The sequence below is a fragment of the Zalophus californianus genome, chromosome 7 (assembly GCF_009762305.2).
Source record: "Zalophus californianus isolate mZalCal1 chromosome 7, mZalCal1.pri.v2, whole genome shotgun sequence".
Lineage (NCBI taxonomy): Eukaryota > Metazoa > Chordata > Mammalia > Carnivora > Otariidae > Zalophus > Zalophus californianus.
This window is the reverse complement of record NC_045601.1, coordinates 17873621-18161978: the sequence shown is the minus strand read 5'-3', so window position 1 is coordinate 18161978 and position 288358 is coordinate 17873621. Positions and strand designations below refer to the sequence as shown.

The window sequence follows — 288358 nt, the reverse complement described above, 5'->3', positions numbered from 1 at the left end:
TTGACCTTCTAAATTGCCAAGGACCACAGTTTGAAAATATGCCCTATGAAAAGTTAGAAATTCATGGGGCGCCTGGGTGGCTCAGTTGGTTAAGCGACTGCCTTCGGCTCAGGTCATGATCCTGGAGTCCCAGGATCGAGTCCCACATCGGGCTCACTGCTTAGCGGGGAGTCTGCTTCTCCCTCTGACCCTCCTCCCTCTCGTGCTCTCTCTCTCATTCTCTCTCTCTCAAATAAATAAATAAAATCTTTAAAAAAAAAAAAAGTTAGAAATTCACTCCCCACCTCTCCTGCATTTTGAGAACACCTTGTAAGTACCATGATATACTAACATTCACCACATTATATTGTAATTTTTACTTTATATGTTGCCCTCTTCCCTAAGCTGAGACCTCCTTAAAGACAGGGATTTTCTCAGAACTTGCTACAATGCCTGAAACATAGTAGATAATTAGTAAAAGAATGGATGGATGGATGGATGGATGGATGGATGGATGGATGGATGGATGGATGGATGGATAATTGGATGGATAACTGGATGGATAAATATGTGATCAGATAGGGGCACCTGGGTGGCTCAGTTGGTTGGGCATTCAACTCTTGATTTCGGCTCAGGTCATGATCTCAGGGTGCTGGTATTGAGCCCTGCATTGGGCTCCATGCTCAGCAGAGAGTCTGCTTGAGGATTCTCTCTCCCTCTCCCTCTGCCCATCCTTCCTCCCTCCCTCTCTCTCTCTCTCTAACAAATCTAAAAAATGAAATAAAAAATATGTGATCATATGGATAAATGGATGGTATGATTGGATCAATAGATGGGTGGAAGGATGGATGGATGGATGGATGGATGGATGGATGGATGGATGGATGGGTGAATGGACAGAGTACTAGAGAAAAAGCTGGTTTATTTAGAGGAGGATGGAGAGCTATATAAAAATATCTATGGAATTCTGGATGGGTCTTTTAGACAGTTTCAAGGGCATGACATTGATGGAATTTGTCCATTATTATTTTATTTATACCGTTGTAAGGGAGGGATTATGAGTAGTGGGAAGATAATGGAGCTTGGAGTGAGAATAAACGGGATCTACCTCTAGCTTTCTACTTCCTAGTTATGTGGACTTGAGTAGGTAGTTTACCTCTCTACTTTTGCTTTTATTCATCTGTAAGATGGGAGTAATACCTACCTTTGAAGAGTTTTTGTAAGGATTATATGATAATCCATCTAAAAGCTTTAGTCTATTCTTTAAGCCATACCAGGTTGAAAATAGGTGGTAGTAAAATATCAATCTAAATCTGAAATGGCAAACATAGAACTTGAAACCAGAAGAAGACTGGGCCCCTGTGTCCAGCCTTGTCCAAATTAAATAATATGTGATGGAGGAAGAGGTAACATTTGTACATTCAAAACCAGTGGGGGTGTGGGGCAGGGACTATGAGAAAGTTGTTTGGTGGCAAGTAGTTGCAAAGGGAAAGAAGAAAAATTGCACTGTTGAGAAATTGCACTTTCAGGATTATAAAAGGAATAAGTGTGTGTGTGTGTGTGTGTGTATGTGTGTGTGTGTGTGTGTGTACCTGCAATAACACTCCTATGTATCTGCAACCCAAAAAAGCGCCTTGTATATTTCGTATACTTTACATAAATACTAATGATAGTAATACATTCCTAACTAACACTTACTATATCACTTACCAGGTGCCAGGCACCCTTCTAGGCTTTTTACCCATTTTAACTCATTTTATCCTCACAACAACCCTGAGGAGTAGTTACATAAAATTCTTACTTTACTGATAAGAGGGCACACAACTAGTCCCATAACCAGCACATGTAGGAGCCAGTATTTGGACCCAAGCAGTCTGGCCCCAGAGTCTACACACTTCACACAGGAATGTCCTCACAGCTGATGTGGCTTCTGGCACAGATCAGACGTCCAACTCAGCTGTCACAGTTGACAATGCTCTAAAGTCCCCTTTGGTGGATATCCCTGTGGATATACTTTTCAAAATACAATTTTAACACCTGAAAAGTTAGAGCGGTAGAATTTTATAGCATGGAGGGACATTTGGTTCATTATGCCCAGACCAGCCAGCTGAGAGTTTCCAGGGAAAGTCAGCTTCAGAGTCACTGGTCAGAAATTCTGCGGACAGACTGGCAGCAAGGATCAAATGATCTTAGTGGCCCACAAAACTGTGGCAGCAGAAGGACATCACCCTTATTCCAGATAATGTCCAGGGAATTCTAAAAAAAAATTCTTCCGGGAAGTTTGTAGACATTATGTTGACACTCCAATAGTTTTCCAAATATGAAAATAAAGATAATCACACTTTACTCTTTTTTTTTTTACGAATCATCTGTTTTTATCTTTTTTTAAAAGCAACAAAATATACAGTCTTTGAACACTCTATGTTTCCTAGATTGAATTTAATAGGACCATGTTCTAAAATACTGTTACTCTTTTTTAAAAAAGATTTTATTTATTTATTTGTTTATTTAGAGAGAGAGCAATGTGTGAGCTTGAGCAGGGGGAGGGGCAGAGGAAGAGGGAGAGAGAGAGAACCCCAAGCTGACTCTGCACTGAGCGTGGAGCTTGATGGGGTGGGGTGGGGGGGGGCTTAATCCCACAACCCTGAGATCATGACCTCAGCCAAAATCAAGAATCAGATGCTCGGGCGCCTGGGTGGCTCAGATGGTTAAGCGTCTGCCTTCGGCTCAGGTCATGATCCCAGGGTCCTGGGATCAAGTCCCGCATCAGGCTCCCTGCTCCTTGGGAGCCTGCTTCTCCCTCTGCTTCTCTCTCTCTCTCTCTCTCTCCCTCTGTCTCTCATGAATAAATAAATAAAATCTTAAAATATATATATATAAATAAATAAATAAAATCTTAAAAAAAAAAAAAAGAATCAGATGCTCAACCGGCTGAGCCACCCAGCTGCCCCTAAAATATTCAGTTACTCTTATGCCATCCCTGAACCCTTACCTCTCCCTCAAATTGCTCAGAGCAATTTTGGTTCTATTTTCCCCTATCAAAATTAGAGACTTGTTCAAATAGTTAACACATTTAACCAATTCCACAAATTCTGATCCAAGGACATGTTAGGTAGGCAGAAAGAATGTGAGTCCTCCCCTCTTCTATCTGTTTGAACTATTATAAGCATTGCCATAACTAATACAATCACTATGCAGGTGCTACAAAGTTATCTAATTCTCTGGGTATTTTAGTCACTCCTATTTTAAGCCATTCATGTGTCCCATTGATGTTTTGGGGCATGGTTTTTGGATGAATAAGTAGGTAGGCTTGTTGGAGAGGTTGCCACAAGTTTTGCCTACCTCCCATACATCCAGTGAATGACCCACCTGAGTCCACACCTTTGGAGAACTGGAAAAATAGCATTTAATACCTAGAATCATAAAAATCAGGAGCCAGGAGGAACCCCGTCTCCTTCTCCTTGGATTACAGTGGGGAGAGAGGGAAGGTGGGGGTAAGTAAATGGGTTCCCTAGGTCTTTGTCTCCATTTTTTTTTCCTCATTACAGTCTGGCTGGAGAACATCTTACCCAAAAACCCATTCATGTAAAATTCAATCCCCTTTGGAGTTTTTTGCATCTGTCCAGGTGTCCTGGAAATAAATATTAAGTTTTAATTTCATTTAAATTCTGAATAAAAGGCTTTGCATAAACAGACCAAAAGGAGTCCAACTCTCCAAAAGTAGGTCAAATAGAATAAGGCGCTTTCAAGTATCCAGAACAATCCCATCATTTAAAAAAAAAGCCCTTCAAGTTCAGTAACTACCTAATAGAAATACAAAATCAAGCTAGAAGTGGCCTTAAAGGAACGGATTGTTTTAAACTGTTTAACTCTTCCAAAATGCCAAGGAAATATAGGACACTAAAATGAAGTCCAGATTTTCAAACGGAGGTTGAATTTTAAGCAAACTCTTCATTGGACAAATGGATAGTTTGGAAATGGTTTTAGGCCAACAATCTCTCTGGCAGGGCTATTGTGGAGATGGGAGGAGATTTAATGAATATAAATCTCACAGCCCAGCAGTGCACAGTGGATACTCACTAATATTTTGTTGAATGAATGCTGAAGAATTATGAACTAACTTAGCCAAGCCAACTCAGCACTCTCCTTCAGTCCCTGTGGGCACCTAAGCATGGGTTATTTTACAGATTAATGAAAGCAGTGCTTTCTGGAATGAGTGATCCTCTGGGAAAGACTGCCCCAAATTTCTGAGACTTGTTTCCTAACCTTTTACAAAAGGTTAACATTAGATATATTAGCTCTAATATTAGAGTAATGACTGACTAGGTTGCTCTGAGAGTTAAATGAAGTCATGTTCATCCATTCATTCATTCAGCCATTCATGCATTTAAAAAATATTGATTGTGTATTTTCAGTACAGCAAGTATTGTTCTGTGCTTGGGAGATGGAGGTGAGCAGGCAGATGAGGGCTCGGGCTCCATGGAATTCACATTTTCTCACAAAGCATGTGGCCTGCAAGTACTGCAGCCACCTAGCACAAACACCCTCTTCAGGGTGGGTAGCAAAGTGCCCAGGAAAGAGCAGTCAGCTTAGAAGTAAGACTGAGGACTCAAGCAGGACACCTGAGTGGCTCAGTTGGTTAAGCGTCCAACTCTTGATTTCGGCTCAGGTCATGATCTCAGGGTGCTAAGCAGGGAGCCTGCTTAAGATTCTCTCCTCCCTCTCCTTCTGCCCATCCCCCCAACCCTCCCACTCTTGTTAGTGCGAGCATCTGTGATCTCTCACTCTCAAAAAAAAAAAAAAAGAAGAAGAAGAAGAAGACAACTGACCCCACTTGAGCCTAGCCTCCATGTCTTACTAGCTGAGTTCTCTGGGAAATATTTCCAAACCATAGTTCTTGTCTGTTAAATGGATATAATAATACCTACATGGCAAGGATTCTATGAAGATGAAATGAGCCTTATTGTGTATAAAGTAGCACAGTATCAGACAGTAAGGGTAACCCTTCAGTACCTTCATGAAGAAGTTGATCAAAAAGTCAAAGAAGAAGAATATTTGGGAATAAGAAGAGTTGAGAGCAGTTGCTACTTCTGAGCACATTCCACAAAGGAGGCGTTTTTCAACCATTTTTGAAGCAGACTGTTGACCTGGAGGGTGTTGAAAATGTAATAATAGAATATAGGAGAAGCATGATGTCTCATTATATGTAGCAGATTGAACATATGCTCTTTTTCCCACTCTCTCCTCAAACCCTGGTAAAATGGAAATAAGAGAAAAAACAAAATAAAACCACCAGAACAACAGTGATTAGGTGGGGAAGGTGGAGAGTGGATAATAGAAATGAGACATGGCAATGGAAGTTGGAAAGATTGAGCATAGGTTGAGGGAAACAGTAGCAACGGATGTAGTATACAATGGGGAAAACTGAGAATTAATTACTTGGGGTGTGCGGTCTAGAGAATATCCATAAGAAGAAGCTCACTGGAGTCACTCACTCTAGGAAGATTCTAGAAAAGGAGACAGGGCTGTCTCATCCCCTATAAGGCCAGGGGATAGGGAAGGGCTGAACGTTGGAAGATTGTTTAGAAGCCTGTATGTATAGGGAGTAATGAGAACCCTGTGTCCCCCTGCCCCCACCATCCCAGGCCTGTCTGGGCAGCCAAGAAGCTGCACCATTTCACTCCCCATCATAGCAGAAGACTAGAGAAGCTGAACCAGAAAGTCTGGTCTCAGAAATGGCTGAGGAAGAGATTCAGGCACTACCCTGAAAACAAGGACACTAAGAAAATCTACGTACTGAAAGGCAAGACTTTCCAGTTACCTTCCCAAATTCAGTTGGCAGCCAGGGCTGTAAACAGCCTCCCCCTACCCCAACTACTACCACCAAGAGAGGAGTTGGGAGGGTTCCTCTGTGTTGAAAAAGTCCTGCCCAACAGTGAAGATTTACAAATACTGACATTTGGGGATCCCCTACAGGAATCTGGGCCCTCTATCAAATCAATCACAGTAAAGCCTACAACAAAAAGCCCCACAACACAGGACTTACAATCTGATTTCCGGTTCCCCAGTCTTAAGTGAGAACAAAGGATCATCAAACAATAGGAGAAAGCTGAGGAGTGGGGAAAATGAACTCAGAGACAGTGTGGGGGACATAACTGAATCCAAGATATACAATGAGTATCCTCAGTGAGGTAAGGGAAACAAAACCAAGAACAGATACAATAAAAAAGGAACATTCTGGTAACAAAAACAATCTGTAGAAGGCTTTGAAGATAAAGTTTAGAAAATCTGTCAGCACCAGATAGGAAGCAGGACAGAGTCTAAGGAAATTGGATGATTAGTCCAATAGGGTCAAATATCCAAATAATAAAAGTTCTAGGGGCATCTTGGTGGCTCAGTTGGTTAAATGTCTGACTGTTGATCTCAGCTCAGGTCTTGATCTCAAGGTCATGAGTTCAAGCCCCGTGTTGGGCTTCACACTGGGGGAGCCTACATTAAAAAAAAAAAAAAAAAAAAGTTCAGGGCACCTGGGTGTCTCAGTCGTTAAGTGTCTGCCTTCAGCTCAGGTCATGATCCCAGGGTCCTGGGATCGAGCCCCGCATTGGTCTCCCTGCTCCATGGGAAGCCTGCCTCTCCCTCTCCCACTCCCCCTGCTTGTGTTCTCTCTCTCGCTGGGTCTCTCTCTGTCAAATAAATAAATAAAATGTTTATCAAAAAAAAAAAAGTCCTAGAAAGCACTGAAAAAACAAATTGGAAGAAATCAACAACACAAAAATTTCCTAGAAGTGAAAGAAATGAGTTTCCTGATTAGAAAGACCCACCTAGCACCCAGCATAGAGACAAGATGCATCATTATGAAATTTTAGAACACCAGGAATAAACAGGAGGTCCTAAAAGCTGCCAGAAAGGGGGAAAAAAAAGAAGGCCACATAAACATCAAGAATCTGAATGGCATTGACCTCTCAACAGAAACACTAGAAGCCAGGAAACAATAACTTCCAAGTTCTGAGGTGCAAATGATTTCTGACCTAGAAACTTACAAGCATGGGGTAGACTAAAAGTATATAAGGGATCAAAACATTCACACCACTTACTCCCCTTTTCAGCAGGCCCCTGGACGACGTGTTCCACCAAAATGAGGGAATAAGCAAAGCACAACCTACCCAGAATGGGGCTCCAGATGGAACATCTCCAAAAAGGAAAGAAAGGAAACTGACTGATATACAAATGGGTTCTACCACATCGCAGGGTGTTATATATTCTGTCAGAAAGTTTGGAGCAGAATAGTGGATATGTATATATATGTCTACTTTTCTCAAATTAAAAAAGAAACCTCCAAGGAAAAATAATTAATGAGAAAAGAAATCCGATTATAGTACACAGTAGGATTTAGCTGTGAACAGTATTTACTGACAACAATGGAAGCACTGAACATTAGTAGAACCATAAAGCAGAATATAAATGTGGTGGCCTTGAAGATGCACAGCTCAGACCTCCCCTCAAAGGATGAACTGCTGTGGGGAGTGTGTCCCCTCTTTGGGACCCAGTGTTGTCTTCACTGGGAAAGGTGGCCCGGCCAGCTTCCCAGCAATTGCCCAAGCACAGCAAGGGGACGAGCACCAGCCACTGCTGCCCAGGGCTGGACCTCTCCAATGGCCAGTTACTCTTTACTCCAGGTCTCTGCATCAGCCTGGCCTTGAACTTCTCAGAACTACTCTGAAGTCTAAGGCTCTTCCCACCGACAGGCTCATCCCTGATCCTCTCCTTCATGATGTCAAGTTAGCCAGGGAGCTGTCCCTTTATCCTTCCTGGGCACCTGTGCCAGTAGATCTTGTGCATTTCTAATTCTACCTTGGTTTCTGCTTCTCGGAGGACCTGAACTAACACAATCACTACACTGGGAGCATAAAAGAAGGACAAAAATGGGGTGGGGCTAGGGGATAGGAGGGAATGTTGAATCATTTTTCATTTTGGAAAGTCAACAGATAATGTCTACATGCCTATAATGGAAAAAAAAAAAAGGATTAGCAGGATAAGTACATGAGTTAGAAATGAGGAAGGCAAGGCCAGAAAGAAACACAAATAAAATAATTAGCAGTGCTAGGCGTGGTTGTATCAGGAGAGGAGGAGAGACGTGAGGAACTCTAGGTGTGGGGGAGGAAGAGGAGTCATGACTTGAGTACCGTTTGGCTTCATAAATGGTTACTGAGGCACCTGGCTGGCTCCGTAGGTGGAGCGTGCAGCTCTTGATTTCAGGGTCATGACTTCGAGCCCCATGTTGGGTGTACTTAAAAAAAATAAAAAGAAGTGAACAGTGCCTCATTAAGAAAGAAAGAAAGAAAGAAAGAAAGAAAGAAAGAAAGAAAGAAAGAAAGAGAAAAGAAAGAAAAATGTATTTTCTTGCTAAGCTCTGCCTAATATGATGATGAAAAGCACATTGATATATATACATATATCAAACATTTAAAGTATATATTTAAATGTATTTCAATATATATAAAAATGTATATCAAACATACATATAATCAAACACCTTTAAATATATATTTTCTTTTTTAAATATGTATTATAGATATACAGTATTTAAAGATGCTTGATCCAGACTGTGGCAAACCATTATCCCTGCTGTCTTGTTCTTGTTTGCCGGCTCCCCGGCTCACGCCTCCCGGCCTTAGAACCGGCCGCAGCCCCTGCTTCTCAGCATAGCACATTTCTCTGCAGAGAGGACACACGGCCAAGGGTCTCCAGGGTGCACCAGGAGGCAGGGAGGGTCCCCCATGTACCCCAAGAAGGAGGCATAACGAGATCCAGGCCAGCTGCTTTCCACCTTCACCGGAGGACCGCACTCTAGAAGGCTTACTGTGTGCTTCCAGCTGAGCCCGGGTTTACCTCCCCCTTTGTCCCAGACATCGGCCGCTGGCTAGCTAGCGCCATGCTGTCCTGCTGGATGACCGGTGGGACTGGGGGAGAGACACGAGGAAGAAAGAGATGACTGCAGGGCCGCCCCCTCCTCCTCCTCACCCCCACGGTCCCACAGCTGTGACTACTGCCCTGCAGCCACCTGGGGCCCAAGAGAGCTGCCACAGAGGCCCCTGGACCCCTGTCACACAAGCACTACTTTCCTCCCGTGGAGCTCAGGCCAGGGGGAATGCAGTGTGAGCGTATGTGTGTGTGTGTGATATAACCTCATATATTCACAGTTCTTCCCCGCTTGGTCAGAAGCCCAGGTCTCAGTGGTCTCTCCTCATCTCTCTCTAGTCTTGGAAGAGGTGAGGCACCACCGGAAACACTGAATTGTCTGGAGGAGGAATTGTTGCCTATATTTTTGTAAAGTGCCGTCAGCAGTGGGGGTGAGGACAGACTGTGACCTCCGAAGTGCCTGCCCATAGCCCTGAGAGTTAGCTACAGTCTGTCAGCAGCAACATGTGATCTACCTCAGCACAAGCCTTCCCAACTGCAGATGCAGGAATCTACCAGAATATTTTTGATGACAAGAACCATTTTTTAATTATTTTTTCTATTATATAAAAGTAATACATGCTCAGTTGTATGAAATTAAAATTTGGAAACCAGTACAAAAGGGCCATGGTTACACAACCCAGAGGCACTCATGATATGCCTTGTTTCCTTTCAGTCTTTTTTTTTTTTAAGCCCTTTCCAGAGCTTTGAAATTTTATTTTATGTATAATTTCATATCTTCCTTTTCCACTTACGACTTCATCAAATGCATTTCCTCATACCAATAAAAACTCTCTGGAAGCATCTTTTTTTTGAAGTCTGTGTAATATTCCAGCTCACAAAAGGAGTCTGATTTGTCCAATCATTCTATGTTAGGCTCTTTAAATTATTTCAAGATTTTCTAATTACAGATAATGTTGTGATGGACTTTTGGCATATACATCTTTGTCCTCATTTCAGATTATTTCCTCAGAACAGATTCCCAGAAATGGAGCTGCTCAGTCAACTGGTATGAACTTTTTTAAGGCCAAGTAAATCTTTTTTTTTTTTTAGACAGATAGTGAAAAAATTTGTTTATGATTTAATGATATTCAGATTTTTTTGAGAAAAATGTATAAACCAACCAGCACATGCCCATGGTCCAGCTTAAGAAGCGTATTACTTACACAGCTAAAGCCACTCAGGATCTCTCCCCTCTCACATCCCCTCCTCATCGCCAAAGGTGGCCATTATTCTGAATCTGTTTTCTCATAGATTTTTTAAAGGAGCAGAACTGCAAGGATACGGGGTCTTTCTGTTAGAGTGTAAGAGAAAATAAGTGAGGGGAGGGGTGGGAGGAGAGATAGAGATAGAGTGGGGGGGAGAGAGAGAGAGAGAGGGAGAGGGGAGTGATAGAGGGCAGGGGGAGACAGAGAGATTTGTTTTGCCTTGAGCCATTTTATCTTGGAGTGAATTTTCTGAGGAAATCGTTAGGAGATAAAATTTAAGCAGCTTTGTAGCCAATCCATATTGTCTTTATGGATGTCCATGTGAGAAAGGACATTCACTCACACTGAACCTATGATGCTATCTCCTTCCCACCTCCAGTCCCCATTCATAGGAATCAGATACAAATGCTGAGCCACGTAGCAAGGCCTTAACTAGGGCTGCCAGCCCTCGAATCCACCTTCCAGTACTCCCCATCTGTGGCCTTAGAAAAGTTGCCTCACCGTTTCTAAAGTCCCGTGTCTTCATCTGGAAAACGAGGGTGAAGCTAATATTATCCACCTGCTACAGTTGTAGCATGGCTTAAAGGAGATAAGCACCTAGCACATTACGGGGTATATATTACTTTATAGTGTGGCCCTGGAAAAGGTTTGGGGGCCCAAGGAAAGCTATTTTCCAGAGTGATAGCCAGTAAAGCCTTTACAAGCCTTTGCTGAGGGTGTGATATTGACATTACAGTTGATGTTTTTCAAAAAGCAGTGAAAGGCTATGTGTTTTTCTCTTTTCCACAATTCTTCTTGGGTTCCAAGATTTCAGAGTAGTGTTTCATACAGGTAATTCCAGTAGAAGTTTCTCCCCACTTCGTTGACTTTCCAAGTGAAAAGTGAAATGGTCTAGGCATGTATCATACTGGCAACCCTGGACTTACCTTTCCTGTGTTCTAACCAACTGCACACAGAGCCTCCATTTTCAGTCTGAACATATCCAATCAAGGTGACCAGATGTCTGGATTATGGGTTCAGTGACTTATGATGAACAGGTCCTCAGACTCTTTCTCTAGGACCAGCACCTCTGGTTGCTTACATGGGTTAGAGATTCAAGGGATTATATGGGTGAGGGATTAAAGTTTAGTTCAAGAACGAACCTTACCAGTAATCTAGTGATGGTCAATGGTTGTTCACTTTTTTGCACAAGGACCGTCTCTAAAAATATGATTCTTTCTTAAAGGAGATGTCCTTCCTCTAAAAAGTGCACATATGCACACTCATAACAAATGGTGACAAACTTCAAGGGATTTAAGGCTTCCCTGAAGCTGAGTCATGGGATCCTCCAGGAAGGAATTCTGATCTTACGAGGGAACTGAAACCCAGAGAGGTCCAGGACGAGCCCATGGTCACACAAACATTTATCAGCAGAGGCAGAATTACAACCCAGGTGTCCCATCACCCATTCTCCTCTCCCCCTCTGCCTTTTCTCCCCGTGCTCTGCCAGCAGCATGCTATACCGAGAGCCTATATGCAGCGGAAGCCTACCTTCAGGGATGGGACATGAGTCCAGATGCTGTACTTGCCCTGGGTCTCCAAGGCCATCATGATGGAGCTCAAGATCTATAATGTACTCCTTTTTCCTCAAGACATCTGTACAACAACCAGAACCATACCTTAAGGGGTCTGCTCCTAATGGCCTCTCAAGAATCAGTGGGGTGACTGTGGTGTGCCAACACGGTCCAGTGTGATCCTTCCACGGTGTGGTCTGGGTCAATGACTCCTGTAAATTAGGGGTGTTCTAGGAACAGACATTAAGAACGTGGCAGCGTATTACTCTCAAGTGTTCTTCAATCACGACTCTGTCTCTGTTGGTGTCCAGTGACCCCCTGCTGCCTCTCCTTCTGAGCATCTCAGATCTTTTCCAGGATTCTTTGAGGCTGCGCATTCACCCTGCCACCAGGGGCACAGACTCCCCTCCTGCCATCTGCAGTGTCCCTGTGACATTCGTCAGAGACAGCGACTTGCTGGTCTCAGGTGGTTGCATAATTCCAGATTCAATCTATGTTCATGTTTTCTTTAAGCGCCTGTCTTTAAAATTATTTTATCTTCTGTTTTCCAAGCTGCTACTTCATTTCCTGTTCGGAGTGAGCGTGTGTATGTAATTAGTGCGTGTGTGTGTGTGTGTGTGCACGTGTGTGCCTCTGTTGTTTGCAACACCTCCCAGTTGGGGATCATTTGTAAATTCAGTTAATGAGCATTTAACACATTCCCTTTGATGAAGCTGTGAAATCTGGCTTCACACTGGCACCCCACCAGACAGCTCCCTTCACCTAAGCCATTTGTGTTTACCTATTCTTAACTACTTAGTTATGGTTTCTTGTTTGTTGGCACCATATCAAACTAACCTTCAGTCCTGTCTGGAAAAAGTAGGGCTTCGGTTTTGTGAGAAAATGCTTACATCTGTATTCAAAGCAAGTTCACTTTCCTGGTGGGCTTTCATTTTCACCAAGCAAAATATACTGTAGACAGAACAAATACCTCACCATCACCTAACCGGTCGCGCCTGCAGCAGCAACACACACACCACAGCTGGGGAATTTTGCAAAAACAAATACCCAGCTCTGAACCTGTGGGCTCCTCCAGCTGACAGAGTTTTCCTGGATTTAATTAGAATTCGATCTCTGAAGACAGTGTGTGTCAAGTGTCCTTTTTCACTCACGTAGAGAAAGCAGAGTCAGTGGCCTGGGATTCGCCGATGAGCCCTCAGGGCTGTCCCCTCAAGGAGAGGATCACGGGAGTCACAGTCCTGTCACCCGCAGAAACACAAAGCTGTCTCCTTGGCTACGGGCTTAGAAAGCAGCAGCGCACAGATGTCTCGAAGATTAACTCTTCAAAACTCAATACGATCGAAAACGTAACAGCAAACTGAAGGAGGGGAATGAACAAGATAATTCATCTTTACCTAAAGCAGGAGTCATCTCCCAGCTTAGAAAGATCCTCCCAGCGCTTTGTTTCTGCTCTACCAACCACACATTCCCCCTCACCTTTCCCCGACTTCAGGAATACTATCCCCTTCTACAGGTTCCTCCGTCACAGCAAATCCTGCCCACCCCAGAGCCTAGACACAACATACACACACACACACACGCAGGTGCACGCACACACACACGCACACGCTCACCAGTGTGGGGCCAGCCGAAAAATGACCTGGTCGCAATTAGGTGAACATCTCTCACCTGGTCCTCAGCAGCCGGCCCCGAGTCTCGCTTCTAAATGCGAACACAGCTTGCTGCCCAAATCATTGACCTCAAAGCCCTGGCTACCAAAGCAAGCCGGGCCAGGGAGAGTTCACCTTCCAGCCTTTAGGTTCCCGGAGAGGCAGTTAGCTGCTGTCGGCTGGATTTCACCCGGTGTACGTTTTTCTATTTTACTCTGCAAAAATCCAGGACACAAGGTCAGTTTCAAGGGATTGTTTGGGTTAATTCCCACTCCAGGTCACCTGACATGCTCCATAATCTGAGAAGCGTTTTACACTTTGAGTTCCTAGTAGGCAAGAGAAGAAGGAGGAGGAAGCTGCTCGTGTTGACTGGGGGTTGGGGAAGCCTGGCGAAACTTGCGTAGACATGGCATTGGAGCATTCAGGTGTAAAGGCAGGATCCTACCCGATCCTACCTGATTTCAAGTGCCTCAGTCTCCAGCCTAGAGCCTCTAGCCTCCTCTTTGTTGCTGTTTTCCTTTCCTGCTGACTTGTGGGTGAAAGACAGTGAAGTGGTTAGATGTGGGGCGTGGGGGAGGGGGGCTAGCCCCACAAGAGTCTGTCTGGCCAATTTGGGTGGGGACATCCTGGGCTCTTCACAGTAGCCAATGGTAACCTTGGCCATTGTCCAGAACAAGTTTAAAGAGAAGGCTTTTATGCATAGGTTTCTTTATAAACCTGATTAGCTTCAGAGACTTGTCGTTAACAGTTATCAGAGATAATTGTTACTGATAAGGCTATCTGAAAAGCAGAAACCTAAAAATAAGCGCAATGAGGATTATATGCTGGGGAGTGGGGTTGGAGATGCTACTTGGCTTAATACATAACCACAGAGTGATTTGATTTGTCCTGCCTGTGAATGAAAATAAAAGCCATAAGTTCTGAGAGGAAAGTCCACATTCTAAAACTATATTAAGTTCTGAGACAGAGAGAGTGAGCATGAGCGGCGGGAGCGGCCAAAGCAGAGGAGAAGCAGACTCCCACTGAGCAGGGGCGCATTGGATACACAAGGCTGCACATTAGAACGTTGTCAGTATTTTGTAATACCCAATAGGAAAATTTCAACTGGATTCGAAATATGTTACATTTCATAAGAAATTTCACTATGCATTAATCAAAGTGCTGTTAGCTCCTTGAACTAGGAATTGCTGTATATAAAAATAGCTAAGACAATTTTTTTTAAAGATTTTCTTTATTAGAGAGAGAGAGATAGCAAGAGAGAGCATGAGTGCAGAGGAGAGGGAGAAGCAGGCTCCCCGAGAGCAGGGAGCCCGATGCGGGTCTTGATCCCACCCTGGGATCATGACCTGAGCCTAAGGCAGACGCTTAACTGACTGAGCCACCCAGGCGCCCATGATGTTCAGTTTTGATCCGTGATTACAACCAACACCCTGAGCTTCTAAGTCTCTGATTTCCAGATCGATGGTACGAGCTTCCCTTCTCTCTCCCAGCTAAGAACTAGGAGTTAACTAAAAAGTTGTTGCTATAGATTTCAATATGTTTTATGAAAGGGGATAAGGCATCTGATCTTCCAGACCACCTTTTTCTTTTCGGATCCTATCCACCGCCCCCCCCCCATCCCAGCTATTTTCCTGACATTCGGTGTGTCGTGTCAGAGCCAAATAGACCAGAAATGACCATAATAATATCACTTCTTTTTATACAAGTACAGGGGAATTAACTTTTTTTGTGGTGCTGATTCTCTTTATGGATGTTTTTAGAATATTGTTTGATCCATATTCACGTCCTTTCATGTATTTTTCATGTCAAAGAGTGAGTATCATAAAAACACTTGTGAGCCTGATGTCACTTGCTGGGCTCTTACGTTACTGGTCCCCATTGGGAGACCACCGGAATATCGTAAAGTGTTCTGACCCACACGGTCAAGCCTGGAGCCAAGTCATCAGGAGGATCAGCTCCCCTAAACACTCTTTCATTCACAGAAAGTGCAATTAAAGTGATATCACACTGAGGGAGCACGATGTACCACTTTTCAATGTCTTTTAAATATTGAATAAACTTGAATTCCTGCAATTTCAGAATCTTAAAGGGTTATCAAAGCTTGGACTATTTGTTTTTCTGGAATAAGGTTTAAGATAGTGTACGTCCTATTTAGCAAAATGCAGATTACATGAGAAAAGGGAAAAAAAAGTTTATTAAGAAATGCCGAGGCTCTTAATATGGCTGAGAGCCAGTGAATTTCTCCCGTGGCATATTTTATCTCACATTCCTCTCGCGGGCTTGAATTATGGCCTAACTGGACCAAGATTGTCCAGGCTACTGAGATTTCTCAATCCAGAACAAATACAGAAAGTTCAGTTCTTATTCAATAAACTGAGAAGCTTTCAGAGTGAAAGGGTCAATAGCAAACACATGCTATGTAATAGCATTTCCACTCGCGTGAGTTTTGTGGCCACTCTGTGTCCTACCAACTGGATTGACGCTGACAGATTTGGGAAGTCAGTGTTAACTATCTTCTGTCCTTAATCACCTAGACTTTTTCTTTCCTTCGTCTGTGAATGCCATCCTCTTTTCGTTGCTTCCTTTTCGTTGTCTTTCCTTATCAAAGTGGGACTTGCTGTGATACTTTCATTTCTGCTGTGGTTGCAGCACATCCGTAGCTCCATGCCGCCTTTCCCAGGGCACCGGTACCTCAATCCATCTTCTCCATTTCTAGAGGAAAGGGTTGTCCATGGTTAAAGAAATTTCATATCACAGCATGCAGTGGAGGGAGATGTTTTAAGGGGTAGGAAAGTAAAACTGATCAGTTTAAGTCTTGAAAGATCCGCTCAGTAGGGAGAATGGGTCACTGAGATCAGATCTACTGCCATCTCTTCTGTTTACCCTAATCCTAACCCTCCCTGTTCTCTGAGCCAAATCTCCAGAAATGGGGACTCTGGGGCCATTTTGCTGGTGCCTTCTGCCCTCTTTTTCACCACCTCGAGCGGACATCTGTAATTTCCACTGCCCCGCTCTATTCTCCCTTTTCTGGTGACAGCATCCAATTGTCTTTTGCTGCTCACTATTGCCCATTATCAGTCTATGTGGTCAAATGGAACTAAATCCATCTCCAGCTCTAAGATGTCCCCGGGATGGAGGCCTGGCCATCCATTAGATCATCACATACCTATGGCCTTTCTGCTTGGTTCAGGGAAGGGCCCGGCAAATCAGAGCTGATCTCGGGAATTTTGCTGGAACTCCTGAAGAAGAGGTACTTTCCTCTCTAGTTTCTGAGATGGTTGATTGAAGCCTGGTGATACTGATGGCCATTTCCCACCATGCAGACTGCCTGCCTACAATATAAGCAGCACAGAGGAAAGCAGAGACACAGATCCGCAAGGACATCCCCAACCACCTGGATCTGCTCTCGATATTTCAGTTGTGGGGTCCAATAAATTCCCCTTGGTTGAAACCAATTGGATAGGGCCACTTGCAACACGGAGATCCCACACTCAGCCAGTAGCCCAGACGTCAGCCTTGCCTTCCCCTTCCTGCAGCTCTGTTTCATGGTCTCTCACACTGATCCCAGCACCTCTCCCATCCACAACATCAGAGGGAGCCCAGGGATGAGTGGCTTCAAGCCTTCGGCATCCAGGACATCCAAGGGGAAAGAAAATCACCGCTTCAGCAGTCGCTGAAGGAGCCCTTCTGAGCACGAGTGTGGGAGAAGCCCAGCAAGCTGAGAGGTTCAAGGAGCATGACCACAACCCAAGAAGCAGCTATCCCAGCCTAGGGTTGAGAGAAGGAGGGGATAAGGAGACCCTGAACATTGAAGGAAGGAGTGCAAGAGCCACACCTGTGCTGGTCAGTGCACGTGATGATGGTGATGACAATGACACATGGCATCGGGGACACTGTCCACACTGACACCTTGTCTGAATCTGACAAAACTAAGTGCAATAAGAGAAAACCTAAAACTTGGGCTTGACTGTGTACCGTCAAGCCAATTACAGTCACTAACATGGAATGCATCTCATTTATTCCTTAATTACCATGAAACATAATAATGATTATGTACTTCATTAAGTATGTGTCAGGTTAATTTAATCTTCTAGATTTTATTTGATGGCATCTATGAACACAATACATTTGTGCTCTGGCTTCCCAGTTTGTTTATAACACATACAAATTGGTGAACTGTCTACAACTTTAAAAAAATTTATAATGTTGAAGCATTTCTACTTGAGGAAATGAGGGACCATCAGTTGATAAATAAATAGCACTTCCTATAGTTTCCTTATCAGCAGGGAGGCATCACGGCCATATCTTGAGCAATTTGGGTCCAGTGAGGATCAGATGGTGGATCATTTGCCTATGCTTATTTGAGGCAAAGTCAGGTGAAAAGGAATATTAGGAAGAGCTTTTTTTTTTAAGATTTTGTTTATTTATTTGACAGAGAGAGAGAGAACACACAGGCAGGGACTCCATGTGACCTGAGCCAAAGGCAGACACTTAACCCCTTAACTGACTGAGCCCCCCAGGTGGCCTAGGAAGAGCTTTAAAAAGGGCAAGGGGCGCCTGGGTGGCTCAGCGACTGCCTTCGGCTCAGGTTATGATCCTGGAGTCCCGGGATCGGGTCCCGCATCGGGCTCCCTGCTCGGCAGGGAGTCTGCTTCTCCCTCTGACCCTCCCCAGTCTCATGTGCTCTCTCTCTCTTTCTCTCTCAAATAAATAAATAAAATCTTTTTTAAAAAAAATAAATAAAAAGGGCAAGAGGTAGTGCAAACAGGAGGCTGGATAGCAGAGGGGAAAAGTGTAAGAGCATTGAATGAGGCAGGCCTGCCTTCACTCGGACTCTCTGAGCCTCACTATTCCAATATGTGAAACAGGAGTCTTAAGTCCCACCTCATGGAACTGAAGTGAGGGTTACAGAAGTAGATGCAGAACTGTCCTAGCTATTAGCATATTTAGAAAAATGTGGTATTCGGCCCGAAAGTAGCCTATCAAAGGGGGAAGATCGTCTTATTCTTTCTACCTGAATGGTGCTTACTGAAAATTATGGTTCACTGTATGAATATGAGCCTCAAACCCCTACATATTAGTTTAAACCATATGAATTTATTTGTATAGGTCAAAAATGGTCCAATAGGCGATTCCATGGCGTTCAACCTGGTATGAGTAACGGGAGTTCCTTGCTCACATCTGTCATCCTCAGTGCCTCCGAATCATAAGAACCATTTACCCCCCTCTGATGAGGTAGGCTAAGCTTTCTCCAAGAATGCTAAGCAAAGCAGATTCTTGAGGGGAAAACAAACAAACAAACAAGAGAAAAGGAGGGAGAGGCAAGATGTGACCGGTCTAGTGAGTATTGAAATGCTCTTTAAAATCAAATGAAAGCCAAAAATAAAGGCGAAGAATAAGAAAGCCACAGCTTGGGGCATAAGCTATTTATTGTAATTGTTATCCTTGTCTGATGGTTTCCCAGGGGGCTGTTGGGGATAAGGTAAAAGGAAAAGAACTGAAAAATCTATGGAGGAGAAGAAAGTTTAGAACCAAGAAAAATAAATGCTAGTATTGAAAGGAATTTGGTTATTTTAGGTTCCTCCTAAAAAAGACCAACCAGCGTCTGAAACGCTGGTAACAAAATCAGGCAAAAAAAAAAAAAAAAAAAAAGGCACTGAATATGGAGCAGGAAGGAACTACCTTTGTAAAATGTACTTAATGAAGTGTTTTTAAGTGTTACTTGAGATTAGAAGGTAGATAGAGCTCTTCTCTGATGATCTTTTCATAGACTCATGCAGCTGGAAGAAACAGTTTAGTCTTATTTCCTGCCTCAGGGAGCTATGTAACTAAACCATCCAATTTGAATGATTATCTAATTCATTTTTTTTTTTAAGTTTAAACTACACTCTGCCCTGAGTTCTGAGCTCCCCTGTCTCCCCCACCACGAGCAGAGGGTGACACGCAGGCTCCGACGCTGCTTCATCCTGGAATATGGCCAAGGAGGCTTCCGCAAAATGGGATTTTCTTTGGTGCATGGGTATTACTACAGACATCAGGAACACTCAGCCTTCCATCTCCCCTGAGTGCATTGGCAGGTGGGCTCTACAGCTTAAAAGTAGCCTCTAGATGTCTCTGTACCCGGGAGAGGGCTGTGAAGGACGTTGAGTTTCACAGGCCTCAGTCACTCAGGATGGCGCTAGAGCCAGAGCCGAGTTTTGGCTCCTTTCTCCAGCAAATTAGCCTCAGGGCAAAGCAACACTCTATGCCAGGCTGTAAAAAGTCTACATAAACCAACAGCAGCCCAGGGAGGTGGATTAGATCTACCTCGATCTGTAAGAACCTAGAAGCTAAGAATCCCGGATATAGGTCCTAACAGAGTGGCCACAGAGCACCTTGCAAACCCTAGATGACCCGAGCCCTACAGGTGGTCAGTGGTGCTGGTGATAACCCTTCAGATGTGTTCAGAACCAAATCGCCCCCGGACTAATAGTGGACGAGAAGAGAAGTTGCCCTTTTTTCCCTTTGCTGTAGCTCCTTGCGTGTGGCAAGAAAATCTGCTGCCTGTGACCTCTCCCCAGTTGGTTTACAGTTCTGTCGGCTAAATGCCCCGTTTGAGGAAGAGGACTAGAACGATCTGTTTTTCCTTCCCTTCATGAATGGAAGTGCAGTGTTTGTCTTGCAAGGGGTTTTAGAGAAGTCTGGGACTCCACTCGCTTGGCGTGGACACTGGGCAGCACTGTGAGCAGGTGCTTTCCCCTGCACCCGGCACCCCGGCCCTTCTCCACAGCTGCTGTCCCCCAGGCAGACGCTGGAGCAGTGAGCCAGCTTTGCCCAGGAGGGGGAGGGGAGGGGGGGAATTTGAAAAATCTCATTTATGCCACTGATCCTAGTATCTAAACTTCCTGAAATCTGCATGCCAGCGCCCTTAGCCTGCCTAAAAGGCACAGCGAGGAAGCCATCAGCCAGAGCCTCCCGACAGGTCACAGAACACCGTGCTCCCCATTCTCTGCCCGCTGTGCTGTTAGTCTTGACCTTAGTATGGCCATGCCACTCATCGGAGAGGAGGAAAAGGGAAGGTCTAGTCCTTAACAGAACTTAGGAAATATTTGCTATTCTTACATACTCAGAGAGTATTAAGATTCATCAGGGAGTAAGAGAAACCTGAGACATAGACATTAGCCTAATTTGGAGGGCCGAATGTTTCATGGAAAATCCTGTGACTTATAAAGGTTCCTTGGAATGGCTCTGGGGAGGCGAAGGGGGGGTCTCTTCACTGGAAAGCATGACTTTGTCTGCCACGCCTAGGCTGGCCGTGTCAAACAAAGACACCCATGTGGTACTGGGCATTCACTTATATGAGGAGAGGTACACTCGGATTTCACACAGAGACATTCAGTTCCACGACCATAAATTCCTTTGCAGAAGTGTTGGCCATGTGAGAAGGCAGACAAGAATATGAATGAGGCCACACAGCCAGGAAACTGTCACGGGGTTGGTGATCTAACAGAGCTCAGTGGCAGAATCCAGGAATGGTTGAGAGCACAAACTTCAGGGTCAGAATTGTACAAATCTTGGATCCTTCCCTTAGTGGGGGAAGCTCTGAGACTGGATGAATGATTGAACCCCTTTGTAGAGATGGGTGATAGGTCCTTTCTCACTGGGATGAGGTCCAAATAGAGATGATAGTATATTGGTCCTGTCTCATCAGGATGTGGGATGATTAAGTTACAATCAGTGAAACACTTACTTAGAACCCTTCCCAGAGGGGCGCATGGGTGGCTCAGTCGGTTAAGCATCTGCCTTTAGCTCAGGTCATGATCCCGGGGTCCTAGGATCTGGCTCTCTGCTCAGCAGGGAAATCTGCTTCTCTCTCTCCCTCTCCCTCTGCCCCTGCTCATGTGCTCTCTCTCTCTGGCTCACTCTCTCTCTCTCTCACATAAATAAAATCTTTAAAAAAAACAAAACAAACAAAACCCTTCCCAGAACATAACCAAGTACTTACAGCATGATCACTGCTATTAATATTTTTTTTGCACACAGAAAGTTTGCATGAAGCATGGAATTAATTGCTAATGACCACATTTAAAGATTTTTTTTTAATTTATTTATTTGAGAGAGAAAATGAGATAGAGAGAGAGAGAGCACGAGAGGGAAGAGGGTCAGAGGGAGAAGCAGACTCCCTGCCGAGCAGGGAGCCCAATGCGGGACTCGATCCTGGGACTCCAGGATCATGACCTGAGCCGAAGGCAGTCGCTTAACCAACTGAGCCACCCAGGCACCCTAATGACCACATTTAAATGATAACCTGATAACTAGCAGTGGCAAGCTGTGACCCTTGGCTTGCTTAATTAAACCCGTTCCCTATTGGTAATGGTAATGGAGAAAGGGTAGAGCAAAGAAATTGTCTTGAAAATTTGAATTGCCTTTATAGTTTTTTTTTAAGATTTTAATTATTTATTTATTTGAGAGATAGTGACAGAGAGAGAGAGAGAGAGAGCACTAACAGAGAGGAGAGGGAGAAGCAGGCTCCCCGCTGAGCAGGGAGCCTGAAGCAGGACTCCATCCTAGGATCCTGGGATCATGACCCGAGCCAAAGGCGGACACAACCGACTGAGCCACCCAGGCACCCTTGAATTGCCCTTATATCTTATTGGCTGGGAAAAGCACCTGGAAAAGCACCAAGTTTCTTCTAAAATGGTTCCGTGACTCAGAAGGGTATTGGGGATTCTAGCCTCAGCTGTCTGTGCTACACATTGACTGACACTTACATTCCCAAAGAATGGGGGTTAAAGCCAACTAGCACTGCCATAGAATCTGGTTCCTACTTTTGAAATAGGCAAAGAAAAATCTCATGAATGCCTAGTTAAGTCCTTTGTACTAAGAAGACATTTTCACGCACACAGTATTGACTTTGCTTTGATTATGAGGAATTCTAGTCCACTGTCCCTGTTTCAATAACACAGTAAAAGCATTCTTAGGTCTGGAAAAATCTGAGATTGTGTCCCATCCAATGTCTTCATTTTATAGATGAGCGAAGAAAGGCCCAGGATAATGAAGTAAATGAGGGCCAGCATTCCCAACTAGCCACTCTGAAGGTGGCATAAGTGTAGCTTTGGGGAAAAAGTAACCCTCGTTTGGATGCCTCCACTGGGTGGGCAGGCTCATTACTGGGGCATTTTGAACCCTTTGGAGGAAACAGCCCTCTGTTTGCACACATGCAGGCACGTTTCCTCCTCTCTCTCGTTCTTTCTTTCTCTCCCTCCTTGCTCCCAATTTTGCTTTGTCCCCAAAATTCTGATACTCTCCTTCAGAAAAGGAGCTGAAGTAAACAAATCAACAATCAAGGCATTTTTTCTGAGCAGAATAGATCCATTATTCTTTGGGTGAGCTGATTCCAGATGCTGATTTCTGTCCTTAACTCAGTTTCTTCTCCCTTGGAGAGAGGGGAAAAATGAAGAAAAAGGGAAACAAACAATATTGCTAAGTCTTTTGACTTCTTTTTGAGTCCTGATCGACTGGGTAACAATCCCACGGAGAGAGAGGCACCTTCTCAGTGGCTGGTGGGGCTCTCAAATTAAGCGAATGGTCTGCACACAGGTAGGGACAAGTCAAAGTGCACTTTCCCCTACTTAAAGAAGAATGCCTGGAGAAGAGTACAAAATTGTTCCCGGCCTGGCTTTCTCCTGCAGACGAATGATGACAGCAGCAGGTCACCTGTATCGCCCACCCCCTGCCTCTTTGTGAAATCACTACCCTCCGACACCCTAACACGCTGTGTTCCGTCCTCTGTGCTAGCGCGTCAGAGACAAGAACACTGCTGTGCTTGTCATCGTTCTGCAAGCGTTGGGAAGCCAACCACTGAGAGTTCTTTCAAAAAAAAAAAGAAATTTAAATTTCTGTGTTATTCTAATACCACTTATTCTATGTACTGACTTGATTAAGCCTTTACTGAGTTCCCATGAAAACCTGTTGGAGATCCTTGCTACTTTTAAAAGACAGACTACTTGGTCAAAAGCAAATTTCTATGAACATTTGTATATTCTTAAATACATATTTTTTACATTAATATTAGTAATATTTACTTAGCACTTACGTCTCTGGGTATTTTACGCCAATATCTCATATGACCCCATGGAGTCCATGGGGTACTCCTAGCCCCCCTTGATTGATGGGAAGACTGAAGTTCAGTGCTGTTGAGTAACTGACCTAAGGACCATTAGCTTTGAATGTTGCTCTGTCAGGTTCTAAAAGTATCACTCTGGGACCCACAGCACCCCCACCCACCTCGTTTATCCAAAGTTAACACAGTGTTCAGTGTCCACTTGGGGTCAGTTTGGAGAAAGGGGGTAAGAGTAGGGGAAAGAATCATGCCCAGAATAGGAGTCATTTCATGGAGGCTCTGAATTTGCCTCTTGCTTAAAGAATTTGGGGAATTTAGCAAAATATTGAAGGCACACATTTCCATCCTTGTGAAGGCAAAGATCAAAGAGCCAAAGGTCTGCAGCTGTAGAGGCTTTTACCTCTGGATAGGGTTAACCTGAGGGAAGAAGGGTCTTGGAGAAGAGAATTTTCCTTGTAGCTGCATTCTTAAAATTTCTAGCATTTCCACATGGTCAGGACTGCATTTCCCTAGTGAGAAGAAACTTCTGGAAGAATACACTGATAAGGGCCTGTAATGTGAATAGGGTTCATTCGGCACAGAGAATAGGACTCTGGGCCCCAGGAGCCACTGACCTTACGGAACTACAAAGGAGTGGCCCTGTGGAGAGTCACTCCACTGCTGTCACTGGGAAAGCCATTTTCTTCCTTACTTTATTTATTTTCCTGAGGAATGATGATGATAAATAGTGCAGACTGAAAACATTGTGTTTGAAGATAGTCAGTTATGGGTTTACGTATTAAGCAACCGTATTTGATTGTGACACACTTTAAGAGAGCACTGATACTTTGAAGTTAGGGTGGTCAAATTTAAAAGAAAGAAAATACAGGATTTCTAGTTAAATTTGGATTTCAGATAGACGATGAATAATTTTTTTAGTGTATATATGTCCCATGCAATATTTGAGATATATACATACTAAAAAAATTATTCGTATTTTATCTGGTAACCCTCTTGAAACATCAGTGTAGGGGCACCTGGGTGGCTCAGTGGGTTAAGCATCTGCCTTCGGCTCAGGTTATGTCCCAGGGTCCTGGGAATGTTCAGGTCGTGATCCAGGGTCCTGGGGTGGAGCACCCCCACATCACTGGGCTCCCTGCTCAGCAGGGAGTCTGCTTCTCCCTCTCCGTCTGCCACTTTCCCTGCTTGTGCTCTCTCGCTCTCTCTCTCTGTCAAATAAATAAATAAAAGCTGTTAAAAAAAAGAGAGAGAGGTCTACTTAAAAAAAAAAAACAAACATAAATGTAACACAGTGTCACTACCTTCAGCAAAAACTAGTACATAGCTATAATTTACAAGTTTTAAGGGAGATAACATTCATTAAAAGAACATATAATGAATTACTGAACTGAAACTAATTTTACCTTAATTTCTTACTTGGCAAGTTCCCACTTTATTATTTTTTAAAGTTATATTTATTTAAAAAATCTCTACACCGCACATGGGGCTCGAACTCATATCCCCGAGAGCAAGAGTCACATGCTCTTCTGAACTGAGCCAATCAGGTGATCTGGTAATTTCCCACTTTAAATCAGAGAACCAGCAGATAGTCATATTTTCTTTTGAATTGAAATATGATTAAGTAGTTCATAAATAAAGCACACAGAAGATTTGTGAGCATTTGACATACTTTGTATATAAATGTTTACATGTTAGAGGAAGGAATTTATTCAACAAATACCCATTGAGCACTCTATGCTAAACTCTGCTGGACATGTTTGGGGGGCATCAGGGAAGTAAATGAACTTCTCCTCTTGGACCTTACAGGATGTGTGAGTTTTAAACTATAGCAAATTCCAGGGGGCTTAGTAATGTAGTATAGAGCAATCTGCTATTATAAAGGTTTCTTTTTCAGAGCACCTGGCTGGCTTAGTTGGAAGACCTTGTGACTCTTGATCTCAGGGTCGTGAGTTTGAGCCCCACATTGAGCATGGGGATTACTTTAAAAAAAAAAAAAAGGATTTATTTTTCATAGTTTAGACTTTAGAGATGGATATTTATTTTTCAGCCTTGATTGGTGCTACAGGAATTATACCTCTATCATATAAGTCCTTTAAGAAGCTCTGTGGGGTTTTATGCCTGAAAAATTACATCAATTTAAGAAGACTTTGGGGTGAAAGTTCAAACTGAATTGGAAGAACAGAAAAAGCGGTACAGTCATTCAGGATGTTATCTTTAGTTACAAAGTCTCAAATCTTTTTTTCTCTAAAGATTTTATTTATTTATTTTACAGAGAGACACAGCGAGAGCAGGAACACGAGCAGGGGGAGCGGGAGAGGGAGAAGCAGGCTTCCTGCGGAGCAGGGAGCCCGTCGCGGGGCTCGATCCCAGGACCCCGGGACCATGACCTGAGCCGAAGGCAGACGCTTAACGCCTGAGCCACCCACGCGCCCCAAGTCTCAAATCTTAAATCAGAATAAATTGATAGGTGCCTGTCCCCACCTTCCCCCACATTTTGGGATGAGGTTTTCAGGAACAGAGAATTGTCAAGATGTTAGAGAGGAAATGAAACTTTAAGTTTCTGGGGCCTGTTTCCATTGATGCATGAATATCAGTTTAGCAACACATTGTAGTTCTTATTCTACACTTGAGAGGTAGTAAATTGCTTTTGGGTCGAAATGAATTAACTCTTTCCTCTGACTACATTACCATAACATGCTGTCAGAAGTGATTTAGTAAATGGAATATGGAAGGCTAAAAACTTTAATATCGTTCCAAGAAATAAATTGATGAATGTGTCCGTTTTTCATTAGTATGATCAGATTCACAAGATAATTTTTTGCTAATACTCATTTTCATCACTTCTATTGTCTATCTCTGCAAGCTCAAGGTTGGGAAGACATTAATAGTTACTAGTCTGACCTTCCTGCATTCATGAGATGCTTAGTCCCCTCGATAACATCTTCACCAAACGGCCTAACATTTTTGAGTGTCCTAGAGTAAGTTTCAGAGGTTCAGCAGTCTAGTTAAAACAATACAAAACAAAACAGGGGCACCTAGCTGGCTCGGTCAGTGGAGGTTGTAAGTTTGTGCCCTGTGTTGAGTGTAGAGATTGCTTAAAAACAAAAAAGCTTAAAAACAATAACAACAACAACAAAAACCCTCTTTGCCTCCCAGAACTAAAATATTCTGTTCCTTTTAGTTAGAACAAGGAAATAAGGCCAAAGTTTCAAAAAACCTACAGCTTTGTAAAGAAGAATTTCCTGTATCTTTTACCTCAGGGAAGAAAAAGAGTGTTATTACTGGTAATAGCAATTTCTATATCTAAGATAAACTAACATTCTATATCTAAATAACATCTGCATTTAAACACAACTGACCTAGGGGCGCCTGGCTGGCTCGGTTGGAGGAGCATGTGACTCTTGCTCTCAGGGTCATAAGTTCAAGCCCCATGTTGGGTGAAGAGATTGCAGCATACCAAAACTTATGGGATACAGCTAAAGCAGTGCTTAGAAGGCAATTTAGAGCTATAAGTGTCTACATTAAAAAAGAGGAGGGACACCTGGGTGGCTCAGTCAGTTAAGTGTCTGCCTTCAGCTCGGGTCATGATCCCAAGGTCCTCGGATTGAGTCCTACTTTGGGCTCCCTGCTGAGAGGGAGCTGCTCCCCCTGCTTGTGCTCTCTCTCTCTCTCTCAAATAAATAAATAAAATCTTAAAAAGAAAAAAGAGAGATCTCAAATCCACAAGAAAATTTCCTACCTTAAGAAGCTAGAAAAAAAGCAAACTAAACCTAAAGCAATCAGAAGGGGTGAAATTTAAAGACTAGAGCAGAAATAAATAAAATGGGTAATAGGAAAATAATAAAGAAAACCAATGAAACTAAAAGTTGGTTCTTTGACAAAATCAACAAAGTTGACAAGCTTTTAGATAGCCTGACCCAGGGAAAAAAGGAGAGAAGACTTAAATAATTAAAATTAGAAATGAAAGGAAGGCCATCACTACCCACCTTACAGAAATAAGAATTATAAAGGAATACTGTGAACAACTATTCACCAAAAATAAGATAAATGAAATGACAAATTCCTATAAAGATACAAGCTACTAAAAAGGACTCAAGAAGAAATAGAAAACCTGAATAGTCTTGTTACAAGTAAAGATATTAAAATAGTGATTTTAAAACTTTTCACAAAGAAAAGCCCCAAGGCCAGGTGGATCTACTGGTGAATTCTACAAAATATTCAAAGAATGAGTACCTATCCTTCCCAAACTCTTTCAAAAAACAAAAGAGGAAAAATACATTTCAACTCATTCTAAACTCATACAATAAAGCTAGTATTACCCTGATATCAAAACCAAAGACACTGTAAGAGACCTATAACCAATGTTCCTTACATTCATGTTTTTTATATGAATATAGACACACACCTAATATTCATATCTTATATGAATATAGATATAAAAATCCTCAGCAAAATTCCGGCAAACTGGATCCAGCAGTTGGTTTTCAGTGAGGATCCCAGGACAATTCAGTGGGAGAAGGGAGAGATGTTGCAATACACGGTGCTGGGACAACTGGATATCCACATGCAAAAGGATAAAATTGGACCTTTTCCTCACACCATACACAAAAATTAACTTGACATGGATCATATACTAAATGCTAATTATAAAACTCTTAGAAGAAAACAGGTATAAATCTTTGTGACCTTGGGTTAGGCAATAACTTCTCAGATATGACACTGAAATTATAAGTGACAAAAGAAAAGATAGATAAATTGGACTACACCAAAATTCAAAACTTTTGTGGTGTAAGCAATACCGTTAGGAAAGTGAAAAGACAAGCCACAAAATGGGAGAAAATATTTGCGAAACATATATCTGTTAAGGGACTTACATCCAAGATAGATTAAGAACTATTGCAGTTCAATAAGAAAAAGACAAGCCAATTAAAAACGAAGCAAAAGATTTGAATAAGTAGTTCTCCAAATAAGATGTCTAAATGGCCAAATAAACTCACAAGATGCTCAACATCATTTTTCATAAAGGAAATATAATTTAAAACACAATGAGATACTACTTCATACCCTATATGGTAGCTCTAATCAAAGAGAGATGTGCCTGCCTGGCTCTGTCAGAAGAGCATATGACTTTCGATCTCAGGGTTGTGAGTTTGAGCCCCACGTTGGGTGTAGAGATTACTTAAAAAATAAAATCTTTTAAAAGAGGGCACCTGGGTGGCTCAGTTGGTTGGGCGACTGCCTTCGGCTCAGGTCATGATCCTGGAGTCCCGGGATCGAGTCCCACATCGGGCTCCCTGCTTAGCGGGGGGGTCTGCTTCTCCCTCTGACCCTCTTCCCTCTCATGCTCTCTGTCTCTCCTCTCTCTCTCTCAAATAAATAAAGAAAATCTTTAAAAAAAAATCTTTTAAAAGAGAGAGAGAGAGAGGGACGCCTGAGTGGCTCAGTGGATTAAGTGTCTGCCTTCGGCTCAGGTCATGATCCCAGGGTCTTGAGATCGAATCCTGCATTGGGCTCTTTGCTCAGCAGGGAGTCTGCTTGTCCCTCTCCCTCTACCTGCCACTCCGCCTACTTGTGCTCTCTCTCTCTCTCTCTCCCTCTCTCTCTCTGACAAATAAATAGATAAATCTAAATCTCAGTGATGAGGATGTGGAAAAATTGGAACCCTCGATCATGGCTGTTGAGAATTTAAGGTGGTTCAGCTGCTTTAGAGGAACTGTTTGGCAGTTACTCCAAGTTGAACAGAATTCCTATATGACCCAGCAGTTGCACTCCTAGGGATATACGCAAGAGAAATGAAAACCGTATGTCCACCCAAAAGCTTGTACAGGAATGTTTCTAGCAGCATTATTCATAGTAGCCAAAAAGTAGAAACAATTCATATGTCCCTCAATTGATGAGTGGATAAATAATATTTTATTTAGCAATAAAAAGAAAAGAAGTATGGCTACATGCTGCATGTACCAAGGGATGACCCTGGAAAACATTTTGCTAAGTGAAAGTCAGTCACAAAATGTCACATTATATGATTCCATTTATATGAACTATACTCAGTAGGCATATTTATAGAAACATAAAGTAGATTAGAGGTGCTTGGGGCTTGAGGTGAGGGACGGGGGAGAGGAAATGGGCATTGACTACTAATGGGTACAAGGTTTCTTTACAGGGGCATGAACAATTTCTAAAATTAGGCTGTGGTGATAGTTTTATAACGCTGTGAATGTGTTCAAATACACTTAATTGTACACTTTAAATAGGTGAATTGTATTTTATGTGAATTCTATCTCAAAAAAGCTATTTAAAAAAAGAGAGGGCATGGCATCTTATTCTATTCTTTCCTAAATCAACAGTACTCAATCCCTCAAATATTTTCAATAATTTTATTATCACTCCTTTAAGACCAAGCTTTAAAAAATTCACAACTTCAGGGGTGCCTGGGTGGCTCAGTTGGTTGAGCGACTGCCTTTGGCTCGGGTCGTGATCCTGGAGTCCTGGGATCGAGTCCTGCATTGGGCTTCCTGCTCAGCGGGGAGTCTGCTTCTCCCTCTGACCCTCTTCCCTCTCGTGCTCTCTATCTCTCATTCTCTCTCTCTCAAATAAATAAATAAAATCTTTAAAAAAAATTCACAACTTCTAGAAAACTTTCTTAAAATAACTTTTATGTTCTATGCTGATCAGTTTCTGAGTGGACCTTTCTCCAAAAGGTAGTCAGCCATCTAACCCCTGCTTACATCATCTTGGTAATTGTTCTAGAGTAGTTTTCTCATTGACATTCCTGAGCTAAGACTTATTTCCTCAAGTCCTTTACCTTCATTATGTACTCTTGCATGGTTCCCAAGGAAAGCTGATGATTTCATTTGCTCCTGAGTTTAAAATCTGGAGCTCAACAAAGTTCGTGCTCAATTAGTGAAAGCTTTGACCTTGATCTGTACTTTGGTCAGGGTGCAGGCAGTACACAGCAGGCTGACTCAAAGGATTTGACAGGAACTGAAGGAGGGCACTATTTCACAGAGGTGTGGGCAGGCTTAAAGAACAAAGGATGGTGGAGACATTAGCAACAGCAGGAAGCTTTTGCCACCTCTAAGCCCGAAGGGAAAATTGGAGAAAACAGTTGTTAAATCAAGAACCATAACCCTGGGAAAATAGGGTCACCTCTCTTGAGCCCCAGGCTTGGAGGAACACAGCAACTGCCAAAACCCTGGCAGGAGGAAGGCACAGGTAGGGACAGATTTGAGTGCCCTACCTTCCTTCTCTCCTTCTGCTCTCGTATACTCCACCATGGACCCAACCCAAAGGAAACCAAAGAACCAGGGACGTCAGGCCACTGTCTGTAGATGTCGGCCTCCCAGGAGACAGGTAACAGAAAAGGCAGAGATGGATCTAGAGGGGTGGATGGAGACACACTAGCATAAGCTCTGACCCACAGGGGTCCCTGCCTCTAAGCCCCAAGTTTCCCACTTCTAGCTGGGTCCCAGGAACCTTTTCTGGATTGTCAAGGAACATCATGGTGGCCATTCCTCTCTTGCTGGTATTCTCTGCTTCCAAAACTTTGGGCCCTTGTCAAAAAGCAGCTGTTATTTCAAACCTCTACTAGTTTTCCCCAGGGAGTCTCTGACGTTGCTAGTGTAGGAGAGCAGTACCTCCCCACTAGTCTCTACAGCCCTTCATCTGGTTTATGAAAGTAGTCTTTTCCTTCTGCGTTCACAGCCTCCTCTCTCTGGAAACACAGGCAGGTCCCCGAGGGCTGAGTCAGGAGTGGATTTTCTTTCCCCTCCCTCCAGTCCCTCTGAGAGCAAGTCTCTAGAACACATCATCAGCAGCCCCTCAAAACTTCTTCCAGCTGATAATTATCGTGTGCCAAGTCTTTTTACACTCCCACAGGCAGAAAAAAAATTCTTTATTGGCCTTTTCATATTTATTTGACACTTGGGCAGGAGTGGGATGGAGTTGCGGTAAGAGGAGCCTTAAAATTTTGAAAGCCAATTACTGTGTTGTACCTGGGATGTGATGATGATCTCAGAAGCCACTACCAGGTCAAATGAGACGATTTGTTCCTACAGATAATATAGCCTGATGCTTTTGCCTTCACATTTCTTTTGTCATTAACTTGCAATCGATGCATCTTAGCTTTTCCATGAGTACTGGCCTACTTACACTCAGACCTCAAGGGCTCTTGACCCCACTACAGAGTACCCTAACTTTTTCATAATCATAATTTAACAATTTAAAACCTATTAATCTTGCTTCTGAGTTTGCAACAATGTTCCAAATCCTTAAGGTGGCCAAAAGTCTGACCTCTGTGAAAGTGAAATGTTGTTGGTTTTACTGTGACTATTTTCTTAAACTATAGAATCATTCAGTCGTTTCTGAATTCAGAAGGTTCCCTTCTGTGTTGAGTTTAAAGGAAAAGAAGTAGGAAATGTTATCTAAGCAAATGCTGATGCTGTAATTCTCAAACTGTGTTTCCCAAACACTACCTGGGAACTTGTTAGAAATGCAAGTTCGTGGGCCCAGCCCAGAGCAGCTGACTCAGATACTCTGGAAGCCTTCCAGAAGTTTCTGAAGCTGGGTAAAGTTTAAGAACCCCTGGGTTAGTATACAAAAGTAGGACAAGGGACATGCTTTAGTCTGGGTTCTCTACAGTGCCTAAATAATGGGCATTACCATTAAAAGTGGCCTTTGAATTATGATTACCCTGCCCCTGCCTTGTTGCCTTTGTTTTACAGTCCCAAAAGAAGGCCACATGGGGCTTCTCTGAGTTCATTCAATGGCATCCCAAGCAGTCAGCCCACTGAGTCTCTGAAACTAGTTGCACCCAAAGAGTGGGAGAACTTTATCCTGGCCACAGGACTTAATACCTCCAGGGACTCACCTGATGCAATGTACTCAAGTAAATAGGGACAAAATGACTATACTTCACTATTTTTAAACCTGTGTGGTTGACAGTACCCCTTCGCTGTCCTTGAATGCCCCAGGGAACTGGCCATGTGCACATCTTCAGCATAACCCTATAGGCAACTGGACAGGAAGCTGGGAGTCCTGCCCTGAAAAAGTTTACAGTATTAATGAGCTGCCAAACCAATTAAATAATGGCATCCTCCTGGAAGAGGATAATTACGAACCACGTTCCATGAGTGCCTCAATGCTTCATACATCCTATTGTATTTACTGCTCTTCCACCCAGTGCGCATCCCAGGCTTCAAAGGATGGTGTCTGATTTGTCCTGAGAATCCATCTCTACCAGAACGACCTGTTATCTCCCACATGCTGCTCATGGGCCACTGCTTTCTGAATTAGGTTCTTAAAATTTTGCTCAGCCTCTTAATCAACTTAACTTGGCTTTCTTTCTCTGTCTCTCTCTCTTTCTTCCTGGAAAAGAAGTCACCTGGCTGGTAGAATTTTGTTCAGTCACTTGGCTCAGGGTTTGATGACTTTTCTATTAATGTTTATTCACCAAGTATATCTTATTTAATTTCCCCTGAAATAACCCAGCTCTGAATGTTCAAGATGTGCAGAGCACTGAAGAGGAGCCATGATCCCAGAATTTCTGTGTAATATGAGGATAAAAAACAAGGAAAAGACACAGCCTGAAGGCTCAGAGATTTAGCATGGGGATAAGCAAGATGTACAATGAACCACAGCATTCTATCGTTTATCTCTTTCTTTGCTATATGTATCTAAATCTATCTTTTTCTCTGGGTTCCTAATCTCTGTGTCCCTATATATTTCTCTCTCTCTCTACTGTCACATAGGTGTATGTGTGTGTGTAAGCATATGTGCCCATATGCATCACGTGCACACAAGTGCATGTGTGTATGTGTATTGCGCCTCATACAAAATATGATAGCATTTTACCACAATAAAAAATTTGTAAAAAGGTAAAAATGTATAATAATGGCTAACAATATGACATTTCTGAGAACTTAACTGTTATAGGCCCTGGGTGAAAAACCTTTCTTGTGTTATTATCAGTTGTTCACTAGCAACTTGGTAGCTTTTTTGTTTTTTAAGATTTTATTTATTTATTTGAGGGGGCAGTGGTGGCCAGAGGGAGAAGCAGGCTCCCCGCTGCAGGGAGCCCAATGTGGGACTCGATCCCAGGACCCTGGGATCATGACCTGAGCCGAAGGCAGCCACTTAACCGATTGAGCCACCCAGGCTCCCCTGAAACTTGGCATCTTTAAAAAAATTTTTTTTAAACTTGGTAGCTTTTTGAAATATTTTCTGCTTTTCTTTCTTGTTCTCCATTTTATCATGTCTAGGAAATGGAATGTTTCTTTTTTCAGTCTATAAGATTCTCTTCTCTGTGGCCCCATCAGAAATGGTTGGGTGCTTGTTGTCATGCCAACTGGGAAAAGAGTGAATATGGACTATTGGATGAGAACTGAAGATTATTATAATCCAAAATAAGAGATGGGGTAAAAATGCAAAATCCCCTAAGGTGGGCTTCGTAAGATCTTCTTGCCTTGACAGTGGCAAGGGTCAGACAGTGGTCTGCCGGCCTTTCCCTCTGTGAGTTCCAGAAAAGCCTTTGCTTATAAATCACTGGAGCTGAAGGTCATGCTAAGGACTTGCCCACACCAACCAGCTTATTTTTTTTTTAAGATTTTATTTATTTATTTGAGAGAGAGAGAATGAGAGATAGAGAGCACGAGAGGGAAGAGGGTCAGAGGGAGAAGCAGACTCCCCACTGAGCAGGGAGCCCGATGTGGGACTGGAGCCTGATGTGGGACTCAATCCCGGGACTCCAGGATCATGACCTGAGCCGAAGGCAGTCGCTTAACCAACTGAGCCACCCAGGCGCCCCAACCAGCTTATTTAATCTAGGATCAGAAGCAAGGCCTCAGTTAATCTCAGTTATACTAGGGTGGCATATTTGCCGCCTCCACCCCCATCCACCCACTAGTTCTGGCCCTAAAATTGCTCCTAAAATGACCTTGGCCCCTGGCCAGAACAGACTGGCAAATGATCATTCCTCAGGACAGCCAGAACTTGTAGATCAGGCTGGCAGTGTAAGAAGAAACATGATTATCTTCATGCCATTGGTAGATGGGGATTCATGTTGCTGAGGGAAAAGACCAGTTCATCTACTCTTGCATTAAAGGGCTTTAGTATGGTGCTCCACTGTAAATATGGGACAGGTGACCTTTGCCTGCCTACTGGGTGGGTCAGAGCTCTGGACACACAGGCACCATCTATGAGGGCACTCTTTCTTCCCTGGACAAGGCAGAACAAGGATTGGCCAGTTTGGAGTGATTATTATTCCATCCTCCATTTCAACACTCAGTCCAGGGGGATGTAGGGAGGAAATAATATGTTCAAGGTGCCATGCTATGGAAGATGCAGACAAGTTCATCAGAGTTTAGGATTCAGCAGAAGATTAAAGACATACATAAACATAGTGCAAGGAAGTACGTGGTCAGACCTTTGAACCTCCAGTTCAAATTTCTGCTCTGTCTTCTTGATAAGTGGTTCTGTAACAACTGGAGACCCATTAGCGAAAAATGAACTTCGAGCCATACATCATATATTACATGGAGGTTAACTCAAAATAGATGATAGACCTGAATGTAAAATCTAGAACTAGAAAAATTTCTGGAGGAAAATGTAGGAGAAAGACTTTGTACTTTGCTAAGCAAAGATTCCTTCAATTAAAAAAAATAATAATATCCTGGGGTGCCTGGGTGGCTCAGATGGTTAAGCGTCTGCCTTTGGCTCAGGTCATGATCCCAGGGTCCTGGGATGGAGCCCCACATCGGGCTCCTGGCTCAGCAGGGAGTCTGCTTCTCCCTCTCCCTCTGCTTCTTTCCCTGCTCATGCTCTCTCTCTCTCTCTGTATCTCTGTGTCTCAAATGAATAAATAAAATCTTTAAAAAAAATATCTCAAAAGAAAAAATGAGTAAGTTGGACTTAATCAAAAGTAAAAATTCTCTTTGAAAAACACTAGAAAATGAAAAGACAACCACATACTGGGAGAAAATACTTGTAAAGCACATATCTGATAAAAGACTTGTATCCAGAATATATATTCAGATATTTCAAAATTCAGTAATAAGAAAACAGGGGCGCCTGGGTGGCTCAGTCGGTTGAGCATCTGCCTTCAGCTCAAGTAGTGATCTCCGGGTCCTGGGATGGAACCCTGCATCAGACTTCCTGCTCAGTGGGGAGTCTGCCTCTCTCCCTCCCTCTCTCTCTCTCTCTCTCTCTCTCTCCCTCTCCCTCTCCCCTCTGCCCCTCCCCACTGCTCCTTCTCCCTCTCTCTCAAATAAATAAAATCTTTAAAAAATAAAAAAATGGGGTGCCTAGGTGGCTCAGTTTGTTGAGCGACTGTCTTCAGCTCAGGTCATGATCCTGGAGTCCCTAGATTGAGTCCCACATCGGGTTCCCTGCTCAGCAGGGAGTCTGCTCCTCCCTCTGACCCTCCCCCCATCATGTGCTCTTTCTCTCATTCTCTCTCTCTCAAATAAATAAATAAAAAAATCTTTAAAAAAATAAAAAAAAATAAAAAACATAAAATAATAAGAAAACAGACCAGTTTTTAACATGGACAAAAGACAACACAGAACACATGAAAAGTTCTTCAACATCATTAGTCATTAGAGAAATGCAAATAAAAACCACAATGAGATACTTCTAGATATCTATTAGGATGTTTTTTTTAAAAAAATATTTAAGTAATCTCTCCACCGACTGTGGGGCTCAAACTCAGCATCCCGAGATCAAGAGCCACATTCTCCCCGAACTGAGCCAGCCAGGGATCCTCACTTAGGATATGAAAGAAAGAAAGAGAGAAAGAGAGGAAGGAGAGGAGAGGAGAGGGGAGGGGAGGGAGGGAGGGAGGGGAGGGAGGGAGAGAGAGAGAGGAGAGAAAGAAAGGAAAGAAAGAAAGAAAGAAAGAAAGAAAGAAGAAAGAAAGAAGAAAGAAAGAAAGAAAGAAAGAAAAAAAGAAAGAAAGAAAGAGAAAGAGAAAGAAAGAAGAGAAAGAAGGAAGGAAGAGAAGGAAAGAAGAAAGAAAGAAAGAAAGAAAGAAAGAAAGAAAGAAAGAAAGAAAAAGAGAAAGAAGGAAGGAAGGAAAGAAGAAAGAAGAAGAAAGAAAAGAAAGAAAGAAAGAAAGAAAGAAAGAAAGAAGAAGAAAAAGAAGAAAGAGAAAGAAAGAAAGAAAGAAAGAAAGAAAGAAAGAAAGAAAGAAAGAAAGAAAGAAAAGAAAAGAAAGAGAAAGAAAGAGAGAAAGAGAGGAAGGGAGGGGAGGGAGGGAGGAAGGAAGGAAGGAAGGAAGGAAGAAAAAGGAAAGAAAGAAAGAAAGAAGAGAGAGAAAGAAAGAGAGAGAGAAAGAGAAAGAGAGGAAGGGAGGAAGGGAGGAAGAGAGGAAGAGGGCGCCTGGGTGGCTCATTTGGTTAAGCGACTGCCTTCGGCTCAGGTCAGGATCCTGGAGTCCTGGGATCGAGACCCGCATCAGGCTCCCCGCTCAGCGAGGAACCTGCTTCTCCCCCCGGCCCTCCCTCCTCTCATGTGCTCTCTCACTCTCTCAAAATAAATAAATAAATCTTTAAAGAAAAAGAAAGAAAGAGAAAGAAAGAAAGAGAAAGGAAAGCTTGTGATACCAAGTGCGGGCAGGGCAGCAGCAAGGGGCTCTCGCACGCGTGGCTTGCTGGAACGCGGAGCGGTGCGGGCACTCCGAAGGAAGGTTTGGCTGTTTCTTACCCTGTCTAGCAATCCTTCTCCTACGCATCTACTCAGGTGAAATGAAAACCTATGTTCACACAACATCTATCCATGAATTTTGTTTTTATTTTTAGAGATTTTTTTAAAAAGATTCTGTTTATTTATGAGAGAGAGAGCCAGCTTGCGGGGGGCGGGTGCTGGGCAGAGCAGGGAGAGCAGAGGCAGAGGGAGAAGCCGACCCCTCCCTGAGCAGGGAGCCCGCCGCGGGGCTCGATCCCAGGACCCTGAGGCCATGACCTGAGCTGAAGGCAGACGCTTCACCGACTGAGCCGCCCAGGCGCCCCTCAGTGAGTGTTCCTCAGTACTTTGGTTCCTAACCCACGAAACCCAGGAAGTACCAAAGCGCACCTCAATGGTTAGTGAATAAACTGCCCTACAACCATACGATGGAACACCACTCGGCAATAAACCGGAATTACCGAGACGTGCAGCGACTTGTATGAATCACAGATGCTCCACAAATGTGAAATGCTAAGTGAAGGGATCTAGACTCAAAAGGCTACATGCTGTATGATTCCACTTAGGTGACATTTTGGAAAAGGTAAAACAGGAAGAACAGAGATCAGATCAATATTTTCTAGAGCCTGGGGGCGCCTGGGTGGCTCGGTCGTTCAGCGTCTGCCTCCCGCTCAGGTCATGGTCCCAGGGTCCTGGGATCGAGCCCCGCATCGGGCTCCCTGCTCCGCGGGAAGCCTCCCTCTCCCTCTCCCACTCCCCCTGCTTGTGCTCCCTCTCTCGCTGTGTCTCTCTCTGTCAAATACATAAGTAAAATCTTTAAAAACAACAATAAAAAAAAACAAAACAAAAAGCAAAACTCTGCTCTGGAACTTTAAGCTGAGTGAGTGACCTTAGGTAAGTTTTTAAAACTTTTATAAATACTTATTTCCTTATCTTTAAAATGAAAAAAAAATAGAGAGAGAGTAGCATAGCAAAAAAAATATGTTCTGAGAATTAAATGACATACTGCCTGAAATAAAATTAGCTGACAGTGCCTGGCATATAGGAAGGACCGCAGAAGTGTTGACCATTAGTATTACTCTTTATTGAGAATCTTTTACAGCAGGGCACTGTGCTAGGCACGAAGAGTAATACGGAGAAAAGACCATGAGCTCCTGCCCACAGGCTGCTCCCAGTCTGACAGAAGAGACAATGAAGCAAAAGAACATCTAAAAGGCAATGTGTTAAGTGCTCTAAGTGTGAGGTCGGCAGGATACTTCTCTGGAATCCTGGAGGAGGAGGCTCTCACTGGGGAAGAGGGCTGTACTGCCAAAAAACCTTCCAGGGGAGGTGGCTTCTGACTGTGTCTTCAAGGACAGGTTAAGTGTCAGACAGAGAGCGAGTGAGATGTGGAGTGATTGAGGAGACAAGGCAAATGATAACCAGAAAAAAAAACACACACCCCCCTCCACCCCCTGCCACACACACACCAAACAGGTCATGGGAATTAGCAGCCAGGGAACTTTTGAGCCAAACCTCCAAGTTGGCCTTAGATATTGGGTGGGGAAACCACAATCAGCGGAGGCTGGGGGGAGGCTCACATAAGCTGACATGACATCCTGATTCTGACATACAATCCTAACGTCCAGATCTTTGGAAAAGAGCTTTTATAAACTTCCCTGCATCCATTCCAGTGTCTTAGGTCCACCCTGAGAAAATTCATCCCAAGCTCCAACTGAAAACCTCTCGGCTGCGGTTTTTCTTTGTGCTTCTTTGCGAATGGTTCAAGAATAACTTAAAGCTATTATTTTGTCTACCATTTGAGGTATAGTGCATGTCTTTCAGTGACCTTCTTGGGACATGGTATTTAAAGGCAGCTAACTCTCTTCTGGGTGCAAAATACCACTGCAAAGCTATTCGAAAGATTTCTGGCAAAGAAGGGAAATAGATGGGGTGGGGGGGTGCAGAGAAGCAGAACATTGAATGAAGTGGCTCTTTGTTTGTATGAATAGATAAACCTGTGTCGAGACTCTTTGCCCTTCTACTGTCCCTACAATCCCTCAACAGGTGGCACGAGCTCCTTGACATTTGTAGAGCAGATGGGATGTCCTTTTAATGTTGTTCCTAATTGACGAGGGCCTCGGGGGCTGTGTGCATGCAGCCGCGTGCCTGGTTTAGGGTGGGCGGCAGAATTAGAAACCGCTACCTGCTCCTTCTGGTGGAGCGGCGAGAGTCGTAACGGCGTCCGCTGGGCAGAGCACATTCTGTGAAGTCCTAGTCAGAGGGCTTATTTTGCTGGATTTATTTCCCTTACCTTGCCAAGCCTTCCCTCTCCCTTGCATAGCTGTGAATGTTGAACAACCTGAACAAGGAAACCTTGTTCCTCTGAAAATTACCTTTAGCATAAGCCCAGTGTTTTCCTGTCCAGATTCTCAAAAGCAATTCAGGTTGCATTAAATTTACACCAGAAACGAACTTGTGCTTCTCAGAAACAGTCTAGAGAGGAAGTGAAAGGGCTGGGAAGTTGCTCAAGCAGTCCTTGGAGCCAACCAGGTATTCTAATCAGAGTATAAACAACACGGAGTCAGAAGTCCTGTCCCTGGGCAGCTGTAATTTTTGCGATTCTCATTTCATAAGCCATATGGTGAGTAGATGCGGCTCCACTTCCTGGAGCGAACACATGCAATGCCAAGACCACAGCCACGTCCTTCCTGGCTTGGCATCCTGGAGGACCCTGCACGCTCATTCGAATATTTTTGTTCATACAAAACAAAGCAGAAAGCACTTACTTGATCAGTTTGGAAATGGCCTTTGACACTGTATTGGGTTCCCTTCAATTATTCAGCTTCTTGGAAGCAAACAAATCCCAATTATTAATCATATCCTATTAGATCAGACTTGAAAACAATTTATATGGTAATGAGGAATTTACGGAGCCCACTGAGTATATTATATTGTGCCTGAGTCTAGGGGTTATTTCTAAGACATTCATGGTCATTTTCTTGCAATCAGTGGCATACATTTTCATTTTAGGCCCTCAAACTAAATTTTCAAAATGAATGTCTTACTATTCTCTTTCTTCTCCCAACACCATTACTGTGTCCTTAGCTCAAGAGGAGGACCAAGGAAGAGAAGATGCATTTTCAATACCTTATTCTCTCCGAAGCCCCACACATATTTTAAAAAATTTTTTATATAAATTCAATTTAGTTAACATATAGTGTAGTATTAGTTTCAGGGGTAGAATTTAGTGATTCATCAGTTGCACCTAACACCCAGTGGTCATCACATCAAGTGCCCTCCTTAATGCCCATCACTCAGTTACCCCACCCCCCTCACCCACCTTGGCTCCAGCAACCCTCAGTTTGTTCCCTAAGAGTTAAGAGTCTCTTATGGTTTGCCTCCATCTCTGTTTCTATGTTATATTTTTTAAGATTTTATTTATTTATTTGAGAGAGAGAGAATGAGAGATAGAGAGCACGAGAAGGAAGAGGGTCAAAGGGAGAAGCAGACTCCCTGCTGAGCAGGGAGCCCGATGTGGGACTCTATCCTGGGACTCCAGGATCATGACCTGAGCCAAGGGCAGTCGTTTAACCAACTGAGCCACCCAGGTGCCCTGTTTCTATATTATTTTATTTTTCCTTTCCTTCCCCTATAGTCTTCTGTTTTGTTTCTTACATTGCACATATGAGTGAAATCATATGTGCAATGTAAGAAATATCTTTCTCTGACTGACTTACTTCGCTTAGCATAATACCCTCTAGTTCCATACACATCATTGCAAATGGCAAGAGTTCATTCTTTTTTTTTTAAGATTTTATTTATTTGACAGAGAAAGACACAGTGAAAGAGGGAACACAAGTAGGGGGAGTGGGAGAGGGAGAAGCAGGCTTCCCGCGGAGCAGGGAGCCTGATATCGGGCTCAGATCCTAGGACCCTGGGATCATGACCTGAGCTGAAGGCAGACACTTAACAACTGAGCCAACCAGGCACCCTGCAAGAGTTCATTCTTTTTGATGGTTGAGTAATATTCCATGGTGTATATACATATGTGTGTGTGTGTGTGTGTGTGTGTGTGTGTGTGTGTGTATACCACCTCTTCTTTATCCATTCATCTGTCAGTCGACATCTGTAAGCCTCAAGCCTATTAATGAACAACAGTATAGACGATTTAAAAAAAAAGTTAATCTGCAAACATTCAAGGGATTAAGTGGGCTACTATTTATCATTAGTATTAAATAAAATTGAAATGAAAATTTTAATATCCATCATTATCATTTATAGGGCTGTCTTTATGACAGATAGATATTGTAGTATATTTTCCATGTAATAATATTAAAAATAGCTAATATTAGGAGTACCTGGGTGGCTCAGTCGGTTGAGGGTCTGCCTTCAGCTCGGGTCATGATCCCAGGATCCTGGGATCAAGCCCCGAGTCAGGCTCCCTGCTCAGCGGAGAGCTTGCTTCTCCCTCTTTCTCTGCTGCTCCCCCTGCTTCTAGTCTCTCTCTCTCTCTCTCTGTCAAACAAATAAATAAAATCTTTAAAAATAAAAAAGTAGCTAACACTATTAGTATTATTGATATTATCATTGATAATTTATTATGTGCCATGCATAGTGTCAAGTTCTTTAGCTCTTTTATTCCTTTGATCAATGTATGTCATAGACACTATCATGAACCCTATTTTATTTTTTTTTAATTTTTACTTTTTAAACCCTATTTTATAACTGAAGAAAAGTGAGACTTGAAAGTTGAGCTTGGTAGGTCTGAAGCCAAAGCCTGTTTGCTCCTTAGATCCTTGGATGAATCCTTAAGTGGACAGTTGTGGGGTCTTTTCTGATGCATTGATTGATCAGGTTTATATAAACTGCAGCTACTTTAAATCTAAAGGATTGTCTTACCTTGGTCATGGGAACTTTCTCGGCCTGTCAAAATCTCAGAAATAAGAAAACCTGCCATACCCTTGAACAGTTCTGCCTTCCCGAGTCCTTGTGCTGTGGACCAGTGCATTCTTCCCCTTCCCAACTCTGAGGATACAGTAATCCTTTTGTTCACCCATTTCCTGGCACACCAGTGTTTTCAAACTAGAATCAAAACAGAGTCCGAATAATACTTCTGCTTTGCTTGATTTAAAACATTCAAGCGATTTACTTAAAACATAATATCACTGGAGTTGTATCACTAGGTTTACTATTTGCCATCATTTCACTCCTATCTAGGTTTTTCCAGATGGAAGCAGCTTCCATGGTCTTCTCTCTGTTTCTCCCATTTTAGATGGGAGAGGCTGAGTGGAAACCCACCAGAGTCCCCGGGGAGGCAGTGCGGAGCAGACGGGCCTTTTTATTTTTAATTCACTGAATATGAAGGGAGCCGCTCTGTAGCTGTTCTCAGTCTAGACAGGATATGATGATAATAGCACAAGTAAAAGTCCATGTATTCCAGCCAGGGACAAATTAAGTGGGTACAGGGCAGAGATATATGTCATGCTGTTATTAACATCGAGCAGTGCACTGCCCACTTCAGGGCATGGTGCCCAGATTAATTGGCTTGCCCAGAATGCATCTATGATTAGAAGAAAGCTCTCAGGAAATGCTGGGCAGCGTGCATTTGGACTCTCAATTTTTCTTCTCACAGGCATGAAAGTTAAGCATTTTATTTTATAGACCAAGAGCATGAGTAGCATTTGACACCATTGGTTTATGAAATGTTTTGCTGGTTTTCCTACACAGGTTATAAATATTTCTGGGAGAAACCAGCCACCATATGTTGGGATGATTCAGGTAGTATTTATTATTGCTTTTCCGAGGTGCCCAAGCTCTGGCTTAGGCGGGGATTATAGATTTATGGCAAGAGATGTGTATCTTGAGTATATGCTTCAAAGATCAAAGTGAGGCTCTTTATGTCACATGAGCTGCTGAAATAAAACCCCCGAGATTGCCATGCTTAAAAATACTGTCATTTGTGCCTCCAGGAAGATAATGATGATCAGACATGGCGCCTGGCTGACTGAACTCCATTCTGTGTCAGCCAGAAAGGGAAGGAGGAATCAGAAGAAATAGCTAACGGCACAGAGCAACTTCAGAAATAGTTTCTCACAGCGGAAAAGCTGAGATGAATAGTAAAGAAGGTAGACTCTGTATCCAAGAAAAATCAAGGGTGAAATTGCTTGTGTTGCTGACCAAAGTCTCAATACTTCTCTTGGATGCAGACAAGCAATTCCAATGGCCTCTAAAAAACTTAGGCATGAATAAGCCAATGATAGAATTCAGCCCAATAAGGAGCTCTTGTTAATCTATGACACCATGTTTATCATCATACCTGCAAAACCAAGCAAGTTAAACACTACGGGTGGATCAAAAGAGGTGGTTCCTGGATATTTGTTATTATTAAGAAACTTTGAGGAAATATTGAGAAAACCTTTTAAAATGTGACTCCCAACAGCTCCTGCTTGCTTTTATTGGATGCTGGATTCATTCAGGTTCCGTTCCTTCAAAAGTTGCCATAATACATTCCTATTCCTTTTTGGAAATGCTACAATAGGTAGACCTTTCCCAGCACACCCCATCACATTAACAGTGAGGCATTCAAGAATTATCCTAAGTAATGTAAAATGTTATACTTTCTGAGACTGGGTTTTGAGAACTCTTTGTCTTTCAGCCTCAGAAGCTCCATCCTTCCGATTTTTGCAACTATTTACATAGAGAATCTAGAAGTCTAAGACTTTGTGTGAGTACTGAGAATTCCTGTCTTGGTGTCACACCAGAGACCTTGTGGTCTAAGGCACTAGTATCATGGGCTTCAGTCTCTGCCACTCTCATTCATTGAGATCTTCCTTCCTTCCTTCCTTCCTTCCTTCCTTCCTTCCTTCCTTCCTTCCTTCCTTCCTTCCTTCCCTCCTCAGACCATTAGAGCACAACTGTGTCTGGCCAGCATTGAATTTGTTTCCATGAAGGTTTGAATCTGGAGGAGGAAAAGTAGCAGGTATATTTTGGAAGGCAACGGATGAATAGGTAGTGTTTCAAAATATGTCGTATATAGGATAGTGTCCATCCACAGTAAACAATAAATGTTAGCCATTAACATTAACTTGGTGTTTACCGTTAAACAACAGAGTAACCACATAGAGAATTTTTCAATGACAATTTAATTCAAAATTCCACCAACCTCATCCATCACCAGTTTTCATTTTACATTCATTTATTTGTTCAAAAAATATTTGATTGATCTCCTACCATATTGCAAACAATGGCATAGACTATCTGCAGGTTTTCTTCTCACTTCTGTGCATATGCACTCCTGATTTCTCGGAGTTAAGTATCCCATACAGAGGATTTCTCATGCTGTTACGTGTTCTTTACATTAACATTTTAATCAGTGGATATTATCCTTTCAAAATCATTTATTTGACCATTTTTCTCTTGTGGACTATGAAGTTTCTTTCCAAATTTTCGATATTATAAAAAATGCAATAATAAGCTCCTGAGCATTTCATTTTTTCTCCCAATAATTTACTGGGATAAATTCCCCAAAATCTAAATACCAGGTTAGAGGATATAAACACTTTTTGGGATTTCGATGCATCCTGCCAAATTTCTGAATCTTATACTAATTTACAATGATAATTTTCTTTATATCAGTCACATTCCATTGCCACCTTCATGAAGACACTTTGATTACTAGATGGAAAATTGAGGAACTCTCTAGCCTCATCAAGAACATATACATAAGCCATTTCTTACACGGGTTATCTTCCAGATGGCGTAACCCATTCATTGTGTAAATAACTTGCACTAAGCAGGAAAGGCATTTTCTTGCTCCCCAGACTTTTAGCACCTCCTTACTTCCTTAGTCCTTATTCCTTAAGCCAGTTTCTTTTTTTTTTTTTAATTTAGGATCTTATTTATTTATTTGAGAGAGAGAGAGAGGCAAGAGAGAGAGAGCATGAGCAGGAGGGAGAGGGAGAAGCAGGCTCCCCGCAGAGCAGGGAGCCTGACATGGGGCTGGATCCCAGGATGCTGGGATCATGACCTGAGGCGAAGGCAGATGCTTAACAGACTGAGCTACCCAGGTGCCCCCCCCCCTTAAGCCAGTTTCTATACCTAAATCCTCCCCCCCTCCTTTGGCATTACAGAATGTCACAAATGGAAGAAGCCTCAAATATCTCTTATACCCCCTTCATTTTAGAGTTAAGGACTCGGAGAGCCAGGGAGATTGTGAACTACTTCAGATCACAGATTTAGTGGAGAGATCTGGGACGAGATCTTCTGCATAAAGCTGATTGGTACCGCTGCCAGAAAATATCAAGGGGGGTGGCCCATATACTAATATAGGAAAGAAAAAGAAAAAATCAGCATGGCCTTTGGGCAGGTATGAACTGAACATTAATGAGTTGTTCTAAATTGTACTCCCTCCCTAATGTGCGCATGGCATGTCATGTGCACCCTGTTATCGAAAGCCGTGGAATTACTACCCAGCGCAGGGAATGCTGCTGTTCCTGGTGCCCTTCGAAAGTAAAAGGAAGGTTACCATCCCAGAAAGGGAATTAGGAAACATCAAAATACAAAGGATGGAGCGCCTGGGTGGCTCAGTTGGTTGAGCGACTGCCTTCGGCTCAGGTCATGATCCGGGAGTCCCAGAATTGAGCTCTGCTTCAGGCTTCCTGCTCAGCAGGGAGTCTGCTTCTCCCTCTGACCCTCCCCCCTCCCATGCACACTCTCTCTCTCTAATAAATAAATAAAATCTTTTTTAAAAACAAAACAAAACAAAAACAAAATACAAAGGATGAGCTCTTCCAGAGCATTGAGACTAACCTCTTTATCTTACAGCATACAAAGTGCAGTGTGACTGACCAACCCCATATCCTCAGCTCTGGATCCAGTCATTCTCTCTCCAGCATTTCTGAAAACAGCTCCACATTCCCCCAACACATACCGCTATTTTATGTCTTTGTGCCTTTGCCCCTGTTGTTCTCATAGCCAAACAAACTTAGCCCCCATCTAGCTAGCTAATTTTGACTCATCTTTCAAGACTTGTTAATGCAGACAATGCCTCTTGCAGGAAGTCTTCCATCATGCCTCCAGGCTGCAATGGCTAGCTATTCTCTCAGTTTATAAAGGACCTGTGCATTCTTTTATCGCACTGGGTTGAAAATATTTGTATCTGTGTCTGTCTCCCTTGCTAGACTAAGCTGATCAAGATCAGGATCTGGGACTTATTTTCATATTCCCAATGCTGAGTACACAGTAGACATTTCATAAATATTTATCGAACTGAAATACTTAAAATGTTTGAATAAGAATTTTGTGAAAACCCAAAAATCCATTGAAGGTGGTCTGTGTATAGCACAGGAAAATGTGACTAGAATGTAATTCTTTTTTTTTTTTAATTTTTTATTGTTATGTTAATCACCATACATTACATCATTAGTTCTTGATGTAGTGTTCCATGATTCATTGTTTGTGCATAACACCCAGTGCTCCACGCAGAATGTGCCCTCTTTAATACCCATCACCAGGCTACCCCATCCCCCCACCCTCCTCCCCTCTAGAACCCTCAGTTTGTTTTTCAGAGTCCATCGTCTCTCATGGTTCGTCTCCCCCTCCGACTTACTCCCCTTCATTCTTCCCCTCCTGCTATCTTCTTCTTTTTCTTTTTTCTTAACATATGTTGCATTATTTGTTTCAGAAGTACAGATCTGTGATTCAACAGTCTTGCACAATTCACAGCACTCACCATAGCACATACCCTCCCCAGTGTCTATCACCCAGCCACCCCATCCCTCCCATCCCCCCACCACTCCAGCAACCCTCAGTTTGTTTCCTGAGATTAAGAATTCCTCATATCAGTGAGGTCATATGATACATGTCTTTCTCTGACTGACTTATTTCACTCAGCATAACACCCTCCAGTTCCAACCACGTCGTTGCAAATGGTAAGATCTCATTCCTTTTGATGGCTGCATAATATTCCATTGTGTATATATACCACATCTTCTTTATCCTAGAATGTAATTCTTACACAGAATACTTAGATCAATTTTGTTGTATTACTGGGCAGGACAAAATGTGTTGGCAAGAAAGAGGTGGTGTATTTGGCCTTGAAATAAGCCAACAACAATAATTTCTCAAAAATGTAAATTGTTAATATCATCACCATCAATTCCTCTGGGATCTTCTAAAAGTACCCTCTCTTAAAGTTTCAACTTCTCCTTCTCAACTAGTTCTTTTCTGCTTAACTTACAAATTTACTCAGATCTTTCACATCCTTAAAAACCCTTCTTCAGACCTTCTGGTCCTGTCTGACTATCATTTTTCTTCATCCAGTTTTCTCCATCATTCTTCAGTCCCCTGCAATATAGTTTCTACTCCTTCCCCTAATGCTGAAATTGCACCAGCCAAGTAAGATTACAATTGACCCCCAAAATAAGTATTGAGCTGGTACTTCTGTTGACTTTTCCATCATGTTGGACACTATTGATGCCTCTTTCCTATAATTCTCACCTTCCTTGACAATGTGCCATCATGGTCTGCCCTCTCTCACTTAGACATTGTGTCACTTCCTTATGACATTCTCTTGAATGATGGTGTTCCCTACATTCTTTCTCAGTTTTCCATTTTCATTTATACCAATTTCATTTTTTTTTTACCCACCATATCTTGTGGATCTTTCAAAAAATAAAGATACTTGAGGGGCACCTGGGTGACTCAGTTGGCTAAGCATCCAACTCTTGATTTCGGCTCAGGTCATGATCTCAGGGTTGTGAGATCCAGCCCCACATCGGCTACACACTCAGTGGGGAGTCTGCTTCTCTCTCCACCCCCCTCCCCTGTTCCTCAGCCCCTCCCCTTGCTTGTGCTCTCTGTCTCTCAAAAATAAATAAATGAATAATAAATAAAGACATTTGAGAAAAAGGAACACTTGTGAACTGTTGGTGGGAATGTAAATTGGCACAACCACATTTTACTATGGAAAATAGTATGGAGATTTTTTGAAACACTTGAAATAGAACCACCATTTGATCCAACAATTCCACTTCTGGGTATATATCCAAAGGAAATGAAAAAAGCATCTCAAAGTGACATCTCCACTCCCATGTTCATTGCAGCATTGTTCACAATAGTCAAGATATAGAAACAACCTAAATATATGTCAACAAATGAATGGATAAAAAGATGTGATCCATATAAAATATAAATATAATGGAATTATCATTCAGCCATCAGAAAGAAGGAAATTCTGCCATTTGTGATGTGGATAGACGCTGAAGGCATTATGTTAAGTGTGATAAATCAGGCAGGGAACGAGAAATACTATATGATGTCACTTATATGTGGAATCTAAAAAAGCCAAACTCAGAACCAGAGTAGAATGGTGGTTACCATGGTGGCAGGGGTGGGGTGGGGGATTGGGGGGGTTAGAGATATTGGTCAAAGTGTACAAACTTCCTTTGTAAGACAAGTAAGTTCTGGGGATCTAATATATAGCATGGTGATTATAGTTAGTAATACTACTATACATTTGAAAGTTGCTAACAGGGTAGATCTTAAACATTCTCACCACAAAAAAAGAAATGGTAATTATGTGACATGATGATGATGGAAGTGTTAATGCTATGGTGGTAATCATTTTGCAATATATAAGTGTAGCAAATCGATGTGTTGCACACTTTAAATTTACACAATGTTATATGTCAATTATATCTCAATAAAGGTGGGGGCAGAAAGCCGGAATGTTTTAGGAAAAATGTATAGACTGAACAAAACAAAGAAGCAGAAAATAGAAAATCCAGAGAGTGTGGAGAAAGGTAGATAGGAGCCTCCCAGAGGAATTCTATGTTGGATCCTAACAGGAAATCAAGCTGGAAAAGCAATGTGGGATCAGGCAGGAACCGATATGCATGTGCTAAAGTACCTGTATTATTAATCTTTGTAACCTCTTGCCTAGATTAGGAGCATGACTTAAAAATTGCCTTGTCTTGGGCGCCTGGGTGGCTACAGTTGGTTAAGCGACTGCCTTCAGCTCAGGTCATGATCCTGGAGTCCTGGGATCGAGTGCCGCATCAGGCTCCCTGCTCGGCAGGGAGTCTGCTTCTCCCTCTGACCCTCTTCCCTCTCGTGCTCTCTACCTCTCATTCTCTCTCTCTCAAATAAATAAATAAAATCTTTAAAAAAAAATTGCCTTGTCTCAAATTTCACCTCCCTCTAGGCTCCACATTGCCATTAATTATAAAACAAACCTAAATTGGTCAGTTTAACACTTCATTTAAAAAAAAAATGTATTAGATGCTCCCGAAAACTACAGCTATCTTTTGTCAATACCTAACGTGATGTCAAACATAATCAGCAGTCAATCAGTGTTTGTTGCATGATGCCAGACTGAATGAATTAATAATAGACCAAGTAGGAGAAAGACTAGTCAAAATTATGCAATATTCTCAAAGAGTACAAGAAGTAGTATAAACAGAAGAATTATACATGAAATGTTTGATAGCACTTTTTAAAAAGATTTTATTTAAGATTTTATTTATTTGACAGAGAGAGAGGGAGAGCGCACACAAACAGGTGGAGTGGGAGAGGGAGAAACAGGCTCCCCACTGAGCAGGGACCCTGCCACAGGGCTCTATCCCAGGACCCTGGGATCATGACCTGAGCTGAAGGCAGATGCCTAACCGACTGAGCCACCCAGGCACCCTTTATTTATTTATTTGGAGAGAGCACACACAAGTGGGGGTAGGGGCAGAGGGAGAGGGAGAGAGAGAGTCCCAAGCAGACTCTGTACTAAGCACAGAGCCCAACGTGGGGCTGGATTCCACAGCCCAGAGAGCACCACCAGAGCCGAAATCAAGAGTCAGACACTCAACTGACTGAGTCACCCAAGCACCCCATTTTATGACACTTTTATCCAGCATTAGAAGATATTTTCTGATGTTGGTTTAATCCTTCCATTTCTCTTTTTGAAGTTTTATCCTGTTGATTTAGTAGACCTCTCTCTCTCTCTCTCTCTGTCTCTCATAGTACAAAAGCAAATCTGGCCCAGCCTGGGATGAATCATCATGAATTGTGATGAGTTGGTCTAAAGTAGATTTATTTATGGATTTACCAGTGAATGGTTGATTTGCTATGATTTAGCTGTAGCCCCTTAATTTTGCCTTTAAGTAGTTATTACAGAAAGAAAGAAAATTTTCAGACAGATATTTTATTGTTTTTGTTTGTTAGTTTTGATCTCTCAAAAGTAGCTGTTTTTTTGGAGAATTTTTATAATTTATGCAACTGTTGAGGAATTCTTCAGCAAATGAAGTTTTGTATTTTTCATCTTTTTTCTTTCATGTGTGTTCCATTTAGGCCAGTAAATTGACATTTCAACCCAGAAGGACTTAGGCCAGATGTTAGTCCACTGGCTGAAAGATGGATTTCCTGCCCTAATAGGTGACCTCTGAAAGCAAAATAGGCTTTTTCTTAATGGATAGACTGTCCAAATGACCTCATTTCTAGAACAAGTGTCCTTTGTTCAGTGTCTCTTTGCTATTGGGATCAACATCATCTGATTTTTGAGAACATTCATTAGATAAAGAGTAGCTAGCACCTAGTTGTTTCATTTATAAGGCATAGGGAAGAAATTATGCCCAGACAATCCATTTTTTGTTCCTTTAAACATATTTGTGTTCATTGAGAGGGAAATAGTGCAGAAAATCTGGTGCCTGCTTACCCATATTAATATTTCTTTTAGACTTCAAACCTATTCAGGCCAGCGCTGACCGTAGGAGCACGGCATGTTATATGCCTCCCTAAACAGGGAAGTGTTTCTTTAAGCTTGACCAAGGCACTATTTAAAGAAATAGCTATGACCCCAATGTCCTGTCATTCAGATTTCTGTCTCCATATGTGAGAAGCTCATTGAGACATTCCCATGGCACCACCTCTCTTGATGAGTTCTTCACCAAGTTCATTTATTTATATCTTCAACTGTATAAGGCAGCTCAGAAAAACTGAGATAACTGAGCCTTTGTGTGTGTGTGTGTGTGTGTTCATGTGCACATGCACTCATGCCTCTGTGTGTGTGTCACAGGAAGTGCAGTTTGAAAGAAAGTACCCAAGAGGGGACAATGGCCTTGAATGACGAGGGGGAAACCGTAGGATTTACTATACATGGAAAGGAGGGGAGTCAGATTGCGTGAGAAGGAAGATACGTGTTTCTAAGATTCTAAAATGATAGAATTTTATAGCTGAAGGGAAAGTTGAGGGGTTTTTTTTTTTTTCTCTTCCAGGAACAGGAATGGGAGTGTTTCTTTTTAATAGCTAGCAGATAAATTTTACTACTGTTAAAATCTTGCTCCTTGTGATCTGCAACGTTGGCTTCTTCACAAAAGACATGGAACAGAGTCAAGCAGAACCACAGAGAGAGTTGACATCAGCCTGGGCAGTACATCTAAGACTCATGGTTCTCCCTCAAATAATTTATATAGAAAATGCGTGACTCTTTTAAAAAGTGAGTGGTAAAAGGATATCACGCTTTTCCTTTGTTTTAATGAGTCAACATGAATTTCTTTTTTCAGAATGCTAGACACAACTCAGGGCTCCCCTCTTTTTTAAATAGTCATATGCAAGTGTCTGTAATCATAAGTTATTTTTAGTTGTGGTTCAACTGAAGTATCTTGGCTGATACTTCAATTCCAGATAAGATTGTAATAATATTCTATGGTTACCGGGATTAATTACGTGAGAATCTTTTGTCCCACGTACATAATATTATGGGACTTCAAAGAAGCAGAGTAACAGTTTTAACTGGAGATTTTTAATTTAATGGAAAAACCTTATTTTTCACAAGTGTGTTTAAGCAATAGGGACAGCCAAGTAGGCATTCTTATAGGGTAAAGTTTATAAAATAGACAAGATTGATGAAGCAGTTTGGTTGGTGGATGATACTTCCCAGCTGTGCTTTTAAGCCTTTCCTTGCATAATTTGGAAATATTTAATATAATCTCTGGTCTCTTATTAGCACATTCCTTTTTTTTTTTCTTAACACTCTCCTATGCTAAAAAGATAAATAGAAAAGAGTATGATTCCAAAGACAACTCCCTCTCCATCCTTCCTGTTTTCCTCTCTTAAGTATCAGGTTGCTCTCACAAAACCAGGAGAGAGTCTCCACAGGACACTGTGCTCATATTAATTCAGAAGTAGTTTTATGAGTTGGAGTCTTTTGGTTCTTTGCCTTAAACATCGTGAATTCCCAATTGGCAGCCCACTAGAATTGTTTTAGCTTCTTGTCTCTAAGGCGCCTTACTGAATAGTTCACAATCCTGGTATTTTAGAATTGTAAATGGCTTTAGAAATTATCTAGTCTGACCCTACTATGTAGAATGAAATCTCAGTCATGGTACTCTTATGCCTGATGGAATAATTCCCAGGCAGACCCTCGGTGCTTACACAGCATTAGCACAGATAACAACCTAACTGGCTAGGCTAGTAACATAGCTTATCAGAGTGGAGGAAGAGATTTCAGAGAAAAGCATTTATAGCCCTGCATCCCCTTTTTGCTTATTTACCTTCTCTCCCTAACCTGCGATCTGTCTTCACTTTGTTTTAATTCCTCTTTAGTTTGCTCTGAGCTCTTTTCTCATCTCTCTTACTGAATATTTTGAGATGAAGAGGCTTTTAAACAGGTAATGCTTAAGCAGGAGCTTGGCTCACCTTTAAGGCATTTGTGAAAAAAATTGTTTGGGATCATTGTCAAGGGGAAAAAATGTTGTAGCATTTTAGTCTTTCCTTAAAGTTAGATCCCCGAGGCATTGTGGAATGCCCCGAGTTGGAGCGCCAGAGAGGGCTGCTGATGGTAGGCAAAAATTAAATGAGCTTATCTATTTTCATTGCTCAATTTCAGAAGGCAGTATGGTAAAAAATAAATTGGGCTATTTATACTTTTTCAGACTTAATCTCTGCCTAATCTTACATTTTCTGTGCAGAATATTTGTCTTAAAAAAAAAAACCCAAGTATTTAAATGAAGCTCTGTTCCTGGAACATGTACTATCTTATGGATAATACATTTTAATTCCAATATTTAATTGCCCTTTAAAACCAACTATCTGATTTGGGGATCTCCATTCACTTATGACAGTTTCTTTTACCAATTATTTTTTTTTCTTTTTACCAATTTTTTAAAGCAAACTACTGGTACGGTTTTTCAATATATTTTATTTTTTTAAAGATTTTATTTATTTGAGAGAGAGAGAGAGCCTGAGAGAGAGCACACAAGCAGGGCAGGGGGAGAGGGACAAACAGACTCCCTGCTGAGCAGGGAGCCTGATGCGGAACTCGATTCCAGGACCCCTGGGATCATGACCTGGACTGAAGGCAGATGCTTAACCCACTGAGCCACCCAGGTGCCCAATATAGTATATTTTGAAACTTCACATTTCCTCAGCAATGTGTTCTTTTTCCTTATTCTGACATTTCCGTAGTTCCAAATGGCACTCAAATGTGAGCAGAGATCACCATCACCTTGGTGGGAGGGCACAAGGGGCCTGTTAAAGTACAGATGACTGGTCCCACTCCCAGATTGTCTCATTCTGTAGGCTTGGGGCGGGACCCAGAAATGTGCATTTCCAACAAGTTCCTAGCAATGCCAATGCTTCTGTTCTTAAGTCTACATGTTGAGAAGCAGTGATCTAGATAAAATATTGTAAAAGGTGCTGGTGGTAGTATTGACTAAGACAGTGGCAGTGGAGATGGAGAGAGGTGGATGAGTTTGACAAGTATTTAGGAAGTAGAATCGACAGGGCTTATCCATGGTGTAGACAGGAGTATTGGTAAGTGAGGGGAAGGACTCAAGCAAGTCTCTTGACTTTGGTAGCTTGAACAAATACATGGATGTATCAAGTACAGAAATAGGAAATGAGCAGGGTGGGAGGGTTAGACTGTGGTGAGAAATCATAAACTCCATTTAAATAAAATATTTTAAAAATGTCAAGCGCAATGCCTGACCTAGAGTAGATTTGCAGTAAATGACAGATGTTGTTCTTGCTGTTCTGACTACCTTGACTATGAAAACTGACCAGTCCTCATCACTCCACCCTGCCAGAGGTGACCTCCCCAGTCCTTTAGTCAGCAACCACATTCCAAGACTAAGAACTACTCCTTTGTGTAAGATTCAGGTGTGAATGAGGAAATTTCCTGCTTATAGCTATCACCTCATGGTATGAGTGGGTAGGGGAAGGAAAAAGCAAAGGGAGGGAAAGGGGAGAAAGGTTCTAATTAATAGAGAATTATTGCCCTCATTATTACAGATAATCTCAAAACAATCATATTACATAGGTGAAAATATCCCACTTTACAGATGAAAAAAATAACTTGCCCAATGTCTTATTTTTTTTTTTTAAAGATTTTATTTATTTATTTGAGAGAGAGAGAGTGAGAGCACGAGAGGGAAGAGGGTCAGCGGGAGAAGCAGACTCCCTGCTGAGCAGGGAGCCCGATGCGGGACTCGATCCCAGGACTCCAGGATCATGACCTGAGCCGAAGGCAGTCGCCCAACCAACTGAGCCACCCAGGCGCCCTGCCCAATGTCTTATAAAAATTTGAGTGAAAATTCAAACCCAGCTCTGTCCTGAACCCATTATATTTGGGCTTTCTACTCCAAACTCCACCTTTAACGCCAACCAATAGACTGGTTATCTTTCTTATGTCAGAATGACGACCTAAATAGGCTGCAGGCAACACCCTACAATTTCTAGACCAGTGACTTTTAAACCTTTTAAGATCCTGACTCATAGCAAGAACCACTTTTTACACAGCAAGCCATATTTACATTTATACATATATGCCTGTATATATATACATATGTTACACATACATATGTGCAACAATGACTAATTTTCAAGAAATAACAGTGAGATAGGTATTATCAATATTAACTCTCTATGAATACATTCTGATACATTCATTGCAATAAATATTTATTAGGACTTACAGAATTGATTTCACAATCAACTTTTGGTTGGGTCTCCACTAGATTTCTGGAAAATCTTCTAGATCCCTTTCTTTCCTTTTAACTCACCAACACCATAACAATTCCAATTAGCTAGATGAAAGAGAGCCCTGATGGAAAGGGGAAAGGAGAGAGTTGGATTCCCTCATGGGATGTAAATCTATTATAAAAAGCTCTTAGTAAACGGGACTGTATGGGATCTGAAATAGTATGATGATGATCATGATGTTGATGATGATTCTTTTCCATTTTGTTTAAAAGCCCCTAAAGAAATTTTTGAAAGTAATGACTAACATTAACAAAAGGAGAAAAGACTCAAATTTTGGAGAAGTAATTGGACTCATTTTGAGTATACACATTACGGAGTTGAGATTAAAGAGGTTCAGCTTCATTTTTTAAATGGTCAACAAAATTATTCATGTGGTAGTTGAATATACTCCTCCTCAAAAGTTCTTATTTATCTACAGACAGCAAAATTATAGGTATCAACATTCCCCCCAACCCCACCAAATATTACTTACCTCATTTCCCTATATATTTATTAGGAAGCACAGAGAAAAGGAACTTAAATATCTAGGGTAGGTTGATTTCTAGAAGTCCCAAAATGCTGGTTAAGGTTTAATTATATTGATAGGTGTATATGTGTTGTTAAAAAGTACCTATCTTTAGATGACCTTGAAATATAATACCACCTCTGAGGAGTTGGGTGGCAATTAGTGAGGCCTTGCCTCATCTGGGATTGGGACAATATAGCATGGAAAGGTTAAATGCTTTGCCCCTAGGTCGTCTGATGAGTCAAGAAGAAAGAGTCATGATTGGTGCTGGAGACTTAGCTTTCTCCCAGCGCATTATCTTAGAGCTTCCATCTGGTATACCTCCCACATCAACCCAGGAAAGCATCAGGCCTGGCCATGTTGACTCAGTGCCCAGCACTCTGGACACTTCAACATGATGCCTACTTACTCTCAAGGGAAAACTTTCTCATTCTTTTTAAAAATCAGGGATTTTCATCATCAGGGATTATACTGATAAGTTTAATTACTTTGGGAAAAGTTTTTTCAGTTTTGAACTTTCCTGTAAGGGCTATTCACCCATTTGCATTGATAGGTGCTCCCAGTAATTATTGTTTCAGGAAGGAGATTTCAAGGACATGCTCTTATTACCCTCCTTTTATGTGGATTCAGAAGGAAAAACAAAAGGAAAACCGGGAGAGGCCTCGAAAGCAAGCAAGGACTCTCTCCCTGGGGCATCTCACCTGTTTTTTTTTTTAAACCAATCAGCCGGTTGACATAGGGGCCCTTTCCTTGTTTCTTAACTGTTTCATGAAGTGATCAATCACCAAATCAGATGTGACGTGTATTGTCATCTCCCAGAGAAAATTCTCTGAGTAGGTTTTAAAGAACGAATCCCAAAAGGATAAATACCTCTACAGGGCTATTTCCCTCATAAAATAAATCCGTCATGGATCTCGTCCTTGGAAAAACAGACACACGGGACCCCGAGTGTGTGTTGGCTAAACGGTTACAACCGTAACATTTAGTTTTGAAAACGGCCCCTGCCTATGCCCTCACTGTAAGGCAACCATTAAAACTCAAAGCGCATTTCCCCTAAATAGCTGAAACCCCTAGCAATGGAGGGCATTGTGGGCACCCAGGAACCAGACCGTCCCCGCTCATAATAAAAACGGTACACACAATGGCTCGTGCCCAAGCTTTCACACTTGTTTTTGGCAAGTCTTGGCTGACAGCCAAAGAGTTGTGTTTCCTTAGGTCGCTTGACTTCACGAGGGGCGAGGTGCGGAGTGTATAACGACACCGACGACTCGGGAAACTTTCGGCGGGAGCAGCTTCAAGATCCCACTTTCTCGAGTTTCTGGGGCCGAAAATGCCTCCGTGAAGGGCGCGATTGGAAGCTCGGGCAGGCGGGAGACGCCGCGCGGCTGCTCTTTCAACAGGCGATTTGTTCTCCCGTCTGTGGCTCATTTCCATGCAAAGAGCCTGACATCAGAGCACCTTTTGTTGCTAAACGCTTTCTTTAGCATCGAGGGGAGAGAGTCATGTGGAGCTGGAAGAGCTCATTTTCGAGAGAGGGGTCCCGAGGAGCGCCCGCTCAGGGGCAGAGGCACCGCGCTCAGCCCAGCGGGGCCCTGCCCAGACTTGTTGGAAGGAATGAGTCGCGTGCCTTAGTTAGCTGGTCCCGGTCGCAGGAAGAAACGCCTGTGCAGCGGCTTTAATTGCTGCGGGACCGCCGGAGTTCCCCGCCGTACAACTCGGTGGTGCGGACTTTGCCATCGGCTACCCCGCGGCCGCGCCGAGCCGGGGTGGGAAAGTTTCTGGAGTTGTCAGTCGCGCGGCCCGCCGCCACCTAGAGCCGAGGTGCGGGCGCCTGCGAGGGGGCCCCCGCGGGGTCGCCGGGGCGGCCGGGGCATGCGGCGCGGGGGCGCGGCTCGCTGACGCGGCGGGCGGGGACCGGCGCCGGGGGGCCGGCCGCGCGCTGGTGCGGAGCGAGGGCGCCCGGGGGACCCGGACGCACGGCCGGCGCGCGCGCGCGCGCGGGACGCGGCCATGGAGGACGCGGGAGCAGCCGGCCCGGGGCCGGAGCCCGAGCCCGAGCCGGAGCCCGAGGGGGGCGCGGGCATGTCCGAGGCGTTCTCCCGGCTCTGGACCGACGTGATGGGCATCCTGGTGAGTTACCTGGAGCCGGCGGGCGCGGGAGGGGCGGGGCGCGGGCCCCCGTGCGGGACAGCCCCCTCCTCGACCCGCGCTCCCTTCGCGCTCGCCCACCTGGCAAGCCCACTCCTCCGAGTCGTCCTTCTCTCGCTCCAGGTCCCAGGGGCTTAAATACACACGGCATAGGATTTCAAACCCTAATTAAAAAATAACCAGCCACAGATCACATCAAAGATCTTTCTTAAACAATCGGGTACATAGTCACCAGTTTAATCTGGGACACCTGCTGAGAAGTTGGTGTGGAAAAGGCTACAAAAGACTCCTTCAAAGAGTAGATGTAAATAAATAGTATTTGGCTGTTGTGCCTTCACAGTTGGACTGGGAAAGAGGCTGATGTGACTGATGTTTATCTCTTCACCATTTGTTGTTGTCTGACCACGAGAGGAAAACAAACCATCTTCTTACTCAGAACCACCAAAGAGTGTACTTACTCTGTGTGCAGTTTTTCAACTTGTAGAATTACAGGATATTTGTTGTTTTATGTTTGGAACTAAAAACAATAGGACTTATTTTGCTAAATCTGTATTGTCATGTATTTTGGAATGCCCAGTAACTAAAACCGCCCATGGATTTGGCATAATTTCTGAAAAATAGTTCTTATGCATGGAGGATGAAGCTTTAACTTGTTCAGCGTTCAAAGCCCTGGGGAATTAGTAGATGTATTTTGGTGGAGCTGTAGGTAGGCAGGTAGACCGGAATCGGGTGGGTGGCGGTTATTACAGTTAGAGATCTTAATCCGCACATAGTCAATTTCAGTGTAAAGATTTGGAATTTGCAGTTGTCGGAAAAGGCTCTGTATTTACTTTGGGGTCTTTTATCTTTCTGATGGAAAGTATAGTTTTTGAAAAGAAAAATTTTTTTTTCATAGGAATTACGTACCATTTTTTTGCATAGGAATTAAGCACTTGTGCTTTGGAGTGAGTGAGGCTGGGTCAAATCCCCACTCTCCCGTTGACTGACTGCATGACCTTGGCCAAGGTATTCAACCCCACTGATCTTCCGTTCCATTACCTGCAAAATGAGACAAAGAAATGAGATCTTCAGTTTCGTTACCTGGCTTCTTAGGTTCGCTAAGTTTTAGTTATGATGATGTATATCTAGTGCTCAGCATACTGGCATATAGTAGGTGCTCAATAAATGATAGCTCTCTATTTTCCCCCCTGCAAATAGTCTCGTGTCTCATCATTCCAGACATCCTCAAGTCTCACCTAATTCAGTTTTAGGTGTTCATTGGTGTTTAGGATTATTCTTATACAGAAAACCAGGGAAGATTGGTCAAAGATTTCTGCTTTTTTCACTCTCCAGTATTTAGAAAAAGTTTATTTCTAAAAAAATTTAAAATCTCAAGTTTTTGCCTTTTCTGAACTTTATTGATGAATATGGGCCTTCAGTGAAATTTCAGAAAACCCAATGAATATTTTAAAGTTAGTGATAAGATTGTTTTTTTACGTTAGTCAAGCAGGAGACTTATCTTGTTACTTCTTGCTTAGATCCTGCTCTGTAAATTTTTAGTCACTGAGAAAATTGGTCTCATAACATCACATTGCATCCCTTGCTTGGGTGTGGTTGTGGAGGGAAGAGTGGAGGGGCTCACTTAAATGAGAGTGTGGTCTCAGGGTTGCTTGGGAGGGGGGGTGGTGGTTGGCACGTGGCACTTTCTGAAGATTTGCTTTCCCTTCCCTGGCAGATTCCAGCGCTCTTGGGTCAGTTGTAGCTGAGTGTTCTTTGGCTGATTTAAAAGATGGGGTGGGGCTGGAGAAGCTCAAACCTGTTATTCAAAGATTCAAAGGGCAGTTGTAGGAGAAAAGAAAATCTGTACTTCTTACAGAGCCAGTTCAGTGCGAGGCTGGAAAGAATGTAAATGATTGTCCCAAAGCGAGTATGTTCACTTCTGTTTTCCCATCTTTTAGACAATCTTATTTTCCTTTGGGGTAAACATGGACATCCGGATTGTGCCTCAGTAAAATTCAGAAGATATGGTTTATCTCCCCTTTTGCATGTCTGTAAAAAGTCACCAGGTTAAAGGATCTTTATTCTTTCTGCTTTTAGAAAACTGTCATCCACGTGTTTAGGGGAAACTGTCTTTCTAGAAATATATCAAGACAGAATTGACAGTTGACTTCGTTCTTTCTGAGATAAAAGATAACATTTCCTTCACTTTTTTAAAGATTTTATTTATTTGACAGAGAGAGAGAGTACAAGTAGGCAGAGAGGTAGGCAGAGGGAGAGGGAGAAGCAGACTCTCCACTGAGCAGGGAGCCCGACATGGGGCTTGATCCCAGGACCCTGGGATCATGACCTGAGCCGAAGGCAGCCGCTTAACCGACTGAGCCACCCAGGTGCTCTTCCTTCATTTTTTAAAATAAGATTTTGCAGTCTATCAGCCTGCACAGGTGAAGTGACCAATGGCACACACACCTTGTTACAATTACAGAGTGCACCCCAGTTCTCAGTAGGGTGATGCCATGATACTCCCCAGTTCACTGTCCCAGATCAATAAAGCAGAAATTTAATTACATCCGGTATTTTAGGAAAATGCTACTTGGGTCTTTTTAAGTACTGAACTTGAGGGGAGTAGAGGTAGTAGGGGAATTATACATCCAAACACACAAGGCTTCAGGCACAGTAGCTACTTTTTGGATTTCCCTATTTGTAGAAATCAAACCTCCAAGCCTATTGAGTTAAACATTTTTTTTAGGTGAATGAGCACAGCTCCCTTTGCCAACTTGAGAGGCACTGAACATCCGCCCAAGGGATTTTGTAGGTTCTAACCTTCTGGGGCACAGATCTCAGTAAATACAGGATGGTTGTTTGAGTTCGTTAGGACACATTTTGCATTTAATTTAATTCAGTCCTGCACAGTACTGAACCAACCAGTTGCTTTTAGATACTTTGTTAACAAAAATGCTTATTTAGAGAAGAAATAATAGTATAATTTATGGCATGAAAATGTTCAGGCTGTGCTAGAATGAATAAATGCTAGTAAGTGAATATGTAAATAGAGAATTTGGAGAAAACGAGCTTACCAAACACTAGCCCTTGTACCAGTGCCTGGAGGGCAGGGTCAGGATTTTATTCCCCCTCCCCCCTTTTTTTTAATCTCCAGTGCCTGGGACTTACTGGGTCCCGAGTACATGGTTTTATTGAATGGAAAAGGAATAAAGTATGTACTTCCTAAATGCAGGAGCCACATCAAAATCCAGTTCTGTAGAGACCTACCCCCTGTAATGCGGTGCATTTATGAAGACATTAATTCTGCTCTTGCTTGAACCTAGCGCTCGAGCAGTTTCATTATGCAAACCAGAATCCTGGTGCTTCCACTAGAAATGGTAATGGCAGATTGTGAAATGTTTGTAAATCCTGAGCAGTCACACCATGGCTTTCTTGTGAAATGTGTTCTTCTGTTCTCTAACTCCGCCAACATGTGGTCCGCCTGGGTTTCCAAGCCTGTCACCTTTCACGACGACATGCTTACATTTCTGCAGACAAGTGCGAAGCAAGTTAAAATCCTGTGGGATTTCACTCTTTTATCTTTACTCCATGTTGCAGACACATTCCTTTTTTTGGGTGGGGGCGGGGAGGGTAGTGGTTTTTATGAGTAGGAACTGCTGAGGTTATTAGATATGATAGATCACTTTTTCGGCACTGATTATCCATTCGGTAAGTTGTGATGGTTATTTTTCCTTCAGAATTGGAGGACTTCTGAAAGCTGCTTGCTAACTGGGAAGGGAGGAGAAAGGAGTTAGTAAGTTCCTATTGTTTGCAAGATCCTGTAAGATGCACCTCCCCCAAACCTTATTTTTCCTCTTTTCCCTGCTTGGTTCCTACAATTTACACCCATTTCCTAGCAATGCTTAGAGACTATCCATTGTCTGGAGACACTTGGACCTTCCCCCATTCTTATTCTTATGTAAGCCACATAAAAGTATATAGCAGGCTTTAGTCCAAAAACGGTTAGGTTTATCCAGTCTTGCTATTTACTGAAGAAAATCCTTAAAGCACACACATGCACGCACGCGCGCGCGCGCGCCCGCCCGCTACTCCCCCCTTTGCTTTGTAGTTTTAGGCAAAGTCTGGGGGAGGGAACATGTCAGTAAGATCTCCAGGGGGCTTTTAAAATGCAAACTCCTTTGAAAGCATTAATTTATGTATTCTTTGGGTGGTGTCTCCTGTTTAGCCCATCAGCTAATGACTTAATTAATTTTAGGTCTTGGAATTTGAGAGTCAGCCCCAGTTTCAAATATTCTGATTTCATCTTAATTTTATGTTCCCATTCGCCAGCTGAAAGTCTTGTGGCTTTTATAAGTGAAGTTGCAGGGTGATGTAGAGCAGGGAGCGGAGACCTTGGAAGTGAGCCTTCCACCCCCTCATTTAGAGGAGGAATTAAAGGCTCAAGGTACAGAGTAGGGACCAGAACTCTACAGCCTCCTGATTTTCAGTTCTTGGCCAGACACAAAATTAAGTCCCATAATTCTGGCCGGAGGCACTAAATCTTTTGCTGTGGGAAGAGACCCCTGCCCTACAATGACCTTTCATGCCCCCCCTTTTTTCTACTTATCGCCTTCAGCTGCCATTTTCTACCTTGTAACCCTTCCCTTTCCACCTGACTTACTACTGATATTCTTGTTTTTCATTGTTTACTCCAATTCTGATAATAGGATGCAGCTGGTGGGGGTGGGTGCAGGGCAGGGAGTGTTCCCAAGCACTGGGTCCTGCTACTGTCTGGGTCCTTCCCATACTTAACTTCCTAGATTCTCTCCTGTGACCAGTGAGCATTACTGTCCCCATTTTACAGTGGAAGCATACACATGGGTGTCCTAAATCACACAGATAGTAAACAGAAGCTGGGGTTTGGATCATGTGTTGTTTCCCAGAAATTAACTCCTAGCCGCAGTTTTATAGTTTATTCTTTCACATGTCTATTGAGACATTTATTATCAACCTTTTTGCTAAAGCTGTTGAGCTAAGTACTAGCGACGCTTGCTCCTGGCTTTCAGAAGGACATAGTTTTGTAGGAAAAACTGCAGCGGTCCCTCGCGTAAAGAAGCACTCAGTCCCACAGTGCAGTGGGCAGAGCAGTGTGCACAGGCAGTCCGCCGCACAGAGTGGGGCCTTTTCCCAGAAATGCCATTCAGTTTGGACCGTGGCCATGAGTTAGGCTTTCCTTGAGAGCTGTTCTCCACTGAGGGGTTGAGGCATAAGGAAGAAAGGGGGGAAGGAGGGCTTCCTGGGCAGAACCAAGGGGAATAAAGATGAGATAGCATGGAGTGCGGAGGTGGGTGCAATCATTCTATGGGCTCCAGTGAGCAGCCGGTGCAGGATTTGAAACTGCCACCTGACATCCCTTTTGTGTCTTATCGAAGTAACTTTGGTGGGTGATGAGTTGGCAGTGGTGAGAACCAGGGCTAAATGTTTATGAAACATAGCATGTTACGGGTCTAGCTTCCTTTAGTCCCCATAGTTTACTCGGTATCTCTAAGTAGTCAAGGGTTGCTCCATGGTCCCTTTCTGTTGGTGATTTTCTTAAGCTCAAAAGGAGGCTGGGTTAGTGCAAGAGGTTTTCAGAGATGTTGTAGTCTTAGGATTCTTTTTTGTTCTAAAGAAAAAAATATCTAGGCACACGTATATGTACACATATCTATCTACCTGTCTTTATTGCAGTGAATGATGTGCTATTCCTTAAAGAGGGGAATTATTATTTGTAGCAATATGCATATGGTGTTATAGCTAAATGATCTTTTAATTCCGTCTTCTAAAAGCTAATTCCAGAGAATGGCAAAGGAGAGAGAAATATTCAGTTGTGCATATTGATTCAGTAGCAAATCTGTAGCTCAATTTTGCAGAGGACATAAGAGGCAAACCTATAACTAGTAGTTTGTCTAATGTATTCTTTTTAAGGGTGCTTTTGGCTTCATACTTAACCATAATAATCTCACAATGATACATGATGTTCTTACTCATGGTTTACACACGTTCTTATCATACAGTAGAAATGAAATTGATCTCAGAATAGTGAATTTAAATGGGTAGAGGCTAAGGCTCTAAGAATTAACTATACCATTATACCAGTGAGTACAGACTAAGACTGACAGTGTCAGACTTAACTAAACCTTCAGACTAATTTTGAGGTAAAATGTATTTTTGTGACCCTTTGGATTTGTCGTTTTTCACATGCTTTGCTCATTTATTGATTGATTTACTTTTGGTAATGAGACCTGAAAATGGTAGCATTAGCTGTGTTCCTGGCCACCTGGGTCTCGTGTCCCGTCTTTTTTTCCAGAATATGTTTCACTGGATAGCATTAATTCTTCATGAGATGAGATGCTTCATTGAGATAACCTCGCTTATATTTTTTCTTACATGTCAAGTCAGGCAACAGAGATACTCTAGCACAGACACTGGGTACCTAGGCTTTAGGGTATCTTTGAGACTCAGAAGACAAATGCTTGATAATGAGATAGTTTTTTCCTCTGTGTAATCAGTATTCTTTCTTTTCTGAAGGGCTCTTACTATTGTCTTTCACCCTTCTAAAATGACGGGTAAAAACATGAATACATTTGTATTTATAATGAATGCTCGGACTCTTGTGCCCTGTATCATAGAAGGTACAGTGCAGCTCTCCTTGGTGTCTGTGATGCGGATTTGGGGCTTCATAGTTAATTTTGGTGCTTCATCCATTGTTTATTAGTTTGGTTTTACAGCACGTAGTGTGAGGAAGGTCTAGTGTGTCTACCCGTGACTGTGCTTGATTATGGCTTCATTTTCTCTCCTACTATTCAGGTTAATAGTGGAATTAAAAGTGAAAGAAAAAAATGCATATAATTGTAGTTTTAATGAAAAGTGCCATTTAGAAACAGAATGAAAAAATCTTAGTCTGTATCCTGAGCTCTATTACTTTAAAATTTTATCCTAGTTAATTTTGTGGACTTTAATAATTTTTTTTAAGTTTAATGTATTTAAGAAATCTCTATGCCCAATGTGGGGCTTGAACTCACAACCCCAAGATCAAAAGTCACATGCTCTTCTAATTGAGCCCACCAGGCACACCTGGACTTTAATACTTTTGCCTAAGACTTGCTGTCAACCAACAAGTTTTTTATTAGAGCTGAAAAAAATGTTTATAAACTTTTTGAGGTGCTTTTAAAAATGCAGTGTTGCAATATTATTACAAGAAAGGAATATTCTAGTTTAAGAATAAGTATCTTTGCTATAGGCTTACACTGATTTTCAGAGGATTTTAAAGACCTCACTTACAAAATAAACCATTGGCAATTTTACAGATGTCTTTATTTGGAAATACCCAGGGTTAAAAAAAAATTTTTAACAAAAACAATGGGTTACCCCATACACCATGGCCAAAATGTGGAAAACTGACAACACCAAATGCTTAAGGGGATGTGGAGTAACAGGAACTCTCATTCATTGCTGATGGGAATGAAGAGTGGTTCAAACACTTGGGAGGACAGTTGGGTGATTTCTTATAAAACTGAACATACTCTTACCATCCAATCCAGCAATTGTGCTCCTTCCTTGGTATTTACCCAAAGAAGTTCAAAACTTATGTTCACACAGAAGCACACATGGATTAGTTTATAGCAGCTTTATTCATAATTTCCAAAACTTGAAAGCAACCAAGGTGTCCTTCAGTAGGTGATTGGATAAATAATCTGTGGTACATCCAGACAATGGAATATTTTTCATCACTAAAAAGGAATGAACTATCAAGCTATCAAAAGACATGGAGGAACCTTACATGCATATTGCTAAATGAAGGAAGCCAATCAGAAAAGGTTTCTGATTCTGTGACATTTTGCAAAAGGCAAAACCATGGAGACAGTGGAAAGATCAGTGGTTGGGGGGGCATTTGGAGAAGAGAGGGATGAACAGATGAAACACAGGATTTTTATAATGGTGGATACGTGTCATTATAAATTTGTGCAAACCCATACAGAGAATGTACAACACCAAGGGTGAACCATAATGTAAACTTTGGATTTTGAGTGATAACGAAGTGTCAGCGTAGGTTCATCAGTGTAATAACTGTACTACTCTGGTGGATCTGATGGGTTTTTTTTTTGCTGTTTTTTAACAACACAGGGCTTGAACTTAAGACCCTGAGATCAAGAGTTGGATGCTCAACTGACTGAGTTACCCAGGTGCCCCCTGATGGGTTTTTTTCAACACCACCAAGCAATTGTCCACTTTTCAGTGGACACTGACTCACAAATTTGACTCAAGTCTAGCACTGTGTACCTCAGGTTAAAGGCTCAATCCTAAAGACTATCTTTACTTCAGATGCCAATCACAAGTCTAGGTTCTTAACCTGCGCTTCTCACGAACCGCTACAAGTTGGAGGTTCCCATGACTCCCTCCTCAGGTTAGATTCATTTGCTAGAGCAGCTCACAGAACTCAGGAAACCAACTTACTTACTAGATTAACCAGTTTACTTACTAGATCACCTGTTTATTATAAAGGGCTATAGCTCAGGAACAGCCAGATGGAAGAGATGCATAGGGCAAGGTATGTGGGAGCTTCCATGCTCTCTGGGATGCCACTACCCATAACATCTTGTGTTCACTAATCTGGAAGCGCTCTGAATCTTGCCCTTTTCGTTTTTTATGGAGGCTTTATTACATAGGCATGATTGATCAAATCATTGGCCACTGGCTATGGATTGAACTCAATCTGGAGCACCTTTCCCCTATCTGGGGGTGGGTTGAGAGTGAAAGTTCCTATCCTTTGATTTTCTGGTCTTTCAGGCAACCTGCCTGATCTTGAGGCTTTCTAGGGACCTCACCCTACGGCACTTCATTAGCATAAACTCAGGTGTGCTCAAAAGGGACTCCTAGTGAACTGGCAAGATAGTCCTATACTCCAGAAATTGTGTTTTAGGAGCCCTGTGCCAAGACTGGGAGGAGACCAAGTACATAATATCTTAGTATAAATCACAGTACCACAGTGGGGGATGTTAATAACGGGGAGGCTCTGCATGTGTGGGGGTGGGAGATACATGGGAAATCCCTGTACCTTTCCCTCAGTTTTGTTACGAATCTGAAGCTAGTCTAAAAAAATGAAGTCTTAATAAAAAAAAAGTAATACATTTTTTAAGAGTTTTAAGCAGAGAAGAGTAACAGAACATTTAGAAACAAAAAATTAAACATCTTAGAAAACTGAAAGATTGTTTTGTAGAGTAGTTAAGAACAAAGGGAGTAGTTCAGACTGTTTGGGTTCAAATCCTGGCTTCAAATATTTAGTGGATGTGTGACCTGGCAAGTTGCTTAACCATTCTGTGCCTTGGTCTCATCTGTAAAATGGGCATGATAGTCACCGGCATCAAGTATGGTGAGATGAACTGAATTACTGAAACTGCATGGCATATGGTAAGCAGATCATAAATGTTTGTTTTTATTAACTATTAATAGTTGGATCTCTAGTTAGAATGTGAATTAATTTCTCTTCACTTTTCATCTTTAGGTGGAGGGATGATCTGATTTCATATGCTCAATTTAGAATTGATACTATTGATTTAGTTTATCTGAAATGCCGTTTTTAAAATAGATGGCTTAAAAATAAATGCATAAAGGGGCACCTGGGTGGCTCAATCAGTTAAGTATCTGCCTTTGGCTCAAGTCATGATCCCAGGGTCCTGTGATTGAGCCCCACATCAGGCTCCCTGCTCAGCGGGGAGTCTGCTTCTCCCTCTCCCTCTGCTCCTCCCCCTCTCCCTTGCTCTTGCGCGCGTGCTCTCTCTCTCTCAAGTAAATAAAATCTTTTAATTAAAAATAAATAAGTGCGTAAATTCGGGTTATGTGTTAGGAAATATTAAAAATATTGTCTATACTCGAGAATTTATAAAACTTGTGAATAGGCAGGGTTTTGTGGAGGTAAGAAGGTGTTTGTAATGAAAACATATTTTCTGTTTAAATGGGGTTCAAGTTGCAATAGTGAGACCTTTTTTAATAGTTGACTTGGTAGAAACCTGTAAAATTCGAAAGCATCCACTTAACTAATGATTTTATTTTTTGAGTGTTGGACTCATTTGAATGTACTAGATCTATTTTCATTATCTTGAGCTTTTTCGTGAACTATTTTCCCAGGGTTTTATTGAATTGACCGCTGTTTCTGTCAGGGTTGCCAGTCATTTATTCTGGATCTTTGCATCTTCATTAGGGGTCTTCAGTCTCCAATCAAGAATTTCTACAAGTATCACATGGGCGTATCCCCACCAGCCCATTTCAGTGTGAATATGGTAGAAAATGGGATTTGCTGTGGTTTGAGGAAGAATTGTAAGCTAGTAATGAGTAAATTTGCCACTTATATACTACATTTTTATTTTGGTGGAACTTCATTATGCATCTAAAGAAAACCCGAAGGATTTGGAAATCTTCGGGAAAGTCTATAAAGACCATGAACATTTTCTACTGGAAAGATAAAACATTTCATTTTTTTTTAAAGGAATTTTTCTTAAATGTTTTATTTATTTATTCACGAGAGTCAGAGAGAGAGAGAGAGAGGGGCAGAGGGAGAGGGAGAGGGAGAAGCAGGCTCACCACAGAGCAGGGAGCCTGATGCGGGACTCGATCCCAGGACTCTGGGATCATGACCTGAGCCGAAGGCAGACACTTAACCATCTGAGCCACCCAGACGCCCAAAAACATTTCATTTTTAAGGCATATTTTTTCATGAATTACAGTTGAGTTGAAAACTTTCTGCAAAAGCATCGCATTAGGGCATCGTCTACTGGGGGAAGGAGCAACATGCTGCAGAAGGCAGTAACGACCAACTTATGTAACATGTGGGGTCCAGGTGGTAACTTAATGAAAGCCCCTCATAACACTGATGCATGTGGTGATTTGCCTTGATTAGGCTATTATGAAATTGAGACTATATGGTGAGCTTTAAAGCAAATAGGTATCAAATGATTCATAAGTGGTACATGAAAGATACAGTAGAATTCATGTGATGTAACTTTAGCATTAGCAAAGAACTCTGTGCTGTTTCAACAGAACAGAATGTCACATAGTAACCCCCACGTTCTATATCAAAGGACTCCCTAGCTTATGTCACTGAAGAGCTGCACATTCCAGAGCCTGTGTCTTTAGAAGGCAGGATGCCTTCTGTGGTGGATGAACTTCCATAGAAACTGGGAGCGGAGGCAAATAGAACTAATTCACTCCTTAAACATGAGGAGATTTTTAGCAGGTCACATCACTTACTCTAAGAGGGGCTGCTGTAGAGATTAGATAATGATATTTACATTGGTATAATTCCTTGCACATCACCGTGTGTCTTTACATACATTGACTGGTTTAAAGCTCTTACAGCCACCAGAAGCCCAGTCTTGTTGGCAGTCTCTGTTCTTCAGCCATGTGAGTAAGCTAGGGTTCCTAGTTTTCCTTTTCAAACACGCTGACATTTCATTGTCCGTATTTCAGTCCCCATAATGCAACAATTGCTAGTTGATTTTTGGCTTCTGCAAATTTTAGACTTCTAAGTTAATTAGATGTGAAACACTGAAGTTGAATTTTTGCAAATGTTTGCAAATGGCCGCCTGAAGTAGACCAGACCCAGATGGATGTGGGCTCTACTCTTCTTTGAGCAGAGTTTGGGGGTGGAGCCAGAAGGGGATCTGCAGTCTGTTTTCCCATTTTCCATCCAGGCTGCCTGGTTTCTTCTGTGGTCTTGGGTGTCAAGAGTGTGTGTAGGTCAGGATGGCAGGTACTCCAGGCTTTGCGGGCTCACCGCTTCCAAAGAGGCGGAGAGAAGCACGAAGTTCTGGTGTCTCATTGTCACTAGGTTGCTACACATTCTGGAACAACACCACTTTATTTCTCATGACTTCCAGTTTGTTCTTCTATTGTGGAAAACAGGAAGGCCCTCTTTCCCACCACTGCAAAAGGCAAACTCTCCTGTTGTCAGCCAAAAAGTTTTCCAAGCTGCCAAACAGTTGCTTTTATAATAGTAGGTTTGACTTTAAAAAAAAAAAAAAAAATCAAGATTTTTGGAAAGACACATAAACCTGTTGTTGTATACCTGTGGACTTACTTGCAGGCAAGTATGAGGATGTTCTGTTTCAAGTCCTTACATATGAAGGGGAAAATCCAGGGCAAGTGTTGCTCAGAGGCACCGGGTTACAGATGGTTCCAGAGAATCAGCCAAAGACTGAGCGAACAAGCCAAAGCAAGATTGGTTGGAAGCCTGAATTTGCTAGTTAGGTCAAGATAAGTAGTGAATTATGCAATATAGTTGGCAGCGAGGATAGATGAGGCTCTGAGGCTTGTTTTGGTAGAAAAATGACTTAGCAAAATGCATGGGCATAGGGGTAGGGACACACTACCTTTTGTTCCAAGAAGGTCCAAATCAAAACAAGCTTTATTAGTGCAGAGGAAAGCATGCAGATGTTGCAGCAGTGCCTTGGTTGTAACTAGTGGTCACTGTTGTACAACGATGAATATATTTTATTTTATTTTATTTTTTTAAAGATTTTATTTATTTGACAGAGAGAGACACAGCGAGAGCAGGAACACAAGCAGGGGGAGTGGGAGAGGGAGAAGCAGGCTTCCCGCCGAGCAGGGAGCCCGATGTGGGACTCGATCCCAGGACCCCGGGACCATGACCTGAGCCGAAGGCAGACGCTTAACGACTGAGCCACCCAGGCGCCCCAACGATGAATATATTTTAGACTCTGAAATATCTTTTAAAACTAAAAGTGATCACCTGTTTTGTTTTGTTTTTTCCTTTAAATTTAAGTCTCTGCTCCTTAGACCATTAGCAGTCAGTTAATGGGTTCATTGGCTTCTGGTTTTCTGTTATATGTGTCTGTTGTCCTGTATGGATTTCTGTTTTTAAAAATGTGGGTATATATTCTTTGTGGCAGGGTAGGGAGAATGTCAGGGTAGAATCCAAGTTTTTTTCTTCCAACCAAAAGAACTTAGAAATTCAGTTGTCAGCAGATTGTTTGGAGGACTTTCTTTACTGATTCCTACACTGCTCTACATTCCGTGCTTCCTTGATGCTTCAGAGCTCAGTGGATAGAACAAAGAACATTCTATAACTTACTGTCCAATCAACCATTGGAATTATTTCCTTTCCCAAGGAGTTTGGAGGTTCTATTTTTTTGCCGTAGTTAGAATATTCTTCTCTGTAACTTGACTGCTATAGGGACTTGTTTATAAAGCCTTTTTAGCAAAGATGCGATGGGGCATGACCTAGTAATAAAATAACAATATTAATGATAGCTGATATTTATAGATCATGTATTACGTGCCAAACACCGTACTAAGCTCTTTTCATGCATTATCTCATTTCTTTTTCATTTTTCAATTGAAGTATAGTTGACACAATGTTACCGTAGTTCCAGGTGCGCAGGATAGTAATTGGACAACTCAGTATGTTTTCCTGTGCTCCCAACAAGGGTAGTTCATCATCTTGTCCCCATAGAACGCCGGTACAACACCATTGTCTCTATTCCCCATGCTGTACCTTTCATTCTTGTGACTTACTCATTCTGCAACCAGAAGCCTCTACCTCCCACTCTCCTTCACCCATTTTGCTCATCCCTCCACTTCCTCCCTCCTCCCCCAAACCATCAGTTTTTCTCTGTATTTATGGGTCTCTTTTTTGCTTTTGTTTAGATTCCACATATAAATGAAATCACAGTATTTGTCTTTCTCTGACTTATTTCACTTCCATAATGCCCTCTAGGTCCATCCATGTTGTTGCAAATGGCAAGATTTCATTCTTTTTTTTGTGGCTGAGTAATATTCTAGTGTGTGTGTGTGTGTGTGTGTGTGTGTGTGTGTGTGTGTGTTTATTCCACATCTTTATCCATTTATCTACCAGTGGACACTTGGGTTGCTTCCATATCTTGGCTGTTGTAAATAATGCTGCAATAAATAGAGGTATGCTTATATCTTTTAAATTAGTGTTTCTGTTTTCTTTGGGTAAATACTCACTAATAGAATTACTGGATCATATGGTATTTCTTTCTATTTTTAGTTTTTTGAGGGCCCTCCATACTGCTTTCCACAGAGGCTATACCAATTTATATTCCCACCGACAGTGTACAGAGGTTCCTTTTTCTCCATATCCTCACCAACATTTGTTATTTTTGATGCTAGCCATTCTGATAGGTGTAAGGTGATGTTTCATTGTAGTTTTGATTTACATTTCCCTGATTAGTGGTGTTGAGCTTCTTTTCATGTATCTGTTGACCATTTGTATGTTTTCTTTGGGAAAATATCTATTCAGATCCCCTCTGTATTTTTTAATGAGATTAATCTGTGGGGTTTTTTTGGCGTTGAGTTGTATAAGTTCTTTATATATTTTGGATATTAACCCCCAACCGGATATAGCATTTGCAGATAATCTTCTTCCATTTAGTAGGGTTGACTTTTTGTTTTGTTGATGGCTTTCTTTGCTGTGCAACTCTTTTTATATTGGTGTAGCCCTAGTAGTTCATTTTTTGCTTTTGTTCCCCTTGCTTGAGGGGACATACCTAGAAAAATGTTGCCACACCAGATACCAAAGAGATGACTACCTGTGTTTTCTTGTAGGAGTTTTATGGTTTTAGGTCTCACACTTAAGTCTTGGCATCATCTCATTTCATTGTCCAAATAACCCCGTGAGGTGGTCTTAATGGGTTAAATTGTGTTCACCAAAAGAAGATATGCTAAAGTCTTAAGCCCATATAGCTCAGGGTGCGACCTTATTTGGAAATAGAATCTTTGTAGGTTTAATCAAGTGAAGATGAGGTTATTAGAGCAGGCCCTAATTCAATGTGGGGAAATTTGGACACAGACACAGAGGGGAGGTAATGTGAAGACTCATGGAACATAGTAGATGGAGGATTGGAGTGATGCATCTGTACACACCTATGAGGAATGCCAAAGATTGTTGGCAAGCTCAAGCTAGGAGGGAAGGAGTTCCCTACAGGTTTCAGAGTGCGCATGGCCTTGGTGAAACCTTGATTTTTGGTCTACTAGGCTCTAGAGCCATGGGACAATAAATTCCTTTTTTAAGCCACCTAGTTTTGGTACTTTGATTATTAATCTCCTTTCTACTCGGAAGCAGCTATTGGGAAAAGGAGGAAGGTACGAGGACAGTAGAACTTCCGGTTTTAGTACTTTGCACGGGTGAACTACTTGACCAGCAGGAAAAGGAAAATGGCGAGGCTGGATGAGCCGTGAGCCCCAGTCAGAACCTGACTGTGGAAGCACAGACATCTGTGCCACAAGAGTTTACTGCATGTGGGTGGGCTGCACTCGGCATGTGGGACACGGACTGCTCTGGTCCTCTCTCAAGTGCTTAGGGAGTAACAAGTGCGACAAAAGATGAGGAATGAAGTGAACTTGGGAAGAGGAAGAAGGTTGTTCGGTGTCCCATTTTCCCACACAAATAAGGCCTCAGCCCAGTGCCTGTGGCTTTTCCCTCTTCTCCTGCTCCCCATTATTATTACTGTTATATAGACACTTAACCCTTGAACGGTGCAGGGTTCGGGGCACCGACCCCCCCCCCCCCCAGAGTCAACGTCCACACACAACTATACTAATAGCTTACTGTTGACCATAAGCCTTACCAGTAACATAGTTGATGAACACATTTTGTGTGTTATAGACTTTATTTTTTTAAAAGATTTTATTTATTTGAGAGAGAGAGAGAGCAATCAGAGAGAGAGAGAGAGAGAACATGAGTGGGGGGAGGGGCAGAGGGAGAGGGAAAAGCAGACTCCCCGCTGAGCCGGGAGCCCGATGTGGGATTCCATCCCAGGACCCTGAGATCATGACCTGAGCCAAAGGCAGACACTTAACCGACTGAGCCACCCAGGTGCCCCTTATATACTGTATTCTTATAATAAAGTAAGCTAGAGAAAAGAAAATGTTATTAGAAAATTATAAGGAAGAGAAAATGCATTTATAGTACTGTCCTGTACTTATCAGAGAAAAAAATCTGCATATAAGTGGACCTGCACAGTTCAAATCCATGTTGTTCCAAGTCAACTGTCTCTGTATTTTGATGAAAGTGAGAAGGGTGGGTGTGGGTGATGGAAATGAAGACTTAAGAAAGCTTTACATCTTTGTTCTAACGTGGTGGGATTGAGCTGGTCCTCCAAAGAGGACCACACTTCTTTGCCGTGCCCTCCTCCTTCTCCCATCCCAGCCACTGCCCAGAACAGAGCTGCGTAAGTGAAGAGAAAAATCTTAGCTCAACATAGATCAAATGCCATTGACGCTAGATTTCTTGAACTGACTTCTAGGACAGGGCGGATAAGCTGGTGTGGGGGCTATCCGAGACTCTGGCAAAAAAAGGGTTGTAGGGGATGGGATTACAGGCCCCAAAGGGGTGTTGGAGATATCCACAAACCCTAGGCTCTCCTGCTTCACCCTTTGGGCTCACCCTTTGGATTTTCTGCCCTCAGTTCTTCCAATACAGTAAGAGGGAGATGAATTATGGTACAGAGGAACCCCAGCTTATGATGGTTCCACTTTGGGAAAATTTGAATTTTGATCTTTTCCTGGACCAGCAGTATTGCAGTACAACACTGTCGTGGTGCTGGGCAGCCGCAGCTCCCCTTCGACCACCTGATCACGAGGGTAAACAGCCAATATCCTTAAAACTATTTTGTCCCCATGCATTCATTCCATTTTCCACTTTCAGTACAGTATTTAATAAGTTACATGAGCTGTTCAACACTTTATCATAAGACAGGTGTCGTGTTAAATGATTTTGCCCCACTATTGGCTGATGTAAGTGTTAAGGCAGGCTGGGCTGAGCTCTGATGTGCGGTAAGTTAGGCATATCCTGTGCATTTTCAACTTAGGATATTTTCAATTTACTATGAGTTTATTGGGATGCAACCCCACTGTAAGTCTAGGAAAATCTGTATTCCATAAGGACTGTTAGGGAAGGAGGGATAGAGGTTTCTGGATGAAAATGTTGACCTCTGTTTGAGACGCCTCCTGGTATCACTTTACCTCCTGGTCCGTGAGGCATCCTAGCTGTGATGCAGGATTTGGGGAGTCAGAAATCATTCCTTACTAGATTGCTGAGGGTTTAGAATGAACTTAAGAGAGGATATGGAGAAAGTGGAAATAATTTAGATTATATTCCCTGTGGATTCTTCACTGGACATTTTAATTGAAATCTTCCAGGACATTTCATTCTAACAGGTTCAGACCCTTGAATAAATTTGTTTTGATCTTCATCCTTCATTCAGAATAAATGCTTTCACAGAAATGTCTTTGTAAAGTAAAATAAAAATGGATAGTTAGAAAAGTAAATTTTTTTTTTTTTTTTTTTTTTTAGATCATCTGTAGTCCATCCTGTTATGTTAGGAAGGGACTGCTCCCTGTAGTACATTACTGTAGATTACTTTTCCAACTCGAGTTCAATGACTCAAGCCAAAACCTTCATCACTTCCCTTTGGAGGCTATTACACAGCCCAGCAAACATCCTATTAAGCTCCTGATTTGCAGAGGAAAAGGAAAGTTTCAAAGTTGAGACTGAGAAGGAAGATGATTCATGGTCATGAAAGAAGAAAGCCCCCAAAGTTTTCAGCAATGGCCCCCAGCTGCCTCCCCTTCCTCTGGGCATATACTCACCAAGTGACCCTAGAAAGTCAGTGGAGCAAGTGCATGGACCAGAGTGTAGTCACTTAGAAGAACGGCAAAGGAATCACTAACTTGGAATCAAGCTCAGCAATGGGCAAAACAAGAAAGGGTGCAGACACTTCAGTGTAGTGTGGGAGTTGAAATGCGAAAGTTGGCTGTCCTGACCACATTTGGAGTTTATGATTCAATATTTAAGAAGACTATAAAAGCAGAAATTGCTATAGTTGGGGCAGGAAATGACTCAAGACCAAATGGAAGATTTCTGTTGATGCAAGGTCAAGGTGAGGGAGTTAATTCCGGCCAGTGGCTCTGCCCGGGATAGACTGGCTTGCTGACACAGTGGCTGGAAGGAACACAAGGTTAGCACAAGCACTGTGCCCCAGAGTTCTCACAGCAGGAACTATTGCAAAAGAGTGAAAATGAAATACGAAGTCGAGGATGTCGGTATTTACAAAATAGAGAACATTCTCTGATTAATGAAATCCTTTTTTCCAAGTATTTTACTCTGTCCCGTTTCGACCAGACCAGTTCCTGGCTGCTCCACTGTCAAATGACTTAAAATTCTAAACTATTTTTATAGTAGGTAGCTTGACATGGCAAAGTCAGTATTTCTGTCCTCCACGTGTGCAATTTAACACCCACTGTTTGTATCATTCGTTTGATATTTACAGCCTGTGTGCCATTTTATCTTTTGTTGGATTGCATTCTTACCATCTTTTTATTTTTTACTGAGACCTGTTGTGGCGCATTGCGTTCCCTACCAAGATGCTGTTGGTTCTGCTGCTGTAGGATTTTAAAAGGAAAGAGGTAACACTAGTTCTCCTCCCCCTGACCCCCGCCCTCCCAGCCCTATAACTGCAGGTCTTGTTCGGATTCAGATGCTGCTTCCTTACTTTCTTTACCTTTATGTCTTGCTACCCCTCGATATGATTCACTTAAAGGGAGATTCAATGGAAGGAGATACTGGGCTAGGAAGATAGAAATAATTTTTTTTAATTAAAGTGTAATTGGACACGTTATGTTACATTAGTTTCCGGTGTACAACATAGTGATCAGACACCTCTGTACATTATGCTGTGCTCACAGGGCAGCTACCATCTGTCACCATACAACACTATTACAGTACCATTGACTATATTCCCTGCATTGTACCTTTTATCCCTGTGACTTAACTCATTCCATAACTGGAAGCCTTTATCTCCCTCTCCCCTTCACCCATTCCCATCCCCCTACTTCCCTCCCGTCTGGCAATCATCTGTTTTTCCTCTGGGCTTATAGGTCTGTTTCTCCTTTTTGTTTGTTTATTCATTTGTTTTGTTTTTTAGATTTTACATATAAGTGAAATCGTATAGTATTTGTCTCTGACTTACAGGTCCATCCGTGTTGTTGCATGTGGCAAGATTTCTTTTTTTTTTTTATGGCTAATATTCCATTGCATGTATACCACATCTTCTTTATCCATTCATCTACTGATGGGCACCTAGGTTGCTTCTGTATCCTGGCTATTATAAATAATGCTGCAACGAACATAGAGGTGCATGTATCTTTTCAAATTCGTGTTTTTGTTTTCTTTTGGTAAATACCCACCAGGGAAATTACTGGGTCATATGGTATTTCTATTTTTAATTTTTTGAGGAACCTCAAAACTGTTTTCCACAGTGGCTGTATCAATTTGCATTCCCACCAACAGTGTAAGAAGGTTCCTTTTTCTCCACATCCTCGCCAACACTTGTTATTTCATGTCTGTTTTATTCTAGCCATTCTGGCAGGTATAAGGTGATACCTTATTGTGGTTTCAATTTGCATGTCCCTGATGATTAGTGGTGTTGAGCCTCTCATGTATTTGTTGGCCATTTGTAGGTCTCCTTTGGAAAGATGTCTATTCAGGTCCTCTGCCTATTTTTAATCAGATTATTTCTGTTTTTTTGGTGTTGCATTGTATAAGTTCTTTATATATTTTAGATATTAACCCCTGCAGGGATAATTTTTTGAGGAGGGGATGTTTAGGAAAGGCAGAGACTGTGCCCAGGAAGCACAAGAAGGTGTTAGATACTGGGAAGGCATGAAGCTTAAGATGGAATAAGAAGGAAGTTCATTTCTTTGGGTGTTTTGTCTGGACTTGGTGGCAGATGGCAGATTTCTAAGTGTCGACTTAAAATGCCTGGACTTTTTAGAACAAGCTTGACTGGTGTTTTAAGTTTGGGCCTGAACTTAGTCATTTCTCAAAATGGATGAAAATGAGGCTTCTACTGAGGTACTGTTGTCCAAGTAGGTTCTTGTCTTTCTTCTTCATCATCTATGTAATGGGCTCTGATGGATTGTGGAATTCGCAGGTGGCTCTTAATCCTAATTCTGGGTGTTTGGAATTTCTTACACTGCCTTATCAGTGTCTGTGCCTCCCCTTTTTGATTGTGATTCTCTGAGAGAGAATCTGTCCTACAAGCATACAGAACTGTGTATCCTTTGGGGAGATGACCGTATTGGAACTAAGTTCTTTTGAAGATGGATAAATCATGACTCTTTCTGTACTTGTGCGTCTTTAAAAAGTGTTCATCGCTGGGGCACGTGGGTGGCTCAATTGGTTAAGTGACTGTCTTCAGCTCAGGTCATGATCTCCGGGTCCTGGGACTGAGCCCCATATCGGACTCCTTGCTCAGTGGGGAGCCTGCTTCTCCCTCTCCCTCTGTCTCCCACTCCTGCTTGTGCTCTCTCTCTCTCTCTCTCTCTTTCTGTCAAATAAGTAAATAAAATCTTTTTTAAAAAAGTGTTCATCACTTACCTTTTTTTTTTTTTTTGAGATTTTATTTTTAACTAATCTCTACATCCAGTGTGGGGCTCGAGCTCACAACCCTGAGATCAAGAGTCACCTGCTCCACCAACTAAGCCAGCCAGGCCCCCCATTTTTAAGATTTTTTCCCTTATTATTTTGATTTGCCATCTTAAATTCATTGTGAAAGCAAGATATAAACCCGTTATCTAATGGTACATGGGTATATTTGTGCAGTTTTTCTGTACAGAACCATCAACTCCTTGAAGACTGAACAAGCAGTTCGGTTTCCTGGCCATATTTTATTTTATCTTTTTATTTAAATTTTAGGTAGTTAATATACATGGCCAGATATAAATAGGGTGGTCAAGGAAGGAGCTTAGAATGAGCCAGAATCGGGGAGAAGGGAAGCACTTTTTGAAGCAGGGAGAACTTCCAAGCTCTAAGATAGGAATGAACTTGGTGAATTCTAGGAACAGAAACAAGGCCAAAATGATTATTGTTTGGAGAGCATTAGAGATTTGAGGGTGGGTCAAAGAGACATTCAGGCCAGGTGACATTGCCTATAGTCAGGGTTCTATTTTATGCATGATTGGAAGCCATTGGAGTTCGTAAATTAGCTTATATTTTTAAAAGATCACTGACAGTGTTATGGAAAATGGACTATAATGAGGTGGGCATATGGCTTGGACCAGACTGTAGTCCAGGAGTTGGAGAGAAGCACACAGATATAGAATAGGTTTTGGAGGTAGAGCCTCTGAAGTTGGGCTGGTGGTTAGCAGGGCAGAGAATTGAGGATGACAGGTGTTTTGCCTGATCATCTCGGTAGACTGTCTCTGGTTGTGAGGGTCAGGGTGCGGAATCGAGATAAAACCAGTATCAATCAGCTCATTTATGGTGAGAATTTAAAACTGCTGAGCAGACTGGACTACCAGGACGTTTTCTTCTCTGTAAGAAAGTCCACTTGGGAAATTTAATTAGGACCAGAGGGACATGGAGATGGGCAGTCCATCCTGTTTCCCCCAACTCCCCACCCCTCTCAGCTGGGCCCCTAGAATGGGCCAGAGGCCTCGCCCCTCCTGGAAGGTGCTAGAGGCCCCATCGCTCAGGTCACTCTCCGCTAGCTCTGTCAGCAGGAGGCCGTGGAGCCTTGGACCTCAGAGCAGAGGGTGGTGCAGTGATGCGGTTTCCATGCTGGGATGATAGGCAGGGGGCTAAGGTAATGGAAAGGGTGGATTTGAGAAATGCGTATGAGAGAAATGATGAAAGTTGGCAGCTGGTTCATGGTGGGGTGGGGTAAGGGAGGGAGGAGAAGGCCTCATGCTTGCATGTCCGTGAGCCTCAGCTCACTGGTGAATGGGGTGATCGGTATGTGGTGGAGGAAATAAAAAGAATGAGTAGCCTTCATGTGCATATATTCTTCAGCTAACTTTTTAAACCTTAGGGTCGCAATCAGTCTGCTTAGTTTTCTTGAAATTCTGAGGGCATTTGACCACTTAAAAGAGACCTTCAGTGCCCCCGCTCCGTCCCCAACCTTTCCCACGATGCATGAGCCACGTTTTCCAAAATAAGATGTGTTTTCACGTTAAGCTCATTGCTCATCTGAGGAGATGTGACTGACGGTGACAATAGTCATCGTTGTAAGATGCAGTCATTTAGCTGCAGTCCCCGGTGCTTACTGACCCCCGTGGGCAGATAGGACTGTTCTCAGGTGTTTGAGAAAAGTAGGCCCTAATATCAGACTCTGTGGTTGTGGTAGAATCCACTGTGTAGATGGGGGCAGCAAATCCCAAATGATTGTTGATGACAAAGGGGAGAGATCTCTTCCTTTGCCGATATCTCCTGTTGGTATAAACACTAACACACACGCAGTTTCTGGTACTTAAAAGTAGGGTTCCAAATAATTTTTAAATGAAGCTTTGTGTTTAAAAAGCTCACTGTGGGGAGGGGGGGGCGGCGGTGGATAACCGTGTCAGACTTAATTAAATGCCTCAAAAATCTCCAATACCTCTGTGGTACTGTTCCTAAAAATAAAATGCTTGATGCATAGAGCTGTCCTACAGCTTTGTTTAGACAATTAATTCTTGAATTTTGGTACTTAGTAATACTTGCTAAGATTTATTGAGTGCTTACTGTGTGCCAGGCACTGTGCTCAATGTTATCTGTGGGTATGTCTCTTGGCCTTCACATAGCCCTGTGAGATGAGATGTTGGGACTGTCCTTGCCACCCCATTTTACAGGTTAGGCCAAGTGAGGTTAAGTATTCGTCCATGGTCACACAGTGCTGCAACTGGGACATAAACCCAGGAATTCTGGCTTCACAGCTCATATTGGTTTCTTACCACACTTCAGTGTGTATGTGAATCTTTATTGCATTTTTAAATATTCCTCTTTCCTAAGAAGAGCTATGAGCCATTGCCACCCTGGAGATGTGGTGGTGTCTGTGATGACCAGGTGCTGGCTTGCTGGCAGCATCCTTCTTTCCATGTGACTGTGCCTGGCAAGACGGAGGACAAGAAGACAGGCAGGGTAGGGAAAGGAGAGATGGTGTTCTACACTGGAGTGTAAAGAACAAAAATTGCATTAGGTTCCCTGGAGCCTGAATTTATTAAGATAGCATAGGATGAAATGTCTTATCAGAGTCCTGTGTTTGACATTTGAGTTACTAGAAAAGCAGGTACTGTTTCATCTTGAGAAGGGGCTGGGTCCCCAGTGGCCTCAGGACTCCCCTGGTCCTAAAGAGAATTTCTAAGGAGAAGCACAAACATGAGATAGAGCGGTTGCAGTTGATTTAAATAGAGGGGATGGGCGTGGGTAACAACAACATCCTTTCTACTCATTCTCTTGCCTTTGTTCTAATGTAATTTTTCATGCCATGCTCTTGGTGCATGTGGATACTCTTGTATGTGGGTGTGTAGCCGCTGGGAGGGATTCTCCCACTTCAGCATCTTCATTCATTAAACATCTGTTGAGTGTCTGCCACGTGCCGGGCACCCGGCTAAGCTCAGAGGAGACACCAGGGCACATGGTGCTGACTGGAATTTCATCCCCAGCCAGGTGGGTACACACCTGAGTAGGCTTGCTCTGGGCTGTGAAGCTTTTTGACCTTTGGCTCGGGAACATGCAGAAGAGTTCCGTGCGTGGGATTTAAGAGACAAAACACATGAACAGGGGGTGAGGTGGGGGAGAGAAAACGAAGACTCTTAACTGTAGAGAACAAACTGGTGGTGACCAGAGGGGAGGGGGTGGGGGGATGGGCTAAATGGGTGACGGGGATCAAGGAGAGCACTTGTGATGAGCCCTGGGTGTTGTGTGTAAGGGTTGTTGTGTGTAAGGGTTAAATCACTAAGTTCTACACCTGAACTAACTAATATTAACTAATAATCCTCTAACTAATATTAACACTGTATGTTAACTAACTTGAATTTCAAATAATAATTGGGGGAAAAAGGGTACTATGTGTCTTATTGTTATTCAGTGTAAATATTTTTTCTTAAACTGAGAGCCTAGGAGTGAGCAACTTAGTCCTTAGAGCAGAGCGATCCACAGCTGGGGCAAACCATGCACATTGTTGACTTGCAGATCCTAGTCAGTCAGGCCATCTCTCAGCCTGGCTCTTTAGTTCTGCTGCTGCCAGAAGATTGTTCCGCAGAGGCTCTGCTCGGGTGGACAGGGCCACAGAACAAAACATGTCTGCGCCTGTTTACACCCTCTGGCCAGCCTCCCCTTTCTTTGTAGCCGGCAGGATTTCCTGAGGAAGCTGTCCTGGTGGAGGGTGGGCCGGGGTTAACCAGGACGTGATGACGCGCAGCCCCCTCTGCCCTCTGGGAGCTGCGCTGAGGTCAGCCTAGATCCTGGGTCCGCCCTTTCCAGTCTATAAGTTCCAAGGCCCATTCTCCTGCCCATGTTAAGGGGTGGGTGGGGGCCCGTGGGGGGGATAGATTTGGTTTGTGTCCCCCTTGCACGTGGCTGCTTTTTCCTATTTCATGCTTGCACATAGTACTGGGATGGAAAGCTTGGGAGGGGGCACCCCTCAGGGGCCCCCAGAGCAGCTGTGTCAACACTTCCAAGCCCCAGCGTTTCCCGCGGTGCCGCGGGGCCAGTCACTCGAGGGCTGCTGGGTCAGCGGCGGGCCCAGCCGCAGGAAGAAATGATGGGATTGGACGATGTGCCAGTGTGTTTGGCCTGGCCAAGCCCCCAGGTGTATGTTTCCTCATACGTGGTTGAGTGAATTATTCCACCGTACACTTCTACAGCTCGGAAGTACTGCACTGTTAACGAATGCTCATTTTTATTTAAAAAATGTAATGGGAGGGTCTGTCTTCTGTGAAGGCCTCAGGAGATGGCTGTATAATTTAAATCAGCAGTAAGGTTAGTATACCGAACTGCTGCAAGCCCATTTTTCTGGAGTGAAGTCAGGTTTGGGAGTAGGTCGTCACGGATTTGAAGCCTGGGTCTGAGCTTTTTAGCCAAGTGACGGTGGACACTTTTGTCACCTCCCTGAGTGTCTACGCCCTCACTAGGTTGTACCGTTAGTACCACCTACTTACGACTTGTACGTTTTAAGTGAAATAACATGTGGGAACACCTGATACATAATATAGTCATGTAGATGTTCAGTAAATATTAATTTCTCCCCAGCTCATCCTTCCAGCCTCCTCAACACACACGTGCACGCACACACATGCCAGATTCTATTCTTTTTTTAAAGATTTTTATTCATTTGAGAGAGAGAGCATGTGTGCACAAGTGGGGGTAGGTGCAGAGGGAGAGGGAGAAGCAGACCCCCTGCTGAGTGGCGAGCCCGACATGACCTGGGGCTCCTACCTGGGGCTTGATCCCAGGACCTGGAGATCATGACCTTAGCCAAAGTCAGACACTTAACCGACTGAGCCACCCAGTCACCCATCTGGCCCTCATGCCAGATTCTAGTGTCAGCATTTTCTACAAACTTGATCAAACGTATCAAAAGCAAATCATTTTAAAGACATCTGTATGGTGCATGAAGCTCCATGCTGTTAGCCCGGAAGATTACTGAGCTTTTATTAAATGCCTACCCCTGTGACCTTGTGGTAGGCACTGCCAAGAGTTACAAGTGCACTGCGTTGTAGATGACCCACACATTGGCCTGGCATAGCTAATCCATGTTGGGGAGGGTGCCTGAACGTGCATATGTGAGACAATCAGGAGTAGATACACGCCAGGCAGAGTGACTAAACAGACATTGAGGGAGTACGCAGCATAGGAGGGATATGCCTGTAGATAAATTCCTCTGCTCTGAATGAGAAAAAGGCTATTTTGGAATCTGGGTTTATCACAGGTTTCTCGGCTTCTGCGTCGTGTTTGTTATCTGTAGTAGTCATATCTGCTTTACCCATTGAAACTGTTTCTACCTGGACAAAGGTGATTTCATTAAGACAGGAAATTTTTTAAGCCGGACTACCCAGGGTTGGTCATGATATTCCAGAACATTGTAAGTGACAATGGCAATTATTAGTGACAAAAGCAATTCTTTATTGAGTTCTGGGTGCCAGATACTATGTTGAGCGCTGTACATGGACTATTAAACTCATTTATTAGGCCTCGTGGCCCTGTGGGCAGGTACTTCCAAGGCGCAAGGAAATTTAATAACTTGCCTTTTTGAGGTTAGAGATGGAGTATTAGCAGTTGTGTCAAACTGGTTCTTTCTTTTCCTTTTCCAAAAAAGAGAAAGGGCGCCTGGGTGGCTCAGTCGTTAAGTGTCTGCCTTCGGCTCAGGTCATGATCCCGGGGTCCTGGGATCGAGTCCCACATCGGGCTCCCTGCTCAGCAGGAAGCCTGCTTCTCCCTCTCCCACTCCCCCTGCTTGTGTTCCCACTCTCGCTGTCTCTCTCTCTGTCAAATAAATAAATAAAATCTTTAAAAAAAAAAAAAAAAAACAAGAGAAAGAAACCCTAAAACAAACCAAACCAAGAAACTCCTCCACAAAGTAGATAAAATAATTTCTTAATAACAAACAGCAGTTTTGGGGCACCAGGGTGGCTTAGTCGGTTAAGCATCTAACGTCAGCTCGGGTCATGATCCCAGGGTCCTGGGATCAAGCCCCGCATCGGGCTCCCTGCTCCACGGGAAGCCTGCTTCTCCCTCTCCCACTCCCCCTGCTTGTGTTTCCTCTCTCACTGTCTCTCTCTCTGTCAAATAAATAAATAAAATCTTTAAAAAAAAAAAGCAGCTTTTTTTTCTTTTATAAATGGAAGGTGGAGGTGAGGAAGGGTTATAAGGATAGATCAAATGATCAAACATCTCCTACACAAAGTATTCTGAGGTCGTTTACGTTTATCTCGACATCTTTGGTTAAAAAACAGATTGTGGAGGGCGCCTGGGTGGCTCAGATGGTTAAGCGTCTGCCTTCGGCTCAGGTCATGATCCCAGGATCCTGGGATCGAGTTCCCTGTCGGGCTCCCTGCTCCTTGGGAACCTGCTTCCTCCCTCTGCCTCTCTCTCTCTCTCTCTTCCATGAATGGGTAAATAAAATCTTAAAAAAAAAAAAAAAAAAACAGGTTGTGGAATATGGACAAAATCCGATGCAATTCTAAGAAACAAATAGGCGATTAATTATTGGAGATTCAAGGGTAGTTGGCAAGATTTTGAATAAGGAGGAAATTCACACAGAAGCAGTCTGTGGAAAGTTTGGACACATGAGTTCCGGGATTCTGGTCCTTGAGTTACCCACATTGGAATGTTTTGATCCCAGGCTTTTTCTTTTCTATCTTTCAACAAGGCCATCTTGGTTTCCTTCTATTAAATTCTCTCTCTGCTTTGGCGATATTTAGGGTCTCTTGTCAAAAAATACGTTCCAACCTAATAAGGTATTCTCAAAGGAAGACTGCCACACAAGAATGAAACAGCAAATAAAATTTTTATAATGAAAAAACAATCGGTGAAGTATATTGCCACATGCCGCATGCTTTAGTATCTCTCCTTGGTTGTCTCCTTAAATGTTGCTGTCAGAATGCCAGCCTCATGGAATGGCTGTAATTTCTCTTCTTTCTTCCATATTGTATACCTCTTAGGGGTTTTGTTGCCATGGAGAGGGGGCTGGGAGAGAAGTGCCTCTTGTCACTGGGCAAATGTTTTGGAAAAATGAAGCGAGGTTGAAATTAATCGGCATGCCTTTTTAGATATTTCCTGAATTATTTCTATGGAAAATCAGTTTGGTTTTTCTGCATTTTTGCCTGTGTCACATCAGGCTTCCACAGCCACGCTTGTCTTTGGGGAGGTGGGAACAGGATCTGGCCTCAGTCTAGGCATAGAGCAAGGGTGCTTTATGGGTTCTTGGTGCTCACAAATAAGAAAAGGCCGGAATGGGGGCAGGGAGCCTTTTACTCACCAGTTTTCCCAACACCTGCCTTCTGTGACCAGGGAGGTCGTGAAGAACTGCAGTGGGAGAACAGTTAATTCTAATGGCCTTTTGAGAATCTTTATTATCTGCATTTATGACCTGGTTTGCAGGTGGAGGTCCGAAGGTCTTATTCGGGGATATTCGTTAACAGAACCAATTTCCCCACTAGTAGTTGTTCACAGAACATTCTTTCTAAATGCAATACGAAAAAATATTTGGAGTTACCAAACTAGCTCATTTATGACCTAGATAGATACAGAGAGTGTCTTGACATAGCCCTCACTCATTTTTACAAAATGGAATACTACAGATACTTCTTTTCAGACTTTGTGAAACTGCTTAAATTGCAAATTACATGGTTGCACATTGCATAAGGAAGCCCAGCACCACCATGAATTCAGAAACACTGTCATATAAAAACCTTCTTCTGCTGCCATGTTCTTTCACTTTCAGACTTGCAGCCTAGAGCCAGTTCTTTAAAAGGCTTGTCTATGTAGGTGAAATAATTTTCCCTGGGTAGTGGCTGTTTTGCAATATGCTTATACTACATTTGACTTTCTCACATTTAAAAACTAATAAACTACATAAACATAAAAGTGCTAAGTGTTAAAACCAACACCTCTTAGGAGTTTGTTTTTTAATAAGCTTATGTAATTAACACCTTGAACCATATATTCCATTTGTTTCTTTTGAAACCATACAAAGAGAACAGGATGATACACATACAGAAGGCACTAGCATAGTTAATACTGGCTTTTTAAATTATGCTGAAGTAATGGGTGTTTTAGAAATTAAACCTTGCCAATTACTTTTAAGTCTGAGAACTGAAGAGTCGATCCATTACCGAGAGAAAAATAGAACATAAAGCAGTATATAAATTGTTGATATTCCTCTTCCCAAGGGCCCGAGCATAATGCCTGGCACAGTGCTTGTTGATTGACAGTTTTATTCCATTCATTCATTGATCCAGTAAATTTATATTGAAATTCTTCTAGGTACTGTCCTAAGCACTGAGCAGTGAACAAAACTTAGAAAAATTTCTGCCCTTAGGGACCTTACACTTTAGGGGACGGGACTAAAACAGACATGAGTTATATGCAAACTAGTTTAGATGATGAGAAGTGGGGAGGAGAGAGAGTAGGCAGAGGATGGGGTCAGAGACTGTGTGTGCCTGAGAGGTGGGTTGCCATTGTAGCTAGGGCACACTGGGGAAGCAGGGTGTTGAGTCACCTCTGTGGCAGGTGAGGGCAGAGCGGTGAGGGCAGAGACAGGAGCAAGTCCCAAGGCCGGGTTAGCTGGCATGTTTTGGAGTGTTGGAAGAGAAGCAAGGTAGCCTTGTGGCCAGGCAATGAGCCTGAGAGGCTCCAGATGGGGCACGAGAGACGTGGGGGAGGGCACAGATGACATGGACCATGGACCTTTCAGTTCATGGGGGTGGGGGCTGCAGCCTTTACTCTGAAGGGGACTGAAGCTTTTGAGTAGAGGGGCAAGGGTCTGACTTAAGTTCAAACAGGATCTCTCCGACTGCTGTGTTTAGAGGGTGCCCGGGGTGAACGGGAGGGAGCCAAGTGTTTGATTTCCCAGTATAAAGTGGAGCTGTTGAATTGTGCTTTGCCAATGGAAAGACACAGCCTATCCTGACAGGGTAGCATTAAAAACAACAACTAGGGGACCCTTTAAGAGACTTATTAGTACACTTTTTTGGTAGGTACACTTTTTTGGTTGGCTTTTCTCCCACAACGTGACAATTAAAAATTTATCATCCACATCACAGAGGAATAAAAGTGAAATTGCTCTTTTTTATAGAGCAATTGAGGAGCATAAAAAAGTTTGGGTGGTAGACATGTGACTAGCCTATGAATCTAAGAACTTGGATAGGAAGGAAGAAGGGACTGTGTTCCAGCAAACACTGACCTATAAAACTGTTAAAAGTAACAAGATTTGGCCGATAAGTACGTAAAATGTTAATTCTTAAGTAGAAGTGAATTCCTCTTTAAGAAAAATTATATGTTAGAAATTTAAACCTTAGGTGTTATGAAAAAGCCAGTGGTGATGTTAGTAAGTTCTCAGCTCGTGAGCAAATTGGAAAAATGAACATTTTCATTCTAGTGACAAGTGGCTTGGTAGAATGATGTGAATTCATCTCAGGTGGGCTTTTTTTTTTTTTTTTGCTTTTAAGCCTAAGATACCTGTCAAGTTTACACTGTAACTCTATATAGAATGTGGTACAAAGCAAATAAATTTCATTCTCAACTTCCAAGATGTTTTAAAAATGTTTTTAATCTGAGTAGGCCCCATGTGCTAAGGATGCTTTTTCAGAGATCTTTCACATTATCTTCTTGGCAAATGGAAAAGTCTTTTATGATGAAAATTGAGATCATCTTGAGGGGAAATGATGTAGTTAGGAAAGAACTTTTCTTCCCAAAGAATTGAAATAAAAGTATGGCCTTCATGTCATATACTGTTTTATATGGTTACATCCATAGATGGACAGACACCCAGATCCAGATAATACTCACCTGTGTGCCTGGAACAAGAAGAATAATTTTGCGCAGCTGACATTCTCTAAATCTGGTTTTTCCTGTAGGTCACAGGTCAGAATGTGCACAGAATGAAGACGGCAGATTTCCCGTTTACCCCACATCCACAAGCGGGCTTTTGAGTCCCCAAATGAAGTCCTTGGAGCACGGAGTGTTCTTGGAAGTGTCCTTGAGATAAGGGGATGGACAGAAGAGCAGATGTCGGAAGCTAGGTCATGAAATGTGCTTGAGGAGGGTTAGGTGTGCGGTGAAGAGTTGTTTTTGGATTACTTGGAGTTTTTCCAGGGCAATGGGTAAACTGGTTTCTCCCTGACTTTGGATAGAGACCACCCAATTGGTGTCACGTGAATGAAGGGCCCTGAAATAGCCTCCACTGTATAGGATCAGACAGGTTTCCATTTGGCTCATCAAAGCTCATTCCCAGCGAGGGAATGTGCCTGTTTCCTTGGCCACAGCGTTGGTCTTGTATTTGCTTTCTGACACCACCTTCCCCAGCAGCATTCCAGGTGTGTTTTCCTCCTGGTCTCCCTGGCAGGGATTGGATGGGGAGGTTTCAAAAGGTTATGGCCCTGGTGTCTTCAGTGCCTCCTTATATAGTCATTTCCAAACACTCGCCTTTTCTGTCAGGATGTGAGAAGAATGAAAGAGTTTAGTGACCTTGTGCCCCTTGCGCCAAGGAACTTTCCCCGTTAATCTTTTTGGTGTAAGAATCTTCCATTGGATTCCAACGAGATCCATGCCCATCCATATATCAAGAATGGTCAGCAATAAGCAGAAATAATCAGAAATCAGTTTTGTACGTGAAGAATCCTCCCCGCAGCTTTCCTTCTTTCTCTTCCCCCTCCTGTCCTGCCACACCTCTGCACCGACTCTTCAGCCAGCTGGGTAGCTTTTCCTCAGGGAACAGGTGAGGCTGTCTCCTGACTCAGACGAATTATATGTATTTGTTGTCCCTTCTGCCTGGAAACATATTCCGCAACCCTTCACCTCGTTCTTCATTGGTTGTTATTTCAAAGGATGTTTGAATGTCTCACTCACTCACTAGGCTCAATTACTGCTCTAAAGTTGGTGGGGACAGAGACTGAGACTAAAAGCTCATCATTATATATGAAAATGCCGAATGAATGTTATGGGACCCTCAGGAAGTGGGGAGTCAGTTCTGTTGACTTCCATTCCTTCCTTCCTCCATGCATCTGATAGACACCTCTTAGGGAATGGCTAAGTATCATTGTGATGGTGTTAGGTGCTGAGGTTGCCAAAATGAGTAAGACCCAGCTCCAGCTTTCAAGGACTTTGAAGTCTCCTGGGAATGACAACCGAGTAAAAGTCATTTTAAAAGATGCCTTAAAATAGAGAACTTCAAATAGATACCGAAGTGTCATATTTTAAAGAACTCCCATGTTCCAGCGCTACCATCAGTCATGGCCAATCTTGTTTCAACTATACCTGCACCCACCTCCTCCTCCTCCCTCCATGCCTCTGAAGCAGACTGCAGACATCAGGTCATTCCGTTTGTGGGTGGAATGTATGATTGGCAGTGATGCAGCAAGAAGACCACCTGCCATGCCAAGTCCGTTGTGAAGGATGGGCTGCTGTCTGCGGGGTCAGTAGGGCGAAAGAAGGTGTTCCAGGCAGAAGAAACAGCATGGAGGAGTGGGGATGATAGAGTGCCGTGTGGACTAGTTTGATCTGGCCCAAACTGGTGTGTGGATAAGGGAGGTGGAGCCACGGGACAAGTCTAGAAAGGCGGACAGTCCAGATAAAAAGGCTGTCATATTGTATGGTATACAACAGACCGACTTTGTCAAATCCTCCCTGGGAGACATTTACAGTTTTCAAGATCTATATTCTAAAAGTCACCGTGGGCATGGGATCTAGGGCAGGGGTTGTACATGAGATGAGATTGGAGAGAGGGTGAGGAGCTGGGAAGTTTTGTCCGCAACTTAAAACACTGCCCGGATTAGGATGTAGAGGTTTTAGGGAAGAGATGTTATACTAACATTGACTTATTCATGACACATTAGTATAATTAGTTCCATTAGACATAGTGGCCTCTTTGAGGGTAAGTGAAGGACTCCTGAGATCTGGTGTGGAGGCAACTGGTTGAGGCTAATCTCTGGAACACCGGAATCCAGCCTGAAAGTTTGGGGAGTTGGAGAGTTCATACTGAATACGTAGGAAGAGGAGGCAAGGCATTTACAGCTAAGGAAGTGGAGAAGGAGTTTTGAGAGTATAAGTCAGGGGCATCCAAGTACTTCAGTATGGGCCATTTGATCAGTGTCCTGGGTCTTGCTGGCCATCTGAATTTTTATTGATAACACTGTTTAGGTAATACTTACCAGTTCTTAAAAATCTGAAGCTTTTGGAGCATCACCGAAAAAGATTTTAATTAACAATGAATGGTTACAAGATCTATCCTCTTGTCAGTCTTGATCAGGTCACCAGGACTTCCAAATCTCTCTTAGCCTGCCTCAAGGTAATCAGACACGGTGATCGAGTCCTGTTCTGATTCCATTCATTATCACCCTCCTGACTCTCTGCTCAAGCCACAGCAGAATATAATTTTCTTAAAATATGACAAACTCAAATATTGTACAAGGTTTAACAACCTGAAATTTCAGGATTGTTTTGAGATTAATCATTTCCAAATTTCTAGGAATATTATAGATCACTACCCCCCCCCCCCCCGAATCAGGTCATCATTGGCCAAATGCTTGAGAATGCTCATATCCTCATGATTATGTGACAGAGGCAGCCAGAGAAAGTGCAAAGTGTGATTCATACTCATCAAAATCTGTGAACATGGTCAGAAATTGTGACTTCATTTTCACCAAACTAGCTCGTTCATTGCCACCCAACTAGCTCGCTCTGCTGTTCTTTCCAAATCTGTGATTCTGTTAGCTCAGGGCAATTTAGAAATGAGAAATGAGTTTAGTCCGCAATTGCCATCTGCTAATTGCACATGTCCATTTTGAGTACGAATCTGTACTTTAATTTTTTTGAACAAATTGTCAATGTTCCAGTCACTTCCCTTCATTTTCAAGTTCTGAAGCTTCCTGTGAGATGTTCTTTTGAGCCACTGATAGATAGCTCAGCAGATTGGATCTTTCAGAGCCCTTAATTCCAGAAACACCTTACACGAAGCACACAGCCTAGTAAACCCCCTTAACAGGTTTCCATGACTTAACCATATGACTACAGTAATAAAGACCATACTTTGCTTTTCTATTAATAATAAACATTCATGTTTCTTGATTTTATATTGTATACATAGCACCTAGCAGAACACCTGGAGTGTCATAGATGTTCAGTACATATTATTTGAATTAATGGCATACCCTCTTAGGTGTTGATGATTGAAGAACGTATTAATTTTCTAGCCTTGGTCACTTTCTCCATCATACCTGCCAGTTAACGTGATATCACACACACTCCCTGGGAGGGATACAGAGGAGGCCTTTTTTTTTTTTTTTTTTTTTTTTTAAATCCCATTTTATTGTAGCTACACCTCTCCATGGTCAGGAAACTTGAGTTCTCATACTTAGACTGAGCTTTCCAAATTCCTTCCGAGCTGATAATTAGAGATTCCTGGTTTGTGTGTGAGATTCTGGTAATCACATTTTTGCTAAAAATCTCAAGCTTTTCGTCCCCTCGGGTCAAGCAAGCTGCACTGGACCTGAGGGAGGAAGAGGAGACGAGAAGAACACGTTTCCACTGTGGCTTTAGATCTGTCGAAGCACTGATGACATTTCCCCAAGAAAACGGGGAGCACAAGAAGAGAAAAAGGCAGGGGAAGCTTTGGGGAAGCATCTGCTTGTTGGGGTGAGCTGAGGAGGAAAGGTTGAGGGTTGGGAGGAGGCCAGTGGTCCGGAGCGGTGGGGGGGGGGCTCTAGAATAGACTCCAAAGTGGGAGTACCCCCAGGAGTGCAGCCTGGGAGGCAAAATGCCCTCAGTGACTTTCTTTCTTTCTTTTTTTTTTTTTAAAGATTTTATTTATTTATTTGAGAGAGAGAATGAGAGAGAGAGAGAGAGCATGAGAGGGGGGAGGGTCAGAGGGAGAAGCAGACTCCCTGCCGAGCAGGGAGCCCGATGCGGGACCCGATCCCGGGACTCCAGGATCATGACCTGAGCCAAAGGCAGTCGCTTAACCAACTGAACCACCCAGGCGCCCCCCTCAGTGACTTTCATCCTTTTTGTCCTATATTCACTGGAAGATACAGTTTACATTGTGATCAAGAACAGTCATGCATAACTGAAACAAATGTTGCAGGAAACAGTATCCTTGCTTCATGTGTTGTATGCCAGCATTCTCTGTTCTCTTCAATGCTGTTCTGCTCTATGCTATGCAATGTCATTGCAACAAATGCTGGTCTCACATGTCTGCATTTATCTCAGGACTCTGCTGGCTTAGCACTGTATCAACCCGGAAGCCAGAAATGAATCACAGCTGCCATATTTTTTAGACTGAAGGTTGGTGGTGGGTGGCAGGTATCCGTGGTGGCTCCCACGTGGTATCACTGATCCACTCCCTTGTCTTGTTGGCCTGAGGTGGTGCCTAGACCCACCGCAAGTCCAGGTCCTGCCAGATCTCCTTCATCTTCTGGGAGTCTTGAGCCAAGTGCGTGTGTGTGTAGATCTATCGTAAAGAGCTCTAGCTTCTCTTACAGGTCGCCCATGGCCTCAGGGCTTGATGCGGATTTTAGTTGTCTTTGTGTGATTCCTGGGTTCAGTTTCGTCATTGCTCTTTCACACCCAGCTTCTTTCATAACTGCCAGCCTGGCTGACCTGTAGTGATTTTGGACTGACTCAGTGCTAGACCCAGAGGTAGCAGCCTGTATAGACTGTTTCACCAGCTTGAAATCTCTCGTGGTAGTTACTTCTCTGATCCATGCTGACCGCTGCAGCCCTAATGGGCTGTGATCTGGTGGGTGAATACCACTGCAGTTGCTTTTCCATTTGCGAAAAGGAAAGAACTTAGAACTTTTTACTTATACTTGTGTTTATCTCATTTACAATGCCTATTTCTGTGTGCATTTTTAATGTCAATAGATAGAATTTATATTAATAAGTACTTAGAGTTGTAAGTAGATATAATATATATTTATAAATATCTTATATCAAGGAAGTTCCATGGCCCAGTTGTTGTTTATTTTTGGTTTTGTGCTGTATCTGTATGTTTTTTGTTTGTTTTTTTGGGTGGTGGTTTTGTTGAGAGAGTGCTAGGAAGGAGGGAGTGGTCAATGCTGCCTGCTTGAGGCCCTTCTTTCCTCAGGAGCAGATTTATGTTAATCAGAGATGATGCAGAATAGTGAGGGCTTTGGGCACCAAAGTCATATTTGCCAAAGGAAGAATTAGACACAGGGCCTGGCAAGTTCTGGGTGTTTTTGGAGAGGGGGAGTGGAAGATGTGAGATCAGCCCTCAGCCACCTGCCATGTGGGTGTGCCCCCAGGGCCTTTTCATCACCAACAGCATGATCTAATACTGTCCTTGAGTGTGTGTTTTTGGTTGTCATGTGTAAAAAACTTTTTCCTGAGACAGACTGTATTCCAGCTCCAACCATCTTGCAGAAATGCTTGGAGTGATACCTCAGAGAAAAGTATTTGAGATCATTATCTATTCAGTGAATTTCTCCATAATGATAGGGCAGGATGGAATAACAGAGCTGGGTACAGTGACATTGTTGGGAGTGAGTTGGACAGTTCGGAAGTCAGGGCCAGGGTCCCAACAAGAAATATGGAGTCAGGACAGCTGAGAGAAAACAGCACTGACATCCAGTTTTGCAGCTTAGCGCACTAGCATTCTGCTTTGCAGCCTTTGCAGAAGTGACTTCTGCAAAACGTCCTAAAATAAGATAGTTAACCGCAGAACATTTGTCCCTATCATGGGCAAGGGGCAGTTAAGATATAAGCCCCCAGATGTCAACAAAAAAAGACCGTGAGCACGTAGACCTTAACCTAATAGGTACACAGATACGTGACCAGAGCCATGATTGGCATGACTCAGCACACCGTGAATGCTTAATGTAGTTCTGCAGAAGAGCTCATAAAAACCCCTCAACTTAGACACTCCAGGGGCAACCCTCTCCGGTCCCCTCCCTCTCTGGGCACTTAATGCTCTTGCTCAATAAGCTTTGCTTTGCTGCCCACCACTCTTAATCTGGTCCACCTCTTCATTCTTTGAAGTGGCATGACCAAGAACCTGGGGCACTGAAGGCAGAGAATTCCTGCAACACCATCTCACAGATTCAGTGAGGCTGAACAAGGAAATCAAAATTAGTCTTTTATGGTAGTAGCGATTTCACCTGAAAGGTTGCTGGAAGTGTTTATCACCTCAGAATCTTTAAACAAGCTAATTAAGAATGAAAACACATTGTGAAGTCATTCAAGAAATCAGCCTTCGTTGTCGTGTAGTGATTTCGTTCTGTGGATTTAGCTTGCAGGGAACTGATGTACTGACATATAGCTCCGTTCCTCTCCAAAACAACAGGGAGCAATGTAAATATAACATGTACTTTATATTATGCAATATATATATGGACTTATTATTATAGACAAAAAAGGTAGACACACTAAATAAATGAGTCAGGAGACTTCTCTTTCCTCTTTTCCCCCCTCAACATTGGGGATTCAGAGCAACACATTGAGTTTTCCCTCCGGGCTCTGTCTTTACAGTTACATAAAATAGCAGGACCACAAGTTCATTTGTATTCATTTGCATGTGATCTGCATACAGCCATACAGATTACATTGTATTTCCTGGTGTTTTCAGAATTTTTTTTTCTTTTTTTTCCCTCTCTTAAAGACTGTCAAGATATTCTGAACCATAAGTGACATCTGGGAAAGAAGAGAGCAAAAATAACAGAAGTTAATGATACAAATGCTTTGTTTTCATAGTACTTTTAGTTTTCACTTCTCCCAGAGACAGAAGTACATTGGGATAAATATCAGAAATACTGTTAAATCAGTTGTTGAGAGAATAGTGCTATGTCTTTTTTCCTTAATTGCAACAGCAGTCTACCCATTGTTCGGTACAAATTTCCCTTATCTCTATATTTTTATGTTGGTTGTATAAAAGAGGAGTGTTTGGTAGAAATGTATGCTATGGCTTCTTGGGAAGATTACACAAGATTTGCCCTCGGCTGACCTGCCACTGGGAGTAAGACCACAGATTTGATTTAAAGCCGTGTCAAGTGAAGTAGATGGCCCTATGGAAAGATGCTGTGACCTGGTTTTATAATAAGAAAAGGAAGGAGAACTTGAATTTGCATGGATTCTATTCTTTTTTTTTTTAAGATGAAGATGGGAAAATTCTTATAAAAAGATCATGGGGCACAAAATTTCACAATTTACTTAAAATCTTTTGAGGAAATAAGATTTCCCCCATTCCAAAACTTGAACCCATATTGCTTCAGCCTGATGCACGAGAAGCAAAGGGGAAAAATAAGAAGTGAAACAAATTAGGCAAGTGATAACTAGAGCAGAAACAATGAACATCTTAAAAGAAATAAAAGTTTCAAAAGGAATCTATTTCAGTGTTTTAATAATTGTATTTAGAGAGAGTTTAAAGTCATAGTCCAGAGTTTATTCTATAACATCAGTGCCTCTTGACATCAGCATTGTGGGGTGTTGAGTCAGACATGAACTTCACATCCCCAAAAGAAAGATGCATGAGGTGTGGTGCTATTAAATATCCAGCTGCGTTATTTAAATTCCCTGCAGACTAATTTTGCGAACATTTCTGGTAGAAGTGAATGTTTTTACTGAATAGGGCTGTACTATCTCAAGTAGGAACAGGTTGGACAGAAATGGTGCAGAGGTTTCCAGGTAGTCCTGAAAGAGCATGGGTGTTGAGAGGATAAAGAGAAAATGATCTTGTGGTTGTTCGTTGGTTCCAGTTGATGGGGATGAACAGGATTCCTTTCTGGGGATGGCAGACAAGACCTATTTTTAAAAAAACATGTTCTTTTATTCCTTTGCCTTTCTTGACATTTAAATCATCAAGACTGATGAAAATGGAAATTTGGGGGACTTATTGCACATCTGGAAAGCGATTTGGGAAAACAGACGCAGCTGTGCCACCCTGTTCTAAATTATTGTCTGCCAGGCGCCAAGTAAGGAGTGGATAATGCAGCATGTTGCAGGGTGTGAAGCGTTTGCTGTCTTTGGCCTGTGTTGAGTTGAACAGCTGCCTTTTTTCTTATGAGCAACGGATATAGCTTCCAGGCCCCCAAGTTATTGGGGAATTTTGGGTGATTTGGACTGAGAAATAGGGACTTAAACTTTTTCACTTAGTGGCAGAAAATTTTGATCGGCAGCTTGGAAACTTGAGAACCGAACAGTTGGTTTTGAAGGTGTTGCTTGCAAAAAGGGGAAAAAGGGTAATTTGAACTAAGAATTTTTTTGGAGTGGACTTGATTATTCCAAGGAAACGGTTGTGTTAAGTTGTGTTAAGTTGTGCAGTTCAGCTGGTTATTTTGAATAAATAAATTCTTGAATTTATTTATCTGAATTCTTGAAGCCAGAATTCAAGATTGGAGCGCTTTGGCTAAAACAGTACAATTCTTAGTGCCTCTGTGAAAGAGAGAGAGAGGGAGAGAGAGATTTCCATTTAAGAACAGCAACCATAGGAAAGATTCACTCAGATATTAGAAGATGTGGGTTTTATATTTGGTCAAAAGTGGCAGGCATGTTTCCCTTCCTGGATGGATGAAGGTAGATGTTTCTGGATGAAGACAGGATGGATAGCATCATATTCTCGAGAGACTTGACATGACTCTGAAGGGCCCAGGAGCTTCCAGGGGCCCCAGCAGTGGTGGGCAGTGGCCGGATCCAGGCAGTCACTCATAAAAGCGGGTTCTCAGGTGCTGTGGCTGCAAGCCCTGTTCCTCCCACCTTCCAGGCACACTTTGAAGGGAGCGCCTTGGTCTTTCTCAGTGTATACTGGGGGCGGGGACTAAGGAAACACAAAGATCTTGAAGAGAAGGGGGCCCGGGAGGACTTTGTTTCTTTGAAGTGTAAGCTAACTTGTTGGCTTAATAGAAGGCAGCTGCCCAGGCAGCCGTGGACTCAAGCCCTTGCTTCAGCGGGCACTCTGCTCTCATTCTCCTAGTACTGGCTGTGAGTAATAGCTGGTGTTCGGGACTCAGTTCTCTGGGTGTTGGGGCTGAGGTGGGTGGGGTGGGAGAGGGCTGCTCTGAGGGGAAAGCGGTTGCTGTAGGAAGCTGCTGGTCGCTCTTCTGGCTGCCCTGGGCCTCCCAGTCTGTGGGCCCGAGCTCCTTCCTCAGCCGGGCGGGACTGGGGAGCAGAGTTCATGAAGTGAAGGGCCCTGAGATGTGGGCCAGCAAGCTGGGGGCTTATTTTGTCACCTGGGTGATTCTCAGAGGAAGGAGAGCCGGTCAGCTCTGGTGACCTTGCTAAATCTGCTGGGTTCATGGCAGATTAGACACAGTGGGGAAATGGACAGGGTACATGCTGTTGACTTGAGGCGAGCCAGGGCAAACCTTGGGGGATGATAGTGTGATTTACCATGCTGTATTTCAGGAACGTCACCTTAAGATATTCCTTTCTGGCCCCCTTCCTCCCCAGTGATTCTGGTTTCAGGCAGTTTGACAGCAGTAAAGCAAAGACCAGCAGGCTGACCACCCCTGGACCTTTCCTCAGAGGCTCAGCAGCAGATTTCTTACCTTGACTAATCTTACTTCCCTACTGGGGGACCTATTGAAGAGGAGGTTGGGCTCTCAGCTCCTCTACTGTGTCCTTCCAGCCTGTTGTCTGAGATAGACGCACAGACCAACGGACCGAGTGGGGAATGACTTATGCCCAGACGTGTTCAGATACTCAAAACACCTTATTTGGTCTCGTAATTATGAGTTCTTCTTGCCCCTAGATCTGCACTGGGGATTTGGAGGCAATTAACCTCAAAGGGGAACATTTTACTGGTGGGAAAGGAAGAGGTTTTTTTTTTTTTCTAAAAAATCATTTGTTTTCATTTCTGTTTCTCCTGTCTGTTGGTTGCATAAAATCGGTAAACACAGATCTGGGGTAGAGATTGTTCTGACCCAGGCCTCTTGACAAGGCCTGAAAGTCTTTAGCAGAAAGGCTTTTGGAGAACTCTTAATTCCCCAGCCCCACTTGCATCTGAGCATGTCTGGCAGCGTTTTACAAGTGTTGCTGTGTGTGATGTGATAGGGCTGTGCTCTGTAAAATGGAAAGTGTGGGCACCTTCTGGGCTCTCTCAAAGTTGTGTTTCTTTGGTGGTCTTTGTAGCGCCATTTATTCATACCAAAGAAAGGACATGTTGGGAGGTACAAAGGGGCAGGGGAAATGTTTCTATGAATGAATGAATGAATGAAGCAAACGGCTTAACTTACAAATGTAGGCAGCACTTGTCCTCATGAATGTGTTCGGACATGCATTTAGGCATCCACTCCCCTAAGGGAAGACTACAGTCTGAAGCATTATCTTGAAGCAAATATTAGTAACTAATAATCCTATGTGCCAGCCTGACTGTGTTCCTTGATTAGTTCCACTGTGAGATAGGTACTCAACTGTTCTGGTATTCCCAGAGATGAGAAAACACTCCTCTGGCCACTGAGCTGTAAGGGGCAGCAGGGCTGAGTGTGGACTCTGGAGGATGGGCTCTGGAGCAGCTGCTGAGGCCCCAGATGGGTTTCCTCTTTAGGTGAATTTGTAATGAATATGTACTCTCCTTGCATGTTATTCCTATTTCTTGGAATAACTCAAGGGATAGGGTGTTCTTGTCAAGGGTCTCTTGGGAAGGCAGGGCACCGGTATGTCTCAGATGTAGCATCCTCATCGGTTCTCAGTTCTCTGGTTCTCATCAGAATTTCTGGGAGTGGGGTCCTGGTATCAGAATTTCTCAGAAGCTTCCCAGGAGGTTCTGGTGCAGCCACTGATTGGGCTTTAGGGAGCCTCTCACCTGCACAGTGCCTTCTCTGAAGGCGCTCCCCTGAGAGTTTCTGAGCCCTGCCGGGCAGGCGGGGATATGGGTTTAAGACTGTGGCCTTGGCATTGGCAGTCCTGGGTTGGAGGCCTGGCTTCTTTGCTTGTTAGCCCTGGAACCCTTGGGCAGTCACTCAACTTCTTTGGCCTCCTGTTTGTTCACCTGCACAGTGAGGAAACAGGTCTGGCGTCCAGCGGGTATCCTGAGGATTAGGAGGTATCACACATGAAAGTTAGCCTGGCGCTGAACCCCAGCCATGATTAATGTAACTGCATGGAGAGGGGGACCAAAAGTGGTGGGTCTTTTTGCAGGTGGACTGACTGCCTTTTTTCTTTTCCTCTTTCTTCCTGCTGCCCTCCTTGCCCCCAGGACGGCTCGCTGGGAAACATCGATGACCTGGCACAGCAGTATGCAGATTATTACAACACCTGTTTCTCTGATGTGTGCGAGAGGATGGAGGAGCTCCGGAAACGGCGGGTGTCCCAGGACCTGGATGTGGTGAGTGGGTGGCACTGAGAACATGCTTCTGCCCGGCGGGGCTACTCGGTGTCCTGCTCCTGATCCAGCACCCCCTCCAGGCCTTCTGACGGTCCTGGGTGTGCCTGGGGCATCCGTCTGTAAGCTGCTGTGCTAGATTGGGGTACAAAGTTCAGGTCCCAAGGGATGAATCATCTAGCTCTGTGGTCATCAGGTGAATTGAGTATTCGCTGGGATGGCATGGCCAAATCTTTGTATTCACGAAAAGACTAGATTTTATGTTTTAACCTAAGTGACAAGAGTGTTTTCCCTGTTGGCCAGTGTACACTATGGACTCTAAGCCCGAAGACTGTTTAGGCTAGATCTTTTCTTCTTTCCTTCCACCCTTCCGCCCGCCCGCCCTCCCTTCCTTCCTAAAATAAAATTTTAAGAAGCCAGAAACCACCCTGATTTCTCACCTGGTAATTACCATGTTGGTATTTTAGCAGATCCCTGCTCAGTGCTTTTCCTGGCATTTTTACATCAGCAATATAATTCTTGCTTTTTTAGTTAATATTTTATTATAGTTCTTCCATGTCATTAAGATCTTCATAATCACCATTCATGGCTCTAGCCTTGCACTCAGGTGTTTGTTGAAATTCATTTGGCTGTTTCATGAAGACCGTTTAGGATTAATGCCACATTTGAATTTGCATGTGATAAATAGTAAATAAATAGCTTAGGTCTCTCTGTAATCTGTATGTGTGCTAGTGTTTCCATGTTGTGCATTTGCTACGAAAAAATCTCACTGAAACTTCTGCGCTTATTAATTTAAATTTTCATCGTATATTTTATTTGGATTCATCTGGTTCAGTGCTTTTCAAATTGTTTTATTTCACTGTGGTGACCTCAAGACCCCTTCAGGAATGTCTCCTCATCCAGACCAACTCCTTTTTGACCATCTTTTATATATGCAGGGGTGGGGGGTAGGAGAAGGGGCCACATGGTTCTGTTTTGAATAAGAGTCTCTGTGCCTTTAAAAACGGTTTGAAAACTGCTGATTCACTCGAATCCTTATTTATTTTTTAAAAATTCCATAAATCTGCTTAGGGTAGGAATAAAAGAAAAAGCAATAATTAAGAAACTCAGAACAAAGAATTCATTTATTAATAATTCTTTTATGTTATAAAGGATCTATTATATAACAACTAGTTTAGGCACCTTTGTTATTCTGCAAGTGGATGTGCTTCACTTCTACAGTGAGACTCTGGCATTCCTGTGGACTTTAATTTCTTTCCTTAACTCCACCTAAGTGAAGATTCTTCAGGTCAGGAGTAACAGTGTATCATGACTGTCAGATACCTATTGATTCTCTTTTTTTGTGGTTCACTGCCTGAGCAGTAGGCAGTGGTGGGAGTTAGTACAATTGAGTTGATTGAGGCTGAGAAGCATGGGTTGGGGGCTGAGAGCCATCATCCTGGGAGCCTAACATCCTGGCCCAGGCAGGCACATGGGCGTCATCATTGCCCAGGGCATCTTTCCTGTAACTTTGTCGTCTGGCATGTGTGAATGGCAGGGTTGTTTCTTCCTTTTTAACAAAAGTAACCTCAGGTGGCCGAGGACTCCATTGAAATTAATTAGGCTCTTTTATTAGGGCATCGTTAATGAAAAAGGACAGCCCCCCTTTTTTCTGGGGGGGGCAAGATGGCAGCTGAACAACAACTTAAAAATTGCACTGAATTCTTGGATATTGTAATTTTGACCTTGAATGATAGTCTGGTAGCATACTCTGTGGCTTCCTTGGACATTTTGCCATGCAAGGAAATGTTTGCTGTGAATTGGTAGATGATCCTGGATGTAACGCGCAACTGCTCTCCCAGAATTCTAGCTGGTTAGGAGTCGGGGCTACCATCATCACCGCAAGGTGTTTGGGAACCTTGGAAAGCAGCATCTAGGTAGGAAAGAAAGCCTGCTTGGCAGTGGGATAAATAACTTCTTCCCATTTAGACAGATGGGCTTAATTTGGTGTGCTGTGTTCCAGAGCTGCAAAAGATAGTCTGGGGGAAAAAAAAAACACCACATGAGCTTAATTAGTTCTCATCAAAGGTGCAGGAATGTGGTGGTGGATAAAATTGATGGGAGCTCATTGGAGCCAGGCTGGAAACTTCATTCATCCTTTAAACAGTAGTTAGTGAAAAAAGTAAGATCCCAGATAGGTATATTCAGGTTCTCTTTCTAGGAAATTCTAGGCAGGTTGGAGAGGTAAAGGGGAGCTCTGGAACTGCTGAATGCCAGGTTAGATGCCATGTGTCCTGTATGTCATCCACATGGTTCAGGAGTCTAGAAGTCCATGTGAGATGTGCTTTAAGGTCATCCATCATTCATTTGGGCCATGTGTGCAACTCTAGCAACATATTCCAAGTTCCATCTCATGGTGGTTAGCCCATCACAGATTGAGTCCTGATGGGAACTCATTTTCTTGAAAAGCTGTAACTTTCCGTCCATAATGCTCCCTTTATTGTATTATTTTATTTATTTTTTCATTATTTTATTGCACATTATTCCAGTTTTGGACAAGTAGACAAACTTCTTCCCTGTTTTGCTGTTGGAGCAGCTTTGGGTCTGAGGACCTGCAACTTTATACTCCTTTCGATGTCCATAAGCCGTCCCGTGAAAACTGAACTGAGGTGGTTTGGAAAAGAAATAATCCACCAAAAGCAGCAAGAGAAATACAGTAGGAGCCTAAAGAGTTTTTTTGTTTTTTTTTTTTTTAAAGAGAGATTGAGAACACAACAGGGGTGTGGGGAGTTAGGGAGTGGGTAGGGTCCTAAGCAGGCTCCAGACCCAGCCCAGAGCCGGACCTGGGGCTTGATCTCATGACCCTGAGATCATGATCTGAGCCAAAATCTGATGCTTAACCTACTGAACCACTCGGGCGCCCCACCTAAAGCATTTTATACGGAAAAAAGTAGCATTAAGTTTGTTGTGTCTGCTGTAGAAAAAGTCATTCAGAGAAAGCCTTGAATGTAGAGTTTTGAACGATGGGTTGAATCAGTTTATGACTTTGTTTCATTTCAGATTCTCTGGGTGGATTTTGGCAATTGAGGGAATATTCTCTAGATAGAATAGATATCTAGATATTTGTGTTTGGCTTTAAAAGTCAAAAAATGCATTGTCTTTAAGAGCTAATTACATGTCAACCAGAGAACAAACCAACCAAAAAGATACCCTGCCCACAGCAATGCTTGACTTAACCCTGAAAAATATAAGGTTTTGATAATTATGTTAGTAATTAACTTTCTGGATTGAATATCGAGCTCCTTTTCCAGGACCTAATCACCCGGCTCCCTACTAGCATAAAGCACTTCCTTGATAAAGTGTTTTTGGGGCCAGTTAGTTTAGATGAAGGCAACAGAGAGTACAGATGGGTGAACATTCAACAGTATAAACAAGGATTATGATTCAAATTTATAACTACGGAGAGAGTTTTTATTTAGCACCAAACGGGCCCTAAAGGAACAGTATGTCTGGACCTGAGCCTTTGCCTCTGCTGGGGATTGGGACATAAGTGCTTGTGAACAGCAGGGAAGCTGCTCATATTTCTACACATTTGGCACATCCCTGAGCACTGCGTGTTTTTTGGCTGGGCGAGTCTGCATTTGGAAATGATAACGGCTTTCCAAGTCCATAATGGGCCCATCTCTAGTGATGCGAAGTCCAACATCTGTCAAAATGACATGGCGGCTAGAAAGGGACACAGGCAAGGTGGGCAGTTATGACCGGCCATATCGGCTTCCTCGGCACCTATGAGGTTTTGAGTGTGCCCGGGTGTGGACAGAAAACAAGTGTGTGTGGTCGTTGGTGCAATACAGCCATGACGAAGGAGTCCCTCCTTACAGGGGGACCTGGTTGACTAATGTCAGCCAAAGCCTAGCTTGGGCTCGGTGCCAGATCATGATCACCTCTGCGTGTGCATCAGGAAATGGGGGCCCAGGTGGAGACTCAGGCAGGTTTTTAGGGAGCAGGGGTGCAGATTCAAATATTGCACGTTATAACAGACAGATGTGACATCACAGCCATTGCCGATAGTGTATTTATAGGAGTAAACAGATTATTTCTAGCTTTTTATTTTGGCAATTAAACATATATAAACAGCATTCTGTAACAAACTTCCGTGCCTCTTACCCAGCTTCTATAGTTGTTAGCATTTCGACAATCTTATGTTATCCTTACTCCCCACGCCCACTTCATTATTGTTATTTTTGAAAAGTTCTTTGTGAGGCTAAATTTGCATATTGAAATGCACAGATCTCAGCTCTATGAATTTGTCAAGAGGATGTATCCATGCCATTCACACTCTAGCATGATATAGGACATAGTTACCAGCCCTGCCAAATTCCCTCAGTCCCTTCCCACAGCAAATCCTGTGTTGAGGACAGGGTATTCTGTTGGTCTGTTTTGGTCACTTCACTTCTGCATTCCAGCATAGAGAACAGTGCATGGTGCGCAAGAGGTAACGTGATAAGTATTTGTTGAGTTCATGTATTATGTAATTATTTTTAAATAGTTTATGAACATTAAGCCTGTATCTGAGATTTTGCCTTTCTAGAAAGACCGGTAAAAGATGTTTTCCCCATCCACAAAGAGGTCACAATTTAGTTGGGGGCATTAGACAAGTAAACAGATTATTAAAATGCTGTGCGGGGGTACAGAGAAGAGCCCCTGACCCAGGGTGGGAAAGTCAGGGAAGGCTTCCTGCAAGAGGTGATACCCAAGCCCACTCATTAAGGACACAGAGTATTAACCTGATTTTGGGATGGGGGGTGGACAGTGCAGAAGAACTGAAGGCAGAGGTCACAGTTTTTGCAAAGGTCAAAAATTAGGAGAGAAAATGTGGCTTTTAAGGCAATTACAAGAAGTTTACTGTGGCTGAAACCTAAGATATAAATATGTGGAGAAAAAGATACATGGTCTTCTTTAACAATTCCTTGGATTATTCATGATATAAAAAGCTAGGATGTGGGCGCCTGGGTGGCTCAGTTGGTTAGGCGACTGCCTTCGGCTCAGGTCATGATCCTGGAGTTCCAGGATCAAGTCCCACATCGGGCTCCCTGCTCGGTAGGAAGTCTGCTTCTCCCTCTGACCCTCTCTCCTCTCATGTGCTCTCTCATTCTCTCTCTCAAATAAATAAATAAAATCTTAAAAAAAAAAAAGCTAGGATGTTCTGATTCATCACCATTCACAAGACAAAACAAAAATAATTGCCATTTCCCAACGGTTGGCTGGCTGGGTCAAGGTGAACTTGTGGTTCCCCAGGGTCATGCAGACTTAGTTCAGACTTGGGGGGGGGGGGCGGGTTGTTGTTTTATCGACTTCTCTTTGGTTATCTGCTAGAGAGAACAAAACACGTGGAAAACAGATTTCCTGTGCTGCCTGAAGATTCAAGAAAATGATGAGGGAAGGCGAGTTTGCCCCCACCTGAGTGCGTAGGTCCCAGGTGTTTGGGGGGAATATTGCACCCCCGGACCCGTGTTCTCACTTCCGAAGGATGGCAATGTGATCCGAGTGGCAAAGTGTCTGGAGTTTAAATATTACACTGCTAAAGCCCTACCGCTGCTCTGAGAGGCATTTGTTTTTGTTTCGTTTCATTTTGTCTTCACGGACAGGACTTGCCAGCTTGGGGCCACTGTTAATTTGCAGATTGCAGGCAGAAACAGTGGGCATTAAACGTCAAGTCTGAACTACATTCTACTGTGCGATTCACAGACTTGATGTCAAAATACACTGAGGCTTTATGTCTTAAGCCACATGGTGATACAGTTCTCTGCCCTGGCTCTTCTCACACAAAGTCCCATTTATAGTCAGAGGCCCAGTGGCAATTTAGTCAGCATTTTTGTGCATTGCACCACGCTAACATGGATGGACAGAAAGCGATCTCTTGGCTGCCAGATTTGATCTTGGCATCCTGTGCCGCTTGTAATGGAGGTGTGCTTCTATCCTTTTACACTTAGAAACCTTGGTCGACTGTATAATTTGGGAAGTTTAGATGTGTTGTCTGTGATATAATCGTCTACAAAGCTAGAGGTCTTCATCAGGTTTTTCAAATATGGTTCAGTGACGCCAGCTTCATTTTTGCTCCTGAGCATTGAGAAATGACTGTTTTTGTTTGTTTGCATTTTCTAAAACACAGTATGCCTCAGGGATTAAAAACCAAAATAGCATCTTCCTCAGAATTACAAATGTTTGCCAGAAAGGGAGAGAAGTCTGAGCTTTGTGGTTGTTTTCATTTACATACAATGAAGAATTCCTAAATTTTAATCACATTGGCAGTAACTGGGGAGAAAAGCCAAGGAATTAAAGTCGGTGAGGCCACTTTGATGGCAGAATCAGAGCTTGGGAGGGCTTGGCCAGCGTTTGCGAGAGGAAAGGCGCATTCCTGGTTTTGGAATCAGGACATTTCATAGTTGAACAAGGCCCCCGCCAGGTGCCTTTTTGGAGCCCTGGGATATCAACACCAGGTCACCAAAACCGTAGTGCCATCTAAATGTTTGCATTTAACACTTAAGCACTTTTCTAACGTGGGAGATTGCAATGTAATTTATTTGTGCATATCCCAAGGGAATTATAGGCTGTTTAAACACGTGAATTTGTAGGGGTGCCTGGGTGGCTCACTTGGTTAAGCGACTGCCTTCGGCTCAGGTCATGATCCTGGAGTCCCGGGATCGAGTCCCGCATCAGCCTCCCTGCTCAGCGGGGAGTCTGCTTCTCCCTCTGACCCTTTCCGCTCTCATGCTCTCTCTCTCTCTAATAAATAAATAAAATCTTTAAAAAAAACCCGTGAATTTCTAACACGCTAGAGACGTATGTTTATGGTCTTGCCTTCAGACAAAATGTAAAGGAGTGTGATGGATGTTTATTTTCAGGGCCTAAGTGGGTTTCTGTGGCTGTATCTAGAATGCCTATAATGACGCAATCATCAAAGGTCTAAATTTGAGGCCTCTGGTGGGCACTGAGTGTCTCGGGCCAAGTGGCCCACCTGTCCTTCAAGGCTCTGTTTAGGGAATAACGAATGTTGGGGGTCAGAAATGGGATTAGATAGAGAAGGACCGGGCGCAGACAGGGAGTCACCTGGGCACAGCTGCCATTGGCCTCCTGACCTTTCCGTCTGGACTTTAGACCAGTCTCACCACAGCTCCTGGCACCGGCATGACTGAGGACAGAGAGACTTGGGCCCTGGGACACCTGGTGTATTTGATGGAGTTTTGGAATGTTGGTGAGGTCCGGAGCCGACGGCCAAGACAGAATTCTTGAGACCGTCTTTGGTGCAAAAAGGTGGTTTTATTAAAGCCCAGGGACGGGACCCGTGGGCGGGACCCCTGGGCACGAAGTTGCTGCTGCCTGCTGGCTATTGATCTGGGATTGTGAGGGGCAATTGATTATATACTTTGGGGTTAGAGGAAGTAAAGATAAGGAACATTCCAAAAGGGTTTTCATATGCTGCAGAAGGCTCTGGGGATGCCCGAGGCCTTCTTATCAAACCAGGGTGGTTTTTCCCTCTAGCAAAGCATTAACATGAAGATAGTTGAGAGCTCCCCGGAGGGAGGTTATACTCTGCCTGCCTCAAATATTTGTCAACGGGGGGGGGGGGCAAGTTATAAGGACATTTAGTTTTATCTGCATTTCATTCTGCATCTGTCACTTCTTATAAGAAGACCATTACAGGGATGCCTGGGTGGTTCAGTCAATTAAGCGGCCAGCTCTTGGTGACCGCTCAGGTCTTGACCAAAGGATCGTGAGTTCAAGCCCGGTTTGGGGCTCCACGCTGAAGAAGAAGAAGAGACCATTACACCCATTTCAGCAGTTATTTTTTTTAAATCTGGAGCTGCCCTTCCTTCAGTTTGGAAGTTTTGAGAATTTTATTTTAAATAGATGGTGCAATGTTGAGCTAATGTCTTCAGTGCAGCCAATCCAGTCACTCTTCTGGCTTTTCAACCATTTGAGTATCTCTGGAAGGACACAAACTAATTTGGTGACTTTGGAAAATACATCTCCATTTCCTCTAATGTCCGATTATATTACTCAAAAGAAAACATTCGTCTCTAGCTTTTTTCTTTTCTTTTCTTTTCTTTCTTTCTTCCTTCCTTTTCTCTTTCCTTTCCCTTTCCCTTTCCCCTGCCCCTTCCCCTTCCCCTTCCCCTTCCCCTTCCTCTGGGTATTAGACATGGAAGCTTAATTTATCAACTGCAGCAGTGATGTTCGAGTTCAGGCTCAGGACTAAGCCAGTTTCTCCATGTCTAGCTGTTCTGAGGCTTGTGCACAAATCATTTATTTATAAGGGATAGTTTGAGAGACTTTCTGCAGTTATTTACCATATGAAGATTCTCTAAATTTGTGCCGTCCATCTCATGGGCCCCAGCAGAAGCTGGCGGAACTTAATCAAAAATAAATCAAGGGCAAGTCCAAACCAGATTAGAAGCATATCATGAATATTCGTGAACATCTGGATGTGTTTGCGGGGGTGTGTGTGTGATTTTTTTTTTAATGTGTGAGACGGCGGAGGCATGGCTTCTTAACAGAGATGCCAAGAGGAAGACAAATTTCCAGCTGTGATTTCAAAGGGTTATTTTTGTTTGTATGTGTATGTCCTTTCACCTTAGGGTGTGGGTTTCACTCTTCCAGTATATTCCTTTGGTCTCTTTCATCTTCTGGAATCTGTTTTGGTATTTTATCTGAATTCTTCATTGGAGTTTGTTGCTTGACTCATGAAGATTAAGCCTTTCTAAAGGAGAATTTTAACTTAAGGAAAAACATCTTTAATATATTTTTTTATGTAAAGATCTTATTTTATTTTAGAGAGAGAGTGGTGCGAGCTGGGGGAGGGGGATGTGGGCAGAAGGAGAGGGAGACTCTCAAGTAGACTCCGGGCAGAGCGCTGAGCCCTACACAGGGCTCGACCTCATGACCCCAAGATCATGACCCAAGCCGAAACCAAGAGTAGTCGGGACACTCAACCGACTGAGCCACCCAGGCGCTCCTCCTGTTTAATATTTCTGATGAATCTTTTAAATGCTGGGGATACCGGGATAATTATCAGTTAAGCTATTCTGAATGACTGCTCATCAGTATGACTTACCATGTCACTCAGTATACTTTATCTGCCTCACTAAAGTACTGCCAATAACTAGAAAGGGTGAATACAGTACGAGGAGGCCATAATAATAATTATGCTGATAATTATCACAATAATGACATTTTTAAAAGTCCATTGGAGTTTATGAGGTATCCACATCTACTACCTGATTTAGTTTTTTTAATCACCCTGTGAGATGGGTATTAGTTTATCTTACTATTTTGACTAGGCAGAGGAAGAAACAAATACTCCCAAAGGGAGGCCGTATTGCCTGGAAGAGAAGACCCAGACTCAGACTACTTTGTTCACCCACCTGGATATTCACTGCCTGGAGTCTCAATGCGGACACTGCCTGATGGGGATGACAATGGCTTCTTCACCAGGTTGCTGTAAAGATTAAATAAAGATGATGTTTGTAGCGCCCTCACCAGACTTCCTAGGTACAAGTTAGAGATCAATGAATATCTGTAACAGATACCATTTTTGTTATTTATCTTAGAAATACTAATTTTTTTTTTTTTTTTAGAAATACTAATTATTGAGTAACGATCATAAAAATAGGACTTGTCTAAAATCAAGCGGCTTGGGGCAGCTGGGTGGCTCAGTCAGTTAAGCGTCTGTCTTCAGCTCGGATCATGGTCCCAGGGTCCTGGGATCGAGCCCCGCATCGGGCTCCCTGCTCGGTGGGGAGCCTGCTTCTCCCTCTCCCTCTGCCCGCTGCTCTGCCTATTTGTGCTCTCTCACTCTCGGTCTCTCTGTCAAATAAATAAAAATAAAATCTTAAAAAAAATAAATACCAAGTGGCTAGTAAGTATCTGCAAAGGGATTTGAAACAGGAGGTCAATGCCAAATCTCTGCATCTCCCCAGGCCACTCGTTAACCTTGCTTTTTACTCTGAGAGATTTTTCTCAGTCTTCTTCCCCAAGAATGTGGATCTTGATTTACAGATTAGGTTGTGTGCTTGGGTAATAATATGAAAGCGACAATGCAATATTATAAGGCATAATATAAAATCCTTTTTATTATACAAATTACAATAATACACTCATTGTAAAAAAAAAAATTGAGAAGAGAAACCTACAAAATTCTTTAAAGTAGAAGTTTAAAGTCTCCTAATACTCATTTACCAAAGATAACAATTCTAAACAGGTTTTATTTATTTTTTTATTTAAGCATTTCAAAAATTTTATTATTGAAGTATATTGACATACAATATTATATTAGTTTCAGGTGTACAGTATAGTGATTTGGCAATTCTGTGGATTACGCAGTGCTCACTATGGTAAGTGTAGTCACCGTGTGTCACTATACGAAGTTATTACACTATTATTGACTGTATTCCCTACGCTGTACTTTTCATCCTTGTGACTTACTTATTTGTAACTGGACGCTTGTACTTCTTAATGCCCTTTATCTGTTTTGCCCATCCCCCACTCACTTCCCCTCTGGCAGCCACCAGTTCTCTGTATTTAACAGTCTGCTTGTTTTGTTTTTTAGATTCTACATGTAAGTGAGATCATACAGTATTTGTCTTTCTCTGACTTACTTCACTTAGCATAACACCCGTAGGTCCATCCACATTGTTGCAAATGGCAAGATCTCATTCTTTTTTTTGTGGCTGAGTAATATTCCCTTGTGTATATATACATATACATATACACGCATATACACGCATATACACGCATACACACACACACCCACACACACCCACACCCTCTTTATCCATGCATCTATCCAGTACTTGGGCTGCTTCCATATTTTGGCTATTTTAAATAATGCTGTAAATAGGGGTGTAAATATTTTTGAATTAGCGTTTTTGTCTTCTTTGGGTAAATACCCAGTAGTGGAAGGGACTGGATGATACGGTAATTCTATTTTTAATTTTTGAGGATTCTCGGTACTGTTTTCCAGAGGGGCTGCACCAGTTTGCATCCCACCAACAGTGCATGAGCGTTCCTTTTTCTCCACATCCTTGCCAACACTTGTTATTTCATGTCTTGATGCCAGCCATTCTGAGTGGTATGAGGTGCTCATTGTGGTTTTGATTTGCATTTCCCTGATCAGTAGTGATATTGAGCATCTTTTCATATGTCCGTGAGCCATTAGCTTTTAGTTTTCTGGGGGACGCCTGGGTGGCTCAGTCGTTAAGCGTCTGCCTTCGGCTCAGGTCATGATCCCGGGGTCCTGGGATCGAGCCCCGCATCGGGCTCCCTGCTCCGCGGGAAGCCTGCTTCTCCCTCTCCCACTCCCCCTGCTTGTGTTCCCTCTCTCGCTGTCTCTCTCTGTCAAATAAATAAAAAATAAAAAATAAAATCTAAATAGTTTTCTGGAGTTCCACATTATTTTCTATTCATTCTCTTTCTGCACCTTTATTTCTCTTCTTTTTCTCTTTGCACACCCAGAAATATATGCTTAGAGACAGACAGACATCATGTTTAACTTAGAGCCGAGCTGAGGCAGCAAATTAAAAGAGGGTGGACTAGTTGCTCGAGAGTCATCGGATAGTGGTATGAAGTAAATGAAGAGACAAGAAGTTGAAAAAGTAGTTAGAAGAACTCAAAAAGCTCAACAACCTGGACTATTTAGAATAGGGACAAACAACTTTGTAGATTCTGTGGGCAATCCAGAATTAAAAATGATCTCTTAAAATTATATTCCCTACATTGTTATAGAACACAGGGGATCGTAGGCTTTAGAAAAATTAAATTCAAGAAGGTAAAATATCACGAAGACATTTTACTGTACATTTATATATTTACTGTATATTCAGTATATTTAACAGAGTAACCCAATATTAGAGGGTTTATGATACTGTAATTTTAGTGTGTTATAGAATAACTGTTTGAGAGATGACTAAATGATGGCATTCAGTATTCTTCCTGAAAGCGAATGCAGGGAATTGGTAGAATCAGCAAAGCAAAACAACATTTACTGGATCTCTGGTGTGTTTCAGTAACATATTTGGTGCCATGAGGAAGCTATTAGAATCATGAGGAAGCTCATGTTGCAATAGAACAAGACAGCCAAGGATAAGATTATATTAGTCACAGTCATAAGTGGGCGATACAGATCTGCCTACAACATATTCTAGCTCTCCATCCATTCACGTGGAGCTACGTTAAGCGGCCGGAAAACAGAAAAGGTTACGGTGGCAATGCTTGTTGGTTGGAAGGCTTAGCTGAACTGGTTTGGAAGAGCAGGTGCCTCGGGCTAGGGTCAGGGCTCTACAACATAACATCAAGCGAAAGACTGGCTTCTGAGTAATTGGGACAAACTTGTACAGTTGCTCAGCTTATGCTATGCCATAAGGCGGACCAACAGAAGTAAACAGCTAAGCTTTAGGTGAATTTCACAGGGCTGAATTCATAAGGGCACTTAAACTGACAATGCCAACTACAGCAATGACCAAGATTATAGTTATATATTGTTTTTCCAAGTAGATACTTTCTTTTAATTAAACTATAACTGATTGTATTCTTTATAAAATATTTATTTTATCATCACTTGAGAGAGAGAGAGAGAGAGAGATATCATCACTTATCATCCTGTGAAAGCACATAGTACATTTTGGCTCTCTTCAGTACACTCCCGTAGGGCTTTTTAAAAATGACTTTGTATTGAGATAAAATTCACATGCCAAAAAATCCATTCAAAATTTTAAGTGTACAATTCACTGGTTTTAGTATGCTCACAGATTCAGTCTTTACCACCATCTAATCCTAGAATCCCATGGTACTTTGTATTGTTTTCATCTTTTTGTAGTGAGTGTATAATAATGTTGTTCATTACTGTATCTCTGTGGCTAGCTAGTACAGGTCCCAGAATGTAGTAACTGATCAATAAATATTTGTGGAATGAATTTATGGCAATAACTGGGCACTTTGAAGATATTTGGATTCCTGTCCTCAAAAAGCAAGGCTTTCTTAATCCCCTCTTGGTTTTAAAATAAGCATGAATAAGAAACTTCTTTTAAGCAAGAAAATTTTGAAATGTAGTTCTGGGAAAAGAGTGCCTTTATTACAGAATGAATCCATTGGCTAATAAAAACATAAAATATATTAAGAGATTCAAACTTCTAATTAGAGGAGAAAAGGCTCCCAATGTGAAAGTATATTTCATAATAAAAAAACCTCTTTCATGCTTAAACTTGGCTATATATCTATTTTTTAATATGGTTCAGAGGGATAAGCTACTGTCTTAAAATGGGTATCTAAGTGTAAAAATCCAAGATCCAAGGAGGACAATCTTCATAGAAACTGGATTATTTTATATATATATATATATATATATATATATATATTTTTTTTTTTTTTTTTTTTTTAAGATTTTATTTATTTATTTGACAGAATGAGAGAGGGAAAGCGGAAGCAGGGGGACCGGCCAGCAGAGGGAGTCCTGATGCGGGACTCGATCTCAGGACCCTGGGATCATGACCCGAGCCGAAGGCAGACGCTTCACCGACTGAGCCACCCAGGTGTCCCGAGAAACTGGATTATAATAAGAAAATATATTTCATATTCCAGTTCTTTCCAAACTGGCTTACCCTCCTACCTCACCTATCATATGGTTGCTGCTTAGACCAGCTCCCCTGCTGGGTTTTCTGTGTATGCCATGTGATAGTCACCTCCAAGACAGCAGCCTACTTTCACAGCAGAGCCCATGGTAAGACCGCATGGAACTGCAGAATAGCAGAGAGGGAAAAAAGTAGTAATGCAAATGCTGGAAGCTGGTGGGACTCGTGAAAGAACCAGTAGTATCTCTTCATAGGCTAGGAGGAGATAGTGGATTCTGCCCAGAGCATGGCTGGACTGAGAGTCTCTAGTTGACACATCTTTCAGCCAAGGAGCAGATGGTCAGACTGGGGTAGGGGTAGGGGTAGGGAGACACTCCTCCTACCCCTTGCCTCTCCTCCCCACTCCCATGTCTTTGTATCGCACGCTCTGGACATGGGTGGTCCCCTGCCGCTCTTAGAGGCCTGCCTGTGCCTCTGGCCCTCGTGTCCTCCTTCTTCCCTCCTGCCTGTGATCATCTGTGTGTGTACGTGTGTGTGTACGTGTGTGTATACCAGTGTAGGTGAGCAGATGAAAGAGAGAGACTCTTAGCAAAGAATGGTGGCCAGGACTGTAGAAAAGACCGTAGAGAGAGGGATGAGCAAGGAGGAAGGAGACCGGAGAAGATGCCCCTTCTGCCCACGTCTCTCATCCCCTCACCCCCCACTTCGGTGGTATTTGGTTTAGAGGCACAGAGAAGAACAAGACATCCTGTCCCTACCCTTGCAGTGTTCTACTCCAGGGCTAGTTTGCAGCAGGGCTGAGAATGCAGATACCAAGGAGCTGTCCTGCTCACCTGTTACCTTTGCCCTCCCATCTGCTGCTCAGCATCCCACCCCTTCCTCTCCCATCTCCTCCTGCCTTCACTTCTCCTCTCACCACCTGGCCCTTTGTCCATCTGGAGCCCAGCCTTGCTCCTGAGCCTACCCCTTTCCCTCTACCCAGGTGAAAGTGTCCACCAGTAACAACTCCAGGCTGTGCACCCTCGCTCACTTCCTTGGGGGCAAATTCATCTTGGAACCTCTAATTGGATGTCAACTCCACTTTCCCATAGAAACTTGTTCTATGTGGCTCTACATTCTGTATCCTAGCACATCATGAGATTAAACTGGACTAGGAGGCTTGACTTGGGAACGTGCCCATTTTTCCTGACATTAAAGCTCAATGTTACCTCAAAAAAAAAAAAAAGAGAGAGAAATTGACAAGGTAATGTTTGGAACCCAACCTATCTTGTGCTGGGGAGTGGCCTCCACGGGAACATCGAACTTGGAGATGTTTTCTCCAGGTGGAGATGTGTTCATGCCCATGTCACACGGACTTGAGGATGGGACAGAGGATAGGGCAGGGCTGGAGAACAAGCCAGACGGACATGCTTCTCATTGTTGGGTGCCTGTCACATGGCCTGACCCGAGGAGATGCACATTTTGAACAAAAGCCAGCATTTTACTGAGATCCGAGTTTATTGAGCAACCCTCTGTTTGTTGGCTTGTTTCCTTTGACTGGAATGTTTACCGTATGATCCTCAAGGAACACCTCTGAGGGACTTCATTAGGAGGCCCAGTGTGGACATGGCTGATTATGAGTGATACCTGCTTGTGAACTGCAAGAGACAAAAAAGGAGACCTCAATAAATGCAGCTGGCTTGTTATTTTAACTTGCTGTGTTATGTTAAAATAGTGTTACTGTTGGTATCAGATTCCAAATTCAGTGCTCCAGCTTAGAGAGAACAGTGTCCGATCCATTAGCGCTCAGCAGAGAGACAGCCAACATGTGCGTTGTTCCTTCTAGGACAATTTACAGGAGATCGTCGAACATTGGTGCTAAGACATGGGGCCTTGGGAGTACAGGCAGTCCGCGAAGGAGCTGGTTCTGGCGGATTGGCCAGACAGAAGGCTATGTTTGGAAGTGTCAGTTGAAGGCAGGGGGGACCGAGGAGAGTCTGGGGCCAGGAAGACAGGCCCTTCTCAGGTCTAGGAAGGCATTGTTCATAAGGGTGGTGGTAGTGAGGAGGGTTGAATTTTTTTAGTTTAGCTTTTAGTTTTTCAGTTAAAAAATTTATTTTTTAAAAAGAATATAGTACATACACATAAAATTTACCGTCTTAACCACTTTAAGTGTGCAGTCAGTGGCCTTACATATAGTCTCATGGTTGTGCTGTCATTGCTACCATCTGTCCACAGAACTCTCTTCATCCTGCAAAACCAGAGCCCTTGTGCCTGTTACAGCTTCCCATTCCCCCCTTCCCCAGCCTCCAGCAGTCACCTTTCTACTTTTTGTCTCAATGGATTTGACTACTCGGAATACCTCATACAATTGGAATTCTGTAGTATTTGTTCTTTTGTGACTGGTGTGTTTCACGTAGTATAATGTCCTCAAGATTCATCCGCGTTGTAGCATCTGTCAGGATTTCCTTCTTTTCTAAGGCTGAATAATATTCTGCTGTATGTATATGTGACATTTTGTTTATCCGTTAATCCATCAGTGGACGGTTAGGTTGCTTCCACCATTTGGCCACTGAGAGAGTAATGCTGCTGTGAATATGAGTGTACAAATACCTCAGTTCTTTGGAGTTATATACCCCAAAGTGGAGTTGCTAGACCTTGTGGTAATTCCATTTTTTATTTTTTTGAGGAACCTCCATACTGTTTTCCATAGCAGTTGCACCATTTTACATTCCCACCAGCAGTGCAGAAAGGTTCCAGTTTCTCCACATTCTTGCCCACACTTGTTCTTTCCTTTCCTTTCTTCTTTCCTTCCTTTCTGAGAGCCATCTTAGTGGATGCAAAGTGGTACCTTAATGTGGTTTTGATTTGCGTCTTCTTATTGATGAGTGATGTTGAGCATCTTTTCAATGTGCTTGTTGACCACCTGTATATCTTCTTTAGAGAAATAATCTATTCAAGTCCTCTTCCCATTTTTGAATTGGGTTGCTTTTGTTGTTGATTTGTAGGCGTTCTTTATATATTCTGGATATTAATCCCTTATAAAATATATGATTTGCAAATATGTTCTCCCATTCCCTGGGTTGCCCTTTGACTGTATAAATAGTGTCCGTTGATGAACAAAAATTTTATAATTTTGATGAAGTTTAATAAGTCTAATTTTTCTCTTGTTGCCCGTGATTTTGGTATCCTAGCCAAGAAATCATTGCCAAAGATAGTGTCATCAGCTTTTTTCCCCTATGTTTTCTTGTAAGAGTTTTATAGTTTAGCTCTTAACAGTGAGATCTTTGATCCATTTTGAGTTTAATTTTTGTATATGGCGTAAGGTACCCCTTTAGCTTTTGTTATCATTCAGCTTATACATGATCATATCATTTCAAGAGATTTGTTTTGAAGAAAAACAATCCCTGCCTCTCTTCCACCTTGTTCCTTGCCTGTGGACTGTTGATCACCCACTACACTTGTCACTGTGTCTTGCTCTAGAGCCACCTCTGCATTCTCTCCCTTGGATCCCTAAGGGAAATGACCCTTGTTTTTCGGAACCCCTATTGCAGTTTTTTGTTTTTTTTTAAGATTTTATTTATTTATTAGAGAGAGAGAGAATGAGAGACAGAGAGCACAAGAGGGAAGAGGGTCAGAGGGAGAAGCAGACTCCCCGCTGAGCAGGGAGCCCGATATGGGATTCGATCCCGGGACTCCAGGATCATGACCTGAGCTGAAGGCAGTCGCTTAACCAACTGAGCCACCCAGGCGCCCACCCCTATTGCAGTTTTATCATACTTCTATGGTGCCTGTTCTTTTCTACCTTGTATTATTATTCATACTTGTCTCATCCCTTCTACCAGATTATAAGCACCTTATAATCGCATTTTTCTGACCTTTATCCTTCAGAGCATTTGCCACAGTACCTGGTGCCTCATGGTCACTTGTACCTTGCAGAGGCCAAGGATTATTAACTGAATATCCCATTATGAAGAGTTGTAAATAGTAGTATGTGAATAGCAGTACTGAATTTAAAATGTTCTCATGTTTCCGTTTTTGCTTAAATGAATTCTGGAGTTCAGTTTTATTTTCTTTAAAGTGTCCAAAATGTTGTAAAAACTGCCATCAACATATTAAATAAGAGAATTAGAGAACAATAAAAGATTAAGAGAAGGGTACTATTTTGTACCAGTATCACCTTGGGGCTATATAAGAGATTTCATACCTAAGTGACTTCAAGTTTGTCCTTAAAAACTGCAATCTATATTTAAAACCAGACAACAAGGAGAAGGAGATTTCTTGTGCTTTTAACAAAGTTGAACTGCTAGAGGCAGACACGAAGCAGATATCAGATGACTAGTCTGGGCACTTGGAGAGTCACTTTCACTGCAGACCATAACGGAACACACTCTTAGCTTGACATGATACTCGTGCTTCTCCCATCACGGTGTTGCCTGTGGAAAACCTCCTGGTGTGTGTCAGTTGGAGGCTGTGAATGCACCTATGGTACGGTAACAGTGAGTTTAGAAAGTGTTTGTAGGGTAATCCTGATGAGTACTCACCATGAGAAACTGCTAAAGTATAGAGGTGGGGATTGCTTTGTTGTAAGGAAAAGCCGAGGGGCACCTGGGTGGCTCAGTGGGTTGAGCATCCGACTCGTGATTTCAGCTCAGGTTATGATCTTGGGGTCCTGGGGTCGAGCCCTGAATCAGGCTTCATGCTCAGTGGCGAGCCTGCTTGAGATTCTCTCTCCATCTCCCTCTACCCCTCCACCCCTCCCCTCTCTTGTTCTCTCAAATACAAATAAATCTTAAAAAAAAAAAAAAAAAAAAAGCAGTGTTCTGGAAAGCAGTGCTCATGGTTATATTTTTAATGGTTGCATATCCAAATAACAAAAGAGATTACTTATAATCTAGAATAGTTCTCAGTCAGTTCTCTTGAGACAAGAGCCGTACTTTCCTGTAAACCAACAAACCTTATTACCAGCATTACATTTTCTCTCTAGGACAGTCTTAGTTATAAGATGCACATAAAGTCACATTCCTTAGTAAATGGAAACCTCATGAGGTAATAAACAAAGCATGTCGCATTAGAGGTAATAAGCATTCTAACATGAGCTGGCTATGGGGGGGGGACTTCATGATATACCAGTGTAACACACTGCAATGGCACAAGCCATCCAGAGGTGTAATATAAAGCTTTGCCCACAAATCTGTGACACAAGCATAAAAATTGCCTCCTGGGTCTGCATTTTTATTTAAGCAATTCCACAAATCTTAGTTAACTATATAATCTTGTGATTCAGTCACTAAGGATTGACTGAGCACTTTACCAGGTGTCCTGGGGTCCAGGAGAAATGCCATATGATTCCCCCCCACCCCCACTAAACAAACACACATCAAAAAGTAGAGGACAGGATTTTATGTAGTTCGGCGTGATGCAGTTACCTCAGTCAGCGTCTGTCGGGTCCTCACCATGTACGAGGCTACATCTGAAACTGTGTATGGAATTAAAAATATGTCGTTTGGGCTTTTAGTAATTTCCTATGTTAAATTTTAATGACATTAATATGAAGCATGAAATGCCCCTTACAATTTCTAGTTATTTCCAAATTCATTCTCAAAAACCATAAAGGGAATATTTCCCGAAGCTTCTTTGCAGGCTACACTCCTGATGGATTTTCCACTAGTTTTTTTTTTTTTTTTTAAGATTTTATTCATTTATGAGAGAGAGAGAATGAGCCGGGGGACGGGCAGAGGCAGAGGGAGGGAGAGGTAGACTCCCTGCTGAGCACGGAGCTCAAGGCGGGGGCTCAATCTCAGGACCCTGAGATCGTGACCTGAGCCAAACGCAGACACTTAACCGCCTGAGCCACCCAGGTGCCCCTCCACTAGTTTTTTAAATCCTTAATCTTCATTTTGGTATAATTCATGTTGTTACAAAACCCCTTTATGGCCTGAAGCTAGACTGAACATCGGTGCTTGTGACTTATGACTTATAGTGAAGGTGTCACAGTATATGTGTCTGAATAACCATATTTCAAAATATTTAAGAGAACTACAGTTTTGCAAGGTAGAGGGATTCTTTTAGCTAGATTTTGCTTTAAGGATCGAGAAAATTACAGTTCACTTAAGAAATGATTAACAAGCATCTCGTGTTTGTTTTTCACATAAATTTCAGTTCGTACCTCACTCTCTCCTGACAGTAGAGACCGGTATCTGCTGAGGTGTCAGCACTTGGAGAGGAGGATTCTTCGATACGTTACAGCTACACCTAAAGCATCGATGAATGGAGGGAAAAAAAGTTGCTTAAAAAGTGGTGTAAAATGATACAGTGAAGTAGTTATTGTTTGGGTGTTAAACTTATAATTTATACTGTAGTTTTACTTCAGTTTGCAGTGAGTCCCCCAAAGCTAGCGTACTACAGCGTGGGGTGTATAGGGAAAGGGGTGTATAGGGAAAGGCTTCTTTCCCTATACAGGAAGAGAGGCATTTCTTCAAGAAAGCAGCTGAGTTAATCTGAGTAATACCAAGATTTTAATGATGCTAATCTACTGGGAAAAGTTTTGGAAACCATGTGAACCTGGTATGTGTACTGATTTCTTATCCACCACACAAAACTTAAAGTCTATTTTTCCTAGTTGGAGCTACGTCAGTATTTCATTTGGATCATGTTTGGGTGTTCAGTGGAGCTTAATGCAGATCAGTTTCAGTTAAATGAGTAAGACCATAAACTTGCCAAGGCAGTGGCACCCATATTGTGGAAGCCTTGAATGTCAGGTTAGCAGTTTGACATCGTTCTGTTGTTAAGAGGGAACATAGGAAAGGTTTTGATTAGGAGAAAGACAGGAGTGTTATGTTCCTGGAAAGTTTGATTTCTCAGTGGTGCATCTGATTATTTGGGAGGGGGAAGACCCGTTGGAAGGCCCTCACTACAGTCCAGACGAAAGGTAACAAAAGCCCGAGCAAATATACCAGGTGTAAAACCATACTAGGTGTAGAAGTGGAAACGGATACAGGAAGCATATCGTTGGAGGGACTGAGAGCTTGACTGAGTCTCCGGGAGGGAGAGGATGAGTGACGGTGCTGGGAGGTTGGTGTGGTCGTTGACAGGTGAGAGTGGGGAAGAGCTGGGGGTAACAGAAGAGGAGCCCACTTGATGATGTGCAGAGGTCGAGGTCCTGTCCAGACATTCTTGTGGAGCTGAACAGCCAGGGACTAGAGCATGGTGGCCTCTGATGTAGGGAAGCCCCTGAGTGGGGGAGATACGTTCTGAGACTTCCTCATCATGGTCTTCCTGGCACCCAACCTGATGGCTGGCCTTCAGTGATTGGTCAGCAGGAGGCGAGTGGAGGCAGTGGGTATAGGAAATTCGTTCGAGAAGTTTGGCTGGCGTGGAAGAAATGGAACAATGAGTGGGTAGAGAATGGACCTCCCTCCCTTTCTTCCTTCCCCCACCTCTGTACTCTCCTCCTGTCTGTTCATATCTCCCCTCCTGCTGTCCCTTCTGTGGGGAGAGCTGAATAGGTCTGTGTGCCACAAAGGAGAGAAGAAAAGAATGCTGATGAAGAAAAAAAATAAAAAGATAAGTAGGTGGCGAATTGCTCCTTTTTATGAAGTCTGTGTAAAAACCAAGGAAGTGTTACCTTCCCTCTTTGGAGAATGGAAAGTACTTAAAGCTTGGGTGGCTTTTCTGGTCCTCCTGTTAGCAGGGGGACATCATATTTACAGCAGGCGAAAGTCATCCCACAAGGTTTGTTTTTCTGCCTTTATCAGCGTGCTGTTTGCTGAAAAGGAGGGTAATTGTGCAAAGAAATAGAAGAAACACCCAAATAATTAGGTTTGAGACCCCAAACATGCTAAATAGCAGGTCATAAGGCACAGTCAGAAAGCATATAATGGGAAGAATTTCCAGTGTCCCTGCATGTTTCTTCATGTGGATGTTGTTGGAAGCAGGTGGTTTTAGTAGGTAATTGAATATAGAGACTCTTAGGGGGTAGAGCAGACTGGTATGGGGTGAGTTTGGGAGGTAGAAATTGTGGCTTTGCCATTTACTAGCCGTGTGAGTGGGAGCAAGTTACTTAATCTCTCCTAAGTCTCAGTTTCTCCATGTGTAAAAAGAAGGCACACATAATCTCTCTCTTTGAATGTCCCAGTGAGAACTAGGAAATAATTTTTTTAAAATGTATTCAACAAATAATTATTGAACACCTACTATGTGCTGGGCAGTGGGGCTGCCGCAGTGAAGAAAACAGGTGAAGCACCTGCCCCCATGGAGCTTACATTCTGCAGGGTCCAGGAGGGCTTAATACATTTCTCAAAAGGTAGTATTTATCAAGCACCAAGCATAATACCTGGCTGTGTTTAATATGAGCCAACACTGTCGACATCGCAGAGGGCAGAAGTTTTCCTCTTTCTATGATGACAAATGGGTAGTGCTTCCACGGACAAATGAATTTTAAAATGGGTGAGTATTTTTAATTTGGGAGAGGAAATCCGTTAGTGCTATTGGTGTGTGCATGTCAACTGAACATTTTACATGTTAATATTAATCAGTGATAATCGTTTCTATGCCTAGGAAATTCTGATTGTTATAAAAGGGCCTGGGTACTGATTTTCATATATTGTGATTCTTCTACCTATTAAATAATAAGCACGAAGGAAGAACATCAGTTTTCTGACATCTAATAGCTTTGACCCAGGCTTTTCTCTAAACCCCCTCTCCTCCCCGTAGCGTCCCACATCTCAGGAACAAGACAATATTGAGAAAGCAATACTGGAAGAAGAGTATTGATTTTGTAGGAAATATACTACAGGACAGTTTTCTTTAAAAAAAAAAAGAATCAAAAGAGGATCACTGTTCAGTCATTTGGTATAGTTAACACTGTTGTCTCAGAGCATAGGTATTAGAAAGGTAAATATGAATGAGTTTGAGAAAATGCCTTGCACCTACCTGCTCCTGCAAACTTCAGGAATTTGAAAATTGATGGCAGTCACCTGAGAGCCAGCAGGATCCAGGTCGTACAGAGCTGCCACGATGGCTTATTAATAATTATAGAAGGGAAAGCACAGGTAGGAACGAGGCAAACCCCAGTGGTTCAGCCACTGGAGGAGAACAGCTGTTTGGGGGAACTATCTGCAAACCTCCTAGCCAAAGGCAATCCATTAAACCTACCCACTCAGTCCTAGGATTCCCTGTGGCAAAAGGAGGCATTCTTCAAGAGGGAACGTGGGACCTGCCCTCGTCCATTAAAAATAAACCTCTTATTTTTCCAGAAGCCAGAAAAGCTTTGTGTAATTATAGTCTAGAGAGGTAAATTTGATCCCACATTTAAACCTACACCCATCAAAACACTTGACTTAACTGGCCGAGTGAGTCGGGCCAGGGCTCCAGAGAGACACTGGCCTTGGTGTTTAGTTCTAGACCATCCCAGAAGCTGCTTCCTTGTGCCCTCTGGTGGTCCGCTGCACCATGACTCACTCTTGGAGCTGGACATGACATCCGAAAAGACAAGATGCGAGATATTTCCTTCTTTACCCACTTGAATTGCTTGTTTTCAAGAAAAAGGGTGAAACGAAGCAAGCTCTTTGAGGTTTCCCTGAAAACTTGGCATTGACTGCAACTAGTTTTTTTTTTTTCTTTTCTTTTTAAGGTGTCTTTTATGTTCTATTCAATAATCCCCACCAGTTGTATGCTCTTTTGGAGGGATTCTCAGTGAAAGAGTAGTGGGTTTTACAATAGTCCACAAAACACTCTCCGTTTTGCTCAACTGGTAGATAGATTTTAAAAATAGCTCTTGAATTTTGCAATGTGGTATGCCATGTGTGAGCTCCCGGGACAACATGTGTGCTGCACATCGCAAAACCCTTCACAAGTGTTACCTCGTTAAGCTGCACAGGATCTAACAGGTGGCTGGCTCCTCCATGACTTGCAGGGAAAGAGGACCACTGCGCATGCACCGTCAGCTCAGAACAGTGGCTTCGTTGTTTTGGGTTGTGCTTCCTCAAGAGAGGATGAGTCTTCCTTGAGTTGCCAGTGGAATAGTTAGATATCCCAGTATCTTCTCTGGGACATAGATAATTATGGAGTAAGATTCAGTACCACCTGTAGCTACTTCAGATTTTTGCCAGACAAGGCCAGTTATTGATAGCAGGATCAGAAACAGGCAGGAGAGACTGGTCCTTGGATGTAGATCTGCCCACTTGGGAGAGGCCTCGTGGTTTGGATTGACTAGAGAGGTTCAGGTCTTTGGTAGGAAGTTTAAGTCTGGGCAAGCAGCAGGGGATGGGGGTCCACAGGGCAGCCCCAGGAAAAAGAGAGCAGCCTGAATTGGGATGTGTATCTGTTGTTAGATCTGTGAGCGGGTGGACAGGACTCCGTTGCCAGGCTGATCATGGATGGGGCAGAACCCCTGTCTTGGGAGAAGAAGACTGGGATTATTGTACAGTTACCAGAACAAAGCTTTGAGAAGGAAGACAACAGCAAAGCAGAAACACACGGGAACAGGCTAAGGAGTAGGGAAGGAGGATGGGGACTCAGAAAACTAGAGGTGGCCTGGTCATCAGCACTGGGGCACTGACCGGAAGAGCCAATAGATGTTAGCATAGCAATTAAGAGTATGCATCCTGGAATCAAAGAGACTCTGCACCTTCTAGCATGTGGTCTTGGGGAAGATACTTAGTCTCTGTGCCTCAGTCTCCTTGTTGGTCAAATGGAAATAGTAAAACGTCCTACTTTATGAGGTTTTTTAAAAGATGAAATGAAATAATATATGTAAAGTGCCTTAGAATGGTCTGTGGCATCAAGTAGCACTTGATAAACGTTGGCAGTGATGGCAGTGAAGATGATGATGATGGTAATCATGTTGATGTTGATGAATCAGAAAGTACCGAAGAAGTGCCTGCTCCTCAAGGAGGAATCGGCCCCAGAACATGTACTCAGTTTATAGGTGGTGATCCAGTGACTTCCAGAAGGGATGGGAAATGGGATGCAGGGTGAGAACTAGCCTTGTGGCCTTGGTGAGCACTTGGTAAATACTTGGTGTTAAAAGGGTGTATTGACCAGGTAGCCCCAAGGAGTTTGTTACTGTTCTTTCTATAGTTATTTGATGATATCTTGGTGTAATTGAGTCCGTCAGTCAGTTCAATTTTTAAAATATGAACCATTTGAATATAATTATTTCAAAGAGGATTTTTAAGAAAATAAGTATATGCTTTTATGTATTCCCAGCCCACTCTGTTCAGTTTTTCCGCTGGTTGACTGCTGAGGATAAGCAGGGACAAATGGCAGCCTCTGTGATCCTTAACAAAACCCTTGACATGTGTGGTGGAAGATATATATAGAACTTAACGTGGTTTCTGTCTTTGTTTTGCCTTACTGCTCAATACACTATCTTTCTCTTGCTTTGTGGATCAAATTATTACAGTGTCAGAACCTAGGGATTAAAAACATAACAAAAGTTTTAACTAAATCGATAAATGTGTATTGATTTCCCATTATGTGCAAGGTATTAGGCTTTCTGTGCCATGGTCTCTCCAGTCCAGTCTCCTCTGCCACCTTTCATTCATTTATTCACCCAGCAAATATTTATTATGGGGTTATTTAATCTTTACCAGGCACTGTGCTAGGTCTTGGGTTGTGACAGAGCCACCTCAGTGGTGATACCATATCATTACTGGGATTGCATCTTCTTTTTAAGAGATCTGACTGTAACATTCAAGACTCGTACTCTGTTGATTCTCAAGGTAGAAGTCATGGCTCTAGGTTCATTCCAGCCTTTTTAGAGGGACATGTAGTAGTCAGGGACACAGTCAGCCCTTCTCTACAGTTTCCCAGGCAGTTGGTCATCGTATTTGGACTCACTCCTTTTTTTTTTTGGTCCTGCTCCGGATGCTAAGAAAGGGCCATCCATCTGTTTTCTGCCCTTTGAGACCAGGTCCTGATAATGTTTCCTGTTTGCACTCTTCTGAAGTTTTTGTTTGCTTTTCCTGAGGAAAAATTGTTATCTGCTAGGGGAAAATTGGCTTACTATTTGTGAACATGCACATTTTTTGTGCATATAATATGTATCATCTTATATGAAGTAACCATTTTCTCATTAGCAACCTGATGATATTTATGTGATTGAGGCTAGTTAACAGATGACAAGAAGATACTTCCAGTTCTTTCTTTTTGTGCTACAGAAAAGGAGAATTTGACAGGGCAGTTTAAGAAAGAGGGAAAGTAAAGCAAAATTTCTGTGAGGAAAATTCTAAATTATTGACATTTTTGAAACCTTAGTAGTATAATGCAGTGTAAAACAATAAAATACTGGGTGCCTGGGTGGCTCAGTCGTTAAGTGTCTTGCCTTCTGCTCAGGTCATGATCCCAGGGTCCTGGGATCGAGCCCCACATTGGGCTCCCTCCTCTGCAGGGAGCCTGCTTCTCCCTTCCCCCCCCCCCCCCGGTTGTGTTCCCTCTCTCACTGTCTGTCTCTCTGTGTCAAATAAATAAATAAAATCTTTAAAAAACAACAACAACAACAATAAAGTACTGTGATATGTGCGTGTTGAATAATGTATCTTTAAATGACAAATGCTCCACAAAGGTCTGTTTGTAGAAAAGAAATTGGTCATCATGTGTGATTAAAAAAAAATTCCATATAGGGGCACCTGGATGGCACAGTCGTTTAAGTGTCCGACTGTTGGTTTCAGCTCAGGCCAGCATCACGGGGTCCTGGGATTGAGCCTTGCATGGGGCGCCACACTCAGTGTGGAGTCTGCTTGAGATTCTCTCTCTCCCTTCCCCCCTCCCACTCATGCTCTCTCTCTCTCAAATAAATAAATCTTTTTAAAAAAATCCGTATACATCTCTTATGCTTTGAATATTCTAAGTCCCTATTATGGTATAGAATCTTGATAGTGTGCCATGTATATGTATAATGTTTGAACCAAGTCTGACTCTAGGTCTGTAAAAGGAATAACTTTAGAAAAAAATACATTTTAAAGAGAAACATTTTTGTTTTGCTTTCTGATTGTAAAAGTAGTACATACAAATTGTAGAGAAATAAGAAAATAGAGAAGGTCCTGAAAAAGAAAATAAAGATTATGCTTAAGCCTCCCACCCCCACCTTGGATATAACCACATTTTGGCTTATTTCTTCCCAGACTTTTGTCTGTACAAATATATTCATTCAACAGATATTGAGTGCCCTCTAAGTGCCAGGCACTCTGCTGGGTTCTGGGGATACACCAGGGAACAATATATACAAAATTTCCTGCTCTGGTGGAGTTTACATTCTATATATGTACACTTATGTACCCAAATATTAGGATCTAGCTGTATGCACAGTGCTCCTGATTATATTCCTCAACCTTCTATAAGGAACACCCTTCCCTTATTAACTATTCTTTAGTATTGTGATTTTTAATGAGTACATACCCTTTTTATCTTGTGAATGTACTATAGTTTATTTATCCCCCAATTTGAGCTATTTAGGTATTCTTCACTTTTTTGTTATTCTAAAAGTAAATGACCATGAACATCTTTAAATGTAAATCTTCACTTTCATAACTTACTTCCTTAGGGTAGATTATTAGATGTGAGTGTCGCAGGTTGAAAAGTAGGAACATTTTAAAGACTCCACAGGAGCACTGTTAAATTCTCGTCTGAAAATACTACATAATTTGCACTTATACTAGCAGCATATCTGTGGTCCTTTTTTAAATTTATGCTTCCCAGTATTTATTATCAGGAGAAAGAAAACTTTACCAATTCGGTTGATGAAAAGTAGTTTCATAGTGTTTTAAATTGTATTTCTTTGATCATTTCTAAGAACACACATATTATTATTATCTTTCTGTGACTCATCTCTTAAAAGTTATTCGCCCATTTTTTCCAATCTAAAATAGTTTTTCTTACTTATTTATCAGCACTCTTTATATATTGACCATTTAGACCATTATGACATATGTGGCAACTTTTCCCTTGTTGGAGAATATACACTTTTTCCAACTTCTCCACCAACCAAATTATGAGAAGGGAAATGAAGGGGAGGTCCTCCTCTTGATATGAAGGAGACGTTGGATTTTAAGCCAGAATCTCCCTTCCTGGCCACAGAAGCAAGGGCTCCAGTGCTGTGATAGCAGTACCTACAAGCAATAATGCCCAAGAAATACTGATAGTTCTATAGACAAAGCTGTCTTTAGTGCCATGCAGGATGCAAGTAGGCCTGTGCACGTGGGGGGTAGTTAACTCTGTACTGGCCAATGGTATCCCACCTTGCCCCCTCTTCCACTGTAGTAATCATGGTGCACGCGGATTTAATTAGTTTCCAAAAAATGAGGGCCATTTATCGACATGTATCTAAGCATACGTATAGATACATTTTCACGTTGTAGAAAGAAAAAGTTGGGTCTCTTAGTTGTGAGCAACTGAATGAGATCCCAGCAAAGAGCTGCTGTTCTGAACAGGGAGACAGATTTATGTTTAAAACTATGCAGCTAGGTAATAATTTTGATCAATGAAGTATGTTTGCTATAGTCACGATTAAAGAAACAGATAAATCACAGTAATTTCAACATGGCACTTTGGCCACTCAATAAATCTGTATTTTAAATTTCATTTGCTTTTGAACTAAGTTCAATAATTTATAGAGTAAGTCATTCAAAGATTAATGCTCAAAAGGGAGGAAAATCACTGCACAGGAACAGAAACATATCATTTTATGTATATTACATTGAGACTTGGTCTGCTTGTGTTTCCATTATAAACCTGACTTTTCCAGCATTTATAATACAGCAGTAAAAAAGTTTGCCCAGGGCTAGAATTTGCTATTTGTCTCGACTTTCTGATATTCCAATTTTTATTTTGTCCTTCTTTCTCAAATACTGTGACCTCCATCCCTGCATTTTTAGATGTTTACATCATTAGGTAACACTATTAATTCCAAAAGCTCATTTACTTTAGAAGTACAAATTTGTGGCTCATGATTTCAGAATGCATTGGATTGTGTTAATTCTGAGGCTTTTCAGGATGGTTATAAAACTTATAAAGGTGGTTTGAAAATACAATTCAAAAGAGTAAAAAAGGATAGTTCAATGTCATGATAGCACCTTTTGATTTAATAGCTACAAGGACAATAATAATGCTTTAAATCATGACAAAATGTGACCCAGTCTATTCAGTATTCATTTAAATTTGGCATCTCCAGTTTGATCAGGCTACATAATTTTTTTTTGTAAAATCCATATTCAGACACCCAGTCTGCTTACTAATCAGTTCAGATGTTATTTATATGATAATATGGAGCTTTTGGTTTTTTATATTCTCAGTTATGTGTTTTTCTTATTTGGCCATGAGCTCCTGAAGGTCAGTGCCTATTCTTTATACTCTTGGTACCCAGCATGTCCACTAAGTACAGAGTAGACACTTAGGAAATATTGGTCCAATAGATGCATACGTGAACGTTTGTTCAGTTACAGACTGTCGGATTTGTCGGCAATGTACTAGCTTTTGAAGATTATCCATTCCAAAATATTTGAGTCATTAGGTCATTTCCCCATAAAAATATAATGTAAAAGGTAAATGATCCCATAGCAGCTTACTTAACTTCCCACAGTTACACTCCAGAACAAATAATACAATCATTGTAATCGGACAGAGGTCTGAACCAGTTTCTGAAAGAACCCCCATCCCAGCCTCAGATGGTCCCATGGTCCTGCTCAAGCAGTAATAGATTTTACGTATTGGTAAATAATTTGTTCTCTTGTTGGTCACCTGGCTGTACTGCTCCCCCACCCTTTTTTTTTTTTTAATGTTAAACACATCCCTTTCTTTGTACTTTAAAATCATTCATCTTGGTTATCCCTTCCTAGAGCACTGAAGATGAGTCATACCAGGTTTAGGTGTGACTCCGGATCTGTTGATCCCTTCCACCTTCAGATCACTGAATCCCAGCATAGAGGCCCTTCTGAGCAGCCTTGTCAGGGGCAGAAATTCTGAAAGGGCTTCAGCATCGCTTGGAAACTGGGTAGAAATATAAATTAGTGGGCCCACTCCAGAAGGACTGAATCTGAAGCTGGGGAGGAGGCTGGCAATCTGTGTTGAATCAGCCCTCCAGGTGACTACGGTGTAGTAGGTGTGGAACGGCTGTTCAAGGCCTGCTGGAGCATGCGTGGTCCCAGATGCCATCTTAATATTCAAGTCCTTTGGGCGGTGAGCTCAGCGGTGGTGTGTGCCCTAGCAGCCAGATGCCCAGTACTCTGCTGCTCTACCTCACATTCAAGGGGCCTTGGAGCTGTCAGAGGAGTTTGGTTTAAGGTTCAGACATGGTGGTGGGGCACTGGGACCCTCGGGCCCCATGTAGCCAAGCTGGGCTTCAGGATGATATTGGATACACAAGGCTGCACATTAGAACGTTGTCAGTATTTTGTAATACCTAATAGGAAAAATTTCAACTGGATTTGAAATCTGTTAACATTTTCATAAGAAATTTCACTACGACATTAAGTAAAGTGGTGTTAGCTCCTTGAACTAGGAATTGCTGTATTTCAGTGGTTATAAAAATAGCTAAGACAATTTTTTTTAAAGATTTTATTTATTTGCGAGGGAGAGAGAGAGAGCACGAGTGGGGAGGAGAGGGAGAAGCAGGCTCTCCGAGAGCAGAGAGCCCAATGCGGGGCTCGATCCCAGGACCCTGGGATCATGACCTGAGTCGAAGGCAGATGCTTAACCAACTGAGCCCCCCCACCCCCGGCGCCCCGCTAAGACAATTTTTTTTTATCACTTTGTTGTGTGAATAAAATTCCTTGTTAGTAATCACTACCCATAGCATTAAAAGCTCATCATTAAAAGTTTCTAGCTAATATAGTTTATAGTCATTTCAAGTATATAACCTAAATTTTTTTAAAAAGTTATTTTCAAGTAAGGAAGCGTAAGGTTCTTATTTTAAAAATGAAAAAGATTTTATTTGGAAGTTTTCTACTAATTGAATATTTACTATTTTCACAAATACTCTGATTTAATTTTCTTCATAATTCTTATATATCACTTGCGACTGTAGTAGATGTTTTTCCACCTGGTGGTCCCAGTATGCGGGGTGCTGCACTTGTCCCTGCGTCCTGTGGGAGATGGCTCCGGGCGGCCATCTGCCCTGCCTCAGAAGCCCTCCATGTATTTGCATTTTCCTCCCCTTCTTACAACAGCCCTGCTTCTTCCGGTTGATCCTGTTCATCTGATTCCCTTCCCAGATCCCACTCTAGTGAAAGTTCTCCTGGTTTTCATTATCTCCCAGAAGATACGGCATGCAGAACTGAGCACAGCTATTCAGATGTCATCCGCCTGGTGCCAGAAAGAAGGGATGTTGTAGGACCTGTGATTTGGACATTGACTGCAAATGATTCCCATGAGGGACTTTAGAAATCACTAGAATTTAAGCTCCCTGAAGGCAGTGACTCTCCTTTTCATTGTTTTATCCTTGACTAGAACAGTGCTTAGCACATAGTATGTCCTCATTGAATAGTTGTAAAATTAAGGAATGGTTAGATGAAAGAAGTGGGGAGAAACAGAAGGTGAAAGTAGTGCTCCCATGTCGTTGGGTCTGTTGACTTTTGTGTCATCATGCCCGTCAATTCCCGTCAGTGACCAGTTGCACTCAGGAGAGCATTTGGTGAGTGTGGGTCACTCCGCATTCTGTTGTCCCAACAGTGAGGTTGGATGGACTCATGGGTGGTGATGCCATCCAGAGTGGCCCATGGTCGTGGTAGCTACCCCTGGGTTACGTATGCAGGGCCCATTTGTTAGTGTCCATAAACCAAGTCCTACTAGTAAAATGAACAATTGAGTTCTATAACTTGTTAGATTCTTTTTTTTTTTAAGATTTTATTTATTTATTTGACAGAGAGAGACACAGCAAGAGAGGGAACACAAGCAGGGGGGAGTGGGAGAGGGAGAAGGAGGCTTCCCGCAGAGCAGGGAGCCCGATGCGGGGCTCGATCCCTGACCCTGGGACCATGACCTGAGCCGAAGGCAGACGCTTAACGACTGAGCCACCCAGGCACCTGTTAGATTCTTTTTTAAAGCATGATTAAAATGCCTTTACTGACACTGTGCCTTTTAGTATTTTCATTTAGATGACATGACACTGTTGTGTTAGTTTTTGTTCATAGTAGAAGATGCATTCTTAAAACATGGCTCATCTTCTGGAATGAATCTTTGTTATGGTTTGGTCTTATTTCTATCTCCATGTAGGATGCTTGGTAGGTGGTTATGTACTCAACAGTGTTAAAGTTGAGCCTAAAGGATGTAATACATTGTTTCCTAAGACAGCTTAAAAGTTAAAAGAAGCATACTGCCTTGTTTGAAATGAGGCTCAAGAGTGCTACTCTGGACACTCTTAGATTCAAATTCTTCCTGAGTTTAACCAATTCATCTAACTTTTACTGACTTCCCTGTGTTTTACCACAGTTGTGCTTCGAGATGGGAAAACTCATCCTGCCGTCTCTTCAGACTGAGTTCTGCTCCTGCGCTGGGCACTCCCATGACTCCTTTCAGTTAGGTAGGGGAGTGGACAAGCTTCCTCGGTTTTCAGTAGGGGATCCCAGGACTACCTCTAGCATTAAAAGTTGAAGCCCTTTTGGGGCAAAAGGAGCTCTGCAGGGACATTTCTCCTGATGTTGGTCACTGTCATATACTGTCCTTTCTGCCAGAAGCCAGAGGAGAAATTCCCTCTCCCAGGAATAGCCATGTGTCTTGTGAATACCTCAAAACATAAAAGTATGGATGATGTCAGTCTTGTAACTGAGCATGTTTCTGTCTTTGCTTTAAATGTCAGGAAACTTAGCCCAAAATGTGTGGTCCATCTCTAGTGTAGGGTCCCATCGTCTGCATTTCTTAACTAACCTAATTCCTGGACCAATTTTACCATATAATCTTGATTTCCCCCACTTTGTGTCATTTCGTTAGCTAACTTCATCTTATGTAATGTTGAACTTAAGTTTTGTAAGCTATCTTAAATCATTTTTTTAAATGGTGCAGTTTAAATATGTAATGAATACTTGCATAACATAGACTAATACAGCAAGAAGATTTAATAATTTTACCACAGAGTATTAATGGCCAGGTGGCAATGGCCACTTTTGGTTTCTTATCAGTTTTTCTCAAAATTTACTCACCTGTTTGTTACGGATGGATTTTAAGGTTGAAGCTAGTGGAATAGCATTCAACTGTGAAAACTTTTTTCTTCAGAAACTTTCTTCTTTGATGTGGGGGGAGAGAGTACTTTTCCATTCACTTTTACTCATTAGAATCAATTTCATATGCCAGCTTATGGGTGCCTGAAAAATGGCTAACATTTCCTGTTTCACGTGTGAATGATTTGGGTGAAACCAGTCATTAAAATGTGAAAAGGTACAGGGTTGGAGCTAGAACTCCCAGGCCAGTGCAGATTTTATCCTCAAAGTGGCTAAACACCCCAACATTTTCTTTTTAAGTTCTTACAGATCTAAGTTGTAGATCTTTTTGAAAATACTTGCCTAATTACTTTTACTTACCCATGTAACTGCACCCCCAAAGTAAATCTGAAATCAAAGCATGAAATACATGTCCTTAGACAGTGAAGTTGCAAACAAAAATTAATAGAAGAGTCAGAATTACTGGCAAAGTAATCCATTTCAAAGAAAGGAAACAAATCGATGCCCATCAAGCACTTCCCTCATGCAGAGCCTGTGTCATCCTTGACGGGAAGGACCCATGTCCACTTCACTGTTGTCTCTTCAAATGGGGCCTGGCACATAAGAAGCACTAAATAGATTTTGTTGGACCGTGTGTGTGTGTCTGTGGGTACAGTGAATCCCTATTAAGAAGGCATTTGCAGTCTAGGTGAGGGAGTAAGATACATAAGGGAGAAGAGTTGCTGCACATAGATACACCTAGTAAATAAGCCACGTAGCTCATTCCTGTTATGACTGAACTCAGGCTTATCATTTAAGGCATGGTCGGGCAGAGAAGGTGTAATGGAAGGTGGGTTTGAAGTTGGATCTAAAGGATGACTTGGAAGGATGGACAGGAAGAAGAAGCACATCCCATTTTACTATCAGTAAAAGTGAAACATGGGACAGCATGCACAAAGGGGAACCAGCACCCTTTCTCTAAGAAGAGGGTGTCCATTAGGCAAGTTGGCAGAAGGGCCTCTTTTTCAGAAACGTGGATTTTTATCCTGTCAGTATTGTGTTTCTAGAATTTTGGAAAGATTTTGGAACAGAGAAAATGATACAAAGAACAAAGCCATTAGCTTCTCAAACTAAAATGAGCATGCAGAACACCCGGAGATCTTGGTAAAATGCAGATTTTGATTCTGGTCTGGGGTGAGCCCCAAACCTGCCTTTCAAAGAAACTTCCAGGTAATTCTAATGCTCATGTTGCATGAGCCACAGAAAGCAAGGACAGAGTACTTTTTTTTTTTTTAAGATTTTATTTATTCATTCATGAGAGACAGGGAGAGGCAGAGGGAGAGGGAGAGGCAGAGGCAGAGGGAGAAGCAGGTTCCCCATGGAACAGGGAGCCCAATGCGGGACTCGATCCCAGGACCCTGGGATCATGACCTGAGCTGAAGGCAGACGCTTAACCAACTGAGCCACCTAGGTGCCCAGGACAGAGTGCTATTTTAAGAAGCTTTATTTGTTAGTAGTGATTGGATTGGACCCGGCTTCATCTAAGTAGGGACTGCAAGTCTAAGAGGAACCTAAAGGTCACCAAATGGTCCATTTCTTTTCATTGCCATTGCAGAATCAAGCAAAGTAAAAACTGAGGTCTGAAGGTCTTACTATAGTGGGGGCAGGGTTGGAACTCAGTCCTCCTAGCTCCCACTCAGTACCTTCTGCTCCACTCTAGGGGGGTGGGCAGGCGTCTGGGAGGTCAAGGACTGCAGAGAAGCTGATGCCTGGGAGAATGGAATGGGGTGGCTGGACACAAGAAGCTTTGTCAACAGAGAAGCAACAGTCCCTGGTAGCTGATTTGTTGGGGAGTGAGGAAACTCTGAAGAAAGTGTTGAGGTTTACATCCTGGTACAAGTAACAGATACCCCGCTGCATGTCAGAAGGGAGAAGTCAGGCAAGAGGGGAGCATACTTTGCCAATTGGGAGACACCGCCACTTCATAGTCTTGTAAAGTGATCAATACCACGTGAGTTTTAAAATCTATCACAGGCAGCAACTTCCCCCAGCCATTTAGAGCCTGTTTCCTCCATTAATTGAACACATCAGTGATGGGATGTGTACTTCACTCGTAGGCTGAGTGTTGCCAGGTATGTGGTCCTCTGGCCTTTCCATCGCCTCCTTCCTGTGCCCGGCGTGGAGGAGGAGAGCTTGGTGCTGAGCTGAGCTGATAGACGCCTGATGGTTTTCCTCTCTGCTTTTGGAATAAGAGAGAGATTTATTCCACCTGCTTTTCCAGCCTTGAAGTGCATTTGGCTTTGAGCACTGGCAGCATTAAGGGAAGGAGAAGTGTGGATTTCCACGAGAAGGTGTAAACAAAGTTGGAGTGTGGACAGGGGCGTGATATTTGTTTTCCAGGACCTTATTCTGCCCCAAATGGGTTTTTGACTCTGGTGTTTTACACCGCGTGCCAGAGCCTTCGATTTATATTTGACCCAGGCCCTGTTAGTGTGACTGTAGACAGGCTTGTGCATACCCCCATGTGCACACACATGCACAAGCAGGTGGAGGCGCACGCGTGTTCCCGTGTTTTGGTTTTGGCAAACTCCTGATTTCATCTGGAAAATTTGTTCTTTTTTTGCTTCTGTGTTAGACATCATAAACTTTGAAGGAATTACTATTTCCAAAATTGTCCCAAGTTGACAAGAAATGAATTAGAGGTTTCCCTCCACCTAGTAATTTTCTGTCATCTGATGCCTTAAAAAAAAAAAAAAATATATATATATATATATATATGGAACTACAGTTCTGTTGTCTCTCTGTGTCAAAATATGAATGTGAGATGATTTCTAAAATCATTATGGACCTTCACTATTAATCAGAAAAATGCAGGCATAGTTTTCTATGATACTCGTTACTAAAATTTTTAATATCTCAAATTATTTTAATATAGAGCATGACCTAATTTGAGAAATTTAAGTTTCAATATTTCTTAAGAAGTTTCTATGTTTAGTTGTTGGGATACAACTAAAATTATTACCAGTTTTAATTTTTTGAAACTTCTGTTACATTCTTTAGAAATATCTAAAAGCAATGTATGTTTGACAGATGTGTTAAAAATTGAGGAATAGTGGCCTTTGCAGACATAACCATTGGCGTGTAAGGAATCTTTGAGATGTTTATTTTTTTCTTTTAAAGATTTTATTTACTTATATATATAGAGAGAGAGCACTAGCAGGGGGAGGGGCAGGCAGAGGGAAGGGCAAACTCCCTGCTGAGCAAGGCCCCCCCCCCCCATGTGGGACTGGATCCCAGGACCATGGGATCTGAGCCAAAGGCAAATGCTTAACCGACTGAGCCACCCAGGCATACCAGAGATGTTTTCTCACACATTTATGAACATGTAGATAATTTTACAACATGTAAGATCTGAAGATTGTACTTTTAAGCTGATCTTATATTAGAAAAAAATAATGAAGGTAATGCAAGATTACATGCTCTTAAAAAAAGTAAGCATAGGTAACTGCTATTAACATTACTGTATATCCTCTCTAACTTTTCATTTTGCATGCACACATGCATACATGAACATATGTTGAGCTATATTTATAATTTGGTTTAGTTTCCACTGTAATCCTTCATTAAGTTAGGGAGATTTCCTTAAGCATTTGTAGTGGACAAACTCACTATGGGTTTGTAATGCTTAATGGTTTTTGACATTCTTTTTTAAAATTTTATTTATTTAATTTAATTAATTAGTTTATTTTTTTAACTAGGCTTCACATCCAGTGTGGAGGCCAGTGCAGGGTTTGAACTCATGACCCTGAGATCAGGACCTGAGCTGATATCAAGTCAGATGCTTAACCGACTGAGCCACCTAGGTGCCCCAATATTTGTCATTCTTACCCCTGAATCTGTGAATAGAAAAAAATGCTTATTGGTTTGTGTGACTAAGTTTGGGATGACTTGTTACACAGCAGTAGTAACTGCATCAGTTAGCACGTGTTATTAAGGAGAATCTTATTTCTCAGTGATCCTCTCTTTCCATAATGTGTCCAGAAGACACAGTTTTTACTATTTCCATCAACATGATTACTTCCAAATCAGGAGTTAGATAGTGGACCATCAGTTGTTCCCCAAATAAAATTGTTTGCAACTGGGCAATCAGGTTGTCAGTTCTTACTCAGCTAACTTTAACTCTTATTTGCAATGTTGCATTTCTCAGGTTTGATGGTTAAAGGAACAAATTTTAGTACAATATACATCAAACTATACCCCCAACCAATTTCCTAAAAGGTCCCCCAAACACAGTCTATAATTAGTAAGAGACTAACATGTGAAGATGAATTGTTTAGCATGTTACTTCGTGGTCATCAAACATTTAATGTGGTTGTTAACAAACACCTGCTTTGTATGCGGGGAAAGGCACATTTTGCATAATGTACCATAAATGTTATGTTTATGATATGGAGTAACAAATGATGCACTCAGCAAATAAAATTTATTAGAAAAAATGCAGATAAAAACGTGCAGTAAAAGAAGGTAATTTCCTATCGTAGACTATGACCTCGTAGAGACTTAGAGCTTGAAGAACAGTTAAGAATGGAGGAGGGAGGAGAGTTAATCAGTCATTTTTTCCACTGATGGTTATGGAAGGACATGGGCTGGAGTTGGGTGTTAAAGGGGCTATTTCAGAGAAAAATTCAGAGGAAGTAACGTAGTTCTGCTATCTTTCTGAGGTTCCTACCCTGACTCTGAACAGGAAGATTTAGGATGAAAAACTGCAAACTATACCTTTGCTTGCTTCCTGCTATTTAAGTTTATAAATTTCTCTATGTGATGCTAAGAGGTTAAGTGTCAGGGCCTCATGACTGGTCTCTTAAGTACAAGGAACCTCCCAAATCCGTGTCTCCCATGTTGATTACACCTGAGTCTGATGTCATACCAATTGGACTTGGAATGTAACTCGAACAATTCCATATGTTGCTTTGTAAAAATGGTGTATCACGTCTGGGACAGAAATCTAAATTTGTCCATTATGAACAAAGGTGGCAATAAAAACCGGGAGGATGTTAAGCAAAGAGAAGTTCTATGAGGATTTACACCACTCTGGTGTTTTTTCGTAACAAATAAGGCCCCGGGACTAGGGGTGAGTGAGTTTCCAATCCATTAAAGTATTTTTCTCTTTCCATCTACTTGTCCAAAATCATCCTGTTCTCAGGTTACTCGCCCAGCACATTCATTTTATAGGCGATATATGTACTGGATTCCCGTTACTTATTTACATTTATAAATGTAGTCTGAGTTATACTCATTTTAATGTTTCATTGCTAAGTTTTTAAAATATTGGCCTAGTTTTGTAATCATGCTAGTAATAAAATAGGCAACTTTAATAAATTGAATTTAGACGCAGTGAGAATTCCTAACTTGAGATGGTCTGCTCCCACATCCTGAATGTCAGCTGAGACTAACAAAACCGTCTTCATGTGGCGCATGTGCAGACCTGAAGAATGTAACAGTTATTAAGGACACAATAGGACTATTGGAAAACTCATGATTAACCTGATATTTCAACCTTGTATTCTTAGTGGTATCACTCCTTCCTCTAAAACTGCCTATTGGTGCATATGATGTAATCAGCTGGGCACCACCCTGGATTGTGCACCACACTTTGATGAGGACCTCCACTTTAGCATCTATTTGGATTTAGAATTATTCTCTATTTGTGAAAAATATCAGTGTCGTACTCTGTGCTGTGTTCACTAGTACGGCTCTTATTTTCCCATAGTATATTCTAACACTTCTAATAGTGCAATTTCCTATTTTGCTGCCAATGCTTATTTCAATATATTATTTTCATATAGGTCACTGGTTTACCTCTCTTCTCTCTCTCTCTTTTACCAAAGGGGAAATGGAGTTTTTAACTATAAAATGGTTTTATCTCTAAAATGATTCCTTTCTTGATGATTTGATGATTTTTGATAATGTGTATTTATTTCATCTATTAACTGGGTGCTGAGAATTGTTTTTTAAATTTCCAGCTGGGCCAATTCATTTGTATTTATAGGAGCATGGGGATTTCTAGGGTTGCATGATAATATCAAGTGAGCTTTCCACCTTCCTAAAGACACTTACACCTAGCCCTGCGTTATGAAATACTCTGAGTACATTTAGAGTTTAAAAATCAGATTGAAACTCTGATATTATTGAAAAAGAAACAACACAACTGGATCTGCATAAATTCTGTCTTCCCAGTGAGGGTCTGATCACATCCAGAGAATTATTTCACCATTAACTGTCCGTGCCCTTCAGTTGGATTGTGCTTTTTTCTTCTGCAGTAAAATTGTGAGCAGTGTCAAGCAGTGAAGCTTGGGAACCAGTTCTTTTTTAAGACCAGAGTTCTCATTTTGATTTAGTTTTTCCAGAAAAATCTATCTCCACCATCTCCTCCCATTGTATCCCCCCATCTCTGCTTACATATCTATTTGTCTTTCTGGTGTATGCCATGCTGGGAAGTCTCATCAAACCCGCATCTGTTCTCTTTTAGGAGAAACCTGATGCCAGCCCCACGTCACTTCAGCTGCGGTCCCAGATCGAAGTAAGCACAATGACTTTAATCATCTATTTTTGCTTCTGCCCTTTTTTTTTTTTTTTTTTTTAAGTGATATTCTGTACAAATGAGAGCCTGCTGCTCTGTGCCTTTTTCTTCTAGGAGTCGCTGGGCTTCTGCAGCGCCGTGTCAACACCAGAAGTGGAGAGAAAGTAAGTCTCCTTCCTTCTGCCCGGGATCAGATTTTCTCAGGAGGTCCATCCTGGTGAAAGTCGAATGGGTGATCACGTTGTGTCTGTGCCATGGAGCATGATGTCATTTTCCTTCCATGGTGTGTGTGTGTGTGTGTGTGTGTGTGTGTGTGTGTGTGTGTACATACATGTAGGTGGTAAGAGTGTGTTTTGTAATTCAGTTGGTGAAGACTAAGGATTCCGCAAGAGTTACTGGTTTCACACTGCTTATTGTGAGTGAGCCCTAAATAAATATCTGGAAATGAGCATAGAGAAAGGAAAAAGGACAGGTCCACCAAGATGGGTTTTCTTCTTTTAAAAATAATTTCTGATACAGGGTGGAAGTCATAAAGAAGCAAGGTACAAAAATACAATATATTCCAGAATAAAACAATGTAAAAAACAAAAAAACCTCCTCTCTGCATTTGGCTTTGGTGGGTGCCCTTAAAACAAAAATAAATGCTTGTGACAAGATGGTAAATGCTTACTTACCTTTCCTGTTAAAGGTAATATTTTGCTTCTTTGTCCTGACTTGGGCCCTGTAGTCTTTACTCTCATGGAAGATAATTCTATGTTACATCTTATATCTGCAGTGTTTCTTTTTAGGCAACCTTAAAAAAAAAGAAATGAAAACAAAGCAAGTGGGTTTTCTTTTGTTTTCTACAACCTTTTCCATTTTTTCTTTATTCCATCATAATTACCCTAGAATGTTCTATTTATGATCTTCCGAGGTAAAGAAATTTTAAGAAAGTCCTCATCTTTAAACAGATACTTCCTTTGGCATGGAGCCGCTTACACTGTTTGGTGCCAAGAGAAGCATAGAAGTGGTTTAGGAATAAAGTATTTCTGGAATGAAAAGAGTGTGCTGGGAGAGCGTGTGTGTGCTTTACAGCACAGCCCTGCCTAATCCGTCCACGTGTGTGTGCTGCTAGCCTGGAGGCAGCGTCAAGGAGGGAAGGCTGCTTTGCCAAGTCTTCGGTTCTCAAGTGGTGGAGCAGATTTGGTTCAGGACTGAGGAACATTGGGGGTGACAAGCCAAAAGCAAACCAAAGCCATTGCCCATTCAAGGTTAGAGAATATATGTGCAATTACTGTGACTCTCCTTTGTCTTCGTTTCATGTAAGCTCCTAGCAGCTTAGTAGTGTGGAGGCTGAAGGAGCTCAGAGATTGGAGTTGACATTGATTTGGAAATTGAAGGTACTGTGGTAATAAATTGAGTTGAGTGTGGGCAGAAGCCTGGAGTTAATGGATTGGAGGTTCTTCTGACCTAGTTTGCTACGTATTTGTCATGATTCAGGCTGAGAACTCAGGTGTTCCTCAGAATCTGAGTCCTTTGGGAAACAAGAAATGTTTGCCTTTTCTCCTAAGAGGAAGCGACTCACCAAATTTGTACTAATCTTAGCTGGGTATTTCTTCTCTCCCCCCTGCCCAATTGTGGGTAGTCATTCTTTCCATGTTTATATCCTCCACTTAGTGAAATGTGGTGTAGCTCTTGTGGCCAAGAGAGAGACTCTCAGCCTCCTCTGAGGTTAACAAAAAATTTTGAACACACACAACACACAGTACTGTTGACAGCCCCAACCGCTCCATGTATAAATCTGCCATTTTGCTTCTGTTCTTTTAGGTGGTTTACTTGAACTTGGGTGTTTCTAAGTAACCTAAGAGTTGTAATCCATTTTGTCCTGTATTTCCTTATTAATGCTTTTTGAAAATTATGGTACTCTTGTTTTTCTTATTTTAAAAAAACTTTTGAAAAATGTTAAACTTACAGCAAAGTTGCAAGAGTTGTACAGTGAACCTCTGTATAACTTAGACTTAGCAGTTTGCACACTCTTCTTCTCCCTCCTAGACACACACACACGCACACATATAATATTGTTAATTACGATTATTGCAGAACGATTGGAAAGTAAGTTACAAACTCTGTGACTCTCACTTCTCAATACCTCAGCATGTATCTCCTAAGGACAAGGACCTTCTCTTACAGAACTCCACAGTATAATTACCAAATAGAGGAATTTTAATAGCGATTTTCCTAATGTACAGTTCATGTTTGAGTTTCTCTGATTGCCGCAGTAGTGTTTCTTACAGCACTTTTTTTTTCAACCCAACACTTAAAAAATGACTCATCGCGTTCACATGTCCTCTCTTGTCATATTTAATCTGAAAGGATTTCTTGGCCTTTCTTTGTCTTTTATGATACTGATGGGTTTTTTAAGAGGGTAGGCAAGTTGTTTTGTGAGATATTCTTCTATCTGGGTTTCTTCTTAGGATTCGAGTAATGCATTTTTGATGTTGTGTTCTTTCCGGTGCACCGTATCATCATGTTAATCTGTCCCGTTGGTGATACTAATTTTGATCATATGATTGTGGTGATGTCCATCAGCTTTCTTCTGAGAAGTTAGAATTTTCCCTTTGCAATTAGTAAATATTCTGTGGGGAGATGATCTGAGACTACGTAAATGTCTTGTTCCTCATCAGACTTTTACCTGATGGTTTTAGATTCCTTTAATGACTGTCACCTAAATCAGTTTTTACAGTGATGGTTACAAAATGATGATACTTACTCTTAAATTGATAATTCCTTGAGATTAAACCTTCCAAAATGTTTGTTTGCTTTCTTTCTTTCTTTCTTTTTTTTTTTAAATAAGATGGACACTCTAGATCAGATTATAATCTGAGGAGTTTTATTTATATTGAATTATTTGTATTTTTGTACTTGAGAGTGCAATTACTTTGAAATGCAGAATCCTGCTATTCTTCAGATCAAAATGCTTGCTGGTAGTTTTGTAAGCCCCAGAGGATGACCTGGCAAACCAGTTGGTTGTGTCTGGTTAGTGTCCGCCAAGTATCTGCCAACCAAAATATCCTTCTGAGTCAGCAGTGTTGTTTTATGGGCAGAACTTTTCTTCTGCCGTCAAAAGGCAAGAGAAATCAGACAAGAGTCGGCAAATCCTGCAGAAGCCCGCCCTTAGAGCAGAGGCCTAGATGGCAGGAGCAAAGTGGGAGTCCAGTGATTGGCCCTCGTGGCTCCTGCTGTCCAGATCCACAGCCCCTTCCCCACCACTACCCCCTCTTAAGACTGTCAGGGGCCTCAGCACATCTTCCTCCCTCCCTTCTCCCCCAGTTAAAACCTGAGCCAAGGAAGGTGTTAATTATAATGCAAATACCTGATTTCTAAGAAATATATCATCTCTCCCAGTGGTATTTACCATTTAACTGGGTTTAAAGTCTTGAATAAACAGGACTATAGCTCTGACCACGCCCCGCCCCCCGCCCCCCGCCAAAAGACCAAGGGGGTGGATCTTTTGTGTGGGTGACAAGCAGTGAGAATCTATGTAACATCAAGTGCAGCTGGAACCTCAGGCAGATGGGCCGATCGGCTGTACTTGGCCGGTAGATGTGTGAACCACAGGACAGATGCATCTGTCCATACACAGAACAGACCTGCCACCGCCAGTCTGACAAAGGTTTTGTTGGTCCTTATTTTCTTACGTTCTATCTGGTCTGTCTGCTTTCACCAGAAATATAATAAAAATGCTAAGGGAGCTTTCATTTGCACCTCTTCTACTTCTGTCTATTTACATTGCCTGTAGATCTACTTTATTACACCAATCTTGGATTTGTGTCCACTGGCTAAAAAGCTGAACATCAGTTAAATTTTTTGTTACCTACCAATTAGTCTCAAGAATATCTAGAGAGCAAGACTTTTTTGCTGGGAAAATTCCATGTATGTATGTATGTCTGTATATATGTACTTGGCACACAGAGCATGTGCACGCACAAGCAAGGGGAGTGGCAGAGAGAGAGGAAGAAGCAGGGAGCCTGATGCAGCGCTCAATCCCAGGACTGTGGGATCATGACCTGAGTGGAAGGCAGACACCCAACCGACTGAGCCACCCAGGCGCCTGAAAATTCTTTATAACCGTATCTATTGGGATTGCATTTAGCTACAAATAACAGAAAACATGACCTATAGTGGCATTAAAAAAACAAACAAACAAAAAAAACCAGTGTTCATTGATACCTCCTCGTTCCGCTGGGATGTCTAGAGGCTGGCACTGAGGCTCACCTGAGCCTTCAGGAACCCAGATTGTATTGTTTGTTGTTATCCTCCTGGTTTTAAAGTGGCCTCGGCATCTTCCAGGTGAGAAGGAGAAACAGGGTGAAGAAGGTCAAAGGGCAAAAAAAGCCACAGGCACATCCTTTAAAAAGCTTTCCTAGAAACCCTGTCCAACACATACATTCCAGTTTGTCTCACTCATTTCTTCAAGCCGCAGCTGTTCACTGAGCACTGGCTTTATGTGCCGGACCCCATTCGGGGACTGGGTTGTATGATGAGCTGGTATGAGCTGCATCAGCATGGAGGGAGATGTCGTAGAAAACATTTATATGCTTTCAGTGGTGCTACGGAGAAAAATAAAGCAAAGAAAGTGAGCTCCAAATTGGGGCACTTGGCCACCATTGCCATGGGAGAGCTTGGAGGGATGAGTGTTTTCTGCTGACTACTTTATTGCCCTGAACAAAATGGGTATCTTAAGGAAGGAGGGAGACCAGACATTGGGCAGGAAACTAGCACTATTTTCCACAATAATTTAATCTTTTATTTGTAGGTGTGTATCTGAAACAGAGTAATCTGAAAACTAGCTAGCTGTCTAATAAATAAACTATGTGTCAAGATGATTTAGATTCACCTTTCAGGGAAGCCAGCTGTAGGGGAACCCATCTGGTTATTATTTCTAAGTGTGTATCTAGATTGGAAGTAGCCTTAATAGGATTGGTTCTGCAAAGTGGAAAAGAAAAGGCAGGAAATTGCAGGTAACGTTTATTGAGTGCTGAGTGTGGACCAGGAACTGACCCATGAACTTAACATTGACTCAATTAATACTCACATCATCCCTGTGAGGTTTGTTATGATATTATTCCCATTGGAAAATGCAGAAACTGAGGCACAGAGAGGTTAATAAGTTGTTCAAGGCTACACAGCTGATTAAGTGGCAGAGCCCAGATTTTATCCCAGTTGAGAACCCATGCTCCTACCCTTCAGCTAGAATTCCAAAGTACTTATAATTGCATTGCTTATGCAGATAGAGAGGTCAGGGGCATATTGAGTTCATTAGCATTATATAAATAGCATCACTCCAGTAGTCCTCTTTGAGGTAGGGGCAAGCTTTACTCATGTTCAGATCTAAGTTGTGTCTCATTTATAGAGGCAGGAAGGTCCAAAATAAATCTCAAAACTTCACCTTTGCCGGTATTTATAGGCTCTTTTCTACTAAGTCTTTCACCAGAGTTGAAAATTCACTGATTTAGTTTCACTTTCTTTCATTACCTATGACTGCACTTGAACTATTTTATGGTGAAAAAGTCCAAAAATATATCGCATGATGGAAGAGGGAGATAAATCAAAGGAGGGCAAGCCAATAGAGCAGTGCTCTGTGGTCGAGAAATGGATGGAATCTGGTTTACAAATGTTCTCTGCAGGCATTCACTCCGTTTGGACCCTGCTTCCCTCTCGGGTTTGTTCTGTCTGGCAAGCTGATACTCTCTACTCCTTCGGTGGCCTCAGCTCTCCTTTCCTCCCCCCTCCAAAATCCCTGTTTCGCCTCCTCCTTCGCCTTTGCCGTCAGGGAAGTAGCCCTGCTTGTGTTGCTGTGTTCCGGTTGCTCGCTCTCTCCTGCTCCTCTCTGGCTCCCCCGCATCTCCGATCTTGCCTTTCTGCCCCTCACAGTCGGCCTCTGCCTGCCTGTCCACCAACCTCATCTTTTGACCTGCTCTCCAGGCAGGATGCAGCTCCTGTGATTGCTCAAACGGGCCGTGTGCTCCCATGGCATGCTGAGCCTCTGAAATTGTTGCTCCCTCCGGGGGTGCCCCGTCCCCCACTCTCACCATCCCCCCCACGCCCGTTTATCTGGGCAAACCCCATCAAACTTAGAAATCCAGCTCTGGTCTTGGCTCCTCCCAGGAGTCTTCCCTGATTCACAGAGTTGGGGTACAGTGTCCTGCTACTGTTACAGTGGACCACGGTTACAGGTGCATGTGTGCGCGCCTGCGTGTGACCTTCCACTCTGAACCTGGGTCTTTCACACATGTGCTTCGTTCTTCTCCATCCCGTGGAAGGTTTCTTGCCATCCTCCAGAACCATAGTTTGACTTCTGCCCCAGTTACTGAACTTGGCCCCCACAAGCTGACTCCTGTCGCCTTCATTCTTGCTGAAATGCTCTCTGAGGTCAGTGCTGCAGCAATAACCGACTCAGAGGCCCCTCCCGACTTGCAGATCCTTGTTGTGTTGGGCACGGCTGCCTTCCCCGCAGGTCCCACTTCTCTCTTCGCCCTTGGTTTGGTGCCTGTGATGTGGCAGCTTCCAGTGTCTCCTCACTGGTTGCCCACTCTTGGCAGTTCCCTTTTTTTCTGCCCATTTCTTACCATCGGGGGTCCCCTGGGGCTTTTGGCCCAGCCTGCAAGCTCTCCCCAGGTACCCACACCCAGGGTTTTGATCTCTTGTGTCTCAAGATCTCAAATCCACATCTGTCCCTCCGCCCCATTTCCCGATCTGGTGACGTGCCCATTGCCACGACGTACCGGCTGCCTGCTCATTACTGTTGCTGTCACCCCCCGCTGCACGTTCTCACAGCAGAACTCCTTACTCCGTCTTTACCCTTCTTTCCTTCTCTGACAACCTGCTCTTTGATCATATGTCCCCCTTCTGTCCTTGGGACCACTTTTCTGCTCTTCAGACAGCCTGGACGTCATTATCTCCTGCTTTTCTTTCGTGATTCCAAAACCTTAATCACGAAATCCTGTTGCTTCTACTTCTTTTTTTTTATAAAGGTTTTATTTCTATATTTGAGAAGGAGAGAGAGCATGAGCAAGGGGGGAGGGACAGAGGGAGAGGGAGAAGCAGGCTCCCAGGGAGCCCCAGGCAAGGCTCGATCCCAGGACCCTGGGATCACGACCTGAGCCAAAGGCAGATGCTTAATTGAATGAGCCACCCAGGCACCTGCTTCTACTTCCATAACTTTTCCTGTGTTTCCCACTTTTTTACCTTCACTACTGCAAGCGATACCTTTAATGCTGTTTTCATGAACTAGAAAAGTGCATTCAGGAAATGACCCTCAAATCAGTCTCCATAAAGTACAATTAGGCCACACTGCAGTGAGAGGATGCTGAGATCTCCCCAGTGGCACCTATAAGTTAGGGCTCTCCATGTTTGCCCTCTGATCAGAATCCCCACAGTCCAGCCCTGGCCCAGTGTTACCGCCACATCTCCCACCACCGGCCCCACTGCCTCCTCTGATCTCCCAGATGCCTCCTGGGCTGTTGGGAGCTCCTGCCTTGAAAGCATCTCCTTTTTTTAGGTCCTCTTTTAAGAACTGCTTTTCCGTGGATGCTTTCTCAGCGCCTTCCCTGGCTGTAATCTTTCTACCTTTTGGAATCCAGTAGCATCTGGCACGGATCTGATGTCTCAATGTATTGTAACAGGTCATAACAGTGCTTATTGGGTTATTTCTATTATTGGACACCGTGCTGATCACTTTTACTCTATTTTGTCATTTAATTTTTCATGGACTCATTGAAGTGTCTTCTATTTTTGAGATTAATTGGCTTGCCTAAGGTCCCAAAACTGGAGACAAAAAATCTTATCCAGTCCGAATGCCATGACAGCCTTGGGGGGGGTTAAGATGCCCTGCCTGATTCCAGACTCTCTGGGTTCAAATCCAGGCTGTTTCTTACCAGCGCTACAGCTCTTGGCAAGTTACTCAATCTCTGTGTCTGCAGTTTCCACAACTGTAAAATGAGGATGATCAGTACAGTGCATACCTCACTTACTAAGCTATCCAGCACCTACTGAGTGCTCAGTAATCTTGTCTGCTGTCTGTCTCGTCTGGCCCAAATTCGTGCCCTTGCTCGTGGCTCTTGCTTTGTATGCTTTCCTAATCCCACCGGGCCCAGCAGGATCATGAGCTCCAGGAGGCTAAGAGCTCACATTCTTCTCTCTTTGAATTTTCTCCAGTGTCCAGAAGAGTTGTTTGCACAAAGCAAGTACTAATTAAGTATTTGCATTGAAATCATTGATTGCTTCAGTTCTTTGAAAGAAGGTTAAAACTGGACTGCCCCCAAGACTGGCATCCCAGAAGACGTACTTTTGTCTCACCTGTCCCCCAGTGTGCACCAGTCTCTCCTTCAACCCATAGCAGTGGAATAAGAAGCAAGTGCTTTCTGCTGGTGAATATTAACATTAAAAAGACACCCGTTAAAACATTTTAAAAACATGTAGTGCAGAGAACAGTAGCTTCCACAAATCTATTTCTAGGGCCTTCTCCCCTTTCCCCCAGTTCCATTCTGTAATCTTGTTCAAGTCTCCTCACATTTTTCCTCTGTTAAATAGAATTGACAGAACACACACTACCTCCAGATAAAGGTACAACGTCACGGATTGCACACAAGGTATTATAGTTGTTTTTTTTTTTTTTTTTAAACCTTAAATTTAAAACTTGCAGTTTTGTTGGGAAAGTACATTTCTTTTCTTTTCTTTTTGGTAACAGGTTCATTGAGATCTAACTCACATACCAGGAACTAGAAGGTATTATGCTGAGTGAAATAAGTCAGTCAGAGAAAGACAATTATCATGATTTCACTCATTTGTGGGATTTAAGAAACAAAACAGAGGATCATAGGGGAAGGGAGGGGAAAAATAAAACAAGAGGAAATCAGAGAGGGAGACAAACCATAAGAGACTCTTCATCATAGGAAACAAACTGAGGGTTGCTGGAGAGGGAGGGGTGTGGGGGGATGGGGTAACTGGGTGATGGACATTAGGGAGGGTGATATAATGAGCACTGGGTGTTATATGCAACTGATGAATCACTGAAGTCTACTTGTAATAATAACACACTATATGTTAATTGAATTTAAATAAAAATAATTCACATCATACAACTTACCCATTAAAAGTATGTAATTCAGTGGGCTTAAAAAAAATTTTTGTTGTTGTTTATTTAGAGAGGGAGAAAGAAAGAGGGGTGGGAGGGGGAGAGGGGGAGAGAGAGAATCTCAAGCACACTCCCCACTGAGCACAGAGGCTGACATGGGGCTCGATCTCACAACCCCGAGGTCATTGACGAGCTGAAATTAAGAGTCAGATGCTTAACTGACCGAGCCACCCAGGTACCCCAAAGATTTGTATGTGTTTTAAGTGACTAGCTTATTTCACTTAGCATAATGTTCTCCAGGCTCATCCATGTTGATTCCTTTTTGTTGTATGAATATACCACATTTGGTTATCCATTTATTGATTGGTGGACACTTAGGGCTGTGTTGACTTTTTGGCTATTATGAACAATGTTGCTGTGAACATTTGTATACAGGTTGACGTGTGGTCATCTGTTTAGTTGTTTTTAAATCCGCTTTAGGGAGATACAGTGTACATGCCGTGTAAGTCACCTATGGAAAGTATACAACAAAGTGTGTAGCATATTCACGGAATTTTGCCGCCATCACCAGAGTCAATTTTAGAACCTTTTCATCACCCCAAAAATAAACCCTTTAGCTGTCACTCCTCCATCTCCTGATGACTCCTGTTCCCTAAGCAATCACTAATCTAATTTCTGTCTCTATAGAATCACCTCTTCCGGACATTTCATAGAAATAGAGGGGAAGTGCATTTTTGAAAGAAAATTGGTTTGTTATGGCTCAATTAAGAGTAGAACTTCGAATCCAGTTCTTGGTAACTTTGTCTCCAGCCTCCTTGAAATGTGTAAGACACTCTTCTCCTTTTAGTAAGTCTGTTTCCTACTGGGTACCTCTGCCCTCTTCCTCAACAAGAACGTCTCTCGTTCCTGAGGACTGGGTTGGAGGAGAAGGGCTCAGGCTCCATCCCTTGTGGACGTCCCCGAAAACAGGGTCTGCTGTCTGTGGTTCTGTGTACTTCTGCGTGACAAGGTGAGGCTCTCTCTGCTCATTCTCATTTGTAGAAGTAAGCACTAGAAACCCGCAGGCTGTGCAGTTATGAATCCTCCTTTGGAACAGACTAGATTCACTGAGAATTGCTGATGAGGTCTGCAAGTTTGCTGGGAAATCCAGGTCAAGCCGTGTCCCCTGGAGCTGAGATGAATGCATCCTGTTTCCACATCCTGTTTGTGGCAGGGCTGCGGGCTGGGGAGGGGAATACCAGATCTTTCCCAGGGGGGACGTACATTTGTGCACTGGGATGAGGAAGCCACACAAAGGTGTGTCCTTCAGAATAGCTCACAAGTTGGTTCTGCCCTGTTCAGGTGGATGTGTTCTTGCTGGGTGCTTACTGTCCTCCCAGGAGAAGGAGGTCGGCGCTCGTGGCTTGTGAGCGCAGAGCCATGAAGGGAACCAGAGGCCACTTGGACTGCCATTGTTTGAGCTCAGCAGGGTGGGAAGTAGAGGCAGAATGGCAAGCTTAGGTTTCAGAAAATGAGTGGTCTACACCCAGAGCCAGACATTAGATTAGTATGTATATTATGTATTCTTTCCCTTTGATCAATTTACCAAGAGCCACCTGCCAAGGCTGTGGGCAGGAGGGAAGGGTCCCTGTCCAAGGGGCTGGAGCGTTCGGTGTGCTCTCCCTCTGTGATGGCCATCTGCATCGTGTCGCCCCTCTGGGCTTCAGCTATTCGGTGCTGAGTTAGAGTCGGGTGGTGTCCTTTCTTCTCTGACCCAGTCCAGAGCACGCCCCGCACCGACCAGTTTCACGTGCTCTGCTGTCGTTGGTGTTGGACAGACCCTGAGCCCACATTTAAGCTCTGCTAGTTGTCGGATGAGGAACAATGAGAGTTCGTGCGGTTGCAGTGTGCCGAAGGACGGGTTTGTGTGGGTGGACCTGCGTCTGCACGTGTGTATGCTCCATCACATAGCATATCTGAGGGGCTCAACATTCCAGAATGCAGGGGCTTGGGGCGGGAGCAGCTGTGCTAGAATTCTCCACCTCAGCTGTTCCCCACTGCAGACTCTGTTGCCCTTTGCTTCATCTGGTGAGTGAGCCCCAGCTGCCCGGCCCCAGCTGGAGTCCACACGCCTGGGCCACGGCCCTCCTGGGGGCGGGGTGTGTGCAGCGCCTGGAGACAGGCTACCCTGCCAGGAGGTATTTAGGATGCGAGGGGGCTGCGCTTTCTTCTGTCTCCTGCAGGAGAGGTGAACGGGACCCTGGGCCCCAGGGGTGGGGGGAGGCGATCAGTAAATAAATAGCAGTCCTGTCCTGGCAGGAACAGGGAAGACCCCTATGGACAGCGGTATCGTACAAAGTAAATGAAGGAAGGAAAGGGGTGGGTGAGGGTGTCAGAAAGGCTAAATGACTTGCCAAGATCACGATCACGAAACTTGGGCAAGGCAGAGGTGGAATTCTAGTACAGATCCATCTGCCCGGGCCAGGGCTTTTCTCCCAAATGCCACCGCGCAGACCATGGACTGGTGCGTCAGAAAGACCCGTGATGGGCCAGGCGGCAGTGAAGTGCAATTGAATAAACATTTTCCACATTTCTGCGGTGTGGACGAATTTGCTAGGTGCTGGAAAGATGAATGGGTTGGGAAGGTAGCTGTCCTCTTACGACCTGCAGAAGTCATGACAACACGATCGTCGTGTGCCTGAGTGTGGTGCGTGGGGACTGGGGGAGGATGTCCAGCCAGGCGCCTGGGGCCAGGCACCCGCTGCAGACACACAAGTTCAGTATCAGACAGGCTTCTGTGGGAGAAGTGGACGTTAAGGTGACGTTATTACAGGGTTCTGACCGCTCGTGTTGGGGCTGGTTGCTCTCTGTCCAATGATGTGGCCTGATGTCAGATGCAGGCAAAGTGGGGAACGAGGATAAACTGCCATCTGCAAATACGGACACGTCCTCTCTCACCACCTCCACGCAAGCCTCCAGATCTGACTCGCCAGGAACCTGCAGGAGGAGCTGGGGTCCTTCCCGAGACGCTCACCAGGCCCAGGCCTGGGGCTCGGAGCACCTGAGGAGCAGACTTGGCAGGAATTCAAGCATGGTGGGTCCAGCTGCTGCTCCCCGCCACCGAGTAACCCCGGGGCCCCACGATGGCGAGTGTCGGCTACAACAGGGCCTCATGCCCTGCACTGACTTTGAAGCCCCATCTCCTGTGAAGTAGCTCATGTGACTCATGCTGACCCAGCACACGCAGGGGAGGGAATTCTGGGAGACATAATCCATCTGAGCTAAGTTGACAGGTTACAAATCTACCACAGGTGCACCACAGGGAGGGTGGGGGGTTTTGTAGGCAAAATTGGAGGGGAAGGGAATTCCAGACAGAAGTAAGGGTATGCAAAGGTGTGTGAGCACAGCACCTTGGGGGTGGGCAAGTGCAGCCCCGGGGCCAGCTTTGGGAGGTCTTCAGAGCAGCTCAGGGGTTGCCTAGTGGTGGGCTTTGTATGGTGGAAGGATGACTGTCAATGTGAGCAGCTAGGTCTGGGTGCCCCCAGGAGGGCAGGGAGACCAGTGGTCCAGGGGACAGATCCTGAAGGTCTGAAACTTGCCAGAACCTTTATTAGGCTTCTAGTTTTTAAATTCTTCCATCCCACTGGCTAATTCCTTCAATCTTTAAGGAAGATTGCATGCCAAGTACTGGGGATGGATACAGGGCACTCAGGACTAACACTGGCCCCCAGCCTTGTGTCTATAGGCTTGGCTGCTGTGTGATCTTACTGTATTCTCATATTCTGAATTCTCTTCCGAAAACTGCACCTGAAATCCTGCTTAACTAGATTTTGGAGACCTTGGCTTAGAAGGGTGCAAGGAGGAAATGGAGAAGGAAGCATAGGGCATGTGTTCCCCGTGTCTCCTGGATGCAGCCGGTGGTGGCAAGCATACCCGCCCATCACAGTTAGCTGCAGAGCTTGTGGGAAAGACAGACCCTGAGGCCCCGCCCAGGCCTCATGCATTGACTTCAGACATGGCTGAGATGTGCAACTCTGGGAGTCTTTAATAAGTTTTCCAGGAGGTTCCTAGGCAGCCAGCTTGGTGTTAACAGATCACTGCCAATACCCGTTTCTTTTCCTTTGGGTTGACGCTCTCGGCTTCTGCTCCACATGTCAGTCCGCGGTGGAAGCGGTGGTGGCACCCAGCTGTGCTGGGAGAGGGCGCGTGTTGTCACGGGGACCCCGGCGCTGCTTCCTGGAGTCTGTCAGGTGCTGATGTGTCACTTCAGATAGAGCCTCAGGAGCAGAAGGGGGAAGGATGTGAGGCAGTCCGAGAGCCAAGTGAGAGCAGCAGCGGAGTGCGAGGGCGGTGCTCGTAGATGTGACAGAGGACACGTGTGGGAATTTAAAAATAAGGTCTGAATGGTGACGGAAGCTAACTAGACTTAGCGGGGCGCTCATTTCGCAGTGCATCCGAGTATCAACTCATTTTCTGTTACTCTTAAAACTAATGTGTCATATGTCAGTTACATCTCAGTTAAAAAAAAAAAAAAGAGTTCCCGTCTGCCTGACATCACATGACAATTCTCCATCCGCTGTGTCTGAAGGAATCGGAGGCGGGGCTGTGGTGGCGCTCACAGTGGGAAGGACCCGATCCTTTGTGCTGCCCGCCAGGACAAGTAGGGCAGGCAGACGGCTCCCGCAGCCACGTCCTGGCGGGGGGCTGGCCGCTGTGCCTCCAGCATGGGACCAGCAGGGCGAGGAAGGGCCCTCCGAGCCCGCAGCCCCTCCGACTTTGTCCTTCAGAGGCAGCTTCACCGACTCCCCTGCACCCCTCCGAGCAGCTGACAGAAGAAAGGCGGGCAGCCCTGGCCCCCGTGTCCCCCCACCCGGGGCCTCTGTGCCCAGACAGTATAGCGGCCGTCATGGCCAGCGCGGCCTGGGCGATGGTGAATGGGAGCCGCTGTTTGTTTCCACTGAGAAAGTTTGGACCCGCTTCCGGAGCCATTGCCATGGAAACAGACTGAGGAGATAATTGAATGGAGCCTCTTTTCCTGCCCTCTCCTCTCTCCCTTTCCCCACACTGAGGCTGAGGCTGAGGCTCTTAGGGGCCGGCTCTTTGCAGCCTGATGTTCCCTGCAGGTTCATGCGCATTTGATAAGAATGTCAAATCAGAGAATATCCTTACCGTGCCAGCCTCCCCTAGCGTAAATGACCCCACGTGCACCCTGCACCAGGCAGAGTGGCAGCCCTTTGCCATCGCTCTTCTTGCGCTGAGCCCGCACCACGCATCCTGAAAACCACGGCCGTCCATGGGGACCTTCCCTGTCCATCCAGCTGGTCTCACATCTCCGCCACATTTCCTTGAAGGAAAGCCTTTCTTGGACCACAGAGCCATGGACGCACTAAATCTTACTATTTTTTTAAAGATTTATTTATTTATGAGAGAAAGTGTGCGTGTGTGTGTGCGAGCACAGCGGGGAGGGGCAGAGGCAGAGGGAGAGAGAGTCCCAAGCAGACTGCGCTGAGCGGGGAGCCCGGCTCGGGCTCAGTCCCATGACCCCGAGATCATGACCTGAGCTGAAACTGGCACTTAACTGACTGCGCCATGCACGCACCCCTGTATGCACTAAATTTAAAGGGGAAATAGAAGGGAAGAATAATTTTGCCTCATTTACTGAATAAGTAGCCATCATTAGAAAATGTAAATAAAGCTACTTACAGTACTTTTCTCATTTTATAAAAACTAGCTTTTGTGGTGAAAACAATGTGCTAAAATCCTGTTTTATTTCGCTTTTGACGATAATTCAATAATTCTTTTTTTTTTGTTTTTAAGATTTTTATTTATTTGTCAGAGAGAAGAGAGCACAAGCAGGGGGAGCAGCAGAGGGAGAGGGAGAAGCAGGCTCCCCCGCTGAGCAGGGAGCCCAACATGGGGCTCCATCCTAGGACCCCAGGATCATGACCTGAGCCGAAGGCAGATGCTTAACCCACTGAGCCACCCCGGTGCCCCTAATTCAGTAATTCTTAAGATATAAAGACCTAAACAAAATGTAAAATTCACATGGAGGCCATAAAAGGAAGGCATTAGTTTTTACTGGTTGCACCAAAAGCAGAAAAAACAGAGGAGGAGTCTGTTTCCCTTTCATTCGACACCTTTTGTGTGTCTGTTGAGGAAACGTCAAAAATCAAGCTTGACCTGCATTTGCAGATGCCAGCAGCCAAGTCACCTATGTTGGCACTTTTAGTGCCAATAACAGGAGAATATGGACACACTTGAGGCTCATGGTTTCGTACCCCGCACCATGAATCTGGTGGTGATGCAGACAGGATGGCCCTTGCTTTCAGGAATCTGGTGCTTCAGTGGGACCAACCTTGGCGTGGGGCCAGAAGAGCTGAGCCCCAGTTCTGTGGCTTGCAGTCAGGTAAGTCACTTTCATGAACTCACCAGGCCTTCATTTCTGCATCTGTATAATGGAGCTTTTCACGATTTCTGGGAGCCTGAACTACAATGAGATAGATACGACTGTGCTGGATAAAGCCAGACCAAGGCTTAAGTTGGTCATTTTTACTTCTTTTTTTTTTTTTTTAAAGGAAGCACGCAAGTGGTTAGGGGAGGGGCAGGGGGCGAGAGAGGGAGAGAGGGACTCCCAAGCAGGCTCCACGCCCAGAGCAGAGCCCGATGTGGGGCTCGATCTCATGACCCCGAGATCAGGACCTGAGCCAAAATCAGGAGCCAGATGCTTAACCAGCTGAACCACCCAGGCTCTCCTGGTCGTTTTTACTTTTGAATCACTGAACCTGTTAGGAGTATATTCAGTCATTTGTCATTGAAACTGACCGCACTGATGAGGCAGATGGGGGCCTCTTTCCTTCATACAGCAAGGAGTCCGGAGGTGGCTGGTACAGCTGCCAGGAAGTATTTCCTCTCTGCCGGTTTTAGTACATGATTTTCTTATGATAAAATGATGACTGCTTGGGCCTTGTGCCCATGTTTCGGGAAGGACTGAGGGGAGGGATGAAGGGCAAAAGACACGGGAAGAGGTGAGTGAGTCTTTGTCATTATGGAAATGCTAGCTTTCTCAGAAGCCCCTCACTGTGAATTCTCAGCTGTATCTTCTCAGCCAGACGCTGCAAGGGAGTGTGGGGAAGTGAGTGTTTTAACAGGGTGCCCTGCCACCCAAACAAAATCTGGGTTCTCCTAGGAAGAAAGAAGATAAGAGGGATATTGGAATGGGGGGGCAGCTGCCCCTGCCAGCGATAGGCACTACTCCGCCCGTCTGATCTTGCAGCACGTCGATCTAATCTACCTCTTTCTGCTGTAAACTCCTGGAAGGTGTGGACTGTGCTGTACATTGCCCTCATCAGGCCGCAGAGGCTTCATTATCTGCACCAAACAGCAGATACCAAACCAAAGAGCGTGGTTGGTGGTTTTTTCATAGGAGACTGATCAGTTACTGAACTTACTGAACTTACATGAACGTACTGAACTTACCTAAAAAATAGTATGATAACACCATCTAGTGTGTCCTGGGGATATTCTGGCCAGTCACTAAATTTGCAGGAATCGGGAAGGCATTTGTAACTTCTCAAGGCTGGGATATATGTGGTTACTTTCAGGAGTGGTACCGCATCAAAGCTGCCATCCATACACAATTTTTTTTAAGATGTTATTTACTTATTTGTGAGAGAGAGAGAGAGAGAGAAAGCACAAGTGTGGTGGGGGGCAGAGGCAGAGGGAGAAGCAGGCTCCCCGCTGAGCAGGGAGCCTGACGTTGGACTCAATCCCAGGACCCTGGGATCACGATCTGAGCCGAAGGCAGATGCTTAACCGACCAAGCCACCTAGCCTCCATGTACAGAAAATTTTTACCAACTTTCTTAGATAGGCCAGACCCGTAAGGTGACAAGGAATAATATGCCCCAGATGGAAAAGAAAGCCCATGGGGAGGGTTTTAGAAATCTTGGACAACAACTGTATGTTCTCCCAGATTTGATTCTCCCTGCCCCAGTCCCACGTATGTGGGCATGTCCAGCTCTGCACTTGTATCGTCCTGGCCTCAGTGAGGTTGCTGTCCAGACACAAACAGGTCATGGCTCAGGCTATGGAGAGATGACATTTGGCTACATTTTAGGCATGATACTTAAACTTCTGCCCATGTCCTGCATCATTAACTTTTGGTACCAGTTACCATTTGGTGAATGACAGGACACAGATCTCTTTCAGTGTACCTTTGTGGTGGACTTTCAGATTCAGTAGGGATGGAGGCTGTTGTTGGTCTGGGAAGCTTGTTGGCCACCCCTGAGGTGCCAGGGAACCAGCCCCTTCCATGTTTCTTGAAACTGCCACTTCAGTTTCTTGAAACTGAAGTACTCTGAGCAGGACTGCGAGAGACTTGGCTCTACAGGGAGAGCTGGTTCAAAGTCCAGCCGTCCTCACCACTAGCTTCTTGGTGGTGCTTTGCATGTACAGACAGGTTCTAAATTCCATACAAGTCATAGTTCATGACATCTCTAGAAAACCTACGTGATAGGTCATATTGTCTCTGTCTTGCATAGCAGGAAACTGGGATTCACTGGGACAGAGTAATTTGTCCAAAGTTACTGGTTGGTGAATGGTAGAGCTGGGCTTTGAACGCTGGAGGTGGGGCTCCAGAACCTGCACTGTGAGCCATGGTGGTAGGCGACCTCCTGTAGGAAGAAGCCTTCTCAGCTCTAGGAAATGTCGTTCACATCTGGATACCAGTCATTGGTCCATACATCTCTACCTTGGCATCATGTTCAGTCACTGGTGTATGTGTGTTTTTAATTCTAAGAGAAACGTGGATTGCTTTTGTCTAGTGCAATTGAGAAGTGGAAGAGGGGTCACCATGTCCATCCTAGCTATTTGAGGGAAGTTAATATTAAAAAGAGAGATAGGCTTGACTTGCAGCAGAAAAGATCATGTTTAGATACCTTGAATTTCCATATACCTAAGATAATTAGCAAGGGATTGAAGTCTAACAAAAACCTTTGTTGTTAGAAGTAGAGTTGCATGCCTACATTGACTCCCTCTCTGTATTTTTCGGAATCAGATCCCCTTTTGAGACATCTTGTATAGTAGGAATAGGCCCACCTATAGTGATTCTGATGGCAGTTTTCAACCAGAGATATCATAAAAAGGGGGTGGGGCAGAAAAAAAGTTGAAAATGTCCAAACTCATGGCTGGAGATACCAGACTTTTAAAATGTCCTTTCAGCACTTTTCTTAAGGGGGAGCATTGGATCGGTATGGTAAGAGGGCCTCTTCAAATTGGAAATAAACATTGGATGGTATTGCCATTTTGAGACCGTATCCACACATCACTGCCATTTCTTTGGGAGAGTTAATATTACATCACAGGTGGGTCCAAACCACTTCCCATGGCATATATCCATGTTGAAAAGCTCCTTGACATCCACCGAAAATTATTTAGTATGCCCTGTCCTACGGGCAATGAGTTAACTTGGTGTGGTTCTTACTGCATAAGGAGGACAATAAGCACCTGGGAGTACTATGGTGTTGGGGAATGTGGATGAAGAACTGCTGACATTATGGTCACTCATCATTGTGAGGAAAACAATGGATTGTGAGAAAACATGAATTGCTTGTAGAGAGTACAATTGAGAAGAGGAATTGTTACGGCCATCCGAATTATTTGAGGGAAGTTAATGTTAAAAAAAACTAGGAGGAGGAAGTGTGGCAAATTAGAAACTGCTGGAGCCTAGAATAAGGGATGTGGAGTGGCTGTGCTGGGTGGATGGGGATGGTGCAATTCTGTGCAGGGGCCGAAAGCAGTCATCTGTTTGGGGCTCCTGTGAATATTACAGGAGGTCACATTTATTGGAAACTCACCATCACCTGCCAAGTTCATGTAATTTTCCTAGCAGCCCCGGAAGGCAGACACTGAGCTCATCATCCCTGCCTTGCATAACAAGGCCAGCTGGCTTAGATTTGTGGCCGCGCTCACTCTCATAGGTGTGCCCGACTCCTGAGTGTGTGAGCACCTAGCTTGTGCTGGGTCAGGCCATTGCCTTGGGTGTGGTACTCCAGACACCTGCCTTGATCATTTACGGAGGTGAACTTGTAACAAAAGCCAGAAGGTACAGGCTGGGAATAGGCTGAAATGAAAGGAAAGGCCTGTATGGGGAGTGTTGTGACCAGGGTGACAACATGTCACTGACATCGTCATTGTTACTGAATAATCTCGGAGTTCTAACAACATACCGGATTTGGAGCAGTAGAATTACTTTGAATCCAAGCCAGTAAGTTTGCAAGTTAAGTTCTACTATGTGCATGAAATCCAGCAGCTGTTGTCTGGGTAAAGCAAGAGAGAAACATGCAACACAGAGTTGGAGGAGGCACTCGTTCCCTACACCTGCCTGACCCCGAGAGAGTGAGCACCTCCAGCAGTGCGGACCCCTTGTGTCTCTCCTGACTCACCCTAGTCCAGGCCCCATAGCTGGGGAAGGGGTGACCCTTGAATTTTTATAGCAGACCGTAGATAATCTACACAGAATTTTGTTTCGTATATGTTTTTATGAAATAGGGGAGATATGTTCCTATGATGAAAAATATCTTCGATATCCGAAGGATAATAAGAAATATTAAAGAATTACCTACTTTATACAAAATGATTTGTCACTAAATAAGCGAAATATTCAAGGAAGGCATAGCAACTCACAAGGAATAATCAGCATATGAGAAATATATCACCATATAAGGAAAAAAAAAACTACTAAAAAGCTCCTCAACCCTTTTACCTTCTCTCCACCTTCCCCTTCCATGCACAGTTCAGTAGCACAGATGGCTTAGTCCTTTTCCTACATCTTGAGGAAAACGCTGCTGGCTTTAGGGACTGCCTTGGCAGGCTGGGGATGATGCAGGAAAAGACCCAGACACGGCAAAAAACCCTGATTCAAAATTCAGCAGGAAAGAAACTAATGAAGAAGTGTATTTCCGGAGACTCAAGATAAAGGAAACTTAAAAATCTCTTAAGTATAGATTTTCCAGTAACGTATAACACATGTTCCTTTCTTAGAAATTAGGTTATAGCCGTTTTTCTTCCTTTTTTTTTTTTCTTTTGCTTGGTTATAATGAAGTTTCTGGACAGGCCATCAAAACAAAAACACGAAGTCTATTTTGGGAACTCCTTTATGCTGGCGCGTTCATTACACTTCTCTGGTATGCCAGAATAAGTAACATCGCAGGGAGACAGAGTTGTCTTTGCCTGGGGGTACCTAAGGCTCTTGGTATATAAATAGACATAAGGAGAAAAATGAGCCTGAGCCCAGACAAGTTCGTGGCCTCCTTTCCTTCAGCAAGCAGATAGATCATGCAAGAGCAGCACAACCAGATCCTAGAGTGTTCTTGAAATGCTTACCCAGAGGCCATGTTCACATTGGGGTTGAAAACCTGCTCGGTCTTCGGTCTTCACAGGTTCTTCTGAGTATCGTTTCCATAATTCACCCAACAACAGGAGTAGTACACATGTGACATAATACGAATTTCTGTTACATAAATGAGAAACAGTATGGTGAGGTGGGCCAGGTGTTGGACCCTTCTGGTGTCAGAGATGTGGCTTCCAAGCCCAGGGTGTCGCTGCCTGGCCCTGTGCCCTTAGCCACGTCATCACTCCTGAGTGTCAGTGATCATCCTGTGATGGGGGTTGCCAACAAGAGTGTTTTTTGTTTTTGTTTTTTAAGAGGTAGAATTCCATACAAATGTAAAGAATTTCATTCTGAACTTTGTGTTTCTCCTCTGTGGCCCCATGGAGATCTCTACTGTGAAGCAAGACTCAAGAGGAAAGAAAATAGAGCAACCTAGAATTTACCCTGCTACCATTGGGGCAGCAATGTAGTCTATATAAAATATGATTTTAGTCAGAAAGGGTAAAAGCATACTTTTGGTTTTTCTTCTCCCCATGACTACGTTTCCTAAGTCCCACGGTGGCTTCACCTTCTTTTCCTGACCCTGAAGATTGGATTGCCCTTGAGCCCAGGGCTGGTCCCGCTTCTCTTCACTGTTCATTTGGTCTCCCAGCTTTAAGTATGCAGGTGACTTCCAAATTCTGACCTCCAGTCCTCAGTGATGCCCTTGAACTCTAGACTCACATACCCAGCTATGTCTTTAATATCTCCGCAGGGATGTTCAGGAAGCACCTCAGGTTGAGTACGTGCAGAGTAGACCTTGCTTTCTTCCTCTGCTCTTTCCCAACGTAGCCTTCCCTGCTGGGGCGGCGAGTGCCTGTCATGCCAACTCATCCCTTAGGTCTCTGTTCACTTGTCACCTCTTCAGAGACACCTTCTCTGTCCATCCCAGCAAAAATTCTCCCCACTTCTTGACCTGCACCCCCCACCTTGCTTCTTACCCCCATCCTTTGCTCCAAGAGAACAGGGATCTTACCTGTCTTATTTACCGCTACATTCTCAATACCTCAAAGGATGCCAGACTCATAATGGGAGTTGGATAAATGTTGATTGAAGGAAAGAAAGACAAAGTGAATGAGTGAAAAGAAAGGAACGAAACAGTTGAACAAAGAATTTGCTCAAGATTGAGGTAGGATGAAAGGAGCTGGTTAAGTGTTGGGATGCTATCCCTTAAGTTGTTTTTTTTTTTTTAATCTCATTCATAAATTCTTTATTGAATTCTCTTTGAGTTCAGGGAGGGTTAAGGTAGTTTAGAGATTGAGGAAAAATAATTACACTTGGGGTCTAATAGTAGTAGTTATTGATGAAAAGGTACCTCTAAGATTGAGTTTAGAGACTAGATGCAAAACTCAAATTATTTGATGCTTATGTAGATTGGTCCAAAGTGCAGCAGAATGCTAATTACTGCATCCTAGTCAGTCCTAGTCATGGAAACCTGGAACCCTGTGCTGAAGTTCCCATCCCTTTTACCCTGTCGACAATGAGAGTGATGGATAGAGAGAGGCTGACAAACCTGCTTCCAGCCCAGCCATTCCCAGGCCTGCGGTGTCTGGCTGAAAGAAGGTGCTCTGAGGAGGCCTCTTTGGAACTCACTCCTGAGCATTAATTTCTTCCACCAGGAGATCAGTAAATGACCCTTTCCACCTGCTGCCATCCAAATTTGGAATTTGGTTACATCATTGATTTCTGCTCCTGCTGGATGAATTTTATAATCAGTCTCAAGGAGAAAGATGGCATTTCACATCACTGCTCTGCCGCCCGCCTCCTTTTGCAGGGACAATTCACCGCGTCCAAATTAAACTTTATACGATGTCGTTGCCCCCCTTTGCAAATTGATGAGTTGGGGAGCTGCACACTTAGGAAACACTGGCTTGCTGTTCTTTGGCCAGTATCTAGATTGTGAACTTGTGAAATGTTAAAAATAAATCCCCATTTGTCACCGCAGGATGACTAGAGGAGCTGTAGTGCCATCTGCTGGCCTCCTAGGGAAATGCAGTACCATCACTAGTAGAAACACCTCTTACGTAATGAAAAGATCCCAAGTGCAAACCTGAGGATAAATTTTAAATATGTGTGATAATTTGAAGAAAGTAGATACAAGTTAAAAAAAATTGTAAGCAGGAAAATACATTTATATTTTGGGATAACTATGTAATGGTGAGAACTTACCTTTTTATGCAGTGTGGGTTCTGGAGTATATTTATGGTAAAGGACATTCCCGTTTGGCAGGAAGAATGAAAAATGCATTGGAAAATAGAGGTTAGCCTTTGAGTTCTTCAAGAATAGGATAGAAACAATTCTCTGTATGTTTTATCTGGAGAGGAAGAGTCCAGCGTCTGGTGGAAAGACAGCCGGGCTGCCAGTGCCTGGGGAGAGCTCCTTGTTTGGGGTCTAACCAGCTGGTGGAACCTTGGATCACTCCTGTAACTTCTGGAGATCATTGTTCCCTATAAAATTGGGATTGGTTTCAATGATGGGTAAAATTCCTTACAACTCAGTAACGTGGTATTATTCTAACGAGCAAAGGACTAAAGGAAAATAATGTTTCTTTAAGCTATTTTCCCCATGAAAATTTTTCTTTTATTTATTTATTTTTGCAAGAGAGAGCACAAGTTATGGGGGTGTGGGGGAGGGGAGAGGGAGCAGCAGACTCCCCACTGAGCAGGGAGCCCAATGTGGGGCTCGATCCCAGGACCCTGAGATCATGACCTGAGCCGAAGGCAGACGCTTAACTGACTGAGCCACCCAGGTGCCCCGAAAATACTTCTTTTGGAAAAAGTAAAAGTTCACATACGTATTTGTAGTTTATTACACAGTTAAGTAGTTGAGCAAGATCTAGGGATATTTGATGTCTTTGGTCCTTAGCAATTAGGTCAAGAGTCTCCTAGTCCTTAGAGTGATTTTAAAAATAAATGTGGTGCTTCCTTTGCTGTAAGCAGGTAAGGCAGAAGCAGGGGCTGACTGTGCTGCAAAGTGGACTGATGCATATTACCATGACTTTGAGCTCAAAATGCAGCAGGATAAAATTTGAAAAAACAAAATTTAGGAGCTCAAACTTTAGCTCAAATATTCTTTCTTTTTTCTTTTCTTTTTTTCTTTAAGATTTACTTATTTTCGAGTGAGAGAGTGCAGAGTGGGGAGGGGCAGGGGGAGAGGGACAAGCAGACTCCGCGCGGAGCTGAGAGTCCGATGAGGGGCTCGATCTCCTGACCCTGAGATCACCACCTGAGTCGAAGCCAGGAGTCGGTCGCTTAACCGACTATGCCACCCACGTGCCGCTCAAATATTATTTCTCTAGAAGGATTTTCTGCTTTAATCTCCAGCAAGCGCTCTGCCGTCCGCGCTCTGCCACTTTGCTGTGCCCGTACGTCTGTGGCCCTGAGCCCTTCACGCACAGCTCCTCCTGTTCCTCGTCCTTCTCTGCCCCCAGCCCTGCCTTCCCCTTCCTCCTGCTGTTGCTTCTCCTGCGCCCGTACTTCTTTACCCTTTGTTCACGTGTGTCGCCCTCCCTGCGTCGGGAGTCCCGTCTCTTTGTCATTGTCCCCCTACCTTACTCATGATAGCGTTCAGGACATTTTTGCTGCATGAATTAAGAACAGAAGTGGCTTTTTAAATAAGTCTGTATTTAGTCATTTTCATTTTTGCGTGGCTCGGAGGGCAGAGAGGACATCCTGGGAGCTAAACCTTGGCAAGGTTCGATAATAGGGTAGATTTTCCTTATATTTACTGTGTCCACAGCTAGTGGTATTGGGAAATCATGACTTCGGGTCTAGCTCTCGTCTTCAGCAACTGAGGTGCCTCCCCTGTTTCTAGTCTGAGCAACTCCTCTCTCCCCTCATTGACGATAGAGGTCTGTTAGATCTGTGCGCGGGTCAGCAACCATTCTCTTCTCTCAGACTTCGGCTGTGAAGGTGCTTGCAGGCTTGGGCCTTTGTGCTCAGCTGGCCCCCAGCAGTGAGCTGGCACCAGTCATCCTGCCCTGAAGGGAGATGGCTTCTCCCAGGTGGCTCTGCAGGACAGAAAGCCCCGTCCTGCTTTCTCTGGTCACCTTAAATCCTAGAGGTCCTTCTCACCTGTAAGGTGGGCAGCAAATCGCCATTTGCATGCTCTTCTTCTCTTCCTCCGATCACTTCAGTGTGACACGGTTCTGGCCTCCCAACCTCTGTCTCCCCATGGATTCTCCCATCAAGAATGCATTTTTGCCAGATGCCCCCTCCATCCTGGCAGGTGAATCTAGTGAAGATTCAGGTGTGAACCCCCTGAGGATCTGTGCTTCTGTCCCAATGCCAGTTCCTTCTTCCTGATTTTCCTTGTCAGCAAGTGGACACCAAACTTACCCTCTAGGCTTTGGACCCACGCAATGAAGGACGCTTCCCCACCTCTCCTCTGACCTTTAGGAGAGAACCCGTTTGAACTTTGCTTTGGTTTCTTTCCTTCTTACTTTAAGTCGATATCTGTCTGTGTGTGTTCTAGAGAAACAATTAATTGGTGTTGGGTTGTGTTCATGTTTCAAGTTATTTGGTTGTGTCTGTATTTGTCACAAACTGGCAGCCATGGTAGGGTGGGGTGTGGGCCAAATTTGGTGCCCAGATACTCGTTGATTAACTTGGACGCATTTTTAAAAACATTGAATTATTTGCCATCACTTAAAAATGTGGAGCTGCTTTTTTGTTTTGGTTTGTTTTTTAAAGCAGATTTCCTGGCTTCTCTTTGAACATAGGAGGATCTAGCAAGGCAGATCGCGTGCCTGTGAATTGTCAGCAACCATCTGCTCTCTGTTCGGAGCATCCGATTGCCTACCTTTCTCCTGCAGCTGACCACGGCACTCACCCACTGGCCGAAGTGGCTGGTGTTTGTGCGGCCGGGTCTCTAGTGGTATTACTGTCTGCTTTCTCTTTCCCACTTACAACAAGAGACTTCTCAGTGGCGGTAACAACATGTGGTTAATAGTTCACAGAAGTGGATCATCTGGTGATCCTCTAGTGAAATCCATTCCCTTCATTTAATAGAGGTCTTACCCTGGAGTGAGTCTTCAGTAAATGTTGACAAAGGGTTCTTGAGTCTGTTTCTAGAAAGGTAGCAGCTGGCTAGATAAGACTAGCGGTACCGTATCAGAATCTCCCCAGCTCGGCTAAGTGGTGTTGATGCTGGGGCAGCCGAGTTGGGAGGGTTTTCAGTCCTTGTTCAAAGGTGAGGCTCCCTCGTAATCAGACATGTTTTTTTCTTTTCTAGGAACACTCTTCCTAAGTCGAACTCAGAAGACGGCTGTGTAGGTCAGTATTCCTTTTCTTGGTTTAACGGCTTAAAATTATTTTAATACTTTATAGAACACAGAAACTGTGAAAAAACAAAAACCACAAAGAATCTTTGCACCCAGAAAGAAACACTGTTAAGATTTTGATACATCTCTTTCCTCTCTTTGCCCCTGCCTGTATTTATGTGGGTTTTCTTTTAAACATAATTGGCGTCATACTGTACATTTTATTTTATATATTTTTTCAATTGAATATGTCCTGAGCATTTGCCCACATTGATTAAATGTTCTTTTTTTTTTTTTAAAGATTTTATTATTATTATTATTTTTTTTGACAGAGAGAGACACAGCAAGAGAGGGAACATAAGCAGGGGGAGTGGGAGAGGGAGAAGCAGGCTTCCCGCTGAGCAGGGAGCCCGATGCGGGGCTCGATCCCAGACCCTGGGATCATGACCTGAGCCGAAGGCAGACGCTTAATGACTGAGCCACCCAGGCGCCCCGATTAAATATTCTTTCTTTTTTTTTTAAAAAAAAGATTTTATTTATTTATTTGACAGGGAGAGACACAGTGAGAGAGGGAACACAAGCAGGGGGAGTGGGAGAGGGAGAAGCAGGCTTCCCGTGGAGCAGGGAGCCCAATGTGGGACTTGATCCCAGGACCCTGGGACCATGACCTGAGCCGAAGGCAGCTGCCCAATGACTGAGCCACCCAGGCACCCCAGCGATTAAATATTCTTTATAGTAAAATTTTTAAGTCTGTATATATTCCATCATATGGGATGCGCCACAATTTAATCAACCGTCTCTTCTTTGCTGGACATTTAAGTTGTCTCTGATTTTTGCTCTCAGAGAATTGATGGTATCCTAAAAATCTTTGAGCCTATCCCTGATCATGTCCGTAGGATAAATCCTTTGATTTGGAACTTTTGAATCAGAGACTATGTACAATTAAGGTGTTACGTATTTTATATTTCCTTGATTATAAAACCCACTCATGATTTTGTAATCTCTTTTCTGTTTGGGTCAGAGCAAGTCCAACAAGAGTTGTCGTGAGTAGGAGCACAAGCGCTTAGATTAGGTTTGGAGTTAGGTTTGAATCAGGACTCTTCGAACTCAGTGGTTATGGCCTTGGGCAAATCACTTGCCTCTTGAAGCATCAGTTTTCTCGTCCACTAAATGGGAACAATAATACATTCTGTTCATTGCACGTATTAAGTGAGATAAACCATTAGATAGCAAGGTGCCTGGGTATGGTAAGTGCTCAGTAAATGTTAGCTCTTATTGATTTTTCAATTTGCACCTCCATTTCGGAAACATTAAAATAGAGGAAGGGGAAGGGAGTATAGCCTTCAGTAAAAGAAATACGTTCTAATCCCGAATTGCCTGAGAGAAAGGCTGAGTGAGTGATAACCCTGCTTCTGCTCTCACCTTCCGTGCTAATATTTGCTGCAGCGTTTAGCCAGAAAGCAGCGGGTGCCTGCATGCTGCCGGCCAAGATTTGGGGTATACAGGAAGTCTCCACATAGCGGGCATGGGCTTCATTCCAGAGCTCCAGGCTCGTCAGCACTGAAATGGGGGCATCTTGTGTTGACACATGGCGCCTTCTCGAGTCTGGGAGCCCCGTGCACAGGGGTTTCCACGCGTCTGTGCTGCATTGCCTGGCACCACCAGTCTAGACTGTGGAAACCAGCAGTGGGTTACTCCACTGGGCCCTGCTTCCCGTGGCCGCAGAGCAGCCAGACACACCGAGTGGTGACAGTGATGAAGCTGGTGCTTTGCGTGTGCCCCGTCCACCTGAGACCTGCTGCTTTATTTCATCTCTAAGTACGGGGCCTCTCCCGTCTTTCACGTGCTCTTTCCCTTTTACGTTTTAAAAGGCATCGTAGATCAGCGAGGATCAGAACCCTAGCAAACGCTGCAGATGTGCAGCTGCGGCAGTGAGATGGTTTTCACCTGCAGACAAGTCAAACTGTCCCCCAAACAGTCCGGGGGGTTGGGGGGAGAGGGAGGAGGGGGCTCAGTTGGGAGCTGTCACAGCAGGCCAGCGGTCTGCTTTTCTCGCGTCGTACCCTGGGTAAGCTGCAGGTAGTCGGTCAGCAAGTAGCCTGAATGCCAGAGAGGTGTGAGCCCCCTCTCCCCACCCTGCCTACGCCGTAGCTGCCCGCCGCCCCCCCCCAAGCAAACTCGACGCCACAGAGAAACAGTGCGGGTCAACCCATCGGGCTCCCGGAGCCGGCTCTGTTGACGGGCAAGTATAGCCAGGTCATCCAGCCCTTCTGTCGTCCTCCTTAAATCTGGAACAGAAATAAATCGAGGGGAGATCGACAACAGGGATAACGACAAAACAAAGTTAACTTCTTAAATTAACCCATTTGTGGTTTCGTTGGAGTAATTGTGGCCGAGACCAGAGGGGGAGACTCCACCGCAAGACAAGACAGGGCAGAATTAGACATACTAGTTAAACAACATCAAAGTGAATACTCGAATGTGTGTTTTGCTTGCCTTTTTGATGTTTCTTTATTTCTCATCTTAACCCCACTGCACCATTACTTGCTGCTAGGAAATTTGCATTTCCTTTAAACAACTTTTTAGGCATTTCCAAGTCTTTCACAAATCTAAAGAGAAAAACTGTCTTTTTGTGAAATCAAAGTATTCTTATAAGCTTTGAATTATAAAGAAGAGGCTACTTTTGTTATTAATGAATTTATTTCTTGTGCCTTTTTTTCCCCTCCTTTCGTTTTTAAAGGAAAAGGAGACTGGAAGAAGAAAAATAAGTATTTCTGGCAGAACTTCCGAAAGAACCAGAAAGGAATAATGAGACAGACTTCAAAAGGTACTGTACCACAGCTGATGGACAGTAGGTCCTTTTAGCTCCCAAATGTTGAGAAGCCTGCGCCCACTAATCTAACTGGAGGCCGCCAGTTAGAAACACTCATTGCCCGGGCCCACAAAGATTTCGACTTTTCTGACATTCCTATCATGACTTTTAAGACTTCATCCCAGTGAGTTGTTTTTATTTTGTTTTGTTTTGTTTTGTTTTAATCAAAACAGATTGAGAGTTGGCAGGTTCTTCCTGTTCATAGATCTGACGGCAAAGACCAAATCTTGCGTTTTCTCTGTCATACCAACCTCAGGAAGATCTTTCCTTGCCAAGATCTATCCCAAAAGGGTCCAGAAAGTCATAGCGTTTGTTAGTTTTGGACCCATCCCCCTGTCCTGCCACTTGGGGCCTTTGCAATCTTCTGAGCTTTCGCTGCATTTCTGTGGCAGGCCAGTTTCGGGGTTGTTGCCCCTGGAAACTCTGTCTCCTGGTCTGACATCATGGGAATGTGCCCAGGCCGCTTTGTGGAGGGAGCCCTGCCCGCCTCTCGGCTGTGTCTTTGTTGTTGTTTATATAGTAAGTAAATATGTCATCCCTCTGAGGCCCAGTTGTGTAATTTATGTTTCCCCCGTATTCAGAGAGGAAGCAGACACAATGCTACTTCTCGATCCCAGCCCAGTCCAATGAGGTTATCATGAGATGAACATTTTTAGTGGCTCACCAGCGACTGTTTTCGTTTACAAAATCATAGTGTCCTACCCTGTTCAGAACGCTTCTCCAGTTACTCGTATGCACGGAAATGGGACATGGAGACAAGGAGAGCACGTCCAGCAGTCACACACCTGCGACCCCGGCCACATTCACTGGGGTTAATTCCTGGTGTAAGGTTATGGTTCTTAAACATTCCCAGTTTTTCCTTCTGGTACACACCCAAGATCACTTGCGATTCAGAGTAAACCTCGGATCCTAACCAAGTCGTATTTAGAAAGAAAGGGAAGGAAAAAGAGAGAGAGAGAAAGGGACGCAGGGATAGAGGGGGGAAGCCAACAGTTTACCGGCTCATGTGGATTTTTAAAAAAAAATCCAGCCAGCTCCCCGTCGCTTCCCTCCACCCTCGGAGGTGACGCAGATAGTAAAATGAATCAAACCAGCAGGCTTGTCCCCTCACCCAGCACACACTATTATTCTTCCCGGACAAGTAGATGAGTGGCGAAGGGAACTTGAGTGGTATTTCTGGACTGATTGATTACAAAATAGAAATGAGATAGAGAAACATGGGAACATAAATTCCAGGGTCGGCCCTGATTGCAGTGGGTTCCTACAGGTCTGCAGTCAGACTTTCTTACTGGTCCTCTCCACCAAGGGCAAATTTAGCAGTGGCCAAGCATCCCAGTGACATCAAAGCTGGTAAAGTATGTGTGAGAAAGATAGGGCAGAGGAAGGAAGAGGAACCAGAATGTGGGTTTATTCCCAGCCTGTGCATTACCGCCCACTTCCACTGACCTATCCTTCCTTACACGCTAACCAAAGGCACACAAGCTGATGTGGCTCACATATATTACAGATATCGGTAATCTGTTTGCTTTGCAGGAAAGCACTTTCGAAAGATCCTAATGGGGGATTCTCTTTGCCTCAGCAGTTCTGGCTGCCTTTAGTTTTGTTTTGTTTCCATTTTAGAGGGAAGGGGGTGGGGGCAGAGGGAGAGAGAGAATACCAAGCAGGCTCCACGCACAGTGCAGGGCCTGATGTGGGGCTCAATCTCACGAGGGGGCTGAGATCATGACCCGAGCCGAAATCAAGAGTCGGATGCTTAACTGCCTGAGCCACCCAGGCGCCCCTGGCTGCCTTCAGTTTCGAGGGGGAAATTGAGTTCCCCTCACAGTCTGGATACATATTTATGACAAGACTTTCAGATATATACATATTTATGATGAGACTTTACTATATATATTACATACTATATAAATGAACTCAAAATGCTTCATCCTTGTGATTTTGTTTGCGCCTGTCCTCTGAGGAACGGCAGTTAAACAGCTTCGTAGGAATCTAGGATCTCGCCAGGCGGCAGGTCTTGTTCTGCCGCTGACTCTGTGACCTTAAAGCTCTATGTTACGAAAAAGGGGTCCCTCCCACTCCTCTCAAAAAGATTTTCTTCTTGTTCATATTTGAAATAGAAGGACACAGAGGACCATCAGCCGACGGAGCCTTGGAATGCTTGTCTGCTCTAGGTGGGTCTTTTCAATCAGGTCTCTGCCCCACCTCTTACTCTGAACTTCCTGTCGGCCTTCTTCCAAAACCCTTCCACTAAGCCCTCCATCACAAAGGCTCTGGTCATTTTGAAGAATTTGTTTCTATGGTAACATGCATACGTCCTCAGAGCCTGTTTCTCAATAAGATGGGCTCCTTGGCTTCCTCGAAAGCAGCCCATTACTCTCTGCTCCTGTTGTTGCTCCATCAGCAACGTGCAATGCCAGACAATGCCCTTGAACTATCTCCTTCTCCAGTCCTGACCAGTGACCTTGCAGGACTCAGCATGCTGTTTTATCTTCCTTTCGTTTCATTCGTGTCTTTTGTCTTCACTCTCTAGGAGAAGATGTGGGCTATGTTGCAAGCGAGATAACAATGAGTGATGAGGAACGGATTCAGCTGATGATGATGGTCAAGGAGAAGATGATCACCATTGAGGAAGCACTTGCGAGGGTAAGAGTGCAGATACTTGGTTTACGTTTGTGAGCATTTGACCCGCTTATGTGGAAAAATGGGGGGTTGCTATAAAGGGAATGTTTGTGTGCCCCCCAGCCCCAGTCCATGTATTAAATTCTAATGCTCAGTGCGGTGTTATTGAGAGGTAAGGCCTTTGGAGGTGCTTAGGTTCTAAGGGGGGGAGCCCTCGTGAGTGGAATGAGTGAGCTTACAAAAGAGGCCCCTGAGAGCTCCCACACCCCTTCCGCCATGTGAGGACTCATGACAAGAAGACAGCAGCCTGTGAACCAGGAAGCACGTCCTCACCCCACACTAAATCTGCCAGCTCCTTGATCTTGGACTTCCCAGCCTCCAGAACTGTGAGGAATTTCTGTTGTTTATAAGTCATCCGGTCTATGGTAATTTGTTATAGCAGCTCTAGTGGACTAAAGCAGGGGCCTCAAGAGTACAGGAATGTGTTATTTAAAGTAGTATTTTGATGATACTTTGATGGTCATCAAGTACTTATGTTATCGGATAAAATACTAATTCCATTCTCTTGGCTTAATACAAGCATTCCATGTGAATTTTAAATTTCTGTATTCAGTGACTGCACACCTGAATGAGTAGCAAATATTTTTGAGCTGTGGACCACTTTAATGAGAAAAGTGATTCTCTGAATGCCATTGCAAAATACACAAGCTTTGAAAAAAGAGTGACAAGAATATAACAATGATAAAAAATTATTAAATAAAAATCAAAGTAAAACTTAATATAGTACAACCATTGTAAACATCAGTTGTATAAGATGCTGTCACAGAATAAACTTTGAATAATTTAGAAGTTAAGCTTTAGGCATACCTTAAAATTTTGCTTACTTTTCTTTCTAAGTAGGTATTAATTAGTGTGTCATATTTTTTGCTCTGAGCTAAATTAAGCACTAAAAGAAGCCTAATTAATCCTTAGGGTACTGGTGTAGCATTTATGATAGAGAGATAGCAATTATTAAGAGGTTTCCTGCTTGGTTGTTGCCCAACAAACTGACTGATGGATTCTTGGGTTTCCACTTAGAATAGTTGGTTTGGTACTGTGTAGACAGTCATAAATTAGGCAGGTTTAGAAACGAATGAAAACTTTTAAGTCACTAAGGAATCATTGAATGAGTTATGACTTTACCATTAAGTAGAATCTTAAAGATATGAAACCTTGAAACCGTGACGAGCACGTTCAATTTAGAAACAAATGAAAACTTTTAAGTGACTAAGGAATTATTGAATGAGTTATGACTTTACCATTAAGTAGACTCTTAAAGGTCTGAAACCTTGAAACTGTGACAAGCACGTTCAATTTAGTTTCCTATACCTGACTCTAAACCTCAATAGTTTAAAAAACAAAAAGTTTCACGTATTGTTGAGACAGCCTTGGGGGGAATAAAGCACTTGAAGGGAGAGGGAGATGGGATGGGGGTTTAGGTGGAGGCCTGAGGGCCAAGGCCACCTCCAGATGCCCATCTGCCGGCTTCTCTTGGTTTGTCGATTTGAAGGAATGGAGGTGATCTTGGCCCACAGTGTCCCTGGTGGACCAAAGTACTACTGGACTAGGGATGGAACAGGTGACAGGTGGCGACCTCCTGTCCTTGCTGCTGATCCACCTTCACCCCCAACCTGGTCTACTGGGAGGAGAGTTGCATGTGATGTACCTAATCCAGTTTTCGTGGAGCAGAAGAAAATATGAGAAGTGGCCTTAACATAGTGTTAGGTAGTGCATTTCTGTAATTAAAAAGAATGGAGCATTTTCAAAGCTGGGGAGAAAAAAACTAGTTTGAAGCTCCTTCGGAGTTGATGATTTTAACAGCTAGCTATTTATATGGAAAGGAAATCGGAAGTTGACTGGATGAGAAGGTAGCACAGCTGTGTGTGGATTTGGGTGGAGGCTTTAGCAATGCAGTCTGTCTGTTCCCGGGGTGGGGGTCGGGGGCTGCCCTGCCTAGTTTCAGGACAGAGCTCAACAAGAGATCAAGAATATTTTCTGGTAAGACAATCCGGAAACACAGATTGAAGAATAAAATTGATGACATTCTCTAAACTCTCCTAGATTCTGCACTCAGTGATGGGTGTCCTTTGACAGATGGTGAAGTAGCAAGGAAGTCTCTCGGCCTGCTCTTGGCAGGGCAGCCTACAGCCTCAGCTGCTAGTGCCTGGATGGGCTGCTTCTTTGGCCAGAGACAAAACACTTCATGAAAAATGTTATTTAGAGCAGAAAATAGTCTTTGGAAAGGATTTGCCTCTTTTATGACCAGCTCAAGGATCTAAATTTACTTGATCATTATATTAAAAAACCACAACAAAACAAAAACCTTAAGACTTGGGCCTCCTATAATGACCATGATGAGAATGTCCTTCAGGACCTCAGGTGTATGTTTCTCCTGCTGTCAATCAGTTACTTAAAGCCCCATGGGTAGAACATCTCCTCTTGACAGGGCAACCCAGTATCAGGAGAGAAATTTGCCTGTGTGTTGTTTGGAGCTGGGAGTATCCCCAGTATATCTTTGTATTGGGGGAAATTTTGTCTAATGTCAAACAAAGACAGTTTTGTCCACTATGCTTTATTTATATGCATTTGATCTCATTGATGGATATTTCCCCCCTGGGAAGTATGCAGGGTGATTCACACACCTGAAAACCCAGTTATTGATAGAAACAGAGATCAAAATGAAGAAGGCTCCAAGGAATTAATATGTGAAACACAACCATAAGCTGCAAAAAAACCATTTGAAGAGAATGAACTTTATGAAACACCTCTGTATTCCTGTATTTTTCTGTGTAATTGAAAAAGACAGCAGCTTAAAGAAAAGAAAAGCAGCTTAACTTATTATTTTTATATTTTATTAACTGAATAGTTTCATCAAATCTAATGCATTTCAAACATTTTCTAATAGTTTTATGATGGATACTTACTACGTGTGCTTTAAGGAAGTCAAGCTTATTAGTAAAAAAAATTGTTTAGGGGGTCTAGGTAATTGGCATATTCTATGTAACACAATTTCCAGGTGGTAATTTTAAGAGCGTGCATAGCTCTTGGCAAATAAGTTCAGGGTACTTAGATTTGGGGCTAGTTCTGCAAGGATTGGAAGCCTATGAGATACCTGGAAGCCACAGGGTATTCATTTATCTGGGTGATTTTTGTGGTGTGTGCGTGAGGATGGGTGAGTAGGGAATAAATGTAGTTTTAAAGCTTTGGCTAAAAGAACACTAGTGTTTTGGTATGATGGTGCTCAGCAGTGATGGAGCTATGTTGTAGAAAAATATGTCCTTTGACATTTTAACTGGAAGCACTATCTCTAGGAAATTGAGGGAGATCTATGACTATTATTTGATAATCATATTTCCTAAAATATAATTATGAATACAAAAGACTACTCATGTTAATTTGATCTAATTACTAAATATTACATATTTATCCATCTGATAAATATGTGTCTCATTCCATAAGGTCATACCTGTGTGAAAGTCCAAAATAAAGTCATTGGGGTTTTTTATTTGTTTGTTTGTTTGAAAAGTACTTGTTTGTCACTGACTTGACTGCCGCTAAGTAAGAGAAGGGAGGGCGCCTGGGTGGCTCAGTTGGTTAAGCGACTGCCTTCAGCTCAGGTCATGATCCTGGAGTCCCGGGATCGAGTCCCGCATCGGGCTCCTTGCTCAGCAGGGAGTCTGCTTCTCCCTCTGACCCTCTTCCCTCTCGTGCTCTCTGTCTCTCATTCTCTCTCTCTCAAATAAATAAATAAAAATCTTTAAAAAAAAAAAAAAAAAGTAAGAGAAGGGAGCAGGAGAGCCAGAGGGAAAAGCTGGACAGAGATGCAGTTTCAGGAGAAATCTAGCCTTAGGCTGATCCCATAGGGAGTGGGGAGCTCTGGAAGGTGAATTGCACTGTAGAGTTGTCCTGCCAGAGAAAAGGAGACTTAAAGCTGATTGGGGAGGAGGAGGCAGCCTTCTAGGCATCTCTGGGAAACAACTCCTGTCAGCCATGGAAAGTTCCCTAGAGCAGGGTGTAGATGCGAGCCCAAATGCACAGTAACTGAGAACTTGGTGAACAGTTTTGTGAACAGAGTTTGGGCATCTGGTATACCAGAGTGCATGATTAGGAACTGGGAACCTATATATATTATTATTTTCCTTACAGCAGCTACTGTACATCAATCACAGAGAATTGGACAACTAGAGAGGCTCATGGAGAGAGTCCAGAGGAGAACAATGAAATGATTGTAGTTTTTTTTTAAATAGGTCCCATGGGTGAAAATTGGAAAGGATTTATCTCAGAGAAGAAACAGAAAAGAACTTAATCACTATCCTCAAGTATATGAAGGATTATTAGACAACATGTCTTCAGGATGTACTGAACAGTGTTTTGTTTTATTTTGTTTTACTCTCTACTGAGGACAAAATAAAAGGAAATGAATTAAACTTGCAGCTGGAGGGGATTTAGATTAGATATAATACAAAAGTTCTTTTCTCATAGAAATGGGAACATTTTAGGATCTCCTCAAAGGTTTTTAAAATAGAGTAAGCATTAACCTACTAAAGATGGCCATTCCTCTAGGAATCATGTCCTGGACTTCAAGTATGAGAAAACTATGAGACCAAAGAAAATAGGATGTGAAAGGAGTATTTCCTCCTGAAATAGACACATGTGCGTGTGCTTGCATGCGCGCGCGCGCACACACACACACACACACACACACACACACACACACACACACACTTTAAAACTTCTGTCATTGTTTTAAAGCTGTACATTTGCTTCAAAAGATCTAAGTTCTTAAATGAAATCCATCAATTGTCTTTCTTCTATGAAATTATATTTAAGTCAAAACTTCTTTGGGAGCAAAGTAGAATATAAAATGTAGTTACATAAATAAATAACCAGGTTGCATTTTTCCCCTGTAAAATGCACTTCAAATTCTTTATAGAGATCCTGTTTTATAACTTGAAAACATAGCACTTTAAAATTAGAAAATTTAAAAAGGTAAATTTGGGTAGAGTGCAAATTTGAATCTCTCTCTTAGACCCCAGAGTCGATGAAGGACAGGGACGGATAGAGGAAGAAAAATATTCAATCTGTTATGATTGATTAGTTAGGAATTTGTTTTGTTTTCATTAAAGATGAAGCTCATTTAGTGGCTTCTCGAAGTTGGGCCTAAGGTAGAATATAAAAGTATGGCAGAGACTTGGAGAAAACAAACGATAACCCTTTCAGCCGGCAGCTATTCCAGTCATGCAGGGAGAATGTAGCATTTCAGAAACCAGTACATTTGGAAGGAAAGAGCATTCTAATACCTAACTTAAATATGCCGTAAAGATAAGAGCAATATTAATGCCCCTAATGTACCAGAAAGATTAAAGTGGTATTAGCAAATAGCAAAAGTTCAAACACCTGGAGTTGATGTGAACTTTGAGCTCTCTTTTATCGGAAACCGCAAGGCTGGTGATAACACTGTGCTCGTAATGAGTCTGTTGCATTGGTACAGGGTGCTAAGAGTTTTGTTGCATTATCTTATGTAATTCTGGTAATAGTTCTGTGAGATAGTTTATTGTCACACCCATTTTCCGGCTAGAGGAACTGAGGCACAGAGGAGTTAAGTAATTTGCCCAAGGGTTCACATTTGATACTTGGTTCTGCAGCCAAGTTTTAACCCATTAATCAATGCTGTCTGCTTCCCCACGTCTGTCTCCTGTCACAAGTGTGCGCAGAAAAGAATTTCATGGTAGAAGTGATACTTTGCAAAGTTGCTTTTCCCTAGAGGGATGTTGTCAACATGGTGGCTTTGCCACGTCCACGTAGTTCCAGTGGTTGAGGACAGTCCTGACATCTTCTCCTGGGCTGTTAGGTCAGATCATTTCTGTTTTTTGGTGTCTTGATTTATGGAACATGATTTCATCAGTGTCTAAAATTCATATCAAAAAACTACTTTCTAATAGAATTTAATATAGTGGCAACTTAACTGTATTGTGTTGCAGAGTTAAATTTCTATGTATTTTTTGAAAACATGCTTAGAACTTCTCACGTTTGCCATTCTAAAAGACCTTTCTGTTCACTTAAATTTGCCAATTTCCTCTAATGTTTCATTTGTCTTTCTATTTCAGAAAGTAGAAACCGAGTTTCTAAACCCAAACTGTAGATGGCTCTGAACATATTCTAGATAGCTTGTTATTTTCCTCGCCTCCACAAGGGTCCGAAATAAAGCCCATAATGTTTGTTAGGTGATAACACGGAACTGGTAACTTCAAGCAGTCTAGAAAGAGAAAAGCAAGTGCTCTTAGAAAATCAGTTTCAGGCTTCCGCCTCTGTTTCACCAAAATGTCCGTAGTGTCCACCACATCGTGTCTTTCACAAAGAGAGGTAATTCAGAGGCCAAACTACAGACAATTTCTGTTTCTGAACTTACAGTTGAACTGAGAAAGATGAGTTTTGAGGCTGGAGGATCTTGGAGGGGAAAATCAAGGTTCTTTTTAGAACACAGAATACAAAGAATCCATTGTGTCTGTCAGTTTGATGTAGATGAAGACTCACGGGGCAGGGCGCCCATCTTCCTCTCAGTTTGGTGAACCTTGTCTTTGTCTGGCACTGAGTCCCTAGCGGTGGCTAGGTGAAGAAGGTGCCCAGAGCATTCTCTCTGACAGCTCTGGCCATTATTTCCATGTCAATCTTTGCATGTTCTCTTGTTGTAGCTCAAGGAGTATGAGGCCCAGCACCGGCAGTCAGCGGCCTTGGACCCTGCCGACTGGCCAGACGGTTCTTACCCAACATTCGATGGCTCGTCAAACTGCAATGTAAGTTTACTGTCTCTGAGCATCTTGACCGCTTCTGCTACAAAGTAGATTTTAGCCAACTTCTGCCTTTGGACTTCTTTCCCCAACTACCAGCTCCCACCGGGATCTGAAAAGAAGGGTCTCTTCTGACACATTACTCAGTTTTCTTGACGGACTTTCTGCAGTCAAAATAGTGCTATTCATTCTGTGTTATTTTTTAATTGTGGTAAATCATATGTAACTTAAAATTTAATGTTACAGGCATTTTTAAGTTCAATTAATATTCAATTCAGTGGCATTAAGCACATTCACATTGTTGTGCCATCATCACCAAAATCCACTTCCAGAACTTTCTCAGCATCCAAAACAGAAATTCTGTAACCATTAAACAGTAACTCCCCTTCCCTAATTTTCGGGAAACCACCATTCTACTTTCTAGCTCTATGAAATTTGACTATTCTGGGTCCTTTAGGTATATGGAATCGTACAGTATTTGTCCTTCTGTGTCTGGTTTATTTCATGTAGCATAATGTTTTCAAGGTTCATCCACATTGCAGCATATGCCAGAACTTCATTCCTTTTTTAAGGATGAATAATAGTCTACTGTATGGATATACCACATTGCATCCATTTATCTGTTGTTTGACACTTGGGTGTTTCTACCTTTCAGCTGTTGTGAACAGTACAGTACTGCTGTGAACATCGGTATATGAATATCTGTTCAAGTCCTTTCAATTCTTTTCAGTATGTATCTAGGAGTAGAATTTCTAGATCACATATTAATTATATGTTTATTTTCAGAGGAGCCGCTATACAGTTTTCCAGTATGGCTGCATCATTGTACATTCCTGACAGCAATGTGTGAAGGTTCCAGTTTTTCTCCTTCTCACCAACACTTGTAATTTCCCCCTTTTTTGTTAATAGCCACCCTAATGGGTGTAAAATGGTGTCTCGTTGTGACTTTGATTTGCATTTCTCTAACGACTAATAAGAATATATATAGTCCTTAAAGAATGTCCAAGTTCTTTGCTCATTCTTGAATTGGGTTGTTTTATTGTTGGTTGTTGAGTTGTAGGAGTTCTTTGTATATTCTGGCTGCTAATCCCTTATCAGATGCATGATTTATAAATAGTTTCTTTTTTTTTTTTAAAGATTTTATTTATTAGAGAGAGAGAGTGAGAACATGAGAGGGGAGAGAGTCAGAGGGAGAAGCAGACTCCCCACTGAGCAGGGAGCCCGATGTGGGACTCGATCCTAGGACTCCAGGATCATGACCTGAGCTGAAGGCAGTTGCTTAACCAACTGAGCCACCCAGGTGCCCCTATAAATAGTTTCTTTCATTCTAGGGTTGCCTTTTCACTTTTTGATAATGTCTTTTGATGCATAAAAGTTTTTTAAGTTTGAAATCCAGTTTGCATTTGCTTTTGTTACTTGTGCTTTTGGTGTCATATCCAAGAAATCATTGCCAAATCCAATATCATGAAGATTTTCTCCTGTTTTCTTTTAAGAGTTTTAAAGTTTCAGCTCTTAAGTTTAGGTCTTTGACCCATTTTAAGTTTATGTTTATATATGATATAATGTATGGGTCCAACTTCATTATTTTGCAAATAGATACCCAGTTTTCCCAGAACCAATTGTTGAAAATACTGTTCTTTCCTCAATGACTGGTCTTGGCTTCCTTTTCAAAAATTAATTGACCATATATGTTAGATTTTATTTCTGGGCCCTCTTCTTTTATTCCATTAACTTATATGTCTGTCCTTTGTAGATATTATACTCTTTTGATTAATGTAGCTTTGTAGTAAGTTTTGAAATCAAGACATGTGAGCCCTCTAACTTCGTTCTTCTTTTTCAGATTGTTTTAGCTACTCAGGTCCCTTGAGATTTCATGTGAATTTTAAGATGGGTTTTTCTATTTCTGCAAAAGATGCCATGAGATTTTGATAGGGATTGCAGTGGGTCTGTAGTTGGGTAGTGTTGTCATCTTAATAATACGAAGTTTTTCCAATCCATGTACATAGGGTATCTTTGCATTCCTTTATGTCTTCTTTAATTTCTTTCAGCAATGTTTTGTAATTTTCAGTGTATGTGTCTTACTGCCTTAGTTAAGTTTATTTCCAAGTATTTGATCATTTTTTTTTGATGCTATTGTAAATGAAAGTGTTTTCTTATTTCCTTTTTACACATTGTTCATTGCTAGGGTATAGAAATGGAACTGATTGTTGATTTTATGTCCTGCAACTTTGCTGAATTTGTTTCTTATCTCTAGCAGTTTTTGTGTGGTAGAATCTTTAGGGTTATCTCCATAGAAGATCGTGTCATGTGTGAACAGAGACAGTTTTACTTCTTTTCCAGTTTGGATGACTTTTATTATTCATGCTATTTTAATGTGACCAAACAGCACTTCCTAGGAGTTCCACAGGGATCATGGGAATTAGAGTTGAGAGTTTCAAGCAGATATTTTGTGATGCCATCATCCAGCTTCATGGAGTGAGAATGGAGGGAGTTACCCTTTTTCACTTATTATGTAGTTGTTTTGTTAGGTTCTTTCTTCCTTAAAATCTGGAAGCAACTCTACCTCCATATCTTTAGCTTCTTGTCCATGCTCTGTGCAGGTAGTCATCTCTCCAGAACACACCTCTTTTCTTTCAGTCTCCTGTTTCCGAAAAGCCTGATGGTTTTCCAGTTCTGTAAGATAAATTCCAAACATTTTGGCAAGGGTCTTGGGTCTTGACTTTAATCAATATCTCCGCTCTCCTCTGCCACGCCCTGCCCCTAATAGCCTCCACTCCATCCACACTGGACCCTGCCTGTGTTACTGAACACACTTGTATTTTCACACACTCTGCTTTAATTCATGCAATTTCCTCTACTTAAAATATCTTCCTCCAGGTTTTTCCAGGTAAAATTCTATGTGTCCTTCAAGATAAAGTCCAACTGCCATCTCCTCTGAAATTTCCTTTCACCCCCTTAAGTATATTTTATTGCTTCCTATTTTGCGCTTTGTTAAACTAGCTTTGTACACGAAACCTGACCATTATTCTAGAATATCGGAATTCATCGGAAACATTTTAGCCTCCTTGGGAATCGTGAGCTGCTTGAGCAAGAAAGGCATGCTACATTATCTTTGTGTCTCCAGTGAGTGTCTAACTGAGTGTCCAGTTCATATGGCACATTCAAGAAATATTTAGTGGACAAAGTTGTATTTAGATGTTCATCTTTCCTGGCTGCTCGGAGAGCATGTTTCATGTCCTACAACCACAGCCTCTGTCTTTATACCTTTTTGCATCTAAGCAACAGATGGTGGCTTATTAGAAGTAAATAGAAGCCTTCCACTACCTTCTTGTCCCTGATTTCCTGAGTCAAGCACCAGATTTCCATTTTAGCTAAAAAAAAAAAAAAAAGAAAGAAAGAAAAAACCCCAGGGGATTGTTAATTTGAAAGCACTGCTTGGTTTGCTTTTGTGTGAGAGACTGAGACGTTACCCTTTATAGTAATAAATGTATCATATGCTAGCCAGCATTGTGTGCTGGGACTATGAGGTAATCAAAAGAACCGTGTTCATGGATTTCAATGTGCCTTTTTTGGGTCTCTTAGCCCCTTGTCCTAAAGACTAGCATAATACAAATGTAAATCATGAACCTAAAGAATCATGAAGAATAAATACAGTAACTCAGGACTGATGCGATTCAAACCCAACTTGGGGAGAACACAAAGACACCAGTTGTCCATAGTGGGTCCTTTAGTATCAGACTCACTGTATACTGTCCTGATTAATAGCATCTGAGTCAAGGGGGAGTTTATAAGACTATCCAGTCAGAAAAACAGGACTGTAGTAAAACCTCACACACTCAGCAGGGAGAGAGGCTCGTCGCGTTTAGAAAAAGTTAATATAAATTGAGTACAATAGTGGTTTTGAACGAGCTGCTCAGAAAACATGACTAGATATTGGGTTTTGGTTATTACCGCCTTCAGATGGTAAATCAGAACCATCACCTTGGTATAAATTGTCAGAAGGAAGTAGGTACTTCTTAGAAGTCATTCATTCATTCCCTTGAGCATTTCTTTGTTCATTGAGGAGACATCTAGCAAGCGCTTGTATACCAGGCTTAATGCTATAGATAGGTTACAAAGGTATAGGAGCAGGAGAGGCAGGCCCTGCCCTGATGGAGTTTACCCAGCAGTGCAGAGGTTAAAATCACCCCCACATGTGCTCACACAGATTTGAGATGTCATGTACACACTCACATTATTAATTTCTTAGCAAACCGTTTCTTCATAGATGATGCAGAAATGAATCCAGCCTGTTCTAGTTGGATGAAGGGCCAGGAATACCATATGCACCCTCCATTTCCAGTACATCCTTCCAGAAGCTCCAGAGTGAGTTTTTGCTGAGAGATGTAGGTGAAGACAGGCCGTTCAGCAGTGGAGTTTTCTGAAGCGCTATTATTTACCCCGCGTATTTTGCTAGCTGGCTTTGCACAAACAACCCACACCCATTTCTAGTCACGCTGCGCATGCCTGCAGCTGACCACTGTTGGCGTTGAAGTTTGTGTGATCTTGATGGCAGTCTTAATGTACGTGACACTCGCCCTTCTCACCCGACTTCATCCTGACCTGTGTTTATGGAGACTCAGCAAGAAACTCCAGCCCAGATATTCCTTCTCAATAATGCTACATTCGCCTGATAGCAGAGTAATTAATTTCAGATAATTCCCACTGTGTCCTACTTGAGTCGCTGTGGGTTAGGCGCTTTGATTATCTTTTGTGCGAGAGCCAGGGCTTTTCAGCTTTCTATTGATTCTTTTCTAGACTGAGATGTAAATAGCCCACTGGCCATAGTCGGGAATGTCCAGGCCATGAAAGTTTTAGGGATCACAAGCCCTTTGTCACGAGACTCAATGCCCATATTGATGGCCTGTCGTGCTTTAGGATTTCATTTGCATTGATTTCATAGACTCCCCCACCCCCATAACTGACATTAGATAATTGCGTGTTGCTTCACAATAAATCCATATTCACATTCCTGGTTTCCAAGAATGTAAAGTACTAAAGATAGTTACCAGGGGAAGTGAAAAATAGCTTTCTCTTTGCCAGAGGAGAATGTGTTCTCTGCTGTTTCTCATTAATAACAAACTCCTGTTGCGAGTGTTAAGAGTTTTTAAAAAAGAGTTTCTGGTTTGAGTACTTAACATGACTCCTTGTTAAATATCTGGACATTTGTTTTGATATTTTTCGTTTTATTTTGATAAATTCCGTTTTCCTTTGCCTCCTGCAGGGGGGAGGTTGTAAGAGTTCTCATTTTAAGCTTTCAACTTTGTGCCTTGAGGTTCAATTTACCTTCTGGTTAGGAAGACGTTTAATGAAATGCTCTCTGTCGTCCTGGGGTTTATAGATTTTTACTCAAGGAGTTTTAGTAAATCATAATTTTTGTGTTTCTACAAAATTGGTAGGTAAAGGTGGTGATCTCTGTTTGGTTCTTAAATACTAATGAAAAGGCTTGCAGTGAAGCATCTTTCCAAAAATGTCAAGTTGTAAATTGTTTAATTATGATGTGATTTTAGTTATTTTTCAAAATATATGATAAAGAGAAATTAAAACAACAAGGATAATAAGGCACTGGGGCTCTTAGAGTCCATTGCGGAGATTTATTTTGGTCCCTGTTTGTTTGTTTCACTTGATACAAAATGTGTTGCAGAAAAAAATGGAATTACGTTTCTGTATCTGGAGCTCCTCACTAGGATGAAGCAACTATGGTGAAATGTTTCGTGAAGCAAGTTATTTTGTAACGCAAGCCATCATTTTATAATTGATCTTCTACATTTGGGAAAATTTAGTGGGGAAGGATTTGTGCAAGGAGTGCTCCAACGTTCTAGCTGAGGCATAGTAATGCCTTTCATCCATCTGTGCGTCTCTTCACAGCTTTTGCTTCCAGCCAGCTCTGAATGTATTTTGCCTCTAACCTGGTTTGAGGCACAGGAGGGCCGTGGGTTGAACTGTGCCCCAGAGTTTGGGCAACAGAGACACAACATCAAGTGATCACTTCTTCCACTTCTAACAAAATACTATTTTAAGTGTTTCCTTGATTGAGGACTTTCAAGGTCTCAACTAAAATATCCCCATATGAGATGTTTTGGTTTGTGTACTGCAAGACCGTTAAATCCTTTTGGGGCTTCGTAAACTTGTCCCCCACTGTCAGACAGGTTTTACTTAGGTTTTCAGAGTCATCTCACCTGCCTTACTTAAAACTATTGCCCTCAAGCCAGAGGCTCCAGGTCTGGTATTTTGAAAGGAGAGGTTGCCACAGCCTTAGTCTACACTAGAACTTCCTAAAAGATAATGTGCAGAAAGCCAGGAGAGCATTCCACAAAGTTATTTTTTTTTTTTAAAGATTTTATTTATTTATTCGAGAGAAAGCACAAGCCGGGGGAAGGGGCAGAGGGAGAGGGAGAAGCAGACCCCACTGAGCAGGGAGCCCAATGTGGGGCTCAGTTCCAGGACCCTGAGACCATGACCTAAACTGAAGGCAGATGCTTAACCGACAGAGCCACCCAGGCGCCCCCAAAGTTACTTTTTTAATGGTTCTTGTGGTGAATGGCTTCATTTCTATTATGGCCAAAGAAGAGGCTCACAATTTAATCACCTAACAAAGAATGTGATGGGAGAGCAGAGCCTGTGCGAATGGGGTGGGCCTTCATGGACAGACTGACCTGTACTTCTCATTCAAGGGGTATCCATATATTGATGCTCTTTTTAGAGTCTGGTATTATGGGTTGAACCAGATTTTTTTTTTTTAATTGGCTATCTTAATGTGTTTATTTTCAGTATGTTTCCTTTACTAGGGTGAACTTCCAGACAAGGTGTATAGGTTAAAATTTATAGAAGTTTTATTTTTATATTTCAAAGGTGTTAGAAGAAAATATAAATCAATATCATTAGCTTCCTCACTTGGGGAAATCTGACCCCATAAGAAGACTTTTTTTTTTTTTTAATGATAACACATGATGAATTTACAAAATTTTCTCCCACTCATAGGTACTCCTAACGATTACAAAAAATATGATTTTCATATTTTGCTTACTCTGAATATATTTTGGATGCATAAATTGTGTGAAGATCCACATATACCACAGAATGAGAATTAGCATTATAGGTACAGTCAAGGTTTTCTATGAAAATGGTTGACTTTCTTATACTCTCTCTCTTCTATATTGGTTTTTAACAAGGAAATTTAAGAGAGGGTAGATTCCAAGCATAAAAATAACTTATATTTCTGGACAAACTCTGCACTTTTTTGGGGGGGGGCGGAGAGGAAGTAGGGGACGGGGCAGAGGGAGGGCGAGAGTAATTGATCCTTAGATCATGACCTGAGCAGAGATCAAGAGTTGGACACCCAACCAACTGAGCCACCCAGGTGCCCTTAAACTGTTTGCTTTTAATGGTGTTTATGTTTTTTCTTTATATCTCTTTTCCTAGAGGATATATTCCCCTAACTCTTAATATGTGGGTTTCAGCCTAATAGAATTCTAATTGGCAAGGTAACTTTTGATTTGTGGCTAAAAGATGGTTCTGCTCATTGAAGCTTTTGTGGTTATATTAGCTGGGCTTGAATACAGGATGGTTGGCTGTGTGCTTCAGCTCTTTATTTCTTAAACCGAAAAGCCTTACTCATTTGACTTGTAATATGACCAGGAGAAAGAGAAATATGGTCAGCAGTGATTTGCCAGAGGGCATTTATACCCTGCATCTGTGGGGCACTTATCAGCAGTTCTTTCTACCATGCTGTGTTACATGGTGCCAGAATAATGACCACTTTTCTAAATTTTTCTAAATGTAACTATGTTAAAAATAATTTTTATTGATTCTGGCCTTTTAATGTATACTTGAAGCCTTCAGATGATTATTCAGACTTTCATAGATACTTTCTGTAAATTTCTTTTTTATTTGGCTGGGTGGGAAGGTACAGGAAGAAATACTACCCTTAATTTCAATAAAAATGATTTTGAAACTAAAATGCTAGTAAAACAGAGACATATTAAAATTCCCTTTAGAAGGGTAAAAGTAATGATTCTTTAGACCTGCAGCTTATGGTGAGTCCAGGAGGCAAAATCAATCCATTGGAACAACATGCATAGTCAAGTCTCTTGAGAAAGATGAATTTTGTTCTAAGTGCATGTAAACTGACCAAGAACCATTGTTTAGATGACTCTTTGTCATTAATTCCACACCACCCTCTCATCCCCAGCCTTCTCCCTGGGACAGAGGCCAAAGTTTGAGGCGTATATTTTCTGGGAGTGCCTTAAGATTATCCTCTTTCAAACAAGTTAGCCGGGAAGGAGGCTCTGTCCTGGGGAAAACCAGTGCTTGCCCTTGCCCAGCATGCTTAGGGGAGGGAGCCGGTTAAGTTGGACTTGGACACAGGCTTTGGGTTCAGGTCCAGCTCTATCACCTATGAGCTCTGCATCTGTGGGAAAGTTGTCTCATCAATTTGTGCCTCTATTTTTTCATCTGGAAAGCAGGGCCCAGTATATCTATCCCATACAGGTGTTAGAAGAATTAAATGGCCCAAAGTAAATATCCAGTGAAAGCCCGTTTCTATTACTTTATGTTTAGATCTTTCACCTTTCCGTTAACTGTTACTCTTAAAATACTTGAGTTCCCATGGAAGTGCTGTTTTTTTGGACATGTCATTAACATGCTAGCAAATGCCAATGTTTTACAGCAAATGGGCTGGGGTTGTCAGAATGAGCTTAATGCAGCTAGCGTATGTTATGCTTTTACCAAACACATAATCAGTGCATCTTTTGTTTCAGAAGGTTAGTTATTCTGTAAGTGGGTTTAAGGGTGTGTCCAGTATGATTTCGTTGATCATATTGTACTTTGGGATTACTGTTTGGGAAGAATAAACTGTTACTTGTACTGAAATTATCTAGGGCCAGGCCGTGCTGTGAGATGGACTCACTGAGCATGTGGGAGTGGGCTTCCGGGCCGGTCGTGGTGGAGAGCGCTCTCGTGGCCAGCCCGGAAGTCACTGCGGATGTGGCTCTTTGTACCTGGCCGACTGACTGGGCACATCTCTGTCTTCACCGATCTGTACAGTTACAGAGAGTCGAGGCTGCTGCCGACAGACCCTCCTGAGCATATTGAGGGCCATGTGAACAAAAATAAAATAAATAATGACAAAATAGCCAGGTACTACATAAGCTGAGGGGAACCTGTTTTTAACATTTAAAAAATTTAAGGTAGCTTTTGGATACATTCTGGTTTGTTGTTTCTTTTATTAGGTTGGATCAGGTGAAACTGGAGTTACTAGCTTTTGGCTTATAAAAATGGCAAATTTATTTGTCCAACCCAATACATGAATACCAAACAGGATGGACCACATTTCCCCCGCTAGCTGATTGTATCTAAGTAAAGATATTTGTAATGAACTCTGGGTTAAGGGTTGGCATTTAGATTTGCAACACCAGTTTTTGTTTTGCTTTTGGAAGTAACCTCTGGGAAATTGGGGTAAGAGAGGATGTCCATCACTTATTAAATGAGATTTATCACATGTTAATTCCTCCTTGAATCATTTGCCTAGTGCCAGATCTTATATAATGGATGGGTTAGAAAGATCCTGGCCCTTACTGTGGTTCGAGAGTAGGATCTGTACTGAGGGCCACCTCTAGCCTAAGCCAACTGATGGAGGTCATAGGCTGCCCATCACTTTGTTTCGAGTCCATTTGAATCTTAAGTTACCAGTTACCTATTTTATCAAAACTCTTGGGGCACCTGGGTGGCCCAGTTAAGTGTCCGACTTAATTTTGGGCTGAGGTCATGATCTCGGGATCCTGGGACTGAGCCCCATGTCAGTCTCCCCACTCAGCGGGGCATCTGCTTGTCTTTAGCCCTCTCCCTTTACCCCTCCCCCAGCCCATACTCTTTCTAAAATGAATAAATAAATCTTAAAAACAAAATAGCTCTTAGCACTACAGTCAGTCATCGGACGATGACACTCATTTGGAAAGCAGTATTTTAATACAACCAAATTCCAATTCACATTCTATTGACAGAATAATGTCTGTAGAAATATCTTTTTATTCTGTTTTCTTGTTCCTCTCCCTCTTTGTACCACACCACAGCCTCTATCATCCCTTACTGATTGTACTGTTACTGATATAATGCTAATAGCTTTGCATAATTAGTTCCTAAAAGGATTTCTTACCTGCACTTTTGACCCAGGGTATAGATGAAAGAATGCCATCTTGAGCATTCTTTTACTCATTTGTTGTGCAAGCATTACTGAGTCCCTACTACATGCTAGTCCCTGTACACAGGGGTTTGTATTTGACAGGAAGAGACAGACAAGTGGACAGCATGGTTGAGGATTTAATTGGAATAGTTCTACCCAGTGTATTAACTATACATACAAAGTCCATTAAGCCCTAGTGAGGAGAGTGTGGGAAGCCTTCCCAGAGAGAGAAGCTGAAGCCAAGGAAGAGCTCACCAGAAGAAGAGAGAAACGTGTCAGGTGGAGATAGCAGCAAGGCTTGAGCTTAGGTGAAGAGCTGGGTAAATCTTAAAACTCGGACCATAGGAGGAAATGGATTTAAATGATACAGCTTTTCTGTCAGTATTTTGACTTCTAGGGTATAGATCCTGGTTCTTTGTTCATTCCTACTTACAAAGTGGTTCTGCAATAGATTGTTTTGGTCCTCTCTTTCCTTATTACTGCAGTTTTTAAATTAATATCATTAATGTTATTCGTCTTGTCTTTGAAGTCTCATTTAATTGAATTCGTTTATAGAGTGAAGCAACTGTTAGGAATTTCTTCCTGCTCCTTGAGTTGTATTTTCATCTGATAGAGGGATGGGATCAAAAGATAGGATCTTTGTGTTCTTCCATACTTTTCTCTCTTTTTTTCCCCCTTGCCTTAAGTTTGAATAGTTGTCATACATTTCCTTTCACCTTGATCATGCCTGTGCAGCTCAGGTCAGAGTTTCTACTCGTGCTGATAGAATGAAGATCACATTTAGACCTGTTCGTCATGCTAGCTGAGGAGATTGTTTCCCTTCTTCCAAGCTGCAGTTGAGGGCTTTGTTTTATGGTCCATTCATGTTTGTTGTTGCTATAAAAGTGGGGATACCCCCCCCCCCGAGGGGCAATTTGGTCTTTGTTAGCATACCTGGGCTCTGCCTTCCCTCTCCCAAGATTGTGTTAAATGTGCTGCACTATGGTTCATGCCACATGGTGTGGGGGAAGGGGTAGGCCATAGCCAGTCTGCTTTAAATTCATTTCTCCAATTCTGGTGAACTTCTTCTCCCCACCCCCCCACCCCCCAATTCTGGTGAATTTCTAAGAGGCTTTATTTCACTCAGGATCAGCTTTACTACTAACTTCCCATCCTTTCACTCATTACTCTCCTGAAGCAATTTCCATTGGTCCTAGACCAAAAAATAAAAAAAAAAAAAGGAAGGCCACACAGTTTACTTCCTTTGAAATTTGAAATTCCATGGAATAATTCTCAAGATTCCTACCAGTGTGGCTTTTACATTAGTGAGGCCTTTTCGTTTGGTCTTCAGAAATTTGTTTCCTCCCTTGACCATGAAGTTTTATTTTTAAGATTTTATTTATTTATTAGAGAGAGCGCACAAGCAGAGGGAGAGGGAGAAACAGGCTCCCCGCTGAGCAAGGAGCCCAATGCGGGACTTGTTCCCAGGACCCTGGGATCGTGACCTCAGCCAAAGGCAGATGCTTAACCAACTGAGCCACCCAGGTTCCCCTGACCATGAAGTTTTAGAGCTTAATATATTAGATAATATGCATTTCCTTGTTTGGGTGCTCTTGGTGAAATATTTTTGCTAGTTTTTAGTAATTTTGTTTTTGGGGGGCTGTTGCTTATTTTGTTAGTTGTTTTGGGAAGGATATTCTGTGGTCTGGTTTTCAGCAATCATCATGACTTGATAGCCAAGGAGAGGACCACAGACAACAATTCTAGCTCTGAATGATTCTTTTCTAAGGATTCAGCCTAGATTTCTTCAGTTTGGAAGGAAATTTGTTTATTGAAGTTATTCAATTGAAATAAGTTTGCTTATTATTTGTTCTAGAGACATAAGGACAGTTATGTTAAGGTGATAGATCATGACCCTAGGAAGTGAAATTGGCCCGTCTGCCTCCAGCTTCAAGAGACGATTGTGCTGATCTGTGGCCTAAGTTTTGGTTGAAGGATAGAACTTGGTGTCTGTACCTCCTCTCCATTGCCATGTAGGTTCTATCAGTTTTCTATATTTTTTCATCGTCATATGCCTGGACAAGGTTGTTTGGCAGCCCTGTCCAAGAAGTCATCGTGCCTGATCCATGAATCAGTCAGTCTCAGACGCCATAAAAGTAATGTGACTTTGCAAACACCACCCAATCCCTTAGGAGACTTACCGCTTTTGGGATGAAAACTTCTATCAGCTCCAGAAACTAGAGCCTCAAACGCATATGTAATTGCCCTACTTGGCAGTTCTGTTCTGAATCATCCTTTTTCCATGGCACAGGCTATGTGAGAACTGAACGCACTCGAGAGTGAGTGGGTTTGGTGTTTGTTTTAGTCTTCAGTGTGCTTGGCACCATAGATTTGCTTTGGGTAACACTACCCCACTCTTAACAGAAGGACCTGGAGAGCTCTTGACTGCTTCCCATCATGTCTTTGTTACCTCAACTCAGCTAATTTATGTGAACAGTGGGGTTCTCTGGCCTCTGGGCAGGGCGACATAATCTCAGGCAGAAGAATCTTCCAAACGTTTACAGAGTAAAGGAAGTATCCAGTTCTCTTTCCTCCACTTACCTTTCTCAGCCCCGTCAACCCCTTTGAGGAGAAGGAAAGGCATTTTTCTGCCCCGTGGCAACTTGAAGAATTGGGATGGGTGGGCTTACCCATCATCCCAGTCTCCACAAACTCGGCTGTAGGACTCCTAGAGTTCTGTTTCCTCCCTCCTCCTGTGGGGAAATTAGCAACTTTATTTGGGGGTGATTTTTAAAAAAATGCAAAGTTCAGGAGTTTAAGAAAAAGAATAGAATTTATTGTGGAATGTAGCAGCCATTTGCTGTTCCTTTGGTTTTTATAGTTGGTTCTTTAAACAGTTTCTTAAATGAATTAAGTGCTGACAGGCCTTTGCCCCTGGGGGACGGTAATATTACCTCAAATTCTCACATACTTTTTACAAATAAAAGTATCATATAATTATATTCTCCTCTTCCTCTTCTTTCTTCAAATCTGGCGACAACTAGTTAATTTTGAAACTGCCAGAGAGATTATTTCAGTGTTATACTGCACCTCTGGGAGAAGAATGGAATCTCCTCTTTTTGTCCATATGCTGACAAAAATCTTCTAATTTCAGAGGGTAATGATGTCACCAGTTAATGAGCAAAATATTTCTTACTTAAACAGATGCGTCCTTCCCTGATTCCTTTGTGAAATAAATAAAAACCCCACAATGTGTTTCACATTGTCTATAGTTACGCTGACAACTCATAAACACTTCAAAATGTAATTCTGACTTCTTTAGAGAGCGAGACTAATTTTTTTCATAAACACAAAGGAAACACATTAAACTGATGGCTGGGCCCCGGGCGGAAGGCCCCTGCCACAAGCCGGTCACTGATGACAATCATCAGTGCTGATCTTGAACATGCCCTAGCCGCAGCCAATGTGCTGCCCCCAAGGTAGGGAGTGACCTTGAATGCATCACTTCTTGGACCAGTGGAGGATGATCAGGCATGTTGGAGAGATTATGAAATCAGGCTTGGAAAAGAGGAGGGCCAGAAAGCTGCTGTTGATTTGGGTCACATGCTGTTTAGCAGGGCGGCAGCCGAGCTGGATCTCTCTTTGCCTGTCCAAAAAGGCAGGCATCTAAGGTCAGGGGGAGAAAGAAGTGAGCCTCGGGGCCATCTAAACACTGGCCTTCTAGCATCCCGGAGGAACCCGGAAATGCCCCCACACTCACGGCAGGTGCCCCTCCCCTCAGTGAAGCATGCCTCGGTTTTCCCAGCCAAAGGTGAGTTCTCCCACTTCTGAATGCCTGTGCCTCTTTGTTCCTCTTACACATTTATCACAGCTCCTTATGCTGATCATATCTCTGAACCTCCATGGGGGCTCTGCCCGCAGACATCTGGATTATTACCTTTGCAGGCCCAGGTAGAGTCGGCTCACTGCTATTTCAGTTCCTTGCTCTTCCTTACACCTTGAATCGGTGCATCCATCCATTGACTTCAACCAGGCGATAATCTATTTATCACAAACACAGATCCTATATTAATTGTCTCAGTGTAAAAGAATATTGTAATGCTCAGGGTTGGCAGTTGTGTGAGGAAGTAGGCACTCTTTTTTTTTTTTTTAAGATGTTATTTATTTATTTAGAGCACACACGTGAGTGGGGGGAGAGGCAGAGGGAGAAGGAAAGAATCTCGAGTAGACTCCCCGCTGAGTGAGGAGCCGGATGTGGGGCTTGATCTCAAGACCCTGAGATCACGACCTGACCCGAAATCAAGTGGACGCTTGAGTGGCTGACTGAGCCACCCAGGCGCCCCAGACACTCTTTTTACACTACTTGTGAGAATTAAAAATAAGACACTCTTTTTCTACTACTTGTGAGATTTAAAAATAAGATCGTATACAGTGTTTCTCCTGAGAAAAGTGTTAATATGTATCAAAGGACTTAAAGCTATGCCCATTTTTTTACCCATAAATTCTATAATCTAAGAATTTTTTCTAAAAAGAAGAATGTGTTAGGTGTGTTAGAAATGTTACAACAAACTCTTCATCAGAGTATTGTTTATGATATTGAAAAATCAGAAACATGCCAATGTCCGATGATTCAGGGCATTAAGAAAATCATGACTTACTTAAGTGAATACTAATGAATTATGAATATATTGTATTTTATTTGTTGGACATTTGTCGACATGAGAAAATGTTCAAAACATATTAATAGAAAAAGCAAATTTTTAAAACAGTTTGAACAGTATCCACTGAGTGCTCCAAGGTTTCTCCGGGAGAAAACTTGAGAGGTGGCAGTGCGGCTCAGAGAGGGTCACAGCTCTCAGCAGGCTCTTTGTTTCTGCTCATATTGTGTGTTCGTGTGAGGGAGGCTCTGGGGACCCTGATAGTGACTGTGAGTGTAGAAGGAGCAGCTAAGATCGCGGTCATCCTTTTTTGTCAACACAACACAAAACAGACATAGATACCTAAGGTTGTCTAGGGTGTGGGGGGTGCATGCACACGCATGTGTGCGTGTGAGAGAAAAGCGGGGGGATATCAGCCAAAATATGACTTTTTTTTTTTTTTTAAGATTTCATTTATTTATTTGTTAGAGCACAAGCAGGGGGAGTGGCAGGCAGAGGCAGAGGGAGAAGCAGACTTCCTGCTGAGCAAGGAGCCCGATGCGGGACTCAATCCCAGGACCCTGGGATCATGGCCTGAGCTGAAAGCAGCCGCTTAACCAACTGAGCCACCCAGGGCGTCCCAAAATATGACTAATTTTTCTATCTGAGTGTGGGAGGGTAGAGGTGATTTCTTTTTCTCCTCCTCTCTTCTCCTTTCCTTTTCTCCTCCTTTCTTCTCCTTTCCTTTTCTCCTGTATCTGCATTTTCCACATTTTCCAATTAAAAATATATCACATGTAATCAAATAAATGTTACTGAAATACAGTCACAGAAACAAATAGCACAGTGCCCACTGTCTTCATGAAGTTGAGTGAAGGACGGAGTACTATGTGATTCCCATATTCTGGGCCGAGTCCTGTGATGGTGTGTGCTCTGCAACCACACAGCCTAAGGAAGAGGAGGAGGGAGGCCAGGAGGGCTTTCCAGGGGAGGCGACACGTGGACCGAATACTGAAGGATGGCTAGGAGCTAGAAGAGTCCCTGGGGTGGGCAGAGATGATCCCAAAAAAGGAATCCGCCGGTGCAAAGGTGTGTGGGCACATGAGAGAGGAGTATTTGAGGTGCTCTGAGGAAGTCAAAGGATGGGAACCAGATGCCGTGAGAGGCCTTTCCACACAGTACCTGCATAGAGACCCGCACAGAAGCTGGAAATCAGGACAGGGCTCTAAGCACGCAGAGCCCCGCCCTCCGCCGTAAGGCCTTTGGACTTTGTTCAGAGGACCCAACGAACAGTTCCTTAGAGTGGCTGGCAGATGCTGAAACCTGTCCTCCACAAATTTGCACACTTCCTGTGTGCTAAGTTCAAGCCCACTACCCAGTGAAGAAGTCCAGTGATGCCCTTCCTTCATGAAGTGTATTCCCCAGTTTCCAACTGCCCTCCGCCAAGAAGCTTCCCAGGGTGGCTTGGCCCAACCTAGTCCTGCAAATACCCCGCAGTTACTCAGATACCATAGCAGGGGCTGGGGACGATGGGGTGGGAGAGTCTAAACTTCTTCACGGCACATGGATGACACGCACGTTTACCGAGGGCCCACTGCGGGTGGGCCCCGTGCTGGGTACCATGAGTACAGGGTTGGGGGGCAGACATGGTCCCTTGTCCCTGTGGACCTTCCTGTCTTTGAAAGGATGAGCTGTGTTGGATGCCCATGTAGTAGCCAACGCTGAGTACCTTCATAAAGACCTGAATCCTCCAAGGGCTGTGGCAGCAACAGCTAACGGCGCCTACAGGAGGAGTAGGCCTCTAGAAGGATAAGCAGGGATGTGTCTTTCCCCCAAGCTCCTCACAGAACCCGGGGCAGTCAGTGCCTGGCTTCCCGTGCATCTCACACTGACACCATTGCCAACCAGGCTCTGGGCCTCACATTCAAGGTCTCTTTTTACCTCCTCAAGAGTTCTGGGAGGCTTATCACTGCCTGTTCTTTTTTTTTTTTTTTTTTTTTTAAGATTTTATTCATTTGACACAGAGAGACAGCGAGAGAGGGAGCACAAGCAGGGGGGAGTGGGAGAGGGAGAAGCAGGCTTCCTGTCGAGCAGGGAGCCCGATGCGGGGCTCGATCCCAGGACCCTGGGATCATGACCTGAGCCGAAGGCAGACGCTTAATGACTGAGCCACCCAGGCGCCCATCACTGCCTGTTCTATAAATGAGAGAAATTAAGACACACAACTGTTCACAAGTGGCATAAAGGGGACCTGAGCCTACTCCTACCTCTGCCAGATTCCAGAGTTCTGGCTCCTAATTCTGCTCAGGATCTTCTCTGCATCTAAACAACCTGTTCAGGGGCGCCTGGGTGGCTCAGTCGATTAAGCATCTGCCTTCGGCCCAGGTCATGATCTGCGGGTCCTGGAATCGAGTCCTGTGTCGGGCTCCCTGCTCAGCCGGAAGTCTGCTTCTCCCTCTCCCTCTGCTGCTCCCCCTACTTGTGCTCTCTCTCTCTCTCTCTCTCTCTCTCTCGCTCTGTCAAATAAAGAAATAAATCTTTTTAAAAAAATAAACAGGCTGTTCAGATCCAGCCTCAGATGTTGGCCCTATCATTAGCTTTCACGTGTTTTCTTTGCCTTTGCTGTGTATACACAGCACCTAGAACAGCAGTTTTTAAGAATTAAAATCTGTCTTGTTGGAATCCCAGTCGGTAACAGATGACAGCTGTGATAAGCACTCACTGAGCTCCACTCGTTGATTGTACAGACACGATTTTTAAAACAACACTTGAAGATCATCGTTGTCAGATGAAATTTGCGTGGAGGAATACTAAGGCCCATAGAGGTGAAGTGATTTGCTGGAGGACTTGGAAATTGAAAACCAGGTTGTTCAAGCTCCAAAGTCTTGTGGCTTTCCTCTCTTCCCTTTACCCCCCTCCCATTGGGGTGAAATACGTTTTCTTAGTATGCACCAGGTAACCAGGAAATTCTGAAACCAAGGACTTCTACTGACCATTTTAAGGAACTCTGAGCATAACCCTGCATGCACTGTGGTTGGCGGTCTTGGGGGAAGAAAGCTCCCGTGCGGGTTGCGGGTGTGGGAGCAAAACCACGAAGTTTCACATTCTGCGTCTGTCATTTACTGGCTGTGAAATTGGGTCAAATGTGTAAATACCTAGCACAGTGCCTGAGAAGTATGAGCATCCAGTAAATAGGGGTGTTGGAAGATTAATGTCTGAAAAGCACCTGCCACCATTTGTGGTACGTGTGGGCCCTCAGAAGACAGTGGGGAAGGGAGTGGATGTGAAACCAGAGAAGGTGTAGGGGAGCAGATTGGCAGGACTAGGCAATATAGGGAAGGTGTAGCAGACCCTGGGGGAGAAATAATTGGAAAGTCCATTACAGTCGGAGGAGACACTTCTGGGGAAGAAAATTGGTGGCGGGGGGTGGACAATTCATACAGTTCTTGCTGAAGAGAGAGAGCTGCCAAAGGGGCCCAGGAAAAGGGGATGGGGCTCTGGTGCTCTGTGGCACAACCTGGGACCTCTGCATGGTAAAAGTGTGTGTGTGTGTGTGTGTGTGTGTGTGTGTGTGTGTGGTGTCCTACCAAGAGAGGCGACCTTGCACATACATAAATAGAGGCCCACACAAGGAGAGAGGCACCTAGGACTGGGCAGCTAGACCGCCCAGTGGGAATACGTGACTTACCTGATTGAATGAATTTACTCCTGAAATCCAGACGGGACTTGCAACCCATGCCGTGGAGACTTCATACGGGTTTTCAGTCCTGTCTTGTTAGGTGACATTCTGTGTCAGTAAGAGCGTGTGCCTGTGGCTTCCCAGACACCCCTGAGAAAATGAAATGGTCCTCTGGTGACACAGGCCCTGTGCACACGTTTCTAGCATCCAAGAGAGCTCAGCTGCTCTGAGGTGATCATTGAAACGATTTGGTAAGACAGTTTTAGAGGTATCACTGGACAGGAAGTACCCGACATTTACTTTAGTAGTTAAAAATAGGAAAAAAGGAGTGGGGAGAGACAGAAAGTGACAGCTTCGGGAGAAAACCAAAATCACAAGTTTTAATTCAGCAATGTCAAAAATAGCCATTGGAAGGTGTCTATTTTCAATCGAGACTACTCCCTTCAGGGGGTGTTTGGAAGAATATCTGCGAAGGCGATCTTTTTTAAGTTCAGTCACTTGTAAGGGTTAGTCCTTGTCCCGGATTTGCTCAGATTCCCGCGTTCTTTTTTTCTCTCTCTGGAATTCCATAGACAGTAATTAAGGAACTGGAGGCCAGCGGGAGGTCAGGGAGCCTTCGTCAGTGAAAACAGGGATTGTTTGCCACGTACAACACTCCCTTTTTTCCTGGTGGTGAATAGGAGATTTGCTTAGAGCTGATGACTTATGCCTTTCTTACAAGTTATGCAGTGAGCAAGGAACGGGGGAATCAGGCAGCAAGCAGAAAGCAGCTAATTGAATCCAGTGTCTTCACTTTTTCCTCCTTCGGATACTGATCTGTGCTGGTGGAGCCTGTCTGATCATGTAACTCCAAAGGAACATGTTCGAGGAGTGCCTCACACTCACTTTGAGATTACAGAGTTGACGGACCCGGAGTGAAGCCGCTCTCAGCCTGGGGAGGGGGCGGGGGTGCCAGCCGAGCGCAGCGTCGCCCCTCACGCCTGCTCGATGCCGAAGCCGGTAAGTCCACCGGCTGTGTTCCGTGGCAAAGGGAAAATGTGCTTTCTGTCACTTCAAGGAAAAGCTTTTCCATTGCACCCGGCTGTGATGGCTTTGCTCTTTCTATTCAAATTCTGCGAGTTTTGTCCTTTCCTTCCCTGCTGTGTAACTCTGAGCACTCTTCCCTAGCAGGCTGACCCAGTACGAAGATGTAGCTTTGGGGAGGGGGGGAGAAGAGTGAATATTCTTTTGAGAATAGAGCGATTCTCAAGAGATTGAGTGTACGTGGTGGGAGCTCAGCTGTCAATCATGGAGGCTTTCAGTGTGGAGGACTTGACTGCAGACAGCCTTGCATGATGTCGCTTTTCATAAACCTACAAGCGATCGGCTTCCTTCCCTTAAGGTTAATGCCGCTGATGATGTGGATCTCGGAAGTTGAAGTGTCTATATCTGATTATGCACCCAGTTAACCAGAAACCGTTGTGTGAATCTCATAAGCAGATACATTTCCAGTTTCAGGATACATTCAGAAATGCTTAAATATCTTATGTGGCTCCAGGGGAGATAAACTGACTTAGTCTGGCTGCTAATTGGGACAGTGTGCTGAGTGTTTGGAGCTGGGGAAACAAGCTGAGTTTATTTCTGCAAAAGACAAAGTCGTACGTGATCCTGTGCTCAGCATGGTCTCGAGCAGTCCCCAAAAGGGTTCTGGTTTGCTCTTTGCAAGTTCAGTTTAACTTCTATTATGGGACAGTGCTCCCGTGCCTGCAAGACTGTGCTATGTGGCTTTTGGAAAACATTTGTTACAGGGCATCATAGTTGGAAGAAAGTTTTTGTTTGTTTGTTTTAGTGGGTCCACTGGCATATCTTACCTGGTACCGACCTGCACTGACAGGCTTGAAAGTGAGGGGATGCTTTTCGTTTGCTCCAGCACACAAATTTTTCTATCTACAGATGCTATTAATTGTGCTCCTTTTTCCTGGTCATCTTTAATGTAGCTGTGTTATGGAAAGTTCTCCACGTTGGCTCCATGTCTTTCCTATTAGAACATTGCAGATGTGTCAAGGACGCACATGTTCCAAAAGAAGCTGAGAAAGAAGGAGGCTCCACCCTCCTTCGCCTGCCAAGTGGGCCCCATAGGTTCCTCATTCAGCACCCTGGCAGGCAAATGGTGTACTCTCTCTTTAAAGCAGCTCTAGTTTTGTGCCTTGGCTTGGTCAATTTGTTATGGTTTAAAACTGTGGAGCCAGCTGTCTGCAATCTGATGTAATGTTGCCATGGAAACCAGAAATGAAACACTTAAGCATTCACCACAGAATTACTACATATAGCATTAGCCAAAGTAATTAAAAGTTGAGCCATATGGGCTTTCTGGTGGAAAAATCTGCAAGAGAAAGGCTGGAAATCAAATGTTTCTATTTACAGTAATGTAAATCCATTTTTCCACATCCTTTGGTGGAATACATTAATTGCCTCTTACAACTAAAGTTTAGAGGTGGGGAGTTTTATACAGATGATTTAGTTTTCACCTTCTCATTTAGACGATGATCAAATTAAAGTTTACTTTAGTCCTCTGACCTGGGGCAGGACAGAGAGAGGAGGAGAATACCGGGTCCTGTTACAACGTGCATAAACATACACTGTTATTTCTTCACTTCGGTTTATTTAAAACCTGTTTTCTAGTAGTTCTGTTTAATCTAGGAGTCTGTTTCTTGAAATCAACCATTCATTTTATATGTAATGCAGATTTACTTCATCTTTTACCAAAGTTCCTCCAGGTGCAAAGATTTCATGCATAGTTATTTTTAAATTCTTACACCCTCATCTCTGGGGGTGTAATTTTCTGAATAAAAAAACACGACAAGGGGCACCTGGGTGGCTCAGTCAGTTAAGCATCTGCTTTCGACTCGGGTCATGGTCCCAGGGTCCTGGGATCGAGTCCCTCATTGGGCTCCCTGCTCAGCGGAGAGTCTGCTGCTCCCCCTCCTTCCTGCTCATGCTCTCTCTCTTGTCTCTGTCTCTCTCAGATAAATAAATAAAATATTTTTTTAAAAAAGACACGATAAGTTATTTTTAGTATTTGGGAAGTGGTGTGTGCTTATTTAAAAGGAGAAACATGAAATGAGGAATGTAAGCTTTAGTCCCCATTTTAAAAGAAATGCACGCCTTTTACAGAGTATGTTAAAACAGCTGGAGAGAATTTTTTAAAGGCAAATATTTTACAACTCCTTATCCTCTGGACTCAGGAGGAAGTGAGAAGTCAACACCTCTCTATCAATAAAAAGCATCCTTGGGATACACTTGGTTAACTCCAGTGACTTCTAGGCTGACTCAAGGGAGGATATATCTTGATTGACTTTGGTTTTATCTTACATTTTTCTTCATATACATTGTGCTGCATCTACCTTGTTTAGCATCCAAACCATGATAATGAAAAGTTACTGGTTGCTAGGATTTGTGATTTGTCAGTGGCAAACACCCCTAAAGTCTTCATTTTTTTTAAGAAAAATAAAAATAACATTAGTTCAAAGTTCTAAAGAGATCGTGTTTCTCAAAAATAGATGGAACATGTGAAAGCAATTAAACAAGTACCTGGAATATGTTATTTTTCACCACAGTGAATCAGGACAGAGGAAAGTAGGACTTGGGGCGGGGATCTTTGCCTTTAATTCTGTTGTCCCGGTTTAACTTCTTTCATTTCTCCTCAGAAGTTCCCTCTGATGGCATGTTTCCTACATATGATTTGTCTTTGTGGAATGCACAGGCACACAGAGCTCCCCCACCACCACCACAAGCAGCGGTAGCAACCCCCAAACTAGGTACAAGGTACACACACGCACACGCGCGTGCGCACATGTGCACGCACGCGCACACATCACTGATTTTCATTCTCTGACATAGCTTCCTGTGTCTTGATTATAAACAACCTGTGCTCATTTCGTTTTTCACTTGACTTCAGAATTTTTTATTCTTATTTATTTATTTTTGACTTAAGAATTTTTATTATTTATTTTTTAAATTTTTTATTGTTATGTTAATCACCATACATTACATCATTAGTTCTTGATGTAGGTTCCATGATTCATTGTTTGTGCATAACACCCAGTGCTCCACGCAGAACGTGCCCTCTTTAATACCCATCACCAGGCTAACCCATCCCCCCACCCCCCTCCCCGACTTAAGAATTTTTTAATGTGACAGTTACAAACATGTTCTAGGTTTGTCCCCTATGATGTTGGTTCTCCTCTTAGAATTGCTTAGCTTTTTGAGACACATCAAGAAGGCAGAATACTTTCAATGTTTCTGTGTAATTCCATGCACTACGGTTTTGCTCAGGTGCTGATTACCCAGAATGAGGGTTCACCCAGTTCTTATTCCTCTGGTTGACCACTCTGACCATTTTCATCACACATCAACAGTTCAGCCAAGTAAAAATGAAATTCAAGCCAGACAATACCATTAGGTAGCAGAAGCCATACTTCCTATATCATTTGAATTGTTTACATTGTAAGTTTTAGACCAAACATGTTAAATCTCATTGCCAGCATGTGGTGTAACCTCCTTCTCCCATTACCTGGGGGTTCCATTTCTCTTCCTTATGCTCAGCTAAGCGGTAGTTCACTTTAATTCTGAAATGGAGATGCAACATCTTATCTAGGAATTTTGGAGACATTGAATACAGTTCACAGAAGGGAAGCCTGAGAAGTCCCCCTGTCCTGATGACTTGCCATTTCTGGGTTATCATAATTGTTCTTCAGTGGGTGAATGGTTTGCTTATAGTCCTGCAGAGAGAAAGTACAATGGCCTTATACTGGGAGCTTCAGGGTGAGGACAGAGGCCAGGAAATGGGTTGTATTTATGCCTTACGTAGTGCCACAGTGCTACAGAAATATTTGTGGACTCAACATGCTGCACCATTTAATTCATGGAATCTCCACCTTCTTTACCCTTGAAGCACTGTTCTCTGCAGTCCTTGCGTACCTATTCGATTGTCGATTTCTCGTGGGGGACTGGCTTCATTTTAGGCCAGTTGTTCAGAGCTGTGATTTTTGTTTTGCTTTGTTGTTGTTTATATGAGGCATTTCCGCCTTTACTATTTCTTTGAACTAGGTTTGAGGAAGTGGGAGAGAAGGTTGTTGCCAGGATGTGCAGGATCAGCTGGGGTTGCTCCCGGGCTGCCTGGGGTGCGTGGAGGCTGCGCATTTCGGCTGGGCTCTGCGCTCCCGGGACCGCCTGAGCACCCGGTCCATGCAGCACGCCCCTGGAGCTGCAGATTGCTTTTGCTTTTTCACATTTTGAACAGATAAAACAGAGGAAGCTGCATATTGAATGTTAGAGCTGACTTGGAACCAAAACCCTCATTTTGTTCACAAGGAAAGGATTGTTTTCACTGGGGTCACTGCTGCGGAGAGATTTTTTTTTTTTCTCTCCTCTCTGTAATGTTTGATACTTGAGGGAAAACAGCTGGGTTGAGCATACTTGAATCGCTGCAAAATGAAATGGGATGCTGGGGAATATGCACTGTACTGTATGGCTGAAAAGGTCAGCTTTTTCCCTTGTCCCTCGTGGAGGAATGCGGCGTCTGTCCTCATGCTCTCCCTAGGAGCTCTCGCAAGGAGCCGGAAGAGGCGGCAGCCATGGCCGAGGTGTGGCAGGCCCGCCTAACGAATGGCACGGGAGGCTGCTTTTTGCTTCTCTTCCCTTTTCCTGCCCTGCTGTTTTTGATTTTGGAGGAGGACTGGAACAAGTCAACAGAATTTTGGTTTGGAGAAGTAGTTGATGACCACGTTGAGTAGTCCTGATGGGCCAGACAGATGAGAGCCGGGCCCAAACCACAGCAGTGGGACTGGAATGACAGGGCCAGCCTGGCAGAGAGAGTCCTGTCGGAGTTCAACAGAAGGAGGCCCCGTGCCGGTCCAGGGCCCCCGGGTGTGTCGCGGTGCCTGGGACCTGGTTCTCCACCGCCTTAGGCCCCGGGGTGGTGTGTGCGGCTTCGTAAGCCCCGGCGGGCCAATCGGTGGGCGCCCCAGGTGCAGCCACACAGCTGCCAGAGCTCAGACTGGTGGGGAGGCCGGGCTGCGCCCGGCTGCCAGAGCAAAAGACTCTGGGGCAATGATCTGATTAACTTTTCCTTGGTTTCTTTGCCAGTCAAGAGAACAATCGGATGATGAGACCGAGGAGTCGGTGAAGTTTAAGAGGTTACACAAGCTGGTCAACTCCACTCGCAGAGTGAGGAAGAAACTGATCAGAGTGGAAGAGATGAGAAAGCCCAGCACCGAAGGTAAAAAAAAAAAAAAAAAAAAAAAAAAGTCATGCTCCGCCCTGTTTATTCCAAATTAAATCAGGCGGGGTCAGCTCTTCAGTAGAAAAAGAGTATGATTTCAACTGGAAAAGGGATTGCATCCCGGCTGAGGCTGCAGAGAGAGCCTCGGGTCTGCATGTGAGCAGGGTATTGCTCAGCATGTTAGGGATCCTGGCGTCCAGCGTCTCGGGAGGCTTACTACTGTTCGTGTTACAGCGATGGGAAATGGCTAGTGTGTGACAAGGAAGTCTTCTCAAGATGTGCCACAGCTTTAATGTTGAGCGTACACCACTTTACATCAACTTTATCTTATAACTTTTTCTCAACAGTGGCCTCTGTGCCCAAAGGACAATGGTTCTTGCCCATTGAATTTATTTTTTTAATTTTATTTTATTATGTTAGTCACCATACAGTACATCATTAGTTTTTGATGTGGTGATCCACAATCCATTGTTTTCATATAACACCCAGTGCTCCACGCAGAACGTGCCCTCTTTAATACCCATCACCAGGCTAACCCATCCCCCACCCCCTCCCCTCTAGAACCCTGTTTGTTTCTCAGAGTCCATAGTCTCTCATGGTTCATCTCCCCCTCCGATTCCCCCCCTTCAGTTTTCCCTTCCTCTCCTAATGTCCTCCATGCTGTTCCTTATGTTCTACAAATAAGTGAAACCATATGATAACTGACTTTCTCTGCTTGACTTATTTCACTGAGCATCATCTCCTCCAGTCCCTTCCATGTTGATGCAAAAGTTGCGTATTCATCCTTTCTGGTGGCTGAGTAATATTCCATTGTATATATGGACCACATCTTCTTTATCCATTCGTCTGTCGAAGGGCATCTCGGCTCTTTCCACAGTTTTTGCCCATTGAATTTAGTCCAGATTTGATATACATCCATCTCAAACAAACATCCAACAATCGAGGCACGTAATATCCTTTCGGATCTCCAGGGGATGATTTGTTCTTCCTGTAAACAGTCTCAGGAATCGGTTCAGATGGGGCTCTAAGGACCTTAGGTTCTAAGTGGATCTTAAGAGCTATATTGCTGGCTAAGCGGCTTGTCAGATGAAGCAATTATGTCAGAAGGGGCACAGGCTTGGATTTATTGTAGTGAATAGTTAACCTTTAAAGTGTAATTATGACAGCTTAAATCTCACCCATATTCGTCACTCCTGTTAGCAGTGTGCATTTGCAGCATCTTGTAAGAATCTCCCAAAAGGGTAAAAGAATAAGATTTCCTGTTTGGAAAATGATAAGTGAACTGGAAAAAAATACTGGAAAGAATAGGTCTTATTTTTAAAAAGCACATGACTTGTTAAAATGTCATATCTACATTTTGAGGAATTTCAAAAATTTAACATGTAGATTTGAAAATGATCATTGAGAGGCCTTTTTTGTCTTACGCAAATAAAATCAAGGCATGAAGAGAACTGGGATTTCCCCTGACTTACATAGAGGAGGGTTTCCTGTTTTTATTGCTGTTTTTAAATTTCTGTTTGCTGTAATTATTTACCAGCTTCACTCCGCTAGAGAAATACTGGAGGTGAGGGTATTACGAGGGGAGCATGGAGGCAAGAAAGGAAAAGAAGGGAGGAGGGGCAGCGAGAGAGACGTGCTTATGGGCAACTTCGCACAGAGTTGTGTTGAATTCCAGGTTTCGTGTGGGTGTCTTCTTGCATGGTTATTCTGCTTGCCTTTGGGTGCGATGCTGATTTTACATTTGGTTGTTTTAACACCTGCGTGTCAGTCATGGTTTCACAGTACAGAATACAGCCTGCTTTCCTCTCACGGGCGGCTCTTAACGAAATCACACACGTAGTGTCCGTTGGAATAGTAAGGAGAACCATATGGAATTGCCATCATTCAACCTTGGGTACCACATTTTAAAACAAACCTCTCACACTTGCCAAAATTAAATCTCAAAACACAGCGAATGGATTGGTGGGTCTTGTCCATAAATGAGAACACATGAGTGACATGCGGGGTACTCTGGGCCTACCCCCCAGTTGCCCGTACGTACAGAGTTGTCGTGGGCATTAGGGCTGCCTTTCGAACTATCTCTGAGAGACATAGTTGACAAAAGGGAAAAACATACCTAGAGGGGTAGCTTTAGGGTAAGAAGTAGTAATTGTATGGGCTTCTAGCCCTGAACTGTAATTCATCTGGTTATGAATTAGGTGCCACTGATGGAAGATGGATTAAATGCGCCTGAGCCCCCATTAGCCTCTGGTGTCTGATGAGTTGGGGCGCTGGGCTGCCGCTAACTGGACTTGTCGGTTTTGCCAGGAGAAGAGTCAGGTGTGTGTGTGGGCAGCTCAGGGCATCCGCGTGGGGCTGCCCCCCAGCCAGACTATAGACGAGAACGGTCCTCCAAATCCTGTGGAGAGGCACTCTCTGAGCTTCCTCGCTGGCGAAAGAACGGGTCCTTGGCCATTGCTTCTGCAAAGCAGGAGAGACTCACATTCCCAGTAACCCCTGTCTCACTGCCCCGGGACCTTCAAAGAGTTGAGCCTTTCCCTTCCTATGTGTCTGTGCCAATACTAAGTTGTCTGAAGATTATTCACCGGCACTGAGAGCATCCTGTGTGCCAGCCACTTTTCTACACACTTTAGATTTTATGTTCGTTTTAATATGTCATCCTCAGAGTAGCCACCAGAGGCAGGCATTAATACCATCCTCATTTCACAAATGAGGGGATGGACACACACCAAGAGGTTAAATAATTCGCTCAGTGTCACTGAGCTAGCTGGCAGAAGGCCCAGAATTAAGTCCAGGTGACCTGGACTCCACTCTGCTCCCACCCCTTCCCCACCCCTCAGCTCTGGAGTCCTGCAAGAGCCAGGAGAGTTAAGAGTCTCTCACCTAGTCTCACCCTTTTGACTGAGTTTCAAATCCTTATCCAGGGCACAGATGACCCTAGACGATATTCAGTCATAGGCCAGGTCAGTGCCCTTCGTCTGCCCTTTTTTTTTTTTTTAAAGATTTTTATTTATTTATTGAGAGAGAGAGAGAATGGTAGAGAGAGAGCATGAGAGGGAAGAAGGTCAGAGGGAGAAGCAGACTCCCCGCCGAGCAGGGAGCCCGATGTGGGACTCGATCCTGGCACTCCAGGATCATGACCTGAGCCGAAGGCGGTCACTTAACCGACTGAGCCACCCAGGCACCCCCTTCATCTGCCCTTTTGGTGTTTTTTCTCCTAGAGCCGATACCCACCGACCCTCTTCCCTCATTGGCCCAGCTTATCGGTGACCCAGTAATGAATCGTTAGCTTTTGTAGGGTGCCTTTTTGGGTTATAAAGTGCCTTCACATATTTCTTTTCATTTAATTTTATCATCTTCAGTAGTCTTGAAGTAGATATTTCTAGGATAGGCAGACGTTATTACAGGTGAGGAAACAGACTCGGAGAGATGCAATTATTGCCCAAGGTCATGGAGATGGTGAGTGGCAGAATCAGAGCTGGAATCAGGGCATAAAGGTGGATTCTTGGCATTAAGTCACCCCAAACCCTAGCCGCGTTTCCTTCCGCATTCGGATCTCAGTGACGAGAATAGATAAAGGTCATTATGTAAAGTAGGTCACACCAAATCACTACGGGGCCTTGCATGTTGACCACCATTCTTCCAAAGGATGGTTGTACTTGGAGGTCCCAGAATGGGAGCAGTGGTGCTCTGGACCAAGGAATCAAGTCCAGGCTGGGATTTCAGGCCACAGGGCAGACCCACCACAGAAGAACCTACCCCAGGCAAGGCCTGCCCTCAGCACACAGGCTGATGCAGCCACTGGAGAAGCACTGGTCATTTTTCCCTCCAGTTACCAAATGCAGACTTTTCAGAACCAGGACGCAGAGCTATAGGTCACGGGCAGGTGCCTACCAGCTGGTTCCAGACTCACATGTGCCATGGAAGTAGGGAAGCTCTGATGACAGCTCTAAATACAGAGTCCAGAAAATCTCCAGACCGCTGTTGGGTGACAGGTCGTTAAAGTACCCAGTAGACCCACCTGGATTCCCCAAGGCCCCTTCAGACTGTAGGTGGACGAGGGCCTTGCCATCTCCGTGGACACCCGGGCTAAATGTAAAGCCATGGTCTGTGGTCTGGACACGTTTGTAGAGGAGTCCAGAGTGGGCTGCCTCTGCCATCAGGCTGTGCCTCTCATCTGGGCCCCGTCCCTTCTTCCTGAGAGTGGAGGCTGGATTTGATCTAGAAGAGACTGCCATATTTACTTCTCACAGCAGAAGGACCCGTGGCCTCCATACCTTATTAGTCAGGTGTCCTGAGGAAGAGCAGGAGACGTTCACGATGTTTGCACATTGCCTCTGGTCTGGCGAATATCCCCTCTGAAGCCTAGACTTTGCTTTTACACTCTTGTGAAGGATCCAGGGATAATCCTCCAGGGAATACATTTGTGCTGCAGATGATGGAGAACTCTGGGCTGGACACGGTCTGGAACCTCCCTCCCTACCACCATCTCCGTGACATCAGAATCCATCTGGGATTGTATTTCATAACTACAGTTCTGATTTTCTTTACATTTGTAACAATAACTCCCATCAGTTGGAAAAGTAAGAATAGAATTTGAAAGGACTGCTGCCAGTCCTTTCGTCCTTCCCCTTCTGAAGTGAGCAGCTAGCTCTGACATTTACCCACCCCAGCTGGTGTATTTAGGGCCACCCCTCTGTTCCAAGGAACTTTTTATTTTTTCCTTTTCACGGTTCAGCTGGTGGAAAGCTGCAGTGCTCAAACGTTTCCTTATAATTAAAGGGACACAGCCAGTTAGGATCGCTACACCCACAGTTTGACCTACTTCTTTTTCACATCTGTTCACATAACACACACAGGAAAGAACTCAGTTTTCCTGCCAGTGAGTCCAAACCTTTCCACTGGGCTCCGGAAGGCTTGGCTCAATACCTTGCTCCAGGGAAGGCTTCAAGAGCTGGAATCCTTGAAACAAAGTGGAAGCTCGATGGGGCTGCCTGCGTGGCCAGGCCCTTAAATGCCCTTGCTGCTTCCGAGCAGGGCCAGTTGAGGGCCATGTCTGGCTGGAATCCCCCAGTTCCCTAACTTCTTGTGTCTGACTTGTCACCTGGGGACCATTTGTCATTTGCATTTGCACACTATCACCCTGTATGGTGTCTTTGCACCCAAACTGCCTTGGGGATTTAATTACTTCAGTGGCACATGTACCAATAAAAAAAAAAAAAATCACTATCGGCCACATGGCATTCATCACACTGTGACTGTAAAAAACCAAGCGGACTCAACAGGAGGGCCTTTCAGACGGGAGAAATTCTGATTCCTAGCTTCTGAGGACAGCACTTACAAACTGGGGGAGGGTAATCCTATTTGGAGTGGGGAGGAGAAGGGTAATTATCTTTAAATGCTAAGGGCTAAGGAGTATGGTGATAATGACTGGCTTAGGTTTTCCAAATGGCATTTTGAGTAGGTTTCTTAAGGTGTTTGTTCTACAAAGATATTTAAAGAAGAAAACACACCCAATACCTTTTAACGTTAAGCTTGTGTGAAACCATACATTTGCACAGTTGGATTATTTTTTACATGCATTTATTTGAGTGGGAGCCGGGTTTATGAAGAGGGTAAGTGATACAGGGAGGGGATCGCTGTGGTGTCTGTGAGGATTAGCTTATTCTTTGTAGGGCAGGGGCTATGACGAAAAGAAAGATCTGGGTGAGAGGACGTAGAGGTGTATGTACAAGAGACCGTGAACCTGTCCGTATTGCTTTCCCTCCAGGCGGGGAGGAGCACCTGTTTGAGAACTCCCCGGGCCTGGATGAAAGGTCCGCCCTTTACTCTGGAGTGCACAAGAAGCCATTTTTCTTTGATGGCTCTCCTGAGAAACCTCCGGAAGATGATTCAGACCCTCTCACCACTTCTCCATCGTCCAGCAGCCTGGATACCTGGGGAGCCGGCCGGAAGTTGGTCAAAACCTTCAGCAAAGGAGAGAGCCGGGGCCTGATTAAGCCCCCCAAGAAGATGGGGACGTTCTTCTCCTATCCAGAAGAAGAAAAGGCCCAGAAGGTTTCCCGCTCCCTGACGGAGGGCGAGATGAAGAAGGGCCTCGGGTCCCTGAGCCATGGGGTAAGTACGGACGGCGTTTGCTTCTATGACAGCCGCCGGCGCAGGCACCACCTTCTGGTGTCCCTGGAGGAGGTCCAGAGTGTCCGGAAGCAGATCCGCTTGAAGAAAATGGATACTAACTATTCATGTTCCAGAGCTTTTCTCTGCCAGCGTCCCTCCAGAAAAGGAGTCCACAGCACTGCCTGCGACCTGCAGCTGCCCCGGCCGAAACCCAAAGGGGGCGGGGGCTGCGGCGCCCCCAGCAGGAGGGTGCGTGGGCGCCCCGCGGTCAGCGAGTTCAATATCACCTACGTGGTGGAGCGGAGCCTGTACGGCCACCTGAACCTGACCCAGCTAGTGCGTCCTGCCTCCGACAGGACCCTGAGCAAGGCCGAGAGGCAGGACCTGAGGCGGTGCTTGCTGGAGGAGGAGGAGGAGACCAAGAGGAAGTGGGCCGCCACGGTCGACCGCTGTACTAAAAGGGTTCTCTTGAGAATCCACCAGAAGTCTGTGAGTCACAGAGATGGTCACCAGGACGGCCTTGTCATTTCTGTGAGGTGCAGTCAAGCATTATGGCCTCTCTTCCGTGGAGCCTGGCGCCCTCCCCCCCTCTTCTGCACCTGACTTCATGACTTCAGGGTCCATTCCGCCATCACCTCAGATTTCTAACCCTACTCAATAGCTTCCTTTCCATTTGGCCTCTTGCCAGTTGAAGCTGTTTGATTTTTAATTGAAACTAAACACCGATGATGATCCAGGGGAGGGCTTTCAGGGTACAGGGGTGGCGTTTGGCCTCCTTCTAGGAGTGGCTGTCTTGATTCTCAGCCATCCTGTCACTTGACCTCAAAGAAGCTGATTCAAAACAGAAGGACGTTTTGCTCTTAAAAGACACGTTTATTCTTTCAGTTAATTAAAACAATAGAAACTGGCTCACGGAAAGATTGTCATCAACACAATCACCGATTTGGTGATTTTGAAAACATCGTCAAGTACATTTCTTTGATTAGTAGGGCCAAGCAGAAAGCTCTTAAAGGTAGAGGGGCAAAAAATACTAGAGCTCTTGTTTTATTTAAATTTATTTGATAGTGTGTCTATCTTCTTTAAACAGAGGGGTGGACATTTAGAGATGTTTTCCACTGCCCCATAGATTCTTCTGTACATAGCAGGGAATAAAGTACTTAGAGTCAAAAATGTTTTTCAGTTTTATTACTGAATTATTAGAAACCTAGTAAGATTGCTTTTTAGGGTGAGACTTATGTTCAACCTTGAGGATATAAGCATTTTCCTCCCTGAAATTACCACCCAAATTTTAGCTTCCACCAGAACCCATACAAGGCACAGAGTGAGGAATTCTGTGGGCTTCCTGGCCCCCTGTCCCTTGACGCCCTGTTCAGTCCACTGGGACTGCTAGCTGCGTCCCCCTTTAAGGGTCTGAAGGAATAAACTATTGTGGAGCCTCCTACAGGGGATTTTTCCTGGGGTTCCTTCACATTCATGCATCAGATATTCTTCCCCGGACAACTGCTCTAACTTCTATTCATTCAGTCGAGTTCTGCTTCTTGTGGAAATGGAGACCGATCGGTCCATGCCATCCCTAAAATGACCTTCCCTATTCCAAAAGGATTGGTAGGTCCATCCTAGGCTTTAGGTTTTCCAGATGTTCCCACATGTGTTAACTTTCTTGCTGGAGCTTATTTTCTATCTTTTCTCATTCGTACAAATCTTCTAACACTTGAATACTGTGACAACTTCCCTTCTGGTTCTTTCTATACGTCATGGTGATAGTTTGTGGTTGGTTCTGTGTTTGTTGTACCATCACAGAGTTCTCTTTCTCACTCCTTCAGTTCTGACCCACAGGTCTTCTGTAAAATGCTGTGGCGAACCAGTCTTGGTTTAATTTATTAGCTTGAGAGGGGCTCTGCCCAGTTCATCTGCACATGACCTTGATGGATCTCCCTCTTTTCTGTTGATTGGTTACTCATCCCCATGAACTTAAATCGTGTCATACTGAGAATTTTTCCACCTTGAGTACCTTGAATTCCTCACGCGTCTCCCTCACCTTTATTGCCAGGCTAATAATGTAACTTCTGCAAGACTTTCTAGAAGTTCTATTTCCAAGATTTGTGCTAATGAAATTGTGGGCCAGTGATTAATTCTTCACTGACCTTGAGTTATGGACATGGGGCAAGTTTCTTTTCAAGCACCAAGTTTTTTCCTTCCTATAAACATGGTGGTACTGTGTAATCTCTATCCCAGATGTCACCCAAGGCTGGGTATTTTTAAGGTACTATGAGCCTGAGGTAGTACTGGACATACGTGTTCAGTACTCAATTAGAAATCTGCACATACCTTTTCCTGTTAAGTGTAACTGCACAATCAGGAAGACAAAATTTAATTTTCCAATTATTCGGAGAATGTAAGGGTAAATAAGCATTTATAACAACAGTTTTTTGGGGTGGTTTGATTTGGTTTTATGGGATTAATTTCCTTGCTTGGTTTACTTTGAACAGCCTTTTCCATCCTTCTTGTCATATCACCTCCACTTTACCTGAAAGTGCACAGTTTCCTTTACTCTTTAAACTTGATCCTTTTGTCTTTCAAAAAATGCCATATTTGCTTGATGAAACCTCAGGGAAATGATAATGCTGTATATTCACTGGAAATGGTCACCTGTCTTGCTTTTTATTTGGTCATTCAGTTTTTGTTTGGGGAACAGGCATGCATGACATTTTGGAATTTTGTCCATTTTTAAAATTCAACCCCCCACACCCACCCAAAACATGTTTTCAACTGCATGACCATTCCATCGACTGGCTCTCCTCATCCGCAAGCATCTATCCCAAATGTTCTTATTGTTAGCTGTATAGGAGATACAGGAACTTAAAAAAAAAAAAACACCTCACTTAGGTTTCAATTATGTAGATCACCAGAGGCGAAGATTGGTTTACTTTCTTTTACTATCCTCTCTACAGTCTGTGTTCTCTGTTGAAGGAATGCTGTTTCGGGAACTGCTTGATGTTACAGAAAAAGCTGAAGATTCGTTCAAGCGACGTTTACTGTTACATTCTTTGTCTCTCCTCCAATGATAAAGAAGAGTCTGTTCCAGACACCTTAGCATATCACTGGGAGAGGTTACAGTTGGTAGCTAAGAAACCCAGTCCACTCTTCACTCTGAGCTTTTTATTTTAGGAATAAATGCCTACAGCTGGCATATGAAGACATAAATGAGCTTCTAATTTATTGCAGTCAAGTTTCCACATAAATTCTTTCTCAGTTATTTCATATGCATCAGAAAGTACGTGCTGGGCTCCAGTGTTGCAGTAGATGCTGGAATTTGAAGCAGGGAAATGCAGAAGCCATAAAATGATGAGGCATCTGGGTACCATACTGTATCTGTGAAGCCCTGAGTCACAGGAAAGGAACTAGGATAAAATCACTGCCTTTGCAAAAATGCGAAAATCTATTTGGCATTAGAAGCCGGAAAGGGAAGGTAAACGTTAAAAATTAGGCTTGAGAGGTGGCCATAACCTTGCTTGCCAGGTTGGGGGATTTGGTGTTTTTGAATAAAGCGGTCTTTTTTTTTTTAAGATTTTTATTTATTTATTTGACAGAGAGAGACACAGCGAGAGCAGGAACACAAGCGGGGGGAGTGGAAGAGGGAGAAGCAGGCTTCCCGCCGAGCAGGGAGCCCGACGTGGGGCTCGATCCCAGGAGCCTGGGATCATGACCCGAGCCGATGGCAGACGCTTAATGAAAGCCACTCAGGCACCCTGGTCTTTCTCTTTTTATAGACTAGAATACAGTGAGGTTGACTATAAGGGAGATCAGATTGCCCATCGATACTTAATATAAAATTAGATTTATGTCCATGGTAGATAACTTTCAGCAGCGGCGGCAGCTTTGGTGAGGGAGAAAAACCAGTTGTGTGGCCTCTTGAGTTTGGTTATCCCAGAGTGTCCCCTGCAGCACTCTGTGTCTGCTGGCCCCCCCACTCTGCCATGCCTGCCCGCTCTCACTTCCGGTTCCTTCCTGGGAGGCTCTGATGGAAGCTCGTAGAATGTAAAGCCCACAACTGAGCTTCAGCCCTTCATTTGCATCTTTAGAACGGCGACTAAGCCTAAACCTGAGTGTGGTCATTGTCGGGACAAGCTGCCGAATCCTCAGGGCAGCTGTGATGAAGAGTGTATTCACAGCAAGTCCGCTGCTCACGGACAAAGCAGAGTTTGGAGTCTAAGTACTTTACCTGTCACGCAGCAAGTTAAACAGCAGGACCAGGGCCATCTGTGAGATTCCAGAAACCTTGGCATTTTCCTTCCTGGATGTTTCTGCTTTCTCAGCTCAGTTACTATATATCTCAAGTATATTTATTCTAAACAGGCAATGTTTATAGTCTACATTGTGCTTTTTTGGTCATTTCTTCCATTGAACAGCTGTTAACTAGATTTCTTTGAGAAAAAAGTAGTATAAAATATTGGCACCCAAATCTGTTATTCAGCTTTTATTACCATTTGCTTAAAAAGTAAGTCGGTTGTAACAGAAATTAATGTGCTTTGAGCCTGTCTTAACAGATTTTTTTGGGGTGGGGGAGTGGCCATCGAATAGCTTTTGCTGGAGGAACAACAGAATTCAAAGCAAGTTCTGAAATATAAAATTGCTGAAATATAAGCAATTCCATAAAGATTGAAACCAACTAGAGGACAAGAAGGTTTTCGTTCTTTATAACATCATGTTTTTCCTATTGGAATTCAAGAGTGTGGTCAACGACAGTCACTGAATCAACCTTTTCTTTCTGGGCAAATGTGGTGTCTTCATACACTCTGAGTAAAAGGGTCATCATTAGTTAAGTTGGGCAGTTAGATGGGAAAGTTAGCAGCATTTTTGGCTAGGTCAAGGAAGCAATGAGTGAGTAATCCTCTTGGCCTGACTGGACTACTATAAACATAACCTTTTTTCCCCTTCTCAGCAATTTAAAACCAAACAAAACAAGAGTCTGTTGGAAAAGCCTGCTGTCAGTGGCAGACCTATGTAGGATTTCAGACCTGGGTTTCCAAGACCACTCTGAGCACATGGGTGCCCTCACCATCACTACTGGGTGCAGCTGGTATCCGGGGACTGGAAGGGGATGATCTGTTGTTGCTAAACGACAGGGAATCTTAGAGCACCTAACATGTGGGTGGTTTTTTGGTGTGTGTGTGTGTGTGTGTGTGTGTGTTTTAAACCAATTGGTTTTTGCATGTTAAGGGGATTCTAGACCTCTGAGGTAGGCCCAGTTCCAGTGGCCTCTGCAAGGACAACACGAGGGAAATTTCCTTAAAACATGAATCATGTATTTTTTTTCTCATCATTTCTTGTTCCCTACTTTCATCCTGTAACGTAGTTGTGGTTCATGATTGTCCTGCAAATGGGAAATGTGTTGGGTTGGTGCACGGTCAGCTGATGTAAACGTAACTGGATTGTTCCCACCCTACCCACTCCTTTCCACAGAGAACCTGCAGTTTTGGAGGATTTGACTTGACGAACCGCTCTCTACACATTGGCAGCAACAATTCTGATGCAATGGTTAGTATATGTCAGAGGAAAAGCAAAAAAGGTTTGCATTCAAGCAATGGGACTGACACAGTTGCATGTTTATTGTCTCTGAGAAACGATGGTGGGTAATGTCGGTGATGCCGCATCGTATATGGAGGAAGCCCTGTTCTCCCTGTCTGAGATGCTCTGCTGTTGCACGGGCAATGAACAATGACCGCCTCCATCCCCATGATGCCTTCACTTTTGGTTCTCTTCAAGTTGCAAACCCAGTCTGGAGTTTGGCTTCCACGGTCCTAGCCATTTGAGCACACATGCCCTTTGTTCACACTTGTTGCCAGTGCACACAACCGGTACACACAGGTGGTGTGCCAGGATGGAGCCCTGTGATGGGGGCGAGAGTCTGTGCCAGCATTTCTGAGACACCAATCTGACCACAGGCCAAGTGCATAGCCCTCTAGGAGTCTAGGTCTTTCTGATCTGGGGTGTCCTGGAATGAACCCAGTCTCCTTGGGCCCGGAGCAAACCAGACTCTTTGGAGCCAAGGTTCTAGTGGCCTCACACCTTCTGGGTCACCATGGGGACAGGCCACCCCTGTGGTGTACAATACTCTGTTCCCTGAGGTTTTCTTTGTGAGGCTCCAAGGATGTAGGTGAATTTTACCTACTGTTTTGTTTTCCCCTTAGGCATTTTCTCCAAAACTATGAAATTAAAATTCCATGCTTTATATTGATGTATATGTCACGTGTCGGCTAAAATACCCCTCTGTGATTTTTGAAGTGTTTGAGAATTTCCTGGAAGGATAACAATATTTTATTTGGATATCAAATTTTATTGATTCATAAACCAGTAATTTTATGTAGTCAATCTTTAATAAAAAATGAGAGAAGAATGATTTCTTTTTCCTTTCTCAGCGGAAAGTTGTTTTTTTTTTTTTCAATGCAAGATAGAATGAGAGGTGACCACAAGTCTAACTTGTTCAGAGAAGGAAATGTACATACTCTTAGTACTTGACCACATGGAGCTCTAGAGGGCTGTAAGTCCGATGAGACGTTGGACTTCTGATGACTAAGATTGGCCATTCTGTTCTTACCACTTCACCTGCGGTGATTCAGTAGTACCCTCTTCTTCCCCACTGCCAGGATTATGTGAACATAATCACTCTTTATTAATGAAATGCCGTCCCCTTGGGTAGCTAAAATGAGGAAAAGTATAATTGGAGAATATACTAAGGTTAAAAAAAAATAATAAGTGACCCACATCTCACTTTAAACAAACATGCAAAAGCCCCTTAGTGAGTAGCTTTTAATTTTAAATCGAAAAGACAAATAACATAGCACTAAGTTAACATAGGAAAAAATTTCAAGATCCTGGGGGATGCCAATATTTTTCTGAGAGGTAGAACATTAATGGTTTGAATAATACAACCTGTTTCAGGGCTTCATTTGTCTGTGGTTAAAGTTACTTACAACCCTTTGTTTTGCAGAGTAAAGAAGGAGATTTTGTGTACAAAGAAGTTATCAAATCACCCACTGCCTCCCGCATCTCTCTTGGGAAAAAGGTGAAATCAGTGAAAGAGACAATGAGGAAGAGAATGTCTAAAAAATATAGCAGCTCTGTCTCTGAGCAGGTATGCAACTCCTGAGCCAAGAGCCGAGCCGAGGATGGTCAGTCTGAGATCTGATAGGGTGCTAAATACAAAGCATTGGTATTAACCAGGCTCTAGGAGCATGGACACAGAAGTTCGATAGACATTTATTCAAAGAGTCAGTGAATGTTTATAAAGCACTTAGAGTGGTCCATGCTCAGTGCTGAGGATCCACGATATGGGCCCTGTCTTTTACAGACACACGAGAAAAAGACAACATGTAAAGAAACGATTATTCTTAGTGCCATAAGCACTTAACATTTGATACAAAGGAAGGATTTTATTTGCGGAAATATTCCTTGCTACAAAATGGGTGTTACCAGAATCAAAGCTGAAAAAGACACTCAAGTTTCCTTAGACAGCAGACTTTTTTAAAAGGTGTAGTGGAAGTTACTCTAAAAGCTCATAGCAGATAGACTCGGAAAATCTGGCTGCAGGGCTGCCCACAGTAGTCGTTTCTGCAGGGGCGTTTTCGCTAACTGGACCTCTCTCTGTGGCCAGTAAGGTAACACAGCACAGACCCCCTCTAGTTGTCTAATTTCATCAGGAGAAACGTGACCAGTTCCTGTCCGAACTGGGTGGGTGGAGGGAATAAAGGCATTTGGAGAGCTGAGCCTTGAGGTGATTTTGACCATTTGCACCTTTATAGCATTCACTTTGTAGTCTGTTGAGGTACCTGTGTATGGGATGTTTGTCTACTTGGAGATAGGTAAGCGATGCTGCTCTAGCCACCAAATAAAAACAGGGAAAGCAGACATTTTCGCTCAGCTTGCGCCCTCTGGTGGACAGTGTAAGCTCCCATCCAAGCATCTCCCCGTTTGACTCACTGACCACCGCCAGCTAGCCAGTGGCCTGCACTGGGATGCACACAAAGCCCGCACAGTGTCTTCAGCATATTACGGTGGTTCTCGTGGGGGGAGGGGGATCCCCCTCCAATCCCAGGGCAGCTGGGGCTCTTTTTGACAGTCACAACCGGGTTGGGCTGGGGCGGCGTGGCCGCTGCTGGCATCTGGCAGAGGGAGGATGGGGATGTGGGTAAACATTTTACAGCGGCTCCCCCCAACAGTTCTCCATCCAACATGCTGACCATGCTCAGGCTGAGAAATTCTGGCTTGTTAGACCTCCAGGGAAGTCTGGGCTGTGTTCTGTATGTCTTCCCCATGATTATTTTCCTTTTTTGTCCCTATGGGCTTGGGAGCAATGGCAGTTCCTAGATTTCTGCCCAGCACTGAGGCAAACAGTGCACTCTCCTGTGAGGCAGACGTCACACCAGTCACTGAATGCAGCATCACGAAGTTTAAGCACTTAAGTTTGCTTTTCCCATGAATTGAAATAGCCACTAAAAGCTCTTGTACACGTCCATTCTTTGGGGGTCTCTGCTTTACAGATCAGGAGCATAGAACTTTAATGTCATCTTGAGCTGTGTTCTATGATTTTAGTACTATATAGCAGGCTTGGAGGCTTAGTTCTCTTTTTTAAAAGCAGTCATTTCATGTGAGTGGAGGAAAAAAAAGGAATAAGTGATCAGAATAATGCCTTTTGGAGAGAAAAGGCTAATGTTGCAAGGTTTTATTTTGTTTTTGTTTAACATTTTAGTAGATATATCAACCATTATGGTAAAGATCTTTGCTCTGTTCCTCCTGTATGCCTCGCACCTGGAATAGTACTTGTTCTTGTAGGTAATCAATAAACATGTGATGAATAAGTTAGTAAAAGCATTTGAGGACATACATTATCAGAGATGTCTACTTCATATTGCTGTTTTTCAAAATTTGTGTGCTCTTTCCAGACGTGTTAAAAAAAGATAATTGGACAAATGACTTTTTTGATGATTCAGAAAGAGTAATGAAAATGTATGCAGGAATTCATACTCTGCAGCTTCAGTTACTTCTCAGTGATGGCACCTCTGTTTTGTATTTGAGCTTGCTTGCTCACTTTCCTTAAATATAAAGCATAAATGTGTTTCGGGGGTGCCTGGCTGGCTTAGTCCATAGAGCATGTGATTCCTGATCTCAGGGTCGTGAATTCAAGCCCCCTGTTGGGCGTGGAGCTTACTAAAAAAAAAAAAAAAAAAAATTTTGGATCAGAAGCTTGCCATTACTGTTGTCCTTAAATGTTTGCAGGACTCGCAGAATCACGTTAAAGCCCTTCTGATGATTCGGCACTATGTAAATAACAGGTTTCATTTAGATGGTTTTGTGCTCACGTGGCCAAGTAATGTGCCAGAAAGTGGTCTGTTTTGGCAAGTAAACCATTCTGACTGCAAACGTTTTGAAGCATGATATTGTCTATCCCTATAGCACCATCAATCACGTGAGCATGCTGTGCTTGTATGTGCAAATCAGCAGCTGCCAAGCTAATGCTACCTAGCCACCCCAAAAGTGAAAAAGTACTGCTGAGTCACTCCTGTCAGCATTCTGACCCGAAAGGGACCTCAAAGCTTTGTACTAACAACACACAAAAGAAGTAAAAGAAGCAAAAACCAAATGGTGACACAGAGAAATTTTATTACAGACCAAAAAAAAAAAAAAAAAATGGTATTTTGGCTATATATCTGTATTCTAAATTGGTATTTCATTAGCTAATTTCAAGAATTTTTGTAAACAGAAAAAGAATCTGGCCTTTTCTTTTTTAGGTGTCAATGTTTCTGATAGATTAAATATTTTCTGATAGTACTTCCAGATCTTTACTGGTAGATTGTACTTGATCTGCATTCGAACTCCATCTTTATCACTGGCCTAGAGACGATGCTAGAAGTCTCTAAGCCTTTAATGAAATGTTCTCAGGGGTAGATAGATTTTTCTTGGAGATTTCAAGAGTATCTATTTGAGCATGAAAAATGATTGAGTTATGGGAGCCACAACTCTAAACTGAAGCAAGGGTCTAGATTAAAAAGGAGGAGAATATTGGGTACGGAATCAAATATGCCTATCAAAATGGATGCAACTGATTTCGTGGAGGGTTCAATTGCCTTAAATTATAAAACGACATCCATCCACTCTGATGCAACTTAATTTTGTTGAAACCCATTCCAGGACTTGGGCCTTGATGGCATGCCTGGCTCCCCTCCATCTTCACAGCCGGATGGCGAACACATGGACAAGCCCAAGCTCAAAGCCGGAGGTTCCGTAGAGAGTCTGCGCAGTTCTCTGAGTGGGCAGAGCTCGATGAGTACGTCTGATTTGTCATTATATGTGCTTGCAGCTGGAGTCAAAATCAGCCTTTTACTGAGTGTCAGAGTCAGGCACTTTAAAAAGGAGTTAGACCGAGTTCTGACCCTTAGGGTGCTATTAGAGACCCGCAAAATATGTGGGCCGAGAGTCATATTTGTTCAGGAGTAGATGTATATAGCAGGGGCACAAAAGAGGGGGTGACGAGTTTTGGAGAAAATAGAGAAAGCACCTCAGAGGAAAGATCTGGAGAACAGAGAGGAACAAGTCAAGGGGTAAGGCTCATGAAATGACCAACAAAAGAAGAGGTGTGGGAAGAGAGAATTATAAATGTCACATGTAACAAGTGCTGCTCGACCACTCCAAGGCTCACTGGGTGTCGGCTGAGGGTACTGGGGAAAAGAGAGCAATTTAAAGGACCATTTTCAAAGCAACTGGTCTGGGGCAAGTTCCTTGACTTCTCTGAGTTTCCTCATCTGTAAAATGGGGTAAAAATAGTAAGCTGGAGAGGTTATGACTGTGGAAGGCTTGTGGTGTCCTCCGTTAGGGAGTCTGTGTATCTCTTGGATTCCCAGGTCATAAAGACAACTTGCTGGATTCCCCGTCTACGGAGGTGGTTGATTAGGGATAACAATCCAAAAACTCTGATGCCCTAGCATCCTGATCCAGCCCTGCGGCAGTCCTGACGTGTGCTTGTGGCTTGTGACTTCCCTGCTCTGTCCCTGAGTTTCCTGATCTGTGATAGCTTTCATGCCTTTAACCTTCGCTGTGCAGGAAGTCTGCATTGACCCTTGTTCTTCCTGGTTTTCCTGTGCAGGTGGTCAGACAGTAAGTACCACTGACTCCTCAACCAGCAACAGGGAGAGTGTCAAGTCAGAAGACGGTGATGATGAGGAGCCCCCCTACCGGGGCCCCTTCTGTGGGCGCGCCAGGGTGCACACCGACTTCACGCCTAGTCCCTACGACACAGACTCGCTCAAGCTCAAGGTGGGTCTGTGCCTGGCCTCAGCCTGGCTCTTCATGTCTTTAAGAGGTGGTCTGTTTTCCTTGCTGTTGAATGCTGGGCTCCTCTGGTGCACACTGGCCAGTATCTTGGCTACGGTGATAAACTGGTCTCCTCTGTACAGAGACCCAGCTAGCATGTAGGACAGAGGTGGGTCTTGTGTTAATCCTCTGTCATCACCGCTTCATCCCCAGCCCTTCCCTGCGACCTGAGCTGCCTTTTAGAATTCCTGTTGCCCGCCACCCTCCCAGTGCCTGTCTTTGTCCAGCTGAAGAAACCTTAACTGTCTTCTCTGTGCGACTGACGAGTGATGTTTAACGGGACAGATGGAGCTGCACAGTGTCTGAAGCATTTCCAGACCAGGGACTGTGCTGGCATTTGCTTGGTGGGAAGTCTTTCGCTAGGAAATAGGAGCTCTGGATGATGGCTAGGTGCCCAGCTAGCCATAAGCACCAAGAAAGACTTGGGCCACACTTCATCTCATGGTTCAGGGGGTGGAGGGTAGGAGACCTCAGGCCTGCATGGAATCTGGCTCTCTGCCAAGGTTATGTATAGTGATTTCAGTAGCTTCCCATCTGTGTGATGAACACATCTAACTGATGCACGGTTCATGCCTAGAGATGGATCTAATGGAAAGATCTTTGTTCCCTGGGCCACAGAAAGGAGACATCATCGATATCATCAGCAAGCCACCCATGGGCACCTGGATGGGTCTGTTGAACAACAAGGTCGGCACATTCAAGTTCATCTATGTAGATGTGCTAAATGAGGAAGAAGAGAAGCCCAAGCGCCCGACCAGGAGGAGGAGAAAAGGAAGACTACCCCAGCCCAAATCTGTGGAAGATCTCCTTGATCGGATCAACCTGAAAGTCAGTTTTGTCCCATTCCGGTCACACGTGGCACCCTGTTGCCTTTTCCTTTTCCTAAATTAAGCAAGGGCACTCTCAGGGAAGGGGGCAGGTGATCTGTGTCATCCAGCAAGGCAGCCCGTTACTAGGATGAGTATCTGTTATTCTACAGAAATAGGTACCAGTATGCTAATGCTGCTGTTGACCTCTGCTGGGGCGACCGCACAAGCCCCGGGTCAAAATTTGCTGCTAGCCCCAAGAATAACTTTCAAAGAGCTGTAAGCACAAAGCTCTGGCGCCCTGCTCACTGGGTTCCCCAGGCTGTGAGGAGTCACCCACCGGCCCCTGCCCCCCAATTATTCCTAGGATCTAGTACACTGGGGCCACAGAGTAGATTCTGTGTCCTCCTTGCAAATTCTCTGGCTCCTGAGGAAGGCACAGGGCTTTGAGATGGATTTCAGTAGCTCTGTAAATGAAAGAAAAGTGTTCTCCATGGTGCGTTGTGTGGCATTAAAGGCTTCAGTCGGGGCAGAGGCACAGTTAAAATGCAAGCCAGTGGGGTCCATCTCAGCCTGCAAGGTACATCTTCGTAACCCGTGGTTAATGCGATGCCTTGCCCGCCTGCTAAGCTGGGTGGCTGGGAGGTACAGAACACATTATAAATGAGAGTTACCAATCTTCCAGTTAGCATGAAAGTGACCGTGGAAAGGGTTCAGGGGTTTGAGGCTGGGTGTTGGTCAAGCATCACGTAGCAGCGCTTGCTGACTCACCCCTGGCTTCCTTCCCTTCCCTCCTAGGAGCACATGCCCACTTTCCTGTTCAATGGGTACGAAGACCTGGACACCTTTAAGCTCCTGGAGGAGGAAGACTTGGATGAGTTAAATATCAGGGACCCGGAACACAGGGCTGTCCTCCTGACAGCAGTGGAACTGTTACAGGAATATGACAGTAAGTTCCTCCCCGCACCCGGGGGTCCCTCGTTAGCTCAGACACACACTCGGCTCCCTACAGTCCCGCCTTCGGTCCTATTGCATCCAGAGCCGGGGTCTGTCGTGTATTATGTCAAATGGCACAAAGGCGTGAATTCCCCCACGTAGCCCTTTCGGTTGGTGGGAGAGCAAAAGAAAACCTTACTGCTGGTGCTTTTCCTGGCATGTTTCTAGGTCACATTTGAGGAAAATGCTGCTCCCAGTGACTGAGAAACGAGTTATGTTTCCTTCACATGGTAGAGGCCCCCTTGGGCCCTGTCCTCAGGATGCCTGGGGACAGAGGGAGCTGACGCACTGGGAGTGTCCTGCCCAGCCAAGGGCCAGTCCCTTCTCAAAGCACTCCAGAGCGGCTTCCTGATCGAATGGGAGGGTTAATAAACAAATGACATTCATCAGCTTCCCCTGCAGCAGCAGGAGCTACCAGAGGTGACTGTGGAGAGCAGAGACTGCCAGGGCGAGAGCTCACTTCTACAGTCCATGGGCAGAGTTCAGTAAGCTCCCAGCTTTTATGGAGTCTATTTGAATATACTGTATCCTCTGCTCCATTAACCTCGTCTGATCTTGCTCTTTATTCTTGAATCTGACATCAAAAATACCCCTGAAATTATTCATCACGAGGGGAGTATCCTTTCTGGTTATCGAATTCAAATGCATTTTCTTTCAAGTGCTCTGCTTCGCCAGCTAATAGCATTTCTATTGCTAAAAGACAAACCAAAACCAAGGTTAATGGTGGGGAAAAAAAAATCCATATTACTGAATGTATCAGACCCAAGACACATGGAAGCCAGTGAGTCAGTACAGTGAAATTCACTTCTGCTTAATTGGTCCTCCCTCTAAATTAACCAATAAACATAGAGGACCACACACCCTCCAATAGATGTCTGAACCCTAGATAAACATACTGCCTTCAGGGATAGATTTGAAAAGAGAATTGTGCTTCATGTTGGGTCTCTTTGGTAGGGGAGCTGTCTCTTGGGGAGGGGGGCGTGTGGCCAGGTTGTGGACAGAGGACCTCCTGGCCCAGTGCCTGGTGTGGCTAGCCAGCTGTATTAATATCAATCAACATTAAATCATCTACTCTCCTGGACCACATCTGCTCTTCCTCAGCCACTGAGAACAGCTGGTTTATAAACCCTGTCCATTACGTTTCCTGTAGCATTCAGAGCATAGGAGCGAAGCTACATCCTGAGGATAAGACAGGGTGGATCTGTGCTTCGTCTTTTTCCTGCCACATTGGCTCAGATTCATTGCCCCTCGGGGGGAGCAGGTCCTGAGGTCTGCACCAAGGGATATTTTATAGGAGGGAATCTGCCTATCATGATGCATACTCAGAAGTCTAAGGAGGGCTCTTTGCTTCTTTATAAATACCATTTCAAATCTGTGCTGTGCCATTGCTTAGACTGTCGCTAATGTACAAAGTAGCCCTTCCTTTTTCTGGTTCTCAAAGGCTTCGGGGGCTCCAGGGTGCTGGTTAGTGCCAATGATCTGGGTCCAGACGTATCCTGGAATTATAAGACTTTACATTCAGTGCAGTTAAATTGTATTTAAGTAACTGATAACCTAAAGGAACACCATAGATTTCTGTCAAACTAAATTTCTATGCACTTGATCGGTCCAGAGATCTACTGAGATCTTGTAGATTTTCTCGCTTAGCCACCCACAAGAGCATGAAGCACATCTCCAGCATGAGCTGGCAGTCAGACCCACCAGTCTCTCTCATTGCACATCTGTGCAGGGGGAATGCAGGCCTTCGTACAGGGTTCCATTTAATTGTCTGATAGCATTTCCTTGCACTGACACCAAAACCACTGTCTTAGGCCTGCCAAATAAAGGCTCTTTTTAAAGAATTGTAGTAAGAATTTTCATCAGCAATTATTTCTAATATACAGAAAAGTACAGAGAAAAAAATCCACATATCTACTTCTTAAATCTAACTAAAGCTAACATTTTGGCATATTTGCTTCAATTTTGTTTTAAAGAAATACAAAGAACTGTTGCAAGCTCATTGAAAAGGCCGGCTATCCAAGAATCCCATTCCCTTCCCTCTTCCTTCCCGAGGTTATTCTTCCTGCCTGTGTGTATGTGAGATGGGGGAGGGCTTCAGGTCCAAGTTCAGGTCATGCCCACACAGGGTTTCAGCCCTCCAGACCCAGTCCTCTGAGCTTATTTGACTATGAGAATTTTCATGGTCCAAGCTCACCTTCTTTCTTCTCCTTTGTACCTTGGCATTCATGGTAGTCAGTGGGGGAGAGGATGTGGCCTTGAATCTGCCCTTCCATCTAAGAGCTCTCCCTAATCAAAGAGGGCAAGTTACTTGGTAAATACTGGCTTTTAGTGTGAGTGACTTTTCGTAAACTTGATCGTTGGGGTCCTGCTAAGTAGCTGCTGAATGGATCTTTCAGGAAGTGACCATAGCGCCTCAATGTAGGCCTCAGGACCGTATCCCCTGAACTGGCTTTCAGGCACCCTGCTGTGTCGGATAAGGCTGGCAGCCCCAAAGATGCAGACACAGTCTGCATCTTGATACAGTGACGGGGACAAGCGTTCTCTTTTATTCCCATCGGTCAGCACTTTGGAGTGTGTTTTGGCTGAGGCGGTACACTGAACTGTCTCGCTAAGGACAAGCTACATTGATTCCTCCTCCTGGGTTGTAACTGATAGCTCAAAGCCCTCATTTTACACATATCATTTTCCTAAATAACATACTAGATGAGGACAAAGGCCACTTCAAATCCACAGGCTCTTCCACATAATGAGGACATCACTCTAGAATGTTCTACTTTGTGTGTGGGGGAGGGTGAAGGTTTTGCTGTTGTGCTTCCAATTAATTTCTCATTAGTCATTTAAAAAATAAATAGCACTTCTTAATTTGGGATTCTACTTTAAGGGCTTCCTCTGCCAGGATTCGTGTGAGAAACGCCAACAGGAAGTGGAGAGTGGGCAGGAGGAACAGCTGGTGTGGGGCAGAATGGCGGTCGTCTGCCTTCCTACCGTACATTTTTTAATGACCTGAGAAACGGCATCAGATTTCTGGTTTTTTTATTTTTTCCTTATGTATGTGGTCGGGGGAGGGGCAGTGAAGAGAAAGGAAAAAAACTTAAAACCATTTATGCAGAAAATGTTTTCTTGGTTTCTGTTTTATGTGACCAAGTATTTTCTCTGCATAATACAACGATGTTCTTCCTAACCTCGCTCCCATGAAGGCCTTATGTGCCCTCTTTATAGAATGTGCAGGTGACATGACTGAGTGATGAAGGGTCTCCCCTCCCCGCCCCTTATTTCCCATGGGGTTGACTTGGGGCACTTTCCCTGGACAGAAACACCAGGTACTTAAGGGTTCTTTCAGTCACCCACCTGACGAGTGTTCATGACTCAGTGTCCAAGTGAGGGGGCTTCCTGAACTTTCCCTGTCTTACCTTTGTGTACAGGGAATAGAGATGCTGACCCCAAACAAAGGGAGAGGCCAAGAAGGAGAGGAAACCTCCTAACAAACACATTACAAACAACAAAAACAGAAGGATTTAACCTGTGCCCCCATCAGGTTAGGGGTTCATGTTCCCATTTGCCAGCCTTATTCCTGTTGAGAGACTACAAGAGCCAGTGCTTGTCAGCAAGACCTGAGAATGCTCCCGGACTGTAATAAAATTCAGTATTTCATTTAGCACTTTCACATTGGCTTCCAAATTGGGAAAGCTGGTGACAGATAACTTGGAAGACAAATATTAAGGTAACCCGCTTGTGAACGGGGCATGTTCACTCCTGCCTTCCAGTACCATCTCTCAGAAAGCTGCCCTGGCTGCTCGCACAGTGTTCTGAATTCTCCCTCTTCCTGATTGGCCTGAGTCATCCTCTGGGTAACTTAAAAGACTATATGCTCTCCCTCTGAACTTATCATCATGGTATACTTTATAAAAAATGTGTTCCGATCTCCTCCATTCATTTTTATTTCATTCACTTTAAAAGCGTTCTCTGCCAGAAGTTCAAGGCTTAAAAATGTGTGGGGATAGCATGATAAAATCGGGATGTGGTTGACTTTGAAACCTCTGCGTTTCCTTCCCCTTATGATTCCGTGCTGTGCGTTTACCTTCTAGGTAACAGCGACCAGTCAGGGTCTCAGGAGAAGCTGCTGGTGGACAGCCAGGGCCTGAGTGGATGCTCTCCGCGAGACTCAGGATGCTATGAAAGCAGTGAGAACCTGGAACACGGTAATGTCCACACAGAGAATTATGAGTGCGCCTTAATATGCAAGCCATTTGGGTCATTTATGACTCATTTTCTTCCTGAGCCTGAGCCATGCTTTGGGGGATACTGGCAACAGGGATTTTTCCAGGATTACTGGTGCTTAAATAAGGTTCTTAAAAAGACTGAACATCTCTCAAGAAACTAGGCAATGGACATTTTTGAGAAACGAGTCTTCCATCCCAGTTCACACATAAATGAGAGTTTAAGACACTTGGGTGTCAAAGATAGGCCCCTCAACTTCCCGTTGCCCTGAAGCTCTCAGCGCCTTAGCCCCAGCGTAGGTCATGGAAAGGGCCGTGGGGTCTAGAACCGGAAGTCCTGCTCCTGGGGGCTTTGAACCCTGAATAGAGCATTTACAAGCCCAAGACTTTTTGGTCAAATGACTTCATTGCCTCTGACCCCCCTCACCACTGAAATAGTAAATGAGTTCCTTTCTTACAGACTGTTCTAAGAGCTAAACAAAGTAATGATATATTAATACCTAGCATTTGTAAAACACAGACTACGAACTGGGCAGTCAGCCCAAGCGCGGCGGCCCTCGGTGTTGGGACACTGCCCAGGGAAGCAGGCTTATTTGTTCTCTTGTGGATCACTGTTGCAGGCACTCCTTTGATGTACCACTGCCAGAATCTATCTGTTTACCAAAGATGACAATGCAAAAGCACCTAAATTCATTCTGAAATAAAGTAGAAAGACTGACTTTATCCAAACGGTCTTTGCTTCCTTTCTGTGGAAGCTACATCTCTGAATAAATATAGGCTATATGATTAAATCTTAAAATACTACGTTTTTGTTTTTAAAAAAAATCTCAAAACTTCAGGCCAGCTAGACATCACCCAACTGCACACATCTAATACGGTACTTCCTTCTCCCTCAGAGAGCATGACTGGGGCTCAGTGATAGTCCCCAGACTTCACATCAGTAGGCCAGGCCCACCCATGGTCTCCTCACTGGAAGGAGAATGTTTTTGCCCGTAGTTGCAGTATGGAGTGCCAGACTCACTGCAGATGACAAACACAGTCCAAATCGGTGGTTCACTTATAATATATCCTTCATAATTATACACACATAGAAGGTGTTCAATAGATAGGTTTTGGCACCACAGGAGCAGCCATAAATGTCACTTTGAAAAGCAGCATGACAGTATGCGAGCAAGGTATAAAATTGCCAGAAGTCCACAACTCACACCACAAAGCTCTTGAAAAGCAAGATGTTTTCAAAATAGGTGTGACTGTTTTTGTTCATCTTTTCTGTCTGGTCCACTTGACAGTTAAGAACATGGTATCTCCACCGCGCTCTCCCCCTCCACCCCCCCCCTTGCTTATTCAAATCTTAAACCAAGCTGTTCTGGGTTCTCACTAGGGAAGTATTTCCATTGACTGCAGAGATTAATGTGAGGTGTGTTTAAAGGAGCCGGTGCTTGTTAGGCAGCCCGTAAGCCCTGCTCGTCTGTGGCGTCTTTGCCTTGAGCCACCTCTACACTTCAGCTTTGATCTTTTTATAAATGAGGCGTCATTAAAAAGGACGCTTTGAAAATACCTGATTTGAAAAGTACAATTTTCTGAAAAAGGAGGATTCTATTACCATGATGACCTCGGCAATAATCGCTTCCTGTCTGACTTCCTCCCTCCTAGTCGTTACTCCCAGTCATTAGTCTCTGCTCCTCCCAACTGCTGTGTGAGGCAAATAAACTGCATCCAAAATACCTGCAGCTGTAAAACCTAAATTGTGTGTCTCCTGTGTCCTTTTCTCTTCACAGCAAAAACCAGCATTTGAGTGCTGGGAGCTGTTAGGTCCTTAAGGAAAACAGTTTACCAGGTAGACCATCCATCAGGGTCACAAAAGCAGTATTGTAAACGCCTCCGGTATGGCCTGAGTGCGGAGCAATTACTGAGACAGAGGGTGAGCTGAAGGCTACGCATCTTGTTTCTTCCCTGTCCTAACGGGGAGGCAGTCGATAGGGAATTTCAGGAAGGCGGCTTATGTGGAGTGGGGTCCGATGCATCCCGTTTTATCATGGGTGGCTTGGGCTTCTGTTGTGGCCCCCAGGCTCCTCCTATTAGAGCAAGATGAGAGACAGCAGTAAAGGGTCCCCTGAAGTTCTGTCAAACACATGAAGACCATTGTGAAAAATGCCCAGGGTTGATAGTTTTTAGCTGTCGTTGGAATCCTATCAAGTAGCCCATGCGTTAAAATATTGAGCACCCACTGAAGCAAAGCTTTTTAAACTGCAGGTTGCAGTTTAATTAGTGGATTGTAAAATCAGTTTAGAGGGTCATGAACAGCAGTTTTGAAAACAGAATAGAAAATACCAGGGTGTGTTCCAAAGGTAAGACTGATAGTGTTATTGTAACCTTTGTTTCAGTGTGAATGTCTCTCTGTGCATGTGTGTGTACTGGCTGAATGGAAAATGTGTTTCTTATTGTACGTCAGAATTTAAACAAATAGTTTGCAAGCCATTATGGGCTCTCAAACCAGGGCAGGGTGGGGGCGGGGGGGGGGCACAGTTTAAGGAGGTACGCACTCTCAGCTACTCACCTGTACCTGCCTGACCCTGACAGCAATCACCTCCACCGGTGCCCCTCGGCGCTTTGCTCACCTCACCCTAATCCCAATCTGATGAGCATTTTGGGGACCTCAAAATTTGATCCATGAACTCTGCCGAAGTGTTTTATCAATTTGGGAAGATAGCAGTTCTCCCGAAACCCTAGTGTTACAGCAGCCTCAGTTAAGATGGGACTGAAAACCCAGCTAGAGGACTTCTGGGAAGATGGCAGAGTAGGAGGATCCTAAGCTCCCTTTGTCCCATGGACACAACTTAGGTAACAGCCACATTAGTGCATCCAACCCAGAAAATAACCCAAATACGGGCAAAACAGACTTTCCAGTTAACTGTCGAGAGAAGGACATATTAAAAAGGTAGGAGGGGTGGAGACATGGTCAGGAACCAAACTCCTGGCGAGACTAACCACAAACAAGAGGGACACCAAATGCACCGGAGAACAGAGAACAGACCCCACACCAGGCACCCCTAGACGTGGGGAACCAGCAATGGAAGATGGCTTTGAAGACCAGTGGGTCTCGAGTTTGTGGGTTTTTAATAACCAGCTGGGCTTAACTCCAGGTACTTTGAAAATCAGTGGCTCAGCTCCAGGAGGGCCGAGGGGGATAGGAAATAGTCTTCACCCTTAAAGAGCTAGCATAACAAGCCTGCTGAGATATGGCATAGAAGCAGCAGTCTGAAAAGCACCTGGGGTAATCTCAGAATGGGTGCTGGAGAGACAGGGATCTTTAGGAGAATTCTCTAAGAACAAAAGAGCCAGCTGGTGCCATCATCCTCCACCCTCACCTGGACCACCTGCAGGAAACAGGGTGAACACTCTCCACCTACCTTGCTAACACCACGCACCCTGCCCCCGTGTTCTTCTGTGGACTTGCCCCATCCAAACCACCTCAGTTGGCAGGACTCCCTCCAAAGCGGATCTCACCAGGTCTCATCCTAGAAGCAGCTGTGGCAGGGACTGCCGTCTCTCCCAAGTGACTCCTGCCTCGCAGAGAGAGAAGATAACCACACACCCCAGCATACTCAGTCCCAGCAGCCAAACCTTATAACCAGCAGTGCGGGGCGAGCGCCCTGTGGATCAGTGTGTCCGCAGCGCTGGCAAGCACCTGGCCTGAGTGCCAGCCCTGCCCACTAACAGAAGCTTCTCAGGACGACACAGGGAGAACCCCCTGCAGCTGAGCATGATAGCAGCCCCTGCAAGCGGGCTGAGGGCAGGCATCTGGTCTGACTGCAGACACCACCCAACTGCAAGCCCATGACCACCCCAGACTGACTCTCGGCATAGGGATCAAACCCAGCCCACAACAGCCGACTGGACTGAAGGCAGATGGGGCTCAGCACAACAGCAGGGTACAGTACACGCAGTCCACACAGAAGACTGTCAAATTAAGACACCGCTGAAGCTCCTGGTTGAGGTGAACAGGGGACCACAGGCCTCTTCTTCATAAGGCTACATCAGGAGACATAACTGACTTTCCTAATAAACAAATGCAGAGTTAGACAAAATAAGGAGACAGAAGACTATGTCCCAAATGAAAGACCAGGACAAAACCACAGCCAAAGAGCTAAATATGCCTGATGAAGAATTCAAAATAATGGTCATAAAGATACTTACTGGATTTGAGAAGAGTGGAGGATCTCAGACCTTCAACAAAGATAGAAAATATGAAAAAGAACCAATCAGGGATGAACTCAGTAACTGAAATTAAAAATACACTAGAAGCAGTCAGTAGTAGATTAGAGGAGGCAAAGAATGGATCAGCAAGCTGGAAGACGGTACGGGAAAGCAACCAGGCTGAACATCAAAAGGACAAAAGAAAAAATGAGAATAGGTTAATGGAACTCAGGGACATAATCAAGCGTAATAACTTCGCACTATAGGGATCCCAGAAGGAGAGAGAAAAGGGGGCAGAAAGTTGATTTTAAGAAATAATAGCTGTAGGGCGCCTGGGTGGCTCAGTCAGTTAAGCGTCTGCCTTCGGCTGAGGTCATGATCTCCAGGTCCTGGGATCGAGCCCCACATTGGGCTCCCTTGCCTTCTCCCTCTACCTCTGTGATCTCTCTTGCTCTCACTCTGTCTAGTAAACAAATTAAAAGCAAAAAAAAAAAAAGAAGAAGAAGAAGAAGAAAGAAAGAATAGCTGAAAACTTCCCTAATGTGGGGAAGGAAACAGACATACAGATCCAGGAGGCAGAGAGAGCCCCCAACAAAATCAGTCCAAGGAGGTCAACACCAAGACACATAATAATTGGCAAAAAAAAAAAAGTGACAACGAGAATTTTTAAAGCAGCACGAGAGAACAGTTAACGTATAAGGAAAACCCCGTAAGGCTGTATCAGCTGATTTTTCAGCAGAAACATTGCAGGGTCCAGAAGGGCGTGGCAGGATATATTCAGAGTGCTGAAAGGGAAAAAACAGAAACTTGCAACCAAGAATACCCTACCCAGCAAGGCTATTACTCAGAGTAGAAGGAGGGAAAAAGCATTTCCCAAACAGAAATTCAAGAAGTTCATCACCACTAAACCAGCCTTACAAGAAACACTAAAGCGAATTCTTTTAGTGGAAAGGAAACACCCTAATCAGGAGTAAGAAACTTACGAAAGGAAAAAATTTCACAGGAAAATACAAACATAAAAGTAGATCAGTCACAAAACCAGTATGGAGGTTAAAGCACAAAAGCAGTAAAATCAATTGTATCTATAAAAATCAGTTAAGTGATTCACAAAATAAGGTGTAAAGTATGACATCATACACATAAAACATGGGGGTGGGGGGAAAACATGGGGTTAATTTAGTACTTTTAGAATGATTTCAAACTTAAGTGACCATCAACTTAATATAGACTGTATGTGCATAGGAAGTTAATTTCAAACTAATGGTAACCACAAATCAAAAACGTGTAATAGATACGTAAAAATAAAGGGGAAGGAATCCAGGCATATCACTAGAGAAGGCTATCAAACCACAAGGGAAGAGATTAAGAGAAGAAACAGAGAAGAACTGAAACAACTGTAAAACAAGTAACAAAATGGCAATAACTACATACTTAATAATTACTTTGGGCTGTTTTGTTTTTTTAAAGATTTTACTTATTTGAGAGAGAGAGAGAGAGAAAGAGAGCACGTGAGAGCAGGCACAAGTGGGTGAGGGGCAGAGGGAGAAGCAGACTCCCCTGAGTAGGGAGCCCGACATGGGGCTCGATCCTGGGACTCTGGGATCATGACCTCAGCCGAAGGCACACACTTAACCGACTAAGCCACCCAGGCGCCCCAGTAATTACTTTGAATGTAAATGGACTAAATGCTCCAATCCAAAGACATGGGGTGACTGAAAAAAGCAAGACCCATCTATATGCTGCCTACAAGAGATTTATTTCAGACCTTTACACATACAGAATGAAAGCGGAAAGATAGAAAAACATTTACCATGCAAATGGAAGTGAAAAGAAAGCTGGTGTAGCAATATTTATATTGGAACAAATAGACTTTAAAACGAACGGCGTAACAAGAGACAAAGAACACTACATAATGATAAAGGGAACAGTCCAGTAAGAGGATATAACAACTATAGAAATTCATTCACCCAACGTGGAAGCACCGGAATATATAAAGCAATTTAACAGACATTAAAGGAGAAGTTAGCAGTAATACAATAATAGTAGGGGACTTGAACACCCTACTTACATCGATGCATAGATCACCTAGACAGAAAATCAACAAGGAAACAGTGGCTTTGAATGACACATTGGCTCAGATGGACCTAATAGATATATTCAGAACATTCCACCCAAAAACAGAATACACATTCAAGTGCACATGGAACATTTTCCAGAAGAGATCACATGTTAGGCCACAAAACAAGTCTCAATAAATTCAAAAAGGTTGAAATGATTTCAGGCATTTTTTCCAACCACAAAGGTATGAAACTAGAAATCAACCACAAGAAAAAATCTGGAAAGGGCACAAATGCATGAAAGCTAAATAACATGCTATTAAACAAAGAATGGGTCAACCAAGAAATCCAAGAGGAAATCAACAAATACATAGAGACAAATGAAAATGAAAACACAATGGTCCAAAATCTTTGGGATGCAGCAAAAGCTGTTCTAAGAGGGGAGTTTATAGCAACACAGCCCTACCTCAAGAAGCAGGAAAAATCTCTGACATCCTAACCTTACATCTAAAGAAGCTGGACAAAGAAGAGGAAAGCCCAAAGCCAGTAGAAGAAGCAAAGGTTAGAGCAGAAATGAATGAAATAGAGACTAAAAAAAAAAAATGGAACAGATGGAATAAGGAGCTGGTTCTTTGAAAAGATCAAGAAAATTGGAAATCTTTAGCCAGACTCATCAAAAAGAGAGGACTCAAATCAGAAATGAAGGAGAAAGAACTGACGCCCAGAAATACAAAGGACAAGAGAATGTTACGAAAAATTATATGCCAACAAATTGGACAACCTTAACCTTCCAAGACTGAATCAGGAAGAAACAGAAAATTTGAAGAGACCATTTACTGGCAATGAAATTGGAAGGCAGTTTTGCTCACCACTATCCCATCAACAATGCCACTAGCAATGATACTGAATCAGGAATTAAAAAAAAAAAACTCTCAACAAGGGGCGCTTTGGTGGCTCAGTCTGTTAAGCATCTGACTCTTGATTTCGGCTCAGGTCATGATCTCAGGGTTGTGAGATCCGGCCCTGTGTGGGCCTCCATGCTCAGCGTGGAACCTGCTTAAGATTCTCTCTTTCCCTCCCTCCCTGACCTGCACATGTGCAGGCGCTCTTATCTCTAAAAAAAAAAATAATAATAATTAAAAAAAAAAAAACTCTCAACCAAAAAATGTCCAGGACCAGATGGCTTTACAGGTGAATTCTACCAAACATTTAAAGAAGAGTAGAGGTAGCTGGGTGGCTCAGTTGGTTAAGCATCCAGCTCTTGATTTCAGCTCAGGGCATGATCCTCGGGGTGGTGGGACTGATCCCTGAGTCAGGTTCCATGCTCAGAGGGGAGTTGGCTTCTCTCCCTCCGCCCCTCCCTCCACTCACACTCTCTCTCCAAAATAAATAAATCTTTAAAAAATATTAAAAACATAATTACCATATGATCCAGTAATTTCACCACTGGGTATTTACCCAAAGAAAATGAAAACACTAATTTGAAAATATATATGTACTCCTATGTTTATTGCAGGATTATTTACAATAGCCAAGATATCGAAGCAACCCATGTCCATTGATAGATGGATAAAGAAGATGTGCTATATATGCACAATGCAATCTTACTGAGCCATAAAAAAAGAATAGAATCTTGCCATTTGCAGCAACATGAATGGACCTAAAGGGTATAATGCCAAGTGAGATAAATCAGAGAAAGACAAATACCATATGATTTCACTCACACGTGGAATTTAAGAAACAAAACGAACAAGAGAGAGACTGTTAAGTACAGAGAACAAAGGGGAAGTGGATGGGGGGATGGGTGGAAGAGCCAAAGGCGATAAAGAGTACACTTGAGCGCTGAGAAATGCACGGAATCGTTGAATCATTGTATTGTGCACCTGAAACTAACAGAACGCTGTGTGGGAGCTCTGCGGGAACGCTGTGCAGGAACTATGCCTGAACACTAGAAAACCCGCCACTGGAGCACTAGGGCACAGCGACCCCCGAGTTCCAGTAAACGTCTAAGTCCTCCTGTAAGTCCTGAAGGTTATTTTCTTTCCTGTTAATAACCTTTCCACATCCAAACGTTTTCAGGAATTTCATTCTCCAAACTGTTTTTGGATTGGTAAGGATTTCACAGATAACATTGACCGACTTAATGCTCAAAAGAATCCAGGTGCACCTGCTGAGGAACGATAGAAGCTGGCAAACCATACTTCACCTGCAAGGTGAACTCAGGGATCTTTCCAGTATAAGTAGAATGTGGTAGTGTAATCTATACACACAGCTTCTATTCACAGTTAAAGGGAAGGAAAGCCATATATCTAAAATTTACACTAAAATGGTTTTAAGAATTCTCTATTTTAACCAATTTTTACACTTTATGTTTAGCAGGATATGCTTTATGAAGAACTATTCCCCCTTTCCATTTTATCTGTGATAACTAATAAAATGGGACTGTAGTCAGTATACTTAGGAGTAACAACAGGCTGACATTCTCCACGTAACAATGAAATAATAACCTATAGTGCTGAGCATGTTGCTAACGCACAGGCAATGGGATCGGAGGCCTCACATTATTACACATAAGGGAGGACCGAGGCCATTTGACCATGCCTCTGCTTTGCCAAGTGCAAAATACTTAATATGTTGATTTGTGTCTGATTTAAAAGGATGGGGCCGGGGCGCCTGGGTGGCTCAGTTGTTAAAGCAGCTGCCTTCGGCTCAGGTCACGATCCCAGGGTCCTGGGATCGAGCCCCGCACCCGGGCTCCCTGCGCAGCAGGAAGCCTGCTTCCCCTCTCACCCTCCCCTTGCTTGTGTTCCCTCTCTCGCTGTCTCTCTCTCTCTGTCAAATAAATAAAATCTTAAAAAATAAAAATAAAAAGATGGGGCCACTAATAAGTCTGTTTGAGGTGGCTCCCATTCTTATCCATCTGTCTTAGTGTCTGGATTTATGCCTGACATCATACATTTAGTCTTACCAGTTTGGAAAGAGTGAGTTTGGTAGAAAACTGGAATCCTGGAAGGAATCTGGTTTTCTCTGCTGATAATGGCCAATCCAGTAGTAATGTCACGGTGCCCTGGCCTGTTCTCCTTGTTCCTTTTCCCTCAGTTGTACGGCACGCACCCAGAGGTTTTATGAGAGAATGTCTTTCATTTACCCAAAAGTACCCATATCCAGGTTCCTAGAATAGGCACCATCCCTACTCCTCCTTCCTAATCAAATCCATCCTTCACCCGATGTCTCCTTACTGCTTTTTTATTGAAAGGCTGAGATTGCTTAATGGGGAGATGTCGAAATTCTAAATTAAAATATTTCATTAGAAGTGTTTACTGAAATAATAGACCAGGAAGAAAGCCTTTAGTTACAAGACAGTGGTCTTTCAGAGATTAGAGCCTGCCATTGCTTTGTACCTTCCAAACCTGACATGGGTTTAAAATTTTTATCTTTTTCTGTCAGCCTGGAATAGTGGGATCATCTGGGGTGTTCGCAGGCATTTCAACCCATCGTCAAAACACACATCAAACATGGGATTAACCAAACTATAGCAAGGGGTTAATTATGGGATGTATGTGTGTGTGTTAAAAGTACTGATGAAAACTAAGCATTTAGCACAGGGCCTGACCACACAAAGTAAATTCTCTCTAAAGCTTATCAAGCAATACTAGCAGGTGACCTCCACTAACAACCATCAAATTAGTAGATGATGTCTGGTTAGTAAGTTCAGTTATCAGCCTGACAACTGATTTTAATCAGGGTTGTTGCTCCCCTGGAAATTAGAACCATATCAATATTTTATAGATTGTCTCAGGCAAAATACTCAGAGAAGCCTGTTTACTTACTTGTACCAAGGTTGGTTGACTTGTTTCAAGGATGCATTTACTTCACAGACACCAACAAACCAGCAAGAGGGGAGAGCTTAGCGGGAGGTGTACTTTGAGAGTTCCGTGGTCACCAGTGAACGTTAGGGGGGCACTGATAGAATTCAATCCACCGGCCCTTCGCAGCCCTGATCTCAGGAAATTGTCCTCCCTAAACAAAAATCCCGTCGTGTGGTTTCTAAACGGGGTACTCCGGACGATCAAACTCTTCTACACTGATTGCAGATAGGAGCAGACATTAGGCCTAGATTTATTTTACTGCCTGACACAGCCTATTTCTTTTCCTCATGACAATTTCAGTCTCTACGAGTCCATTAATAAATCTGAGAATTCTTTCTAAAAATAAAAATGGGGCCATAATAACCCTATCTCACCCAATGCCATAAATGGTGATTTTCCTGTCCTTAGTATAATTCAACAGTAGGACACAGGAGTTGGAGATTTCAGTTACGTTAGCACATCTTTACATATTAGTTTGATTTTTTTTTTTTTAAACGACTGTAAAATATTTCCTGTCTCACAGGCAAGAGTCGGAAGCCTGGCCTTCTCTCTGTCAAGTCGTCGGCAGAGTCCAGCTTAAAGTCTTTCAACAGGAATGAGCTGGGCAACTACCCAACCCTGCCTTTAACGAAGTCCGCCGACCCACTGAAGCAGGGGGAGGAGGCCAGGCTGGGCAGTGGCCGTACCCCGCACGCTTCCAAGTGCTGTGAGCAGCCATGGGGGACTGGTTTGAACCAGAATCGAAGAAGCCTCCCTGTTTCCATCTGTCGGAGCTGTGAGACCCTGGAGGGCCCCCAGACTGTGGAAACTTGGCCCCGATCCCATTCCCTGGATAACCTTCAAGGAGAGCCTGCTGCTGAGAAGGATGTGCCTGGCAAGGTGACGGACCCCTCCCCTCAGACTGTACCACAAGTGCCACAAAAGACAACGCCCTCCATCGCAAAGGTTCAAAGCCCCAAACGAGATCCTGCTGTTGACAATGCACTGCTACTGACCCAAAGCAAGAGATGTTCTGAACCTCAGAAGACCGCTACTAAGAAACCGGATGGCTCAATAGCAGCCTCTTTGCGTGGCACATCACCTCCTCCGTGTTTGTCCCAAAACTACGATGCTCAGCCTCCTGGAGTTAAACACACTTTAACAAGGACGCCTCTGGAAGGTCACAGGAAAGGACTCGATTTTGAGGGCACATATTCCCCTCCGGGCACCAAAGAAGGCCTAGATGCCGAGCAGAGGGGCCCCGAGGCAAGAGCAGAGGCAAAGCATCCTGCCCAGCCACCGCCTGTTCCCGCCAAGAAGAGCCGAGAGCGCCTGGCCAACGGACTCCACCCTAGCCCTCCTGGCCCTGACGTGCCAAGCCTGCCCATGAAGAGGGGCAGCCCCGGTGACTGTCACTCGCCTCCGGCTTCCAGGCCTCCCTCAGGACAGGAGCCTGGCAGCCCCCTGAGTGCAAGACCACCGCCCTGGCTCTCTGAGCTCCCGGGGAGCACAAGCCTCCAGGAGCACGGCGTGAAGCTGGGCCCGGCTCTGACCAGGAAGATCTCCTGCGCTCGGGGAGTGGATCTAGAGATGCTCACGGAAAACAAGTTACGAGCTGAAGGCATCGATCTCACTGAGGAGCCATATTCAGATAAGGTACCAAAGGCCTTACGGGCCTCTGCTTCTTTAAGTCAGGCAGCCAGGTGAGAAGAGCCGCCCAGGGGCCCCACGGAGCCCACCTGGCTGCAGGGGCCCCGCTGACATTGGGGGAGGGGTGCGGGGGGGGGGGGGCAAGCCGGGCCCTCTGCTGCCAGGTGCCAGGCGCTGGGATGAACGGGAGCCACGTCCAGATGAAACACAAATACAGCCTTGGACTTTTCCTTTCTCCTTTTTTCCCCCCCTCTTCTTTTGTTTATTTTTAATTTTTGGCAGCCGTACTTTGCAGGGAGAGTTATCAAGCAGGACTACAACTGGTTCCAGAAAGGGCCGGCTTAGTGGACAGTCCTAAATTGCAGTTTCAATGTTTTATTGAACCTGTATGTTTGTAGATGTTAACAAATCCCCATTTCATTTCCTGTTTGTAAAATGGGATTAATAATCTGCATAACTACCTTCTGCAGGTATTATTAGGAACAAATAAATGTGAACACACTTTGGAAATTACAGAACCCCTTTCAGACATAATTATATGATATGGTTATCTGTATGAGTAACGGAATGATTATGAGATCTCCCACTGTACCAAAAACACTGCAAAAACTCATTTAAACTCATATAATGAAAACTCATTGCTTATTTGAAAAAAAAAAAAAGAGTAGATCTACCAATACCAAAATGATTTTGAAGACAAATGATAATAAATGTAGCTGTACATTATTCCTAGAAATGCGTATTCTGTGATAATGCATTCCTGGGAGTCCTGGTTTTAAAAATCTTTGGACCACAAATGCCTTACAGTACGATCCTCCACCCCTTGCTCCTCCTCCTTGATATTCAGTGAACAAACCCCTCAGAATGGAAAGTAGTGAGAACTGTTCTCTACATAAGTGCTGGCCTCGGGCCCGGCGGTGTAAAAGAGATTCAGCGCAAACAGTAGGCTCCCTGTAGGGCGCCAAGTGTGCCCTGCTCCCCTGCAGCTTAGGAGACCGCAAGATGATCCGCTGGAGTGAGGTGAGGTCCTTGGCTCAGATAATACAAGACGATTATGTTCTGCTTTACTTGACGTTTCAAAACATTTTCCTAGAGCTCATCAGTACCAGAAAGATCAAAGTGTAAACATTCTCTCTAAAACATCCATCCTGACTACAGATATATTCACTTCAAATGAAATGATACTTTCCAGTAGCTACCGGTGCCTTATCCTACCTTGTGTTTGCTGTTGTTGAAGAAAAAATTCCCTGCATTCCTTGATGTCACGTTTTTGTTCTCCCCTGCAGCACGGCCGCTGTGGGATCCCTGAAGCCCTGGTGCAGAGATACGCCGAGGACTTAGATCAGCCCGAGAGGGACGTCGCCACCAACATGGACCAGATCCGTGTGAAGCTACTGCGGAAGCAGCACCGCATGGCGGTGAGCGACGGGTGCTTGGGGTCCCCCCCACCCCCAGCTCAGCTTTTGAGTCCATTCAGTTAGAGCACCGAATGATGCGCGTGCTGGCAACCACTAAGTAGGCCTGGGCTCACGGCTGCTATCAAAAGGAGACACCTGGAGGGAAAGGAATATATAGCCTACAAAGTTTTAAAAATACAGTTTTGGAAAGAAGGAAAAATGAAAACGATCCATAATCCTAGCACTATGAAAAAGTTTTTTAAAAATCTTGTCATTTATCTGCACATACAATAAATGTAGTTTTGAAACCCGTTTTCAGTGATCAGATCATGAATCTGTTACTAAACATTCATTTGTCTTATCAATATGTCAGAATGCTCTAGTAAATGTACCCTCATTTAGCCAATCCTATATTGTTGAAACATTTAAATTTTTACCCAACTTATTATTTCAAAAAATGTAGTAAAGGATATAATAAATCTTTGTATAGACTCCCAAGGTTAATTTCTGAGTATATATTGCTTTAAGGGGGTTTGCTTACACAAGCCTGCACAAGATCTCAAGGGATTTGCACACTTGTTAGTAGACTATCTTCCTGAAAGAGAAGTACTTGGTCTTTTCAGAAGTTGAGTGTAAATGTCCATTTCCCTACCCTAGCCAACACTTGGTATTTACTGTATTTTAATTTCTTTATAACTACATTGATGAAATATTTAATTTTCTGGTTAATGTAGATTCAAAGTACAGTGGAAAATCTGTTTTATAAAAACTCTGACCACGGAGTATCTTGCCTGGCACACTACCACACAGGCCTGCCTCTTGAAGCACCTAGGGATTTCCCTGACAAGCAGGTCACCAGCAGACAAAATAGCAGGGTCTAGAAATGCTTACAGTTTGGAGACTTGGGGACATTTTTAGGGTTAGATCTAATTCCAAGTACTTTCTAGAACCTGAAAAACTTCCTTGAAGATATGTCTCACCTTTGAGAAGCTGAGAAAGAATTCTTGGTCTTTTGACATCTCATGGCCCGAGTACTTTCTAATAGTCTGGCAGGGTCGGATTAGAGTCATGTTCCTTTTAGGTATAGGAGGAGCCCTCCGGCAGCCTGTGTCAGGTCTTTATAAAATTGCTTTCTTTATTTGTCCAGATCCCAAGTGGTGGACTCACAGAAATCTGTAGAAAGCCCCTCTCTCCCGGATGCGTTTCTTCTGTGTCAGACTGGCTGGTCTCCATCGGTCTGCCCATGTACACCAGCACCCTCACTGAAGCCGGGTTCAGCACACTGGGCCAAGTGCCTTCTCTGTCCCACACTTGCCTTCAGGAGGCCGGCATCACGGAGGAGAGACACATAAGCAAGCTCGTGTCTGCAGCCAGACTCTTCAAACTGCCACCAGGCCCCGAGGCCATGTAGCCAGGCCCATAATGGAGCTCCCTGGACCAGAGCCACCCTTTCACTGTGCTTATGCTAATGCAATTCCTCCTCGGGACATGCAGACCAGATCCAGAAGAAAGGCCTAGTGTATGGCCACACAGAGCACGAAACCTTGGCACAGGACTGATGACCCTCGCTTCTCCAGAAAAGCCCCCTCGAGGAAATTGGTGTGGTTCTCTTCGACCCCCAAAGAAAAGACAAGCACTTATTTTTATTTTCAGAACACAGAAGAACCAGGATGCCAACTTGCCACACATGCTGCGCCTCCAGTCTGTCTTGGCGCGCTGGGGGAGGGCTGGGAGCAGAGGGAGGGCAGCCGGTTTCATGTCTGAGAACGCCCTTGCCCTTCCGTGTGTCACCCTGCAGGATACCTGAGGGCCAGACGGGCTTTAGCTAGGCCAAAGTGACAGACTCGGGAGTTCATTGTACACTATTGACCATGCCTGTTTGTTCAAAAGTAAGAAAATCTGGCTGCACTAGGGAAAAAAAAAAAATCCTATTCTCCTTTAAGTAAACAAGAGACATTTTAATAATTGCTTTCTAGCAATCAGCTTTTATTTGCCTTAATATAAGCTTTGAAGCAGTTATCCTAGTGTTCACTACCCTGTAACCATAGTTTCCAGTCTTCAGCTTAGACTGCCATCTAACATGTGAGATGTTTTCAGCAAAAACAAAACGAAACAAAAATGGGCTTTTCTAATTGCCTCACTTTAACATGGCTCATTTTGTAGCGGTGTTTATCAGGCACAAAGTTCATGTTGGCTTTCAGTTTTTACACTAACTACAAATCCAGTAAAAAGCTATCTGAAATTCTGAGATCAGGTGTGTGTGAGTGCATGCATGTGCGTGGGTGAGTACGCGCGCGCGCGCGTGTCCGTATAGTAACTACCTTCACTTTAATCAGTTCAGTTTTGTTTACCACGTTGGTCATCATGCTGCAGTATTGACTTGGACTCCTGACCACGTCCATCCCAAAATTCAGTCGTCAGCTGACAGATTAGCTTTGCAAAGTCATTGTAAGGTTGAATATTTCAGAAAGATGTTTTTAAAAGGGAAGCGGTTTATAAGATATTTTAAAAGGTTTTTTTTCCACTTTTAATATTCAGATATCGTTCTCCTTCCTTATTGAGGTAATTCTTTTAATTCGGATAAAAGTTCATTTTGGAGCCAGACAAACCACGTTAGCCATGTATTAAGTTAACATTTGCATCTTTTCAATTGTTTTCCAACTGATTGTAGTGTTTTCCATCCTCTTTTAGTCTGGCGTCTGATTTTTCTAGCACATAGAAATTTAGGCAACTAAAAAAGGTTTCTGTTGCTTACTAAATGAGTTTCCTTTACATTCTTAATCATGAGAACTATTTTAAGCACTGAATGTGATCATTTACAATAGAAACACTTTGAACACAAAGCCTTGATCAAAAGCTCTTAAACATTTCATCTACTCATTAAAACGATTTCCCTCGGGGGGTGGGGGGGCAGTGATTTCATTTACAAAGCCATCTTCAGCATTTGCTCTCTGTACTTGGATCCAAGTTTCTGAGGTAAAGGATGTTCTCAGGTGATATATTTTTTTCATGCTTTGGTACACATTTAAAAAATATATGTCTCTTCAACAATAATATTCACCTTCTATAAGATGCCATGTGAAGAAGTTGTGGAAATGCAGAATAAAAAGCTCAAGCTGCCAATTTTCTACTGAAATCTTAAGAACAGCCCATTTTTGCCACCTTGGGTTGTGCACACAGCCCCCGCAGAATGTAACTTGGCCGCAGGGCTACCTGTGACCACGCCGCTGAGGTGTGTGTCTCACGCTGTGGCGGACATGGGTGCGGGAACACGCGCTCCTCATCCAGCTGCCCAGTGCCTTGGCCTGACCTTCCGTGATCCTGCTCATCGTTTAAGCTGACCATACCCAAGTCACGAAATCTCAGTAACAGAGGAAGAAGAGAAATCTTGCGTGATATTTCCCAGTGTTAGTTCATTTTCAGTGTAAGATTTCCATTTCAGTAAAAGTGGCACCAGAAAAGGTGAACGTTCTGGAGTTGAGTTTTTTGAGAATGCCAAACCATATTTTTGTCACTCTTCTTTGGAAGTCATCACCTTTGCATAGAAAAATCAAATTCAGGGACCATGAATGATTTTCAGCGGGAAGATCTTCCTAATAGGAGGGGGTCTGATGAGGTTTTTACTTTATTGTGCTTTAAAAACAAAAACAAAAACAAAAAACAAAAAAAAACTTTTTTAAATTGTTAGTATTTGTTTGGTGTTCTTTTGCTTTAAACTTTTAATTTGATCCTAGAAAAGTCTGAATGTTTGTGTGTGTGACATTTGACTAAGGTGGTTTAGGGGCTGCCTGTCAGAAGACAGGTGTTAGGCATCAGCAATATCCGGTTTTAATCAGTTGCACTTGGTACAGAATGTTGAGAAAGGATGAAAAGTGTAGTCTTTGGAAAGCACAAAAGAAACCTAGAAAGGCAGTTTGGCTCAGGTAGCTACACATCCGTTGTGTGTAATTTTTACTTTAAAGCTGTCTAGAAGAAATGCAGCCAGCCCCAACTACTATTTACATTCCCAGATAACCAAGAAGCAGATGGATTTTCATGGCCTTCCCTTAGCAGCCCTTTTCTCTGTCCTGATCCCTGGTTGTGGGTGAAATTGGAAATTACTAGTCTATTGCAAACCAGTTCCTGACATAGCAAAATTTGCTTTCATGACTGCAGCAAGAGAAATCCGTTCACCAAGTCAGTGCTGCATGTGTGTACTGTATTATTTCCAGAAAATATAGTAGTCGGAGTTCGAGTTATCTTGATTTTAAATCGATAGAGAAAACAAACTGTCAAGTTATATAACAACTAACAACATTGCACTTTCTGTATATGAAATCAATATTTAAATAACTTATTTTTCTCCATTGCTGTTCTTAAACATTGTAAGTAGCTGTAATATACCAGTCCCAATATGTCCTTGCGATTGCTTCAGCCCAGGAAAGCTGTGTATTGTTTTAAAAATTGTAAAAATTATTGTGATGATTCACTTAGCAAAGAGAAAGGTGGACAGAAGGGTTTTCCTATGTATCAAAACTTGTCTATAATTATGTCATCTATGTACCTAGAAAAAAATAAATTTCTTCAGTTGACTATGCCTCTTTTGTTGTTCCTTGCTATTTCAAAGATGAACGGAGTAGAAATGAAAGGTAATTTACAAAGTTTATACAAACATTTGAAGACAGTTACTTCTGCTGCATCACCGTTTAAAACTCGCTAACACACACTCATTCTCTTTGCCAATTTATTGTTTTTTCCCCAAATACTGCATAATCAAATCCTATAACCACAGCATCTTAGACCAGAAGGAATTTTGGAAGTCATCTGTAGTCTAAGGCCATCAATTTTCAAATGAAGACCCTGAGTCCATGTAGGTGGTCGACTCGCCCAGTATCATACAGTGAAATGGTAACAAAACCCAAAATTTTAATTGCGAGAAAAAAAATCTAGGTTGGGATATTCTAGAAATTGATTGACTTGACAAAAATCATTTTTCAATATTGGTGTATCACAATTGATACAAAAGCATTTTTAATTAGGAGGGGCTGTGTAATAAAATTTGAGTGGGTAATACCCACACTTGAGATTTAAAAAAAATAAAAGTCAACCATCTTCCTTCCTCCCAGCCACCTATTTGTCATTGCAGGTGAACAGTAGGACCTGTTGGCATATCTTTTCGAACTGCTCCGTGTATTTACAAATATAACTGCTTATGTAGTTTTCCACACAGGAATGATGGCATATTCTTCACACTTCTTCACCTTGATTTTACATTCACTGCATCTTGGGGATCTTTCCATGTCACAACTCCTCCATTCTCTTAAAGACTGCATAACATTCTGTTATGCCAATAATTTAATCACTACTCAGTTGGAAGGACAGTATCTCGCAGTTACAAAAAAGCTGTTAGGAATACCCTTGTACCTACGTCACCTAGCATGTGGAATTGTGTTAAAATTATGTGTATTTTAGATTTTGATAGAATATTTTAAATCCACTGGTGGATTTCATTAAAGGAAGTTTTGCCACGATAGGTTTTATTTATCTTACTCTCTACCCCCTAGTCCATTTTGTAAATGGGGATATTTCACATATTGTTAGTGTGGGGGTTCATCTGAAGTGCACTGTTTTAAAGAACTAACCGTAAGTCTCCAAGGTTACTTATCTCACACTGACTCCTAAAATTCAACAGTTCCGTTCAAAGAAGATACTTTTTTCTTGTGATCCCTAAGAAACCTTTGACCCAACCTTGGTGGTAGGTGTTTGTTCTAGTGGCAATGCATATATGGACACTTACGTTGCATTCACTTAGAAGTTACAAGACACATACATTTGATTAGGGCATGGAGAAAACAGAAGGGTGGCTGTTGTTTTCCACCCACAGGAACCATTCTGGAGACCTCAGAGTGAAGGCTCTTATTCTGAGCTAGGAGGACCCACTCAGAGCACACTGTACGCAGTCCTTCCTTGGAGGGTGTGTGAGCCTGAGAGGCACGATGCACACTTGCTCAGGAGTAGGTCAGGACCACGGGCAGCTTTATTTGCAAGCATCCCCCTCACACACGCCCCGCCCAACACTACACCAGAGAAAAGGGGATTTAGCTCTCTGCTCGCGTGCCATTTAACAAGCACCTGAAGGTCCTAATCAAACCATGTTTGAGTCCAATGTGGAAAGACCCCGGGATGTGTGTGGGAGCCTCAGCAGTTAAGACCAAGCTGATTGGACTTCACCACCTTCCTGTTCATTCTCAACACCTGGGTAATGAATACGGTCACAGCCATGAGAGAAACGTCTGCAAAGAGCTGTGGGAACCAGAGGAAAAACTGACTCAGTCAAGGAGAGAAAAAGGTCAGAGGTAGCTAATGTGAGTTTTAACTGTGTGCCCGTGTGCTAAGAGCATTAGACTCAGAAACACAAAGTCTTGAAAAGCACGAGAAAATAACTGAGAAATTATCTCCTGCATCTCCGGACTCCTGATCCACTTGCCTCTCATCCTGACTGGATCTCTTTTCCCCCATTCAATAGATCACTTGGAAAACCATCCATTGGGCCTCCTCTCTGGACCTTTTTTGAGCACAGTTGCAAACTCCCCCACGTTCTCACCTCATTTTTCCTCCTCACTCCAGCCATGACTATAGAGAGGTGTCCCTCCATCTGTCTAATCCTTCTGCTCTTGCTCAGGATCCTGTCTGGGGACCCCCTCAGCCATCACACATTCCCTCACTTCTCTGTAGCTTCCCTGAACATGTTTGCCAGCCTGGGGCTTTGCTTTCCAGGCCTATCCAAACTCCCCTTTTTTGGATAATCACACTGCATTTCTGTTGGGAGAACTGCAGTCCTCACATTTCAGGGGTTCCTGGTACAACCTTTAGTCATGGTGTCCCCCAGGCGGACAGCTCTTGCCAGGCCATTCAGCCTCCATTACCACAGAACTGGGCTCTGGAGTTCAATGTCAGGCACAGAGGAGCATTGGAACTGAATTGTCTAAACGTGGTGCCCAGGAAGCTCAGCAATGGAGGTCTTCCTGTCCTTTCCAAAGCTTGTTCAGCCTTTCTTTTGTTTGATTCCTTATGCCATTGGCAATCAAACATCTCTTCTCAGGCACCCCTAACATTTGAAAACTAAAGAGTCCCATTTTGAACTTCCCAATGAAGCGATATTAATGGAGGTGTAGGGACAAGGCTAAAGCTACAACTTGGCCCCAGGTCCTCCACTGACGGAGCCCATCCATCTGCAGCCACTCACAGCCCCTCTTCTGAATTAGGCTGATGTTGAAAGGGGCAGACGCCTCCTGTTCATCCCCAACTGATGGTGAGCATAGAGTCGTTAATATCATTTTGGGCTGGAAGGAAAACATCAAACTTAAGATAAACTGGCTAAGGAGAATCCACACGTGGGTTCTGAAGAGCTGACTGTGGTCCCTGGGGTACCCTACGGCTCATCAGCAATTTGAAAATATGTGCTGTAAGCCTGTCTTTAAGGTGCAATGGGAGATGCAAGGTAGTGGTGTGTAAAACACCTAAGCACAGAGAGATTTTAATCTCATCAGGGAAACAGGTCATGTGAAATATGGAGAGGACTGAAAATAAGGAGACAGTGTGGCTCTTCCATGAGAACAAAAAAAAAAAAAACACAACTGGACCAGCAGAGAGAAGAGTGGTTTCTCTCCTGTCCTGCAAGTAGGCATTTCGAGCATCTGCTCCCCGTTATTTGGGAGGATTCCTCCTGGGGTGTGAGGTGCACAGGCTGGAGTGCCCCTCGGCCCCCTGCCCACAGTGTGCGACACAACTCGGGCTGCACAAGCCGGCCTGATGCTCCACCTGGGTCGGGATCTAGACCTACCAATGCAAAGACCTGCGCATAAATCGGGCTCACGGCGTCGACAGTGGGGCGCTACCCCGCCGGGATGTCCTGGCCTTGCTGCCTTTGCCCAAGACCCACCGTGGCTTCCTGCTTTCCAGCCGTGGCACCTACCTGGGTTCCGGTCTGTTGGCTGGTCGCCCGGTCTCCTGCTGACCCTCCGGCGCCCGTGACCCTGTCTCCTAAAGCTGTTTTCTGTTGCTTTTACCAAAAATACTGACTTCTGTTAACCTTAAAAATAAAACTGCCAGGTATTTTACCGGCAAAAGCTGGGTTTACCTGGGAATAGCAGAGAACTGCAATCCAGGACAAACACACTGGGGCAAAACCATGGGCAAGTCCTTAGCACAAAGGAGATGGATGCTCTTCTACAGAGAAAGCGGAGAGTCGGCGGAGGTGTTGCGAACAGAGTCCATTGGCGAAAACTGGGAGTTGGAAGCATAGCGGCTTCTCATTGGCTGGGTTGTGACCGTCTCTCATTGGCTGGGCTGTTGCCAGGGGACGAGCAAAGCCTTTCTTCCTCCCGCTGGGTAGTAAAGGAGTTTGCACCTGCAAGGTGCATCCCTTCCCGTTGAATTTGCAATTAGCCGCGAGTGGCAGGGCCTGGGAGCTCTCGTTTGCCAAACCTCCCGGCCCCATTCTCGTGAGGTTTCCTTTAATTAATTTTCACACTTCCAAGGCCATCCTATTTGTAGGACATTTCCTCATTTCTACTGTATTACTAGCTTTCTGAAAATAAGTGTACTTATTTATCTTTCCTGGCCTCAAGAGTTCTTGACACTGACAGCTCTTCAGGAACGGTGTAGCTAACCGGAAAAAAAAAAAAAGTAAAGGCATCAAATGAAGACTCTTTTGTGTCTGTGTGTTTTACTCCTGGCATTGTAGTAGACGTCCGATTCAGTACTGTTGAAAGAATCTTGCCTTTGGAGTCACATTAAATTCCACTTCTTACGTGGAATTCCTCGGGGCTTCGGGCAAGTCACTTAATCTCCCCGGGCCTTAGTTTCCTAGCTTGCAAGCCGGGACAATAATTCCTACCTCGTTGGACTACTGTAAAAACTAAATGAGACACTGAAGTGGGAGATAAGTCTTTTCAACAAATGGTACTAAAACAATTGGATATCCACTTGTGAAAAACTGAAGTCAGCCCCTACCTACTGCACATCATATACAAAGACGACCTCAAAGTGAACCATAGACCCAAATGTAGGAGCTAAAACTAGAAAACTCTTAACAAGAAATAGGGAAGTAAATCTTCATGACCTTGGATTAAGCAAAGGATTTTTGGAGATGATAAAGAAAAGCACAAGCAACAAAAGAAAAAATAGATAAATTGGACTTCATCAAAATTAAAAACTCTTCTGGGTCAAAGGACACCATCAAAGAAAGAAAGAAAGAAAGAAAGAAAGAAAAAGTAAGCCGTAGAATGGGAGAATATATTTGTAAATATAAGAAATGTAGTGCTTTTAACTAAGAGGATGCTGATTGCAACAAAAACAAACTACCGTCCCAGCTATTTGCTATTAGCTTGTTAGACTAACCATGCCTCGTCCAGCACCATCTCATTTGTAACATTATGCTGGTTTCAGGTGGGCTCCAGAATAAAACCAAACAATAAAAATCAGAGACTATATTCTGCTGTGGAGGTAACATATCATGCTATAATTTCTGTAAGAATATTACACATTTTAGTCTTAGGAAGTCAGTTCTACGGTTTCTGGAGAACTGGAAGGCTGCCCCTCGAAATGTCCTCTGGCCCCTCCCCACCCCTCACCTCAAGCATGTAACACTATTTGTCCTCTGATGGGTAGGAAGCAAGAATAGGGGGGTAGAATCAGTTGTTTATTAGACAAAGCACCATATCCAGTGCTTGAGGCAATTTATGTACTTTATCATTCAGTCAACTCCAAGTGGTCATTTATTATTATCTTTATCTCACCAAAGGTAAGCCCCATGACAACTGGGACTTTGTTTTATTCCTGTATTCCCACATCCAGCACAGTACCTGATACATGGGGGTGATGAACAAATATGTCCTGAATAACAAGGCTCAGAGAAGTTGAGACACTTTCAAAGACTGTCGCAGCCAGTCAGTAACAGGACTGAGATTTGAACACAAATCTCAGAGTATGGTCATTATCTCCAGCGACAACTCCCCCACGAAGTCCCTGAACTCTGCACATTCAACTCCCTTCACAAATAGACATCTTAACCTTAATACACCCCAAACTTTCAGGTGCCCAGTTCAAAACCCTTGGCTATCCTTGACCTCTCGGTCTCTCAGCCTCCACCTGCAGCCTGTCAGGAAATCCCACTGCTTCTGCACTTGTCACCTCTCCAGAAGCTGGCCATGTCTCACCACCTCCCCTTGCTACCTCACTATCCAAGACACAGCCACGGCCGCCTCTGGCCGGGTTGTTCCCCAGCCGCCTGCTCTCCCCGCCCCTGTCGCCAGTCACCCTCCCCACACCATCTAGCTCACAGCGCTGCCTGAGGGACCGCAGGACTGAACGTGCCCCTCAACATTCCCATTTCGAAGCCCTAACCCCCACTGTCATGGCCTTAGGAGCTGGGACTTTGGGAGGTGATTAGGTTTAGATGAGAGCGTGAAGGGAAGCCCTGGGGTGGGATTAGTGCCCCTACAAGAAGAGGGAAACACTGCAGGGCTTCATATTTCCACCATGCGAGGACACAGTAAGAAGGCTAGCCTCTGCATGCCCTGGAGAGGGTGGATCCTAGACTTTCCAGCCTCAGAACTGTGAGAAAACAAATTAATGTTGTCCAAACCACTCAGTCCATGGTGGTTTTTTTTCTTAAGATTTTATTTGAGAGAGAGCTCATGCACAAGCAGACCCCACGCTGAGCACAGAGCCCGATGAGGGGCTTGATCTCACAACCCTGAGCTCATGACCTGAGCTGAAATCAAGAGTCGGTCGCTTAAGCCACTGAGCCACCCAGGTGCCCAATGGTGTTTTATTTTTTTGGCAGCCTGAGCAGACTAAGACCCTGTTAAAACATAAGGCCGATCATGCCACTCCTCTGCTCAAAACCCTCTAGTGGCCTCTTTCTTTAAGAATCAAGGATAAATTCTTCACAGTGGCCGACAGGGTTCTATGTACTCGTCCCCTTTTCCTATCTGGTCCCCCCAAACCCCACTATTATATCCTTCCAGTTGGCTAAGTTACCCATACCGGCCTTCCTTTCGGTCCTCAAATCTGTCAGCCTTGTGCTTTGGGCCTTCCTAGGGTGTTTTCCTCGATCTGGAATGACTGGTAGAGTCATCCCAGACTGGGAGCATGACTGACTCCCCCCCCCACCTCCCTCCTACAGGTCTCTGCTCAAAGCTGACCTGGCAGAGCCCTATCCTGACTCCATCATCTTAGCCTCACCTTTGCTACCACTCCTGATTCCCTTATCTGCTCTATTTTTAGCGGTAGCACTGATCACTTTCTGACATACTACTTTCTTTCTTTTTCATGGCTTATTATCCATCCCCTCCCGCTACAATGTAAGACCCCGGACTGCACAGGCTTGCTCTTGGATGAACCCCGGAGCCTCTGCACTTGACCCACTGTATTTGTTGAATGAGTGACTGCCCCCGAATCACGAGTTCTTGAATCCTGAATGTTAAAACTGTAGAGGATCTACTTTAATCCTCTGTTTATAGGTGAGGAGACAGGACTCCGAGAGGTGACAGGAGTGGTTGAGGTCATACACGGACGGCTGGCGACAGAGTAAATCGATAAAGAGGCAGATCTTCTCCACCTATCAAAGGCTCTACTGGGGCATGTGACATCTGTGGCTTAAAAAAAGGTTATCAGAGCAAACGCAAAGATGCCCGACCGGCAGCCCCTACCCTTGCGGAGGGAACAGTCGCTGCGGCGTGCGGCCACCAGAGGGCATGAGTGTGCCAGATTGAACGCCCAACCTGCCAATTTCCCAGGGAGGAAAGTGCCCACCGAGCACCGCTAGAGGGAGCAGTGGTGCCGCCAGCCCCCAAAAGGAAATGCTGCGGCGGGAGGGAAAGCAGGATTTCCATGACTGAGCTACTTACCAGAGATCTCCAGCCTTGTAACCAAACTACTTATTAAAATGCCATTGGAGAACGCTGCTGGTAAACTGGTAAAATTTAGTCTCTTTAGGAAACACTGTGGAGCTCTCGGCTTCTTCTTTTATTCCTTTACTTCCCGGAGCCCTCCCTTTGCCGCATCTGGTGGGGCCGGGTGTTGGCGGGTGCACAGGTGCAGTCCTGCCTGCCATAGCACGTGTTAGGTGACCCCAAAACAAAGTCCTAAACTTTAGATGTCGAACAATGAGATGGGAAGCCAGACTGGTTTTTGTTTGAATGGCATTTCATTCCCGGGAATGAATAGCCCAGAATAGAGCCACAGTGTAAGAAGAGCAGTGGTTACCCTTCCCTCCGGATGCTCACTGATCTTCTATGCACAGGAGAGGATTTGACCTTCATACTGTGTGGATGCAGTAGACACTATGATCCCCATTTTGCAGCTGAGGGACCCGCCCTCACACAGATGTAGGCAGAAGAGGTGAGTTTTATAGCCCTTGAGCTATTTTATTCCAATGCCCTTTGGCTTAACCACTCCTGAATAAGTCCCTTGTCATAATGAAATCACCTGGTGTATCAGCCTGGTTCACCCAGAGCAGCAGAACCTGCAGGAGATACATATTGAAAGAGCTACTGCACAGCTGAGCTTTTGTGATGGTGGGGGCTGGCTAGGCAAGTCTGAAATCCATAGGACATGATGTCAGGAAGGACAAGCGGAAGCTGCAGTCCGCAGGCTTCACCAGGGAACCCTCAGCTCTGCTCTTGAGGCCTCTCACCAGATTGAATCAGGTCCACCCATATTAGTCTCCCTTACTTAAAGTCCACTGATGATGGACTATAATCACAGTCACAAATACCTTCACAGCAACACCTGAGTTAGTGTTTAATTGAATAACAGGGGACCATAGCTGTCTTAATGAGTTCGGGCTATTGTAACAGAATACCACAGACTGAGTGGTTCGTCAACAACAGAAATCTATTTCTCACAGTTCTAGAGGCTAGAAGTCTGAGATCAGAGGGTCCTCTTCTGGGTCGCAGACTGCTGACTTCTCACTCTATTCTTGCGGAGAGAGAAGCAGCAAGCTCTCTCGTGTCTCCTAAAGGCACTCATCCCATCCCTGAGGGCTCCACCCTCAGGACCTCATCTAAACCTACTTACCCCCTAAAAGTCCCACCTCCTGATACCATCACACCCGGGGGGGGGTAGGGTTTTGACATAAGAATTTTGGGGGAACACAGGCTACAACAGTAGCCTGGCCAAATTGACACATTAAAACACCATTATACCTCAAAAGCTTTTGAAAAGTAGGGTTTTTTTTCAGCCTCACCCCAAACCAATTGAATCTGAATCTCATGGGATGGAACCTGGACATTCATTTTCTTTCCTTGATTTAAAGTTCCCCATAGTGGGGATGCATAGTGAGAGTTATGAACTATGAGGCCGATCACTGAGATGAGGGCCTTCAGAACTTGAAACGAGCCACACAGTACTTGGTTTTTTGTGTTGGCATCACCGTAGAGAAGCCAGGGGCCATCCTGGAGGGAGCACACTCTGGTTCTGTGTTGGCTCTGTGTTTGCTCCGTGACCCTGGGCGGGGCCCTCCATTACTCAGCCTCAATGTCTTCACCTGGGAAAAGAGGAGAATGGGAGGAAAGGTCCAAACTGCCCCACTAATCTTTATCCAACTGTCATCTCCCTTCTTAATTTCAGAATCTCAGATTTGTTTGGCCTCACTATTCCCAGTCCCAGGAGATGAGTCGTGATTGGCCCAGACCAGGCAGTGGCAGCCCCCTTCCTTGGGCACTCCTTCCAACAACTTCCCTTGCAGCCACCAGGGGGCACTGGACCCACTTCTGGGCAATGAGATACAAGCAAACTTGACCATGGTCATCGGGGTAATATTTCCCTCACCAAGAGCGAGCAAGATCCTCCTGCTCCACCTGCAGTCTCGAGGGGGCAAGAGCCTGACATGATGGCACCCCATGTGATGCCAGTCAAGGGACAAAAGACCACCTGCAGAGGGGGGAAATCAGAAAGACAGACAAAGCTTGGGTCCTCGATGCCACTGTAGAGACAGGGCACCACGTCCTACCTGTGATTATAAAGTCTTCGCTGAGAACACCTTCCCCGACTAGCAGTAGTCAAAGTTCAGGGGAAAGAGAGGAAGATTCTGCAGCCATCTCATTCCAGGGATCTGGTATTTGTGGAGCAGATGGTGAGATGTGGAAGACAGAAGAGTCTCAACTCCGTAATCCAGCTGAGCATGTACCACACCTGACTCTAAGTGTCTCCACATGTAGAACGCTTCTTATTTATCACAGGCTCTTTCAGGGAATAGCAATCAATCTTGAAAGGAGCATTCAAGACCCTCCACAAATACAGCTATTCCCTACTCGAGTCAGAGGTGCCATGCCTCTTTAATGACTCTGGAATATTCCACAGTGATTCCCATGTTCATCTTGGTTTGAATTTCTTCACCCTTCTTTCGGTCTGTCTGTCTGAATCCCACCATCTTAGGTCCAACCTCCACCAGCAAGACATGAATAACTCATCTACACCACCACTTTCCTGACAATGCAGAGCCCTGTCATAGTGCCCTTAACTAGAGCATTTGACCTCACAAACAAGAGCCCTCAGGGAGGCCGCTGGATGCCCACCACACCTGCAAAGCATCTTGTTGTTCCCTTTCATTTTTTTCCAGTTTTATTGAAGTATCATTGACATACAACACTGTATTAGTTTAAGGTATACAACATGATTTGATACATGTATAGACTGCAAAATGATCACCAGAATAACTCTCATTAGAATCAATCACTTCACACAGTTATGAACCTTTGCCCCTTGTGATGAGACTTTTAAGATCTACTCTTAGCAACTTCCAGATATATAAACTACTATTGTTTGCTGTAGTCCTCCTGTCATACCTCACATCCCCAGAACGTACTTATCTGACAACTAGGAGTTTGTACTTTTTGACCCCCCTACCTAATTCGCCCACCCCCACCTCCTGCCTCTGGCAACCATCAACATGATCTCTATCTTTGAGAGTTTGGTTTTTTTAGATTCCACACGTAAGTGGGATTGTACAGTATTTGTCTTTGTCTGGCTTATTTTGCTTAGTATAATGCTTTCAAGTTTCATCCACATTGTCACAAATAACAGGATTTCCTTCTCTTTGTTGGCTCAGTAGATTTCCATGATATATCTTCTTTATCAGTACATCTGTCTATGGACACTTAAGTTGCTTCCACATCTATTGTAAATGCATAATGCTGCAATGAACATGGGAGTATATATATCTTTTCAGGATAGTGATCATTTCCTTTAGGTATATACCCAGAAAAAGAACTGCTAGATCCTATCACAGTCATTTCTTCCTTTTTTTCTTCCTAATAAATCAATTCCTCATAAATCAATTCAAAACCATGTTTGAAAGTGCCCCAAAGTGGCTAAAGTTCCGTTCAGTGACATTGTGCTATTCTTGTACATGCTGCTCAGTTTCCTTAAACACATCACTCATCTGAAGGACCAATACTAGAAGGAAGAGAATACTGCTAATAGCTTCAAGGTTGTTCTATTTCTGAAAATAACTACCCAGTTTGATCTCCTTTACCAATGTGGGATAGTCTTTTTCTATTAATTTTTTAAAGATTTTATTTACTTATTTGAGAGAGAGAGAGTATGAACAGGGATCCCAATGCGGGACTTGATCCCAGGACCCCAGGACCATAACATGAGATGAAGTCAGACGCTTAACCGACTGAGCCATCCAGGCGCCCCCTTTTTTTAAATTAAATTTAATTTCTTTAGTCCACATTTGCCCAAATTATAGGGCATCCTGTATCTCTTCCTAAGACATGCCCGAAAAACTTGCCTGAGCATCCCAGGATGTATTCAACTGTAAGAGGCATGTCTTGCTTCCAAACAATAGGCTAGGCTCATAGCCAGAGAAGCCAGTCAAAGATGAACGGGCTCCAACTTTCTGCCATCATAATTTCTCTTGCTCTAGGGTAACTGTTGAAAACTGTCTTTATGGTTCAATGTGTCCTTGCTTTTACCACTCCAAATGAACTCAAAAGCCAAAGTCATATTTTATTTTGAGGGAGGACAAAGGACAAGCCCAATATCTCCAGAGTTATGTCTGTCTGAGGCTTAAAGCCCCCAGGGGGGTTTACACTCAGCCCCACAGGATGCTCTTTGTCTGGTTTTATTGGGGACACTTTGAGCCTTAGTCACACAGTCAGCCCAAACCAGCCCGCAAATGGACCTTCTGGTGGGGGCATTGGGCCCAGGTTATCAACTGGACTCACACTTCCCCGGAGCTGGGTTCCTTGTTGGGGGTCCTTGGTGTCCTTTCCCATCTGACTCATCTCGGGGCAGGGTGGGGGGGGTGGTTCTATCACATTGCATTCTCGAAAGGGAAGAAGATAGGAGACTCTCTTTCTGAGGTGGCAACTTGGTCCCTATTCAAATTTACCCACACTCCTCTAGGTGAGCATTCTGCCTCACAAGGGATATGTGGGGACTGAGTTGTTCGGGTCAGAAATGTCTCAGGGTAATTAGTGACTACTTGCCTTAAAACAGAAGCACTGGGTGGCACCACTAAGTGACCACACAGGGGGGTGGCCGGTGCATCCCCCCAGGCAGACAACCAGCTGATCCTTTCCTTTTTGGCAGCTACTTTAAGTTCTGCTTAGTCAGGTACACAAGAGCTCAGACTCAACTCTGAAGGGGCTCAAGTGTCTGTTGGGGCATGGGGTGGGGGGGCTGCGCCCCAGTGGAGTGGGAGCTGCGCCCCAATGGAGTGGGAGCTCTGGGCAACAACTGAACGGAATCACACGGCAGGAGTCAGGGATGAACAGGCACTGGTTCTCCCCTGGTGCCCCTCCCTTCCTGCATGTCGGGGACTGCAGAGCCCCCTGTGACGACGAGGGCGCAGGGCCTCCAGCTGGGGGCCCAGAAAGCAGCTGAGAGCAGGCTGCACGTGCTCACTCCTCTGTCACATGGAGGGGTGGGAGGAGAGGGCTTGGAGGTGCCACACCTGAGCCATCGTGGCTCATCAGAAGACAGGCCCCCACCACCCCCTTGTCCTCGTACATAGCTCTTCTGGGATTAATTTCAATCGTCTTCCCCCATTGCCCAGGTCATTCCTCACTTAGCTCCCAGAACCCACTTCTTGGCTTCCGTGGCAGGTGCCACATTGAAAGTCTCTTGCAGAGTGGTATTTCTGGGGCAGTGAGTAACAGGGGGATTGGAGGGAAAGAGGAGGAAGGGGGAGAGATGAGAAGTTGCCCTAGACCTGGGACCTAAGCCTTTGGCGAGAAGGTCCCCTTTCTCCGGGTTCAGGCTCATTGACTCAGAATTGCTCACTACTTCCAAAACAGACCGAGCGTCTGGAGTGTCTGTCAGGGGCCTCCTCAGGACAGATGAAGGCCCCACTTCTGAGAGCTGCACCGCCCTGTGGTGGTTTGCAGAGCAGATTTGGAGCCTTCTCACTGGACACAGGGACAGTGTGTGAATTTCTTCCATTTTCCTAGGAGAAGTTTCCAAAAGTTTTCCAAGGGCCCTTTCAGCTGTGGTCTAAACTCAGGGCCTTGGCACCACTCCAGGGAGGAACCTCATTTACTTTGGCACCTGGGCACTTCCTATTTCGTCCCAGGCCCAGAATGTATGGAATAGGGCTTTGCTGGGAGGCACACCGTAGTAATTCTCTGTGCTGTCAGGACACATGGAGACTGTGACTGCGTAAGCCCTCGGGGACCTCCCCTGTTCACTCGCCTGTTGGCTTCGGTTTAAGGGAGTTGCCCACAGAGGGATGTCTGATGAGGGGTTCATGTTTGTTGGATCGTGGAGGATGTTACAAATACTCAAATTTTCCTTGCAGATATTTTTTTCCCCCTCCAAGACTAGACAAAATGTATAGTGTTCATTTTGGAGAATCTATTCAAAAAGTTCATGAAAGAATGATTTTCACAATCAAGAAATCGATTTTTTTTTCTTCTTCTTCAGGCTCATGGGTAACACAGCTGGGTGAGGCCAAATATGTGCCTGATGCAGGAATGCTGGTTTTGCTCCTAGCACTCTCCAAATGTACAAATTGGACAATTAATTTACTCTTTTATTTCTGGCGGGGCAAGGTAAGGAGGACATGCCAGTTCCCATTACTTTAGTGCCGGCTAGCCCAGAAACGTGTTAATTACTCGAGTGCCATGAAGGCTACAACTGTGCTGGCGCTCAGGCGCTCAGCTCCAGCTTCTTGCCCCCACTTCTCCACCCAGGCAATGAGGGCCACTGGGTTATCATTAAGAAGAGATCTTGGGGCCTCTCCTCCATCAACCTGCATGGAAACACTGCCATGGTTCCCCAGAGGCCTCAACCCAGCCTCATCCTGCCCAACGTCCCCAAGGAAGCAGGATGCCACAGCCCACGAGAGCTGGCCGGGCTTCCGGGCATCGGCCCAACCCGCTGCGCGGTGGCTGGGGTGCGCGGTATCGCCCAGGACTGAGTTCTGTCCCAGTTTCCCCCGATCCTCCCCAGTTAGGAACTGGCTCATGTCTCTCAGAGGGATGGCGCCCAGAATGAGTTGTCAATGTTGGCTGCTTTATGGAATTCTATAAACGGTTTTATTCTTGTTTTTGACGTCTTGGCCTTTTTGTTGGCTCCGGGAAGGAGTGGGCCTGAGGTAAAGGTGTGTTGGAAGTGGGAGGGGGTGGAAATCGAGTACTTTCTCAAGGGGTCATGAAAAGAAATTCTGTCCCTACTCTCTCCTCTTGACTTGATATGTGTTGCTTATATTTCTGATTAGGGTAAAACCACAAAAAAGAAAAGTAACCTAGAATTTAGAGGGTTTTATTTTTATAGTTTAAAATACAGCATTTTGCTGGGGCACCTGGCTGGCTCAGTCAGGGGGAGCATGTGACTCGATTTCAGGGTTGTGAGTTTGAGCCCCATGTTGGGTGTAGAGATTACAAATAAATAAACTTTAAACATTTTTTTAAAGTAAAGCTTTTTGCCCGTCATTTTTTCTTTTTTTGCATATGTGAAAGCATTTACTTTGATTATATCTGCCTTATATGCATTTCCCCCCCCAATTTATTAAGAGATAACTGACATATAACTTTACCTTAGTTTCAGGTATGCAACATGAGGATTTGAGATTTGTATATACTGTAAAATGACCACCACAATAAGTTAGTTAACATCCACCACCTTCAAGGGTTATAAATATTTTGTCTTGTGATGAGAACTTTTAATATCTACTCTTTAGCAACTTTTACTTTTTAAAGTAGGCTCTGTGCTCAGCGTGGGTCTTGAACTCACAACCCTGAGATCAAGACCTGAGCTGAGATCAAGAGTCAGATGCTTAACTGACTGAGCCACCCAGGTGCCCCATCTCTTAGCAACGTTCAAATCAATCATGTCATTTTTTAAAAATGGAGTGAATGGGCCCTCCTGGCTCCCTGCTCCCACAGCACTGGATATACTTCTGAGCCTATACAGTTATCAATCACACTACACTGTAATTTTTTTACTCCTTGTCTGTTTCTCTCACTAGACTGAGCTCCCAGAGGCCTGGAACACTACATCATTATTTCCCCAGCACCCAGCACAGTGCCTGGGACACACCACAGCTTGACAGACATATGCCAGAGGAAAAGAACACACCAGTAAAGCACGCCAGCACCTTTTCCTTTTTCTTTTTTCATTTGTTAGGAGGCTGCCCCAAGGGAGAGTAGAATTGGGCAAAAAGCAAACATGCAGTCCCTGGACTTCACGGCTGTGTTCCAGCCTGTGCTGGCCAGTCTGGGCCACTCTGCCCTATCTTCTGGGCCTGCCTTTCAGGACTTAGGTTTCCAAACTAGATGACACAACGAGAGAAGTCAGCTTTGTCTTCATCCTCGCCAGCCCAGTGGTCAGTGGGTCAGCTGTCCTATCTAGCGCCACCCAAGCAAACAGACAAGTGTGTCCTCTTTGACTGACTCACTTGGCCTGTGCGTGAGCAAAACCATGTGACCCCTCCCCCCCGCCCCCCCCGCCACCAAAAACTATGAAGTGTGTCGTGTTTTCATGGGATGGAGCACTGTGGAGCTGGGAGCTTCCCTCTTCCTCACATTTAAGGTCACGGGCAGTTGTGTTTTTGCACCGCTTCCAGAGCAGGAGGCAGTAAATACGGGGGTGGGGGGGTGGGGGGGGGCGAGGAAGAGCGCAGGCCTTCGGTTACGGGCTCATGCAGAGAAGAGCCTGAAGCTTCCACAACAGTACTGTGTGCGCACCGGAACACTGGGGTGAGGTGGGTTGAGGTGATTCGAGCCCGTGGTGTGAGTTTCAAAAATACCTGCCTGGGCGCCTGGGTGGCTCAGCCATTAAGCATCTGCCTTCGGCTCAGGTCATGATCCCAGGATCCTGGGATCGAGCCCCGCATCGGGCTCCCTGCTCGGCGGGAAGCCTGCTTCTCCCTCTCCCACTCCCCCTGCTTGTGTTCCTGCTCTTGCTAACTCTCTCCCTGTCAAAAAAATAAATAAAATCTTTAAAAAAAGAAAACACCTGCCTGATGTGCAGTGAGGTCTAGGTCAGCCTCAGTGCTAATGCTGGAATTACCTCCTGATGGAGGTTCTGAACTCAGAGACTCCACAAACTTATATAGAATTGCATCTTTCTTTCCCCCAAAAACCTCTCACTGAAATGTAGTATGTTCTTCGATTATGCGTGTCAGCACCACCACCAGGAATAGCACCCTCTGATACAAACTATTTTCAGGCCACCTCAGAGTGGTTACAGAGATCCCACAATGTCATTTCCAGGCACTGCTACTTGGAAATGATGTAGCTTTTAGACCCATGCTGGATCTTGTTTTTTAATGCATTAATAAAGAAGCGTTTGAGGTATTTGTCAGGGTTCTCCAGAGAATCAAAACTAATGACTTATTATGAGGAATTGACGGACATGATTAGGGAGGTTGAGAAGCCCCATGGTCTGCCACATGCAAGCTGGAGACCCAGGAGAGCCAGTGATAATAGTCCTCAGAGATGGGGGGTGGGGAGCGCAGCGGATGAGAGAAGTCCCAGGAGGTCAGGAGATGATATCCCAGTGCAAGTGGTCAGACAGACCCTTCCGCTGCCTTTTTGTTCTATTCAGGCCCTTAACCGATTGGATGAGGCCCACCCACAATGGGGAGGGCAATCGCTTTACTCATTCTCCCAATTTGAATGCTCATCTCATCCACAAACACCCTTAAAGATACACCCCAAAAAAGTGTTTAACCTAGCATCTGGGTACTCCATGATCCAGTCAAGTTGACAGATAAAATTAACCAGCAAACTATATGACAAACTTAGTTATTTAAAAAGTATTTTTTACAGGGCACCTGGGTGGCTCAGTTGGTTAAGTGTCTGCCTTCCGCTCAGGTCATGATCTCAACGTCCTGGGATCGAGCTCTGTATTGGGCTCTCTCCCCAGGAGGGAGTCTGCTTCACCCTCTCCCTCTCCCTCTGTGCGTGCTCTCTTTCTCTCTCTCTCAAATAAATAAATAAATAAACTTAAAAAAATAAAAAGTATTTTTATTACTGTATTTCAATGTAATTGGTTTCTTTGTAGTTCTATGCATTTTAGATTATGTATTTTTTAATTTTTAAAAATATTTATTTCAGAGAGAGAGAGCGAGTACGCACAAGCAAGGAGAGCAGCAGGCAGAGGGAGCCCGATATGGGGCTCCATCCCAGGACCCTGAGATCATGACCCGAGCCAAAGACAGATGCTCAACTGAATGAGCCACTCAAGCATCCCTAGATTACGTATTTTAAAACCTTATCTTGAGAAGAGACAGACAGGCTTCACCACGTACCGACAGCTAAAAATGTTAAGAACCCCTGTGAGAATAAATTCTCTCCCATGTGGCCACTAGCCTCTGGCTACTTTCTGGGAGGAAATGAATCCTTCTCGAAACTATACATTTCGTTGTACATTCTTTCAATACATTTAAGGAAAGGAGGGGTATGCCATTTATCAGTTTATTGCCCCTCAACTCTAAATTCTCCTTCCATGGCTTGTTGGGCCACAGAACTGGGCTCTGAGGTAAGCTTTTCTCCTTTGCTGCCGGTATGGTGCTGAACCTTGCCAGTAGAGGGCGCTAGGAAGACGCTTCTCTTCCCGGAAGCCAGCCTGCTTCCTTTTTCTTTTTGCGCCTACTGCATGGCCACCAGTGGCATGAGGGTGAGTGTCCAATGGTGCTCACCCCCATCAAGCTTCAGTGGCGCCCCACAATTGTGAGTTCCATTTGTCCTTTCCTGCCCACCAGCTCCCACAGGAGGCCTCCAGCTACCAGCCTGGGAGAGAAAAATGGTCTCACTTTGGTGACTGCCCATGCTGAGACTCAAACTCAGTGTTTTTTTCTTATTGTTTTGTTTTTTTTTTTCCCCCAAAGGCTGAGTGCCCTCTACTGCACAGTGCTGCTTCCAGACTAAAGATGACTGCATGGATCTCCAGCTGGTCTTGGCCCCACCGTGATGGCCACCATCTCCATCCCCTGGAAATGCTGCCTTCATTAATTCATTTGCTCATGTGTTCATTCAACAAACATTTGCTGCATATATTGACTACCCTATGCAAAGTTCTGTATGCTAATGTTCACAGAGGTGGCTGAAGCCCTGATCTCCAAGAGCAACAAGAATAATGGTGAGGCTGACGAGGGAGAAACATGTCAGAGGCTGTCAGAAGGCATCTCTGAGAAGGTGAGGCTTGAACTGAAGTTTGGAAAACTGCCAACCAGGAAGAAAATGAGAGAAGGATGTTCCCGACAGAAGAAAGAGCAGAAACAAAGGTGTGAAGAGAACCGGGCACGATTTGCTAGAGAAACCGTATCTCCCTGGCTGAAGGGAGTGCAAATGTTAAACTTGGGGAAAAGGTCATGTTTCTCAATACACAGAATTCGTTAAATTGCTGTGGTCCGAAACTATGAGTGGCTGCAAGAGGCCAGACTCGATCCCAGAATGCCGGCGAAGCGTGCACAAGCACAGTGACCACTGGTTGGGGCTGCCCCTTGGCCACCGACGCAGCCTGATTTTTCAAGTTTTCAAGTGTAAAAGAGTTGCACGTCTTAGGAATGGTAAAGCAGAGGATTCATGAAGTGAAAATGGAGTTGTAGAAAGGCCACGTGTGTGGAAGGTCTGGCCAGCATAATGATAAAAGGAACATATGCTTTGGAGTCAGTCTGGTCTGGGTTTCAAATGCAGACTCTGCCACTTACAGTTATATAATGTGGTGCCATTTACTCAGCCCAGAGAGTCACAGTGTCCTCATCTGGAAAATGGGGATAATTATTTACCTCATAGAACAAGATAAAATATGCAAAACCCACACTGGATCTTAAGACCACAGCTGTGAGCAAGGGGGAGCATGAAGGGCCACAGTGTGGTTGTTTGCTGGGCCAGCCTGGAGAGCAGTCCCCACGCAACCCCTCTCCTGAGCAGTTCTTGCAAAGGGATGCTTCATGATATCAGTGCTCTGCAAACTTTTTTGACCTTGCATGCTTGTCAGTTATAAAATTTTGAATGCACACCCCAAATATAGGTGTATGTATTTATTAACAGATTCTGTAAATGTATTATTAGTCCATGAACATACTGTACCCATTATGAAACATAAAGAAGATGGGAAAGTACAAGATAAAGACAAAATAAACAATTTAAATAAATTGTTTTATTAGTGGTGCCAAGAGCCCTTGACCTATCACCAACGAGAAACCCCATTTTCTGTCAGAGCACTCTGATTATATATACTTGGTTTCTGAAAATCTTGATTTACATTTTGTGATACAGTGACTTGATTTATAAGCTTGCTTTTAATGCCATTAGCAGCTAAGTAGATCCAAATGAAAGAAGTGCGTCTTTGGCTCAGCTCACTAAATTATGACAGTCGTCAGTGACTTAGCGAGGCCAAATGGTGCCCAAGGGCAATCGAACGATGGCCCAGCTCCTTAGACTTGCCCAGAAATGAATAAATACATATAAAACTAGGGTGAATTCATGTGTTCAATGTTCAACAAATCTAAGGATATTAACTCAGTGCAAAATTGAAATGAAAAATTCTCTTACCGGTTTCTTTGCTGCTGCCCCGCAGCCAGCCCTGGAAACAAATGAACTTTTGCACTACCTCCCCATCACAGGCTGGGTATTTTGTGACATGGTAGCTGACTTCCCACAGAGCCAGCGAGATCCGACAGAGTTAGGCAGGAGCCGCAGTGCCCTTCGTGACTTAGCCTCGGAAGTGACACATCGTCCCTTTTACTGCATTCAATTCAGGTGTGCCCTGATTCAGTGGAGGAGGGGACTCCATAAGAGCAAAAACCTCAGGCAGCATGGATCTTTGGGGACCACGGGAGACTGACTATGGCAGAATGTGGCAGAGAAACGAAAGAGTAATCTGGAGAAAAAAGAGAACAGAACACCCAGAAAACAGAGAATCCAACTCAGCAAAGTAACAGAGGATGACACTATGTAGCTGGGTGAAGAAGCAACCAGATTAGATTGCATGAGGAGGATGGAGAATGTTGGGAGGAAGGTTTCCAAGAAAAAAAAGGAAAGCAATAAAAAAGGACTATCCGATATGCTTACGTATCTTCAAAAATTGGTTGATACATAAACAACTTTACAGGAGAAGATCAAGCCTTCCTCATATAGAAAACTATAAAGGGAAAAATGGACAAGGCAATTGTAAGCCCAGGAAAACAGAACATTTTGCAAGCAAGGAAACATAATAATAGTAGACTACTTAGGTTTTACAGTGAATATTATTTATACGAAGATACCAATGTCAATACCTTTATTGACCTAACTAAAAATGGGACATAAGTATTAGGAAGATGGCCAGAGACGTGGGGGAAGGGAATATACAAGCACCAAATCTTCATTTAGCATAACAGAAAATCAATAGGTAAGGTTCTACTTTTAAGAAACTCACACAAGCATACTATTTAGAAAACTAGAAGTCAATATTTAAACAAAACGGTTGAATTTAAAGTGATCTCCTCTGGGGATCAGAACCAGAAGCATGGGAGGTGGAGGGGTAAGGCAGGGACCACTGTTTTTTGCTACAAACCGTTTAGTACTATTTAATTTTCTTTGCTCCTACAAAAAAAAAAAAAGGAGTCTAATTCAAACAATATGTATAAAGTAGAACTCCTAAGAACTAGCAACTAGCATTTCCGAGTTTTGGCATCATGCCTTAAAATTACATTTATAGCTGCAGGTGTATTTGAAGAATAAACTGCCACTGTGATGAATATATAAATAAGTGTTTTTACCATATCATGTGTAGTCAATTATGGGAACGAAAATGGATTGGAAATATACAAAAAATGACTATTTAATTACCCATTTAAAAATATCAGAAATCATTGCTGTGGCCCCTTGGTGGTACAGCCTCTTCCTTACTTCTGCCCATCTCTGGATTTCTCAGTCCTGTCCCCAGGTCACCTGCAACGCCTCCTCCTTCAAGATTGTAATGCCTTGGCTCCACTTTCACTCCTCCCTCCCGCTCGACATCCCACAGCCCTGGATCCACACTTCATTTATGAAATTCTAAGCTTCTGTCTTGTATTATTTATGTCCATGTCTTGAGGAAAAGGTTTGTATTCCAATTAACAGCTTTCTCCTACAAATACGTGTCCTCCTTTGCACCCCCATTCACTATATATTCTACACTCATTTTTTCAATTGCTGAGTTATTACAAGCAGCCAACCACCCTTAAGGCTACCCATGGTTATTCGATAGTGAAAAGAGGAGCCTTTAAAAGTTATTACCTGGAAGCTCTGAGTTCTTATTAATATTGCTGGGAAGCTAGAGGCTCCTAGGGAGCACGTGGATGAACACTTTGGTCAATAGCTGGTTTTCTTCAGTGATAAATTCAAGTCAACATTACTCCTTTATCCTACTAATGTGCTTTAAAAATTCAAGGTACTTGAACAACAAGCTAAACACAGACTTCTGCCAGAAACCACTTTTTGTCAGATTTACCTTTTTTTCTTTTTTCTTTCTTTTTTTCTTCAAAATTCAATTAGCCAAGTTATAGTAGATCATTAGTTTTTGCTATAAAGTTCAGTGATTCATTAGTTGAGTATAATTACCTGACTTTGATGCAAATGTGTTTGATTAAACCTGCAAAGGTATAATGTTCTTAAATGGAAAACAAAATATACATAAAATGTGACAATGAAAAAAAGAACTCAAGGAATTATCTTACCTACTTTGCACTGGCCAAAGTTCCTCTTTCCCTTAGTGCGCCTGATGGTCCACGCTCTCGCCTTGGTGCCTCAGAGACATTTTAGGAAAGACTGAAAAGTGAATACATTGATGTGAGCCCTTTAAGGACTTACCTTGTGACCCTGAGGGGGCGAGGGGATGACACACAACTCACTAGAATAAAGGATAAGCATATTAGAACTTCTGTATTTAATTTTTATATTGAAAGTAATTAAATGACTCACATCATGTATGAGTTGTCACTGACATCATCATCAAGTTCATGTCAGATGCCTCGTGTCATTTACAGGCCCGAGAAGCAGTTCCACACCTGGCAGCGGGTGTGTGTATGACAAGGACCCCCATTCATTTCAACTACTTGAAAGTAATTTTCAAGATATACCACCAAATTGAACTGAAATGAGCCTCACAGAATAGACAGGTGAGTACTAATAATGTAAGTGCAATGGACAACCAGAAAGTGGCAAAATGGACATGTGATCTCGGGATGATTTCTTTGTCGTCCCTACAATGATACAATGATAAGGTAAAAAATTACGATCACCTAATTTAATCCTGTAAGAAGTTGATAAAAAAATTTTCAAAAATTTCAAAAAAGACTCAAAAGAGGGATTAACATCCATCGTCTGTAATAATGAACCTTAACAAGAGTGTATATTGTGCCTTGGGGATTGGTAATGAGCTATAAATGCTTCCTGGAAGAGCAAGACATTTTTAAACCGAGCATCTAGAACATGAAGACAGACCTCTATAATTGGTATACTGAAGGGAGTGATATTTATTTCTAGAGTTCTAAGTAGTATGTTTATGGAACTATTAAAAAAAAACTTGGACATTATCTATTGATTTTCTGCTACGCTAGATGAAGATCTCGTGCTCCTACATTCCCTACCCCCACGTCCTTTCTTGCCATCCTCCCAATAGTTGTATCCCATTATTAGCTAAATCAATAAAGGTACTGACATTAGTATGTTCTTGTGAATAATACTCATTGCAAAACCCAAGTAATCTACTATTATGTTTTCATTCTTGCAAAATGTTTTGTTTTCCAGTAGGTTTCATTGGTTTGCTTTCTTTATACTGAGACTTCATTTTTCCCCCATCAGATTATTTATTAACCAACATTTTTATGCTTAAGCATATCAGATGGTGTATCATTTTATTATTGTTGTTTTTTCCTGGAGACCGCTCCCCCCCAGCACCCTCCATCCTCCACATACAATCTGGACTGTTTGCTCTTTAAGCCTGCTGCACTGCATCATCCTGTATTATCCTAGGCTTATTAGGGGACTAAGTGGAAAAGGGATTACAGCAAGATTGTCAAGGGGCTGGTTTGCGACAAAAAAGAATTCAGATTTCATTAAGTTATTGGAGAACCATAAGAAGTGACCAAAGGAAATCTGTTTGAGAGTCACTACACCAGAGCAACCCATGGTCAAGGAGATCTTGTCTTTCCTCAGGTTCAGCTCATAGCTGCACCTATCCTTCCCTGGAACCACCATCCGTACTCTTAGGCTATAAAAAATATGACTTGGAATAATTAAACACATGCTGGTCCCAAATCTAATGTTGAGGCACTTATGATGGGAAGAAAACAATCTCTGATAAAAGGTCAAGGACAAGGAATTTTCAGTGTCCAGGAATTCATGGTCAAGCCAATGTAAATCTCAAAATTTCTTCACATATTGCACTTCAACAAAATCCATGTCAGCGCAAGCATTTATTTAAAATGTAAACCCTGAAGTTGGAAATAAGGCCAATCAGAGCCATTCAAAAGATGACAAAGACGATTTGAATTTCAAAGGGCAGAGAGAGCAGGAGAAAATGTGTTCTGATGGCCACATCTATGAAGCAGGCAGAACCAACAGAACCACTCCTCCAACTCTCCCATTCTTTGGACACTCTTCGCCTACTTTTGTCTGGTCTATGCTTTTGTCATTTATATTATTAAAATTTATATTATCATAACTATTTTACTGTCTTATAGAACTTTGTAATTTTCCAATGATTTCACAAGAATGCCCTAAGACCTTTGAACAGCATATGAGGTAGATATAAGGTAGATGAATAGGGTTGGCTGTGTAATTCCCATTTTTATAGGCAAAGAAACTGACAGAAAGAGAGGTTTAATGGCTTCCTGGGAGTTCCATAACTGGTCAGCAGCCTCAGCAGCTTGGAAGAGTAGTTTTCCAGCCGTCAACAGTTATTTGGGTCCTTTCTTCCAGGACTTCTTGTCTTTTGTTCTTATTTCGCTTCCAATTCTTTGTTTCCTTCTTCTCAGCACAGTATATATGTATTATTATAAGCGAAATCTATCCCTTAGCAAGTTTATAGTTTGTTTTCTGTTGTTAACAACTTAAAAATAATTTTAATGATCATAAAAATTGATATGTTAATGAATTCATTATGTTGATATAGACATTAAATATAATTGCAATTTAATATACTTTAATAATTACATAAATTTAACCATTTTAAATAAGTCATGCTTTTAAATCATGAGTAGTTTTACAAATACAATTATTTTTTTCTCAAAGTCTTGCCTTTTTACTTGCATTTGGCTCTCAACCTTCTCCCCCCACCCCACCCTGCCGATCACAGGGTTATGGGTGAGGGGCATTCCCACCCCTGAAGTAGCGTCCAAACGTGTCTCCCAACTCTCCTGCTTGAGGTTTACATGAGCCTCAATTTCAGAAAGCCGGATTCTCACATTCTGAACGTGTACAAGAAATTAGGAGGGCTTCAGTGAGATAAGGCATGGTTCATCCACCTTGCCAGAAGATTCTTTGGCTTACAAAGGTTTCCCCATGGGATCTGTACAAACATCAAGCTTTCTATGTGTTTTTAGTTCAATCCAATAGTCATAAATTTAACACCCCTGGAGTCTCCAGGCAGGTGCACCCCCACCGACCACGGCAGTGCTGAGCCAGCCCAACCACACCGGGGAGCTGACGCGCAGGGGGCGGGGGCGGGGCCGAGGCCTGGGGGCGGGGGGGGGGGCGGGGGGGGGCGGGGGGGGCGGGGGGTCTGAGAAGCTGAGGCCTGCGCAGGAGCACGTCATTCTGTGCAGCTGAGTCCAGGGCTCTGAGCTCCGTGGCCATCAGGAAGAATGAGGTCTACTCCCTCCTGCTGGAAAGTGCTCCTGGCGGTTAACCATCACCACTTGGTCCTCATCTTAATTGCTTCCTGTTCAGTGAGTCCAGGGCCTTGCTGCTCCGGGGCCACAAACACAGAACATCTGCAAACACCAGGACAGCATCCCCAACGGCTCCCGATTGGACAAAGACAGTTCTCGGTGGGGGGCTGTGTCCCGTGGACTTAATCCCGGGCCACACACTGTCCGCCTGGGGTCATTCTGGCCTGTGCACATGTTTTGTTTAACTTGTAGTGTTTTTTAAATGGTTTAAAGCAGATATCAGCAATTTAGAATGAAGAGTCACAGAAAGTCCCAATTTTCCAGGGTGCCTGGGTGGCTCAGTCATTAAGTGTCTGCCTTCGGCTTAGGTCGTGATCCCAGGGTCCTGGGATCGAGCCCTGCTTCTCCCTCTCCCACTCCCCCTGCTTGGGTTCCCTCTCTCACTGTGTCTCTCTCTGTCAAATAAATAAAATCTTTAAAAAAAAAAAAAGAAAGAAAGTCCCGATTTTCCATTCCTTTTGAAAAACAGGTATTCTGCAAAAAGAATGAAATCTTGCCATTTGCAATGACTTGGATGGAACTAGAGGGTATTAGGCTAAACAAAATAAATCAAAGACAAATATCCCATGATTTCACTCATATGTGGAATTTAAGAAACAAAACAGATGAACATAGGGGAAGGGAAGGAAAAATAAAATAAGATGAAAATTGAGAGGGAGGAAAACCATAAGAGACTCTTAACTCTAGGAAACAAACTGAGGGATGCTGAAGGGGCGGGGGTGGGGTGGGGTGGGAGATGGAGTAACTGGGTGATGGGAATTAAAGATGGCATGGGATGTAATGAGCACTGGGTGTTATATGCAACTGATGAATCACTAAATTACCTCTGAAACTAATAATATACTATATGTTAATTAAATTAAATTTAAATAAAGAAAAAAAAAGAAAAATTAGTACTCCTGCAGCCATGGCCCCAAATTCCTACAAGGCAGCAGCTGGGGCTGGACTGGGCCAGGGCTCCCTCGTTCACCGCTGCGCCCACCAGGATCTCCAGGTGCTTCCCTGGTCCCCAAAGGGTGGGAGTGTGCCTGCCCCAGGGTGTTCCCTTAGGGCCCTCATTCCCTGCTCAGCCCGGCAGCCTGTGTGCTTTAGTGGCTTTGGGGCATCTGTGTGCGCTGGGGAAGGGTCAACACTTCTTTTCCGTGGCCCACTTATCCCTGAGTCATCACTTTGTTCTGCCACCTTCTGAGGTGGAACCACCTCTTACCCCAAGTAGCCTTGATTTTCATCCTCCCAGGCCCCGGAAATAGCTCCTATCACCCACATGCGATAGGACTTTCCTCTCAGACTCTGGGAGAACACCTGGTGGAAATCGGATGTACCCAGCGGGGAAACTGAGGTTCAGAGCAGCAGGGCTGTCCCGGGTCAACTGGAGCTGGCAGGTGTTGGGGCTGAGGGTAGCGGGGCACGGGTCTGTCCCCAGCTTTCTCTGCCCCAGCGAACAGCTTCTTTCTCTTGCTGCTCCAGAGCCACCGGAGTTGAGGGGACCCTGCCCGGCTTCACGCCTAAATCGGGTCTGAGGGGACCAAAACAAGCCTGTGAAGGAAAGACGGGCTGAGAGGGAAGGAATACGGGTACACACCACATGGCAGGAGGGGTGGGGGAAGAAAGGCGAGGCTCCCCGCCTTCCCACACTGCCTACCCTTGGCACAGGCACAAAGCAGTCGATTCTGTGAACCGTCCTGCGGCCCGAGGCCACTCAAAAAATGCCATTTGCCAAAGGAACTCACCACCTATATTCATTTAGCCCTCCTATATGTGTAATTAAAAAAAAAAACTAAATACAGAAATTGGCTTTTTTTTTTCCCCTCCAAGTGAATATTTTTATATCACTTACTGTGTCTTTCCCCATAGGAGAAGGGATTGTTAGACGCAACCGACTTTTTCCTCTTCCTCCTCCGCGCACTGATTTCATTTCCGGGTTTCCCTTGTAGTTAATTGTGGTCATGTGACTGGGTCCCAGCCAATGGGGGGTGAGAGGAAGTAATGCCGGCACATCGGGCCCTGGCGCGTAAAGCCTGTCACGTTCCTTTCTTTTCTGCGGTGACCTAGGAAGTACGGATTGAAGAGTGCACAGGTTGGAAAGTAGCCTGTCTCCTGAATTACTTCGTTTTATGTGTAGCATTTGATAGGTTCGTATCCCTCCTCTACCAGTAAGGGACAAATTTTTAAATTTTTAAAATTTTTCTGTGCCTTGGTTTTCTCGTCTGCAGATCGGGACTATTGACAGAAACTCCCTCTTGGAGCTATTGGAAACATTAAGTGAGTTAATATTTGTAAGTCCCCTATAAGAGTGGTCTGCTTATAGCGGACACTATATAAAGAATATTTAATAAAATATTAAAAGCTCTCTAAATGTTACATTAGCCTCTATGGCTGTTCTAAACATTTTAACAGATTTTTTTGGATGATAATGAGAATCACTTTGGCTGGTAGTTTGGCTTGGTTTGGTTTGTTTTAAGGATAGCATAGCGTTTATGAGTTATAGCTTGGGTGTTATTAGGTTGGCCTGGGTTTGTATCTTGTCTTTTCCACTCTTTAGCTGTGAAACATTAAAACACGACTTAACTTCACTAAATCTCAATTTTCTCATTAATGGGACCGTTAGTACCTACTTCAAAGGTTTATTGGAGGATTAATGAGAGAAAGATTGTACAAAATTCAGTCAAGTGACTGACTCCTAGTAAGTGCTCATTAAATAACATCGCTGCTAGGCAACAAGAGATGAGGAGGCCAGGTTTGAGAAGGGCTGTCCAGAACATTTGTAATTAATCTCTGAGCCCTTTTTCATCTCCGCAATGAGAGGATTAAACTGGATTTGATTGTGATTTTCAAAACTTTTATTTTTTACCTGCAAAACCGTTCCTTCAAGAATAACGTTAGATAAACATTTAGTCTAACCTAGATGGGAACAGTGGGATGGAGGTCAGGACGGAGGAGACCCGCCAGCCTTCCCTCACATCCCCTCTCCAAACTGTCTCTGAGTCACCTCTGGGGAATCCTAGGCCTCCTCAGCACAGTTTGATCGTTTATAGGACTTGAAGTTCTCTAAACTATTTTGTTCCAGCTCTTAATACTTTATGACCATGAGGACTGGCATTCAGCCATGAAATAGAAGTTGAAGTTGAAATGACACTCACACAACCTGTTCCCTATGCTAAGTCCTCTTCTGACTTAGCACATTTCTTCCATCATTGCCTTTCCTTGTCGCCAGTTAGACCCCCTGTCTCAGGGAACAATCCCTCCCTTCATCTGCTTCCACCATGGGGAGAGACTAGAGCAGGTAGAGCAGGAAGCTGACATGATGCCACTGCCCAGCTGTCTCAGGCCCCATCTTGGGGCCTGGCCTCTAGACGAGCAGTGGACCCACACTAAAGCCAGAGGCCAAGTTTCTGACAGATAAGACCCTTGGCTACTTACAGGGCATAGTTTTAAAACAAAATAATCTATATTAAGAAAAATGAGCTGTCTCAATTCTTCAGTGCTTTCCTTCAGTTAAGAGTTCAATTATCACTCATATTTTCTCTCGCTCTACTTATTTATTCAGGTATAAACCATCCACAAAGCTCCAGTCAGCTCCGACTGGGGAAGAGCTGCTCCATTTCCCTCATATTCAGAGCAGGTCAGTTTGCTGCTCAAACCCTCAGGGCCCTTCCACTTCGAATGAGATGAAATTCGAAGGCTTCCTTGGCCTCAGACCTCATGCCCTATCACTCTCCTCCTGGCCCTTGCTGCCACAGTCATGCCTGACTCTGTGGTTCCTCCAACACCTGAAGCATCTCGTCTCACATGCTGTTTCTGTGTCTGGAAGACTTTCCCTCCAGAGAGCTGCATGACTCCATCCTTCATCCACATCCTCCTCGGGGGGGCTTCCCTGATCACCTTATCTAAAAAGAACATCCCAGCCCCTTTCTAGACCTGTACCCTGCCCTTACTTCAGCGCTCTCATCTCCATCCCACATAGAGTGGGTACATGTATTGGCCATTACCTGTCCCCCACAGCTTCCCAGGAGAGCAGAGATTTGATCTACTGAGTTCACTGCTGTATCCTCTGCTTCTGGAACAGTGTTTGGTATGTAGGTGCTCAATGAAAACCTGTCAGATGAATGTCCAGATGACCTAAAAAATTGCCTGTGCATGAACATCAAGGTTACAAACTCACAGTCCTGCAGGGTAATGCAGTGAACATAAATGCGTGCAGAGGAGGAGTGGAGCCAGGTGGCTGTCAGCTGCTTGTGTTGTGTTCAGGTCTAACAACGTCTGGATTTCTGTCCTTTTAAGCTCAGGCCGGCCCGAAGAATGAGCCAAACATCCCCTTAGCAGGTAACTCATTGTGACCCTAGACTTAGGTTCATTGTCTTAACCACAGCATTATGGTTGCACCTCTGGTCCCCATTCTTGCCTTAAGTCAGAACTTTCCATCTCCTGTTCCTTAGCCCTACATGTTCTTCTCATGGTATGCTGGCTGTGTGATGTGTCAGTGTGTCTTAGCTGAAACTCTAGTTCCCAGAATCCCCTTCCTTGTGTGGTTCCGAGTTTGAGTTGGTCAAAAAAAGAAAGTTGACCACAGCATGCTCTGAGAGAAACAGATGCTGAGCTGTCAGTTACCGCCAGTTGCTTCATATTTCCCTGTTCTGGGTTCAGCTCTTCCTCCCCACTGGCCGTGCTAACCAACAGCACCCCTGGCCCACCACCAGATGGGGAGACAGCAGACTTCCCCACCAGCTCTCCACTGTGGTTCCTTTCCATTAGCTGGATATGCCTGGCTTCCTGGGTCCTTGCAAGCTCCAAATTGTCCATCTGCACCGATGCTTCAGGAGGGATGGTTAGGGGATTCTTCTGAACCTCCAGCTCTCCTCATCAGACCTTTACCTCTCAGCTCCGTCTGTAGTTTTGTCAGGTCTAATTCCTGTAAAGTCCTATTCCAAGCACCCCTTCCTCTTCCCTAGTGGGGCTTTCACTAATACACATGAAGACTGTCTGCAGATTAATGATTATTTTTCCAGTTATCAACATTGTTTTAAATACAGATGCTTTCTGTCTAAGTACCTGATACCCCTGTCTTCCTCTTCTTCTTCTTCTTCTTCTTTTTTTTTTTTTGGAGAGAGAATGAGAGGGAAAGAGAGCATGCACAGCCAGGATGGGGGAGGGACCGAGGGAGAGGGAGAAAGAGAACCTTAAGCAGACTCCACGCTCAGCACAGAGCCTGACACGGTGCTTGATCTCACAACTCCGAGATCATGACCTGTGGTGAAATCAAGAGTCGGATGCTCAACCAACTGAGCCACCCAGGTCCCCCCGGCCCCCCCTTCCTCTTCTAAGTAGCATGACTTCAATGATAATAATGTAATATAACATATCTAATATGTATCATAACTTGGTATTTCCCAAAATATGCTCCGACAATTTTAGATGGCATACAGATTAAGTGCATTAAAATTATTTTAATAGATAATGTGAAGTAGAAAATATAACTAACATAGAAACTCATTTCATGGGTGTTATTGCTCAGAATGGAGCCAAATTTATTTAGATTTTAGAAAGGAGTGATTGGAGAGTTCCTGTGAAGGTATGGTACCCATCATGAAGATGTTACGAGAATGACTGACATTTGGGATGCTCTGATCCGGTTACTGATGTGAGGGGCCAGGAGACCTTGATTGTACCTCCTCATCCAGGGCATGAAGTTACGGAGGCAGGTGGCTACTCCCTGCACTCAATGAGAGGCAATCTTCGAGAGCACTCGAGTCCTTCTCCTGGACGACCCATCCAGCTCCAGCCTGTCTCTGGACCACTGCCAGCACGTAATATTTCAGCCTGCATACTTTCTGATCACTCAGCGCTTCTCCAAACACCTGTAATCACTCCTCTGCTTACTTCTACTACTTTCTTCTCTCACTACCGTATGCCTGGTAAGTTTTCCTATCTTAGTTTTTTGAGTCATATATCAACTAGTGATTCGAGAAAAAAAAAAGTACTCTTAATTGCAAAAGAAGTAGATGCTCACTGAAGACATTTGAGGAGTAAAAATAAAGTGTAAAAATTTGTCCTTGCTCACCCATTACTTTCACTCAAACCTCATTGTCCAAGGGTGGCTTCTTCCACAGTTTGATGTAGATTCTTCCAGGATTTGTTTTCCTTTTACGTATTTGTACATAGGATTTCTAAAAATAAAATGGGATGTTCTATGCTTACTATTCAAGACATTCTCTTTTGCATTTACCATTAAATCACGGATATTCTTCCATGTTATATACTAGCCCTCTTTATCTTTTTTAATAGCTGTATAGGAAGGTTACAGTATACTTTTTTTTTTTTTTGAAAATGACTCCTAAAGGACATTGAACCACTCTCTTTCTGTAACAACACCTTTGGAAGAGTTGAGAAAATAGTTATGCAGATCATTTTCTGTATTATATGGTTCAGGTGAGAAACCCCACTGAGAGAGACTGGATCTCAGACTTAACTTCTGATGTTCATCCCTCTCTTGCCTGAGGATTCCCTCAAATTTCTCATTTCCTCCTATTCTAATAAGCCATCTATCCTGAGACTTGTTGCCTCCTCCATAAAGCCTTGCTGAGTCAATAGATGAGATCAATGTCCCTCTGCATATACACGGTTATCACATATATACATACAAACATACATACACACTGTAGGGGAGGGGGAAAAGTCTTTACCCTCTTAGGTTCTGTGACTGGAGCTCTGGAAATTAAACTGACAAAAGTCAGATTAACAAGAGAAAAACAGAGTTCATTAACTTGTGTAGTGATTATACACATGGGAGAAACTCAGTGATGAGCAACTCAAACTTATATAACTTTTTTTTTCCTTATATAACATCTTAAAGAATGATAAATATGTAGACGTGACAAGACAAAGGAAAAAGGCTTTAGGCTTTTAGGAGTGGCAAACTGTGGGAAGACATATCTATATTAGGAAACTAATGGAAGATAAGGGTTGTTTTTGGTAAGGTTTGCTATGTAGATTCCATCTCTGGGCTGATAAGAGTCATTTTGCCCATCCTGGTATAGGGAAGGCACCTTTCTCATGGGAAATTTTTGTCCTACCTTTAGGTAGAAAGGGGGAGATCAGAGAATTCTTCCTGCATCTGTTGGTTCTTAAGTGTAATTCTTATGCTAAAGTGGCCTGTTTGGGGGAGCATATTTTATCCCCTACAATGCACATAAGGTAAACTAAACTACCATTGCTTCCTCTAATATTAGCTCTTACTATTAAAAATTTCAACTAATATTTACTAAGCACATTTTTATATGCCAGGTGCTATGCTAAGCGAGTCACATAATCTGCTACATCTCTGAGACCCAAAGTGATTAAGTAAACCTGCTCACTGTCCTACAACTAGTAAATGGGAAACGATTGGGAAGCTAACTCAATTCTGGCTGACTTCAGATTACCTCTGCTTCTCCACAGCCTCAGCACTAGTTTTGAGCTAAACTCAGCCAGGAGCTGGAGTGAAGCGATCACTGTATTTGAATTTTGCTGGGCCAAGCACCCCCTAAGGCTCAGAGACTCTGGGTGTGATCCATCTAAACTGGTTAGCAGTGAGAGGTGAGGAAGGTCTTTACACACACTGGGCACTTAGGTCCATTTGAATGATGACCCTGCTGCTTTTAGAACCCCGACAGCAGTGAGGACTGAAGTCCAGCACTCCGGGCCGTTGGATAAATTCCTGTCACAGTGATTGCTGATGGCTTGTTTTCTTTCCTTTGCTGGAGTATTTATAGAAGAACTTTTAGCAAGCTCCAAAATGTAATACTCTCTGGAGATACTTTTGGACCTTGAAATGAGGTCCTGCAAAGAGAAAAAAAAAAAAAATCGCTAGGATTTCGGATAGGGCTGAAATACTGATTTGTAAGTATATCTCAGAGAACTCAGCTGTGCTTAGTTGAATCCCATAGTACCCCTATCCGATTCTACCACTGTTTAAAATAAGCTAGTAACATATTTAAATAAATTGTGGCTAAAGTAACAATTTAAAAACCGTTTGACTAATATTATTGCCCAAAACAAGTTGTTGAATTACTTCAAACTCTTCTCAGAATCCAAGAGTCAAACAGGAAGTTTAGAAACCATGTAGTCCAATACCACTATTTTTCAAAATAAGAGGGACAGAGAAGAGAGTGAATATGCCTGAGATCACAAAGCCAGTCTTTGTCTCAGTTATAAGTAAACAAATCAAACTCAATGACTAGAATAGATGCTTTTGGATGTGGTTGCCCTTTTCCTCAATTTATTGCCTTTTTTTTTTTTTTTTTTTTTGGTGTCTTCAGTGCCTGGCATAATACAAGCACAATATACAAGTGCTCAAGAAACATTTACTGAGTTGGACAATGTGTCAAAGGCATATTTCCAGATACAGTACCTGCTTTTATCAGTTACTGATCCAAATAATTTTTGAAAATAAAAAGGCATGCATACTGTAAAAGAAAAATTGTACCAAAGTGAATTAAACAGTCTAGAAAGACTTTCAGACTAATCGGGGAGTGAGATTGAATTTAACTGTATTGAAACAAAAGGCGGGGAGAATTTTTAAACACTAGGGAGCGCTAGTGAACAAGTGCTAGAGGGTATTAGTGGGGAGGTTGGTCAACGTGATGAGGTCTATTAGGCTTCTCTCATAAAAACTGGAATATAGGGACCTGATATTTCTTAATGATTACATGTCAAAGGAATGGCTCCCATGTCCTTGAGAAAGAAATTCCTGGGTGTGGCAAAACGCTAGGAGAAGATTTACATCTCAAATGGAGAGGGAAAGAATTTATGATGGCGAGGTTTCTAAAGTAAATGCTCTAAGCAAAAGATCAGGGGTCCAGAGCCAGGAAGAAGTCTTGTATACAGTTTAGTCAAGCTGAGGGGAACGGTAAGGTTGTCTTGGTCAGTACCTCTTGGTAAAGAAGATTAAACACATGTGTTTACTTTCACTCTCTCTTAAAACCCCCTATAAAATGCTAGCAAAAATATTTTTGTTAAGGCTTAAAACCACAAGGTCAAAGAGAACAGGAACAGAGACAATATTAACAAACTTATGGATATTGCACAGCAGATAAAAGAGCAGAAACTGTTGGTAGACCAGAAGGTTAATTCTTTACCTGGCTGCGAGGAAAACCAAGAAGCAACACAATTTACATCAAAAAACTCCCCAAAATGTTTCTGATTTGTCAACATCATGGACATCTGGATGCAAACACAGAATTAAAAAACAGATTGTTTGAGGAGCAGAAATGAAAAAAAAAAAAAACAAACCTCTGTTAAATGGAAAATAAATTTGAGGAAATCTAGTGGAAAATAGAACAAAAAGACCAAGAGATTTAAAAAAAAAGGGCTGGCTCAGTTGGTGGAGCGTCCAACTCTATCTCAGGGTTGTGAGTTTGAGCCCCATATTGGGTGCAGAGATCACTTAAATAGATAAAAAACTTCAAAAATATTTTTAAAAAAGAAAATATAACAAAATTAAAGAGGTAATCCCTGAAATCAAATTTCCTGAAGAAGGAGTTCTGGAAATAGGACAAGGAATATGGGGGGGGGGGGAATTACACAGCCAAAGAAATCAAGATAACTTTCCAGCAGCTTCCAGACGAAAAGGGCCCACCAAGTGCCCAGTACCATTGATTGAAAGGCCTCAATGCCATGATGCATCATTGTGAACTTTTAGAACGTTAGGGGCAAAAAGAGATCCCATAAGTTTCCAGAGAAGAACAAAACTAGTTGCATATAAAGAATGAGGAATCAGGACACCTGGGTGGCTCAGTTGGTAAAATGTCTGACTCTTGGTTTTGGCAGGGGTCATGATCTTGGGGTTGTAGGAGCTCTGCATCACACTCTGCACTCAGCAGGGCGTCTGCTTGGGATTCTTGCTCTCCCTCTCCTTGAGCCCCTCCCCTGGCTCATATGTGCTCATGCACTCGCTCGTGCTCTCTCTCTCTCTCTCTCTCTAAAATAAATACATAAATCTTAAAAAGAATGAGGAACCATAATGATGGCAACATTGACAGTGAAAAGACAATGGAGCCATGCCTTAAATTCCCGCAGGAACATTTTTTTTTTTTTTTGAAGAAAAATATTTTCTAATAGCGAATTTCTACCTTTCCAAGCTATCATTTATATGTGAGGTTAGGCTAAAGAGAGTTTTGGGTGTTCTAAGTCCCCCCCAGATGTGACCTCCCATGTGATTTTTCTCAAGAAGTTAACATGTACCACCAAAATAAGGGAATGAACTGAGAGAGAGGAGGGCTAGCATACAAGAATGAGGAGATCCGACACAGGAAAGAAGAAAAAGGAGCCTCTGGAAGGACAGGGAGTGTTAATTCCAATATCACAGCTGTAGCCAGCTCAGATGACAAGTTTTGATGACAAATACTGTATGATCTCACCTGTATGTGGAATATAAAAAAGCCAAACTCACAAAACAGAGTAGAATGGTGGTTACCAGGGGCTAGGGTTTTGGGGAACTGGGGAGATGTTGTATAAGGGTACAAACTTGCAACTAGTAGCTAAATAAATCCTGGAGATCTAACATACAGCGTAGTGATTATAGTCGGCAATATTGTATTATAAACTTCAAAGTTGCAGAGAAACTGGATCTTAATCGTTCTCACCACACACACACAAAAATAAAAATGATGTGATGTGACCAAGCTGCTAGCAAATGCTCAGATGGTAATCATATTGCAGTATGTAAATGTATCAAGTCAACATGTGTACACCTTAACCTTCCACAATGTTATATGACAATATCATAATTAAAAAAAATGAATTTTAAAAAAGGCCAACTAAAAGGTTCCCAGTAGTGTTCATTATGGATATTAAAGTGATAGAACCTGAAAAGAGATTTAACTGTTTGATGATGATTTGGGGCTTCAGTTAAGGATAAGGTCATAGAAACTTGAGAAATTGAATATACAAATAGACAATGGCCAGACCAGATACAAAAATAGAACTCTGACCCACAGTCTGCCCTAGTCAGCCCAGGAAACCAACCCATTAGCTGCAGTAACCAGCCCAGGAAGCCAGTTTGCTACCTGTAAGTCACACTTGTAGAAGGTCAGAGCACTGTCTCCTGCAACTGGTTCCAGAAGACAAATCAGAAGCCCTGTACCAGTCAGACCCAAACAGGCAGGACTTGATTAATAACTGACAGCTTCTCTAATTTTTGTTCCTGCTTCCAGTTTGGGCCAACCGGAGAGAGCCAAATATGTGCCCCATGACCAACCACATGTATCTCCTGCTTCTGGTTAGCCCACCTGCTGTTTCCCACACCAGCAGCCTCCAGTCAGGGCCCACCTGAAACTGTCCCTTTTTTCCACCATCAAGCTTTCCCACTTCACTGCCTGCCTTCCAGTTTCTGCCCAGACGCGAGTCACGGTGACTGACTCCTTCACTGTAGCGAACTGTAAATAAATAGTCTTTGCGTGTTCTCATTTGGCTGGTCTTTGTTTATTTCCACAAACTGCAAGCCAAAAACAAAACAAAACACCAAAACAAAACAATTTTTAAATGCATGGGAAAGAAAGAGCAATGATAATCTATAAGACTTGGCTATGAATAGCACTTTTGTAATCAAAATAATGTAAGCATTAAATATGAACCTATATTTTTCCTTGCTTTCATCAGTAGGGTGTATCTATTCCATTATACTGCAGGAGATAGAAGCCACTAAAAATCTTTTTCAAAAAACACATTATTGTAATGTAATTTGTATGTAATAAAATACATCCATTTAGGTGTAGAGTTTAATGAGTTTTGACAATCGTATTCACCCATGTGACCACCACTACAATCAACGACATTTCAGCGCCCCAAAAATTTCCCTTGTGGCCCTTTTCAGTCAGACCTCCCTCTACACACCAGGAAACCACTAAATCCGCCTTTGGTCGCTATAGATTAAGATTCCCTGTGAAGGAATTTCATTTAAATGGAACCACACAGACACACAGAAATGGAAAAACGTTCCATGCTCATGGATTGGGAGAATCAACATTGTGAAGATGTCAATGCTACCTAGAGCAATCTACACATTCAATGCAATCCCCATCAAAATACCATCCACTTTTTTCAAAGAAATGGAACAAATAATCCTAAAATTTGTATGGAACCAGAAGAGACCCAGAATAGCCAGAGGAATACTGAAAAAGAAAAGCAAAGCTGGCGGCATCACAATTCCGGACTTCCAGCTCTATTACAAAGCTGTCATCATCAAGACAGTATGGTACTGGCACAAAAACAGACACATAGATCAATGGAACAGAATTGAGAGCCCAGAAATGGACCCTCAACTCTATGGTCAACTTATTTTTGACAAAGCAGGAAAGAATGTCCAATGGCAAAAAGACAGTCTCTTCAACAAATGGTGTTGGGAAAATTGGACAGCCACATGCAGAAGAATGAAACTGGACCATTTCCTTACACCACACACAAAAATAGACTCCAAATGGTTGAAAGACCTAAACGTGAGACAGGAGTCCATCCAAATCCTAAAGGAGAACACAGGTAGCAACCTTTTCGACCTTAGCCGCAGCAACTTCTTCCTAGAAACATCGCCAAAGGCACGGGAAGCCAGGGCAAAAATGAACTATTGGGATTTCATCAAGATAAAAAGCTTCTGCACAGCAAAAGAAACAGTCCACAAAACCAAAAGACAACCGACAGAATGGGAGAAAATATTTGCAAATGACATATCAGATAAAGGGCTAGTATCCAAAATCTATAAAGAACTTATCAAACTCAACACCCAAAGAACAAATAATCCAATCAAGAAATGGGCAGAAGACATGAACAGACATTTCTCCAAAGAAGACATCCAAATGGCCAACAGGCACATGAAAAAGTGCTCAACATCGCTTGGCATCAGGGAAATCCAAATCAAAACCTCAATGAGATACCACCTCACACCCGTCAGAATGGCTAAAATTAACAAGTCAGGGAACGACAGATGTTGGCGGGGATGTGGAGAAAGGGGAACCCTCCTACACTGTTGGTGGGAATGCAAGCTGGTGCAACCCCTCTGGAAAACAGTATGGAGGTTCCTCAAACAGTTGAAATTAGAGCTACCGTTCGATCCAGCAATTGCACTACTGGGTATTTACCACAAAGATACAAATGTAGGGACCCGAAGGGGTACGTGTACCCCAATGTTTATAGCAGCAATGTCCACCATAGCCAAACTGTGGAAAGAGCCAAGATGCCCATCGACAGATGAATGGATAAAGAAGATGTGGTATATATACACAATGGAATATTATGCAGCCATCAAAAGGAATGAGATCTTGCCATTTGCAACGACGTGGATGGAACTGGAGGGTGTTATGCTGAGTGAAATAAGTCAATCAGAGAAAGACATGTATCACATGACCTCACTGATATGAGGAATTCTTAATCTCAGGAAAGAAACTGAGTGTTACTGGAGTGGTTGGGGGTGGGAGGGATGGGGTGGCTGGGTGATAGACATTGGGGAGGGTATGTGCTACGGTGAGCGCTGTGAATTGTGCAAGACTGTTGAATCACAGATCTGTACTTCTGAAACAAATAACGCAACATATTTTAAGAAAAAAGAAAAAGAAGATAACAGGAGAGGAAGAAAAGGGGAGTATGTCAGAGGGGGAAACGAACCATGAGAGATGATGGACTCTGAAAAACAAACTGAGGGTTCTAGAGGGGAGGGGGGTGGGGGGATGGGTTAGCCTGGTGATGGGTATTGAGGAGGGCACGTTCTGCATGGAGCACTGGGTGTTATGAACAAACAATGAATCATGGAACACTGCACCAAAAACTAATGATGTAATATATGGTGATTAACATAACAATAAAAAATTAAAAAAATAAAAATAAAAAATAAATGGAACCACACAGGGGCGCCTGGGTGGCTCAGCCAGTTAAGTGTCTGCCTTCAGCTCAAGTCATGATCTTGGAGTCCTGGGATCGAGTCCCACATCGGGCTCCCTGCTCCTCGGGGATCCTGCTTCTCCCCCCCCCTCTCCCTCTGCCACTCCCCCTGCTTGAGCTTACTCTCTCTCTCAAATAAATAAGTAAAATCTTAAAAAAAATAAATGGAATCACACAAACTATTGTTTTGCCATTTTACATCCTCACCCACAAGGGCTGTGAGCCAGAATCAGTGGCTTCGCAGGAGCTGAAAGGTACGCTAGTGAGTGCCTGGAAGTATCTCTTCACGGTGTGGCTTTATTTTGTTTTAGGTGCAAAAAGCCTGCTTTTGTTTTCAGTGTTTTCCCTGTCACTTAAGACTTTTCAGCTGTTTCATTTCCAGGAATGGATGAGAAAGACCAGATATCAGCAGACAACACATTTCAGGGTGTCACTTCCAAGTGTGGGATTTAAGTTAGTGTGCCTAGGTTTCAATGGGGATCTTGTTTTTATAGTAGGAGTGTCTGGACTTGTTCAGGTATAAGATGAGAGGTCATCAAAGCACAGATATCAGGATAAAGCTCCTGTGAATCTGTGAACCTGACCAGCTCCTGTACTGCACCTATCACTCCATGTACTAACCATTTTCTTTCCATAAGTCGTCTTTTTTTTAAAGCCACGTTATTTTGATGTAATTTACAAACGGTAACATTCACCCTTTTCCGGTGTGCTAGAGTTCAGTAAGTTTTGTCAAATGACTGTGTAGTCCTATAACCATCACGACAACCAAAATACAGACAATTTCTGTCATCTGCAAACTCTGTGGTCAATCCCCTCCCTCACTGGAACTGTTGATCTGATTTGCCTTTCCCAGAGGGTCACATAATTAGAACCATGTAGTATGTAGCCTTTTCAGATTGGTTTCTTTCACTTAGCAATATGCATTTGAGATTCATTCCTGTCATGTGGATCAGTAGTTTGTTTCTTTTTACTGCTGAGTAGTATTCCACTGTATAAACGTACCACAATTTGTTTATCCACTCTCCTGTTGATGTACCTCTGAATAACTTCTCTTTTTGGAAACTGAATAAAGCAGCTATAAATAGTTGCATATGTATTTCTGGAGTATATATTTTTATTTCTCTTAGATAAATGCCTAGGATGGGATTGCTGGATCAAATGGTATGTCTAACTTTCTGAAGAACTGCCAAACTGGGGGTGCTTGGCTGGCTGTCGTTGGAGTGTGTGACTCTTGCTTTTCTGATCATGAGTTAAGCCCCATGTTGGGTGTAGAGCTTACTTAAAAATAAATAATTAAATAAAAGAAGAAGAAGAAGAACTGCCAAACTGTTTTCTAAGTTGACTATACAATTTTGTGTTCTCACCAGAAATTTGTGAAAGTTTCATTTGTTCTACAGCCTCATCAGCCCTGGGTGTTGTTAATTTTTAAAATTTTAGCCATTCCAGTAAGTGTGTAATGGCATCTCCTTGTGGTCTTATTTTGCAGTTCCCCAATGACTGATGTCTTTGAGTATCTTTTTTTGGGGGGGGTGCAGAGGGAGAGGGAGAGGGAGATAGAGAATTCCAAGCAGGCTCCATGCCCAGCACGGAGCCCGATGCAAGGCTCAGTCTCACAACCTGGACACCATGACCTGAGCTGAAATCAAGAGTCAGATGCTTAACCAACAGAGGCACCTAGGCACCCCAAGTTGAGTATCTTTTAAGTGCTTATTTGCTAACATCTCTTTAGTGAAGTGCCTGTTTAAAAACTTTCCCTGTTTTTTAGGGTGCCTGGGGGGGCTCAGTCAGTTAAGTGGCCAGCTCTTGATTTCAGCTCAGGTCATGATCTCAGGGTTGTGAAATCGAGCCCCACATAGGGCTCTGCACTCAGCAGAGAGTCTGCTTGAGATTCTCTCCCTCTGTCCCTCCCCCTGCTCACTCTCTCTCTCTTTCCAAAAATAAATAAATAAATCTTAAAAAAATAATGTTTCCTGTTTTTTTAAGGGGTTACTTTTTTATTATTATTGAGTTGTAAGTGTTCTTTATATATTCTGGATCCAAGTCATTTTTTAGAGATGTGTTTTGCAAATATTTTCTCCTACTTTGTTGCTTGTCTTTTTATTTTCTTTGAGGTATCTTTCAAAGAAATTTTTAATTTTGACATAGTATGATTTATCATTTTGTCCATCCCAATGTCACAAGGATTTTCTCCATTTTTTTTTCTAGAAGTTATATACTTTTACATTTAGGACTATGATCCAATTTGAGTTCCTGTTTGTATTTCTGTATATGGTATGAAATAAGAGTTGAATTTGTTTTTTCACTTGAGTGTCCAGATTTTCTAGCACCATGTGTTTAAATCATCTTTCTCCACTGAATTACTTTGGCACTCTGTCAAAAATGAATTGATCATATATGTGTGGGTCTTTTCTTCTCCTTGAAGTGTCTGTCAAAGTAATGTGAGCCTCAGAGAATGAATTGAGAAGTAGTCACTCATCTTCAGTTTCTTGGAAGAGTTTGGGTAGAATTGGTATTCTTTCTTTCTTAATGTTTGCTAGAATTCCCCAGCAAGGACTCTGACCTTGGAGTTTTCTTCAGGAGAAAGTTTTAAAATGCAAATTAAATTTCTTTAGAGAGCTAGAGCTATTTGCGTTATCTATTGTGTGTGTTTGTGTATTTTGATAAATTTTCTATTTCAAGGAATTTGACCAATTAATCTCAGTTACCAAATTTTTTGGCATGGTATTTATTACTATAAGGTAGTTCACAATAACCCCTGATCCTTCTGAATGGTTTCTAGTACCGCTTTAGTTTCATCCCACAAGTATGGGATAGTGTGTTTTCACTTTCACTCATTTCAAAATACTTCCTAATTTACTTTTTTATTTCTTCTTTGAGTTTCCAAATATTTGGAAGATTTTTCTAGATAACTTTCTGTTATTAATTTTTAATTTAATTTTAGTCAGAGAACTTTGTATGACTTGCACACTGTCATATTTTTTGAGATTTCTGTTATGTAACCGGAATATAGTCTGTCTTTGTAAATATTCTGTGTGCACTTGAGAAGAATGAGTATTCATCCTGCTGTTGTTCGGGAGAGTGTTCTATAAATGTCAATTAGGTCAATTTGGTTGATAGAACTGTTTAAATTTTCTATATCTTTACTGATTTTATGTCAACTTGTTTGATCAGTTACGGAGAAAGGAATGCTGAACTCTCAATTATGATTGCAGATTGTCTTTTTTCTCCTTGTCAGTTCTATCAGTTTTTTCCCATGTATTTGGAAGATCTATTATTAGTTGCACAAACATTTATGTTATGTTCTCTTGATTAATTAACCTTTATCATTATGAACTAACCTTTTTATCTCTAGTGATATTTGCTGTGAAATCTATTTTGCCTGACATTAATATAGAAACTCCAGCTTAAATTTTTTTCTTATTTATTTGTAGTATTATCATGATATATGTTGTTTCATATTTTTACTTCCAACCTATTTGTGTTTTTATACATAAAGTGCATCTCTTGCACGCAGCGTATAGTTGGGTCCTTCATTTTTATCCAATTGGACAATCTCTACCTTTTGACTGGAGTGTTTAGACTGTTTTAATTTAGCGTGATTATCAATCCTTATGGAGTTCTCTGGCTCTTTCTCCATGTCCTGTCCCCCACCCTCTGCAGTACTTTGCCCCACGAGTTCTAGCCAATTCAGTCTTTTCCAACTTCAAGCTCTGTCTCCTCAAATAAAGTAAGATTGCCACACAACTGCGGATCTCGCTTTCCATGATTCATGATCCAAAAAAAGCCTTAAAACAGATAGCCAGGGTGACCCCTGGGTTCACCTCATAAATTTCCATTCCTTGAGAGATCACAGTCCTGTGTTGCCTGTTGTCTAATATCCTCAAACTGTTCCCTCATGTATTTGGTCCAGTTTTCTTGTTGTTTATGGTGAGAGGATAAGTGTAATCCGTTATTCACCATGGCTGGAGGGAAGGCTCCTGTAAAATCTCTTTAAGTTAAATAAATTAGCTAAGAAAATCTAGACATTTATGCTATCAAATGCCTGTTATAAATTGATATGAGTATCAACTTAAAGAAAAAGATAGAAGTGTGGTGCCATACTATCTACTTCTCTATTATTCCCTCACTTACTCCCCATATCTTAGCATGGGACTTTCAGGTAATGGGAGTTGGCCTTCTCTTATCTCTGGCACCTTTCTGCCTACAAGCCTGATGCACATGTGTGCACCCTAGTACACGTTCCAGTCCCTGGGCAAGCTTTTGCAATGCAACAGAAATGATTTTAATTCTATAAGTAAGAATAAAGTATTCTAAACCACGACCCAGGATTTATAGTGGCCCAGCCTTGAAGATAGCTTTGCTTCAAGTGCCTTGGTGGGATGCAGCTAGCTCCCCATGCTCACATAATTTTGGAATTAGAGTCCCTTCCAGCAAGCCTCTGGAGAAGTCTGTATTCTCTTTCAATCTAAAAAGTGCCAGGGGAGACATTTTTTTCCACAGAGTACAAATAATTGCTGCTTTGTGCACTTTATCTGATACGTTTACTCTTTTCTCCCCACATGCTCCTCGTCTCCTTCATTATCATTTTAATAGCGACATTGAAAAATTTATTTCAGCTTTGCAATTTGTAAGCTCTGCTACATTGTTATAATGACTACAACAGTGTTGTGATGAAAGTAATTATTAACTCTGACTCTATAGAAAATGAAATTGAACTATATAAATGTTATAAAACTTGCTCAAGGTCAGGCATGTGTTCATAACAGAGCTAAGACGAAAGCCTTAAAGTCTCTGACTCCAAATCCTGTGTGGCTCTTTCACCACACCACGGTGTCTTTCCTGCAGCCTCTCTTGCCTTCAAAACTCATGTTTGACGTAATTTTTTTTTTTTTTTTTAACTCCCAGAGACTTTCAATCTCACTGGATCACAGAGCAGTGTTACTTTTATAAACATGTTGGGAGAATCATGATATAAATGTTTGCTGCTTCTGTCTTGATGAACACATAAGGTTCTTAAAAGCTGTGTGTAAGTCCACTTGTTCATGCGTCCAACAGTGCATGTATCCATATCTATGTAAAGTCGATTTTCTCCAGGGAATGGTGCATATCGGTGGCATTAGTTCAGACTTTGGGATTTTTTTTGGCGCTCTTCTTATCATTTCATCCTTCTCCAAAAGCTTTGCACTTTTGGGACGTGACAGGGTTAATAATGTTAATAAACTAACTCAGACAACAGCAACACAATCTGGCCTACAGATGTGGGGTGTGTTTAGTCTGCACACTGCTTTTATAAAATGTGAATTAGCTGCAAAATTGAAAACCAGGAGGTTTCACATAAAAATCAGAATTTTCACACTGTCTTGAAAAATCAGAGTATCTTGCAACCATGGGTCCCCAATCCCTCATGATATCAATTGGCTAGAGCTGAGATTTGGCTGCCCTCTTTTGACCGAGCACCTGCTACTCAGTCCATCACAAGTTTTGCTCCCCTGTTGTCTTATACTGGTCTCACTTCATTCATTTACTTTACCTGTCTTGAGTTTATGATTTTGGCCGCAGACTAACAAACTTCAGTCGAGGCTAAAATATCTGCACACAGCCATGGTGCCCTCTGTTGGTGAAGAGCAGGGATGGTGGGCTTTTGCTCTGAAAGGGAGTTTCGTTCTTCTGTAAGGATGGTTTTGAGTCGAAAGTTTGTAAATGGAGAAGCACTTATATTTATGAAGTATGAATATGTAGCAGCATAATTACTCCCCATGTACCCCGCACCCATCCACCTGCAAAGGACTATAATTCAACTCCAAACCTCGACAGGTCTTTCAAGGAGGCTTGCGTACGTGTGTATGGATGAGCATGTGTATGTGCACTGTGGGACATAGGAAGTGCAGAGGAGTTAGCAGTCTGCTTCCCTTGAAGATTCTTCTTGAAGATCTAGCATGGCAGGAATTTGTTCATTTGGCTTTTTTGGAAGAGGTCCCATCTTTTCTGCATTGCTGTTGAACATGACTTCTCATCACATAGCTGAAAGAACACAACATCTGGAATCAGAAAACCTTGGTAACAGTCATGTTCCTGCTATTTACTATTTGATCTGGATCAAGCTACAAAGTTCCTGTGGTCTTTGGTTTTCTCATCTAAGAATCAGGATAATAACTGTGCAATTTAGCAAGGTAGTTGTGTGACAAACTATGTCAGATGAGAAGCAGAGATGGTGGAAGACATGAATTGCGCCACATATCATGTTTATGGTTGGTTTGCATAGCACTTCAGGCTGATTTTTAATTTAGCAGAAGCCAATGCATTTTCAAAAACAGCTCTCTCCCAGAGTTTCAGTAATGAAATGCCATTTGATCGGGTATGGTGGGCTTATGCACACAGCTCTGTTATTCTAACATCTTGGACCTGGCAGAACTCAGCCCTATGGGCAGAACGTAGTTATGTTGTCAGATTTAAGGGATAATAGCAGTAAAGCTTTTCTCTGGGCCTCTCCTATTCTCTTGCTACAGCCTCTCCTCCTGTGAGTGGTCATTACCATGGCTTCAGGATCACTTGCGGGTGACTCTTTAGAACCTCACCTGAGATCAGCACGCCTCTGATTATCTGAAAGTTATCTTCACTTGGATTTCTCACAGTCCATGAATTCAAAACCCAATTTATCTCCTTTCCCCAAAAGAAGTCCTTCTAAAGTCTCCTGTCCGTGGCA

General features: G+C 43.4%; 1 protein-coding gene, 2 long non-coding RNA genes and 2 pseudogenes across 10 annotated transcripts; 3 read left to right on the top strand and 2 right to left on the bottom strand.

The window, feature by feature from the left end:
* Positions 1 to 45412: 45412 nt before the first annotated feature.
* On the top strand, positions 45413 to 45510 carry LOC113928158 (annotated as a pseudogene).
* Positions 45511 to 54619: 9109 nt separating this feature from the next.
* On the top strand, positions 54620 to 242967 carry SASH1 (SAM and SH3 domain containing 1). Of its 8 annotated transcripts, none has more exons than XM_027602080.1 (21): positions 54620 to 57461; positions 99446 to 99574; positions 138814 to 138864; positions 138979 to 139028; positions 164618 to 164658; positions 167386 to 167472; positions 169635 to 169688; positions 170048 to 170160; positions 176868 to 176969; positions 201604 to 201736; positions 207510 to 208345; positions 213320 to 213394; positions 214848 to 214991; positions 218045 to 218180; positions 218997 to 219166; positions 219842 to 220051; positions 220828 to 220978; positions 225111 to 225224; positions 235889 to 237000; positions 238281 to 238412; positions 239539 to 239802. In XM_027602080.1, exons 2-21 carry the CDS (start codon positions 99530 to 99532, stop codon positions 239800 to 239802), a joined length of 4020 nt encoding a protein of 1339 aa, XP_027457881.1. In that variant the 5' UTR covers positions 54620 to 57461; positions 99446 to 99529. The 8 variants fall into 8 exon arrangements, with proteins under 8 accessions (XP_027457881.1, XP_027457880.1, XP_027457883.1 ...); XM_027602082.1 differs by lacking the exon at positions 54620 to 57461 and adding an exon at positions 57571 to 57770 and having other exon boundaries at positions 207510 to 207856; XM_027602078.2 differs by lacking the exon at positions 54620 to 57461 and adding an exon at positions 57651 to 57770 and having other exon boundaries at positions 239539 to 242967.
* On the top strand, positions 171646 to 172589 carry LOC113926751 (annotated as a pseudogene).
* On the bottom strand, positions 214215 to 246638 carry LOC113926749. Its single transcript, XR_003521415.1, has 2 exons — positions 246511 to 246638; positions 214215 to 214556 (listed from the first exon to the last, which is right to left on the bottom strand). It is a non-coding gene; the product is annotated as an uncharacterized LOC113926749 (long non-coding RNA).
* A 4836-nt stretch (positions 246639 to 251474) lies between these two features.
* LOC113926747 lies at positions 251475 to 269704 on the bottom strand. Its single transcript, XR_003521412.1, has 3 exons — positions 269591 to 269704; positions 264538 to 264628; positions 251475 to 251925 (listed from the first exon to the last, which is right to left on the bottom strand). It is a non-coding gene; the product is annotated as an uncharacterized LOC113926747 (long non-coding RNA).
* Between the last annotated feature and the right edge of the window lie 18654 nt (positions 269705 to 288358).

Excerpts from the sequence above, each read along its gene's own strand:
- SASH1 (XM_027602078.2), top strand. The coding sequence starts at position 57,651 with ATGGAGGACGCGGGAGCAGCCGGCCCGGGGCCGGAGCCCGAGCCCGAG. Across the intron at positions 164,659-167,385 it reads CTCAGAAGACGGCTGTGTAG|GAAAAGGAGACTGGAAGAAG; the intron begins GTCAGTATTCCT and ends TCGTTTTTAAAG. Across the intron at positions 218,181-218,996 it reads GAGTGGGCAGAGCTCGATGA|GTGGTCAGACAGTAAGTACC; the intron begins GTACGTCTGATT and ends TTTCCTGTGCAG.